Source organism: Rattus norvegicus, chromosome X (genome assembly GCF_021556685.1).
Source record: "Rattus norvegicus strain SHRSP/BbbUtx chromosome X, alternate assembly SHRSP_T2T, whole genome shotgun sequence".
NCBI classification, from domain to species: Eukaryota; Metazoa; Chordata; class Mammalia; order Rodentia; family Muridae; genus Rattus; species Rattus norvegicus.
This window is the reverse complement of record NC_141554.1, coordinates 121,866,666-122,155,023: the sequence shown is the minus strand read 5'-3', so window position 1 is coordinate 122,155,023 and position 288,358 is coordinate 121,866,666. Positions and strand designations below refer to the sequence as shown.

The following is a 288,358-nucleotide window of genomic DNA, read 5'->3' as shown; positions in this document are numbered from 1 at the left end:
CATTTTGGGAAAAGAACTGAGGGACCCAAAGAGGACAGAGAATCCATGAGAACACCAGCAGAGTCAACTAACCTAGACCTTTGGGAGTCGCCATCCAAAGATCACTGAATCACCAACCAAAGACCAAGCATAGACCTGACCTAGGTCCCCTGCACATATGTAGCAGCTCCCCCGACAATTGGAACATGGCCTATTTCTGAGCCTGTTGCTTGCCTGGTCGTGGATCACTTTGTCTGGCCTAAATGGGAAAGAATGTCCCTAGTCCAGCAGCAACTTGATATGTGGGGAAGAGAGGATATAAGGTGGAGGGTGAAATTCATAGGTGGGCTTCCCCTTAGAGAAGGAAAAAGTGAAATGGGGGGGTAGGATTTACATGAGGGAGACTAGGAGGAGAGGAGGGGCTTATATGGGGTTGTAAAGTGAGTAAATAAATAAATTAAAAGAAGTTAGTTTTCATGCAAGATGATAGATATGGATCTAATTTCATTCTTCATATGGAAGATATGTCTGTTATAAAGGATTTCTTATCATGTACATGTATGGGTGTTTTACTTGTATATATGTCTGTATACCATGTCAGTACAGTGCCTACAGAGACCAGAAGGAGATGTCAGATTCCTTTGAATTGGAATTATGTATGGTTGTGTGCTGCCATGTGGGTGCTCTGGTCTCAGGATTGCCCTCATTTCTGGGTGTTCAGCTCTCTCCTCAGTGGAATTTAGGTGCAGGGAGCTGTGGGATCTGTTCAGTTCAGATCCAGGCATGGCCAGAAAATGGTAGTTGCCTGTCCCAGAGGACTTCTGCCTTTGTCTGTCCTGGGGCCACCAGGCAGATCACTTGAAGCAGAAAAGTTGGTCTTACCTCTGCCTTTAGGTGTGTAGGCACTCCTGAAAACAGGCTTTCAACTTGAGGCACAGGAAGAAACCCAAAGGGTAGGAAGAAACCCAAAGGGTCCTACCCTTAACCGCTCCTAAATCCCTGTGCCTTTGGGGCACAGATGGCACTAGGCTATTTACTCTTGGGTCAGGAATGTGTACAGAAAGTATTTGTCTCCTCTGGATTCTCAAGAGTGTCTGCACATCTGAGGGGCCAGCTCTCTCCCTGACAGAATTTAGGTCTTTATTTACATTTCAAATGTTATTCCCTTTCCCCGGTTCTTGGCCATAAGACTCCTGTCCAATTCCCCTACCCTTCTTCTATAAGAGTGTTCCCCCTCTACAAACATCCTCTTCCTGCCACCCCATGACATTCCCCTTCACTGTAGGGCCCAGCCTTAGCAGGACCAAACCCTGTCTTTCTACAATAGCTAATAGTCAACAAAAATGGAAAATATGGATGAAATGGACAATTTTCTAGGTAAACATTAGGTACAAAAGTTAAATCAGGATCAGATAAACCATCTAAACAATCCCATAACTCCTAACGAAATAGAAGAAGTCATTAAAAGACTCTCATCCAATAAAACCCAGGACCAGATGGGTCTATTGCAGAATTCTATCAGACCTTCATAGAAGACCTAATACCAATGCTGTCCAAATTATTCCACAAAATAGAAACAGGAGCAACACTACTCAATTACTAATATGAAGTCACAATTACACTTATACCTAAACTACACATATAACCAACAAAGAAAGAGAACTACAGATCAATATCCCTTCTGAATATTGATGGAAAATACTCAATAAAATTCTCACAAACTGAAACCAAGAACACATAAAATGTTCATCAATCATGATCAAGTAGGTTTCATCCCAGGGATACAGGGATGGTTTAAAATATGGAAATCCATTAATGTAATCTACTATGTTAACAAATTCAAAGAAAAAACCACATGATCATGTCCTTAGATGCTAAGAAAACATTTGACAAAATTCAACACCCCTTCATGATAAAAGTCCTGCAAAGATCAATAATTCAAGACCCATACCTAAACATAGTAAAAGCAATATATAGCAAACCAGTAGCTAACAGTAAACTAAGTGGAGAGAAACATGAAGCAATCCCACTAAAATCAGGGACTAGACAAGGTTGCCCACTCTCTCTCTCTACTTATTCAATATAGTACTCAAAGTCCTAGCCAAAGCAATCACACAACAAAAGGAGGTCAAAGGGATACAAATTGGAAAGGAAGAAGTCAAAATATCACTATTTGCACATGATATGATAGTATAGTTAAGTGAACACAAAAGTTCCACCAGAGAACTACTATGCCCAATAAACACCTTCAGCAAAGTGGCTGGGTACAAAATTAACTCAATCAAATCAGTAGCCTTCCTCCACTCAAAGGATAAACAGGATGAGAAAGAAATTAGGGAAATGACAGTCTTCACAATAGACCTAAATAATATAAAATACCTTGGTGTGACTCTAACCAAGCAAGTGGAAGATCTGTATGACAAGAACTTCAAGTCTCTGAAGAAAGAAATTGAAGATCTCAGAAGATGGAAAGACCTCCCATGCTCATGGATTGGCAGAATTAATATAGTAAAAATGGCCATTTTGACAAAAGCAATCTAAAGATTCAATGCAATCCCCATCAAAATTCCTACTCAATTATTCATAGAGTTAGAAAGAGCAATTTGAAAATTCATTTGGAAGAACAAAAAACTCACAATAGCAAAAACTATCCTCAACAATAAAAGAACTTTTGGGGGAATCACCATCTCTGACCCCAAGCTGTATTACAGAGCAATAGTAATAAAATCTCTATGTTATTGGTACAGAGACAGGTAGGTAGATCAGTGGAATAGAATTGAAGACTCAGAAATGAACCGACACACCTATGGTCACTTGATCTTTGACAAAGGTTTTAAAACCATCCAATGGAAAAAAGATAGCATTTTCAACAAATTGTGCTGGTTCAACTGGAGGTCAGCATGTAGAAGAATGCAAAGTGACCCATTCTTATTGCCCTCTACAAAGCTTAAGTCCAAGTGGATCAAGGACCTCCACATCAAACCAGTTACACTCAAACTAATAGAAGAAAAAGTGGGGAAGAATCTCAATCAAATGGGCACTGGGGAAATTTTCCTGAAAAAAAAAAAACACCAATTGCTTATGCTCAAAAATCAAGAATGGGACCTCATAAAACTGAAAGCTTCTGTAAGGCAAAATACATTGTCATTAGGACAAAATGGTAACAAAGAGATTGTAAAAAGATCTTTACCCATCCTACATCTGACAGAAGGCTAATATCCAAAAATATACAAAGAACTCAAGAAGTTGGACTCCAGATAGCACAATAACCCTGGTAAAAATGGGGTACAGGGCTAAACAAAGAATTCTCAGCTGAGAAATATCAAATGGCTAAGAAGAACCTAAAGAAATGGTCAACACCCTTTGTCATCAGGGAAATGCAAATCAAAACAACCCTGAGATTTCACCTCACACCAGTCAGAATGTCTAAGATCAAAAATTCATGTGACAACAGATGCTGGTGAGGACATGGATAAAGAGGAATATTCCTCCATTGTTGGTGGGATTGCAAACTGTTACAACCACTCTGGAAATCAGTCTGGAGTTTCCTCAGAAAATTGGACATTGCACTACCTGAGGCCCAGTTATACCTCTCCTGGGCATATACCCAAAAGATGTTCCAACATAAAACAAAGACACATGATACACTGTTCATAGCAGCCTTATTCATAAGAGGCAAAAGCTGGAAAGAACCCAGATACCCTTCACGAGAGGAATGGATACACAAAATGTGGTACATCTATGCAATGGAGTACTACTCAGCTATCAAAAACAATGACTTCATGAAATTCTGAGGCAAATGGATTGCTAGTTCAATCCATTTTCTAGTTAAAATATCATCCTAAGTGAGGTAACCCAATCACACAAAAACACACATTGTATGTGCTCACTGGTAAGTGGATATTAGCCCAAAAGCTCAAATTACCCAAAATGCAATCCACGGACCACATGAATCTCAAGAAGGATGACCAAAGTGTGGATATTTCACTTCTTAAAAGGGGTAACAGAAATATTCATAGAAGGGGATATGGAGGCAAAGTTTGCAGCGAAGACTGAAGGACTGGCCATTCAGAGCCTGCGCCACATTTGGCACATATATATATATATATATATATATATATATATATATATATATATATATATATATATATATATATATATATCCACCAAAACTAGATAAGATTGGTCCCCAGCTCCGAAAAAAAGAACCAAAAAAAAAAAAAAAAACTAGATAAGATTGATGAAGCTAAGAAGTGGATGGTGACAAGAACCGGATATAGATCTCTCTTGAAAGACACAGCCAGAATATGTCAAAGATAAAGGCGAATGCTAGCAGCAAACCATTGAACTGAGAACGGGACCCCCGTTGGAGGAATTAGATGAAGGACTGAAAGAACTATAGGGGCTTGCAACCCCATAAGAACAACAATACCAACTAACCAGAGCTCCGAGGGACTGAACCAGTACCCAAAGACTAAACATGGACTAACCCATGGTTCCAGCTGCGTATGTAGCAGAGGATGGCCTTGTTGGACACCAAAGGAAGAAGAAGCCCTTGGTCCTAACAAGGTTGGACCTCCAGTATAAGGGAATGTCGGGAGTAGGGGGCTGGAAGGGGCAGTGGATAGGGAGGGGAGCACCCTCATAGAAGTAGAGGAGGAGGGTATAGGAAGCTTATGGACAGGAAACCAGGAAAGGGAATGACATTTGAAATGTAAATTTAAAAATTCCAATAAAAATTAAATTAAATTAAACTAGAAAAGAAATGTAAATAAAAATACCCTATAAAAAATCAGATAAAAAAAGAAAAGACAGGGTTTTCTATTTAGCCTTTGTTGTCCTGAAATGAGTTTTACAGGTAGGCCAGGCTGGCCTTGAACTCAGAGATCTGTGTGTCTCTGCCTCCCGAGTGCTGGGAATAAAGGATGTATACCACCAGACTGGACTGCTCTGGTTACTGGTAATGAGGGTGTAAATTCAAACCAGCTCTTAGCTTTAAATAGAGATGACTAACTGTGGATAATGCAATCAAATACATTAGAGACTATGGGAAATTACTTTCTGGGCATCAAATTTTACAACAAATATTCATGGGCCTTTCCAATACATAACAGCCAGGTTAGAAAATGAGCTTTGTGTGGGGTATGGCCCTTTTTGTTTTCCTAGTCTTTTGTGCTTGGCACCAAGTAGTTCTAAATAAATATTTGCCATGTTGAAAAGTGAATGATTTACATATTTGTATTTTACTACAGACAAAGCTCCTTAATGTCAAATCCCTTATATCTTGTCATCTTTTCATATCATAGACTTTTCAGAAGACATTACAAATGGATAGGTAGTCAACGTATTTATTCACTCAAGTCATTTAATCAATGTTTTTAATATTCACGAACTCTCTCCTATGCAGGTAATAGACTAGGTCATTGGAATACAATGGCAAATAACACAGATAAGTCCTTATGGTTTTGATCACCCATTCTAGCAGAGGAATCAGACACAGAAAACTAATTAAAAGGCCATTAAAATGTTTAAATGGAAACAAATAATAAGCAGGCCAAAAAACAACAACCAAATGTCTGAAAAGAAGCAAAGGCCAAGAATAGTAAAGAAATTTACTTTATTTACCAATCCAATTAGAGTAATTAGGAGGGCAAGCTGTAACTTGTAATATAAAGATAGTTAGGGGCAGAATGATGTGCTGAGAAACTGGAATGTGTGATGAACCTGAAACAGGAAAATGCTCAGTGTACTTACAGCCAAAAGAAGACTAATGCAAGTGGAGCTCGGTGAATATGGAAAACTAGGATGTGTGTGTATTAGTATTGCTTTTAGGAAAGGTGTTGGCCTATAAGTTGCTTTGAACTACTACCTAATTCTCAGGATCTGAGAGGCAATAGTAAGGCACACTTAGTGAGCTTGAAATATTGTTACACATGACACAAGCAAAATAGGCCAATGTAGTCAGGTTTTAAGGATATCTTGTGTAGTAACAATGCAAACACATGGCATACTTGGACCGTGACATATATAGTCTTTTTATACAAAGTTGCAGCACCTAGGAGAAATTTTGCTTTCACAGTGTCATAAATACTAATCATTCAAAATACTGATTCATTTGAAAAGTTGAGGAATAAGAAATGTTCTGAGAATCAGAAGGAAAGCCAAAATACTATTTCAGCTACATTGCTCAACCTACTTGAATCTCAGTTTTCTTATCTAAAAGATACAGAGGCTTACAGAATGTACATCAAATAATCAGTGTGAACAGAAAATCTGATAATGCATGTAGAGTCATTTATATTGTCTGATGCCAAATTAGCTATTTTTCTTTTTAGCTCATTGAGATGTCATTTGAAAAACTATGGAAGTACTTTATAAAATCGTTATGCCCATGATGGTGGATAAGATATATTTGAAAAATTAGTTTAATTTTAAGGTGATAAGGGAGTACAGCTCATTGATTTTAGTCTTGTCATGAATTTATATTTTAAAAGGGGATGGAACATGAGAGGATGTTTTCTTCTGGAGTCTTCTTTTTCCTAGTCCCTTGTGACTCTTGCAGTAAGACTTTGATTTATGAATTTGCCTTCAGAGACAGGGAAGAAGAATGTATCTTCTTGGATGTACCTCTTGAAGTATAAGATGATGTATCTCTGGGAGTACAAGAAATCAAAAAAATACCAGAGAACCAAAGAACAAAAGTAGTTACAAAGGATTATTAAGAATTTGATAGAAAATATGAAATGGGCTTTCTAGACTGTGTATGAATGTTCATATTAATGATGCTTGTTTTATATGAAGGTTAATGAATATGCATGAATATGGTAAGTGTGCCCAGATAGGACAGTCAAAGCTAGATAGCACATGTCTTCCTCGATCTAACTCTGCTTTATTTTTTGAGGTAAGGTCTCTCACTTAGCCTAGAGCTCACTGATCAGATAGATAGGATGGCTAGTGAGCTTCAGGAATCCTCTCATATCTGCCTATCAGTACTAGGATTCTAGACATACTCCGCGATATTCGAATTTTTTACGTGTATATTGTGGTTCAAAACTCAGACCCTCATACTTACAGAGAAATCACTGAGCCATTTCTATCACCCCTAACTGTGTGTGTGTGTGTGTGTTCACATGTGCATATATGCATGCATATGTCTGTGAATCTTAGTGAAATGAATGAATTTGTGAACATTTGAGTGAGAAAGAGGAGGAGGGAGAGAGAGAAGGAGAAATGATCTTAAGCATCTTTCTTCCCCCCCCCCCTTTCAATCCAGGAGTCTGTTCTTCATTTGCCTTCTAAACCAGGTTGTGGCAGGCAGTGGAGCATTCTTGAATCAGCCTCTTTGTTGGTTGACATATATGCCTTTTGCCAAGGATAAGTCATTTTTGTTGAACTATAAATTGGGTCATTCATTGGTATGGAAATCAGGTTTTTTACAACCAAGGACAGCTTATGTATAAATACTCTTCTCCTTCAACTCTGAAACAAAGAAATGATTGAAGCTCAAATACAGTCAGTGTCATCAGTAGCCTATAGAAAAATGGCTGATGGTCTATCCTTCTAGGACTTTGTTGGTGGTGCACATTAACTTAACGGAAAACACTTTACCAGGTGCCTGGAAAAAACAGGAAATGAATATACACATCATCTATGTGTGTGTTGCTGGCAAGAATAGAGGCCCTTTTAATTAAATGAGCACTTCTATTCATCCCTATCTTGTCTGCTGGCAAAACAGCGATACATGATTGGGACAGGTGCTGAAGCAATGATGTATAACATATCCTGGACACTGAATACTCATAAATGACTCCCAATAGGATTTATGTTTTACTTACAGGTTAAAAACTTCCTTATTTTATGTAAGTGTGTACCTGAGTATATGAATGTATACCACATGTGTGCAGGAACCCATGGAGGTCACTAAAGAAAATAAGATCCCCTACAACTGGAGTTATAGGTGATTTTGAGCCGCCATGTGTCTGCTGGAAAGTGAACTTAGGTCCTCTACAAATGTCACATTGTCCTTAACCACTGACCCATCTCTCCAACCTAATTACAGATTTTTTTCCATAGGTATGTCTACACTTTAATTTTGATATAACAACAGTAATTTTAAAAATCATCATATTGTTCTAAAATAATATCTTCTGGATATGAAGGGGCTATGACAGAGGGTATGGTTGTTGTCATAAGATATACATTATCAAGTCAGTCAATATCTGCATGAAGAGGCAATGAGCTCACAAGATCCCAACCTTAGCTGAGGAACTACTGACAGTTGATATCTGGCCAGTGGGAGAGGGAGAGTATGTTTCTATGGGGGTATGTGTCATCACGAATTGCCCATGGTCTGGTAGATGGTATCTAATACCCAGGGACATGAGACCAGCATTAATTTATTCAGAGTAAGAAGAATGAGGAAGAGGGGGAGGAGGAGAAGAAGACATGAAGATCAGAGGATAATCTGAGGATGTCTTCGAGAAGCCTGGGGTGGGGATAGTCTAAATACATTGTGTTCATAAAGGCACTAATAAGGGTCCTTATGTTTCCTGCTTCGTGTGGATGTTGTGAACCGAGTTTTTCTAGATGAGCATGATGCATTCTTGACCACTGAGCCATCTCTGGCTGTCCACCTCCCATTTGCCCCACAGATTCTCTTACACCCTACACTATCGTTTCTTTTAACACAGTTTCCCTGTTTAGTTTGCAAACAAATAAATATGATGTAAAAATGACACACATAAATTGTATTGACTGCCTATGGGAATAATATTTTGATATATTGGTTTACATAAGTTGTATTATTTAACTGACTTTCAAGAAAGCAAAGCCGCAAAGGAAAACGTCGTTAAGATTCAAATGTTCTGTTCCCTGGGACTCAAGTCTTGGTCTTGGGTACCTTCTAGCTGTTTCTGCCATTCATAGAAGTAGAAACATCATCTTGCAGTGGTGATTTTTAACTCACTGTTCCTCTCCTAAATGTAAAAACACTTTCCCAGCATTCTTCATGAAACATGTAAGGCTAAGTACATCATGGATCACATGCGCCCTTCAACTTTTGACTCCAGCTTGTTCTCTCTAGATGAAGCTGGTAGATCAGGCTTTTCATTAATCTTCCAGAAGGCACTTCATTTGTGTTCTTATATGTTAGCATGGGATACTAGCATTTGTAATAATAATCACATGGTTGTATGGTATTGTGACTTTATTTTTAAAGACATCCTTACTTTTAAAGCTCAGTTTAGATCATTATACAGATAGCTTGACTGACATTGTTTCTTGACTATATAGTACCCCAGGATCAAGTCATATTGAAATCCGTTAGCAATCTGACTCAGCAGTGTTTAAGTACTTAGTTTCCAGGCTTATCACCGTTATGATATCAATGGCTTTTCCTCTTGCTGTAATTAAAATACCCTCACAAAAGCAACTTCATAAAGGGTTTGTTGTGGTTCATGTATCACGATGATACATTCTGTCAAGACTGGAGAATGCATTCTGATAGAAGTCAAGGCTGGCTGGTTGTATGACATCCACAGTCAGGAAGCCACAAGAAGTAGGGCCAGTTTGCTTTCCTCTTTCTACTGCATCTTCAGTCCACAGGAACGGTGCTGCTCACACTTAGGATGGCTTCCCTAACATACTAACCTGAGATAATCCCCCACAAGCTAATCAGGCTACATGGTCCTCATAGGAGTGGGGAAAACCTTGTCTCCTAGCTGATTCTATATAAGGTCAAATTAGCCGACAGTAATCAAATGTAATGACTAATTGCATAGCTTCCACAGGAATGGTTTAAAAAGTAAATGTGTGCTCTCTAAAGGCAAGCATTGTCTGTGCAGACATGTTTGAGTATGTTCTATCTCATGTGGGTGGGGCACAGATATCCTCCAATCAGCACTTTTTATGTTTAAACATCACTGAGTGAGAATGGAAAACAGGCAGCTTTAAAATAGAACAAACTGTGTATCAGTCTATCATTTCTTCAAAAGAAGAGTCAATCCTATTTAAACCGTAAATCAATGCCTCTTACAGCCTCCACAACCAGTAAAACGGGAGCAGGAATCACTGAAGCAAATCCTCTCATGATGTAGTCCACGATGGAATTACTGTTTTGCTTCATATCCTCAATGTTATATCTCAGCCACTGGATCTCACCACCCATTTCCTCAGCTTTCTTCTTAAATCATTCCTCAAGGAAAACCTTTTGATCCTAAAACACTGAACATGACAGAGAAGTAAATATTGCAAGTACCAACATTGTACAACTTAAGAGTTTCAAAACTTTACCAAGCTGTCCTTAGCGTGGTCCTAAAAACTTTCCCCTACCACGAAGATGCAGCAGAGTTAGACCAACACATTGTAAGGAAGCAGGGTTGAAACATTACTAATCTTCACCCACTATGTTTGTTATGGCTGCGATGCTAGCAGGGGTGTGAAGACATGCTTACACAAAAATGCCACTGAAGCAAATCCTCTTACGATATGGTGAATGATAAATGCACCTATGGCCAGTGAAGGCTCATCAACACTACAGTCTTGAGGGGTAGAGTCCTGACTGTTAATGACAAGCAGATTACCACCAGCTTCTTCAGGAACAGCTGATTCTCATCCTTGAAGGAATGCTCGATGAAGACAGAGATGGCTTCCTTCTCACAAGCTGTGTGCTCATCCAGCAGCTCCTGGAGTGTGTCTGTGGGGAGCCTCAGGCTCTAGGCCATTTGCTCACTGTAGTGGTCCACTGCCTTCTGCACAGCTACTGAGTTCTCACGCAGGCCTGAGTTGTCACCGCATCATCCAGACAAGGTACCGCTCCACTGTTGATGGCATTCATGTAGGTTGTCACCAGGGTGCCCAGTCCTCCAAGGGGTCTTCGGAGTCTGGGGTAGTCGCGAAGATCTCGGACAAGCCCCCAAATGAAAGATCCTAACTCGAGTCTCAGGATGGTGCGCCCCAGGAAACACCGATCTCAGACGAGCCCCCAGATGAAAGATCCCCGAAGAGAGACCCTTTCTAAAGTCTCGGGAAGTCGCAGACTCCAGACACAAGGAGACCATTTTAGATGTAATAAGCAAAGGCGAGGTTTATTACGGAGATCTATTACGGGGATCTCAGGGTCGACACGTATCCTGCGCAGGAGACAGAGGTGTCGACTAATTACAGATTTTTATGTTTAGTTTTAGTCATTAAAGTTCCCAGCTACACTTTCACATAGGGTATTATTAGATTGTTTATATCTAGGGTAATTCTTCCTTTTTCTTTTGCCATTTATATCAAGCAAATAGGTCTATCTATTGGCAGCCACCTCTTTGATATACATATACAATTATCTCTTGAGGAAACAACTCTGATCCCTGTTTGAAATAAAACTACAACCATAGTTTGTGTAATTAGGCAAATCATTGACATCAGAGAAGGTGATCCATGTGGCACATCTAGAATCTAGTCAAAGGCATTTTCATGTTTTGCCACAAGAAATAATCCAGGGACACAGACACCTAAATGTGCTTTTTGGCATTCTGCAACCATATTTAGTGATCCACCAATATGCAATTATACATAAAGTCAAATTTTTTGTTAACATTTTGAATGGTCACACTTTCTAAACTAAGTAAAGAAAATTAAGCACCTAAAGGAACAGAACAAATATCCCAAATACATTTTTACCTAGGTTTGTGTCTCTTCAGAGTTTGGGGAAAATGGGTTCAAATGTAAAATTCTCAGTCATATTTGGTTAAGGAATATGTTCTCTAATCTAGATTAGTGTCCAATGTCTAGCTATGCTAAGTTGGTAGTGTAGGTTGATTGGAAACTGAAGCAAACTACCCAGATACAGTATGAAAAGTTACTACCAGAGGAACTAATGCTACAGTGACAAGCTTACTGAGAGGGAACTCTTATGGAAAGGAGGAACTCACTAACAGTAAAGTTCCAATGACATCAGCTTGCCTCTTTGATGGTGCTTCACTAGAAAGGTGTAGGCAGTAGTATTTCTCCATCTTCTTTTCAACTAGACATTCAAAAAGTAACTTCTTCATGATGCAGCTAAGGCTCAATGGTTGCTGGCTGGATCACTGATACTTGCATTTTCCATGTTGCCAATTTACCACCTCAGACTGCAATTCTATCAGAAGAGATATTCTAAAGGACACTAGACTATATTAGCAGTGCCATTGTTAACTTAGTTTGTTTTGTCATTAAATGATTAACATTCAAAGGATAGTAGAAAATGGATATCAGAGGAGGGGATTCTCTTTTAAATAATCCTAGCTTGATATAGATTCCAGAATGAATGGGAGGGATTCAGTGGAAACTTTTGTCTGAATACTCCATTTCTTTTTATTTATTTTGAGACAGGGTCTCTCAACATATTTGTGGCTTTCTAAGAACTCACTTTGAAGATGAGGCTGTGCTAGAACTTCCAGAGACCCATCTTCTGAGTTGCTAGGATTAAAGACATATACTAAACACAACTGAATCCTCCAGTGTTAATCTATTTCATAGTGCTTTTCACTTGGAAAGAGCTGAGGAAATGAGAAAGGCCATTGTGCTGTTTCTTTTTCAATAATTATATATAGATACTTGACCAAAGTCATAACCTTACTATATTTTATTGTATTCAACTAAACTATCTGTATCTGGGCATAGTAAAACCCACTATAAATGAGTAACTCCAAGCATTATAATGAAGACATAAGATGATAGAATAATAAGCTTACAAGCATTCCTTTTCCATATATGCTTTGATTTGTATTATTAAAGTATATATGTATTACCTAGAACATGAATATCTTTGTCAGATTCTGAATTCAAACTTACTTTTGATGAACTAACTCTTTAGAATTCAAAGCTTCTGAAATAGTTGGAGAAAGAAAGACATGCCAAGTAGTATCTATCTCAAATCCAGCTCTACAGAAGATACTAGAACATGAAGAGGTTAACCACACCCAAGAAAACACTATGAAGAAACATACAAACAGAAAATCAAAAAAGGGAGTAAAGGAATGTACCCCTCCACAACACAGTAATAATAATCAGCAAACATTGCTCATTGATTACTCTCAACATCTATGGTCTAAATTCCCCAGTAAAAAGACACAGACTTAAAAAGTCCATCATTCTTCAGAAATACACCTTAAACCTAAGGATCACCTCTGGGTAAAAGGACAGAAAAAATAGTTCAAGAAAAGGGACACAAGTTACAAGCAGGCATGGTCATTTAAATTAATGACAAAATAAGACTTCAAACCAAACTAATAAGAAGAGCCTGAAAGGATACTATATACTCATCAAAGGGAAAAATCAATCAGGATGACATAGCAATTCTTGACATCTATGTACCAAGCACAGGGTATCCCGAAGTTTGTAAGAGAAACACACTGTTACAGTTTAAATCACACATTCACACTCTTATTAATGATTACAAATCATTTCTTTTAAATTTTCTTTATTATTATTATTTAGTTTACATCTTAAAAGAAACTTCTCTATTTCCTCTCTTCCCCAGCCCTCCTTCTTACCTCTTCTCCCTATATCCCCACTTTCTCCTCAGACAAAGGGAGACCTCCCATGAATATCAACCTGCTTTAGTATATCAAGTTGTAGTATGACTGGGCACATCTTCTCATATTGAGGCTAGACAAAATGGTCCAGTTAGGGGAAAGGGATCTAAAGGCAGGCAACAGAATCAGAAACTGCTCCTAATCCTGATGATGTGGTTCCCACATGAAAAGCCAGCTTTAAAACTGTTACATATGTCCAGGGGGCCTCAGTCTGTCTCATGCATGCTCTTGGGCTGGTGGTTTAGTCTTTGTGAGCCCCTCTGGGCCCAGAGTTATTTGATTCTGTTTTCTTGTAGTGTTCTTAACATCTCTGGCTCTTTCCATCCTTCCTCCTCCTCTTCCACAAGATTTCCTGAGCTCCGCCTAATGTTTGTCTGTGGGTCTCTGACTCTTTTTTCATCAACTACTGGATGAAATCCTGCATAATTTTAACTATTTCCAGACTGTATTCAGTCTTGTATTTTTAAATTTAGAATAGCCCATGTGTTTATGAAAAATATATGACCTCGATCATATTGTTGATATTTAGTAATAATGCAAACTTTTAATCAGATAATCATTTTAATAATTTCCCCGTATGGTATTTAATAACCAGATTTTGCCAATATACAGGGCATTAAGACAAAAACTAAACAGAGAAACACTGGAGTCAATAAATGTTATAAACCAAATGGACCTAACAGATATAGAACAATTTACCCCAACACAGAAGAACATACTTACTTACCTTCAACCTTTCTCCAAAACTGACCACATACTTGGACACAAATTGAGTCTCAACAGAGACAAGAAAATTGAAATAACTTCCTACATCCTATCAGACCATCATATATTCAAGCTGGATGTGAACAAGAGAAATGGCAGAAAGCTTACAAACCTATGGAAATGGAACAAATCTCTACTGAATGCAAAGTTGGTCCAGATTGTAATGCAGAAAGAACTTGAAGAGTTTCTAGAATTCAACAAAAATGAAGGCACAGCATACCAAATTTCTGGAACACAATAAAAAACAGTGATAAGTGGTTTATAACACTAAATCCTATTTTCAATTTAGACACATAGAGACAAACACAGACACAAGAAAGAGAGAGACAGAGGCACAAAGTGACAGAGAAAGACATAGACAGAGAAAGAGAAATAACATTCTGTAGTTTTTTTTTTTACCATATGACTTCTTTTATCTCTAGAACTAACCACAAATCCCCCTTTTAGCCCCACCTACACCATTCTCTTCCATTTCTGCCACCAGCTTGACAGAACTCTGTTTTCAAAGAGTACACGTGATTAAAATTTTTCCTTTGTCATGTAGCATGGACATGGAAATAAAGAGTAATAATGGAAACCAAGATCTTGTTGTCCTTAATATCTGCTATTCCTCATAGTCCCTAACTTCCTGTTATTACCAGCCTGGGTCCCACATTTTTCTCTCTTCAACCAAGTTTTGCCATTGTTATTTCACTTCTTAATAATACAGTTATTCAATTGACCCATCCTAGTGATTTAATTTTTCTTCCTAACCACAGACCGCAGAGTAAAGTTGGAACTTAATATAATATATGCATGGTGACTTTTCATAAATTACTTTCTGTTTTGAATATTGTAATAGTTCTATAAGAGCAAAACTAATGGGCTCTAGCCCCTCCATCCCTCCCACTTATATTAAAGGGACTTTTCTGAAATGTAACTCTGATCCTATTGATGTGTGTGTTTGAAAGTACAAAATGGTTTCCCATAGTTTGCAGGACAGGTTTTACATAATTTATGTTAATGGAACAAGTGATTTTTTTCACTATTTCTCAAGCCTCACTCTTATAGAAAGCCTTCCTCAAAGTACACCAAATCAGTAAATGTCTTGTTCAGTGGTTATGCCAGGCTTTTCTGTGCTATCATATCTTATGCACACAGAACTCATTTGTTTTACAGTAGTCCATCACACCTCCTCCCCTTTTGTCTTCTTCTTATACTCCAAGGATTATTTCAGATATCACCTTGCGAAGCTGTCTTTGTTCCATTCATCTATCAGGCAAACATATTCACTCTTTAACAGAAAATTTCTTCTCACTCCAGTTTTCCCAGACTGTATTAAGTCTTGTTTTCTTTACCTAGAATAGCCCATATGCTTATGAAAAATAGCATATTTTGGTATTTAGTAATAGTTACACATTTTAATCAGATAAATTATTTCTACATATGGCAAATAAAGTTGCGTACAGTAACACAGAGATTGACTACTTTCCCTTTAAAGAGTTATAAATTTTTTTTATTAGGCTTGGCTTTGTTGCTTCTGCACTGTATGTAATCTAGTTGTTTCAGGAGTTAACTTTTTTCTAATTTTTTCATCATGCCAAGTTTGTATGTGCATTTGCACCATAATGGAAGATGATATAGCGAAGAGCTGAGTTTAATTGCCTCTGCGTGCTAGCGATGCAAGGCTGCTCCTTCAAGTGTAGAATATCACACTGAAAGAAAAGAAAGGCTGCATATGGGAAGTTGTAGAGAGTTTAACCACCACTAATTAAGAATGTTAAGCCCAGTTATTTGAGATCCTGTATTTTTCTTAGTGCAAATTGATTTAAATGATCAGATCCCCCTACCCTATCAATAGACCTATAACTTATTTATTTTCCTTATACTAGATGTCCTTATACAAGATGTTTATGTAGTTTGAATGTGATCCTCTTTTATTAAATGGATGGCTGCTACTCCCATTACACTTTAAGGAGCTTTGTTGAAACATTTTTTGTTACAGAATACAGTTTTATTACGTGCAAATTAAATTAGACCTTGTGTGTTGGGTTCGATAGGTAACTCAATTATTCCCACTTTAGGGATGAATGATGGGCATTTTTTTTGTCTGTTAAATACTGAAGACACTGTTAATTTAGAAAGCTTTCCTTCCTGAGGATTAATTCTTTCTTTGTATATATGTACATGAAGCTTCCACAGTTAAATGATCAGGAGTCTCTGGTGAACACAGAGGAACTTATGGCTTCTAAGAGTTCAGGATCTTTTTTTTTTTTTTTCAAATTTTTTTTTTTTTATTAACTTGAGTATTTCTTATATACATTTCGAGTGTTATTCCCTTTCCTGGTTTCCGGGCAAACATCCCCCTCCCCCCTCCCCTTCCTTATGGGTGTTCCCCTCCCAACCCTCCCCCAATTGCCGCCCTCCCCCCATAGACTAGTTCACTGGGGGTTCAGTCTTAGCAGGACCCAGGGCTTCCCCTTCCACTGGTGCTCTTACTAGGATATTCATTGCTACCTATGGGGTCAGAGTCCAGGGTCAGTCCATGTATAGTCTTTAGGTAGTGGCTTAGTCCCTGGAAGCGCTGGTTGCTTGGCATTGTTGTACTTTTGGGGTCTCGAGCCCCTTTAAGCTCTTCCAGTTCTTTCTCTGATTCCTTCAATAGGGGACCTATTCTCAGTTCAGTGGTTTGCTGCTGGCATTCGCCTCTGTATTTGCTGTATTCTGGCTGTGTCTCTCAGGAGCGATCTACATCCGGCTCCTGTCGGTCTGCACTTCTTTGCTTCATCCATCTTGTCTAATTGGGTGGCTGTATATGTATGGGCCACATGTGGGGCAGGCTCTGAATGGGTGTTCCTTCAGTCTCTGTTTTAATCTTTGCCTCTCCCTTCCCTGCCAAGGGTATTCTTTTTCCTCATTTAAAGAAGGAGTGAAGCATTCACATTTTGATCATCCGTCTTGAGTTTCGTTTGTTCTAGGGATCTAGGGTAATTCAAGCATTTGGGCTAATAGCCACTTATCAATGAGTGCATACCATGTATGTCTTTCTGTGATTGGGTTAGCTCACTCAGGATGATATTTTCCAGTTCCAACCATTTGCCTACGAATTTCATAAACTCGTTGTTTTTGATAGCTGAGTAATATTCCATTGTGTAGATGTACCACATTTTCTGTATCCATTCCTCTGTTGAAGGGCATCTGGGTTCTTTCCATTTTCTGGCTATTATAAATAAGGCTGCGATGAACATAGTGGAGCACGTGTCTCTTTTATATGTTGAGGCATCTTTTGGGTATATGCCCAAGAGAGGTATAGCTGGATCCTCAGGCAGTTCAATGTCCAATTTGCTGAGGAACCTCCAGACTGATTTCCAGAATGGTTGTACCAGTCTGCAATCCCACCAACAATGGAGGAGTGTTCCTCTTTCTCCACATCCTCGCCAGCATCTGCTGTCACCTGAGTTTTTGATCTTAGCCAATCGCACTGGTGTGAGGTGAAATCTCAGGGTTGTTTTGATTTGCATTTCCCTTATGACTAAAGATGTTGAACATTTCTTTAGGTGTTTCTCAGCCATTCGGCATTCCTCAGCTGTGAATTCTTTGTTTAGCTCTGAACCCCATTTTTTAATAGGGTTATTTGTTTCCCTGCGGTCTAACTTCTTGAGTTCTTTGTATATTTTGGATATAAGGCCTCTATCTGTTGTAGGATTGGTAAAGATCTTTTCCCAATCTGTTGGTTGCCGTTTTGTCCTAACCGCAGTGTCCTTTGCCTTACAGAAGCTTTGCAGTTTTATGAGATCCCATTTGTCGATTCTTGATCTTAGAGCATAAGCCATTGGTGTTTGGTTCAGGAAATTTTTTCCAGTGCCCATGTGTTCCAGATGCTTCCCTAGTTTTTCTTCTATTAGTTTGAGTGTGTCTGGTTTGATGTGGAGGTCCTTGATCCACTTGGACTTAAGCTTTGTACAGGGTGATAAGCATGGATCGATCTACATTCTTCTACATGTTGCCCTCCAGTTGAACCAGCACCATTTGCTGAAAATGCTATCTTTTTTCCATTGGATGGTTTTGGCTCCTTTGTCAAAAATCAAGTGACCATAGGTGTGTGGGTTCATTTCTGGGTCTTCAATTCTATTCCATTGGTCTATCTGTCTGTCTCTGTACCAATACCATGCAGTTTTTATCACTATTGCTCTGTAATACTGCTTGAGTTCAGGGATAGTGATTCCCCCTGAAGTCCTTTTATTGTTGAGGATAGCTTTAGCTATCCTGGGTTTTTTGTTATTCCAGATGAATTTGCAAATTGTTCTGTCTAACTCTTTGAAGAATTGGATTGGTATTTTGATGGGGATTGCATTGAATCTGTAGATTGCTTTTGGTAAAATGGCCATTTTTACTCTATTAATCCTGCCAATCCATGAGCATGGGAGATCTTTCCATCTTCTGAGGTCTTCTTCAATTTCTTTCCTCAGTGTCTTGAAGTTCTTATTGTACAGATCTTTTACTTGCTTGGTTAAAGTCACACCGAGGTACTTTATATTATTTGGGTCTATTATGAAGGGTGTCGTTTCCCTAATTTCTTTCTCGGCTTGTTTCTCTTTTGTATAGAGGAAGGCAACTGATTTATTTGAGTTAATATTATACCCAGCCACTTTGCTGAAGTTGTTTATCAGCTTTAGTAGTTCTCTGGTGGAACTTTTGGGATCACTTAAATATACTATAATATCATCTGCAAATAGTGATATTTTGACCTCTTCTTTTCCGATCTGTATCCCTTTGATCTCCTTTTGTTGTCCGATTGCTCTGGCTAGAACTTCAAGAACTATATTGAATAAGTAGGGAGAGAGTGGGCAGCCTTGTCTAGTCCCTGATTTTAGTGGGATTGCTTCAAGTTTCTCTCCATTTAGTTTAATGTTAGCAACTGGTTTGCTGTATATGGCTTTTACTATGTTTAGGTATGGGCCTTGAATTCCTATTCTTTCCAGGACTTTTATCATGAAGGGGTGTTGAATTTTCTCAAATGCTTTCTCAGCATCTAATGAAATGATCATGTGGTTCTGTTCTTTCAGTTTGTTTATATAATGGATCACGTTGATGGTTTTCCGTATATTAAACCATCCCTGCATGCCTGGGATGAAGCCTACTTGATCATGGTGGATGATTGTTTTGATGTGCTCTTGAATTCGGTTTGCCAGAATTTTATTGAGTATTTTTGCGTCGATATTCATAAGGGAAATTGGTCTGAAGTTCTCTTTCTTTGTTGTGTCTTTGTGTGGTTTAGGTATAAGAGTAATTGTGGCTTCGTAGAAGGAATTCAGTAGGGCTCCATCTGTTTCAATTTCGTGGAATAGTTTGGATAATATTGGTATGAGGTCTTCTATGAAGGTTTGGTAGAATTCTGCACTAAACCCGTCTGGACCTGGACTCTTTTTGGTTGGGAGACCTTTAATGACTGCTTCTATTTCCTTAGGAGTTATGGGGTTGTTTAACTGGTTTATCTGTTCCTGATTTAACTTCGATACCTGGTATCTGTCTAGGAAATTGTCCATTTCCTGAAGATTTTCAAGTTTTGTTGAATATAGTTTTTTATAGTAAGATCTGATGATTTTTTGAATTTCCTCTGAATCTGTAGTTATGTCTCCCTTTTCATTTCTGATTTTGTTAATTTGGACGCACTCTCTGTGTCCTCTCGTTAGTCTGGCTAAGGGTTTATCTATCTTGTTGATTTTCTCAAAGAACCAACTTTTGGTTCTGTTGATTCTTTCTATGGTCCTTTTTGTTTCTATTTCAGCTCTGAGTTTGATTATTTCCTGCCTTCTACTCCTCCTGGGTGTATTTGCTTCTTTTTGTTCTAGAGCTTTTAGGTGTGCTGTCAAGCTGCTGACATATGCTCTTTCCTGTTTCTTTTTGCAGGCAGTCAGCGCTATGAGTTTTCCTCTTAGCACAGCTTTCATTGTGTCCCATAAGTTTGAGTATGTTGTATCTTCATTTTCATTAAATTCTAAAAAGTTTTTAATTTCTTTCTTTATTTCTTCCTTGACCAGGTTATCATTGAGTAGAGCATTGTTCAATTTCCACGTATATGTGGGCATTCTTCCCTTATTGTTATTGAAGACCAGTTTTAGGCCGTGGTGGTCCGATAGCACGCATGGGATTATTTCTATCTTTCTGTACCTGTTGAGGCCCGTTTTTTGACCAATTATATGGTCAATTTTGGAGAAAGTACCATGAGGAGCTGAGAAGAAGGTATATCCTTTTGCTTTAGGATAGAATGTTCTATAAATATCCGTTAATTCCATTTGGCTCATGACTTCTCTTAGTCTGTCGACATCACTGTTTAATTTCTGTTTCCATGATCTGTCCATTGATGAGAGTGGGGTGTTGAAATCTCCCACTATTATTGTGTGAGGTGCAATGTGTGTTTTGAGCTTTAGTAAGGTTCCTTTTACATATGTAGGTGCCCTTGTATTTGGGGCATAGATATTTAGGATTGAGAGTTCATCTTGGTGGATTTTTCCTTTGATGAATATGAAGTGTCCTTCCTTATCTTTTTTGATGACTTTTAGTTGGAAATTGATTTTATTTGATATTAGAATGGCTACTCCAGCTTGCTTCTTCTGACCATTTGCTTGGAAAGTTGTTTTCCAGCCTTTCACCCTGAGGTAGTGTCTGTCTTTGTCTCTGAGGTGTGTTTCCTGTAGGCAGCAGAATGCAGGGTCCTCGTTGCGTATCCAGTTTGTTAATCTATGTCTTTTTATTGGGGAGTTGAGGCCATTGATATTGAGAGATATTAAGGAATAGTGATTATTGTTTCCCTTTATATTCATATTTGGATGTGAGGTTATGTTTGTGTGCTTTCATTCTCTTTGTTTTGTTGCCAAGACGATTAGTTTCTTGCTTCTTCTAGGGTATAGCTTGCCTCCTTATGTTGGGCTTTACCATTTATTATCCTTTGTAGTGCTGGATTTGTAGAAAGATATTGTGTAAATTTGGTTTTGTCATGGAATATCTTGGTTTCTCCATCAATGTTAATTGAGAGTTTTGCTGGATACAGTAACCTGGGCTGGCATTTGTGTTCTCTTAGGGTCTGTATAACATGAGTCCAGGATCTTCTGGCCTTCATAGTTTCTGGCGAGAAGTCTGGTGTGATTCTGATAGGTCTCCCTTTATATGTTACTTGACCTTTTTCCCTTACTGCTTTTAATATTCTTTCTTGATTTTGTGCGTTTTGTGTTTTGACAATTATGTGACGGGAGGTGTTTCTTTTCTGGTCCAATCTATTTGGAGTTCTGTAGGCTTCTTGTATGTCTATGGGTATCTCTTTTTTTAGGTTAGGGAAGTTTTCTTCGATGATTTTGTTGAAGATATTTACTGGTCCTTTGAGCTGGGAGTCTTCACTCTCTTCTATACCTATTATCCTTAGGTTTGATCTTCTCATTGAGTCCTGGATTTCCTGTATGTTTTGGACCAGTAGCTTTTTCCGCTTTACATTATCTTTGACAGTTGAGTCAATGATTTCTATGGAATCTTCTGCTCCTGAGATTCTCTCTTCCATCTCTTGTATTCTGTTGGTGAAGCTTGTATCTACAGCTCCTTGTCTCTTCTTTTGGTTTTCTATATCTAGGGTTGTTTCCATGTGTTCTTTCTTGATTGCTTCTATTTCCATTTTTAATTCCTTCAACTGTTTGATTGTGTTTTCCTGGAATTCTTTCAGGGATTTTTGCGATTCCTCTCTGTAGGCTTCTACTTGTTTATTAATGTTTTCCTGTGTTTCCCTAAGTGTGTTCATGTCTTTCTTGAAGTCCTCCAGCATCATGATCAAATATGATTTTGAAACTAGATCTTGCTTTTCTGGTGTGTTTGGATATTCCATGTTTGTTTTGGTGGGGGAATTGGGCTCCGATGATGGCATGTAGTCTTGGTTTCTGTTGCTTGGGTTCCTGCGCTTGCCTCTCGCCATCAGATTATCTCTAGTGTTACTTTGTTCTGCTATTTCTGACAGTGGCTAGACTGTCCTATAAGCCTGTGTGTCAGGAGTGCTGTAGACCTGTTTTCCTCTCTTTCAGTCTGTTATGGGGACAGAGTGTTCTGCTTTCGGGCGTGTAGTTTTTCCTCTCTACAGGTCTTCAGCTGTTCCTGTGGGCCTGTGTCTTGAGTTCACCAGGCAGCTTTCTTGCAGCAGAAAATTTGGTCTTACCTGTGGTCCTGAGGCTCATGTTCGCTCGTGGGGTGCTGCCCAGGGGCTCTCTGCAGTGGCAGCAACCAGGAAGACCTGTGCCGCCCCTTCCGGGAGCTTCAGTGCACCAGGGTTCCAGATGGTCTTTGCCTTTTTCCTCTTGTGTCCGAGATGTGTGTGCAGGGAGCAGTCTCTTCTGGTTTCCCAGGCTTGTCTGCCTCTCTGAAAGTTTAGCTCTCCCTCCCACAGGATTTGGGTGCAGAGAACTGTTTATCCGGTCTGTTTCTTTCAGGTTCCGGTGGTGTCTCAGGCAGGTGTCCTGCCGCTCCTGGGCCCTCCCCCACGGGAGCCCAGAGGCCTTATACAGTTTCCTCTTGGGCCAGGGATGTGGGCAGGGGTGAGCAGTGTTGGTGGTCTCTTCCGCTCTGCAGCCTCAGGAGTGCCCACCTGACCAGGCGGTTGGGTCTCTCTCTCACCGGGTCTGGGAGCAGAGAGCTGCTGCGTGCCGGGATCCGCGGGTGTGGGACTTCCGGTAAACACAGAACGTGCCCGGTCCTAGAGAAATTCTGCTTCCGTGTGTCCCAAGCTCACCAGGCAGCTTTCTTGCAGCAGAAAATTTGGTCTTACCTGTGGTCCCGAGGCTCAGGTTCGCTCGTGGGGTGCTGCCCAGGGGCTCTCTGCAGCGGCAGCAACCAGGAAGACCTGTGCCGCCCCTTCCGGGAGTTTCAGTGCACCAGCGTTCCAGATGGTCTTTGGCTTTTTCCTCTGGCGTCCGAGATGTGTGTGCAGGGAGCAGTCTCTTCTGGTTTCCCAGGCGTGTCTGCCTCTCTGAAGGTTTAGCTCTCCCTCCCACGGGATTTGGGTGCAGAGAACTGTTTATCCGGTCTGTTTCTTTCAGGTTCCGGTGGTGTCTCAGGCAGGTGTCCTGCCGCTCCTGGGCCCTCCCCCACGGGAGCCCAGAGGCCTTATACAGTTTCCTCTTGGGCCAGGGATGTGGGCAGGGGTGAGCAGTGTTGGTGGTCTCTTCCGCTCTGCAGCCTCAGGAGTGCCCACCTGACCAGGCGGTTGGGTCTCTCTCTCACCGGGTCTGGGAGCAGAGAGCTGCTGCGTGCCGGGATCCGCGGGTGTTGGACTTCCCGAGTTCAGGATCTTTATGTATTGAATTCCTAGTGTGCTAAGGTTTCTGGAGTGATTTGTCCGTAGGTAGGAAGAGTCCTGTTGATATTATACAGAAGGAATTATACCCAAACTTAAGAACAACACAGGTTTTAAAGTCAAGGACTACCCACTACTAATGAGGACTAAGAACAGGGATCAGAAAACATAGAAATGTACTTGGAAAGAGACTAAGCTGTACATGATTCTTAAAAGTGTTCTGAAAGTAAAAGAAAGGCATGAAAGCAGAAATTAGTATCTTTTACCATTGTGTGAAAATTTGAGTAACTGACTTGCAACACAACTTTATTAGATCCCCTCTCCCACTTGATACATGAGATAACGGAGGCCCAGATCCTGGCAGCAGCTTGCTTCAGACTTGCAGGACTTTTTTTTTAGCAGTATCAGGAATTTCCTGACATCTCCTGAGTCAGTGTGGGCTTTATCTTACGTTGCTGCTTTTCTCTGTTGCATTTTTCTCTTTCTTTGTTAAGCAATAACCAAACTACCAGAATGAAATAAGAATTTTCTTTAAAATTATTGATATTACTCTATTCTCTGTGGGTGTACCCCATCTGTAGCAGCTGAGGGGATTAGCTAGTAACATGTTGGTTCTTAAGGAAGTCTTGCTACTTTTCAAAAGGAACGGTTTGGGCAATGCTTTTTCCATGCTCAGTAGAGTGTACAAGCCTGGTATGTGAGAGAAACCTCTTTTGTACTGTATGAGAGCTCCTTTGTTGCCTTACACTGCCGACCTTTTCAATGGAAGGAAAGGGGAATGAGGCTATTATGCTTTTTTGCATTTACAATTCAGAATTATGTCCTTCATAGAGCTGAAAGAATTTTCACGATGGGATATTGGAAAGTGTTAAGCCTACTCAGGCAATTATTTATCAGTCTATTTAAAGCCTTTCCACGATGCAAAAAGTGATGAAATAAAAAATGAAATAGTGTACAATGAGTTTGATGAAATCTTGCAAGTGCTTTGGGTTGCCAGGGCAACGTCTTCTTTTGTCTCTATTTAATGTGACTTCATTCTCTGTGGCTTGACTTCTTGGCAGTAATATTTATTTTAAAGAGAAACAGAATTCCAAGCTTAGGGCCAAACAACAAGCCCTCTCACTCCAATTTATTTTTCTGGAATAAAATTCAGATTGGGAAGAACTGCTTGCTTACTTGAAGGGATATCTTTAGGCAAAGCAGTAAAGTTGTCAGATTTCAGGTTTTGAAGTTAGTCTTTATTGTCTTTGACCTTTAGCCCTCATCTTTCGGTGTCTTGAGATTGCTGTTTATAAGATTTTTAGAATATCCTCCCAAGCTCTCCTTGAAGAAGGAACCTCAATACCACCCCCCATCCCATTGTCCTTATCTTGTACTCATTCTTTCAGATATTATTCACCGTTTTACAAAGGGATAGCTGACTGAAACAGTTGGCTTTCCTACGTGTTGATTTGTTCACCTCTTTGTCCCTTAGCAGAATCCTTAGATATAAATTTATTTTGCAAACCTTTATTTTTGGTTTCTCAACTTTGGCACTATTGGCACTTTAGGACAGATAGCTAACTCATTGTTATAGGCAATGTCTTATATACTAGCTCCAGTGCGAGTCGCCCATATATGATCACACACTGATAAAGGTGAGGATTCAGTTATCTCTCATTTGAAAGCCATTGTTTAACCTAGAGCAGTGATTCTCAACCTATGGGTAGCAACCATCAGAAAGCACAGAGACTTACAGTAAAATTCGTAACAGTAGCCAAATTATTTATGAGGGAGCAATGAAAATAGCTTTATGGTTCGGAGTCACCAGAACATGACGAAGTGGGTTAAAAAGTCACAATGTTAGAGAAGGATGAGTATCAGTGTCCTCTTGACCACTTTAGGAAATGTAAAATGGGCAGTGGAAAAATTTATATTTATAGACACAATAATATATTTACATGTTTTAATGGTAGATACTATAGATCTTTCAGTGATTGATGTAGTTGCTTTTCTACCCTTTGGTACTGTGGAGAGTTTATATTTCAGTTACTTAGTTGCTCATTTTGAATATGCTACTGAATCATCATTTTAACTATAAAACTAAATGAACTATGACAAATATATGCTTCCATGTGACCATCCTCAAGGTCGTGCTTACTAGCACCACTCTTACTTCATGTAATTTCCTTGGTTTTTTTTCTAGGAGATAACCTTCCTTGTGTTACCATAGATGATTTGTTTTCTAGAATTTCTTACAACTAGCATCCTATAGAATATAATGATTTATGCCTAGATTCTCTCATCCATCACAGTGTCTAAGATTCATAATGTTTTTTCATATAACAGAATGTTTGTCATTGAGTGCTAATTTATTGTATAATACTATCCATGTGTTGATATATATGAGTTTCCTGTGTCTTTTTACTCTTGTGGATGAATATTGTAAAAATATTCATGTAGAAGTCTTTGTTGACATAGTTATTTCTTTTATGTTTCTCTGTATTTATCTACCCATATATACAGGAATTAGAATTCCTATGTCATTCACAGTGTCTTTAAATATTTTAGGCTATAAAATGATCTTCCAGTCCTAAAATGAAAATCTGTAAATGTTAAAAACAAAAATATATATCTAACCTTGATTAAGAGCATAAGCTTTGTGTTCAAACTTCATCAAACATTCAACTTTCAGGTGTTGACAATTAACAGAGAGTCCCATATCTGGACATTGTGAAGAGAATATGAAACTTTGGAATGCTCAGTTTAGGAAACAATGCCTTTATCACACCTCTCCCCTCAAGGACAAGGATCAATGTAGAGGAGAAGGATTGTAAGAAATGGAGTTGGTAGATGATTTTAGAGAGACAGTCTATTCCTAATACAACATGGCTGATAGCACACAAATGAATTCATAAAGACTGTGACAGCATAAACAAAACTTGTACAAGCTCAAGCCAGATAAAATCCTAGCATGGTAGAGTGGAAGTGAACACCAAGTCCTACTGCTAGGCATGAAGCTAATTGAAACTGATAGCAGTTGAAAGAGAAAAAGAGAAAGAGAGAGGGGTGAGGAAGAGGAAGATGAGAAGGAGGAGGAGGAGAGAGAGACAATAAATCAACATGTTTTCTTCAATGGAGTGACATGGTGAATACCAACTATACTCTAGGAAAGGTCCTATACTCAAGAGGAGTTGACCAACTAAAATCAGACTCTGTGCTTTCATTTTTGTGTTTGTTCTGTTTTGTTTTGTTTGTTTTTAAAGACAGAAACACCATGAAGTTTGGTGACTACAGAGGGGAAAATCTGGGAGGAAAATGAGGGATGAAAAATATGACAAAATATTCTTTATGTAATTAGGGAAGAATAAAAACAAGTATCAGCTTTGAGGTACTAGGAAGGCTGAGGAAGGAGGATTGTGAATACAAAACCACAAAGAGGATAGGGAGATGGCTCAGTGGTAAAGAGCATTGATTGCTCTTTCAGAGATTCCAGAACCTTCAATACCCTATGATGAACACTATCTGTAAATATAATTCTAGGGGATCCAATATCTATTTCAGGTTTTCTGTCAACATCAAGCATGCAAGCTGCCTTAGTTAGGGTTTTATGGCTGTAAAGAGACACCATGACCACAGCAATTCTTATAAAGGAAAATATTTAATTGGAGCTGGCTTTCTGTTTCAGAGGTTTAGTCTGTTATCATCACGGTGGAAAACAGCAGTTTGCAGGTAGGCATGATGCTAGAGAAGGAGCTGAGAGTTGTACAACCAGATCTATAGACAACAGAAGGAGACTGTGAGCCACACTATGCATAGCTTGATCATATGAGACCTCAAAGCCTGCTTCCACAGCAACAATGCCAAACCACTTAGTATTAGTTCCTATAGGCCAAGCATTCAAACACACGAGTCTATAGGGGCCATCCCTATGTAAACCACCACACAAGTCGTTCACAGACATACATTCAGGCAAAACAACAACAGCAATAAGAACAACGCAAACACAACAAAAAACAAGGACAATAACAACAGCAAACCCTCAGAAACAGATCCTGGATTTAGAGACCAATAGTCTTGAATACAAATCTTAACACTGTCTTTTAATAGCCATGTGTTCCTGGACAAACTCTTAAATGTCTTTCTTTAAATTCCCTTACCTACAAAATGGAGAAAATGTTCAGTGCAGAAAACTGTTTTGCATTATTGTGCAAGCTGACATACCTTTCACAGGTCATGTTCTGTGGAAAACGCTAATCATTAGTTCTTATCATTGTTGATATTACTGAAATGTAAACATGACAATGATGTTGTTTTACAGGAAGTTTATCTAATCAGAGACTGTGGTTCAGAAATACACACCACTAAGTAGAATTGGAGGATGGTAGTCACGACGGAGGAGGCTGGCAGAGCTGTAAGTGGGTATAATGAACAGGGTTATTAAATGTTCTGAGCTGTGGAGACAGGAGATAAGGGTAATTTAAAAAGAATCCAAGATGAGCTGATTCAGATAAGTTGTTCAGGATAGTTAGTCTTCTAGAAGACAGTAAAAACAAGAAATGTCAAGGATGCTTGCAATTGCTTGACCAAAAAAGAAACCAAACTGTTCAGAACAAAGGAGGGGCAGGACAGTTCTCCAGATAGAGTTTATAACTGGAATTCTTCATAGGAGATCTTTTGAAAGGAAAAAAAACCACATGCCCTACAAAAATACATGTATATATCTGGCCATAACATTCTGCTGATATCAGGAGACAAAATTTCTTAAAACTCCAGAAAACGGGCTTTTAAAGACTGAACAAGGAATCTTAGATTCTATATAACTTGAAGTTGAAGATAAAATAGAAAGAATAAATGTTTCTTGATTGAGATTTAATTTTTTATTTTATGTGCATGAGTGTTTTGCCTGATTGTATGTAAGTGTATCATGTGCATACCTCATACCTATGAACGCCAGAAGAGTGTGTTCAGTTCTTTGCAACAGGAGCTACAAATAGTTTTAAGCTGAAATGTGGACAAGAACTGAAGCCTGGTTCTCTGCAACAGCAGGCAGTGTTCCAGCCTCATATATTTCTTTAGTATTAAAAGCTGACAGAAACCATTCCATATTAATATAAGAAAGAGAAATAGGGGTGAATTAGAAAGGCAAGAGAGAAATGAGTTTTCCCTGACATTCTCTCAAAGTAAAGCAGATGATGTCTATATAGAAAATATAGATCAGTGCTATGAGTATATTAGATCAAGTTCATTATGCAATGGGTAGCTTCACTTCTGTAACTTACCAGATATAGAAGTTGTTAAGGTAGGTTAGAGTAGCAAAGACCAGTAGCGCTTATGAAACACACCTTCATCATTTTACTCAAGATGCGGTTAGCAAGAAGTTTTTAAAATGACTATTACTACTTAGTAAGCAAAGAGATTAGAATCTTTTTTTTGTAGCTCCGAGGCAGTTCTTGCTTTTTTCCCCTAATCTAACACTCGGTCTTACATTGTCTTTTGGATTTAGAAAGCAGTCAAGAAAACTAATTTATGTTTCTCAGTACTCAAGATCTTTGGCACTCGGAGGCTTTGAAGGACTTTTATTTTAGAGTAAGCAACTAAATTTTAGAGAGAACTAGTGAAGTGACTAGAGTAACTAGGGAAGTGACTGAAGGGTTGTAGTTTCATTTGCTCTTTTAATGAATTTTATTATGATGCGAGGATTCTTCTTTAATGTAGCATGTAAAAATGTATATTTTTGTCAGAAGCATATGTTCTCACTTTACAACATATCTAAAAAGAATATAAAAAACTATGCTGATATTGATGAGGCTGTATTTATTGGTAATTAGAAATATCCTAGAAATGTATTACTATAGTTCTGCTTTTATTTTAGGGATAGTGTCTTGCTATTTGTGCCTTAGCTGACTTGGAATGTCCCATGAAGACCAGGCTGGATTTTAACTCATAACTCATGAGTCCCTTCCTCCTGAGTGCTGGGATTAAAGATATACCTCCGTATCAGGTTGTAGTGATGTTTTTATAAGACTGAGAAAAAGATGGAGAATGATTCACAATTCACTTACATCATGGTTTTGGTGTTACATTAGAGAAACACTGCAAGAGAAGATAACTTTTGCCTCTCAAAAAACTATGGCATATTAAAGTATAACTTAAAACTGTGAAATCTTTAAAAGCGATTCAACATCTTTGCTATCCTAGAAGATACCATCCTAGATACTTGAGGGTGTGTTCAGTGTCTGTCACTGGCTTCTATGCCTTCAAATCTGCACTCTAATTGATGCATGTGTGCCCCATTAGACAATGTTTTAGGTGTTGTATGAGTGATATAGGTATAAATGCTGCTAAAATGTATACAGAAGATGAAATTGTTTGTATTTGGAATTACCAGGAAAGCACTGGGGTAAGCATTGGGTTATGAGCTTTTAAATATAGGGCTTTTACAAATGAACCATGTTCAAAAGTTTTTCAGCTATAAAATAATTAATTATATGTGTAACATTGTAATGCTTGCATATTACATTTGTATTGTATATTAGTAATTTTATAGATGTCTATTCATATTATACATAGTGCTTTGTAACTTTATATATGTGTACATATAATATGGACATTTTCATGTAAATACATATAATCCATTTTAATACTTCTCTAATTCTACTGTATAGCTAACTATACTGGTATTTCTTTTGCATATTTAGATTTTAAAGACCATTACTAGTGCAAAATATTGCTAAATATATGTTTATAGTTATTTTTATATATTATCATGGTGTCTTTCCTATGGAAGAGAATCATTTGAAAAGAATCATTTGAAACTCCAAAATTACATGAAATTTCCATTTTGTCTTAGATTATCAAATTTCCTTTAAGTGGTTTCTAAATTTATAGTCACACCAACAGTTTATGAAAATTACTCCTCATCTCCATCCTTCCTCAATTACAGTTTTTTTTTTTTTGCTCTTTGACATTCTGATACATGAACTATATTATTGTCTTAATTTCTATTTGTTCATGGATTAGGGAGTATTATATATGTCTGTGAACCATTTTATTTTTTTTTCATGTTTTACTTTCTGCTAAGCATTTTTTGCATTGAGTTGCTGATTTGTATGACTTCTTTGTACATTAAAGAACTTCTATTTTCTGCTATAAATAAACAGACTATGTTTTCCCATTTGCTTTTTGTCTCTTAACTTATGGATACTTTTATCATTTAGGAGCATCAAATTGGTTGATAGACAATCACCGAGTCTTAGGCTTTCATAATGATTCCTTCCTTCTGTGAGGAACATTGAATGAAGAGTTCATATCAAGGACACAAGCTAGACACTGTATGTAGGCTGGCACTGAATGCCTCACTAAGGGGGCGTTGACTTCATGCTGGCAGTCAGTGTGCCCTATGGGAGAAGGGGAGAGTAGAATGATTTTTAAAGAAAAATGGCCTTATCAATGTCCAGAGTATCTTAGAAGGAAAGGAGCAACAGGATCCAGACGGTCAGTAAGGAGGCCATTGCTTTAATAATCATGCATTCTGATACAAGCCCAGTGTAGGGCATTGCTGTAAAATCTTTGAGAAGGTCTAGTGACTTGCCTGGGTGCTGGTAATATTGAAGATTAACTTGGACTCAAATATAATTCTAAGAAGTGAAATTAGTAGGGACCTTGATTTGAAGCATTTTATTTCCATGACTAAATTGGAGATATACAGCTACACAATGATGGAGTTGGACCCCAGCCTCAAATTCTAGTGTGAGGGCAGGCCCACTTTTTAGACACACACACATACACACACACACACACACACACACACACACACACACATAGATATAGATATAGATATAGATATAGATATAGATATAGATATAGATATAGATATAGATATAGATATAGATATATGGCACTATGCCATATGCAGCAATAGAAGTACGTGTAAGATGCACATGTTATAAAATGGGAAGGAGAAACTGAGGATGTATCATGGAGGACAGCATATGAGGCACAAATATTAGAAGGATGACCAGATATTTACCAAGTGAAAAGAAGTTGATAGTAATAGTGTTAATTGTACACACACACACACACACACACACACACACACACTATATATATATATATATATATATATGCATATATATATATATATACACATATGAACATGAAGTTGAGTAGGGAATGTATTTGGAGGATGTGGGGAAAGTTGGAAAGTGAATCATCATATTTCATTGCATAAAGCATAGAAATCTGGAACACAGTGGTATACACCAGTGCAGACAGAGGCTTCGTCTTTTTAACAGAAAATTTAAATTCCTAGGATGGGCTACATGCAGATGGCTTGACTGGTAAGGCCGCCTACTGTCAATCTGAACAACCTGAGTTAGTGTACTGAGCTACAAATAGTGGACAGAGAGAATCAAATCCTGCAAGTTTTTCTCTGATATCTACACTCATGCCATAGCACACCCATGCCCCCGGACATCAATAAATGAATACCTATAACAGACATTAAACTAAAAGGAGCTTTAAAGTGGATATGGATTACATGACAAATAATAGTCAGTTTGCAGGAAATGTTGGACACTCTTAGGGAATCTTGAAGTCATTGACAGATTTTAAACAGAAATGACCTAAATAGTCTACAATAAGTCTAATAACCCTTCTTAGAGATCCTTTAGGACCAGTGACTGAAGAGTGAAAAAGGCATACATTTTGGGTGGGGGGAGGGGAGTCACTTTGTTAACGATTTAGGAACATCCAAACTACATATAGTTTATAGACCAATGGAATTTTGGCTAATTGTTTTTCTAGAGGCAGGCAGTTTTTAATAGGTCTGATAATACATTTCCCACTGGAATTCCCAAGAGAATCGCCATTTAAAACTGGTGGGACCTAAGGAGGAAGGATTCCCTTAATAATTTAGAGCTTAATACTGGTCCTCAACTTGCTTTCTGCCTCCACACTGAAATTTACATCCATCAAAAACATCATTCATTACTCTGCAATGATTTTTAAACTTGGAGGGGAGACCTGAATGAGGGAAATTATAATGTCCTCTTGGGAATAGGAACAGCTTGAAAAGGCCTACTGGGAATTGTCATATGTGTCAATCCTCCTCCATATAAAGATTTCATAATTATTGAGATTCTTTTTTAATATTTTTGAGAACACACACACACACACACACACACACACACCCCACAAGACATTAAATGAATTCACATTCACACAATGAGTGTCTATAGGCCTTAAATAAAACACCCCCTAGTTATAGATTAATATGAATCAGCATCATTGCACTCTAGATTTCTTCTCTATTATGCTGTGATTTTTAGCACATTTCTAATGCATGTAAATCAAGAGAACATTAACCCATGGGGACGGTTAAAGAATAAAGCATGGAAAAAATACCCAATCTAGATAAAAGGGTATATTAGATGATTAATTACTTTCATGCACATGTTAATTCTGCACTGGCTCCTATCACAAAGCGTCCAGAGAATGAAGCAAATAAGACAAGAAGTGCAGTATCTGGCAATGAAAAGGAAAGGTCAATTGCTTTAGCAGACAACTGGGTTATCCGCTGAGATGAAGTAGACTGTCAAGGAAACAGTTATTTGATGCACCTGTAATCACTTCCATTGGGGCTCAAGTTAGCTCAGTAAAATCATTGTCTTTTTTTCCTTGTAACTACCACTCACCCCCATGTGACATCAGGTTACTCTACCTGCCTAGTCTGTACAGTCTGGGTCTATATCATAGCTTACTGCTCCCCATCATAACTTATTTGAAGTAGAACTATGATCCCATTGTGGTAAGTACAGAAATTTAGGTTAAATTCTCCCCGTGGATATGCTAATAACAAACCCTTGAGGGAGAATTTTATTTATTTATTTATTTTTTGGTTCTTTTTTTTCGGAGCTGGGGACCGAACCCAGGGCCTTGCGCTTCCTAGGCAAGCGCTCTACCACTGAGCTAAATCCCCAACCCCGAGAATTTTATTTTTAAAGGTGTCTTAAGCCAGTAAGTTCAAAGATCTGTATGTTTTGGCACAACGGAGGTGGTCTTTGTCCTCATGCTCTATTCAGTCTGGTAGACAAAATGGACAATGGACACACAATTATAATTGTACTAGCTTTTGTGAGATGGACAATACAGGTGACAGATCTTTATTTGTAGGGTATATAGGCAAGATAAAAAAAGGGAAATATTTTAAGTAGGATCTTCACAGTTTCTTTTCTGATACCTCTTAAACGATACCCTAGAGTTATCTGGAGATTCTTCCTCAGTTTGCTCATGAAGATAGCAGCTTTGGATGCACTGGCCAGCACACTGCACACAACATAGCTCTCTGATCTCTGCCTGTACTTTCTAGCTGAACACTTCCCTTTTCTAGACTTTGAGACACACCTGGGGAAGAATAATATGCAACATATGGCTCATACTCTATAACATAAAGTAAAATTTTAATACAGATTTTTTTATAGATTTTTATAAAGACTACTAATAGAAAAAAAGACATTGAAGTCTAAGTAAATAAAAGGAAAAATATGGCTCAAACTAACTGTGTTTTATTTGATATGAGTCCTCCCTATGGTCCCTCTGCAGGAAATACTTTTTTCTGCTCTCTAGTGCTACTTCTTGGTTTGCTTGAAGTATTTAAACCCACAAATACCACAGAGGCTCTTTTTTCTCATAGACCCTACTGTCTCCATCCCCAAGGGTTCCATTGTACACCATCATCTTGGCTCATTTATGTAACTGGCTTGGCAAGCTCTCACACTCTCCAGAAACGAAAGTGGCAGACGTCCAAGAAGCTTGGAGATTGGAGGTCATTTTGATGTCTGTTTCCCAGTAATCTTATGAAAAGGTGTCAGGTGTCAACACTTGAAAGCTTAATTCTTTTTCTCACCATATAAATTCTGACCTCAGATGCTCTTCTCCACATAAACTGTCACATGATACTTCCTGCTACTACCTCAATTTATTCTTTTTATCATAAATAAATTCCTTACTGGAATATTCAGATTTAGCCTGTACTTGCATTTAGTGCTGCCTTGAACATCAGAGACTACAATTTCCAATTCATGCTGTCTTCTAGCATGCTGTTATAAAGTGTATTATTTTGTTGTAGAGTTATTTACAAGCTTACTTACTGGTGTCAAATGAGTTATTGATTACACATGGCTGTGGACTCACTCCTAAGTAACAGAACTGATGCAGCCCCGTGTGTTCGTTGCTTATGTATTTGGCACCATTACTAGACTGGACTGGCAAAATCAGACACTGAAAGTGGTGATCTCAATTGTTTCTACTAATTGATTCCTCCAAAGCAAACCTTATTTCTGTTGTCTTTTAACATCATAACCTGGTAAGACAAGAATTATAATAGGAATTATCAGATTGGCAACCTAAAGTAGGAATTTGATTCTAGATTGGCAATCAGAACATTTCCTATGTTAGTGATTGCCAGAAGGTTAACTTGAGCCAAGATATGGATGCCAAAAATGATGGCAAGAAGTAGTCTAGGATTATGCATGGTCAGATGTAAACCAAATGCCGGAAATCCAATCATACAAGCATTACACAGAGAATAAATGAGATCTTGGAGACCAAGGCAGGCAGGAATCCAAAAACATAAGTAGATTAAGATCAGGTGCTGTAGAAGCATTGAGGAAAGTCCTATCATAAGTCAATGCTCATTTCCTTTTGGGTTCATTGATAGCTCCTTTGAATAGAGGTATCTTTGGATCAGTACATGCATAGATTAAAAAAAATACATTCTCCCCTGGCGAGAGCAAGTTTATGAGAGTTTGGAGGCAGGGAAATAATTCACAGGCCACCAAATGTTGTATTGGAGTGAGGATCTAAACATTAATGGTGACAATAGATATTAACAGCAGAGGATACTTTTCAGGGAGGGTGCAGAACTTAAAAACACTAGCTGCTCTTCCAGACATCCTAGGTTCAATTACAGGACACTCATGTGACTTAACAGTCACATGTAACTCTAGTTCCAGAGGATTCGGTGCCCTCTTGTGGCCTCTACGAGCACCAGGGATACATGGTACACAGAAGTACATGCAGAAGGAACACCCATCCACATTAAACTAAACTAATTAAAACAAGTATTTGTCAGTGGTAGTTGTTCAGCCAAGCATTGCCACCAGTATATCAAGGAATCCCTTTCTTAGGCATTGCAGCTCAGTTTACGACCAAGAAAAATAAATAAAGCTTGTTAAGTAAGTAGAGAGAAGGGTAGTACATGCTTCATATTTAAACTTCGACATTAAAAGAAAGAGGAAGATAGTAAGAGCACCAGTGGAAGGGGAAGCCCTGGGTCCTGCTAAGACTGAACCCCCAGTGAACTAGACTGGTGGGGGGAGGGCGGCAATGGGGGGAGGGTTGGGAGGGGAACACCCATAAGGAAGGGGAGGGGGGAGGGGGATGTTTGCCCGGATACCGGGAAAGGGAATAACACTCGAAATGTATATAAGAAATACTCAAGTTAATAAAAAAAAAAAGAATATACAAGTCAGCAAAGTTATGGTTAAAAAAATTCCTTTCACTTGGGTTTTCATGGAGAAAGGAGAAAAAATGTATGTCTATTTGAAGTGCAATCTTTATTAGGCAGCGCTCTGGGCCTCTGCTCAGTTTTTCTCTCGAAGTCTAGAGCACGGGACGGGGATGGGGAATGAGGGCTGCTGCTTTGAGGCCATCTCTAAGCTTTCAAAAGAGAAAATACTGAGAGTTCTCTTGGAGATGCACTATCACTACCAATAAATTTACAATAAATTAAAAAAAAAAGAAAGAGGAAGAAGAGACTCCTTTAAATGTGTTCACAGTAACAATGGACATACCCCTGTGGTTTTCTAAATTAACCTTAGTCAGAGAAGGTAATTCACAAGTTTTAAAGTTTGTGTTAATTGTAAACAGTAAGTAAATTCATATATATATATATGAATATATATGTTTATATACATGTTAATTTACTTAATTCTTAAGCAATTTCCCTTTGTAAATGAAATTGAGAGGGGATTTGTTTAGATTTGAGAATGAGAGTTAGTTAAATTTATTGTGTAAACTTCAACTGAGATGATCAAACTCTAAATCATTGATTAAGATGTCTTTACACAAGCAAACATTATTGTTGTAGGCAGTTTTGATTTTGTCCGTTGGGTTAATATTCCTGACTCCCAGCCAGGATGTAGGTTGAGGGACATTTTCCTCATGTATCTTCTTAGTTACAGTGGTTGTTCTATCCTGCTTCATCTTGACATAGTTGATCTCATTTCATCTTTTCAACCCTCCTCTGTGTAGATCCATGGGAATAAATCTCAGACAATGTCTGCAACTTCCCTGAAAAGGAAGCAGCATGTATATTGCAAACACAAGTTTCTGAATACTTATGTGGCATATCTTGGATTAGAATGAGATAAGGATCTCTCACCTCCATATTACTATCTACCTACAAAAGAAATCCAACTATTTATGAAGAGAAAGCAGCACAGCAAACATGGTAAAATGTCCAGCACAGCCAATGCTTCTGACTTTCTTGAAACCCACTGATAGACAGCATTTCAGAGGAATGCTGACCAACTTGCTGTCATTTTTCTGGGGCTCACTTTTGTCCCAGTTGTACATTGGTCCATCGACAGTTTTCTCTCATACATGTTTTCATGAAGAAGGAAACAAAAACGGGAATGCTTCACTTGCATAGATTATCTACAACACAGAGGTCCATTTTTAATGTGACTATTTCATCCATTGATGGGTCATTCTTTTAGCTCCCTACCTAGCTAATTGCAGGCATGATTAAGAGCAATGCTCTAGTGATGTTGCATTCTAGAGGTTCAGTTACTTCTTTATTCCAGGGGAGAGACCTCGCTGTCCTTGCTCTACAGTTCTTTGTCCAGTTGCTGATTTTTAAGTAGCCGGAGGAGTCTGCCATACTCCCTCAGCTTACAGGAGTACCCCATGAAACAGGCTTTCTAAAGCAATAACTACTATGTGAGCTCAAGAATTGGTTGTTTTTTCTTCACATGGTGCTTCAGTCTCTGAAGATTTACAGTGTTGACATCTTTGCCTTTTATGATAATAAACTTGATAATACATATATGCTTCACAACAGCTTTTGGTTAAGAGTATCTCTAGAAGATCCCCAGTAACACAATTCTGTTAGGTCCGTTAGTTTTCTGATGTTCTATCAGGTTTCAGTAAGCCTAACTTTTCTGCTTCAATCCTTCTGTGTAGCACATCATTTACCTCCCAATTCCTTATTTCTAACTCTAAAATGAGGATAATCATTCTTGTGCTATCCTTGATCACATGAGTAAAAAGAAGATGAATGTTTTCTGCTGTGTGGTTCGGTGGGCTCTTGGTACAGGGTGTGGCACTCTGTTAATTCAAAACCGTAATAAAGAGAAAGGGTGGCTAGTAATTTAGAGTTTGATCATCTTAGTTGAAGTTTACACAAGGTAATTTTTAGTGTTTGTACAGATTTCAGAGGCTGTAATAGATCTTTCCAAAGCCATTAAAAAGGTGTTCAGGCATATGTTGATATTAATTTAAGTAAAATATGAGATCCTTTTGCAAATAGGATCATTAGAATAATTTATTGTTGGAGCATATTCCTTTACTAACTAATTCTGAAAGAAACACCATCTCTCGGGCTAAAACATAACATGTATACTTTGAGAAGGTGGCATAGAGAGAAGAGTTTTGACTCTCAAAAAGTGTGGGATGTAACTGGTGGCTATCCATTTTATCTATCTATCTATCTATCTATCTATCTATCTATCTATCTAAAGAAAAATACTACTGACTAGCCCACTTTTTAAAATGATACAGATATTGGAGAGTGAAATGAAGCCTAAAGGGACTACATATTCTTGGGCAGTCTTCTGCAAGGGTTAGAGGATTCTTCCTGCCCCATGTGAGAATATTTCTGAAACATTCCATCATTCCTCTGCTACCTCATGAGATGGAATGTGCATACTGGGGAGTGGACTGAGAATTGGGTGTGTTTAGAAACAGCAGAGAGATGACTTGGTGTGGTTCCTCTGTTAGTGAGTCTGCTGAGCAATGGCATATTGTGCTGCTGTTACTCTCAAACAACCCAAACTGAGTCTGCAGGCAATTACTGCAACTAAACTCTTTCACATTTCCCCTCTTGACTTCTCCATGAACTTTATGTGCCTTCATCCATTCATTTTTACTTTGTGGATTTAGATGTCTTGTTTTCTCATTTAGAGGTTTTTATTGAAATCAATGTCCCTTCAGAATGATGAAAAGAAAAGATGAATTTTAACTGTTCAAGTAAATACCCAATCACTGATACATCAGACAACACCCCATCATCCACTCAGAAAACTCTGAAAGGAAAGATTATGTCTGTTGTACATGCTGTTTGACTTGATTAAAAAATTTAGTGTTTTTTTTATTCAAATACAGTACCATCATCAAATGCTAGCATGAATATTTACATAGTCATCAAGGTGAAAAAAAAGAAGCTTCTCAAAATTTTCTGTTGGATTTTGTGTCGATCTTTTGATAGCTGAATCTGGGATACTGTTCTCTCTCCATCTTGTTCACACAACTCTATACAAACATGATTTTTTAGTGGGGGGAGCATAAGTTACATATAATAAATGTATTTCTTCTGGCATTTATCACCCTTGAAGCTTTGCTGAATATGGAGTTCAATTCTTAATATGAAGCTCAATATTAGCTTTAAGAACTTATATGATTCTTAAAGGTACTTATTGTAGCATAATAAAAAGATGAAGCAAATGAAATCAAAATGTGTACATACCAGATTCTACATAATCACCATGTCTATAGCTGTAAATGGCAAAACTGAGATACAAACTCAGGCTTGTCTAATTAGATATCCATGTTTCTGAACCCTAGCTGGCTAGATTATTAGAAGTATTATCCTTATCCTATTATGATTATAATTACAGTGTGACAAACACTTCAGTTACACATGTTATCACATTTACTATGTCAGAGTTGAGGAAATGGAGACTTAGGAAAATCTCTGAGATTTTAAGTAAGTCACAATTTCCCCAGACATCAGTCACCTATTTTGTTTTCAAGACCTTTAAGATAGTTTTAGCTATCCAGAGAAGGACAATCAGAAGTATATGGGATGAGCGTATTGTGTTCCTCCCACAAGACTAGGTCTGGAAGCTTCCACCCCCAACCCTTTCCCTAGTTCCTTTTTTTCAATATCCTTTCGTTTCTGCTCTTCTCCACCCAAGCTTTTCCAAGACTGTTCTTCCATAATCACCCTGTCTATTTTTCAAGCTTTTCCTCTTTCCTATGAGCATTAAACTATGCTCATCTACCACCTCTCTTAAAAGCAATTGTTATATTTATCCCTCAAACTTCTGTGCTCTTTCTATTAGTAATGTCTTTTCAATTACAATGAAAAAATTGAGTGTGCTATGTTTCCTTCTCATCTGAATGTTCTTATCTCCCAGTCACCATTCATCCCATTGTGATCTGGCTTCTTCCCCTGTCTCTGTCTAAGCTTCTTATTGGCTGTAACAAACTAAAACCAATTTTTGTGGCTTTAGGCAACATTCCTTTATCATAACACAGTTTCATAGTTTAAATGTCAAATGTAATCTCACTGGGTTAAATTTAAGATGAGGGAAGGATTGTTTTCCTTTCTGGAAGCTATAGGGGAAGTTTCCTTGTGTTTTGTAGCTTTATGACTTCCTATATTTCTTGATTCATAGGGACTCCTTTTGTTTCCTCAGCCAATGACATTATTTCTATATCTGCTTTATAGTCTCTTGTTATATCTTTCAGAAAATACCTATCACAAATTATTCATATTTACCTCATTCTTTTAAGTGTTGGGTCACAGTATAACCCTATTATGGGTTTATATATACAGTCCAGCATGGAAAGACATTTAGGTTGTCTCTGTGTTTTGTTTTTATGAATATTGCTACAGGAATTATTTGTGAACTAATACCATGCTGAGAGAATGAATAAGTGTGTATCTATAGTAGATATCAATAGAGAGTATTTTAATGACACTGATAATGGGTCTCCATACTGAATATTACCCATTTTCTTATTTGTCTTTTTCACTACTTCACCATCTTCTCAGAGGAAAGAATTGTGAATTTATAGTTTTAGACCTTCACAGAGTCTAGTATCTAATGAAGAAGATGTGGGTTTTGTATGTATCATTAGGACTTAGGCAGAACTGGGCACATAATATATGCTTAATAAAAATGTATTAAATGAATGTACCTGATTGCTATCACTGAACCAAGAATTTCTTCCAAACTATCCAAAAGACTGCCGTGTATCTTTCTTTGATAACCTTAATTTGGGTATCTTAGCAGTCCTTTTAAGCAAGACTTTCTGAGCCTTGAGCTAATGAAATAAGAGACACAGCCATGCTTTTCAAAGTTCCACTATCTCAAAAAGTACCAGTTTCCCCTATTTACATAGGGCAATGCAATTCCATTGCAAATACTTGGCCTTACTGTGAACCTCTTTGACAGTTTTACTATGGTCTCCTGTCTGTATATAAGACAATATCAGATCATTATGATTGGTAGCATTAAAATTAATCAGTTTGCAATTATCTATAAAATCAAGGTTATGTATACCATGTATCTCCCTTATTAGACATACAACAAGAAACAAATACAATGTGCTCATATTATAATATTGGAGATTATGTAAACACAGCTATGAAATGGGAGAATTCTCAACTAATTAAACTACTGTCCTTAGGTCAAAAGGTTTAACCTCATTTTGTCTTTATCTCCTATACAAATCACCCAGTAACGCTATGTATTATATACACTGCACATCATAATAGTAGTAAAATATGTATATTCAGTGCTAGTTTTGTATAAATAACTGTTCTAATTTCCAGGATACTATTTCTTTTGATTGGCACAGTAGTTGAATGAGAAATGTCCTCCATATTCTCGGGCATTCTCTGCTTTTTGTTTGCTGTTGAGATGTGAGCTCCCAACTTTATGCTCCACCATGACAATAACATGATATACGACTTCTCTCCACTGCCATAGACTCCTAACCTTCTAGAATTGTAAGCCAAAATAAATGATTCCTTCTATAAGTTGACTTGGTCATGGTTTTTGATCAAAGCATAAGAAAATCATCTAAGACAATCAAGGAAATTTAACGAGTGACTAGATGTGCAGTCACTCTACTGTATGCTATTGGTAGAAAGCAAACGAGGCAACCACTGACCTATACTATTAAAATATTTCAGTAGAGCTATTTCTCAGCAGAAAGTTCTGCAATGAACAACAATGGTGAAATTCTTCTTCCTGTTCCACAAGAAAGCTATATCCTTTCACTCACTCTCCACCCAAGTACAGGTTTTTTGTTATGCTTTATAAAGGAGCCTAGCTGATAAAAAGATACTGCTGAACATTTTTTAAACGTTTTCAATTATTCTTTAAAAATTACATGCTGATAATTGATGTGTTTTGATTATATCCACCCCACTCTCTATCTGCATATATTTCTCATGTGGGGTCTGCAAAGATTAACACAATTGTTTTCTATGTTGTGTCTATCATATAGAGTGGTTCAAATTATATCCATTTTATACATCTCACATCTTTCTTCCACAAAATCATATTGGTTGTTTATCTGCTTTCTTTGGTCCTTTATTCCTTTTTCTGCTTTACCCAGGAACTCTATGCCCTTCTATTGCCTTGCAAAATTAGCTCCTCGCTGTCTAATATCTCACACTACAATGATTTCTATGACTTGGCCTTCTTTTGGTTGTGTTTTGCCCTCAACTTGTTATCCTTTATGTCTTGCCAAACCAATTTTTCAAGGTTCAGTTCCAGACTTGGCTGCTTAATGTCACTTCAACCATTCAGTCTTGCATCTATCTATGAACCCAATTTATGAGCAAATGCGGACAATCTGTTTCAGGATTCTTCTTTCTCCAAGATGACTGAAATCCCAAGGAAGACTGATTCCATTTGAGCAAATTAATTAAGAGTGTGACTAATTGGATCCCGGCCTACTACTCCCTGATTCCAAACCTCGTGGGAAAGAGAGCTGATCGCACAGACATGTGGGCAATCCTAAAACTGCAGGGCAGGAGAGACCGCCACTTATGCCCACCTTTGCCCACATCCCTAGCACAAGAGGAAACTGTATAGGCCCTCTGGACACAGGAAGATAGGGACAGTCAAGCTGCAGGAGCCCTGCGGTCCAGATTGTGCCTGGATCTGAACGGACCTGGTCAAACAGCTCCCTACACACAAATTCCGTGGGAGGGAGAGCTAGACCTTCAAAGGGGCAGACATGCCTGGGAAACCAGAGGAGACAACTCTCTGCCCACATTTCTGACTCTAGAGGAAAGCACCTAGCTCCATCAGGGCCCCCTGTGCACAGGGACCCAGGAGAAGTAGGGGTAGGCCCTTCTCATTCCAGCCCACAGGGACAGCTGAAAGCCACTAGACATGAATGATTACAGGCCTGAAAGCAGAACACTCTGTTCCCATAACTGGCTGAAAACAGGTCTACAGCACTCCTGATACACAGGCCTAGAGGACGGTCAATTCACAGTTAGAAATAGCAAAACAAGGTAACACCAGAGACAACCTGATGATAAGAAGCAAGTGCAGGGACCCAAGCAACAGAAACCAAGACTACATGGCATCATCAGAGCCCAATTCTCCCACCAAAGCAAACACAGAATATCCAAACACACCAGAAAAGCAAGATCTAGTTTCAAAATCACATTTGATCATGATGATGGAAGACTTTAAGAAAGACATAAAGAACTCCCTGAGAGAAATGCAGGAAAACACAAATAAACGAGGAGAAGCCCTTAGAGAGGAAACAAAAATACCTGAAAGAATTACAGGAAAACACAATCAAACAGATGAAAGAACTGAAAATGGACATAGAAATAATAAAGAAAGCACAAAGGGAGACAACCCTGGATATAGAAAACCAAAGATACAAGCATCACCAATAGAATACAAGAGATAGAAGAGAGAATCTTGGGAGCAGAAGACTCCATAGACGTCATCGACACAACTGTCAAAGAGAATAGAAAATGGAAAAAGCTAATGACCCAAAACATATAGGAATTCCAGGAAACAATGAGAAGATCAAACCTAAGGATAATAGGTATAGAAGAGAGTGATGACTCCCAACTCAAAGGACCAGTATAAATCTTCAACAAAATCATAGAAAAAAACTTCCCTAACTTAAAGAAAGAGATGCTCATAAACATACAAGAAGCCTACAGAACTACAAATAGATTGGACCAGAAAAGAAACTCCTCCTGTCACATAATAGTCAAAACACCAAATGCATAAAACAAATAAAGAATATTAAAAGCAGTAAGGGAAAAAGGTCAAGTAACATATAAAGGCAGACCTATCAGAATTACACCAGAATTCTCACCAGAGACTATGAAAGCTAGAAGATCCTGGACAGATGTCACACAGACACTAAGAGAACACAAATGCCAGCCCAGGTTACTGTATCCAGCAAAACTCTTGATTAACATAGACGGAGAATCCAAGATATTCCATGACAAAACCAAATTTACAGGATATCTTTCTACAAATCCAGCGCTACAAAGGATAATAAATGGTAAAGCCCAACATAAGGAGGCAAGCTACACCCTAGAAAAAGGAAGAAACTAATCATCTTGGCAACAAAACAAAGAGAAGAAAAGCACACAAACATAATCTCACATCCAAATATGAATATAACAGGAAGCAATAATCACTATTCCTTAATATCTCTCAACATCAATGGTCTCAACTCTCCAATAAAAAGACATAGATTAACAAACTGGATAGGCAATAAGGACCCTGCATTCTACTGCCTACAGGAAACACACCTCAGAGAAAAAGACAGACACTACCACAGAGTGAAAGGCTGGAAAACAACTTTCCTAGCAAATGGTCTGAAAAGCAAGCTGGAGTAGCCATTCTAATATCAAATAAAGTTGATTTTCAACTGAAAGTCTTCAAAAAAGATAAGGAAGGACACTTCATATTCATCAAAGGAAAAATCCACCAAGATGAACTCTCAATCCTAAATATCTATGCAACAAATGCAAAGGCACCTACATTCACAAAAGAAACCTTACTAAAGCTCAAAGCACACATTGCACCTTCCAGGATAATCTAAAGATTCAATGCAATCCCAGTCAAAATTCCAACCCAATTCTTCATAGAGTTAGACAGAACAATTTGCAAATTCATCTGGAATAACAAAAAACCCTGGATAGCTAAAACTATCCTTAACAATAAAAAGGACTTCTGGGGGAATCACTATCCCTGAACTCAAGCAGTATTACAGAGCAATAGTGATAAAAACTGCATGGTATTGGTACAGAGACAGATAGATAGACCAGTGGAATAGAATTGAAGACCCAGAAATGAACCCACACACCTATGGTCACTTGATTTTTGACAAAGGAGCCAAAACCATGGAAAAAAGATAGCATTTTCAGCAAATGGTGCTGGTTCAACTGGAGGTCAGCATGTAAAAGAATGCAGATCGATCCATTCTTTTCACCCTGTACAAAGCTTAAGTCCAAGTGGATCAAGGACCTCCACATCAAACCAGATACACTCAAACTAATAGAAGAAAAAGTGGGGAAGCATCTCGAACATATGGGCACTGGAGAAAATTTCCTGAACAAAACACCAATGGCTTATGCTCTAAGATCAAGAATCGACAAATGGGATATCATAAAACTACAAAGCTTCTGTAAGGCAAAGGACACTGTTTTTTGAACAAAAGGGCAATCAACAGCTTGGGAAAAGATCTTTACTAATCCTACAACTGATAGAGGGCTTATATCCAAAATATACAAAGAACTCATGAAATTAGACTGCAGGGAGACAAATGACCCTATTAAAAACTGGGGTTCAGAGCTAAACAAAGAATTCACAGCTGAGGAATATTGAATGGCTGAGAAACACTGTCGGTGCCCCATACCTGCACCGACACAGTACATAATTGGACAGTTTTGAGAAATGGATTCTGTGTGCAGCCCTGTGCATCCTGGAACCACTCTGTAGACTAGGCTAGCCTCAAACTCAGAAATTTACCTGCCTCTGCCTCAGGAGTACAAGGATTAGGGGCGTTTGCTACCCCTGACTAGTGTAAGTCAAGTAGTTATATAATTCTATTTTTTTTAGTCAAAGAACATTTATGGGACATATTAACATTTCTTGTATTATGTGAGGTTTTCGTCATCTATAAATGAATTATTTCTCTGTCTAAGAATCTGGTGTAACTCGGTAACATAGAAATCTGCCAGTAAATACAATATTGTATATATTTTCTATTGCTCAGGTATGCCATGGGGAACCTGTGACAGTAAAATTATGTGTGTATAGGCTGTACTCGTTCATTGCAAGAAGTCAGGCTTGAGACTTTGAAAGAGACATATGATAAAAGTCATAGTTGGTGTGTTAGAGACAATGTATACTGATGACTTATGAGAATTCACACCAAACTAAATGGATATAATAATATATATCTTGCAAAATTATGTGAGAAATCCTCAGTGTTTTAGAGATGATTAGACACCTCATAGAAGTTTTCGTGCTTTTCATATAGGAAATCATTGAATTTCCAGAAAGGTATTTTTCATTTCTAGGCAGAACAAGGTCTTTTGTAATAGGTATCAGTTTAATGTAATTGTTGTTTAAAGTGGACAAAATACATTCACAAAACTAAAATGGTAGGTTGACTATAATGTATCTAATATCAAAAGTTTCTTTTGCCTTGCTCAATTCTCTTACATACATGTGAATGTTAAATAATACAATCACCTCCTTGTCTTAAGATAAATGCAAATATTGACTCTAGAAAGTAAAAGAGATTAAATTGGCTTAGAAAGTTTACACATGCTTCTTCCAAGCTGAAAGAGTAAAAGCCTATTAAATTCTTATTTCTTGGCTGTACGCACTTCAACACACAGTGTGTGTGTCAATGTGTGGGCGACATGTTCAATTCATAATGCATATTTAGATATCTTGCTAAGAAAGCAACATTTTGGAGCTCAGTAAGAGGGGCAAGAGACTTTAGCTCACACTTCCAAACCTTTGGGGACTAACACTTTACCTACTCTGGAGGCAGTTCATCTGTTGGTGTCAGAAATTGGCTACTGAGTTCCCAGAAGCAGTAGGACAATCATGAGAATCCAAGGAGATTCTTGAATTTTGGCTGGACTTTTGGGAGAGCAGGTGGTTAGGCGTAATTAAGGTCTGATTCCTAGTGGCCTCACACCAACATTAATTAGGTGTCTTCAACCACTAATGAATCTCACACCCATGTTGGGCAGTTTGAATCGTCAAGAAAGCTTTGGCCACAAAGATGTGTCTTGCATCATATCAGTGACAACCTGCTGGACTCTCTCATTTTCTGTCCCCAGAACATGCCAGTTCTCACAACTGAGGGCATTTTTAATCACCTACTATCTAAATCTACAGCTCCTATTTAGGATACTGAATATGAGATGCCACTAGGCAGTAGTTAAGCATTCCCATCATGATTTAACCTTGTGTATCAGTAAAAAAGAAAAAAAAGATTTTCTTTTGTTTCTGTGACTTGTTTTCTTACGCTTGGGATTTGTGTTAGATGTTGTTTTGAGCCTTAATCTCTCCTCTAGCTTTCGTAGTCCATTGTATTACTTTCTGTTAGTAGTATTAGACATAAAGTTCTTAAATATCTGATACTCATTTGTTCATCTGTATATTCACTATCTGTTATGTGCTAGGTATTGTAATAAGTACTGGGAATATATTGCTGAACAAGGGGAAGTATGCTCTGCTTTTTCCGGAGTTTGTTTCAGAGAGGAAGAAGTGAGCAACAGTACAAATACAAATTAGCAAATAGATTAAAATAGAATAATTTATAATTTATGTATGCTTACTTAAATGTCAATGGTATTTTATTTTCTGTTTCAAATTTTTATACATGTATAAAATATATCTTGATCACATTCACCCCTACTGCCCCGGTCAAGCTCCCACAGGACTCACATATCTCTTTTCCAACTTCATGTCCCCCTTCATTATTAATTATTTACTCATTGAGTCCAATTAGTAATGCACATATATACATGGATGTGTACTTACCCACTAGTGCATAGATAATATATCAGTGTCCACATTCCCATAGAATAGTGACTTTCTGCTAGTAGCCATCAAATGCTAAGAGCCCCTCAGTTAGAGGTGGACAGTTGAGAGCTCATTCTTGCCACGTGCTGGAATTTTTAACTGCCTTGAATTTGTAGGCTTTATATAGATAAATAAAATAACATTCATATATGTCATGAAAACAGAAGTAAAATTATCTAGGGGAACATATAGGAAAAAAGTTTGAGAATGGAAGGTAGAAGGTATGAGAAGGGATATGCATGTCTTAGTCAGGGTTTCCATTCCTGCACAAAGCATCATGACCAAGAAGCAAGTTGGGGAGGAAAGAGTTTATTCAACTTACACTTCCATGTTGCTGTTCATCACCAAAGCAAGTCAGGACAGGAACTCAAGCAGGTCAGGAAGCAGGAGCTGATGCAGAGGCCATAGAGGGATGTCACTTACTGGCTTGCTTTCCCTGACTTGCTCAACATATTCTTACAGAACTCAAGACTATCAGCACTGGGATGGTACAACCATTAAGGGGTCCTCCCCCCATAATCACTAGTTGATATGGAGTCATTTGTTTCAAGGGAGGCTGCTTTCTCTGTGATAACTCCAGCTTATGTCAAGTTGACACACAAAACCACCCAGTACAATGCTCAAGATACAATATTCACATGTAATACAAAGACTTTTCAAACGTCTAAAGAGAAAGTATCAGATAATAGTACATGACATGTAATAAATTAAAAGACAATAATCAGAGGGAAACTGGAAGGCTATCTTTCTTTGGATAGTCAGTGACACCTTTTATGTGGGAGGTAAGTTTTAAGCTGGCACATGAAAACAATAGCTACCAGCCACTGGAAAACACAGAGGAAGATCAAAGTGTTGGTGTAAAGACTGTGGTTTTAGGACATTTTTGTGTGTTTGAAACTAGAAGAAAAGGTGGCTTAGAAGATATATAATAGGTGAATGAGAGGAGAGGAGAGACAAATGGTCAAAGAAATACAATCAACTTTATTGTGTTCTGGATGTAGGACTGATGAAAGACAGTGATTCATAAATGAATGGACTTAGGGTTGATCATCATGTAGGTATGGTGATAATTATTTTTGTATTAGGGGAGAGTAGTGAAAAATTTTGGAATATACATGTGTACATAGGTGAAAAAGATTTTTTGGACATGTTTAATTTGAGGTATGCATCATGTATGCAAACAAAAGTGAAAGGGGGTAATTGAACTAAATATAATTTGATCATCTTTATTATATTACTGAAGTCAATTGGTTTGATGTAAAATTATCTGAGAGAGTATATTTTAGAAAATGTTACCTTAGTCTAACCCTTTAGAAAATGAAACATTGAGAAATCTAGCAGAAGGGGATCATTATGAATACTAGGAAAACTGAGTAGACAGTGTTTTCAAGAACACATTATGGCCAAATACATCAAATGTTATTGAGATATAAAGCAAGATTATAGTATAAGGAGTTATAGGATGCTCCTCCATCCAGTGATGCTGGTAACTTTGAGCATAATGATAAGTCGTAATGGTGCAGACAGAAGCTCTAATCAAATAGGTTAAACAGAAAACTAGATGGTAAATGGAGACAGACGGATATACAACTCTTGGAAGATATGGTACAGGGAAAGAGATCAAGACAACAAGCATTGCTACACATGTTTATTTTATTCCACAGTTTGACTTGCTGGGGGCACAGTATGGTCTAAACATCATTATATATAAAGTTCTGTAAATATGTAATTCATGCATTTAAAAAGTATTCCATTCTTAGTAGTGTGATGAAATAAATAACTGGATATGAATCATCCCTTTGCCCAGTTTATCTATACTGTATGTTACCTGTCTGCTAATCATTTAGTAGTTTTCTTAGTTATCACTTCAACCTCATAGTGTTCTCAATAATATTTTAACTCATAAGTGTCCCTGAACACAAACATTGTGATATAAAAAGTTTGGGTGTTAAAGCCAAGCAATAAAGGGGTTCTTTTAATGAAAGGGTGAAAGTTCTCAAATAAAAAAAGAGGAAAAAAGTATATGATGAAAGTGTTAAGATCTATGGCAAGACTGAATCATATGTAGGTGAAGTTATTAAGGAAAAAAGATAAATTTGTAGTGGTATTACCGTTACTTTACAAGCCAACTGTTTTAAAATGATGCACTTAGTTAAGATAAAAAGACATTCTAAATTAGGGTTGTGTGGTAAGCTGTAGTTTCAGTACTCTTCTGAGATCTTGGAAATGTATCCTACTGAAATATAAACAGATTACCATATACAGAACAGGGTTTAAATGAAATGAATTCTTTTTGTTTGGTTTTGAGGGAGTTTTTGTTGTTGTTGTTTTGTTTGTTCCTTTGTTTGTTTATTTGAGATAGGGTATTGCTGTATATAACCCAAGCTGTCCTGAAACTTGTTCTGTAGACCAGGCTGACTTCAAGCTCAGAGACCTACCAGTCTTTGACTCCCAGGAGGTGGAATTAAAGGTGTGTACCACCAGTATTTAATGCTTCTACAGGAAATAATGGAATCAAAACCAAAAAACTAAGGTTGAGGGACACACACAATTATAAGATTAACATTCTTGAATAGGGGAAAATGAGTTGAGATTGGGGGCACCATCAGGGATTCACATATATGTAAGTCTCCCTGAAGTACAGTCAAGGTCAAATGAAAGAACTCATGTATGGCACACTGTAGTTCAGTTACCTATAGTAATTCTCACTCTCATGACTGTTCATTCCTTTATCTCTACAGACTTTCTCATATGACCTATCATAGTTTGCTCTGGTTTTCTGAGTACCAAATTACTGCCTAGTCTGTAATCAATTACAACTAGCTCTCTAGAATTCTGAACACAGCCATTCTAGAGCTTGAAGAAAATCATTCAGGACCTTGTAATAAATGTAAAGTCTTCGTATTTTACTTTAAATGTGGTGGCAAACTGCTGTAAGGGTTTTAGCAAGAGGTGACATGATTTCATCATTGTCTATTTACATTTGAAGATGGTAACTCTTTCTAGTCTGTGTGTAGTGGATGGAAAGAGGCAGAAATAGAAGATGAAAACACACAAAGAATATTTCTATAAAATTGTCAGTGTTTTATGCCAATCAGTGTGGTACTGATATATACAGACAGAAGTAAACATATTTGAGCATTTTTACAACTTACCTCTCAAATGACCAGATAAGTTATTAATATTTGCCTGCATGGTACAGCACACCTTTAATCCCAGCACTCAGGAAGCAGAGGCAAACAGATCTCTCAGAGTTTGGGGGCAGCCTTTCTTACATAAGAACTCCCAGGCTATCCAGGAATACATAGTGAGACCCTGTCTAAAAGCAACAACAACAGCAACATCATCAACAACAACAACAGCAACAACAATACTCATTACATGAAATAAAATTTAGATGAATAACTGTACAATAAAATTTTTAGCTGCTAATACATAATCAGAGTTTCTTATGTGCTAAAGAAATTACCTATGTAGGTTTACTTGGTACATAGTTTTAAATGTACAGTTTTGGTACTCAGTTTTAAATATATGATATGTCTTTAAAATTTAACATGGAGGGTAAATAGTTAAATAAGTTGACTCAGCACTGTGATATATTTTAAAATATCATAAATGGAACCTTAAACTATTACATGGACTATTCTAGATGAAAGAATATATTCCAGATCATTACAGTAACTCTGGAATATTTACACTAGAAGTATCATCATGCTTTATTGTCTTCTGAGGAATATATATATATATATATATATATATATATGTGTGTGTGTGTGTGTATATATATATATATATATATATATATATATATATATATATATAATTTATTTTGATCATGCCTATGTGCTTAGGCAACTGCACCCAAAATTCTGCTTATTTATAATTTTATCTTTTGGTATTTAAAATGAGATTCCAGGTTTTCCCTTGGCATTAAAGCATCACTCCCTCATCAGGACTGGGCAAAAGATTGGTTTACATAAGAACATACTAGATACTATGTTTATAAAGTTTGCAATCTTAAAGATATACTGCTTCAATAATTGATGGACATGGGAAACCATTTGGAGAAGAATCAAGGCAATACAGATAACAGAGCAAGTGAGATTGACATTTATCTAGTGCTATTTTGTGGACTGTTGACTTGGATGGTTTGTATGTGGAATTATTAGGAAACAAGGATGGGAAAACAAGGTAGGGTAACACCATGGAATTTGATGTTAGCTTTAATTAGTAATTTGGAAACTAACCTGATCGCAGCAGGGAGCCACAAGAGGACTTAAAATAGAGACATTTAAACTTGGTTTTCTTTATTTTCTTGAGTATAGAATTCACTTTACTTATACAAGTACCAGGGAGACAAAGTCTAACAGTGGGTCTTTTATATCTCTTCCATAATACTAGCTGCCTTATTATTATTATTATTATTCATATAGCAATCTCACTCATACTATTGGATTCAGGGGGCATTTATTGAATGACTATTGTGTGTAAATCTCTGAGCTAAGTGCCCCTTTGTTATTTACTTAGTCTAAATCGTTAGGTAGTAATAATTTATTAATAACTTTTCTTGAACCTGAACTCAAAAGATTTTCCCTTCAATTTTTTCACACAATGTATTTTGACCAAGTTCTTTTACCCTCTTCCTGTTCCTGCCAGATCCTTCCCACTAGTCTACTTACTTGACTTCATGTGCTTTCTCTTTGTCTTTTGAAGAAAAACCCCACAAATTCTCCCCCAAGATAGAAGATCAAAGAAAACAAGCAGAACCAATAAAGTTAAAAATCACACACGCGCACACACACACACACACACACGCACACGCACACGCACACGCACACGCACACGCACACGCACACGCACACACGAAGAAGGTGTTGACCAACTACTCCTCTACTCTTGGGTATGAGGCTTGCCCTGGACTGTAGTTGATATGTACAGTAACACTCCATTGGATTAAGAAAAAACAACAACAACCTTGATTTACTTTTCCTGCCAGTATCAATTGTAAATTGCTTTCTGATTAGAGGTATGACTTTGTGGACACTCCCTCTTCATAGATACAAGTACCCTGACAACAGAACATGCTTGACTTATAATTGTGACTTTGGTAGTACATCATATTATTATTTCGTATCTTGGTAATTTTGTATGCCAGTGAAATTAATGAGAATGCGTTAAATTTCTTAAGTGTGTTTAGAAAGAAAAGGAATCAATGTTGCTCTAAACCAAAACCCCTTTTTATTAAAAAAAAAAAACCTATTAATTTTTTTTAGGAAGGTACCATGTATTATTTTCTAGAAGGTGCCATGGTTCTATGCTCATTTTCTTGTAGATTCTAATGGAGTGTCTGGTAAATAGTGGATAGACAGTCCAATTCAGGCAAATAAATAAGTGTGCCAAGAATTAACTATGATTTCTGTATAACTCAAGCCAAGCAGAATCAAGAAGTCAGGAATGTCCAAAAAGTAGGCTGTAAAAAGGAGAGTGGGTATGGAGAGCACCTGTAAGTCCATGGGCAGGCTTTTTGATTATCTACTCTTGTAGGTCATCTGCATCACTGTTCCCTCCACTGGCGTGTATAATTAAAAGCAAGGAATAGATCTTCTTGTTAATTGGCTTTTCTGATTAACCACTAGTTGCCTGAAAAGTTTTTGCTTAAGAATCACCTTCCCCAAGATATATGAAATACTCTTTTTTTTTCTTAGCCAATCTAATGACAAAAATAAATCCGATGATGATTTAAGAACCACAAAGTCTACTCAAACATAATGGAGACTAAAGATAACATTATTATAAAATTGCCAATTATTTAGTAAGTACTCATTAGTTCCAAGTCTGTGGATAAATATAAGACCTGAAGAGTATTATGGGAGCAATTGATGAAGAAAACAGAGTAAATGTTGGAATTTGAAGTAAGATGTTATGGGGAATGGAAGGAACAAAGATGTGTTCCAAACTCTAAGTGTGAAGGAGTAAGACAGAGAGGATTGCACTCCACGATTGGGGAACATTAGCTATAGCTATGGAATGAAGACTGATGATGTCTTAGTATGCTTCTCTGTGGCTGTGATTAAACAATGACCAAACTGACTTGGAGAATGAAAATGTTTATTGGATTTTACACTTTCAAGTCATCACCAAGGGAAATTAAGAGACAGAACTCAAATAGTAGCCAATGAAGAAACAATCTCTCCAGCCCTACTACATTATTTCTTAAAGCTTATGCTAGTGTATTCTTCATTTCTATGACAAGGTAATTGTAATCACTTCCAAGGTGTCTGCCCAAACAAGAACTGAAGAACAGAGTCATCATATTACAGCTGTTGAAATTAAGGTGAAGGATGAATGCAAAAGGTAGGCAGTAAAATTCTTATCTAATTTTTAATGTTCAGTTTTCAGAAATCCAAGAAAACACCAGAATAGAAGCTGTGCACCTTCTCTGATTATTAAACAATAGCCTTAGTGTCACAAAAACATTTTTGAATACATACGTATTCTGTGGAATCTTCTTGTGTGTTTAATCCATCTGAGTAACTTTATCAGCATTATTATTACTACATCTGTCTGAAGCACAATTCCCTAATAGGAGTTTCTTTTTGTGGTGTCCTGTTTTAGAATCTTTCTGTCAAAAATTTACCATTTACTCTTAAGGCAAAGAATTCTTTAGCAGCTAGACATTTTCAGGAGACCAGGAAGATAATATGATTCTCTTATTGTGTAGTCTAGCATTTTAAGTCAGAGTCATAGAGAAGCAGGGAAGAAAAGTATAAAATAAAGGCAAGGACGGATTCCAAAGGGGTTCAGTCAGACTTCCTATTAGTTTGAGTCCAAGAACACGATCATTCACATAAGAGCAGTTATCCACTGATGGAGAAATCAATTACTTAGCCTACGGCCATCACATGAATGGAATGTCTTTCCAAGCATAAGGGACAATGAGGAATGGAACCCCTGGATTCAGCAAATTAAACAAGATTCCTTGTGAAGGCAGAAGACAAGGCTGGGTACATAAAGGCGTTGCTGGAAATGAGGGATAACTGTGGTGATTAAACACTCGTTTTAGCTCATTACCACAGGAGAGTGACAATCTCAGCAGCAGAATGTAACGCAGGGACTGTAGACTGATGTAGACAACAAGAAAGCACGCCTTCTATGTGCCGGCACCAAAGGAGCTTCTGTCATCACAATCTGCCTGTGACATGTAAGTGAGGTCACTCCACATGAATAATGCATGATGTCTAAGGAGGAAAACAAGCTCTCCCATCCAGCTGGGGCCTGATTTTGCATTATATTAAAATATATTAGGAGAGGATAACTCCCCCATGTTTTCACGGGATTGCTATGGCAGTGGATTTTAGTCTTTGCTTTGTTTAACTTCCCTGACTTAGCTCAGATATGCCAATTTTATCTTTCCAGGCCATTAGTGAGTCATAAGATATGGGGTCGGAGCCTTGTACTTGGAATTCAGCAGATTGAGTGCCAGGCATTGTTCTGACACTTGGTACTGATGTGATCAGGCATATCATTTAATCTCTCTGTGACTGGGTTTGACAATATCTAATTTTCTAGTGCCTTACAGACTCATAAAGGGTCAAATAAAATGTGAACAGCTACGAAAGCTATTTAAAAATATAGAGACATATAAATGGTGATGGTTATTAGTGGGAAGGCCTTCCCATCTGGACAAGGTCTGCCTCAGCCCCAGGACAAAGGGGACTTTCCAAATTAGTGGGTGGTATTGTAGGTACATGGCCTTTATGCTGAGGCGGGCACAGAACAATGCTGTCAGCAGTTATAAATCTCCATCATTTCCAGCAACACACGCTACCCACTTCTTTTTGCTTTGTGGTTGTTGCTTTGTGTTTTTATAGTGCCAGTGTCATAGGTTTCCAAAAAAAAAATCACTGAGGAGGCTGGAGAGATGGCTTAGTGTTTAACAGCACTGGCTGCTATTGCATAGAATCTGAGTTCAGTTCCCAGCACTCACATGGCAGCTCACAAACACTTGTCACTCCAGTCCCTGTTAATCCAACTTTCCTTTCTGGCCTCTGTGGGCACCAAATAAGCATGTGGTTCACAGATATACATACAGGTGTACACACACACACACACACACACACACACACTAAGGATGAATAAATAAAAGGTTAGTGTGTAATTACAGCTTTTTCTTTTAAAAGTTTTTCTTTAGTTTAAATATAATTATATCATTTTTCTTCTTCCTTCCCTCCAACTTCCCCCCATGCCTCATCCTCAAATCTAAGGCATCTCTTTGGTAATTGTTATTGTTTTATATCTATATAAATACATTAGTGTATAAATACAACCTGCCAATTCTCCTTGGTATTGCTTATGTGTATATGATTTCAGAGCTGACCACTTTGTAATAGAAAACCAATTAGGGAGCTCTTCCCTGGGGAAGACTAATTCTCCAGCTCTCAACTGGGATTTAACAAAGAGCCCTTGAGTCTTTATAAGGAGGTAGAACCCCATGGGATGTCTATCCTTCTGCGTTAGCATGCTTATTGGTGTTGTCCTTGTCTTTAGACAGCCATGTTGTTGAGGTATCAGGGTGAAACTTCTTTGTCATTTCTAGGAGATACAACCTCACAGTAGGCTTCCTGGTCTTCTGTCCTTTAAAAATTTTCTCCCCAGCACTTCCCTTAATATTGCGCAAGCGTCAGGCAACTGAAGCTTTTCTTAATGAGTACCACTCACTTTATCAGATTAGAGTGGTATCAAATTTTTTCCAAAGGAGGAAAGAATTTCTGTTTATGGACAAGAAAGAACTGCCAGATTTACTCTCCCACTAGAAATGAACACAAAATAGGTAAAATAAATGAAAAACTGCTTTTTAATACATAAACTTTACGTCATGTTATATGAGGAACAGCCAAGGTAAGGCCTGGACGACCCAGTGGAGAATATAGAGTAAAGAGGCTATAAAGGCTTAGAGCTAAAGTTCATAGTTAAGTACCATGGAACAAAAAGAGCCATATATAAAAGTATAGTGATTGTTTTGTTTTTAAAGATTTATTTATTTATTTATTTATTTATTTATTTATTTATTAATTTATTATAGATAAGTACACTTAGCTGTCTTCGGACACATCAGAAGAGGGTATCAGATCTCATTATAGATGGTTGTGAGTCACCATGTGGTTGCTGGGATTTGAACTCAGGACCTCTGGAAGAGCAGTCAGTGCTCTTAACCACTGAGCTATCTCTACAGTCCTAGAGTTAACTTTAACTACCTATACAATATTCTATGATCTTTTTGTATTGGATTTTTTATTTACATTTCAAATGATATTCCCTTTCCCAGTTCCCCATCCATAAGCCCATTCCCCTCCTGCTTCCTCTATAAGGGTGTTCCCCAGCCCAAACCAACCCCCTTCCCACCTCCCTGCCCTGACATTCCCCTACACTGGGGGGTCCAGCCTTGGCAGGACCAAGGGCTTCTCCTCCCATTGGTGCCCAACAAGGCCATCCTCTGCTACATATACAGCTGGAGCCATGGGTCTGTCTATGTATAGTCTTTGAGTAGTGATTTAGTCCCTGGGAGCTCTGGTTGGTTGGTATTGTTGTTCTTATGGGGCTGTAAGCCCCTTCAGCTCCTTCCATTCTTTCTCTAACTCCTTCAATGGAGACCCAGTTCTCAGTTCAATGGTAGGCTGCTAGCATTTGCCCCTGTATTTGTCATGCTCTGACTGAGCCTCTCAGGAGACACCGATATCAGGCTCCTGTCAACATGCACTTCCTTAGCTTCAGCAATATTGTCTAGTTTTGGTGGAGACATATATGGGATGGGTCCCCAGGTGGGGCAAGATCTGAATGGCCGTTCCTTCAGTATATGCTCCAAACTTTGTCTCCATATCTGCTCCTATGAATATTTTTGTTCCCCCTATTAAGGACAGAAGCATATGCACTTTGGTTGTCCTTCATCTTGAGCTTCATGTGGTGTATGGATTTTATCTTGAGTAATTCAAGCTTTTGGGCTAATATCCACTTATCAGTCAGTGCATACCATGTGTGGGTTTTTTTGTTTTGTTTTGTTTTTGTGATTGGGTTACCTCACTCGGGATGATATTTTCTAGTTCCATCCATTTGCCTATGAGTTTCATGAAGTCATTTTTAATAGCTGAGAAGTACTCCACTGTGTACTCACATTTTCTGTAACCATTCCTCTGTTGAAAGACATCTGGATTCTTTCCAGTTTCTGGCTATTATAAATAAGGCTGCTATGAACATAGTGGAGCACGTGTCTTTGTTATATGTTGCAGCCACTTTTGGGTATATGCCCAGGAGTGGTATAGTTGGGTCTCAGGTAGTACTATGTCCAAGTTTCTGAGGAACCTCAAGACTGATTTCCAGAGTAGTTGTACCAGTCTGCAATCCCACCAACAATGGAGGAGTGTTCCTCTTTCTCGACTTCCTTGCCAGCATCTGTTGTCACCTGAGTTTTTGATCTTAGTCATTCTGACTGGAATGAGGTGGAATCTCAGGGTTGTTTTGATTTGCATTTCCCTGATGATTAAGGATGTTGAACATTTCTTTAGGTACTTTTCAGCCATTCGAGATTCCTCAGCTGAGAATTCTTTGTTTAGTTTTTACCCCATTTTTAATAGGGTTATTTGGCTCTCTGGATTCTAACTTCTTGAGTTCTTTTTATATATTGGATATTAGCCCTTTATCAGATGTAGGACTGGTACAGATATTTTCCCAACCTGCTGTTTGTTGAATTGTCCTAATGAGAGTGTCCTTTGCCTTACAGAAGCTTTGCAGCTTGACGAGGTCCCATTTGTTGATTCTTGATCTTAGAACATAAGCCATTGGTGTTTTGTTCAGGAAATTTTCCCATTGCCCGGATCTCTTATGCATATTCAGAAGAATACTGATGTATACTTGCGTATAAGAAAGAGTCCCTAAGCTGAGTTAAAACTCTGAAGGGGCTAGAGTTCATAGTTCTTGACAAGCATGGTCAGAAATGGTGCCTGCTAGTCATAGAGTAGAAAATCTTGAGATTCAAGGAGTACTGGCTTGAAAAAATATAATATGTTAACTAAACAGTGTGCATTAATTATTATTCCTAAGCTCACCACTGCACGGAGCCATATTGGATTTGGGCCTAGCCGCTTTTTGACTGCATGGTTCAAAGTGACTCTGGGCTGTTTGGCCACAGAGACTCACCCCGAAGATGACTGCCATAAATCTTAAGATTGTTGGATAAAGCCTCTCCCATGAATTTACGGCACAGGAGTATAACATTCAAGGGATGCCTCAGCTCCCTTCAGCAGATACCTTCCCTCAGCAGATACCAGTTATCTCCTCAGTCAACACCCAGTGTCTCCACCACCTGACCTCATCGCCTGACTTCTTTGCCTCCAGCTATCACTGCCTATACCCTCATCTCCCCCTCCTTCATATTTCACAAAGGTCACTCCCCCTACCTGAAAGCCTTAAAAGCTGCAATGTTCATCCCAATAAACGAGACCTTGACAACAGAACCTTTGCTTGGTCTCCTTCTTCTCTTCACCCCCATTTTGGCCCACAGGTAGAAAGCCTCTTCGGGACCCTGAATAACTGGGTCCCCGCTGGCGGGGACAAGTGGCGCCCGAACACAGGGACCCCGAAGCAAGGCCGACTACAGGACGATGGAGATAAGAGAGCTGCAGCGGGAATCAAGGACTCTTCAGGCCGCATCGCTCGTGCGTCGCTGGAGAGGGAGGTAAGGACCGGTCGAATAATTGTCGTCTAATTGCCATGGGGAAGGTATGGATTTAGGAGGCTTGTTTCATAGGAGAGATCAAGCGCTCACTCAGGGAGAGAGGATTAAGAGTTAAGAAAAAGGATTTAATCAAGTTTTTTTTGTTTTATTGATGAAAGGTATCCCTGGTTAATTTTAAGCAGTGTGGGGCTAGCTTAAGTAAAACTTGTAATAAAAAAGGGACAAGGTAATGGTAAAGTGTTTTTGCATATGCGTTCTTTTAGAGTTATATTTTAGTCTTTGGATCCTGACTAGAGATAGTTTACACCCTAGACATGAGAGAGAATGGGTTTGGGAAAAACAGTCCTCCCGGACTCTCCACGGATGCTTTGGAGAAAGAGAAAAACTTTTCAGGGCTCTCCTGGGAACAGAAGAAAGGCAGGAGACGTCCTGCCTCTCTGCTGGCTCCTATTGGAGAAATGCTTATTTCTAGTTCTGGGTTCCATAAGTAGGATATGTGGGTCCCTATCGTGGGACACCATCTAGTTTTTTCCCTCTATGTCTATTGTGTGTCCTTGGTGCACCAAGCTATCCATGTCTGTCAGTTTGTGTCTGTGGTCTTTGTTTCTCGTTGTTTAAATGTTTTATGTTTCATGTTCAAAAGAAAAAATGATAAAAACTTTATCTGCCAGTCGTTCACACCTTGACTTGGTTTTAACTCGTTTCAAGAAGGGAACAATGCATAAAAAACAGTTTCAATTGGCTTTTGGAGCCTACATCTGTAGCTAGAAGCCTAAGTCTGCTGGACAAGCTCCCCAGGGGCTAGCTAAATGTTTATACTAGCTGATCCTAAAGACACCAGGAGCTTCACAGCTTAAAAGGTGTAACATTGGTAACAGAAAGTTGGCTTAAAACTGTAATTTGGATATGAGCCAACCTAGGGAAACAGGTCCAAATTGAGGTAATATTTTTATGGAATTCTTATTCTAGAAACCAGGCTTCTAAAAGATTTTAGGGCAACGTCTCTTTGTTGAGGTATTGGAGACCGCACCATCGTGCGTTCATACGTAGGAATTGGCAGTCATAGCCAAAGGTGTGGTTTGCCCTAAAGTTACTGTATTTTGATGCTAATTCCACTGCCCCCCACAGCTGCCTAGTCACATACTCAGAACTCAGGTGACTTTCCAAAGTTGTGGCTGTGCTCTGGTGTTACAAAGAGATCTTAAAGATTGTGATTAAAGATTGTCAGTGTTACATTGACTAACTCAAACTTATTTATAATTAAAAAAAAATCAAACAGGTAGAGATTGTTACAGGATTTAAAAAGGATTGATGAGGTTTTAGAACTTGTGAGAGCATTACAGCTTGTTTGCTTATCCAACTGCCATTTCAAGATAGATTTAGAGGATTATTTTTATACAATTTGTTTACGTCCTGGCGATTGTGAGTTTTCATTTCGTGAGCTTGCTTATAATTTTAGAGAGCCCATAAAGTGATATCATTAAAATTTTTACTAAAGAATGGCTAATAGCCTTATATTATGTAATTTTGTCGCTTCTTCAATGTAAGAAGTTAGAACTTTAAATCTTTAAGTGTATATAGAAATTTTTACTACAAACTTTTGCTCTCTAAATGAGCTTTAATATTTGGGGAGTAGCTGTTAGACTACTCCAGAAAAGAGTATTTAAAACTAATTTTAAGCTACTAAGGATATGTTAGTTGGCTAAGTACCTCACCTTACCAGAGGACTTAGGTCTTTGTTTGTTATCCTCATTGGAGATAAAGCTTCAGTTGTGTTAATACAGAATTGTAGGCTAGAGTCATGGAAGTATTTTAAAAAGCCAAACAACAGTTAATTGGTTATTACAAAATACTGATATTTGGCCTATTACATATACAAATTTTTCAGGCAAAATTGATAATTTTACTCTTTACATGTTTTTGTATTTCCTGTATATTTGTGCATACAACCCATAGGAAATGCGCTTACTGTATTTATAGGTGGTTCATCTAATGAAAAGGCTACATGTATGATTGGATCACTTGTTTATTCTCTTGAGTTTCTGCTGCTTCAGCACAGATTATTAAATTCCTGGCTTTAGCCACTGTTTTTATAATGTTAAAAAAATCAAGCTTTCAATTTACATACTGATAGCCAATGTGTGGCTTGTGGTTTACGATTGATTTCAATTACTTAATGCTTTATTAGAGACAAGTTTTCTACATGAAATCAGTGAGTGATTTCAGTGTAAATTGTCTGACAACTCACTGTCCTTTCAGTGCTCTGGCTCAGACAACTAAACAAAACCATAGACCCAGCTCTTTGAAAATGGTAATGGAGTTGATAACACACCCTCTTGAAAAGAGGAAGACTCCATTTGCTTACTTTCAACTCCCAGCCTCACCCTACCGGCTCAGGGATTTCTAGTGCGACTAAATCTGGACAATATTTATAGGATTTGGCATCTCTAATTAATGCTTATGTTTAGGTAAATAAAGCTGGTGAGGGGCTGGAGAGATGGCTCAGTGGTTAAGAGCACTAAGTACTGTTCCTTTATAGGCCATTTAAGAACTCAAACTGGATTGCCTAGACCCCTTAACAAGGGAGGACAATGATACCAGACAGATTATAGGCCTTACATAGGAACAATTAGTCAAAAAATCTCATTCTTTATATATCCAAAACAGTAATGCTGGAGACAATAATTTGGTATAAAAGTCAATTTATAAATACAAGTGCTCAGTGTCCTCAATTTAATTCTTAAGGACTTATCTTAATAAATAATATTTTAACAATATTTTAATAAATAAAAAAGGGGGTTATCCCTGTATGCTAAAATATGCTCCTTTTACTTCAATTTTAAAATTTGGATGCCAAGGAACACTCTGAGTTTATGGCACCCTACAGCTAGGCATACTTCTGCCTAGGTGAAATAGAAAGATCCACATATTGGCATGATCCTGTTCAGATATTTTATATGGGGAAGAGGGAATCTTTGTGTTTTTTCTACAGGATGCTACAGGAGTGTGCCAGCTGCCCGAGTGGCTGGTGAGACTTGCTGATCCTGTGAGCATGAAGATTCAGCTCTCCTGGTTCGGGTCCCTGGAGTCATTCCTGTGTCCTTGGAGGAATATGGAGGATTCCCACTCATCTTTTGTCATCACAGAAATTCTGGCGTTGCTGCAGTCATTGTGTCCCGTCCCACCACAGCCTGCGCTCCGACCCTCTGTGCACTGTTGCTTGGTGGAAGCTGCTGTGGACTGGGGAACTCTGCCCTGGTTTTGCAGATCTCAGACATGGTTCCATTGCCTGCTGGTTGTTCCAGAGAAGAATGACCGATCCTGAACTGTCCTGGGAAAGACCTTGGCATTTTCGCTGCTATTGTAGCAGCCATTACTGCTGCAGCCATTGTGTCTGCAGTGTCTGGAGCTACCCTCCCCCAATCTATTGTTAGGCAAGCACAGTGGGTGAACTTTCTGGAGTAGTTGCTAACAATTGGGAATTCTAAATTTTATTACAGGAGAGGCTTGACTAGGTCCTTGGTGGTATGGCCATAGCAGCTGAGGAGAACCAGATGAGGTGCCCACTACTTATTGGGAGAGACTCAATTTCCACAATCTCTTATATTAATGCCATCTGGCTCCTGCTCCTTCGCCCCTGGGCTCAAGTAAGAGGAATGAGAAGATGATCCAATGTAGCTTTCCTCAGTGACGGGCAACTTCCTCTGACCCTTGACCAATCTAGACATGGAGCCTTGAGGGCGACAAGGTGGTCCTATGACAGAGAGGCTGGGGTTTGAGAGGTCGATCCTAAGACAGAGGTGGCTACACCCCGTTTAAACGTGCGGGCCGGTCAAATGCTCCTCTGCCCAGTTTCTCCCCCAATAACACACATGTATAGCCCAGAACGGTGTGTTACAGCATAAGTTCATTCCTAGCCATTGGGGTGCAGTCCTAACTGCAAGAGTGGCTTGCCATGGCCGAGCTGGGCACTCTGTGAGGCATGTCTGATCTCTCTCAGACCACTACTTCCACCTAATGTTTTTTTTTTTTTTAAAGAAAAATGGGGGAGATGCACGGAGCCATATTGGATTTGGGCCTAGCCGCTTTTTGACTGCATGGTTCAAAGTGACTCTGGGCTGTTTGGCCACAGAGACTCACCCCGAAGATGACTGCCATAAATCTTAAGATTGTTGGATAAAGCCTCTCCCATGAATTTACGGCACAGGAGTATAACATTCAAGGGATGCCTCAGCTCCCTTCAGCAGATACCTTCCCTCAGCAGATACCAGTTATCTCCTCAGTCAACACCCAGTGTCTCCACCACCTGACCTCATCGCCTGACTTCTTTGCCTCCAGCTATCACTGCCTATACCCTCATCTCCCCCTCCTTCATATTTCACAAAGGTCACTCCCCCTACCTGAAAGCCTTAAAAGCTGCAATGTTCATCCCAATAAACGAGACCTTGACAACAGAACTTTTGCTTGGTCTCCTTCTTCTCTTCACCCCCATTTTGGCCCACAGGTAGAAAGCCTCTTCGGGACCCTGAATAACTGGGTCCCCGCTGGCGGGGACACACCACTACTCAAATATTGCATAACTACTATCAACTGAACTCCAAAAAGACTAAATTACTAACAAAAATACCAAGCTTTTGACAAGGAAAATATCATACCTAATAACCATTTAGAAATTCACAGAAATCTTTAAAGAATTGGAAGTCAACCCAAATTGATGAAATCAATGAGTCAATCAACACAAATAAGATTGATTAAAAGACTAGAACCTTGAGACTAGAACATTAAAATAAGTATATGTTATATACTTAAAAATTTATAAACTGTCTCTAGAGCAGTGGCTCAGTGATTAAGAGAACCTGTTGTTCTTACAAAGAGCCCAGGTCCAGTTTCCAACATCCACATGGTTGCTTCAATCTATTTGTAACTTCAGTTCCATAGCCTTCATATATAGCACACACACACACACACACACACACATGTGCTGCTCAGAGATACATGTATACCAAACAATCATGCAAATAAAAAACAAAAACAAAATACACAGAGACATACAAATTGAAAAGGTAGAGTAAATTCAACTTCCAGAGATAGAAACCACGTCTGAGATTTCAAGTGCACCAGAGTTTATTGACAGCAGTAAAACCCTACAACATTGAAATGCTTAAAAACTCGTCTCTTGCAGGCTCTTACTATAAAACATGTTAAAGGGAAATGCCAGAAGAACATGTTAATGATAGCAGAAGGAATCTGTACCTACATAACAGATATCCGGGGACAGAAATGGCAAATACACAGCAGGCAGTTACTGCTCAAGAAAGATCTATTTGGGCCCAGGCAGAATATACCAGCTGCTATGAGGATCCTGACAAATATACAGCAGAGTCCTGCCTAGTGTGGCCTCAGTGAGGGAAGAAGCGCCTAACCCTAGAGTGACATGAGGACCCAGAGAGTGGGGAGGCCTGGCGGGTGGGGTGAGGTGGGGTTTGGAGTAGAGACATCCTCTTGGAGACGGGGGAGGAGGAATTGGATGAGAAGCTGTGACCTGGAGGCAGGTGACTACTGGACTATAAAAATAAAATAAAATAAAATAAAATAAAAGTAATAAAAAATCTGGTTGGGCAAGGAGCCACAGTATGTTTCCCAACCTTGTTCAATATACCCTCTCTTGCATGCTGTAGCTTTTATTTCCTATAGAGCTGTTTGCTTGTGTGGCAGCAGCTTCTTGTGTAGTCTGGCAGTGTGCACTGTCTTTTTTGTTTTCACTTGCTCCTGCTATATTGAGGTGGGGGCGGGGAGGGGCTGAATGGGTTTTTGTTTTTGTTTTTGTTTTTGTTTTCACCTCCTTTTTGTTTTCTCTCTCTCCTCAGCACAGTGCCTCTATTGGTCATGCAATCACTTTAGTCCATGCTGTTCTAGAAACCACAGTGATTCCTCTTTTGTCTTTGGGTATGGAGAAGTTTCTCTGGTGTTTTGTTCTTTTCTGATCATTTCTCTTTCTCTGTGTACTGAATGCTATGTTTACTTCATCAAACAGGTCAAGTTAGTTCGTCTATTCTTGTCAGCACATTAGTGATAAAAAGTGCTCGCTCTCTGGTATAAATCACAAGTATCTAGAGTCTTTCTTCCAATGCATACAAACAAATGTTCTAGGAACACACCATGTGACTGTAGGTGACAGTTTTGAAAATCTCTATATTATTTAACTTTGTTTGCTTTATCATTTCTAATTAATTGAATGCTGCAAACTTTACCCATCATTATAGGCAATGTCTTCTCATCGGACATGTAAGGCCTTTGCTTCTAACCCAAATATCTTCATTTTCTTTCCTTCTTTTTGTTCAGCTGCATTTGAAAATATGAAGGGAACAATACTAAAGAAGATTTATTCAGAGGTAGAAACAACCAGGCCCCTAAAACCCAGCTGAAGGGGTAGCCGGTAACATTTGCCCAGGTTGTCAGGTCAATTAGTTTTTCCACCTGGCAAACAACCTTGTCATTTGCACAAGTTGCCTCTGATTTGCAGGACATAATGGATAAGAGATGGTCACTTGGATTTGAATTTTTAAATACAAATGTAAGGATCTGAGCGGTAGCATGATATTTGAAATGCTTTGTAAGCACCCGAAGAAAATGCACAGCAGCACACATGCGTTGATAATGGCCCTCCACCTGTTTGTGTTCGTAAGAGGAATAGGAAAGTCGTCAAGTGTCTTTACTGTTTATTAAAATACAAATGGAAAATCTGGGTCTAATGACTTTTCACTCACAACACAGTTCAGCTTGTGGGAAAAATTTACTTATGTAACAGTATTTCATTGTAAATAAATGAATCACTGACAATTTTTAAATGACCACCAAACCAAAAGAACTTGGTATAAGCAAAGAGAGAGACAGAGAGACAGAGAGACAGAGAGAGAGAGAGAGAGAGAGAGAGAGAGAGAGATCTAAAGACAATCCAGTTTAATTTGAGTGTTTGTAGCATAGTTATACATCATGTATACTGTTTTGACTGTAGATATAAGGATCAAGAGCCATGAATTTTCCATTAACCTATGCCTTTTTAGGTGTGTAATTAATGATCTATAGTTGTCTATACCACTATGCACTCAAAAAGTTGAAAATATTTTGGGTTATTTATGCCCAGAGTAAGTCATAGGAATTCTGGGAAAAAACAGAAAGATTTTGATTAGTTTAATATTAATGCTTCAATTTTCCATTTCAGTATGTGTACATAGATAGCTCAGGAGAGCTGTACAAAATACCATTTTGAAGCCATTAGTAGACTTGGAATACATATTTGTGAATTTTATATAAAATGTCATCTGGTTTTGTAATCAGTTGTCAACAATTCTAACATCAGGGACTGAAAAGAAGACTCAGTGGACAAAAGCACTGTTGCTCTTGCACAGGATCTGGGTTCAATTCCCATCATGAAAATGATGTTTTTCAATCATCTGTAACTCCAGTTCCAGGGTATTCCAGATTTCTCTTCTGACTTTTGCAAGTACAAGGCATTCATAAGCTTCACAGACATCCACACAGGCAAGAAAAACAGACGCACATGCACACACAAACACACACACACACACACACACACACACACACACACACCAAATAAAATAAAATAAGTTAAGGAATTCTAACTCTACAGTGAATAGATTGATGGCTTCATTCTGATTTTTCAATATAGTTAAGATGTTTGAAAGATCTGTTTTCATAGAAATGGATTGTAGGCTATTTCATGGTACTAGGAGTCATTCCAAAAAGTACAAGTAATATGTCCCTGAAAAAAGAGGAAATCCTAAACTCCTGTTTAATAAAACATATCTTATCCTCTCTGAATTTAATATTCGCAATCTATGTATGTACTTCGAGGCTATTGACAGTGTGGAAAGTTAAATGGCACAATGTAAGAGAAACTCTGGTGGTGTGAGCATTCAGGAAATGCTACTGCTCTTAGGCATCACTTAGTGGTAGGAAGAATGGACACAGCAAGGTTTAGAAATAATCTCCTGGAAAATTTCCTGGACAAAACATAGGCTTATGCTCTAAGATCAAGAATTGACAAATGGGATCTCATAAAACTGCAAAGCTTCTGTAAGGCAAAGGACACTGTTGTTAGGACAAAACGGCAACCAACAGATTGGGAAAAGATCTTTACCAATCCTACAACTGATAGAGGGCTTCTATCCAAAATATACAAAGAACTCAAGAAGTTAGACTGCAAGGAGACAAATAACCCTATTAAAAATGGGGTTCAGAGCTAAACAAAGAATTCACAGTTGAGGAATGCCAAATGGCTGAGAAACACCTAAAGAAATGTTCAACATCTTTAGTCATAAGGGAAATGCAAATGAAATCAACCCTGAGATTCCACCTCACACCAATGAGAGTGGTTAAGATCAAAAACTCAGGTGACAGCAGATGCTGGCGAGGATGTGGAGAAAGAGGAACACTCCTCCATTGTTGGTGGGATTGCAGACTGGTACAACCATTCTGGAAATCAGTCTGGAGGTTCCTCAGAAAATTGGACATTGAACTACCTGAGGACCCAGCTATACCTCTCTTGGGCATATACCCTAAAGATGCCCCAATGTCTAACAAAGACACACGCTTCACTATGTTCATAGCAGCCCTATTTATAATAGCCAGAAGCTGGAAAGAACCCAGATGCCCTTCAACAGAGGAATGGATACAGAAAATGTGGTACATCTACACAATGGAGTGCTACTCAGCTATCAAATCAATGACTTTATGAAATTCATAGGCAAATGAAATTTCATAGGAAAATATCATCCTGAGTGAGGTAACCCAGTCACAGAAAAACACACATGGTATGCACTCATTGATAAGTGGCTATTAGCCCAAATGCTCGAATTACCCTAGATGCGTAGAACACATGAAACTCAAGAAGGATGACCAAAATGCAAATGCTTCACTCCTTCTTTAAAAGGGGCACAGGAATACCATTTGGAGGGAATAGGTAGGCAAAGTTTATAACAGAGACTGAAGGAACACCCATTCAGTGCCTGCCCCACATGTGGCCCATACATATACAGCCACCAAAGTAGATAAGATGGATGAAGCAAAGAAATGCAGGCCAACAGGAACCGGATGTAGATCTCTCCTGAGAGACACAGCCAGAATACAGCCAATACATAGGCGAATGCCATCATTAAACCACTGAACTGAGAACTGGACCCCTATTGAAGGAATCAGAGAAATGACTGGAAGAGCTTGAAGGGGCTTGAGACCCCAGATGAACAACAATGCCAACCAACCAGAGCTTATAGGGACTAAGCCACAATCCAAAGACTATACATGGACTCCTGGCTTCGAACCTCATAGATAGCAATGAATATCCTAGTAAGAGCACCAGTGGAAGGGGAAGCCCTTGGTCCTGCCAAGACTGAACCCCCAGTGAAAGGGATTCTTGGGGGGAGGGTGGGGAGGGGAACACCCAAAGAAAAGGGGAGGGGTTAGGGGGATGTTTGCTCAGAAATGGGGAAAGGGAATAACCATCAAAATGTAAATAAGAAATACCCAGGGGTTGGGGATTTAGCTCAGTGGTAGAGTGCTTGCCTAGCGAACACAAGGCCCTGGGTTTGGTCCCCAGCTCCGAAAAAAAAGAAAAAAAAAAAAAAGAAATACCCAAGTTAATAAAGATGAAAAAAAAGAAAGAAACAATCTCCTGCTTGGTCCTATACAGTTTCCTTCCTTTCTGTGCTGAAATGGCACAAATGTAATGACGAAAAGATCAGAGCTCAAATTAAATAAATAAATAAATAAATAAATAAATAAATAAATAAATAAAACAAACCACAGCTTTCTTATAGAAAACCTGTCATTTACTCTTTCCTCTGTAACAGATCCTGCAATTTGAAAGTTCACTTGGTTTTCTCTATAAGGTATGCAGGTACATTTTAAAGTCTATCCAGGCATTCTTAATTTTTCTTTTCTGGCAGATTTAATTTGGTAGAGTTTACTTGCCTCCTTCCCAGGCACTTTTTAATTCATTTATGCTGAAAGAACTGAATTTTTAAAATATAGAGTTCTGAGATTATGGAAAGCAAAATTGTCTATGTGTGCTGAAATTGATTGGGAAAACCATGCCTCAGTGTACCCTTCATAGACTTTATACCCTTTAACATAAACTATTTATTCATTTGTGTTTTTGTTTATTTATATTTATGAATCTCTTTATTTTATGTGTTTGCTTGTTTTGCTTACAGGTATGTGTGGGTATCACACGCATGTCTGACATTCTAATGGAGGCCATAAGGTGTTAGATTCCCTGGAACTGGAGTTACAGAAGGTTGTAAGCCACCATATCAGCTATGGGTTTCAAACTAGGATCCTCAAAAGAAGCAAGACGTACTCCTACTGCTTCCAGTCCCTATTTGTACTTCATTACAGTTCTTACCATAGCATGTCTCGGGTGTTAATCATTTGATTATGTGTCTCAATAATACAATTGATTGTAGAACTTGCAGGTAATTGTAGAACATTCCATGCATCATGACAAATGACTATCTTCATCTATATAGCTATGACTGCTCAGAAGCCATCATTACAAGAGTGCCTATTGACATTCTTTCATAGGAGGAAGGGTTGGGGATGACCATTGTAATGTTGCCTGAGATTTCAACCATTCCCTCTGTCAACTGTATGTATGTAGTTCTTCCCTAATTTCATGTAGCATGGCAGTCTCAGGAGGTCTAGATCATATAGAGTAGAAACAGTTCACTGAGGGAAGAATTCTATTTATGCAGCTATGGCAAAGCTACCATCCCTGCTGAAGCGAGATTAATTTTTGGTCATGTACCTGCTTCTGTGTCATACATACTCCTGTAAATAAACTCTCACTCATACTCTAAATAAATCCAGTGCACTCACTCAGTGGTTCCTCAAGTTTGACCCTAGTGGAATCATACTTTGGCTTGTAATTACAATTGTATGATAATAATCTTAATTTTGTAACCTTAGAATGCTTACAATATGTTTATGTATTTTAGGTGTTTAAAACATTATTTGGAAGCTGGGGAGTATTAATCCCACCAGGCAAGAAATAAGGTCACTACAACAATTTTGCATCAAATTGGAAGTAAGCTTTACTAAATACTGGCCAGGACTATGCACATTGGCCATGTTCCTTGCCAGGCCGGGACTGCTAGAATATACAATTATGTCGGGGACCGGACGTCCGAACTAAGCAAAGCTAGAGCCCTGCCCTGAGCAGATTCCTGAGAAGGGCTTGACCTTTTCAAAGAACTTGTCCCGGAAGACTGTTGCCTCTTTGTCTAAGGAGAATATCTTGCAGTTTAATGATTCACCTTATGTCCTTGTGCACTTCCCTGTACTCTCCCCCGCCCTAAGCTTAAGTTCCTGCTTCAATTCCTGCTTCAGAGCTTTAAATGCTGTACATTCCTCTCAATAAACAGACCTTGACAAGGACACTGCTTGGTCTCGCTCCTCTTTCTTGCCCATTCCTCCTCAGGTTTGGATCCCCCTCGGTTCCTGTAAATTACGAAGCTCCTGTGGGCAGGGGCACAATTACATTAGTTAGGTTTTATAAAGGCAACCACCCAAGGCAACGTACTTGCTGCCTTTGTCCAGTAAGGGGCAAGCAGTCATCTCGATCGACTTCCTGCCTATTTGTGATCAAACACATCCTTTGCAATTGATGCAACAAAGCTTGTTTATGGAAGTAAAAAGACATTGCTTATTATCTTATATGAACAGAAGCTTCCAGCATTCTAGAAAGTTATCTGTCCTTGGGCATGTTTGAGGTATTTTTATTCTATAACCTCCTTAAGCACAGTAATTTAAACTTAAAATATAACTTTAGCCATCACAGACCATTCAGTTGCTAAAAGTGCTTTCTGTGCAAGCATGAGGATCTGAGGCCAATTCCCATCACCCATAGGCTGACCAGATGAAAGAAGTAGCATAGATTGACAACCTTCTCTTCTGAACTTCCTAAGTGGCAGTTAGCATTACCTCTTCAGAGAGAGAATGATGAGAATGGATGAGGTAGACTTAGGAAACAGATGCCCTGAAAGCAACAGTTCCAGCTATATTGTAGATTCACTAGCCAGGGATAGCAGAAGAAACTCTAGTTTCTTATTCACTCCTAAATAAACATCCTTATCCTTGCCTGGAGGCTTTAATATATGTGTATATGTGTGTGTGTGTGTGTATATATACATACATGTATATATATACATACATATATATGTATATATATGTGTGTGTATGTGTGTGTGTGTGTGTGTGTGTGTGTGTGTGAATTGAAACTCCAGTTCAAACATTAATCCCTCTAGAACTTGATCTTTATATTTTCATGGTGGAAATGATGTATACATATTTTCCAATTTCAGCCCGCCATTCCTTAAGTAAATTTAAAGTTACTTCTTCAGAGTAGAAGGCAAAGGCATTGAATATCCATTCAGGGAACATTATTAGCTTCTAGCCAAAAGATTAGAATATACCTCTGAGTAGGGTCACATTATTGTCTCTTCCTTTAAGAGTAATGAAGGCAGGTTGGTCTCTGAGTTGAAGGTCAATCTGGTCAATTTCCAAGACAGGCAGGGATACAGAGAGAAAACCAGTCTCAAACAACCCCCCCCAAAAATAGTTAATTAAGATGGTCAATTATCTAGCCAAAGCACTATTCCTCAAGAAGGCTGATTCACTTTTAACCAAGCTAAAGAGATAAGAGAACAATTACCTACCTACTCAATGAGATAATATACTTTTCTTTCCCAGGATCCACTTCACTCCCAACATTGTTGCTTAAAGAGTTACAGCCATACTTTTCTGAATTAAAGTTTTCTACGGCTATATGTTATGGTACATGCCTTTATATCCAGTACTTGGGAAGCAGGGGCATGCTGATATGTGTGAATTTGAGGCAAGTCTGTTCTATATAGTGAATTGCAGGACAGAGAGGGATTTGTAGAACAGAATATGCCTTCTCTCTATCACTCTTTTAAATATGCTTTCCTTAACAGTTGAGCATCCTTATTCTTTCTCTGAAGATTCACCCACCCCATCCTCTCAAAAGGCATGGCTTATCCATAGCGCTAAGCATGGGGACCCAAAGAGAGGAGTTAGGGAAAGGACTGAAGGAACTGAAGGGGTTTGCAACCATATAGGAAGAAAATCAGCCAACCAGAACCACCTGCCCTGCCCAGAGTTCCCAGAGACTAAACCACCAAACAAAGCATACACATGGAGGTACCTATGGCTCCAGCTGCATATGTAGCATAGGATGGCATTGTCTGGCATCAATGGCAGGAGAGACCCTTGTTCCTGTGAAGGCTTGATGCCCCACTGTAGGGGAATGCCAGGGCAGTGAGGTCAGAGTGGGTGAGTGGGGGGAACACCTTTATAGAAGCAGGCGGAGTGGGATAGGATAGGGTGTTTGTTGAGGGGAAAGGTAAATAAGTAAAATATCCAATAAAAAAGGCATGGCTTTCTTTCTTCTTCCTATTTCTTTCCTCTGGGCAGATACTAAGATTTACCACTTGCAAAACTGTCCTTGTCCTTAAAATAAAAGGCAAGCCAGGTGTGTGCTTGTAAACCCAAGGTGAGTTTTAAGCAAATGAGAATCCCTTTTTTATAAACAACAACAACAACAACAACAACAACAAAAACAACAATAACAAGTGGATAGGTGACTGAGATATAGCTCAGGAGTTAAGAGCACTGGCTACTCTTCTAGAGGTTGCTGATATAATTTCCACACCCATTTGGAGGCTCATAACTATCTTTAAATCCAACCAGACATACATTCATGTGGTTAATAACAAGGAGGACATCACCTGAGCAATGACACCTACGGTTGACCTCTGACTTCAACATGCATGCTCTCACACATATCCATGCCTACTTGCAAATTCCTGTGACCCTGCATGATCATGTACCTACATGTATGTACTCATATGCACACAAAATGGTTTTTGACTCACTGGTTTACAGAGACTGCAATATGGGGCCCTGTGATGGTTTCTCTGTTTCTTCACTGGACTTTAAGAATGATGCTATGGATATGGTGGCCCATGACTTTAATCCTATCACTTGGGAGGCAGAATCTCCGTGTGCAGGCAAGCCTGATTTTACAGAGCAAGTTCCAGGATACTCACAACACCCATATCTCAAACAAAAAAATAAAAAAATAAATGAGAGAAAGAATAATTATGTTGAGTATATGTGAAAATCCAAAAAACAATATAAGTAGCTAGCTCTAATATTATTGTTACTGCTTGTTCAGTTGTTGAGACAGGGTCTTTCTGTGTAGCCCCAGATGCCCTAGAACTCACCGTATAAACCAGACTGGCCTCAAATTTACTAAGCTTCACTTGACTGGGAGTAAAGGTGTGTCTGCCTCTGTGCCTTCCTTTTGATATTATTATTTTAAATGGCAGTTGAGGGTACATTAGATAATTTTCCTAGAATTCATTTTGATATCATATATGAAAATTCTTAAATATTTTTCTGTCTATTCATATTTTGCTTTAAGCATCTTCTTTAGAAAAAAAAACAAATGATCATTAACAATGATCCAGCTGTGAGCATGCTCACAATATGCTGTACTCTAGTAGAAAACAGAAGCCCTAAACAATATGAAAATGAGATGGTAGGGCAGTATTTCCAGCTACATGATAGCTACTCTATGAAATGCATTCTATGGATTTTAGGAAGCAATAATGTAGAACTACATTCATTAAGATAGAAGGATATTCCCTATAGACTGAAATGAAAAAATAGTTTACAAAATAGGACAAGTCCATTTTTATTATAAGCCCATATATTATTTATCTACAGCTCTCTGTCTGTACACTGAAATATTAATAGTATTTATAGAAGATGGTGTCATCTTTCTTTTCCTTGCTAAGTAGTAGGCTTTCCATTTTCTGAAATGAATGTGCAGTCCTTGTGTTAAATGTGTTTCTAAATGAATACAGGGAAGGTAAAGAAATGCTGGAAGAAATGAATAATTACAAAATACTTAACAATTTCATGCTAATTCCACCCCAGAGGGCTCAGCCCTGAGCCACTGAAGTGCAAATGAGGATCTGAATTTTAAAGAGGGCCACAGAGGTCCTCCCAGTATTCCCATTTTAAAGAGATTGACATGGAAATGGGACCTTACTTTACATTTTGAATAAATAAAACTTTACAAGAACACAAGGAAATATGTGGCGAACTGTTCAGACACATACTATGAGGTAATTTAAAAACATTATTTGTCTGGTTCAAAAACTGCACAGTGATTTAAAAAAGAAAAAAAACTGTTCTCAGGTAACCAGATTATCTTTGCTTTTGTAACAAATGCTTCTCTCTTTCTTTTTTCCCCGAAGATATGAAAATCTGGCTTTAATATCAGAATATTTATGTAGAAACAATCAGCATGGCAATTTGACGGTAGTCTGCTCAAAACACATATATCCTTTGTCTGCTGAGGATTTAATAGTCTACTGATGTCTTTGTGGAGATTTGCAGGGTAGAGCTAAGCCTATAATAACGGTGCCACATATTCCTTCATTAAAACATACAACTACACTATTTCATTTTCCAGAAATACCACAGAATAACAATGTTTTAGCACTTTGGCACCTGCTTTAAAGGCAGATTTGCATTACTTCTTAGGAAGTGAAAATTTCAAAGAAACGTAATTGCTGTTTCCAGGGAGGCCCAGATAGTTGGTGATAAGGGAGTAAATGGAAGATACCTGTAGTGATAAGAAGTACAAACACGGAAGACTGGAACAACTTGGATCTTGCTCCGATATGTGCCTCTGTGTAGATGCCAGTATGAACCAGGACTGCCTGGTTTTAGGTATCATGTGGCTCAAAGGAATTGGTTTTAGAGAATGCCTTCCCTAAATAGCAGCCCCATAATGGGTATTTAAAACCAAAATCAAATTTGAACAATATACTAACTTATCATACTCTAGGTTCTTTCTTTCATTTGTTTCCTACTATCTTTCTGTTTGTCTTTCCACTGAAACTGTCCCCCACACATAGCCCTGCTGTTGGCCTCAGTAGTAATGATCACGTGGGATACACCATGCATTGCTAAGACTGAGAGTATCAGTTTTTTAGATAAATGGTGGAATCATAAGGTTTTGGCCTGCAAGTAGTAGTTAAGGCCTCAAATCATCACACAACAAAGACAATGCGTTTGTCCATGATCTTTTCAAAATATTGAGATTATCGTACTTTATTAAAAGTGAAAGAATCCAGGGATATGGGGTGAGGCACAGTATGGTGTGAGAGAAGGTGGTGCTTCTGTGGGCTCATGCTGAGGCATTCCTTCCCCCGAGATACCAGCCACACAAGGAGTATAGTACCAATATAGTATAGTATAGTATAGTATAGTATAGTATAGTATAGTATAGTGTTTATTTAGGGAATGGGGAGGGGAGTTGAGGGATCTCTCTCTCTCTCTCTCTCTCTCTATATATATATATATATATATATATATATATATATATATAACAGGAGTAGAAGGTGGGAAGGGAATGAATGGGGAGAGAAGGGATATAGGGGAACAGAACAAGAGAACAAGAAGAGAGAGTGAGGAGGGGGCAATCAGCCCCTTTTATATTGAGTCAGTCATACCTGGCCATTGCCAGGTAACTGTGGGGCAGAGCCTAGAAGAATTGCTAACAGAAGATTTCCTGCTTTATTATTTTCTTGGTACTTACTACCTCAAGTCAGATGCTGTGCTTCAGAACTTATTAACTATATTTTTATTCACATTGAGGCACAAGCACCACAAAGAAAAGACCTCTGTCCTGTCCTCTGTTGTTTTCTGAGTGCTTGGAACATTTCTGGAACATAAAGATCCATTGCATTAGTCTGATGCTTGTTCTTTTTTTTTTAAATGGATAACAGTAGGACAATATTTATGTTTGTGATCTTGTAACCCTTTTAAAGGTGGAGCTTGAAGATTAAATCATGACTCAATTTTAAATTGTCAACGTGTCTATTTTAATGGTAGTTTAGGTAATCAGAACAATTGCAAATTGTATGTTTTCTCTTCTAATTGATTTTCTTGCACAGTTTCTAAATTCTTCTCCATTTCTTAATATTTTTGGATAGGTTAAACAAAATATACCTATTGATCTGAAGGAGTGCACTATATAATAAAAGAAATGTATAAGGATGTATCTTTGACACAGTACTGTATGTATGAAAGGAGGGATATGCTAAGACAGTGGAGGCAATGCAGAGAAGGGTGGCGTTCAATCTTTGTAAGGATTGGACCCTTTGTAAGACTTATTCTCTTGTCCTTTTGGAGTTCAAAAATCGAGTGACAGAGACAGACATGCAGCTATAATGTAGTGCTTCCAATGTTATACTAGAGATAGAAAGTAACTGCTAGGGCTATATCAAGTAAATAACAGTTCTGCCTACAAAGAAAAGGTGCATCTTTATGAAAAACAGCTGTTGCTTTGGGTCTTGGATTAACAAGGCATAATCAGAGTGGAAGGTAAGAAAGGCATGGGGCTGGAGAAAAGAGGAGCTACGGAATGTAGGGAGAAGTTAATGCATAAAGGTTATGATTCTGAAGTACACATTTTTTATTCTATGGATTTGGGGATACTGAAGGTTTAGCTATCTGTATATCCATCTGAATTCAGTTTTGTGAGGTGTCATTCAGAGTGTTCAAGCCATATTTGTTTACCTCTAGGGAATCTAGCCAATTTTGATAATTTGCGATGATAAATGTGTGTGTTTACACTTCTCTCTTTGGGAAATCATAAAAAGTACACAGGGATACTTAGAGGCATAAAAAGGTAAAAGAAACTGTTCTTTTAGTTTCCAGATCCATATTAAGTAAAGTGTGAACCTACCTGACACAGATAACTGACATTGTAGAAATTCCCCAATAAGGAATTTATGGTTTGGATTAGAATAAAAAAAAGGAATTGCCTAGAATTTTGAAACCCTTTTCAGGTATAATCCAATATTCTGTATTATACTACTCTGTAATTCTGAATTTTCTTTCTGTTTGGTTTTTTTTAATGTTTATTTCTTTCTTGAGACAGGGTCTCCCTACAGAGCCCAGGCTGTCCTGGAACTGGCTATGTACACGACACTTGGATTAAACACATGAGCCACTATACCTGGCCTCTATAGACTTTCAAATGTACACACTTCTACTGTTTTCTGTAGAAAATGCCTGCTAAAGCTATGGCAGTACCCAGGATATATATCCATCACTCATGTTAGTTTACTTTCAATACACTTTGTGCTTGAAGGGATGAAAATGAAATGACAGACACATTATGAATAATCTACACTGTAGCCAAAGCATAAATCTTTGACTTTAAAGTGTAGAATGAGAATTAAACACCTAAAACTGAAATCAATATATGTCAAAAATTAAAATAGCATGAAAAGTCAAATTTAATAATTCTAACTGAAGCCAAATTACAGAGTATGTAAGGACACTGGAAAGCAACAGCACAGGCAAGTAAGAGAGAATAAAAGATGGAGGAGGAAGGGTTCAAATGAAAGAGAAGAAAGGTAAGCTGGAAGGAAATGATAGTTGTTTTAAAAAAGAAAGAAAGGAAAGAAAAAAAGAAAGAAAGAAGGAAGGAAGGAACGAATGAACGAAAGAAAGAGAGAAGAAAGGAAGGAAGGAAGGAAGGAAGGGAGGGAGGGAGGGAGGGAGGAAGGAAGGGAGGAAGGAAGGAAGGAAGGGAGGGAGGGAGGGAGGAAGGAAGGGAGGGAGGGAGGAAGGGAGGGAGGGAGGGAGGAAGGAAGGGAGGGAGGGAGGAAGGAAGGAAGGAAGGAAGGGAGGGAGGGAGGAAGGAAGGGAGGGAGGGATGGAGGAAGGAAGGAGATGTATACATTGTCCTAGGCCAGATGATAGAAGCTAGGTCAACAGGGCCACTTAAAGCAACAACGCTGTGGCTGTTATAGACAGATTTATTTTCATTTCTTGTTTTAATATTTTTCAAATTTTGTTTATTTTATATGTCTGAGTATTTTGCTAGCAGTCCACATGTGTGCAGTGCCCTTTCAGGCCAGAAGAGGACATAGATTCCCTGGAACAGGAGTTACAGCCAAAGCAGCTACTGTGTGGGAATTAAGATACAAATCCACTTGTACTGGAGTTTTGTACACACAAATAAGAATAGGTCACTTTGCATTCTTCTACCTGCTGACCTCTAGTTGAACCATCACAATTTTTGAAAATGCTCTCTTTTTTCCATTGATAGCTCCTTTGTCAAAGATCAAGTTACCATAGGTGTGAGGGTTCATTTCTGGGTCTTCAATACTATTCCATTGATTTATCTGCCTGTCTCTGTACCAATCCCATACAGTTTTTACCACTACTGCTCTGTAATACAGCTTGAGGTCAGGGATGGTGATTCCACCAGAAGTTCTTTTATTGTTGAAGATAGTTTTCACTATGCTGGGTTTTTTGTTATTCCAAATAAATTTGCAAATTGCTCTTTCTAATTCTACCACGAATTGAGTTGGGGATTGGCCATTTTTACTCTATTAATCCTGCCAATCCATGACCATGGGAGTAAAGACCTCTGCATAAAACCAGATACACTGAAACTAATAGAAGAGAAAATGGAGAAGATCCTGGAACATGTAGGCACAGGGGAAATTTTCCTGAACAGAACACCAATCACATATACTCCAAGATCAAGAATCAACAAATGGGACCTCATAATCTTGCAAGGCTTCTGTAAGGCAAATGCCATTGACAATAGGACAAAGCATCAACTAACAATTTGGGAAAAGGTTTTTAAAAATCCTACATCTGATAAAGGGCTTATATGTAGTATATACAAAGAACTCAGGAAGTTAGACTCTAGAGAATCAAATAATCCTATTGAAAAATGGGTTACAGACCTAAACAAAAAATTCTCAACTGAGAAATACTAAATGGCTGAGAAGGCTAAAGAAAGGTTAAACATCCTTAGTCATCAGGGAAATGCAAATCAAAACCACGCTGAGATTCCACCTCACATCAGTCAGAATGGCTATGATCAAAAACTCAGATGACAGTAGATGCTGGCAAGGATGTGGAGAAAGAGGAACAGTCCTCCATTGTTGGCAGGGATTACAAACTGGTACAACCACTCTGGAAATCAGTCTGTCAGTTCCTCAGAAAATTGAACATAGTACTACCTGAGGTACTATACCACTCCTAGGCATATACCCAAACGATTCTCAAACATATAACAAGGACACATGCTCCACTATGCTCATAGTAGCTTTACTTATAATAGCCAGAAGCTGGAAAGAACCCAGATGTCCTTCAACAGAGGAATGGATACAGAAAATGTGGTACATCGACACAATAGAGTACTAATCAGCTATTAAAACAATGACTACCTGAAATTCATAGGCAAATGGATGGAACTAGAAATATCATCCTAAGTGACGTAACCCAGTCACAAAAGAACACACATGGTATGCACTCACTGATAAATGGATATTAGCCCAAAAGCTTAGAATACCTAAGAAAAAATTCACACATCTTATGAAGCCCAAGAAGAAGGAAGACCAAAATTTGGATGCTTCAGTTCTTTATAGAAGAGAGAACAAAATATTCATGGGAGGAAATATAGGGACAAAGAGTGGAGCAGGGGCTGACAAAATGGTCATCCAGAGACTGCTCCACGTGGGGAATCCATCCCATATGCAGCCACCAAACCCAGTCACTACTGCTGATGTCAAGAAGTGTTTCCTGACAGGAACCAGATGAGTGTCTCCTGAGAGGTTCTTCCAGAGCCCTACTGATACAGACAAGGATGGTTGCAGCTAACCATTGGACTGAACAAGAAGACCCCAGTGGAGGAGTTAGAGAGGAGTTAGGAGCTTTAGCTCCTGCTTTCTGATCTACTTGGGTTCCAGTCCTGACTTCCTTTGGTTATGAACAGCACTGTGGAAGTGTAAGCAGAATAAGCTCTTTTCTTCCCAACTTGCTTCTTGGTCATGATGTTTGTGCAGGAATAGAATACCTCACTAAACAGTTGGTAACAAAATCTCTGATAACTGATGATTTAACATAGTACACATGCTAAAATAAATCCCAAGATAAGGAGAAACTATTCTAGAAAGTTCCGTGTGTGAACACATAAAATTATTTCTTAGGTTTCTAGCTCCTCATGGTTGTACCTTATCCCTCAACCTGCTGATATTGTGAAAAGGACTAGAGACAACTGCATTGTTTTTAACGTATTTTTAACCAGACTTCATGAAGACACACCATCATCAGTAAATGATTAAGGAATAAAAATAGTTGTGACATGTCAAAAAGTTTAAGGAAGTGAGGGGGCTGATTATAGATAGAAGAAACTGTATATACAAGATCAGAAATGTATAAGGGAACATGATGTGTTCACACAGAACACTACTAAAATACTATCACTCAGTAGAAGAATGGTTGAAAGGGTATCTAAAAATGGCCAGGTAGGTACACAGGGATCAGCTATATTAGGCACTATCATAGGTACATCGTTGGGAGTCTGAAATACGCCATGGGTGGATCTATACTTTGGAGAAAAGACTTATATTTTACTTTCAATAGTTCATTTGTTGATTACCAATAATGAAGGCTCTTTGTTTTAGTCATATCCTCTATAGCTGTTGCCTTTTACAAAGATGGTACTTATCGAATTATTCGTTGAAATGGAATCACCTGACAGGCTGGTTAGGTAAGCTATTTGGTCTTAAGTGGGACAATAATTATGGAGAATGGAAAATGTTAGAATTGGAAAATGTCCATTAGGTCTCTGGTGCTGGACTCCCAGAAACACTGTATTTTAGTAAAGTTTTGGTGAGGTTGGGAGGGAGAGGATTTCCTCAAGTATGCACTGTTTCAGAAAAGATCCTTATTGGAGTGCTGATTCCAGACCCTGGGGTATGACCTAGATTTCTCTGATACAAAAGACAATGTACTCAGTATTCCCCTTTTCATCAAAATAAGACACTCTTGATCTTACCACCATCAGCTTCTCAGTTTGTAATAATTGTATCCAGAAGTATGGCTTTTACATAAAGGGCATTCCTTTGGTTGGAAGTTTACATGGGAATGAAAATGGCCTATCACAATACTACTTTGTGGATCCAGAGGTAAGTCAAAAATGACTTTTTCTCAGAAAACATGCCTACCATGCTGATATAACTCATTATTACTGTCCACTGAAGAAGTATTCCTGCCTAGAAAACTGAGATTTGATTTTAGAATCAAGACATTGATTCGCCCAACACATCATCACATTTTTCCCTAAAATCCCTAAAATACTCCCCCATCCTGGTTTGCTATGATATTAGTCATCATAGAGTAGCTTATATATAGTCATAGTCTATCCAGACACAAACTGAATTGACATTGAAAACTTCTCATCAGTACATTAACAAACCAACTCAATATAGAGAGATTTTTATACGGCACTCTGTACTATTCATTATTTTGTTTCAGTTTCAGAAAGAAACCTCTTCTTTTTTGATAGCCAATTTGGGGAAACTGTCCACATATTGATGTTAGTATACCATTATGTCTTTACACATTTAAAAATTATATATGATATATATGTATAATATATCAAATATATATGCACATATGAGTTAAGTATGAAGCAAACATGAAGAATTCCAGTTTAAAAAAATTGAAGAATGGTTTTTCAGGCATTGGAACTTTTTTTGGCAAATGACATCATACTCAGAATATATGAAGTTGCGAATGCAGGGCTTGAAAGGAGCACTGACCTATTTTTGTTTTTTCATTTTATACATGGGGGAACTGATGCTATTGTAGGAAGAGTGATATGCCCAGAATAGGACAGCTGATCCAGTGACAGATCTAATATTAAAAGTTAGATTATTTGACTCCTAGTCTAGTACCATTTTACTCTGCCATTCACTGTTCGTGAGATGGAAAGGAAGTATAATCTCATACAATGATTAAATAATTCCTGCAAGACACCCATTGACAATTCTGACTAGAAAATCCCTATTGAATGTTTCAATTACTTCTTTGGTAGAAACAAAATGAAACAGACTGAAGACTATGGAGGAGATCACTTTTGGGTGTTAGAAATTTCTATCAATGCACCCTACAGCAGTTTGCTTCCTGAGTATTTAGCCATTTGTGTTCAAACAGCCAACTCTTATGCTATTTTTAGGCAATATACCCATGCTTTCTAAAATGTAGCTCAGCTGTCCTAGAAATCACTTTGTAATCCAGACTAGCATTGAACATAGAGATCCACCTGCCTCTGCCTCCTGAGTGCTGGGATTAAAGGTGGGTATCGCCATCGCCTGGCTAGAATTCTTACCTGTGAGATTAAGAAGGCATGTGGAAGGCATAGTAATAGTTTCTGTAGGGATGTTTAGGATTGATTTTAAGTTATGGATAAACACAGCAACAGAGAAGACATTCAAGGTAAAGAAGTTACCAGCTCACTGCTCAGTTTTGAATATTTACCTCTGCAATGTATTCTTTGCAGTAATCATATGAAATTGTGAAAATCATTGTAATTGTTATCCTCATTTTATTTCAATATTGCTTTGCTGGCCTGAAAATTTCTATGTAGACCCCCTTGGCTTCAATATCACACAGGTCCACCTGCCTCTGCCTCTAGAATGTTGGGTTTAAAGGCATGTACCAATGTTCCTGGCTTTTAGCTTCATTTTAATGTACAATCAGTGTGTGTTTGCGTGTGTATGTGCGGTTTTTGTGTATTTGTGGGTGTTTCTGTCTCTCTCTCTCTCTCTCTCTCTCTCTCTCTCTCTGTGTGTGTGTGTGTGTGTGTGTGTGTGTTTGTGTGCGCGCGCGCGTGTGTGTGCCTAATGTTTTGATGGGGCAAGTGTGAAGCTTTATAATAGTTGAGATGAAAGAACTTTATAGAGTGGGTCTTTTCCTTCTACCTGTATGTGGGTTTGGGAGCTTGAAATCTGGTAGCCAAGCTTTTATGTGCTGAGTCATCTTGTTGGCTCTTATTTTAGAGATAAAAAAATGAAAACTCAAAATATATTATTTATGCAAGACTACATAGCTTAAAAGTACCAGAATCTAAAAGCTATATAGTCTACATTTTATCCATTTTATAGGAATATAGAATAGCCAAAGATTATCCTCCCCCCTATTCATATATTGAGGCTGTAACCCCTAAGATAGTATTTTGTGGCAAAGCTTTTAGGAGATCATTTAGATAAGCTCATAATGATGAGAGCCCCATGATGGGATTGGAAACCTTATAGACAGAGATTTCAGGAAACTTACTTTCTCTTTCCACCGTGTGATGACATAGTGAGATAGAAGCTATTACAAGATAGGAGGCCAGTCCTTATCATGTTGGTACTATAATCTTGGGCGTTCAGTCTCTAGAATGTAAAGCATTTTCAGTCGAAGTTACCCAGCCTTTGGAAGCATATTAAAGCAACCTGAACGGGCTAAGGAGAAGATGAACCTGCTCAGGTTTACAAGAGTGCTTTGTCGGAGGGTTTGATGAGGATGTTAAGAACTTTGGATTTTGTTCCGTGGCTCCTCAACGCCTACTAAAGGATTTTGAGTCAAAGAAATACAATTTGATCTGATGCAACTGTTTTGTCCACTCTTTATAAGAAACCAACAGAGAACAATTGTAATATAGCCACATATATAAAAAACCCAGTACCAAAGTGAGTGGTAAATAATGAATTAAGTGGGTAGTGGAAGCAATTTATCTACAAGATTATGAAGGGAAAGGCTTTGCCAGGGAAAATCAACTTTGTGACTAATTGTGTTCGCAAAAGGAAATGACATGTAGAAGACACAAAAGTAGTAGGGAGTAGCATTTCATTTATAGGACATGGTTCTACCTGCTTGGAAGAGACGGGTGTCAAGAGAGATAGTGGAATATGCTACACAATGAATTGTCTTTAGGTTGACATGAGGATGCAGTTTCAGAAGGACATGACTATGTCACTTTTCATAAAGTTGAGAAATGACAGGTGGTCATAGCACTTGGGCTCTGTGTGTTTCTTTAGATGCTAACTAATATTCTCTGTGTGTACTCAGGATTCCTTTGGTGGGTGATCTCTGGCTTTAAAGAGCTTACGATTGAAAAGAATGGGGAAGTGACAATCTCTAGGATATGGTAGAGACTTAGGATGGGGGGAGGCCCCAGAGTATCTATAGGCATCACGGCTAGCTAAAACTCCTAGCATTGGGGGATATGGATCCTGAACTGGCTACTTCCTGTAGCCATGCAGGACTCCCAGTGGAGGGATAAAGACAGCAACCCACTTCAAAAACCTCTGACCTAAAGTGTGTCCTGCCTACAAAATATGCAGGGACAAAGATAGAGCAGAGTTGGAGGCAATGGCCAACCAATAACTACCCCAAAATGAGACCCATCCCATTTGGCAAAAACCTGACACTATTAATGATACTCTGTTAATCTTGTAGACAAGAGCCTAACATAACTGTCCTCTGAGAGGCTCCACCCAATGGAAAGAGAGGCAGAGATCCCACATCTCAACATTAGATGGAGCTAGGGGAGTCTTATAGAAGAGTTGGAGGAAAGATTGATGGACCCAATGAGCACAGGGACTCCAGAGGAAGAACAACAGAGTCAATGAACCTGGACCCTTGGGGGCTCCCAGAGATTGAACCGCTAACCAAAGAGCAAGCACGAGCTGGACCTTACCACCCCACCCACCAGGTACATATGTAGCAGATGTGCAGTGTGATCTTCATGTGAGTTCCCCAACAACTGGATCAGGGGCTCTCCCTGAATCCGTTGCCTGCCTGTAGATGTTTGCCTAACTGAGCTGCCTTGTCTGGCCCCAGTGGGAGAGTATTGCCAAGTCCTACAGTGACTTGATATACCAGGGGATATTGGAGTGGGGGATATCTTTGTGAGTGGGTACTAGAAGGAGAGGGGGCTGATATTGGGCGGTAAAGTGAATTAATTAATTAATTTAAAGAGAAAAATCTATTTTAAATTATGATAAATATACAGGAACGTCATACATAGAAGCATGAGTGGTATATTTAAAGCCATATACAAGCTGAGGGCCAAGAGCGGAGGTACTAAGTGGTTTGACCAACAGATACAAAGTCTAATACTCTGAAAGCACACATAGATATCAATCTCCTCTAAATTGGGAGGAAAAAATTTAAGGACAGGTGGGTGTTAGGGAACATCAGCTGGAGAGTTCTAAGACTGAATTTTTAAAATCAGGAATGAGATGTTTTTATGACAAATATAAGCATTCATTAATTTATTATTTGAATGTATAGGTGTAAAACTTTCTCATTTTGAGGGGCAAATAGGTAGGTGATAGGTGATATGTTACATGTAGGCTGTGTGTCTTTGGTAAATTTTAGAGCTGGGAGTTCTTAACCAGTTTATCTACTTTTTGTTGAACTTTAAATGAAATAAGTACCTCTGTTTTCACAGCTGCCTTGGTTTTCTTTAGTAAGCAAACTACCTGAGAGCTTCTAAGATTTAAAACTTTATTACTGAAAGCAAGGCTATCTCAAGAACACCTAGTAGCCATCAATAAAATGTCCTTAGAAATCAATTGCCATTAATATGTAGAAATCACAGACAAAGGTCTAGGCATTTAGGTTATTTGACTCTTGTTTGAGGTTTGACTGCTGGAACATTTTTATAAAGAACAAGTACCTTTTAGAGGTCAAAAACCATGGGCATCTTCAATGGAAAGAAAACAAAGGAGGAATGATAAAATCACATGTAGCTATTTTGATTTTACAGCCTACCACTATTCATTTATTTGCTCACACTATAAGTGGTTCATTTAGTCTATAGTAATTTAGTAAGCTGTATAGAGACTTCAGATCAAAAGCATTCTGTATTTCATTGGTCTTAGTTACTCTTCTATTGTTGTGAAAGACACCATGACCAAGGTAGCTTATAAAAGAAAACATCTGACTAGGGGGTGAGGGTTTCTTGCTGTTCAAGAGGTTAGTACATGACAATCATGACAAGGAGGGAGGCTGCAGACAGTCAGGAAGGCATGGTGCTGAAGCAATAGCTGAGAGTTAAATCTGATGCACAAACCTGAGGGAGAGAGGGAGACTGAACCCAGCATGGGTTCGAAACCTACCCTTAGTGATACACCTCCTCTAACAAGGCCACACCTCTTAATTCTTCCCAAAACAGTTCTACCAAGTAGGGATAAAGCATTCAAACATATGAGACTATGAGAGCGTTTCTCATGTAAAGCACCACACCGTCCTTAGACTCACAGTCAGTATTCTTTTTATAGGACTGTAAGTCATAAGACTCCAATAATTTGAAAAGAGGGATATCTTGGTGACTTGGAATTGCTGACACCGTTTTGAAGGGCATGTGCTGAGCCTAAAGGAAGGAGTAGAAGTTGATAAATGTGAGAAATAAAATGAAGACCACAGTTTAAGTAAATATGCAAAGGGAAGCCGAGCATGGCATTTTAGGGGACAATGAAGAGACTCCAGTGGCCCTAGTAAAGGATTTGTGTGAAATGATGAGAGATGACTTTTCAGAAAGCTGATTACAGAGCCTTATATGTCACGCTAAGGAGATTGGACTCTATCCCTGAGGCAGTGGGGAGCCATAATAATGAGGTTTAGCACCTTATCCTTCAGACAGATATTAAACTAAAGATTAATTGCATCTTTATATATGTATCATATCACAGAGCACCAAGGGCCAGTATTTAATGTCTCAGTATAAGTTGAAGATCTTGAATCAAAAAGTACAGAGGATTGAACTAGATGGAAAAAGGAATGGAAAAAAAGCATCATTAATATTCATACCCTGTCATAGTCACAGTTGCACTTCATTTCTTTGTTCTATTCTTAATCTACTTTAAATATTTTAAGCATTAACTACACTATGTAAAAGATTCTAATGAAAAGTTAGGACCATTGTGCACTTGGTGTCAAATTTTCCAGCAAGTTATGCTTCTCCTTTAAATGGATCAGTTAAGAGTGAATAGTGCCTTTAAATTGTCATGAAGATAACTATTACCAAACTGAGGGCAAATTAGGTGAACAACTATTACTGAATATCAAATCCATACTACAGCATCCATTTCCTGTTCAAGATTAGTGGGGCATTTTTCACCTCAAGCAGAAGTGGTTGGTGTTCTGATGGGAAGCCTACGCAATAATATGGCCAGTCAACAGCAGAGGAAGGCTATACCCAGGTGGTTTTTGGCTATTTCTATTCGCGGTGAGGAAAGTTTCCATTCGTAACTCTCTTGTGGAAGGTTTTTGTGAACTGTTCAACATTGGTACAGATGTCTCATTGCCAAGAAACTGCTGAGGACTCACAATTCCCCTTCTCACTCCGTCCTATTCTCTTTAACATGCAGTTGTCTATGAGATAAGTGATGACATACGGTTCAAAGGGAAAGGTGAAAGCTTGCCCACAACAACTCATTTTGTGGGCAGCTCGCTGGGGATTTACACCACTCTAAGAAATAGCCCGCTCTCTCTATGTCTGATTAGCAAAGCACGAACTATTGCACTGTACTCTAGGAGTTTACACATTCCCTACAATCATGGTTACAAGAAGTTTTGACCTCGTACAAAACATGTGCAATGCTTCTTGGAAAACTGAGGCGAGAGGATGCCAAGCTCGATGCCTGCTTGGGCTGCAGAACAAATTCAAGGTCACCCTGGTAATTCAGTGAGTCTTTGTCTCAAAATAAAAAGTGAAAAGAATGACTGCCAATGATATGGCTCAGTGGTATAATGCTTGTCTACTGTGTGGGAGACCCCATGTTCAATAACCAGTGCCAAAACTAAAACTATAAGGAGCCGGAGAGATTGATCGGTAATCAAAAGCACTCATTTCTCTTGCAGAGGACCTGAATTCAGCTTCTAGTACCCACATAGTGGCCCACACTCATCTGTAACTCCAGTACCAGGGAATCTGGTGCCGTCTTCTGTCCTCTGCAAGCACTTCCATGTACGTAAGTACATGGAGGCAAAAAGTTCATTCATGTGAAATAAATAGATCAAAAAACAGCAATAAAAATTTCCACTACCTGCACAGCTTTGGAATTGATTTGATCTAGGCAACAGGAATAAAAAAAAAAAAAAACCTGACACATGTACAATAAAGTTGCCATCAGATGAACTGTGCACTCCCAGAAAGTCACCATGTTTATTATATACAGTGGAACAAGGAGGCAATTTATAGTCTATAGCTGATCGAGGAAGCAGATTACCTAATCTCAGTAGCAGGTCTTAATATCGAGTAGTGGTAGGCTGTAGTCATCTAGAGAAGGAAGTTGTGGGTGATCCTACATGTTCTATCAACATCTATTCTAGGAGCAGAGAAAGGTCTTCCCATGGGTCTGAGGCACAGGGATTCATGCTCATGTCATAGTTGTGCCCATGTCAAAGTTGTGCCCATGTCAATGATACACATTCACTCAGGACTTCATCCACTGGTCACATCTCTTTAAATAAATAGCGAAGCCTTAGATAAGAATTTTAGAAATCCCTAATTCCATAATTGCTGTCATCAGAACTAACAACTTGCTGACAATGTTCATATGGCATACGTGACACTAAGCTTTGCACTTGGCTAATTTGAGTATATTGCTTTCTGAGTTCTGGGATAAATTACCAAAGAATGGAGATCATATTTCATATATCTTTATAGTCCCAGGCAATGCACATGCATGCTCACAGGCAGGCAGGCAAGCAGACAGACAAAAAGACAGACAGGCAGACAGACAACCAGAGAGAGAGAGAACCTACATGGAACTCAACACATAAGAATCCCCCAGAAAAATATTAATTGAACAAATTCATGCTTTCTCTGCCTATGCACTTATAGACATTGAAGAGATATATACACACTTTAAGCCCTATATAGATTAGGGCTACAAAAGACACCTTGAAATTCAGTCAAATTTTTTCAAGGTTAAAATCATGAAGGGATAATTATTTTGAACAATCCTGTACTTGTAATAATTTCCACTTTGTCCCCACGTTGTTTTTAACTTGTTAAGCATACATTTATTGAGACTGTCTTCCAGGATGATGTTGCAGTTGAATAGATAAGATACAATCTCTGCCTCTAAGATGCTTCAGAAATGTGAGGTTGGGGAAATGAGAAGTAGCAAGAAACAGAGAGAATGATGTGCTAGAAGACTGATACCAGTTAGACACTGGGAACCTATAATACAGAAGCAGATCCTTGAAATTCCACTCTCCTACCTTCCTGTTGCATGTTTTTTTACTGCTTATGATAATTCATAGGCACACAGACACCAGGATTTGCCAATTAGACTTGCCTTCTAGGCAGGAAAATCTTGTTTTGTGGCCTCCCTGTGCATTTATATATCTCCCAATCACTTACTGTAATGTCCAGAATATGGCTCAAAGACTAGTTATTGACATATACGTGGCATAGAATAAAAAGAATCATGTCTGACACTTGTATATTTTTTGTTTTATTGATTTTAAGACAGGTTTTCTCTGTGTAGCCCTTGCTGTCGTGAACTCACTATGTGGAACAGGCTGGCCTTGAACTTACAAAGATCTGTCTGCCTATGCCTTAAAGCTGCTGGGACTAAGCATGCACCAACTCAACTGGTCTTATTTCTACTTCTTATCTTGGAAGCTTTCCTTGATATACACATACATGACCAGGACTATAGAACATCACATGAAATATTCATATTTATAGTTCACTTTTACATAGACACTGATGTGTACCATGCCAAGTGCTCATGTATCCATGTGTACACACATGAATTTATATGTGGAGAAACCCTGAATTAAGCCACTGGCTCCTGGTGTTTTCTATTTTCCATGGAGTTAAGAGATATAGTTATGTGAAATGGGTTCAGTTGTCCACATTGTAGATTCCCCACCCTATCCCTACTGTTCTTAAAGATTTGTAAATGTCAGTTTTTTCTAAGAATAGAGTTTCTGCAGTTTGAACATTCATTGCAAGGAGAGTCAGATGTAAACTTGATCTCTTTACCTCTTTAAGATTGTGTGGGTTCTTTTAAATGAAGCATGTAGTCAGGAGAAAATGATTAATACAGACAAACAGGAAAAAACAATTAACAAGTTGACACTGTTTTCTGAACATGCTTACTTATCTCTGTTTTGTTTATTAATGCCCCAATGGACAACTGAGCTTCAGGTATTCAATTGGTTCAGGGTCTGATTTTTGCTTTATGCATTTGGTTAAATGGCAAAAATTGCCTATCAAACTGATTGACAGATTGATATCCTTTGCCTTTGGGAGCATTGTACATGATTGTCTGGGGGCAATTTTTCTGCTATTCATTTCTCTAGTAAGGATACCTTTAACTAATGATGAGAGTCTCAAACCTTTTTTATATGCCCAGGATTTATTGCATGTGAGACTGGTGAACTTGACATGTTTTATGAGGATCAATAATACAATTCAGATGCTTGCTGTATTTCAAGCTAAATGGAAAAATATCAATTCGAGCCATAAACAGCACTCAGGAAATCCAAATGTCAAAGATTTTGAAAGGAGACATGAATCGAAGAGATTCCTGCACTCCCATAGCAAGCAGTGTGTTCGCTATTTTTAATTAGAACCAGCTAAATATAACTCTTATCTTTATAGACTAGAAATATGGTTGACATTTCGCTAAACCTTTTAAAAATACAAGGCTTATTAATAAATGATGTTAATTCCTGGAATAAAAGAAATATCTCAAACTTCGGGCTGACCTAGTTTAGAAGTCCAAGTCAAAGGGAAAGCAAATGGAAAGCCACCAGGGTTGAAAAACATAAAGTTTATTGCTATCTTGTTAATAGCCTGAGAGGAGAATGAGAGAATGGAGGCGTCACCATGACAGGAGATTTTTGAGAAGTAATTATAGAACTGGAATAGCAATAAAGAGGCTCAGTAAAGAAAATCAATCATAGTTACATGGAGATCACCAAATATGTCAAACTGCTTTAGTCCTTGGGAGCTGGATTGCCACTGTTGGGTACCTACTACCAGCAGCTCACCTCATATGAAGGGGCAACACAGAAATTCACTGTGTAAGCATATCTTTGATTGGCCTGTCTGCTGTGCCCACCTGCTGTGAATTCTAAATGCTGGCCAGGATCTTCCAGCTTGCCCTGATCATAGAGGAGATGACGATTACAGTTGACCTGAGCAGTCAAGCCACAGGGTGTATCCAGTTTTGACAGTGAGTGAAATGCAAAGGGTGCTATCTAGGGTATCATTTGAGGTAGCAAGCAGACTTAGGGAAAAGGAAGAATATTGATTTTTGTCAAGCAATCTCTCTACAATTTTATGAAATACTGATTTTCATTTTTAAATGTATAATTTAACAATACATTGTAATAAAGTGTGTGTGTGTGTGTGTGTGTGTTCAAATGCCTTTAAATTTTTTTCCTCCCAACAGTGCCTAAGAAGTATGCTTTTGAATATTTACTTTTTGAGATAGGGTTTGACTGTGCAGCTCTGTCTTGCCTGAAATTTGCTATGCTGACTAGCCTGGCCTTAGAGTCACACAAAGTTGTTAGCATGTGCCTCCCACGTGCTGGGACTAAAGGCTTATTCCACATACCCATCAAAAGAGAGTTTATCCTATCTCTTCTTAAAATTCTCTGCTTGCTTTTATGTGTGTGGGTGTTTTGCTTGCATTTATTGCTATGTATAATTTGTGTGCCTTGTGTCTACCTAGCCCAGGAGCAGGAGTTACATCTCATCTTCTTAAAGACCATTATAGACCATCACTGTCATGTAGTGTTAGGACTTGAAACCTGGGTCTTCTGAAAGAGTGGCCAGTCCTCTTAACTGCTAACCTATCTCTCCAATGCAGTAGGCTCTTTTTCTTCAGACTTATTTCTCTCCCTCACCACCCTCCTTCCTCTCCCCTCCCACCCCAGTCTCTGTGTGTGTATGTGGGGGGGGGTCCTGTTGGCATGCCATGTGTATGTCTGTAGGACATGGAGTGTGAGCAACTCAACAAGGGTTCTTTGGAAGAGTGTAAGTGCTCTTAACTATTGAGCTGTCTCTACAACCCCTTTATGAGATCGTTAATAAAAAATAATTGTTAGTAAGCGTGTTTTTATAACCTTTATCTCTTTTTCTATTCATTATCCATCTGCTAGAGAATAATAAATCATTGGGAGGTAGGAAAGACATTAATTTAGCTTATATACTTTAATTCCAGAAGTGATACTGAAAATTGCAGGAAAATCGGATAATGAAATAAGCTAAGATGAAAATATTGATCACCCTTAATGGTACCCTAAAGCCATTGCAATATATACTCTATTATTAGATTATACATATGTATGCATAGGTCAACAAAACATAATATGCAGTGAACGAATGAGAGCCACACGATGCCTCTTATTCAGTTATTCAAATTTACTATATTATAAGGACTTCTAAGAACATGAAGAAAAACATATTTAGCTGATGAAAGACCAATTATTTCTTATTACTGACCTTAGTGTATTTCACAGAAACTTGCACATAATATAAGATGAAGGAGACAAAACTTTTCTTCTTAGCAGTAAGCATCTAAAAGATAAGAAAGAGAGATCAAAATGGAGTGAAATTCAAGTTCTTTTTTTTTTCAGAGATGGGGACCGAACCCAGGGCCTTGTGCTTACTAGGCAAGCGCTCTACCACTGAGCTAAATCCCCAACCCCAGAAATTCTAGTTCTTACTGACAAATTCTTTGTCTTCCAAAACATGGAGTCACTGACACCTGTCTCCTCCTTGGATTATCCAAAATTTTAGGAGACAATGAACTAAAGTAGTGGTTCTCAACTTTCCTAATGCTGCAGCCCTTTAATACCCTCATGTTAGGCTGACCTACAGCTGTAAAATGATTGTGTTGCTACTTCATAACTTTAATTTTGCTACCGTTGCAAATTATAATATAAATATCTGATATGCAGGATATCTTATATGCAAACACTGTGAAAGGATCATGCAGTCCCTCCAAAGAGGCTGTGACCCACAGATTGAGAACTACTAATATAAAATATGTCTTGTGCTTGTTTGCTTGCATTTTCTTTTTTTTTAAGATAGTATCTCATTATACCACCCTCGCTGGTCTAAAACTTGTTATATAGATAAGGAGCTCCTCCAAGCTCTGCCTCCCAGTGCTGCAATTAGAGCCATACACCATAACACCTAACAACGTATGGTTCTTAGCAGATGGTTTGTATGGTACTGTAGCAAATGTTGTAATGTAATACTTTAAAAGCTACTAATTATCTTATGTTATTGAGGACAGAGGTGTGAAACAATTCTAACTGGGTATCAATCTGTAACACTGAAGATGAGATCAGTATTTTTTCTTTCCTGATGTCAAGGATAAAATCTTAGGTACCAATTTATCACATGTAGAATCAACAAAATTTAAGCTGCTCGGCATGCAAGTGAGGGATTTTCTCAATCAGATTATTTGAGGTGTGAAGACCCATCTTAAATTGAGCCATAACAGGGCTGGAGAGATGGCTCAGTGGTTAAGAGCACCGACTGCTCTTCCAGAAGTCCTGAGTTCAAATCCCAGCAACCACATGGTGGCTCACAACTATCTGTAATGAAATCAGATATGCTCTTCTGGTTTGTCTCATGTGTACTTATGTATAATAAATAAATACTTCCTTTTAAAAAATTGGGCCATAAGTTCTTGTGGTAGCTTCCATAAAGGGACATAGAAGAAGAAATCTTTTGCATGTTGCCTGCTTGTGGTCACTCTTGCTGGAAAGTTCATCTACCCTGTTCTTGAAGCATTTCTTCAGTTGTATTGGAGGTAACTTCTTTGGGAGTCCAATGTAAACTGAAGATTAGCAGCTTTCTAAGATTCCTCTAGGGCTCTAGCCTTAGGTTGGGTGCTGAAACATCCAGTTTCCTGGACTGAAGACTACCTGGACCCACAGGTGCTGAACCATTCCAATAAATGCCATATACATGATCAGTTCTGTTCCTTTAAGGAACCTGGTTAACATACCTAGCTTCTTCAGATGCCTGGATCTTGAGGTCTATGTCTCTTCCCTCTGATTTTAAAACCTACAGAGGGCATCTTCAAGTATGTTTGTCATTCTCTTCTCTCCTTCTTTGTGCTGTAAGACCTCTCATGAATACATTTTACCCACCTACAGAATCCATAAAATTCGTCCCATCTCAGAGTTTATTTTTAAAACTTAACACATGAATGTTCTTTTGCTAACTGAGGCTGCCATCACAGTTTCCAGGCATGAAGATGCCTTTTTGTGGAGCGATTATTCTGCCTGTCGCAGCAGAATGGGTGCTTGTCAAGTAAAAAGAAGGAGGCAAACTGTATTCTCATCAGCTGGAGCAGAATGTGCTGGCCAGAGACATTAGGAAGAACTAGCTCATCCTTTTTCCTCTGCAGCCAGTCCTCAGAAATTACTATCACTGTCAGTTCTCCAGCAAAAGGAAAGACTATCTACCAGGATGTCAGGAACATACAATCTGTTTCACATTCCTACCTACAAAGAGAGGAAGCTGCTTCAGCAGAAATGCAGGTCGTTAGAAAGCTCAATTTGGCTGAATGAAAAAGACCTTGTATTTAGTCAGATGGTTCCCATTGCACCTGAAGGAATATTTTTTGATAGACTTGCTTATCAACTTTTAGTCTTCATTTCCTTCTTTGTAAAAATGTAGACATAGGGACTAGAGAGATGTCTCAGTGTTTAAGAGCACATGTTAGTCTTGTATTACACCCATGTTGGATTCCCATGACCCACATGGTGGTACACAATGTTCTGCAACTCCATGTGTAGGAGATCTGCATTCTCTTTTCCTCTGCAGACACAAGCCATGCATATGGCAAATACATATATGCAGGCAGAACACCTATCCAAATAAAATAAAATTTAAAAATATTTTTTAAAATGGAAATAGATCTCAATCATATGAGGCTATCACCAGTTATTTGTGATATGGGACTTGTGGAGACTTTTAGTATAATTCCTAGTTCACTGCTTCTATTTTATTTAAGTAGTCAAGTAGAAATCCACATATTTTTAGATTAGAGAATTAGAGAGTTTGTGCTATACCACGAGTGAAAGAGACCTGACATCGGAAATAAGAATATGGCAAAGGATGCTAGAAAATTCCTTGGTAACAAAGTGATTAGAAAAGACTGATTTGGGAATATTTCAGAAAGAAAATACATTTATGCCCTTTAAATATTCATGTTTGTACCCAGACACTATTTCTGCTCTCAACCTTTGTCAGAGAAGCTTCTTTTTTCTATGGGGAGAGGTCAGTGCAGAGACTTATATCTGGTCACTGTGTCAAGAACAAGTATTGTAGATTGCTTGAACCCTAAGTAGGCCAATATTCTCTTCAAGAATCAGAGAAAATCATGGAGGAGTGAGTGAAAGGAATGTAACAGCCAGTGTCTAGGTGTGCCACAAAAAATATCTTTCAGATGTGACATGACTATTGTACTCATGCACTCACAGAAACAGTGTTTTCCTGTATAGTCCTGAACAACTCTGGGTTCTTCAACATTTTATTGTTGGTGGAGGAAGGGTTCACAAGGCTCCAATGTCCCTGAAGGACAATTTGCTGTTAATAAGTAGTATGCTGAGGGTGGGTGTAGCCACTGGAAAGTTGCCTATGCTTCAGAAAATAGCCATACACCCATGCTCGTCCAAGCAACTTTATTTAAACTCAATGGATCACACACACAGGAGACAAGGAAATAGGAGGTAGACTTCTTGGGAAGTGGTTCAAATGAAGAAGGTGGGTGGGTAAGAGAAGGTTGTGGAAATGAAAACTTGTACTATTTCTTATAAGTATGTAAGAAAAATCAAAGAAAAAAATTAAATAAACATTTAAAAGTACATTCAGCAAGTGGGTGAGTGTAACTATAGTAGAAGGAGAAGCTATCATTTAGGAAACCTGTACTTATAATAGGAAGACAGGAGTAGGCTAGTATGAATCCCACAGATTTCAGAGTCTACAGGGTGCTCAGTGTTTACAACCTTTGGCCATTTTTAGTTGTCTGATAAATCAACATAGCTAGATACTATTCAAATACATGATTAAGATATTGTTTCCACACTAGCATAAATAACGGTTACCAGTATTAACTAAGCACATCCCACATGCTAGGAATTTCTGGCAGCAACAGCCCAAGGATAGCACTTCAATGATACCCTTTTTATATGTTATAAGGCTTACGATTGACATTACTTAACCGAAGTTCACAAAGGTAGCATGTATTCTAGTTATTAAGTAAATTACACCCCTAATGAATGCATTGTGCTATTAATGTTCTGTCTTATACAAAATCTTCTGTTATTGTGGAAAGAAATTGTAGTCTCATTTTGTTTTTTGCTTTAAGATGGCTATGTCCAGGTCTTCTCAGTCTAGGCGTTTCTGATGTCATATAGTCTTGCTTTTAGTTTCTCTTCTCATTTCTGCCCTAGGTCTAACCCTAAGACAATCTCTCATCACCACTGAAAATCTTTCAAGAATGTCTCTCTGATTTCTTCAGGCAGAAAAGGGTTTGTAGAAATGAAAGATGTCATGAAATGAAAATATTCGCAAGATCTTTTATCTTTCTGCCTGAAACTCCTTTGATAGTTTTTCTCATATATAAAGGGATGATAGAGGGTCATAGTTGCTTATGTTGAAAATTATAGAAAAATATGCAAAAGTCTTTTGTAGTATTATCAAATATTCCTTTCCCCCTTTTTGTTCTACTCGACTCCACTCTAGTGATTCCATTAGCAAGACTTAAAAATCTGCAGAAATTTGTCTTAGGAGTCCAACTAACCATGTTAAACTCAAGATCTGTCGGTAGCTGTGAGCCCTCAGGGTCCCCCACCTGCATAGCACAGCACTATCTGAAAATGAGTTGCACCCTCAGTTTGTAGTTGTGATATTTCCTATAGTGCCTGGCCCACACAGTTTCCTGTAGATATTAAATTTCTTCCTAGCCAATGATAGACTTTTCTAATCTTTCTGACTCTGTTTCCTAAGTACTGCAATTACAGACATTAACCTCAAGCTATTTTATTGAGTGCCAGAAATCAAACCCAAGGCTTCATTCAAGCATAGTAAACATTCTACCAACTCAGCTATATCCGCATCTTACCACCTCCCACCCTCATATCCTTGTGCTGCGATTGATCCATGGCCTCATACAGGTTAAACAATTGTTTTATCACTACAGTCTATTCACTTCACTCCACAGATGAATTTTTGATCCTATATTTTTACAGTCATAAGTTGACAATAATTATAATGCCTCCTTTATAATAATATGCAAGGGGATTAAATTAAGCACTCAATAATATATGCTATGGTAACATGCATTTCATATATGTTGCTCTTATGAGTCTTTTGTCAGTTACAAATCTGTGTTGACTGCTTCTCAATGCTTGATAGTGTTGTTCAGACTAGAAAGATATGAAAGGTAAAATCAATTTAGTACTGAACTTAACAACATGGAGCTTTCATTCCAGTAGAAAATACAGATGTAGTAACAATTGCTATGGTGAGCTAAGTGACTGCCAAAGACCTTGGTTGAATATGACATTGGAATATATTGATGAAGGGACACAGAAAGGACTGGCTTGACAGGTTTCAGGATTGATCATTTATGCTGGGTGCTGCTTTTAAAGATGAGAATGGCAGGCATTCAAAAGTCTGGAGCGTACTGACTACAGTGTGGCCAACTGCAGCATCATTTGGCAGCAAACCCCATTAACAATTATCCACAGGGAGCAGTGAGGCGAAGAGCAATAATGCACTTTCTTTGTGAAAGTCTGAGGATGATTAAGCTCCCTAAAATCTTTGCCTGGCCTGGAAAAAAACATTCCAAATATTCACATTTAAAACCCCATGAAATAGTTATTGCTCTTTATTAGCCATTAGAATGAGTATGAGATTGCATTTTACAGATTTCCTGAAATGTGTAGGTCTTTATGGGACCTCACTTAGTCCATGCAAAAGACACGCTGATGATGCTTTCAAAAATGCAATAGGCAGGTAATAAAAATTCTTATGTTGTAATGCTTCTGGAGGAGTGGTAGATTTGAAGGTAACTGGCCTTTAAGTTTTTAAGCCGTGTACACAAATCCAGCCTCGTTACTAAATGTAGTCTCCTTTTGATTTACGTAATCTGCTCACTTCTGCTTTTGGTGGGAGGGTATAAAATAGATTCCCCTTTATGTCAAAGAGAGGTCTGTAAGGCCAGAAGTTGTTAAAGACCAGTAAAATCAAAAGTGAATCCAGGCTTGCATTTGATAGCCTCTCTGGGATTTTTGCTGAAGGAGAGTGCTGACAATTAAAGTTGAGTGACAATGGCGATAAATGAATGTCTATATCACAGTCTCAGTAGACACAACTCAGTTGAATCACTCTTGTCATGCTTAACTATCACTCTGATAATGGATGCTGTGGACTACGGCATCACTGAACTGCCATTCAATGCACCTCTCAGATATATATGTTTTTCTTTCCATTGGAAACTTTAGCATTTTGTTGTAATAAAAAACAATAGTGAAACAGAGTTTACTATTTTAAAAAAAATAATCTTGAAGAATTGATAGATGAACACAGCAGACTATTGAGATTCTACTGAGAGATAAGATTAAGGCAGACATAGCAGCAGCTAGACAATCTTGTTAGACAACAAGGTTTCAATTACTAGACAGCATTAAGATTTTGGATGCAAGGGGTTGAACAATTGCTTCAGCAGTTAAGAGAACTTAGTGCTATTGCAGCATACCAAGACTGAGTTTCTAGCACCTACATTAGGTGCTTCACAATTGCCGGTAGCTCCGGTTCTAGGAGACCCAACACCATCTGGCTTCTGAGGACACCCACATATACTTGATTCACAATAGCTTGCAAAGACACGCATACAGAAAAATAAATATATACATAAGTAAATCTTTAAAAAATTAATTTGAATCTAAGTCTCAGGACAGGAACTAGCAGAAATTAATTCTTTTGCCTTGCAATACAGGGTTTCTCTGTGTAGCCCTGGCTGTACTGGACCTGCTATGCAGACTCATATAAATCTAGTTACCTCTGCCTTCTGATGCTGGAATAAAGGTGTGTATCACCGTGCCTAGCAGAAATTCAATTTTAAATGCCAACATATGCCAGAACTATATCTGACACACTCTCCTGGCCTCTGTAGGCACCAGGCATACACATGGTAAATATATATACCTGCAGGCAAAATACTCTTACACAAAACAGAAAAGAAAAATATTTAAGATATACAAATAAAATTGGACATGCCTAATTTTCCTTGTGGTGATGTTGTATCCACTCCTCTATTTATATTTCTAAAAACCTGAAGTCAAAGGTAAAACTTAAGGAATTCAGTTTAGGTGTTTTTCATGGAAGTAACTAATTCACAGATTAGGCCATGTATATTGTATATTTTATCACACTGAGAAACATTAATGTGGGGTTGACGTCCATCTCAGTGAATGGGTCACTAGGTTAATGGATGACTTGGCTGTGATGATGACTGTCAGTTTGTTCTATTGAAAAGTTAGGCCTTTCTCCACTTGTAGATAGGAAAGTAATTCATAAGGATGTTACTTTGACACTAAGTAAATATCAACTCCGCATCTCCCTATGTGCTAAAAGTGTTCACTCACTTTGATAATTCTTGACCAAATCAATGATCTTAATGGAGTTCCAATTGCCTACTCAACATATTTTGAATGGTAGTATTGGTTTTGATAAATGCTTTGCTTTATTTAGAGGCTAATGGACTTGTTGCATTTGATTAGTTTTTCTGTTTAACTAAATCATTCAACCGTGGCTTCTTATTACTCTTAAATTTCACTAACCCAATATCTGTTGATATAAGTGTAGCCATTGGTGACTGTATATAGGATGGCAGTCACTATTTACTAGCCTTCAAAAGGAAACATCTTTGAGATGAGAGCCCTTATAAGAAGTAAAAAGCTAGCTGAATGGAGGACTTGCCAATGCTATAGGATTACTGAAATAAAGAATCTTGGAGAGGAATAAGGGAAACATTTGTATAAATATTTAAGCCAAGGTGAGATTTTATCCTGAGTCTCAGAATGTACCTAGATCATGGGCCACAATCAAAAATGCCTGTATAGACCTCATGTAAAGGCAATATGCAAGATAGATGTTAAAACCCCAAATTAGTAGGAGGGCCCAAGAAAGAAGCAGATTTCTCAAGTTTAAATTGATCTCTAACACTAATAACAATATTAAAATGGATTTATTGTTGAAGATATTTGCAATTATAAGAAAAAGAAAATAAATAAAACATTGAAATTTAAAATGGAAAAGAATCAAGGAATAAATGAAATCTCTATGTTGTTTATGACATTATTCACCAACCCCATTTGTCTTGTTGGGCATGATTTTGAAAAGTTTATCCTGAAAAAAAATTCAGAATGTGTATATCTTAAGCACCAAAACTAAGAAAGGGTCTCATTGTGTATCCTGGCTAGCACAGAACTCATTATATAGAACAGGGTGGCCTTGAATTCATAGATATCCTCCTATTTCTTCATCTCCTGAGATTTAAGGGCCTATGATATGCTTGGCATATACATGTACATCTTTTCCTTCAAGAGAAGGAACAATGTTGGTGATGGCAATGATGAGATGACAGTGGAGGTGGCAATCTGTTCCCAGTAAAGATGAAACAAAGTGTGGCTGGAGAAATTGCTCGGTAGCTCAGAGCAGTTTTTGCTCTTACAGATGACCCAGGTTCAATTCCCAGCACCAACAAAGTGGTTTACAGCTACTTGTCATTTCAATTCAAGGGCCTTTGATGCCTCCAGGGGTACCAGACACACACGGTATGCACAAAAATAAATAAATCCATTTAAAATATCAAGGAAAGTTATTTTGTGTTTATCTGATCATAGATAAGTATGTTGAATTTTTCATGCAGAATGAAACACTGCAGAGTTTATCTGTGACCCTATTTTGCCATTTAATGTCCCTTTTCACAAAGCACTCATGGAATTTGTAGCCACTGCTCTTCCACATGATTACATTCTATCTCTCACATTTAATAAGCCCCTCCTTGCTTTTATACAGTAATGTTTGAAAAAGCAGGGAATGAATAATTGGAGACATATGGAGTCACAAGGAAGACACACACATATTTGAAACTTAGCTTTGAAGAGTGGTGCTGAAATGATAATACACTAACTCTATCATAACACCAGGAGAATTTATATTGTCTTCTGGATCCAGCTCCATTTTCTGGAAAAATAAGTTCTTGAATGTGTCACATTTATTGCCTAGCTGCTAGAGTCACACATCTAGACAAAATGATGAGACCTTTTCTTCTTTATAATTTTCCCAAGAATTCTCTGATATCTCTTTCTAACCAAATACCAATTTAAGGACAGAAGGGCATAACTGGTAGAGTCTAAATATAGATAAGGCAAATTATGTATTTTACAACTTTGTCTGGAAATGACTCTTTAAGTGAGTAGCTCATTAACCCATGGGAGTGAATTTTTAATGGTGGTACTTCAGTAGAAAGATTTTTCATTAATAATTCCATTTACTAAACGTCTTTTATGTGCCAAGCACTTAATAGATGGTTTTAGTAGAAGTTTCAGATTATTATCTCTACATTTCACTACAACCTAACAAAGAAAGTGGTATTAACTTCATTTATAGATAAAGAAATAGGTTCATCAAGTTTAAGTAACTTGTCTGTTGCCACCCATATAAAACTGGAAAGTCTGTTATAACCAAGGTCTGATCCAAAGTCTATAAATTTTGCCTTGTGCCATATTGCCTCTGCCATTTTTAGATAATAGTTTTGAGGAAAATAGGGAATAGACATGCATATGGTATAGCAATATTTGATAGACCAACATTAATTAACCTCTGTTAAAAAATGTGTGGACTTTGTCTTAAAAATAGAATGATCATGATGTAACAATAAGGCTTTCATACCCCAGGATATTGTCTTTTCCTAGGTTGAAATCACAGATGGTGGACTGGATACTTCCCTGTGTCTACTTTCAGAACCATAATTATGGCAGAATTCTTCTTTCTTCTTCTTCTTCTTCTTCTTCTTCTTCTTCTTCTTCTTCTTCTTCTTCTTCTTCTTCTTCTTCTTCTTCTTCTTCTTCTTCTTCTTCTTCCTCCTCCTCCTCCTCCTCCTCCTCCTCCTCCTCCTCCTCCTCCTCCTCCTCCTCCTCCTCGTCCTTCTCCTTCTGATGTTTATTTCACTATTGTTCACTGTGAGTAGTCCGTTGGCTAGAAATCATACTTATTTACTGAGTTGCTGGCAGTATCAAGGACATATAAAAAACAATGCTGTTGTGTCTAGAAAATGATGTTACCTTGGAGTCATCCATTATGGGAATGGTGTGCAGATGAACTTGCAGTTCACAAAATCTGTATAAGCTCAAGCCATACAAAAGTCTAAGGATGGAGAATCTTAAGTGGGCATAAAGTCCCACCCCTGACAAAGAAGCTATTTGACAAATGTTGAAATAGGGAAAATCAGTTAATTCCCATAGAGTGACATCTGATATATCAACAACCACACTCCTGAGCAGGCCTCATGTTCAGGAAGAAAATAAATACGTAAATAAATATATAGAATGAACTCCATTTTTCCTGGTGTAGTTTTGTTTTCTTTGTTGAGAAAGAGAGAGATAGACAGACAGAAAGAGAGATAGAGAGGCAGAGAGACAGAGACAAAGAGAGATGGAGAGAACATGAAGTTAGGTAGGTAGGAATGGAGAGGATAGGGGAGGATCTGGGGAAATGAAAATACTAAGAACAAAATATATAGTACAAATTAAAAAAAATAGAACATACCTTGGAAAAGATGAATTTGGCTGAGCATGGTTGCACATCCTTTAGTCTGAGTATTTGAGAGTCAGAGGTATGTAGATATCTGTTATCTTTGAGGTCAGTCATTGTCCCACAGTCAGGTATTACAGAGAGAGAGAGAGAGAGAGAGAGAGAGAGAGAGAGAGAGAGAGAGAGAGAGAGAGAGAGAGAGAGAGAAGACTTTGGAACATTCAGCCCTAAATGGGATGTATACAACAAATCCCTCCATTCAGACCTCGTGGGAAAAGAGGTAGAAAGTGTAGGAACAAGAAGGGATGTGGGACACTGAGGAAACAAGCCCTCTATATCAACAAGATAAATACACATATGAACTCACAGAGACTGAAGCAGCATGCACAGGACCTACATGGGACTGTACCAGTTGGATTCCTAGAGCTAAAAGGAGAAGTGGACACATGCTCTTATACCTAAGCCAGAAGCTATATACAACTGATAATCACTTGCAAATGAATATTTAGTTTTCTCCAAGGGAGTCTCACTGTAGGAACAAACTATTCTTAATAGTAGGCTGCATGTCCAGCAGCATCTTTTGAGATTTCTTGTCTCATAATGTCATGGCAGAGCCTTTTGTAATTTTTATTTTGTTTCATTTTTAATTTTATATGATATATAACATGATATATGATGTAATATACAATGTATAATATAAAATATTTAATATGTAATAAAATTATGTATCCTAATATATATATATATATATATATATTGCTACAGGTCATTTGAGTATGTTTATAAATTCCTAAGTGTGTGAACGAGTGGGTATTGGAATGTATATTTATTTTTTATGCATTTTCAAGTATTCTTCTATTAGTTTGTTTGTCCTATTCTGGTGCTGTATCTTTGTTTTATCTTTTTTTATTTATTTAATACTTAATAATAATTCTTTGGTTTCCGGGCAAACATCCCCCTCCCCCTCCCCTTCCTTATGGGTGTTCCCCTCCCAACCCTCCCCCCATTGCCGCCCTCCCCCCAACGGTCAAGTTCACTGGGGGTTCAGTCTTAGCAGGACCCAGGGCTTCCCCTTCCACTGGTGCTTTTACTAGGATATTAATTGCTACCTATGAGGTCAGAGTCCAGGGTCAGTCCATGTATAGTCTTTGGGTAGTGGCTTAGTCCCTGGAAGCTCTGGTTGCTTGGCATTGTTGTTCATATGGGGTCTCAAGCCCCTTCAAGCTCTTCCAGTTCTTTCTCTGATTCCTTCAACGGGGGTCCTATTCTCAGTTCAGTGGTTTGCTGCTCACATTCGCCTCTGTATTTGCTGTATTCTGGCTGTGTCTCTCAGGAGCGATCTACATCCGGCTCCTGTCAGTCTGCACTTCTTTGCTTCATCCATCTTGTCTAATTGGGTGGCTGTATATGTATGGGCCACATGTGGGGCAGGCTCTGAATGGGTGTTCCTTCAGTCTCTATTTTAATCTTTGCCTCTCTCTTCCCTGCCAAGGGTATTCTTGTTCCCCTTTTAGAGAAGGAGTGAAGCATTCACATTTTGATCATCCGTCTTGAGTTTCATTTGTTCTAGGTATCTAGGGCAATTCAAGCATTTGGGCTAATAGCCACTTATCAGTGAGTGCATACCATGTATGTCTTTCTGTGATTGGGTTAGCTCACTCAGGATGATATTTTCCAGTTCCAACCTTTGCCTACGAATTTCATAGAGCCGTTGTTCTTGATAGCTGAGTAATATTCCATTGTGTAGATGTACCACATTTTCTGTATCCATTCCTCTGTTGAAGGGCATCTGGGTTCTTTCCAGGTTCTGGCTATTATAAATAAGGCTGCGATGAACATAGTGGAGCACATGACTTTTTTATATGTTGAGGCATCTTATGGGTATATGCCCAAGAGAGGTATAGCTGGATCCTCAGGCAGTTCAATGTCCAATTTTCTGAGGATCCTCCAGACTGATTTCCAGAATGGTTGTACCAGTTTGCAATCCCACCAACAATGGAGGAGTGTTCCTCTTTCTCTGCATCCTCGCCAGCATCTGCAGTCACCTGAGTTTTTGATCTTAGCCATTCTCACTGGTGTGAGGTGAAATCTCAGGGTTGTTTTGATTGGCATTTCCATTATGACTAAAGATGTTGAACATTTCTTTAGGAGTTTCTCAGCCATTCTGCATTCCTCAGCTGTGAATTCTTTCTTTAGCTCTGAACCCCATTTTTTAATAGGGATATTTGTCTCCCTGTGGTCTAACTTCTTGAGTTCTTTGTATATTTTGGATATAAGGCCTCTATCTGTTGTAGGATTGGTAAAGATCTTTTCCCAATCTGTTGGTTGCCGTTTTGTCCTAACCACAGTGTCCTTTGCCTTACAGAAGCTTTGCAGTTTTGAGATCCCATTTGTCGATTCTTGATCTTAGAGCATAAGCCATTGGTGTTTTGTTCAGGAAATTTTTTCCAGTGCCCATGTGTTCCAGATGCTTCCCTAGTTTTTCTTCTATTAGTTTGAGTGTGTCTGGTTTGATGTGGAGGTCCTTGATCCACTTGGACTTAAGCTTTGTACAGGGTGATAAGCATGGATCAATCTGCATTCTTCTACATGTTGACCTCCAGTTGAACCAGCACCATTTGCTGAAAATGCTATCTTTCTTCCATTGGATGGTTTTGGCTCCTTTGTCAAAAATCAAGTGACCATAGGTATGTGGATTAATTTCTGGGTCTTCAATACTATTCCATTGTTCTATCTGTCTGTCTCTGTACCAATACCATGCAGTTTTTATCACTATTGCTCTGTAATACTGCTTGAGTTCAGGGATAGTGATTCCCCCTGAAGTCCTTTTATTGTTGAGGATAGCTTTAGCTATCCTGGGTTTTTTGTTATTCCAGATGAATTTGCAAATTGTTCTGTCTAACTCTTTGAAGAATTGGATTGGTATTTTGATGGGGATTGCATTGAATCTGTAGATTGCTTTTGGTAAAAAGGCCATTTTTACTATATTAATCCTGCCAATCCATGAGCATGGGAGATCTTTCCATCTTCTGAGGTCTTCTTCAATTTCTTTCTTCAGTGTCTTGAAGTTCTTATTGTATAAATCTTTTACTTGCTTGGTTAAAGTCACACCGAGGTACTTTATATTATTTGGGTCTATTATGAAGGGTGTCGTATCCCTAATTTCTTTCTCGGCTTGTTTCTCTTTTGTGTAGAGGAAGGCTACTGATTTATTTGAGTTAATTTTATACCCAGCCACTTTGCTGAAGTTGTTTATCAGCTTTAGTAGTTCTCTGGTGGAACTTTTGGGATCACTTAAATATACTATCATATCATCTGCTAATAGTGATATTTTGACTTCTTCTTTTCTGATCTGTATCCCCTTGACCTCCTTTTGTTGTCTGATTGCTCTGGCTAGAACTTTAAGAACTATATTGAATAAGTAGGGAGAGAGTGGGCAGCCTTGTCTAGTCCCTGATTTTAGTGGGATTGCTTCAAGTTTCTCTCCATTTAGTTTAATGTTAGCAACTGGTTTGCTGTACATGGCTTTTACTATGTTTAGGTATGGGCCTTGAATTCCTATTCTTTCCAGAACTTTTATCATGAAGGGGTGTTGAATTTTCTCAAATGCTTTCTCAGCATCTAATGAAATGATCATGTGGTTTTGTTCTTTCAGTTTGTTTATATAATGGATCACGTTGATGGTTTTCCATATATTAAACGATCCCTGCATGCCTGGGATGAAGCCTACTTGATCATGGTGGATGATTGTTTTGATGTGCTCTTGGACTCGGTTTGCTAGAATTTTATTGAGTATTATTGCGTCAATATTCATAAGGGAAATTGGTCTGAAGTTCTCTTTCTTTGTTGTGTCTTTGTGTGGTTTAGGTATAAGAGTAATTGTGGCTTCATAGAAGGAATTTGGGAGTGATCCATCTGTTTCAATTTTGTGGAATAGTTTGGATAATATTGGTATGAGGTCTTCTATGAAGGTTTGATAGAATTCTGTACTAAACCCGTCTGGACCTGGGCTCTTTTTGGTTGGGAGACCTTTAATGACTGCTTCTATTTCCTTAGGAGTTATGGGGTTGTTTAACTGGTTTATCTGTTCCTGATTTAACTTCGGTACCTGGTATTTGTCTAGGAAATTGTCCATTTCCTGTAGATTTTCAAGTTTTGTTGAATATAGGCTTTTATAGTAAGATCTGATGATTTTTTGAATTTCCTCTGAATCTGTAGTTATGTCTCCCTTTACATTTCTGATTTTCTTAATTTGGACACACTCTCTGTGTCCTTTCGTTAGTCTGGCTAAGGGTTTATCTATCTTGTTGATTTTCTCAAAGAACCAACTTTTGGTTCTGTTGATTCTTTCTATGGTCCTTTTTGTTTCTACTTGGTTGATTTCAGCTCTGAGTTTGATTATTTCCTGCCTTCTACTCCTCCTAGGTGTATTTGCTTCTTTTTGTTCTAGAGCTTTTAGGTGTGCTGTCAAGCTGATGAAATATGCTCTTTCCTGTTTCTTTCTGCAGGCACACAGCACTATGAGTTTTCCTCTTAGCACAGCTTTCATTGTGTCCTATAAGTTTGGGTATGTTGTACCTTCATTTTCATTAAATTCTAAAAAGTTTTTAATTTATTTCTTTATTTCTTCCCTGACTAGGTTATCATTGAGTAGAGCATTGTTCAATTTCCACGTACTTGTGGGTGTTCTTCCCTTATTGTTATTGAAGACCAGTTTTAGGCCGTGGTGGTCTGATAGCACGCATGGGATTATTTCTATCTTTCTGTACCTGTTGAGGTCCGTTTTTTGACCAACAATATGGTCAATTTTGGAGAAAGTACCATGAGGAGCTGAGAAGAAGGTATATCCTTTTGCTTTAGGATAGAATGTTCTATAAATATCTGTTAAGTCCATTTGGCTCATGACTTCTCTTAGTCTGTCTATGTCTCTGTTTAATTTCTGTTTCCAAGATCTGTCCATTGATGAGAGTGGGGTGTTGAAATCTCCCAGTATTATTGTGTGAGGTGCAATGTGTGTTTTGAGCTTTAGTAAGGTTTCTTTTACGTATGTAGGTGCCCTTGTATTTGGGGCATAGATATTTAGGATTGAGAATTCATCTTGGTGGATTTTTCCTTTGATAAATATGAAATGTCCTTCCTTATCTTTTTTGATGACTTTTAATTGAAAATTGATTTTATTTGATATTAGAATGGCTACTCCAGCTTGCTTCTTCTGACCATTTGCTTGGAAAATTGTTTTCCAACCTTTCACTCTGAGGAAATGTCTGTCTTTGTCTCTGAGGTGTGTTTCCCGTAGGCAGCAGAATGCAGGGTCCTCGTTGCATATCCAGTTTGTTAATCTATGTCTTTTTATTGGGGAGTTGAGGCCATTGATGTTGAGAGATATTAAGGAATAGTGATTATTGCTTCCTGTTCTATTCATATTTGGATGTGAGGTTATATTTGTGTGCTTTACTTCTCTTTGTTTTGTTGCCAAGACGATTAGTTTCTTGCTTCTTCTAGGGTATAGCTTGCCTCCTTATGTTGGGCTTTACCCTTTATTATCCTTTGTAGTGCTGGATTTGTAGAAAGATATTGTGTAAATTTGGTTTTGTCATGGAATATCTTGGTTTCTCCATCTATGTTAATTGAGAGTTTTGCTGGATACAGTAACCTGGGCTGGCATTTGTGTTCTCTTAGGGTCTGTATGACATCTGTCCAGGATCTTCTGGCCTTCATAGTTTCTGGCGAAAAGTCTGGTGTGATTCTGATAGGTCTCTCTTTATATGTTACTTGACCTTTTCCCCTTACTGCTTTTAATATTCTTTCCTTATTTTGTGCATTTGGTGTTTTGACTATTATGTGACGGGAGGTGTTTCTTTTCTGGTCCAATCTATTTGGAGTTCTGTAGGCTTCTTGTATGCCTATGGGTATCTCTTTTTTTAGGTTAGGGAAGTTTTCTTCGATGATTTTGTTGAAGGTATTTAATGGTCCTTTGAGCTGGGAGTCTTCACTCTCTTCTATACCTATTATCCTTAGGTTTGATCTTCTCATTGAGTCCTGGATTTCCTGTATGTTTTGGACCAGTAGCTTTTTCCGCTTTACATTATCTTTGACAGTTGAGTCAATGATTTCTATGGAATCTTCTGCTCCTGAGATTCTCTCTTCCATCTCTTGTATTCTGTTGGTGAAGCTTGTATCTACAGCTCCTTGTCTCTTCTTTTGGTTTTCTATATCCAGGGTTGTTTCCATGTGTTCTTTCTTGATTGCTTCTATTTCCATTTTTAATTCCTTCAACTGTTTGATTGTGTTTTCCTGGAATTCTTTCAGGCATTTTTGTGTCTCCTCTCTAAGGTTTTCTACTTGTTTATTTATGTTTTCCTGGAATTCTTTCAGGCATTTTTGCGATTCCTCTCTGTAGGCTTCTACTTGTTCTCTAAGGGAATTCTTCACGTCTTTCTTGAAGTCCTCCAGCATCATGATCAAATATGATTTTGAAACTAGATCTTGCTTTTCTGGTGTGTTTGGATATTCCATGTTTATTTTGGTGGGAGAATTGGGCTCCGATGATGCCATGTAGTCTTGGTTTCTGTTGCTTGGGTTCCTGCGCTTGCCTCTCGCCATCAGATTATCTCTAGTGTTACTTTGTTCTGCTATTTCTGACAGTGGCTAGACTGTCCTATAAGCCTGTGTGTCAGGAGTGCTGTAGACCTGTTTTCCTGTTTTCTTTCAGCCAGTTATGGGTACAGAGTGTTCTGCTTTTGGGCGTGTAGTTTTTCCTCTCTACAGGTCTTCAGCTGTTCCTGTGGGCCTGTGTCTTGAGTTCAACAGGCATGTCACTTGCAGTATACAAGGTGGTTTTACCTGTGGTCCCGAGGCTCAAGTTTGCTCACGGGGTGCTGTCCACGAGCTCTCTGCGGCGGCAGCAACCAGGAAGATATGTGCTGCTCTTTCTAGGAGCCTCCGTGCACCAGGGTTCCAGATGGCGTTTGGTGTTTTCCTCTGGCATCCGAGATGTGTGTGCAGAGTGCAGTCTCTTCTGGTTTCCCAGGCGTGTCCGCCTCTCTGTAAGTTTAGCTTTCCCTCCCACCAGATTTGGGTGCAGAGAACTGTTTATCCTGTCTCCTTCAGGTTCCGGCAGTGTCTCAGGCACAGGGGTCCTGCCGCTCCTGGGCCCTCCCCTACGGGAACCCAGAGGCCTTATACAGTTTCCCCTTGTGCCAGGTATGTGGGCAGGGGTGGGCAGTGTTGGTGGTCTCCTCCGCTCTGCAGCCTCAGGAGTGCCCACCTGACCAGGCGGTGAGGTCTCTCTCCCAAGGGGTTTGGGAGCAGAGAGCTGCTGGGGGCCGGGATCCGTGGGTGTGGGACTTCCGGTAAACACAGGAAGTGCCCGGTCCTAGAGGAATTTTGCCTCTGTGTGTCCTGAGTTCACCAGGCAGGTTTCTTGCAGCGGAAAAGTTGGTCCTACCTGTGGTTCCGAGGCTCAAGTTTGCTCGTGGGGTACTGCCTAAGTCCTCTTCGCGGCGGCAGCAACCGGGAAGATCTGCGCTGCTCTTTCCGGGAACTTCCGTGCACCAGGGTTCCAGATGGCGTTTGGTGTTTTCCTCTGGCGTCTGGATGTGCGCAGAGTGCAGTCTCTTCTGGTTTCCCAGGCGTGTCTGCCTCTCTGAAGCTTTAGCTCTCCCTACCACGGGATTTGGGTGCAGAGAACTGTTTATCCGGTCTGTTTCCTTCAGGTTCCGGCAGTGTCTCAGGCGCAGGGGTCCTGCCGCTCCTGGGCCCTCCCCAACTTTGTTTTATCTTATTATAGTATATTATTATCCCTCAGAAGTCTCTTTATTTTCTAGTGAGAAACAGGGTGAGTGGATTGAGAACAGGGTTGAGCAAGTGTTTTTAGATATATGCTGAAGAGTGTTTTTGAGGTAAATAGATTCCCATCTTCCCAAGGAATCACCAAACTGATTTCCAGAGTGGTTGTACAATTTTGAACTCCCAGCATCAATGAAGGAGTGTTCTCCTTACTCCACATCTTTCCCAGCATGAGCTGTCATTAGTTTAATTGGTCTTAGCCATTATAACAGGTATAAAATGAAATCTCAAAGTAGTTTTGATTTGTATTTCCCTGATGTTGAATGTTATTTCCCCGATGTTGAATGTTTTTTCAAGTATTTCTTAGCTATTTGCATTTCCACTTTGGAGAATTCTTTGTTTAGACTTGTAACCCATTTCTTTCTTTTTCTTCTTTCTTTCTTTTTTTTTTTTCGGAGCTGAGGACCGAACCCAGGGCCTTGAGCTTGCTAGGCAAGCGCTCTACCACTGAGCTAAATCCTCAACCCCCAACCCATTTCAATTAAACTTTTTCTATATCTAGTTTTTTGAGTTCTTTATGTATTTTGTATATTAACTCTTTATCCCTTCATGTAGTTGGCATAATCTTTTCCCATTCTACAGCCTCCACTCTGTCCATATAATGGTGACCTAGGTCTTATAGCTTTTTTTAGTTTCCTGAGATTCTATTTACTTATTGTTGACCTTAGGGACTGTGCTAACTGTGATTCTCTGAATTTCCTAGGTATCTACCCATCATTAGGTCTCCCTTTTTGTTTCTGATTTTGTTAATTTGGATATTCTCTCTCCATCTTTTATTTGTTTGGATAAGCGTTTGTCTATTTTGTTGATTCTCTCAAAGAAGCAAATCTTGCTTTCTTCGATTCTTTGTATTGTTTTCTTTGTTCCTATTTTATTTATTTCAGCCCTCAATTTGATTATTTCTTGCCATCTACTCCTCTTGAGTGTGGTGACTTCTTTTGTTTTGGAGCTTTCAGCTGAACTGTTAATTTGATAGTATGACATTTCTCCAATTTTCTTATGTAGGCACTGAGTGCTATGAAATTTCCTCTTAGTGCGGTTTAATTGTGTCCCATAAATTTGAGTATATTGTGTATTCATTTTAATTTAATTCTAGAAAGTCTTTGACTTCTTTTTAAATTTTTACCTTAACCCATTTTTATCACCCAGTAGAGAGTTGTTTAATTTCCATGGGTTTGTAAGCTTTCCGTTGTTTCTGTTGTTGATGTTCAGCTTTAAGCTATGGTAGTCAAATATGATGCAGGTGTTATTTCAATTTCCCTGCATCTGTTGAGAGTTGCTTTGTATCTCAGTATGTGGTAAATTTAGGAGAAATGTCATTGAGGTGCTGAGAAAGTAGGAGGTGTGTTTACATAAAATTGTCTGTAAATATCTACTAGGTCCATTCACTTTATAATGTCAACTCTAGCATTTCTCCATTTAATTTTTTACCGTATGACATATCTATTTGTAATAGTGAAGTAGTGAAGTTTTTCACTATGTATGAGGGTCAATGAGTGATTTAGGCTGTAATGGTTTATTTATTTATTTATTTATTTATTTATTTATTTATTTATTTATTTTTATAAACGTGTGTTTCCTTTAGTTTGGGCACAGATGTTACGAATCACAATGTCCACCAAATAGATTTTCCCCCTTTGAGTTTGTAGTGTCCTTCCCTATCTCTTTTGATTAGATGTGAGGTCTATTTTGTCAGATGTTAAAACCTCACTTCTTAAGTATATTCGCTTGGAATATATTTTTCCATCCTTTTACCCGGAGGTAAATTCTATCCTTGATGTGAAGATGTATTTCATGGATGCAGCCGAAAGATGGATTTGTCTTGCATCCATTTTTTTGTCCATGTCTTTTTTATTGGGGAATTGAGACCATTGGTCTTTAGAAATACCAATGTGTGGTATTTGTGTATTCCTATTATCTGATTGTGAGTGTGTGTGTGTGTGTGTGTATGTGTCTGTGTGTCTGTGTGTGTGTGTGTGTAAGATGAGTGAGCACTTATCCATGTGTGCACATGTGTCTCTTTTGAATTGGTGCTCTGGGATTAATTATTTCTTGTGTTTTCATGGGGTGGCTAAGCTCTTGTGGTTGAAGCTTTCCTTAAAGTACCTTCAATATGGCTGTATTTGTAGGTAGATGTTACTTTCATTTGTTTTATAATGTTATATATTGTTTTCTTCATCGATAGTGAATTATAGTCCTGTGGGATATAATAGCCTGGGCTGCTATCTGTTGTCTCTTATAGTTTCTATAACAGCCATCTGGGCCTTTCTGGAATTCATAGTATCCATTGAGAGGTCACATGTTATTCTAAATGATCTGACATTTTTTTTTATTTTTTATTTTTTTATTAACTTGAGTATTTCTTATATACATTTCAAGTGTTATTCCCTTTCCCGGTTTCCGGGCAAACATCCCCCTCCCCCCTCCCCTTCCTTATGGGTGTCCCCCTCCCAACCCTCCCCCCATTGCTGCCCTCCCCCCATAGTCTAGTTCACTGGGGGTTCAGTCTTAGCAGGACCCAGGGCTTCCCCTTCCACTGGTGCTCTTACTAGGATATTCATTGCTACCTATGGGGTCAGAGTCCAGGGTCAGTCCATGTATAGTATTTAGGTAGTGGCTTAGTCCCTGGAAGCTCTGGTTGCTTGACATTGTTGTACTTTTGGGGTCTCGAGCCCCTTCAAGCTCTTCCAGTTCTTTCTCTGATTCCTTCAACGGGGGACCTATTCTCAGTTCAGTGGTTTGCTGCTGGCATTCGCCTATGTATTTGCTGTATTCTGGCTGTGTCTCTCAGGAGCGATCTACATCCGGCTCCTGTCGGTCTGCACTTCTTTGCTTCATCCATCTTGTCCAATTGGGTGGCTGTATATGTATGGGCCACCTGTGGGGCAGGCTCTGAATGGGTGTTCCTTCAGTCTCTGTTTTAATCTTTGCCTCTCCCTTCCCTGCCAAGGGTATTCTTTTTCCTCATTTAAAGAAGAAGTGAAGCATTCACATTTTGATCATCCATCTTGAGTTTCATTTGTTCTAGGGATCTAGGGTAATTCAAGCATTTGGGCTAATAGCCACTTATCAATGAGTGCATACCATGTATGTCTTTCTGTGATTGGGTTAGCTCACTCAGGATGATACTTTCCAGTTCCAACCATTTGCCTACGAATTTCATAAACTCGTTTTTGATAGCTGAGTAATATTCCATTGTGTAGATGTACCACATTTTCTGTATCCATTCCTCTGTTGAAGGGCATCTGGGTTCTTTCCATTTTCTGGCTATTATAAATAAGGCTGCGATGAACATAGTGGAGCACGTGTCTCTCTTATATATTGAGGCATCTTTTGGGTATATGCCCAAGAGAGGTATAGCTGGATCCTCAGGCAGTTCAATGTCCAATTTTCTGAGGAACCTCCAGACTGATTTCCAGAATGGTTTTACCAGTCTGCAATCCCACCAACAATGGAGGAGTGTTCCTCTTTCTCCACATCCTCGCCAGCAACTGCTGTCACCTGAGTTTTTGATCTTAGCCATTCTCACTGGTGTGAGGTGAAATCTCAGGGTTGTTTTGATTTGCATTTCCCTTATGACTAAAGATGTTGAACATTTCTTTAGGTGTTTCTCAGCCATTCGGCATTCCTCAGCTGTGAATTCTTTGTTTAGCTCTGAACCCCATTTTTTAATAGGGTTATTTGTTTCCCTGTGGTCTAACTTCTTGTGTTCTTTGTATATTTTAGATATAAGGCCTCTATCTGTTGTAGGATTGGTAAAGATCTTTTCCCAATCTGTTGGTTGCCGTTTTGTCCTAACCACAGTGTCCTTTGCCTTACAGAAGCTTTGCAGTTTTATGAGATCCCATTTGTCGAATCTTGATCTTAGAGCATAAGCCATTGGTATTTTGTTCAGGAAATTTTTTCCAGTGCCCATGTGTTCCAGATGCTTCCCTAGTTTTTCTTCTATTAGTTTGAGTGTGTCTGGTTTGATGTGGAGGTCCTTGATCCACTTGGACTTAAGCTTTGTACAGGGTGATAAGCATGGATCAATCTGCATTCTTCTACATGTTGCCCTCCAGTTGAACCAGCACGATTTGCTGAAAATGCTATCTTTTTTCCATTGGATGGTTTTGGCTCCTTTGTCAAAAATCAAGTGACCATAGGTGTGTGGGTTCATTTCTGGGTCTTCAATTCTATTCCATTGGTCTATCTGTCTGTCTCTGTACCAATACCATGCAGTTTTTATCACTATTGCTCTGTAATACTGCTTGAGTTCAGGGATAGTGATTCCCCCTGAAGTCCTTTTATTGTTGAGGATAGCTTTAGCTATCCTGGGTTTTTTGTTATTCCAAATGAATTTGCAAATTGTTCTGTCTAACTCTTTGAAGAATTGGATTGGTATTTTGATGGGGATTGCAGTGAATCTGTAGATTGCTTATTGTAAAATGGCCATTTTTACTAAATTAATCCTGCCAATCCATGAGCATGGGAGATCTTTCCATCTTCTGAGGTCTTTTTCAATTTCTTTCCTCAGTGTCTTGAAGTTCTTATTGTACAGATCTTTTACTTGCTTGGTTATGGTCACACCGAGGTACTTTATATTATTTGGGTCTATTATGAAGGGTGTCGTTTCCCTAATTTCTTTCTCGGCTTGTTTCTCTTTTGTATAGAGGAAGGCTACTGATTTATTTGAGTTAATTTTATACCCAGCCACTTTGCTGAAGTTGTTTATCAGCTTTAGTAGTTCTCTGGTGGAACTTTTGGGATCACTTAAATATACTATCATGTCATCTGCAAATAGTGATATTTTGACCTCTTCTTTTCCGATCTGTATCCCCTTGATCTCCTTTTGTTTTCTGATTGCTCTGGCTAGAACTTCAAGAACTATATTGAATAAGTAGGGAGAGAGTGGGCAGCCTTGTCTAGTCCCTGATTTTAGTGGGATTGCTTCAAGTTTCTCTCCATTTAGTTTAATGTTAGCAACTGGTTTTCTGTATATGGCTTTTACTATGTTTAGGTATGGGCCTTGAATTCCTATTCTTTCCAGGACTTTTATCATGAAGGGGTGTTGAATTTTCTCAAATGCTTTCTCAGCATCTAATGAAATGATCATGTGGTTCTGTTCTTTCAGTTTGTTTATATAATGGATCACGTTGATGGTTTTCCGTATATTAAACCATCCCTGCATGCCTGGGATGAAGCCTACTTGATCATGGTGGATGATTGTTTTGATGTGCTCTTGAATTCGGTTTGCCAGAATTTTATTGAGTATTTTTGCGTCGATATTCATAAGGGAAATTGGTCTGAAGTTCTCTTTCTTTGTTGTGTCTTTGTGTGGTTTAGGTATAAGAGTAATTGTGGCTTCGTAGAAGGAATTCGGTAGTGCTCCATCTGTTTCAATTTTGTGGAATAGTTTGGATAATATTGGTATGAGGTCTTCTATGAAGGTTTGATAGAATTCTGCACTAAACCCGTCTGGACCTGGGCTCTTTTTGGTTGGGAGACCTTTAATGACTGCTTCTATTTCCTTAGGAGTTATGGGGTTGTTTAACTGGTTTATCTGTTCCTGATTTAACTTCGATACCTGGTATCTGTCTAGGAAATTGTCCATTTCCTGAAGATTTTCAAGTTTTGTTGAATATAGGTTTTTATAGTAAGATCTGATGATTTTTTGAATTTCCTCTGAATCTGTAGTTATGTCTCCCTTTTCATTTCTGATTTTGTTAATTTGGACGCACTCTCTGTGTCCTCTCGTTAGTCTGGCTAAGGGTTTATCTATCTTGTTGATTTTCTCAAAGAACCAACTTTTGGTTCTGTTGATTCTTTCTATGGTCCTTTTTGTTTCTACTTGGTTGATTTCAGCTCTGAGTTTGATTATTTCCTGCCTTCTACTCCTCCTAGGTGTATTTGCTTCTTTTTGTTCTAGAGCTTTTAGGTGTGCTGTCAAGCTGCTGACATATGCTCTTTCCTGTTTCTTTCTGCAGGCACTCAGCGCTATGAGTTTTCCTCTTAGCACAGCTTTCATTGTGTCCCATAAGTTTGGGTATGCTGTATCTTCATTTTCATTAAATTCTAAAAAGTTTTTAATTTCTTTCTTTATTTCTTCCTTGACCAGGTTATCATTGAGTACAGCATTGTTCAATTTCCACGTATATGTGGGCATTCTTCCCTTATTGTTATTGAAGACCAGTTTTAGGCTGTGGTGGTCTGATAGCACGCATGGGATTATTTCTATCTTTCTGTACCTGTTGAGGCCCGTTTTTTGACCAATTATATGGTCAATTTTGGAGAAAGTACCATGAGGAGCTGAGAAGAAGGTATATCATTTTGCTTTAGGATAGAATGTTCTATAAATATCCGTTAAGTCCATTTGGCTCATGACTTCTCTTAGTCTGTCGACATCACTGTTTAATTTCTGTTTCCATGATCTGTCCATTGGTGAGAGTGGTGTGTTGAAATCTCCCACTATTATTGTGTGAGGTGCATTGTGTGCTTTGAGCTTTAGTAAGGTTTCTTTTACATATGTAGGTGCCCTTGTATTTGGGGCATAGATATTTAGGATTGAGAGTTCATCTTGGTTGATTTTTCCTTTGATGAATATGAAGTGTCCTTCCTTATCTTTTTTGATGACTTTTAGTTGGAAATTGATTTTATTTGATATTAGAATGGCTACTCCAGCTTGCTTCTTCTGACCATTTGCTTGGAAAGTTGTTTTCCAGCCTTTCACTCTGAGGTAGTGTCTGTCTTTGTCTCTGAGGTGTGTTTCCTGTAGGCAGCAGAATGCAGGGTCGTCGTTGTGTATCCAGTTTGTTAATCTATGTCTTTTTATTGGGGAGTTGAGGCCATTGATATTGAGAGATATTAAGGAATAGTGATTATTGCTTCCCGTTATATTCATATTTGGATGTGAGGTTACGTTTGTGTGCTTTCATTCTCTTTGTTTTGTTACCAAGACGATTAGTTCCTTGTTTCTTCTAGGGTATAGCCTGCCTCCTTATGTTGGGCTTTACCATTTATTATCCTTTGTAGTGCTGGATTTGTGGAAAGATATTGTGTAAATTTGGTTTTGTCATGGAATATCTTGGTTTCTCCATCAATGTTAATTGAGAGTTTTGCTGGATACAGTAACCTGGGCTGGCATTTGTGTTCTCTTAGCGTCTGTATAACATCAGTCCAGGATCTTCTGGCCTTCATAGTTTCTGGCGAGAAGTCTGGTGTGATTCTGATAGGTCTCCCTTTATATGTTACTTGACCTTTTTCCCTTACTGCTTTTAATATTCTTTCTTGATTTTGTGCGTTTGGTGTTTTGACAATTATGTGACGGGAGGTGTTTCTTTTCTGGTCCAATCTATTTGGAGGTCTTTAGGCTTCTTGTATGTCTATGGGTATCTCTTTTTTTAGGTTAGGGAAGTTTTCTTCGATGATTTTGTTGAAGATATTTACTGGTCCTTTGAGCTGGGAGTCTTCACTCTCTTCTATACCTATTATCCTTAGGTTTGATCTTCTCATTGAGTCCTGGATTTCCTGTATGTTTTGGACCAGTAGCTTTTTCCGCTTTACATTATCTTTGACAGTTGAGTCAATGATTTCTATGGAATCTTCTGCTCCTGAGATTCTCTCTTCCATCTCTTGTATTCTGTTGGTGAAGCTTGTATCTACAGCTCCTTGTCTCTTCTTTTGGTTTTCTATATCCAGGGTTGTTTCCATGTGTTCTTTCTTGATTGCTTCTATTTCCATTTTTAATTCCTTCAACTGTTTGATTGTGTTTTCCTGGAATTCTTTCAGGGATTTTTGTGTCTCCTCTCTATGGGCTTCTACTTGTTTATTTAAGTTTTCCTGGAATTCTTTCAGGTATTTTTGTGTCTCCTGTCTATGGGCTTCTACTTGTTTATTTATGTTTTCCTGGAATTCTTTCAGGGATTTTTGCGATTCTTTCAGGCATTTTTGCGATTCCTCTCTGTAGGCTTCTACTTGTTCTCTAAGGGAGTTCGTCACGTCTTTCTTGAAGTCCTCCAGCATCATGATCAAAAATGATTTTGTAACTAGATCTTGCTTTTCTGGTGTGTTTGGATATTCCATGTTTGTTTTGATGGGAGAATTGGGCTCCAATGGTGCCATGTATGATCTGACATTTTATGTTACTTGGTCTTTTTCCCTTGCAAATTTTAATATTCTTTCTTTGTTTTCTACATTTAGTGCCTTGATTATTATGAGCAGAGGATACTTTCTATTTTATTCTTGTAGATTTGGTACTCTGTATGCTTCTTGTATTTTTATAGGTATAGCCTTTTTAGGGCCATTTTCTTCTATGATTTTGTTGAAAATATTTTCTATATCATTGATTGGAGTTTGACTCTGTATCTTCTATCTTGTCTGCAATGCCTGAGATTCTTTCTTCCGTCCCTTGCCACCACCACTCTTACTTGTTTTTGGTTCCTGCCTGTTGGAATTCCTAAATTTTTCATTTCCACATTTTCCTCATTTTGGACTTTATTGATCCTATCTCCACTTCAAGATCTTGAATTGTTTCATTCATTTCCTTCCACTGTGTGTATTTTCATAGATTTCTTGAAGGGGTTTAATAACTCCTAATTTTAAAACCTCCATCATACCCATAAAGGTTATTTTAGCATCTTTGTCGTATGCTTCAGCTATGTTGGAATTCAAGGACTGCTGTGGCAGGGTTGCTGGACTGTAGTGAAAACATTCTCTCCTCACTGTTATTGTGCTTTTACACGGCATCTAGGCATCTAGGCTTGAGAAAATTTTAGTTCTATGTGCTTATGTCTGTTCTTGTCTTTATTTGGTGTGTGCTTTGTTTTTCGGTTTCTCTTTTCCTCTCTGACTGTGTGTTGCTGGGTAGGCAATGCTTCTTGGACTCTGCTAGGTGTGGCCACTGCACATTCTAGTTAAAATGTGTTTCTAGATATTGAGAGTTGACTCATGTGTGGGAACAGATTAGGAGAGGGGACTGAGGGAGTCCACAAAGTGGGAGGAAAGCAAAGTATTCCATCAGGATCTATGTATTCCTGGAGGAATGGGGTCAGATAATGAGAAGAGGTCTCAACTCTTGGTCTTCTAAAGAGCTGGCAATGAGACTGGCGGTTGGATTTGGAAGAGAGGAGGTAATGGTGGAGATCTACATTTAGCCTATGTGCTTCTCTTTCTGAATTTAGAGGTCCTCTTGAATATAGGGGAATTTCATTTTATTACCTACTGAAATAATAGTTTAAATTATTTTTATATCTGTTATTACGATCAAATCATTTTAAAGTTTGTTTCTTCATATGGTCAGTTAGTGAACTGGCCTTTATGTTCTTAGGATCAGCCTTAATTTGTTGTGAAAGCTTCTTTTACATTTCGTTGGATTCTATTTGTAAGTGTTTGTTATTCTATGGTTTTGAAGATTGTTTTTGAAAGACTTTCTTTTTTGAAATATTTTAATGTGTATTTTCTGACAAGAAAGTGTTATCTCCCCTCATATCATAATTTGAACACTGATGCTTCTTCTGTCCAAAAATATGTGAATAATGTTGATATTACTTATTTTATAAGTATGTCATAGAATTCGCCAGTAAATCACATGGAATTTAAATTGTATGTGTTTAAAAGTTTTCAATTGTAAATTTAAAAATGCTCATGATAGTATCGATATATTTTATTTATTTTTGTGTCTGTTTTAATAAGTGACATTTGAAGCATGGGTCCACTTCATGTAACTATCAAATTTAGTGGCAAGAAGTGTTTTGTTGTTGTTGTTGCTGTTTCTATTTTAATTATTTTTTTTACGTATTCACTTTACATCCTGTTCACTGTCTCCCTCCCAGTCAATCCCTCCCACAATCACTCCCCCAACCCCTCCCCTTCTCCCCTTCTCTTCTGAGTAGGTAGGGGGCCTGTGGGTATTTGCCAAGAAGTGTTTCTTAATTGTCTTCTGTAATTATGCTTATACTGTATGTCAGCATCCATTCTGTCTTTTTTTTTTACATTTTTGGAGAAGTTTTAGGTACATACCAGAAATAAAAATGAGGCACAGGAATTTTCAATAATACCCCTTGTCTCCAAACAGGCACGTTTTCTTCCATTATCAGCATTTCATGCCAGAGCTTTCATTTATCAAAATCTATTAACACACATTTAGACACAATGACTACTCAAATGTGTTTTATATTCTATAAAACTGTATGATGACATTATCCATCAGGATATTAACAGAGTGTTTTTTGCTAACATTGAAATGAAACTCCTGCATTCAAATTAGTCCTAGTGTTTTACCTTCTCCAGAATGCAAATCATAAGACTCACCCAATAAGACTTCTTTTTTTTATTGTATATTTTATGTATTTACATTTCAAATTTATCTCCTTTTCAGGTTTCCTCTCTCCTATCCTCCATCCCCCTGCTTCTATGAGGGTGTTCCCCCTCTCACTCACCCACTCCCACCTCACCACCCTGGCATTCCCCTACACTGGGAAATCGAGCCTTCACAGGACCAAGGGCCTCTACTGTTGATCCCGGACAATGCCATCTTCTGTTACATGTGTGGCTGGAGCCATGGGACCCTCCATGTGTACTCTTTGGTTGATAATTTAGTCCCTGGCAGCTCTGGGAACAAAATACCCACAGGAGATAAAGGGTGGGAGGGACTTGGGAGAAGGAGAGGAGGATGAAAGGGCAGGATCAGGTATGGGAGGAAACAGAGATGATATATAGAGGATCAGGAATTTGAACAGAGGTGTATAGCAATGAGGTATGGGGAGCTTTGGGTAGCCACCATCAAGTCCCAGATGCTAGGAGAGCAAAAGGCTCCCAGGACCCAACAGGAATGAGATTAGCTGAAATGCCCAACAAAGGGGAGGGAGAACCTGTGGAGACCATACCGAGAGGTTAGGCACGTCTCTTGGTTGGGGCATGTGACCATCCATTCTTCTCCAAATTTTTAACCCAGAATAGCCACTGTCTAAATGGGGCAGAGATTGAAGGAAAGGCCATCCAGAGAAAGTCCCACCTAGGGATCCATCACATATATAGACATTAAACCCAGACATTATTGTGGATGCCAAGAAGTCTTGCTGACAGGAGCCAGATATATTTGTCTCCTGAGAGGCTCTGCCAAAGCCTGACCAATACATATGCAGATGCTCATAGCCAACCCTTGGACTGAACCTTGTGATCCCAATGGAGGAGGTAGAGAAAGGACTGAAGGAGCTGAAGGGGTTTGCAACCCCATAGGAAGAACAACAATATCAACCAACACCGCCCCCATAAGAGTTTTCAAACTGATGTTTTTTCACTTAGTAAAAGGAGCTTAAATTTTTCTCCATATTCCTTCATGAATTTATAGTTCTTTTTATCACTGATTAACATTCTTTTCTCTGCATATGACACAATTTATCCAATCTGCTATTTAACAATGTCATTATTGCTTTCACATTTGGGAAGTTATGAATTAAGTTGCTATAAACATCTGCACACAAGTTGTTATTTATACACATATACCTTCAACTCATTTTTATGTTAGAAAAGCATGTATAATGATTCCATGATACCTTTAAGATTGCTTACTCTTGCATGAAGACTTCTAATCTCTCTTCTAGTGTTTTACTTTTCTATTTTCATTAATAATGAATAAAAGTTCCTGACAGGCCACATCCTTATCAGCCTGGATGTTTTTAGTGTTTTGTGTTACAATGTAATCAGTGTTTAATGGTAGTTTACATAGATCTTCTAATTTGCCTTTTAATAACTCTCCTTGTCATTCTAGAGGTTAGAGAAATGACTCAGTAATTAAAAACCCTGTTATTCTTTCAGAGAGCCTGGGTTCCATTTCTAGCACCCATAAAATGGCTCACAACCTTGTGTAATTTCAGTCGAAAGGGATTTGACACATTCTTCTTGCCTCTGTTGCCTCTGTTGATACCATGTATGCAAGCAGTGCATATATATATATATATATATATACATATATATATATATATATATATATATATCCATGCATTTAAAAATCCCCACATGGGGTCCAGCCCATATACATATAGCCACCAAAACTAGACAATATTGATGAAGCCAAGAAGTGCATGCTTACAGGAACCTGATATAGCTGTCTCCTGAGAGGCTTAGCCAGAGCATGACAAATACAGAGGCTAATGCTAGCAGAAAACCATTGAACTGGAAACAGGACCCCCCACACACACACAGTTGGAAGAATTGAGAAAGAAGGCGCTAAAGGGACTTGCAACCCCATAAGAACAACAATACCAACCAACCAGAGCTCCCAGTGACTAAACCACTACCCAAAGATTACACATGGACAGACCCATGGCTCCAACTGCATATGTAGCAGAGGATGGCCTTGTTGGGCACCAATGGTAGGAGAAGCCCTTGGTCCTGCCAAGGCTGAATCCTCCAGTGTAAGGGAATGTCAGGGTGGGAAAGCTGGAAGGGCGCATAGTTGGGGAGGGGGAAAACCCTTATAGCAGAAGGGGATGAGATAGTCAGTTTATAGATGGGAAACTGGGAAAGGGAATAACATTTGAAATGTAAATAAAAATATTCAATAAAAATAAGCGAATAAACTTTAAATCTATTTATTTATTCTGAAATCAGTACTGCTTCTATTCCTTTCTTTATATTGCTGTTAAAAAGAGATTTATTTTTCCATCCATGTATTTTGCTACATGCTAATTACCGAAAATTCTGTATTTACCTACTTATTACTCACATTTACCCCCTTCATGTTCACCTGTAATTATTTTCTCTTTTCTTGCATTATCTTTCCGATTCCACAGGAGAGGAAGCATGCAGTTGTATCTTTGTGAGTCTGATCTTCATTTGTATCTATTTACCTGGAAATGACAGTCTTTTTCTCATCTTTAACATCCAATTTTCCTTAGTCCATCCACCATTTGGCATCGAGGCAGATTCCATGCCCTAGCTCTTGAGAACAGAGCATCAGTGAACATGGCTATACAGGGTTTACTGGGATATGGTAATACAGATTTGTTCATCTATGCATTGTTTTCTACAATGAATGTATGCCAAAGACAAATATACACACCCACACACAGGATGAGCATAGCTTGATTGTATGGAAGTTTTATTTCAGTTTTCAGGAATCTAAGTAACAATGTCCATAATGGTTGTCCCTACTTATATTCGTATGAAAAATATCTAAGAGCTCCTCTTCTTTTGTGTTCTTGCTGAAACTTTCCACTATTCTATTTATGTTTTAGGACATGTTTCTTATATTAAAAATGAGTTCATTTCATTGTGGCACTCAGGCATGTTTATCGTATGTTTTCTCTTAGGCACTTCCTACTGCCCTCACCTCTTCTACTCATCTTCCTGTGTGTCCCCTTTCTTTTCATAAATAACTTCCTTGCCCATTTCTTCAAATTTTGCTTTGCTTGAAAATATATTCTGGAGCTGGAAAAATTGTTTCACAGTTCAAAGCACTGGCTGTTTTTCCAGACAAACCAGGTTAAATGTCTAGTACCTACATGGGAGATAGACATTTTCCAGGGTAACCAACACCTTCTTCTGGTCTCCATTAACACATGTACTCATTATTCATGTGGTAGACAGACATTCATGCAGGCAAAATGGCCATACACATAAAATTTATTCTTAAAAGTCTTTATTCCATATATAAGGAAATAATTGCAATGTTTGCCATCCTGTGCCTGCATTATTTTGTCTCACATGACCAACTTGAATTATTTTATTTATTTTTAAATTTTGTTGCTTTGCTTCAATGTTGGAAATTGGACATAGGGCATTACATATACCAAACAAGTGTACTACTAAGCTATATTCTCACTCCTCTTGTTGATGGCTGAATACTCTATTTTATACATACCAGACCTTAACTATCCATCTATTGTTGGGCACAATAATGATAATACAAGGTGTATACTGAGACTAAGTTCTCAACAAACATGAGGATGCACAACTATCTCTGTTATATGCTGACTTCCCTTCTCTATTTCTTTTGGTGTATGCCCAGAAGTAGTATAGATGGCCCATATGGAATGTCCAGTTTTAATATTTTGAGGAATGTTTACAATGATCTCTGTTCATACCAGTATTATTCAAATGTTTCTTTTTCCTGACAGGCTCAGTAACGTTTGTTTTCTTCTTTAACAAAAGTCTATTTGTATTTTATGTATTTAAGTGTTTTGCCCATATGTGTGTATGTGCACCACACACATACAGTGCCCCTGGTGGACAGAATTTTCTTTGCTTTTGTGTTTTTGATTTTTTTTTAATGTATGGATCTTAAAGCACATCTTTAGCCTTGTCCAGTCTACAAATAGTCTCCTTACTTAAAGATATTCTTCCTTACAGGAGTGTGTGTGTGTGTGTGTGTGTGTGTGTGTGTGTGTGTGTGTCTATGTCTACTATCTGTCCTATAATGAAATCTGTCCCTATAATGAAAATGTTTCCTAGTCTCTCATAGCCAAGCCCTTTGTCATGAGAAGAATCAATATTCTTCCCAAAGTAAAGTTTAGATGTATTTTTGTCTTTTATTTATCTATTTGACTAGTGAAAGAGAAGCTTTTAAATTTGTAATATCCCTAGAAAGTAGTTTGGGAAAGGTACTTTTTCCTTGATTTACACCACCAACAAAATTTTCTTTAGAATCATTAAATGTAAGAATCTATGGTGTTGCTTTTTAAATCAACTATGAGGCGGTAGGAAGTTGATTTTTAAAGTCTTTTGCCTTTGATTGGAAGAACTGGGATTTGAATCTAACAATGAGAACTAAATTCTTATTCAGCTAGATTTTGTTGTGTGTATGTTTATTTTGAGGCAAGATTTTACTAACCAGTCTGGTTTTAATATCCCAGGCTGACTTCAGACTTGTACCAATCCTCCTACCTCAGCCTCCTCAGAGGTGGGAGTAAAAATACTAGCCACCATATCCAGCCTTATTTAGTTTTGAATGAAACTTAGAATTGTGCATAAATAATGTATGCTAATGAAAATGTATGCTAATGAAAAAACAAGTGAGTTATACTGGACTGTCCAATCTAGGGACACATAGAAGGTCTAGTTCAACAGAAAATTGAAACTGGGAACAATTAGGCTGGGATATAAATAGGATTGAAATGGATGAACATTTAGAATAAATATATGAAGGAAATAGGCTATGATTCAATTGACTGTGGGTACCTACAAGATATAGTCAACACAAGTTGTGGTGGGATATTTTATATTTTCCAAACCAATAAAGCAGGGGACTCTTGATGATTAAGGTTAGCAAGTAGGGTAAGACTACTAGAAGGTAGCCTCTAATAGGAACTGATCGTTTATTCCAAAGAAAAGTCAAGGCAACCAGAGTAGTTTTCTTAGGGTTTTACTGCTGTGAACAGACAACATGACCAAAGCAACCCCTATAAGGACAACATTTAATTGGGTCTGGTTTACAAGTTCAGAGGTTCAGTCCATTATCACCAAAGTGGGAACGTGGCAGCATCCAGACAGACATGGTGCTGGAGGAGCTGAGAGTTCTACATCTTCATCTGAAGGCTGCTAGCAAAACACTGGTTTCCAGGCAGTTAGGATGAGGGTCTTAAAGCCCGCACCCACAGTGGCACACCTATTCCGAAAAGGCCATACCTACTCCAACAAGGCCATGCCTTCTAATGGTGCCACTCTGTGGACCGAGCATATACAAACTGTAACAATAGTGTTTCTAAATTGTCCTCAAACAACTCAACACAAGCATGAATCTTTTTTGAAAATGTCAGAAGCTCGTCCTCATTTACCATCCCCTGTGTTTTATATAAAGGCATTACTATACTTTTTACTGGACTTTAACTGCTTTTTCTGTGACTTAGTTGGGAGTCCTCACAAACAAGAGTTACAGCTTCAGTTTTAACAAATTCATGCCCATAGCCTTTGAATGCAGCAGGGAAGAACAATAATTAAATCCTTCGACTATGATTTTCTTATACATCAAATGAATATGCTATTTCTGTCTTTAATTAATTATGGTTTGACTGAAGTCTTATGGAGAACATTAATAAATAAAAATGAAAAAAATTTATTGCAAAAATATCTGAATGCTATGTCTTTATATTTAATGCCAGGCCCTAAACCCATTTAAAGGAGCAGCAAGCCCTGATGTAAGAAAATAAAAGTACAAACAGAATAACAAATAACACTGTTTTAATTTCCCATTGCTGCTGTAGCAATTTACTATATATGTAGTAGCTGAAAACAATGTAAGTATCTCTCCTTCCAGTTCTGACTATTACCAAATGACAGATGTCTCAGTTGGTAAAGTCCAGGAGGTAATGATAGTGCTACTCACTCCTTTGGAGAACAGAGTGGAGAATGTGGGACTTGCATTTCGCACCCTCCAGTAGTACGCACATTCCTTGACATAGCCTATTGCAGCAATTATGTTACACCAAGCATTACTTGTATTGTCACGTGCCCCTTTCTCCCTTCCCTACCTCCCTCCTTTCTGTTATAAGCATCCTGTGGTTTCCTAGATATTCTCCTCCCCCAAAAAGGAGAGTAGGACAGTAGGACCCTCCATTAGTAATAAAGTGGAGTTCTGTGAGGCAGAGGTGTGTGTGTGTGTGTGTGTGTGTGTGTGTGTGTGTGTGTGTGTGTGTGATAATGCATGGTCACAGGCTTAACATTCATGGCTGTGTGGTTTGAATCACTTTTTCAGTAAAATAGGAGAAGGAGCTGGATAAAAGTTTCATTGGTTAAGAACACTGGCTGATTTTCTAGAGGCTTGTGTCCCAGCACTCAACAACAGTCTATAACTCCAATTGCAGGAGAACAGATATCCTCTCCTGAACTCCACAGACAACAGGTACATATGAGATGCACAGACATTCATGTTGAATATTTGAGTATTCTAGTGTAGATGTATGATCATTGTTTGGTGGGAAACTCACTCTGAGTGTCACTTTCCATATTGGGGCTGAGACGTAGGGTTATTTATAGAGTTTATGCCTTTAAGGCAAAATTCTAGCTCTGTTTGTGTATATACTTAACCCCATGCTTTAGAAAAAAAAACAATATAATTTCATCATTTACTATTCATCAAATTTGGGTCACTTATTTCAGAAAGAGTGCTAAATAAAGCCACATGGATTTTATCTTCCCTGTATCCTAGCTCCATACAAGCCATATGACAATCACACCTTCCATGACAGAACAAAGCAAATCAAAGCAACAAGAAAACCTCCTTTGTTTAATAAGCAGTTTCTGAACCTGCTCACAGAAAATTAGGGATTTTTAAACTCCTTTATATTATGTGAAATAGCCTCAAAATGAGTTCAGACTCATAGAGTTAATATTTATTGAATATTTGCATTGACACTATGCTTGATTCTTATAGCCTTTAGTCTCTGATGATCTAATCTGTGTATTCACAGATTACCAAATACCAGGTAGAAGTGACTATTCTAACATTTATTAGTGTTGTGATATTTGCCAAATCACAATCTTTGTGCTTTCGTCCTTCATGGCTAAAATGCAGGCATAGCCTGTGGGGTAGCTTGTGATTTGCAAAATACCATGCAAATGGATGCTGTTGGTAATCTTTTGAACCCTCTTAACATTAATACCATGTTTAGTGGATGCAAATAGTTCTGCCATGCTGTGGCTGATATGGTATATTTGATCACCTTATGACTGACTGCAATTCTATTCATTTTACACTCACCAGTTTTCTTTGTGTGAACAGCTTCAGCTGTAGTGGAAATACACACACAGACAAACTCCATGCTTAGAGAGGGTCTGTGCACAAAGGAGAAAACACAAGTGCATGTAAAAATGATAGAATAGAGTAATCCTTTAGTGATGTTAGGTGGATTGCTTAAAATTCCACATGGATACAACCTGTCCAAACTAAGCAGAACTGACTAAATTTGAAACATGAGGAAGGCTGGAGAAAGGCATAACAAAACTGGAAGGAGAAAAGGCTTGTTTAATTCTTTTTCATAGATGCTTCATAAATAAATAAAAGGCAAGAGAGAGGAAAATATCCCTATGAAGTATGAGAGTATTTGTCCCTTCAGGTCCTTTCTTTACTAAAAAAATTCTTTTAGCTTTTATTTATTTTCATTTTATGTGTATCAGTGTTTTGCCCTCATGTATGTATGTGCACCCCGTGTGTGTATGGTGTCCTGAGTGGCTAGAAGACAACAGTAGATCCCACAGAATTTCACTTATGAATGGCTATGAACCATCTTTTGGGGGTAGGGATCTGAGCCTGAGTCCTTTCCAAGAGCAGCCAATGTTGGGCCATCTCCCCAATCCCTCTTCAGATCTTTTCTGTAGAAGGTAACTGAAAGAGATTTGATATGAGTAATAATAGCTGCCCTGCTTTGACTCCTTTCAGGAATGGTGTAAGGATGTAAATACAGAAATGTAAAATGAGCACATGCACCTAAAACAGTAGCTGAGGAAGAGAAGGGTGGCATGGAACCTGAGATTCTAAAAAGAAGCTGAGACAAGCGGTAGGCAGGGGAAAACGGGCCAGCATTTTAAGACTTCAGAGTTATATTAAGAATAAATAGCTTACTAGCTTTCCTTTCTTTTTCAGTTTGGGTTTAAAGTGGCTATTTTATAATGTCTTAGTAGAAATAACTTATCCAATATATGTGCTGTAATCCAATATATGTGCTATAATTATTAACAAAATCTTTTTTCTCTAAAGGCTTAAGGAATAGTAAACAGAGTGCCTGCCACTGCTTCCAAAGCAGGTGTCCAGAACAGTTTTACTTTGTTTTGATTGCATCAGCCCAGGAAGGCTCCACACTTGCAGAATTCCCTTGTCCTGTAAGAGAAACAGACTACTCTCTAACTTGTCTGGAACTCGAAGTCATTTGAATCATTAAACTATTCTGATGATTTATTTCCATGAGCTATTTCACTAGGATGAAATATTAGCAGTTGAAAAAATTCAATCTGTTCCTGTTTCATTACCAGAAATGTTCTTTCACACTAATGGGGTGAGAGCATGCTTCAAGAACTATGTCTGAATCTTAACCCTAAAAAGGTTTTCCTTGTGATAATTAGAATATTTGAGATATAGAACATTGTAGACCTGCAATGGATACTGTTGCCATAATCGACCCCATTTTGAAGGCCTGTAGCAGTGGATGAATAGGCTAGCTCCTCCATTGCATTAAAGCATTTAGGCTACAGGGTCAATTAGTAAATGACTGCTGTGATGCACTTACTCACCTCAGAGGAGCCTTAGGGAATTACTGCACCTCCAAGAGCCCCAGAGAGTAATTTATATACTGAAAGGATTTGACAGAATAAGTACAGTCTGATGTGTTTTAATGGGCTTTGATGAGCACCAAAGACTAGCTATTACAAGAACCATGTGTGCTTTGTAGAGGTGGGATTGAGGGCTACACAGTTTAGAATTTATATCCCTTCTTTTCAAATAGAACAAAAATCATGTTACTTTGACCTTTTCAAGAACTAATTTGTTTCGCAGGCTAATGCTATTTTCCTCTGCTAAATGGCCCCCATAACAACCAAGGAAGAGGCAAAATGGGTAATCAGTCAAGACACAAAGTGTTGAAAATGGCAAATGCTCAGGCTGATTAAATTAAGAGACCCTCCCCACTCTAAAATCTGCTAAACAGAGTTTTATCAACATGCAGTATTGCCTAAGTCAGATCGTAACTCTATTGTAATATTATTTTCCTTATATACAGCCTTAATGAAAAAGAAAGAGAGAGAATGCCAATGGTAATCTGGCTGTGCTTTACATTAGAAAATAGCATTTAGGTCTATCTGTACTCAAATTTCATCCAGAGTTTATTTCACTTAATAGGCTTAGAAGCATCATGTATTTATAAAGTGATATTTTACCCTTCATTAAACTTTGTATCCTAAGAAAAACTGTCTTTGTGACATTTAACAAGGGAGATGTTATGATGATATTTAAAGTCTAGAGACAGACAAAATTCACAGTAAAAATAATCTGGGTGCCTTGTATAATGAAGAGAATTAAATCAGCAATAAAGGAAGAGAAGTGTCTACAAAAATATTTAGGGTTCTCAAAGTGGCGCAATATTTTTTTGTCCCTAAATTAATGAGGACTCCAGTCCTAGTCATATGAAGGTTAATTAACTCCCTCTAGAACAGTGCTTCTCAAACTGATCCAAGGATGCCTTCATTAGCATTACCTGAATGCTTATTTAACAAGCAGTGAAAGTAGAGAGGAATACTGAGGGTGGGGACATTTAGGCAGAGATTAGTGAGTGGGACAGGGGGGAGATGAGGGGAGGAGAGGTTTGTTGAAAACAACAGGTATATGAAAAGTCTCATGAAAACTTATTTTCTAAGTCAAAATAAGTTAAAAAAAAACCACGTGTCAAAAGCATATTTTGTCGATTATGTTGATGGATTTCTGTATATCAGAACATCCCTGCATCCCTGGAATGAAGCCTACTTGATCTTAGTGAATGATCATTTCGATGTATTCTAGAATTCAGTTTGTGAGAATTTTATTCAGTAGTTTTACATGAATAGTCATAAGATAAATCGATCTGAAGTTCTCTTTCTTTCTTGGGCCTTAAAAACAAAAAGCAGAGTTCCCTGCACCCAAATCCCATGGGGAAGAGAGCAGACCACCCAGGAGTGCAGACAACCTGAGGCCCCAGGACAGACTGCCACCTCTGCACACATCGGCCCACATCCCTTGTCCAAGGGGAAACTTCACAGTGCCTCTGGACAGAGGAATATAGAAACAGACAGCCCCAGGTACACATGGTTCTGGTCTGTGCCCAGGACTGAACTGATCCCGCCAAACAATTCCCTGCACCAAAATCCTGTGGGGGAGAGAGATGGACCCTTAGAAGTGTGGATACTCCTGAGAAGTCAGAGAATACCCTCTGCCCAAAGTCCAGACCCAAGAGGGAATTGCATAGTGCCAACTGTGCCCGCTGGGTGCAAAGACCTACAGGAGCAATCAGGGGCAAGACCCTTTGATTCCTGCCCACGCCTAGAGCTGGAAGACAGTCTCCAGGAGCAATGCCACAGCTGAAAGGAGAGCACCTGTTCTCAGGAAAGGCTGTGAAAGAAAAAAGGAAAACAGTTCTACAGGAATACTGATACAGAGGCCTACAGCAGGGCCAAGTCACTCCCAGAAACAGCAAGATAAGCAAACACCAGAGACAACCCAATGGCTAGAGGCAAGCGCAGGAACCTAATCAACAGAAACCAAGAGTACTTGGTATCATCAGACCCCAGTTCTCCCACCAAAGAAAAAACTGGATATCCAAACACACCAGAAAAGCAAGATTTAGATTTAAAATCACATTTTTTGATAATGATGGAGGACTTTAAGAAAGACATAAAGAACTCCCTTAGAGAAATGCAGGAAAGCACAAGTAAACAAGTAGAATCCCTTAGAGAGGAAACACAAAATTCACTGAAAGAATTAGAGGAAAACAACCAAGCAGGTGAAGGAATTGAAAATGGAAATAGAAACAATAAAGAAAGCACAAAGGGAGACATCCCTGGATATAGAAAGCCAAAGGAAGAGACAAGGAGCTGTAGACAAAAGCATCACCAACAGAATACAAGAGATAGAAGAGAGAATCCCAGGGGCAGAAGATACCATAGAAAACATCGACACAACTGTCAAAGATACTGTAAAATGCAAAAAGCTCCTAGCCCAAAACATACAGGAAATCCAGGACACAATGAGAAGATCAAGCCTAAGGTATAGAAGAAAGTGAATACTTCCAACTTAAGGGGCCAGTAAATATATTCAAGAAAATTATAGAAGAAAACTTCCCTAACCTAAAGAAAGAGATGCCCGTAAACATACAAGAAGCTTACAGAACTCCAAATAGATTGGACCAGGAGATTAATTCCTCCCATCACATAATAGTCAAAACAGCAAATGCACAAACGAAAGAATATTAAAAGCAGTAAGGGAACAAGATCAAGTGACAAATAAAGGCAGACCTGTAAGAATTACACCAGACTTCTCACCAGAGACTATGAAAGCCAGAAGATCCTGGACAGATGTCATACAGACCCTAAGAGAACATAAATGCTAGCCCATGTTACTGTATCCAGCAAAACTTTCAATGAACATAGATAGAGAAACCAAGATATTCCATGAGACAACCAAATTTACACCATATCTTTCTACAAATCCAGCCCTACAAAGGATATTAGATGGAAAACTCTAACACAAGGAGAGAAACTACACTGTACAGAAAGCAAGAATATAATTTCCTTCCAATAAAACCAAAAGAGAGACAAACAAACATAATTCCACCTCTAACAATGAAAAAAACAGGAAGTGACAATCACTATTCCTTAATATCTCTCAACGTCAACAGACTCAATTCCTCAATAAAAAGACATAGACTTACAGACTGGATAGGTAAAGAGAACCTAGCATTTTGCTGCATGCAGGAAACACACCTCAGAGACAAAGAGAGACACTACCTCAGAGTAAATGGCTGGAAAACAATTTTCCAAGCAAATGACTGGAAGAAACAAGCTGGAGTTGCCATTCTAATATCAAATAAAATTGACTTTCAACCAAGGGTCATTAAAAAAGATAAGGAAGAACACTTCATATTCATCAAAGGAAAAATCCACCAAGATGAACTCTCAATCCTAAATATCTATGCTCCAAATGCAAGGTCACCTACATTCATAAAAGAAACCTTACTAAAGCTCAAAGCACACATTGCACCTCACGCGATAATAGTAGGAGATTTCAACACCCCACTCTCATCACTGGAGAGATCATGGAAAGAGAAATTAAACAGAGACGTAGAAAAACTAACAGAAGTTATGAACCAATTGGATTTAACAGATATTTATAGAACATTCTATCCTAAAACAAAAGGATATACCTTCTTCTCAGTACCTCATGGAACCTTCTCCAAAATTGACCATATAATTGGTCACAAAACAGGCTTCAACATATACAGGAAGATAGAAATAATCTCATGCATCCTATCAGATCACTATGCACTAAGACTGGCCTTCAATAACAACAATAATAACAGAAAGCCCAAATATACATGGAAGTTGAACAATACTCTACTCAGTGACAACTTGGTCAATTAAGAAATAAAGAAAGAAATTAAAGACTTCATAGAATTTAATGAAAATGAAGGTACAACATTCCCAAAAGTATGGGACACAATGAGAGCGGTACTAAGAGGAAAACTCATAGCTCTGAGTGCCTGCAAAAAGAAACAGGAGAGAGCATATATCAGCAGCTTGACAGCACACCTTAAAGCTCTAGAACAAAAAGAAATAAATAAAGTCAAGAGGAATAGAAGGCAGGAAATAATCAAACTCAGAGTTGAAATCAATCAAGTAGAAACAAAAAGTACTATACAAAGAATCAACAAAAGCAGGAGTTTGTTCTTTGAGAAAATCATCAAGATAGATAAACCCTTAGCCAGACTAACCAGAGGTCACAGAGAGTGTATCCAAATTAAGAAAATCAGAAATGAAAAGGGAGACATAACAACAGAATCTGAAGAAATTAAAAAAAAAAACCATCAGATCCTACTACAAAAGCCTATGTTCAACAAAACTGGAAAATCTGGATGAAATGGACAATTTCCTAGACAGATAGCAGGTACCAAAGTTAAATCAGGAACAAATAAATCATCTAAACAACCCCACAACTCCTAAAGAAATAGAAGCAGTTATTAAAAGTCTCCCAACCAAAAAGTACCCAGGTCCAGATGGGTTCAGTGCAGAATTCTATTAGACCTTCATAGAAGACCTCATACCAATACTGTCCAAACTATTCCACAAAATCGAAACAGATGGGGCCCTACCAAATTCCTTCTATGAGGCCACAATTACTCTTATACGTAAACCACACAAAGACCCAACAAAGAAAGAGAACTTCAGACCAATTTCCCTTATGTATATTGACGCAAAAATACTCAATAAAATTCTTGCAAACTGAATCCAAGAACACATCAAAATGATCATCCATCATGATCAAGTAGGCTTCACCCCAGGGAGGCAGGGATGGTTTAATATACAGAAATCCATCAATGTAATCCACTATATAAACAAACTCAAAGATAAGAACCACAGGATCATTTCATTAGATGCTGAGAAAGCATTTGGCATAATTCAGCACCCCTTCATGATAAAAGTCCTGCAAAGACCAGGAATTCAAGTCCCATATCTAAACATGATAAAAGCAATATACAGCAAACCAGTAGCTAACATCAAACTAAATGGAGAGAAACTTGAAGCAACCCTACTAAAATCAGGAAATAGAGAAGGCTGCCCACTCTCTCCCTACTTATTCAATATAGTACTCGAAGTCCTAGCCAGAATAATCAGACAGTGAAAGGAGGTCAACGTGATACAAATTGGAAGGGAAGAAATCAAATTATCACTATTTGCAGATGATATGATAGCAACCCCAAAAGTTCCACCAGAGAACTATTTAACCTGATAAACAACTTCAGCAAAGTGTTGGGGTATAAAATTAACTCAAAGAAATCAGCAGCCTTCCACTACTCAAAGGATAAACATTCTGAGGAAGTAATTACCGAAATGACACCTTTCACAACACCAATGCCTTATGCTCTAAGATCAAGAATCAACAAATGGGACCTCATAAAAATGCAAAGCTTTTGTAAAGCAAAAGACACTGTCATTAGGACAAAATGGCAACCAACAGATTGGGAAAAGATCTTTACCAATCCTACATCTGATATAGGACTAATATCCAAAATATACAAAGAATCAAGAAGTTAGACCTCAAAGAGCCAAATCACCCTATTGAAAAATGGGGTACAGAGCTAAACAAAACATTCTCAGCTGAGGATTATCGAATGTCCAAAAAGCACCTAAAGAAATGTTCAACATCTCAGTCATCAGGAAATGCAAATCAAAACAACCCCGAGATTACACCTCACACCAGTGAGAATAGCTAAGATCAAAAACTCCCGCAAGGCAACAGCAGATGCTGTCAAGGATGTGGAGAAAGAGGAACACTCCTCCATTGTTGGTGGGATTGCAAACTGGTACAACCACTCTGGAAATCAGTCTGGAGGTTCCTCAGAAAATTGGACATTCCATTACTTGAGGACCCAGCTATATCTCAATTAGGCATATACCCAAAAGATGTTCCAACATACAACAAAGACACATGCTCCACTATGTTCATAGCAGCCTTATTTATAATAGCCAGAAGCTGGAAAGAACCAAGATGCCCTTCAGCAGAGGAATGGATTCAAAAAAGGTGATACATCTACACAATGGAGTACTACTCAGCTATCAAAAACAATGACTTCATGAAATTCATACGCAAATGGAATGAACTGGAAAATATCATCCTGGGTGAGGTAACCCAATCACAGAAAAACACACATGGTATGCACTCATTGATAAGTGGATATTAGCCCAAATGCTCAAATTACCCAAGATGCAATCTACAGACCACAGGAAGCTGAAGAAGAAGGATGACTAAAATGCAGATGCTCCCACTCCTTCTTAAAAGGGGGAAAATATTCATAGGACGGATTATGGAAGCAAAGTTTAGAGCAGTGACTGAAGGAATGGCCATCCAGTGCCTGCCCCACATGTGGCCCATATATACAGCCACCAAAACTGGATAAGATTGATGAAGCTAAAAAATGTATGCTGAAAGGGACTGGATATAGATCTCTCCTGAGAGACACATCCAGAGCATGTCCAATACAAAGGTCAATGCTAGCAGCAAACCACGGGACTGAGAATATGACCCCCTTGGGGGAATTAGAGGAAGTATTGAAAGAGTTGAAGGAACTTGCAACCCCATAAAAACAACAATGGCAACAAACCAGAGCTTCCAGGGACTGAACCACTACCAAAAGGCTATACATTAACTGACCCAGGGCTCCAACTGCATATGTAGCATAGAATAGCCTTGTTGGGGCACCAGTGGAAGGGGAAGCCCTTGGTCAAGCCAAGGTTGGACCCCCAGTGCAGGAGAATAGGGGGGAGGGCAATAAGGGGGAAATATAGGGGGAATACCTGTATGGGGGAGGGGAAAGGGAGGGAATGGGGGCTTATGGACAGGAAACCTGGAAGGGGAATAACCTTTAAAATGTACATAAAGCAATATATAATAAAAATTAAAAAAACAAAAAAATATTTTGCTTGGCTGAATAATGCTACTCCTGTAAATCATGAGTTATAAAACAAAAATCTCAGTGCCAGACATGAGATTCATCCTTATACATTATTAGGGAGGGAGATTGCAGAACTGCCTCCAAGCATTATAGACTCTTGCTGTCTGAGGTGGTTTGAATAAAATTTGTACGCAATTGACTTGGGTATTTGAATAATTGGTACCCAGCTAGCGACAATACTTGGTGGTATTTAGGATGTATGGCCACTTAGAGTAAGTACATCTCATGGAGTAGGCTCAGAGAGTTTGTAGCTTTGCCCCCACTTCCAGTTCTGTGCAGTAGTTGGGCTTCAATTACTATTATAAACACTATGAACAAAACAACATGGAGAGGAAAGTGTTTATTTGGCTTATAGATTGTAGTATAAGGAGAATCCAAAGTAGGAACTGAAGCAGAATCCATAGAAGAACTCTGTTTACTACTTTGCTTACTGATGGTCTATGCAACCTGTTTTACTTTACAATTTGCAAACCACCTGCCCAGAATTGGCACCACACACAGTAAATTGGACCCTTCTACTTCAGTACTAATCAAGAAAATGCCCAGCAGATTTGCTTACAAGGCCAAAATCATAGAGTTATTTCTTCTATTGAAGTTTTCTCTTCCCAAATAACCATAGTTTGTGTCAACCTAACAAAAACTAACTAGGACAGCTCACTTCAGTATTGTGGTGAAAGACGTGACCTCTCAGCTTCCTGTTCCTAATACTTCCTGCCATGCTTCTCAACCACAATGGACTCATATTCCCCATGGAACTATACATCCAAATAAACCTTATCTTCAATAAGTTGCCTGGATTTTTGGTATTTTATCACAGCAACAGAAAAGTACCGAACCCAACCTCGCTGTTTTTTGCCCATCGGAGCTAGCTGATAAGATCCTAATGCTGAAGACATCATGTAATTTGGTTGTGAGCTACAGAGAACTCAAACTGGAACCAAGATGAAAGTTTCTCCTTGCTCCGTAGCTTTCATAATGTCAAATGGTGCTATACAGGCTTTGGGGAAAGAAAAGGCATCAGCAGATACACCTAGCTATGAACTCTACAAACTCCAATAGCAATCTACAAAGAAAGATGTGTCCAATGATTCAGTAGTGACAACTATCAACCACTCTTTGCAATGTGCATTCAAAAATACTAATGAAGAGCTTTGGAAGCATTTAAGCAAGAACATAAAGAAAGGTAGAATATAGGGAAAGACAAATGTATTTCAAGAATTGTGCCTTAAAAACAAGTAGGTAAAAATTTAAATAACAATTATCATGTATTAGGGGGCAGTCCAATCCTAGAAATGCTACAAATTAGAAACAGGGTTCTACCAGAGTTTCCAGGAACTAAGCCACTACCCAAAGACTATACATGGACTGACCCTGGACTCTGACCTCATAGGTAGCAATGAATATCCTAGTAAGAGCACCAGTGGAAGGGGAAGGCCTGGGTCCTGCTAAGACTGAACCCCCAGTGAACTAGTCTATGGGGGGAGGGCGGCAATCGGGGGAGGATGGGGAGGGGAACACCCACAAGGAAGGGGAGGGGGAGGGATTAGGGGGATGTTGGCCTGAAAACCGGGAAAGGGAATAACATTTGAAATGTAAATAAGAAATAGTCAATTTAATAAAGGTGGAAAAAAAAGAAACAGGGTTCTACAGGACATGATAGTGCATACCTTTAACTCTATTATTTAGGAGGCAGAGGCAGGTGGATTTCTGAGTTCTAAGGCCAGCCTCATTAACACAGTGAATCCCAGAACAATCAAAGATACACAAGAGTAGCCCTGTCTTGAAAAAAAACAAAGTAAACTAAACAAAACAAAATAAGAAAAGAAAAAAGAAACATGGTGTTTATGGACTTTGTAAACATTCATTTTAATATATGACACTATATCCAATGTTTCATTATTGGTGTTTCTATATTTTCTCATTTATGATTAATATTTAGAATTTTCTTTTTTAAATACCCCCAGGAAAAATGAATTCTTGAAATGATACTTCAAAGTAGATTATCTGGAAATGTTTTATCAGATTCTTTTTTATTTATCCTGCTAATTGCTTGCTTTAGTGCATTGATATGTGCATACTATTTAGAATAATAGACTCTAGAGCTGGATTACACTATCAAACCTGAAACCCTTAGCAACATATAACCTCTCTGTTAGAGAAGGTAGTGATACTAACAGTTTTATTCATTCAGATTAAATGAAGTCATATGTGTAAAGCTCTTAGAAGTTATTTCAAACACATACTAGATGTCATACCAACATTAGTGAAACATCTAACTTCACTTGCTCTTTGCACTAGAAAAGTCTCCATTTACTGTCTAAAGTAATCCCTTGGAACTGCATTGCAGTCTATTCTGGGGTCAACCCAATGCCAAGATTACTTTAGGAATTCTTCCAGATCTTCCAATGTATGATTAGAAAAGTGATGGATTTTTCCATCAGTCAAGAAGATTTATGTTTTCTTCCTAAGGAAAAGAAATTGGAAGGAACAAATTATAATTATTAATGCTCCTTCTTACTGAGTTATTAGGCAAACCCCTACGTCCCATATCTGATTTCACAAAGATACCAGGCTTTACCAAATTCACTACATTGATCATGTATGGTTCTATGTGTGCTCACGTTAAGAATTTACATTATTCTGATTATAATGGCTATAAATGGTGCTTACCGATAAATGATTCCTAAATCCTACATCTAAGGTTACGCATGTGTTACCTGTGATGGAATAATATGCTCATCTTTTTAAGGCAGGGTCAAAATTCTTTCTCCTCTTATTTTCTTAGATGAATCTCTTTTTTCTGAAACCAGCAAAGCAAATCATAAAATAAAATTCTTTGAAGGAAGTTTAACCAAGGAATGGAGGTATCCGTACTGTGAAAATGGTAAAGCATGGATAAAACCAGAAGACACACAAATAAGTATAAAGAGAAGGTACAATCACGGATCTGGGTGTCAAAAAGTCTACAATCCTCAAAGAATGTACATACTCCCTTTAAAAATCTTAACATCTTTTGCACAGAAATAAAAAAGAAATTCCGGAATTAAAATAGAATCACAGAAGATCCTGGTTAGTTAAAGCATACAAAGTATTTTTATTACCTTTAATATGTTTATATGACTGCAGAAAACTGACCTTGGGTCCTCTGGAAGATCAGCCAGTATTTTTTAACTGCTATGTCATCTCTTCAGCCCTAGACAAAACAATTTTTGACAAAAAAGAACAAAGCATAGGCATCATATATCCTAATGATAAAATATAATAATATTATTTATTTAGAATTGTAGTATATTTATATTTATACTTATAATATAAAATGTATTAATTGTAGCAGTCAAAAGCAGTATAGTACTCTGAAAAATCTACACATAGGTAAATGAAGGAGAAAGAATAGCCCAGATATTTTTTATTATATATACATATATATATAAACTAAACACTGAGACCAGATAGTTTCTTCAATAAATAGTGCTGTAAAAATGGAATATCTGCACGTAAAAGAAAATTCCATTGGACTTTTGTTCTATATCACACAGAAAATAAACTAAAGTCTGGATTAAGAGTCTAAAGGTAAGACCTCAATCTATAAACATTCTTATAAGGTGACACAGGGAAAAATCTTGGCATTGTTTATGGCGATGAGTTTAGGATATGATCCCAAAGCATCAGCCACCAAAGCAAAAAAAAAAAAAAAAAATAAGTGGGAAACATTAAACTAAAAGGCTTCCACCTAAAGACACAATTCAAAAGGCCAAGCTATACATTGCATGAAAATCTTTATAGAATATATATCTTTTAAATCGTTGATAAACAAAATGAATAAACAATTTATATAGCTCAATACCAAAAACAGGCCAAAATACCCTCTCTACATATATATGTGCATATATGTATGTACATGCATTCACACACATATATCTAGACATTGAAAATGACATTAAAATAGATATATGTATAGGCACTCCATACAATTAATGATCAGTGAAACGTAAGTAAGAACTTCAAGAAAATGTCAGTGACTTGTGTCATGACAGCTACTATAAAAAAAGCAGAAAAAAGCAGTAGATAAGAAGTGTCACCAAGGATGTGAAGCAAAAAGACATCCGTGTACATGACAGTTTGGGGGTATAACTGGGATATAACAGTTATGGAAATGACTATGGAAGGTCCTCAAAAAATTAATCAAAAGTATGATAGATGAATCAGTAGTTAATCCTGTACTGTTCTAGCATGAAAACTGAGTTTGACTCCTAGCCTCTATGCCAGATGGATCAGAGACTTGAATCCGTTCAGGGTACCTTCACTAGTATGTGCAAAAGCCCATATATATATATATATATATATATATATATATATATATATTGCATGATCCAGCAGTCCCTGCTCTGAGTAGAGCCAAAAGAATTGAAATCAGAACTTCAAACAGATTATCTATGCGCTATTTTATATTGAAACACTACCCACAACAGCCAAGATATGAAAATCCCCCTGTTTAACTATTTCTCCATAGCAGGTCACAGAGTAGCTTTAGGCAAGATAGCTGTCTGATGAACCTGGTGTCCTAAAGAGTATGAAAGCTGCTTATTTAGTGTCTAGACACTTCCCAATCCAAAATCTCTTGGAGCATTTACCTGAGAACTGAGTCTTTAGCTCATATGTGTTAAAAAAAAGAAAAACAGGAAAAGTAAAAAATACTAGAAAGTTCCGCTAGGAAAACATATCTGAAGGCCTGACTGAACATCGGTATATATGCAAATGCAAGATGATGAAAGAAATAAAGATGCAATAGAAGGCCGGTCCTGGTAGTGTACTCCATTAATCCCAGCACGCAGGATGTGGAGGCAGTAATTATGGACAGACTCTGTTTCATAAATTTGTGCCCCTGAGAATGAGGTACATACATATTTCACACAGAAATCATCTGATATTTTGGTAAAATATGTTAAGTGTGGGGCTAGAGAGGTAGTTCAGTGGTTAAGAGTCTTCTAGAACCAGTTTTGATTTCCATCACACACATAGCAGCTTACCACAATCCATAACTCCTGTTTCAATGGTGCCAACACCCTCTTTCCACCTCCATGGGTACCAGGCACTCACATGGTGCACAGATTTGCATGCAGTCACTTTTCCTACTAATGGAAATGGAAAAGGCTAGTCTATGGTGTGAATAATCACTTTGAAAGACCCTCTCTGTGGAAGGTACTTCAAAAACATCCAAGTGGAGTTGGGGGGAGGGGGCAGTCGTATGTCTTTTATTCCAGCACCAGGCGATAAAAGCAAGTGAATCTGTGAGTTCTAGGCCACCTTAGCCTACATAGAGTATTCTAGGACAGCCAGGGCTGACACATAACAAAGAGAGCCACTATAAAAACAAGACATTATCTTACTGTAGAAAGAAAACAGAGAACACCCTGTGGAATTATTTGAGTCAGGTTGAAAAAGAGTGCACAAAGAAATGAATGCACTTCCATGATGCCCAAGCAGATTTAAGTGAGTGATAAATAGATGTTTTAAAGAAAATGTACAAAGACAGAGATGAATGATGATATAAAATGAATCATTAATAAAGCCTGGGTAGAAGTAAGAGAAGCCACATGAAGAAGACATCAAATTTTGAGACTTTCAAGTCGTTTTGGGAACTGGGATGTAGGTATACTGATTTTCCAATAAGGGAACGTTGTTGGTAAGCTGCACACAGAAAATATGACATATAACTGCACATATAACTGTTTTAACAGCCACCCTCTAAGTAAAAGCTAGGAATTCTTCATTTCCTCCTGGAGAATTTATTTAAATAAAATATGCTTATAAAATTTCCTTTAAGGATGGTCTCATTATTACCCTGATCTTCTTATTTAAGACAGGGCTTTAGGTCATTCTTATTAAAATATGAAAAATCATCTTTTTCTAACAAAAAGGCTATATTATGTGTTTTTGTTCAGCTAGGAGGTAAAAAAAAAGTATTCATTTGCTTGTATGTTCCAAAAGATCTCAGTAATATAAAATAATAATAGGAAATATTGCATAAGAAGATATAGCGATGCAGTCATGTAGGATAAATAAAGTTTTATGTTTTAAATAAGGACTTTAGTTAATGGTACCAGAAAATATCCAAGAGAATAAGATTTAGGGCATCAGATTGCTAAAGCTGGCATTAGGAGTGGTTGTGAGCTGCCTTGTGTGTGCTGGGAACCAAATCTGGATCCTCTGAAAGTGCAGTGAGAACTGTCTCTCTAGGCCCCCATTTTGAATCCTTATTCTATAAGTGTATTTTCTTTTTTTACCTTTAATTTTGTTTTTCCTTTCTAGCCAGAGTGTCTCTGTGTAACCCTTCCTATCATGGAACGTACTCTGTAGACCAGGTTGGTCTTAGACTCAGAGATCTAATTGCCTCTGCCTCCTAAGTGCTGGAATTGAAGGCATGTGCTACCATGCCCAGCTAGATTTAAATGTCTTGATGACATTAATATGTAATATACATTGTAACTGGCATCTACAAAAAGTCATGAACATTAATACCACTATCATCTATCCCCACATCCTGTCCCAATGTAAACCTCTCAGACTCAATGAAACATGGAGCTATCATCTACTATGATTTTAATACTATCTTCTGGAACACTTCCTGACCATGTCTGAGACTACTTTACAGTTACTTTAATTAAGCACAAGGAATTTCTTCTAAACATGCTAATCTAAACCAAGCATGTCTCAAGTGGAAGATATTAGTAAAGGTTATCTGTCTTATGGATGGCAGATATCTGTGTGTCTTCATTAGATCATTTAGTTTTTATGATAAGATAAACCACAATATAAGCCAGTAATAGTTTGTCATTATCACGTATTGTACATACACATCAGGCTGTAATTCGTGTGACAGACAGCACAGTAGACCAATTTATAGCAGCTTCAAGACAAACCAGTTAATATCATAAGACATTGCATTACGACATTAAGATGAATATGATATCAAAATAGGAATGATATCACTAGGTGAAAATATACTTGTCATCTTTCTTTTTTTTTTTTTTTTTGGTTCTTTTTTTCGGAGCTGGGGACCGAACCCAGGGCCTTGCACTTGCTAGGCAAGCGCTCTACCACTGAGCTAAATCCCCAGCCCCTCTTGTCATCTTTCTATTCATGTAAATTTAGTAACCTACCTCCCTACTGGACTCTTTCTCCAGGCAGAACTTCCATGTTGTGATCTTGGGATCATAAGACTAACAGTGTTATTGTTATGTCTGTAGGCTAGTTATCCTTGAATTTCACCAAATCCAGTTCATGCCTTGTGTCATTCATCCTGGAGTGTCCCTGACTGCAATTCATGTGTTCAGGTTCATGTGATCATCAAAATCTAAATATGCTGATGTATAAACCTTTATCTCTGCAAACCACCACAAAAGAACCATAACCTTTACCTAATAGCTTCTATCTGTGACCTGAAGAGGTTGGCTTCTATAACCTTTACCTAATAGCTTCTATCTGTGGCCCGAAGAGGTTGGCTTTAGATTAGCATGTTTAAGGAGATGAACCAATTGTCATACCAGACTTAAAATTCCTGCTATTTGCCAAATGAGCTGTGTCTAAAAATGGTCCAATTTGTGTTTCTACAGTGGTTTACTGTACTTTCCAATGATCCCTCCTTGTTTGGCAAGAAGAAATTAGTAGCAGTCATGTTCCTTCTTTTAATCTTTTAAGATACACATTCTTTAACAAGTAAAACTTCTGGGGTTGGGTATTTATCTCAGTAGTAGAGCAGTTGCCTAGTAACTATAAGGCCCTTGGTTCAGTCCTCAGCTTTAAAGATAAAATAAAACAAAATGATGTTTTAAAGGAAATAAATAAGATGGCACAAAGAGATGGATAAAGTGTCTCCTTCACAAGCACAGGAACCTCAGCTTGCATCCCAGGAACCCACAAAAATTGGGCATCATGATGCATGTCTGTAACTCAGCATTGGGGGTTGGGCAGCTGATGGAATAAACAGAGGCCCAGGTTCAGTAAGAAACCTGTATCAATAAATAAAGCTTTCAACTTTTAATCCCAACAGTTGGAATACAGAGGCAGAAATACATCTCAGTTCAAGACCAGTTTGGTTTATATAGAAAGACTTTATCTCAATAAAGGCACCAAGTGAATATATGAATGAATGCATGAATGAATGAATGAATGTGGAGAATGATAAAGACACCCAATGTTGACCTCAGTCCTCCCCACAGGAATGCATGGGAAAGGGTATTCATACACATACACACATACGTACATACACACCTACACACACACACACACACACACACACATACATACATACACACCTACACACACACACACACATACATACACATATATATATGGTGACACATGCACATACAATAATAGTAATCATAATAATACAACATTTAAAAGAATTACTACCTTGCAAAATACTGAAACTCAGAGTAAAACTAAAAATATGGGTTTCAGCCTCAGAATAATAATGTATATGACTTTTGGACTATAAATATGCAGAGATCTATTCCAGGACTAGTCCTAATCCAGTCTAGGTTCCATAAACCTAGAGTAATGTTTCATTAGTTTTCAACTCCCAGCTGGGTTTCTATGAGAATCCTCTAAGTTGCCTATTCAACATAAATATGTGCCCCTCACCCCAAATACACTCTTCAGCTGGCACTGGACACAATGCTAGTGAGACTGCTTGTGGCTGAGCAATAATAGGGTTCCCAGGGTGAATGATCTGGTGCTGAGGTCTGTGTAGCATTGCTTAAACTAAAGATATGCCAGAATTGATGTGAGAGGTAGGGTTCACTCTCCTTTTTCCTGGATGTGCCTTTTTGGCACTCTGTCTTAGAGAATGGAGTCTGGCATATTGCCTCCCTCTGCTCTTTTTGTTTATTCTTCAAATGCCAAGAGAGCTATGAGGGAGACAGAACTCAAAGTTCCCTCCAAGAATAGGTCCTTGGGTCGAAAGATGGAAAATAGAAAGCTCTGGTCTTCAAAGGCATCTGTTTTCCTGCTCCTTTGCTGAGCTCTGATAAAAATCTCCTAAATTCCCACATTCAGGGGGTAATTTTTGAATGACTCTCATCAGTGCTTTGCCAAAACTTTTCAGAGGAAACAGAAGCCCACCCATGAACCTGGTTACTCACATCCATCTGTTTATTAGTAAGTGAACGAACATATTGTTATATTAGTTCACACCCACTGTCTGTCCCATTCATCTTGATCTATTTTGTTATATTTGTTTTAGATTTAAAATTTAGCTAAAAACAGTATAGTGTAGCCACTCAGCAATGAGACTCAAGAGGCAGAATTAAATTTGACATCCTGCTTTCATCTATCAATGCTTCATGATCTTACAGTCATCTTATGTTAAGTTGCTTATTTCTCCAGATGTTAAAATGAAGACTTTTGTTTACACAATTAGTGTGTTGAAGCTAATCTGTGATTTTTAAGTTTTTAGAAATGGGGTTTGGAGAGATGGCTCAACATTTAAGAACACTTGTTCTTGCAAAGAACCAAGGCATGTTCCTGGAAGATACAGGCAGTTCATAATTTTCTGAAACTCTGATTCCAGGGGATCTGACACCCTCTTCTAGACTCATTGTATGCATGTGGTTAATACAAATACATAAGTATATTCAGACAAAATAGTCATACACATTAAATAAATTAAATGAACTAAAAAAAAAACCTAGTAGTATTTTCTTTACAAAATTAGATGAGGCTATTTTAGGTATAGAAATATTTAGAATTGTAATGATGGAAGCCATTTAACTGGACTAGGATGGGATCTCCATATATTTTTTTTATTTGCTTTTCCATGATTCCTAAAGATACTGACTTTTTTTTTTCATGGATTTATCGAGCATTTTCATTTCCTCACTTGAAAATTGCTGTGCCAACCATGTGTTCATTCATTGAGCTAATTATTAGTTTTGGCACATTTAATATATTATATTATTTCATAATGCATAAATTTTGCTGACAAGCATTTTCTGCCTTTCCTTGGACTATCTCTTCAGTCTGGTGTTTCCTTTGCTGTGCAGAAACATTTAGGTTGCGGTTTAAATGAGAATGTCCCTTATAGGTTCATGTATTTGAACATTCCATCCTGAGCCAGTGACACTGTCTGTGGAAGTTTAATAGTTGTAGGCTTGCTGAAAGTTGTATGATACTGGAGATTGCCTTTGAAAGCCAAAAGCCTTGCCCTGCTTACAGTTTGCTCTTTGCTTCCTGTTTGAGGATAAAGATGTTATGTCTCTGCTTCCTGTACCTGCTGCCATGCCTGTCACCTGCTGTCATGATGTCCCCATCACTATGGACTCTTACATTCTGGAAGAGTGAGTTAAACTAAACTAATTTGTTCTATGAATTTCTTAGGCCATGGTATTTTGTCACAGGAATAGAAGATTAATACAGATTCTAAATTCTAGAGATTATTTGTTCAGCTACTGGGTGCCTTTTTACAAAGATCTTACCTATCCCTGTACCTTGAAATGTTTCCTTTAGCAGTTTCCATTCTATAAATTTTATCTTAAAATCTTTGATCCATTTTTCTTTCATTTTTAAAAGGTATATTTTATTGGATATTTTATAAATTTACATTTCAAATGTTAACCCCTTCCCCTCCCATACCTCTCCCTGTGCTTCTATGAAGATGTTCCCACTCCCACCCACCCACTCACAACTCACCACCCTGGCATTCCCATACACTGGGGAAATGACCCTTCACAGGACCAAAGGTCTCTCCTCCTATTGATGCCAGACAATGCCATCCTCTGCTACATACGCAGCTGGAGCCAAGGGTCCCACCATAGGTACGCTTTGGTTGGTACTTTAGTTGCCAGGAGTGTTGGAGGGTCTGATTGGTTGCTATTGTTCTTTCTATGGGGATGCAAACCCACTCAGCTCCTTCAATCTTTTTGCTAACACCTCCATTGGGAATCCTACACTGAGTCTCATGGTTAACTGCAAGCAACCTCATATGTATCAGTACGGATCTGGCCATATCAGCCTCTTGACAGCAAGTACTTCTTGGCAACAGCAATAGTGACTGGGTTTGGTGTCTGCATATGGGATGGATCCCAAGGGGGAAGAGTCTCTGGATGGCCTTTTCTTCCATCTCTGCTCCATTCCTTGTTGTTGGGAGCGGGTGTGGCGGCAATCCCAAGATGGCGCCTGGGACTGCTACCAAGTCTTATGACTAGCACCTGAGTTCTTCATACTACCAAAAGTAAGTCACGCCCATTGTGAGAGCTGGGCACGCCCACCATGACACAAGATCAGACCATTTGGCGTGGACCTATGAACTGAGACTACTTAGACTGGACTGATGGGGTGTGGTTACAGGTTTCTTTTTTAGGGAGTGTGCTTGGGGGTAGGAGATTGCTGCTTGAATGTAGAAAGAAAGGTTCCTGAATAAACTGCTTTGAGAAGAACGGGGTGTCGCTCCTTTCTGTGGGACAGAGACAGAGAGGAGACCTTGTCCCCGTATTTCCTCCCATGAGAATCTTGTTCTCCCTTCTATAAGGGACTGAAGCATGGACGTTTTGGTCTTCTTTCTTCTTGTGGTTCCTATTGTCCATGAATTGTATCTTGAGTAATCTGAGGGTTTGGGCCAATATCCAATTATCAGCGAGTGCATACCATGTGTGTTCTTTTGCAACTGGGTTACCTCACTCGGGATATTGTCTAGTTCCATTCAAGTGCTTAAAAATTTCATGAAGTCATTGTTTTTCTGTTTTTTTTTTTATTAACTTGACTATTTCTTATTTAAATTTCGAATGTTATTCCCTTTCCCTGTTTCTGCACCAACATCCCTCTAGGCTTCTATATGGATGGTCCCCTACCCATCCTCCCCCCATTACCACCCTCCCCACAAGAATCACGTTCACTGGGGATTCAGTCTTAGCAGGACCAAGGGCTTCCCCTTCCACTGGTGCTCTCACTAGGCTATTCATTGCTACCTATGAGGTTAGAGTCCAGGGTCAGTCCATGTATAGTCTTTGGATAGTGGCTTAGTCCCTGGAAGCTCTGGTTGGTTGGCATTGTTGTTCATAAGGGGTCTCGAGCCCCTTCAAGCTCTTCCAATCCTTTCTCTTATTCCTTCAACGGGGGTCCCGTTCTCAGTTCAGTGGTTTGCTGCTGGCATTCGCCTATGTATTTTCTGTGTTCTGGCTGTGTCTCTCAGGAGAGATCTACATCCGGTTCCTGTCTGCCTGCACTTCTTTGCTTCATCCATCTTGTCTAATTGGGTGGCTGTATATGTATGGGCCACATGAGGGGCAGGCTCTGAATGGGTGTTCCTTCTGTGTCTGTTTTAATCTTTGCCTCCCTATTCCCTACCAAGGATATTCTTCTTCCCCTTTTAAAGAAGGAATGAAGCATTCCCATTTTGATCATCTGTCTTGAGTTTCATGTGTTCTGTGCATCTAGGGTAATTCAAGCTTTTGGGCTAATAGACACTTATCAATGAGTGCATACCATGTGTGTTTTTCTGTGATTGGGTTACCTTACTCAAGATGATATTTTCCAGTTCCCTCCATTTGCCTATGAATTTCATGAAGGCATTGTTTTTTATAGCTGAGTAATATTCCATTGGGTAGATGTACCACATTTTCTGTATTCATTCCTCTGTTGAAAGGCATCTGGGTTCTTCCCAGCTTCTGGCTATTATAAATAAGGCTGCTAGGAACATAGTGGAGCACATGACTTTTTTATATGTTGGGGCATCTTTTGGGTATATGCCCAAGAGAGGTATAGCTGGGTCCTCAGGTAGTGCAATGTCCAATTTTCTGAGGAACCTCCAGACTGATTTCCAGAATGCTTGTACCAGTCTGCAATCCCACCAACAATGGAGGGGTGTTCCTCTTTCTCCACATCCTCGCCAGCATTTGCTGTCACCTGAGTTTTTGATCTTACCATTCTCACTGGTGTGAGGTGAAATCTCAGGGTTGTTTTGATTGGCATTTCCATTATGACTAAAGATGTTGAACATTTCTTTAGGTGTTTCTTAGCCATTTGGCATTCCTCAGCTGTGAATTCTTTGTTTAGCTCTGAACCCCATTTTTTAATAGGGTTATTTGTCTCCCTGCAGTCTAACTTCTTGAGTTCTTTGTATATTTTGGATATAAGCCCTCTATCTGTTGTAGGATTGGTAAAGATCTTTTCCCAATCTGTTGGTTACCATTTTGTCCTAACCAGTGTCCTTCGCCTTACAGATGCTTTGCAGTTTTATGAGATCCCATCTGTCGATTCTTCATCTTAGAGCATAATGCATTGGTGTTTTGTTCAGGAAATTTTCTCCAGTGCCCATGTGTTCCAGATGCTATCCCACTTTTTCTTCTATTAGTTTGAGTGTATCTGGTTTGACGTGGAGGTCCTTGATCCACTTGGACTTAAGCTTTATACAGGGTGATAAGCATGGATCAATCTGCATTCTTCTACATGTTGACCTCCAGTTGAACCAGCACCATTTGCTGAAAATGCTATCTTTTTTCCATTTGATGGTTTTGGCTCCTTTGTCAAAAATCAAGTGCCCATAAGTGTGTGGGTTCATTTCTGGGTCTTCAATTCTATTCCACTGGTCTATCTGTCTCTCTCTGTACCAATACCATGCAGTTTTTATCACTATTGCTCTGTAATACTGCTTGAGTTCAGGGATAGTGATTCCCCCTGAAGTCCTTTTATTGTTGAGGATAGCTTTAGCTATCCTGGGTTTTTTGTTATTCCAGATGAATTTGCAAATTGTTCTGTCTAACTCTTTGAAGAATTGGATTGGTATTTTGATGGGGATTGCATTGAATCTGTAGATTGCTTTTGGTAAAATGGCCATTTTTACTATATTAATCCTGCCAATCCATGAGCATGGGAGATCTTTCCATCTTCTGAGGTCTTCTTCAATTTCTTTCTTCAGTGTCTTGAAGTTCTTATTGTATAAATCTTTTACTTGCTTGGTTAAAGTCACACCGAGGTACTTTATATTATTTGGGTCTATTATGAAGGGTGTCGTTTCCCTAATTTCTTTCTCGGCTTGTTTCTCTTTTGTGTAGAGGAAGGCTACTGATTTATTTGAGTTAATTTTATACTTAGCCACTTTGCTGAAGTTGTTTATCAACTTTAGTAGTTCTCTGGTGGAACTTTTGGGATCACTTAAATATACTATCATATCATCTGCAAATAGTGATATTTTAGAAGTCATTGTTTTTTAATAGCTGATTAATATGCCATTGTATAAATGTATGCTTTTCTCTGTTGAAAGACATCTGGGTTCTTTCCGGATTCTGGGTATTATAAATAAGGTTGCTATGAACGCAGTGGATGATGTGTCCTTTTTATATGTTCAAGCATCTTTTGGGTATATGCCCAGGAGTGGTGTAACTGGGTCCTCAGGTAGAACTATGTTCAATTTTCTGAGAAACATCCAGACTGATTTCCAGAAAGGTTGTACCATTCTGCAATCCCACCAACAATGGAGGAGTGTTCCCTTTCTCCACATCCTCACCAGCATCTGCTGTTGCCTGAGTTCTTGATCTTAGCCATTCTCACTGGTGTGAGGTGGAATCTCAGGGCTGTTTTGATTTGCATTTCCTTGATGACTAAGGATGTTGAACATTTCTTCAGGTGCTTCTAAGCCATTCAATATTCCTCAATTCAGAATTCGTTCTTTAGCTCTACTGTCCATTGTTTTTAGAAGGATTATTTGGTTCTCTGGTGTCTATATTCTTGAGTTCATTGTATATAATAGATATTATTAGCACTCTATCAGATGTAGGATTGGTAAGGATATTTTCCCAATCTATTGGTTGTGGTTTTTGCCCTATTGACATTGTTCATTGCCTTACATAAGTTTTGAAATCTTGTGAGGTCCCATTTGTTGATTCATGACCTTAGAGCATAAACTACTGTTGTTCTGTTCAGGAAATTTTCCCCTGTGCCCATGTGTTCAAGGCTCTTCCCCACTTTCTCTTATATTAGTTTCACTGTATCTGGCTTTATGCAGAGGTTTTTGATCCTCTTGGTCTTGCACTTTGTACAAGGAGATGAGAATGTGTTGATATGCATTCATTTACGTGCTGATCTCCAGTTGAATCAGCACCATTTGTTGAAAATGCTATGTTTTTTGCACTGGATGGTTTTAGCTCCTTTGTCAAAGATCAACTGACTGTATGTTTGTGGGTTCATTTCTGGGTCTTCAATTCTATTCCATTGATCTAACTGCCTGTCTCTGTACAAATATAGCACAGTTTTTATCAAGATTGTTCTGTAGTACAGTTTGAGGTTAAGAATGGTGATTCCCCCTGAAGTTCTTTTATTGTTGAGAATAGTTTTTGCTATCCTGGTTTTTCTGTTATTCCAAATCAATTTGTAAATTGCTCTTTCTAACTGTGAAGAATTGAGTTGGAATTTTGATGGGGATTGCATTAAATCTGCAGATTGCTTTCAGCAAGATGACCACTTTTATTATATTAATCCTGCCAATCCATGAGCATGGGAAGTCATTCTATCGTTTGAGATTTTCTTGATTTCTTTCTTCAGAGACTTGAAGTCCTTGTCATACAGATCTTTCTCTTGTGTGGTTAGAGTTCCCCATTTTTGATGACTTTTAGTTGAAAGTCAATTTTATTGAATATTACAATCTCCATCTTCTTTCTTGAGACCATTTCCGTGGAAATTTTTTCCAGCCTTTTACTCTGAGGTAGTGTCTGTCTTTGGAACTGAGGTGCCTTTCCTGTATGTAGCAAAATACTGGGTCTGTTTAAGTATGTTAGCCTATGTCTTTTCATGGGTGAATTGAGTCCATTGATATTGAGAGATATTAAAGACCAATGTTTGTTGCTTCTTCTTAGTTTTGTTGTTAGAGTTGAAATTATGTTTGTGGAGCTATCTTCTTTTGTGTTTGTTGAAAGATTACTTTCTTTCTTTTCCTAGGGTGTAGTTTCCCTCCTTCTGTTGGAGATTTCCATCTATTATCCTTTGTAGGGATGGATTTGTGGAAAGATATTGTATAAAATTTGGTTTTTTTTCATGGAATATCTTGGTTTCTCCATCTATGTTAATTGAGAGTTTTGCTGGATATAGTAGCCTGGGTGGGCATTTGTGTTCTCTTAGGGTCTGTATGACATCTGTCCAGGATCTTCTAGCTTTCGTCATCTCTGTTGAGAAATCTGGTATAATTCTGATAGGTCTGCCTTTATATGTTACTTGACCATTTTCCCTTACTGTTTTTAATATTCTTTCTTTGATTTGTGCATTTGGTGTTTTGACAGGAGGAATTTCTGCTTTGGTCCAAACTACTTAGAGTTCTGTAGGCTTCTTTTATATTCATGGACATCTCTTTTTTTCAGTTATGGAAGTTTTCTTTTATAATTTTGTTGACAATATTTACTGGGCCTTTAAGTTGGGAATCTTCACTCTCTTCTATACCTATTATACTTACATTCGTCCTTCTCATTTTGTTGTGGATTTCCTGGATGTTTTGGGTTAGGAGCTTTTTGCATTTTACATTTTATTTGTCTGTTGTGTCAGTGTTTTCTACGGTATCTCCTGCCCCTGAGATTCTCTCCTCTATCTCTTGTATTCTGTTTGTGATTCTTGCATCTAGGACTCCTGATCTCTTTCCTAGGTTTTCTATCTCCATGGTTGTTCCTCTTTGTGATTACTTTATTGTTTCTATTTAAATTTTTAGATCCTGCATGGCTTTGTTCAATTTCTTCATCTTTTTTGGTTTGTTTTCATATAACTCTGTAAGGAACTTTGTCTTTAAGTGCTTCTACTTGTTTACCTGTGTTCTCCTCTTTTACTTTTTAGGGAATTACTTATGTACTTCTTAAAATCCTTTATCATCATCTTGAGATGTGATTTTAAATCCAAATCTGGCTTTCCTGGTGTGTTGGGATATCCAGTATTTGCTTTGGTGGGAGACTGGGCTCTGGTGATGCCAAGTAGTCTTTGTTTTTATTGCTTAGGTTCCTATGCTTTCTTCTTGTCATCTGGTTATCTCTGGTGTTAGCAAGTCTTGCTGTCTCTGACAGTGGCATGATCCTCCTCTTCAGGTGTCAGCACCCCTGAAGACAGGCTTTCTCCCAGCAGGATCTGGGTACAGAGAGCTGTGGGACCCGGTCAGATCTGGATACAGGTAGAAACAGGAAGCGTTCTCTTCCTGACTGCTTCTAGGTTCCTGTATCCAGAGGACTCCAGGTGGGTTCGTCTTGGGCCAGGAATGTGAGCAGAAGTGGTTTTCTCCCCTGAGCTCTCAGGATATTCCACACTTCTGAGAGTCCATCTCTCTTCCCCCCAGGAATTGGGTACTGAGAGATGTGGGACAGGGTCAGCTCCAGGTGTAGGCATAAACCAGAAGGAACTATTTTCTTCTTAAAACATTTGACTATTGAGTTTGCTTAACAAGAGTTGGTGTAGTAGGTATTTCATTTTTATGCTTTTTCTATGCATTTTTCTAGATCACATTTATCTTAATAGTTAAGGTCATGTCTTCATTAATATTTGGGTTCTCAGTACTTGTGTATTGTTTAACAGATGGTAAGTGTGCATTCTGTTGCATTTTTAAATAATCTAGAGAGAGACATTTTATTAGGGATTTCTCAAGGAACTTAGCAGCAAGAGGAAAGTTTGTTAACTTGACAAGGAAACATGATTCAAGATGGAAAGAAATCTGTTATGTTATATTCTTCAAAAATGCTAAGCTATATAATGTAATTTATTGTAATCAGGAAAGGAGTACCCTGTGAACAAAGAATAGGTGAATATATAGAAAAAAAGTAATAATTAATAGAGTCTATTTGTAAACCAGGTAAAGTCCACAATATCTGACATTATTGCGCAGTAGGCAACATTAAAATAATTTAACTTGCTTTATTCTTAGGTATATAGAACACTCCTTAATTATAATATTATGCATTCATGGCTATCACTGCAAATAAAAGTAATTCAGTGCTTCTCAGTGGCCTTATATGTGGGAGAGTATGCAGAATTTCAATCACTCAGTAAAACCTCACCCATTCAAAATCCTTGTTCATTGCCTGGATGAGTTCTCTTCCAATTTGGTTTTGTTTGCTTGTCTTCTAATAAAGAATGAAAACAGTACACTTCCTGATTTCTAATTTTAGTTTGGCATCCCAATGTTTTCTGATGGATGAGGATTTGGAGATCTGCCTGTTCCCATATAGCCTAGTTTTCTTTATGGGTTTCATTACCAAATGGTGGCACATAGCATCATTCTGTTGCTACAGTAGCATTTGGTGAAGTGAAATTTGTTTCTTGAACTGAATTCAAGAGTGCGATACCTCCTGTTTTTCAATTAGAAGGAAAGAATTGCTACCATAGAGCCTTTCTCTTAAAAAAAAACAAAACAAAACAAAAACAAAACAAAAAAACAAAACAAAAAAAGCATTTCCGAAGAAATGTATGCATGCATTCATGTGTGTTAAGCTGTAAATATAATTTTTGTTTAATATGCATTTATCCTTACATGTAGAATCACTGGTTGCTTATATATTAGTTATGTTTTGCAATCTGTTGTTTTTGCTCTGAGCAAAAAGTTACAAAGCCGATGAGACTATTTTGACAACTTTGTGTATATATCCAAGAACTGCAATTTAGTATAAATTTTCTTCCTTAAATGACCTAATTTTAAGATAGAAAATAGAATATTTAAAATTTATAAGAAACTGCTCTAGTTAGTCCAATATAAGGAATGTAAAATTAAGATTTTATGCATTCAAAAATAAAATCTCAGTATAGAAATATCATGATTGTAAACTCCATATCTCATTTACAAATTCGTCAAATGGTATTTACTAAAATTAAGTTCTGATAAATATTATAAGGAACGCTACCTCTATGTTAAAATGTAGTTCAATTTAATTAATTAATTAACATCCCAAATGCTGCCCCCTTCTAGTACATCCCTCACAAAGTCCCTCCTCCTACCTCTCTTCTCTTCTGAGGGGATGCACTCTCCGTGTGATACCCCAACCCTGGTACATCAAGTCTCTTCAAGATTAGGTGTATCCTCTCCCACTCAAGCCAAACAAGAGAGCCCTGTTTGGGAACAAATACCATAGTCAGGCTACAGCTTTAGGGAGATTCTCTTCTCCAGTTATTGGGGAAGCCACATGGATACTGAGCTGAACATATGCTACATATGACAGCCTTCTCTAGACAGTGAGATTCTAGGACAGCAAAGGTTACATAGAGACACCCTGTCTCAAAAAAAGAAAGGAAAGAAAAAAAGAAAGAAAGAAAGAAAGAAAGAAAGAGAAAAACCCTACCAAACAAAACAAAATAAAAAACAAAAAAACCCCACAAAAACAAAAATCTCTTCAGTTTAATTTTTAACATATTATATTTAATTTGAATTTTAAATAAGGAATATTACTATTATTTGTGTGTATACCCATTTGAATGTGACTGCATGTGAATGTTTTAAGGAATGTTTCAGTTGGCATTTAAACTTTTTATTTTAGCTTTCAAAAAGGCATATTTTTCAAAATTCCTCAATTTTTGATGCTGTCAATATACATGTGCCTAAATAATTAATTTTCAGTGTTTAACATGTTTTTTATTTTGTTGACAATAATCTGTTCACAGCTTTTATGTAATTCATTGATATTCTTGTTGCCTAATTTCTGTTGTCTAAGTATCTTCAAATATTTTATTTTTAAAATTCTGATCCTGGGACTAGAGTCACATCTCAGCAGTTAACTACTCTTTCAAAAGACCTGATTTACTTCCCATTAGCATGTCAGATAACCCACAACTACCTATAACTCTAGCTACAAGGGATCTGATGCACTCTTCTGGCCTCTGTAGGCAGACAGATACTTACTTGTACATGTGAAATTCATTCGCAGAGACACATAGACACGCATAAAATAATTTTAAAAGATATTTCAAAAATTCTGTCTTTCCGAAGCCATGTGTCTCTACTCTCTCAAACTTCCATCCCACAAACATGGATCAGGTAACGCAGTTTGTCGAGCTAAGTCAGCAGTTTTTAAAGGACTCAATTCAGCTGGTTAAAAGATGGACCAACCCCGATGGAAAAGAATTCCAGAAGATTGCCATGGACAGTGAAATAGGATTTGCTATCATGGGATTCATTGGATGTTTTATGAAACTGATCCACATCCTTATTAATAACATTATTGTTGGTGGCTGAATTTTTCTCATCATGGGACTAGTGAATCAATGAGGGGGTGACAAGCTCATGAAGTAAAATGGTGCATGGAAAAATATTCTGATCATATAAAGAAATATACACGGGCCAGGCATGGTGGTGAGTTTTTTTTTACTTCCAGATGTTGAGGATCAGAGACAAGCAAACTTCTCTGGGTTCCCAGCCAGCTTGGTCTACATAGTGACTCCTGTGCCAGCTAAGGTAATGTGGTGAGACTGTGTCAATAACAATAATAATAATAATAATAATAATAATAATAATAGTTTAAATTTAAAAATAAAAAGAAAGGTACATGGAATTTTATAGCTAACCAAGGGGGAGTGTGTGTGTGTGTTTGTGTTTGTGTGTGTGTGTGTTTATTTGTTGAAAAGCTAATTTATAACTTGTAAAGGTGTTTTGTAAACTTTAGTACATTAAAAATTCAGAACTTATTTAGCATAAAATGCTGAACTGTTATTTATTAAAAATGCCTTTATTATGGGAACAATAAAGTGGAGTTTTGTGTTCTTTCAAAGGAATAAGAAAGCAATCTGCATTCCCCTGACATGTTGTGTTTTAGGATTGAGGCTGGTTTGATAGGATTGATTATATTGACCATTTTTTGGGTCAATTCCTGAGCAGTTGAGTAGTTGATTTGATTTGGTTTTCTGAATGGCCAAAAAGACCAGATGGCTTGATTGGAACGATGACTGAAAGTAGCAATTCAACCATGGAAACAGTTGGATCAATGGCAATGTGTTAACGCCATCCAACTTCTCAAACAGTTAAATGTAGAACCTTCAAACTGTTTCTTTTTTTCCGACTCAACTGGCATTCTGAGACATGATAGCTAGTTCAGAATTAGTATTATAGTAGACAACTTTAATTAGGGATATGTTCAAACTTTCTATAATGCAAAACAACATTTTAAAGGGTAGCCTATTAAAGAAGACAGAAAAGAAAATAACAAATGTTAGTGCTATTGGGAAACTTTGGAGGCATGCCAAGCTGCAGTGATGATGGAACATCATATGAGAATCTATATGAATTTATAGCACAAACATTGTGACTCATAAGCTGTCACGCATGAGCAGTTTTAAAAAGGAGTCCTGGGAGAGTGAGACCGAGTTTACTTGCTCTCTTATGTATTGAAGCGAGATTCTTACCAACTTAAAATTTTAGTTTATGAAACCAATATTAATAGCCATGAGAAGAAGAAAAATCAGTGTTATAAACCAAATTTTATATATATATATATAATTATATATATATATGTATATATAATGTATATGCCTACTTCTACAACATTCAGCTGATGTTATGATTTTGGTGTGGTTCTGCACAAACAAGATGAAAGCAAATAGTGGTGGAACCAGTTATTGTATCTTTTGAGTAAGATACTAGGAATAATAAGACCCAGAGAATCCTTATACTTCAAGGAAACTGTTTTCTGAAGCCCTGATGTCTCTGGATTCCCTTTCTTTTCTCATGGAGGAATACATAATAGTTCCAGGTCTTTCATTCTGCATTTTTCTCACTTGTCCATATCATATATGTTCCCACCTTAAGTTTGTCATATGAAAGATGTTTTCCTAGGTTTCAGGAAAGATTGAATCTGAGAAACTATCAGTATTAATGTCCATGAGCTGGGTTCTTCATTATACATGATAAATATGGACAGAATTCAACTGTGTTTCTAGAATTTTTCTCCAAAAATATTATAAAAAGTAGACTATTATGTAAAGTGTTGCTCAAAGTTCTATAAAGGAACAGAAGTAATAGAATGAAAACATGCACACACACAGACACACACAAACACACACACACACACACACACAAACACACACACTATCATACATTCACACACTAGAGGAGGATTTATTAGATTGGTTTACAGGTTGTGGTATGAGTGGTCCAACAATGGCTGCCATCCTGTCTGGATTAGCTTGTTGTTTCCCATTGACTTTAATCATAAGATATGGCAACACAGAGATATCCCTAAATGATGTCCTGCGCTCCAGACATAAACTTCCTCACCTCTATTGTGGAGAAACAATCTATCTTTCCCCGGGGTAATCTGATGAATCAACCCTCCTAACACTGTATTTCCTTTCTAAGCTTTTTGGTTTAGGGGCATCAGAAGGGGGGTGTCTGAGCTTCCAGTTCAATGGAATTTTTCTTATATCTCCAGAAAAAAGTACTCTCCTATCTTGAACCAAAACTTCTAGGCCAGGAAAACTCAAGGTCATAAAAGGAAAGAAATTTTTCCCTACTTGATCACTAGGGGAGATGGTGAGTAGAAACACTTCCTTTTCCATCCTTTGTTTCCTAGATCCATGAATCCTGAATAAGGGAGAAACCATATTACATATTGGGTGTTCAAAGTATATATAACTTTCTGCAGAACCATTCCCCAGCTCTCTGAACTGCTGCTAGCTAATTGGTATGATAACTGTATCTTCAAAATGCTATTTCATCATTCTATCAGGCCAGCTCCTGGGTTTTTAGATAATTCCAGATACAGTCAAATTGATAACCAAAATTAGCTATCATAGGCAAATGCTAATGAGTTATGAGGCAGAAACAAATGGAATATGAGTTTAAAGAGGATTTTGTAAGAGGTCATGCTGAACATGCATTTATTTGTTCAGCCAGTAATAAATATGTAAGTGCTCCCCATCAATTGTTAATCAGTGGTTAATGCAATGCTAAACAATATTCTAGGAATAGTATATGCAATGATTAGAACTATAGACATGGTCACTGAGAGCTATTGATTGAATAATCTTCAAAATATATTTGTAAAAAAGCATTTATATGAGAAAATGCAGAATAGATCATAATGCTATGAATGAATAATGGAGAATGGCTACACTGCACCTTTGGATTGACAGCTATAAAATATCTCTAGGCAAGTAATACTTAAGTCGAGACCTGAAGAAGGAGTTTGTGTTTCCCAAATAATAAATTGTAAGGGGAGAGATGGCCCATGAAGAGTGTAGCAGGAAATTCAAGCTGTGCATAGTGGTGCATACCTTTTATTCCAGCACTCAGGAGCAGCGGCAGGTTAATCTCTGTGAATCCACAGGCTAGTTGAAGCTATTCTGATTTATCTAGCAAGTTTCAGTACAGCAAGGACTACATAGTGAGATCCTGTCTCAATGAATAACAACAAATGAACAAGTAAATAAGAAAGAGAAACTGAAAAAGAGACTCAAAGTTGGAAGGCAGAAAAGAAAAATGGGAGTAACTGAGGGCAAGCCAAAAGAGGTACAATGTGACCAAGTCAGTCAGGGTAAATTATTTTTCTAGGGATCTGAATTATGAATTGGAAGACATAAGCAATAGAAATATATTGTATCATGGTTCTGGAGACAAGGAATTAAAAATAAAGATGTCACACATTTTTAAGGGCTATATGCTACTTTGCTTTTTATTGCTATGATAAACACTGTGATTGGGGGAGAAAAACAACTCCCAAAGGAGTTAAGGAGGAATGGCTTAAAAGTCCTGATCACAGTGGACCACAGGGCAAAATCTCAAAATTGGAACATGGAGGCAAGAACTAAAGAGAGACTGTGGAAGCATGATGCTTCCTGGATTGTTCTCCATGGTTTTCTCTATCTGCTTTCTTATACCACTCAAGGCCACCTGCTTGGGGTACCAATGTCCAGTGAGCTGCACTCCCCCATCAATCATTAACCAAAAATGTCCCATAAATTTGCCTATAGGATAATCTTATAGAAGCATTTTCTCAGCTGAGGTTCCTCTTCCCAGATAAATCTAGCTGTGTCAGTTTGATAACTGACCAGAAAATGCTATGAAAATAAACTGTTTGGAGCCTCTCTTGTTGGTTTATGAGAATGCAGTCATCTACTCTCTGGCTGTTGACATTTTCTGCTCACTATACATGTGCTACTGTCTTCATATTTCTTTCTTTTAAATAAGAACATAAATCATATTATACCAGAGACCATACCTATTGTCTTATTCAATTATTTCTGCAAAGTCCTCATCTCCAAATAAGGTCACATTCGCAGTCACCAAAGATTTAGAATTGTATATTTTTAATTTTGAGAAGAATACCAACTAGTCCATAGCACATATTCCTAGCAGGTATGTAAGGTATTTTTGTCTTTCCTAAGTGCCTGGAGAATTATAATTTTAGAAGATATTGTTCTGTGTAAAGTCTATTGCAGATATTTATATTACTTTCCTACTATAACAAAGTTTAAATATAATTTGATGGCATACATTACAAATTCATTATCTTATACTTCTAGAAGTCTGGAATTCAAAATTGGTTTTACTGGGATAAAATCAAGTGGGAAATCCATTTATTTGTCTTTTCTGTTTCTAGACAATATTTTCATCCCATTACTGATGGTTCCTTCCTCCAATTTGAGAGTCACGAGTATAGCATTATAGGCTCCTGTCAGCCCCCTAATCTCAGCAACAATCATAACATCCTACATCTTCTCCCTAAAAAGGACCCTCTGGATTCTTTGGAAAAAAAATAGATAGGCCAAAAATAATATCCTTTTCTCAAGACCTTTAATTTGATTTCTCTTACAAAAGTCTTTGCAAAGTAGCAAACAGTACCAGTAGAGATACATGCTTTTCAGAATTAGATGTAGTCATCCTGTGTGCGGCAGAGTGTGTGGTGGGTGTTTGGATGCACAGAAAGGGACAGGGTTATTACATAGCCTACCACAGAAATTAAGAAGGGTGGCAAAAGTTTAGTTAGAAAGCTCTGGCAGCAATTGTAACAGGAGATGGATGACTTGTACTGAGCATCAGTAAAGATGAAAAAAAATTGTCTGATTGGACAATTATTGATAAGAAAAATAATAGGCCATGCTAATTAATGCCTAGTAAGGGGGAGTAGAATTGATAGAATCACTTGTCTTTCAGTTCAAATCTAACATGCCTTTTGGCTATTCTGAATCTTATCTTTATATATGGACACCAAAACATTAATATTTTAAAATGTATACCATTCTATTTCTAAAAATAGCTATGCCTGCATTCAAAAAGTTTTATTTCCATGTTTATTTTGGTACAGGTAGGAATATTGTTTTCAACTTTTTTGGATCATTGTATAAAACTAGTTGCTTAGATTTTGAATCCTTATGAATAAATCATTTATGATGGCCTACTGAATTTGCTATTTATCTCATTAAATTTGAAAATGAAAGCAAAAAAGGAAGTTAAGGGCTTGGAAAATAAAGTCAATTAGAAAATGGAAATTGGTTGATTATTCAATGTGAATCATGTGTGTGTGATATTTAAAATAAAAAGAACTTTCTTGAGAATAGGACTGAAGCTAGAACCCATTTTGAATAGCATTACAGAAAGGCAGGCTATGTTGTAGTTGGAAATAGAAAGAAAAGTTGAGAAAACTAGCAGAGATGGACTTCTGAAGAACTTACCTTGATGGACTGTTATAGCGTGGAGCTCATGGGCATATTTCACAATGAGTAACAAGGGAAGGTAAATATATATGGACATCCCAGTACTGTGCATCCCTCACATTATAGATTCATTCTCAGGCAAACATTGGCAAATAAAAACCAACCATATTTTAGGTTTCACAACTCTCTAGGAACACATCCCAAAGATCACATTAAATTAAAATCCCCTTCAGATAAATTAAGCATAAGCAAGATGATGGAATATAAGCTTCTACCTTTCACAGACACATGCATTTGAAGTACAGAGAGTGATTTGGTCAAGTCTTTGAGAACCAAGCACTCAAGCCCCTATCAATAGACTAATGAAAGGTCAGGAATCCATGTGCAAAAACTACTTAGGAAGAAAAGAAAGGTAAGGAAAGATGTGTTGAAGAAGGTCAGAAGGAGCGTTTTATATTAGTTTTGTCACTCAGCCATTAAGCCCATTGGCTGCACAAAGGAGAGACACAACTTCTACAGAGAAGAGGTAATAGTGTGGCAGAGTCCTTTCCTAGTGCACCATTCTGGAACTCATAAACTTCTTTAAAGCTCCCATTTCAGACTGCTTTCTTTAGCATGAAGATGTAAGCTTACCTCAACACTGGATTAGACTAATAGCCACAGGCCATAGGCTGGCAATTAAAAACCCAAAGTCCTAGACCTGTTTTGGTTTGTTATTTACAACATGACACACATTAGCTACATATGGGAAAAAGAGAATGTCAGTTGAGGATTGCTTCCATAAAATTGGCCTGTGGGCATGTCTGTGAGGCACTTTCTTGATTCATGATTGAGGTGACTCATCACCTCAGTCATGGGTTGTTTAAGAAAGCATGCTGAGCAAATTCATGGGAAGTAAGCCAAAAAGCAGAATTCCTCCATGATTCCTGTCCCTGCTCTAGATTGACTTCCTGCCCTTACTTCCTTCAATAATTGGAACATGTAAGCTGAGTAAACCTTTTCCTCCCCCAAATTAGTTTTAGTTAGTGAAGTAGTACAGCAATAGAAAGTGAACTAGGACACCTTAATTGCAGTACTAAGACTTTCCAAAGTATTGGGGCAGACACTTAAGTCTGCATTTCAATCATATTCCTCTGCACCAAGGATCAAAGTCCAGCTAAGTAGTCTCTAACACTAGAATGATCGTTTGTGGAGTCTCAAAGTCAGTATCTTCTTGTGAATCTAAGCTATGGGACTACTCCAGCAAGTTTAGGTCTGTGCTAACATACCATACTCAAACAGCAGTTACTGAAGACAACTGAAGACCGTATCAATAAATGACTCCATCAGGTGAAAAAATGAATAAATTTGAACCCAGGCTATTTAAAAGTACATGAACTGAAAAACAAGGTCATTATATTAACAAACAATGTTATTATAATTCATGTTGTATAAGAATATACTATTAATTCAAACAATATAATTTGTATAATATGTATATGTTATTATGAAAGTAATCTATCATGATTATGTGATACCATCAATGGAACCAACATATGCATAATAACAAACTCAATAGAAAAAATAGAGCAAAATAAACAAACTTTATTTATTAGCCAGGTGCAGTGACATATTCCTTTAATCTCAGCATTTTTTTTCCTTTATTAACTTGAGTATTTCTTATTTACATTTCGATTGTTATTCCCCTTCCCGGTTTCTGGGCCAACATCCCCCTAATCCCTCCCCCTCCCCTTCTATATGGGTGTTCCCCTCCCCATCCTCCCCCCATTACCGCCCTCCCCCCAACAATCACGTTCACTGGGGGTTCAGTCTTAGCAGGACCAAGGGCTTCCACTTCTGCTTCCACTGGTGCTCTTACTAGGCTATTCACTGCTACCTATGAGGTTGGAGTCCAGGGTCAGTCCATGTATAGTCTTTGGGTAGTGGCTTAGTCCCTGGAAGCTCTGGTTGGTTGGCATTGTTGTTCATATGGGGTCTGGAGCCCCTTCAAGCTCTTCCAGTCCTTTCTCTGATTCCTTCAACGGGGGTCCTATTCTCAGTTCAGTGGTTTGCTGCTGGCATTCGCCTATGTATTTGCTGTATTCTGGGTGTGTCACTCAGGAGAGATCTACATCTACTCTCAGCTTTTGAGGTGTATGTGTTAGAGAGGGAGGGAGACAGAGTGTTAAGGGGCAGAGGTCGGTAGATCTTTGTGAGTTTATGACCAGTCTGATCTACACAGTGAATTCCAGACCCACCAGGTCTACATATTTAGAGAGAGACAGAGAGACAGAGAGACAGAGACAGACAGAGAGACAGAGACAAAGAAGAAAAGTAACAACAACCCCCCTAAAAAAACAAGAAAATTATTTATTACATTTATGACAAAATCTTCCCAAATCTGGGAGAGACAGATGATAGTTCAGAATGATAAACCACAAAAAGCTTAAAATAGATTAAATATAGCATTATCTTAATGGAGATATATTATATGAAAATTCTCAAAAATGAGTGCCAAAGGAAATTTCAGAAGCAGCAAAAAAAGAAGGAATTTATCACATAATAGGTAATCTCAATAACATTTGGGTTTCTCAGCAGATTCCTTGTAGGTATGGAGAGTGGGATAGAACACCCAAAGGGTCGAAAGTAAGACATAGAGAAAGAAAAAAAAAAGTCTACCTAGTAGGATACTTTACCTGCTAAAGCTGTCCTTAATGGACCCAGAGAGTCTCAGCAGTTAAGTGTACTGATTACTCTTCCAAAGGACTAAGGTGAAATTTCCAGCACCCACTCTGTAGCTCTAGTTCCAGGGAGATCTAATTGTCTGTTCTAGCTTCCACGGCAGCCAGCCATGCATATGGTACACACACACACACACACACACACACACACACACACACACACACACACACAGACAAAATATTCATACACATAAAAAAGAAAGAAAGCTGTCCTTTGGAAAGTAAGAGATATTAACTTTCTTAGATAAGCTGGACAATGGAAGTACATACATTTATTCCCAACACATTTATTCCTTGGCAGGCTGAGGCAGGCTGAGGCAGGCTGAGGCAGGCTGAGGCAGGCTGAGGCAGGCTGAGGCAGGCTGAGGCAGGCTGAGGCAGGCTGAGGCAGGCTGAGGCAGGCTGAGGCAGGCTGAGGCAGGTGGATCTTTATGAGTTTCCGGCCAGCCTAGTCTACACAGTGAGTTCCAGAACAGCCAGGACTAATAAGAAAGGAAAAGAACTATCTTAGACAAGTAAAAGGTGAACAAATTTATTTTCTAGTAGACCTCTCTTGTGAAGAATTCTAAAGGAAGTTTGTAAGTTAAAATGAAAAGATGGTAAGGTACAACAAAAATATGAGAGAATGTGAAATATGTTGTAATGGTAACATTACATAACTTGTTAATCAAACATAATGTAAAAGTAAGTAAATTGTAATATCAATAGAATAAAATATAGAGAGCTGGAAAAATAAATATAGAAATGTATAATTTTATACATAAATATAAATGTAGAATTTTTATGAGTTGAGTCATATGGATTTGAAACAGAATCCTAAAAGAGGTTTTATGAAAGCTTTATGAAGAAATGGCATTGAAGAAATACAAATAAAATTATAATCCAAGGGGCATCACGCGAGGGACGCCACCACCTCCTCCCATGCAGCAGCCCTGTCCTCCTGCTCAGCGGCGCAGGTTGAATTCAACAAAGCGATGGGTATGGAGAAGCCTTGTCCGCTGCTGGTCAGGCAGGAGTTTGTGGAACAGTACTACACCCTGCTGAACCAGGCCCAGGACATGCTGCACAGATTTTATGCAAAGAACTCTTCCTATGCCCACGAGGGCTTGTATTCCAATGGGAAGCCAGCAGATGCAGTCTACCAGCAGAAGGAAATCCACAGGAAAGTGATGTCACAAAACTTCACCAACTGCCACACCAAGATCTGAATGATGGGGGTGGTGGTCCAAGTGATGGGGCTACTGTCCAACAACAACCAGGCTCTGCGGAGGTTCATGCAGACCTTTGTTCTTGCTCCTGAGGGCTCCGTTGCCAACAAATTCTATGTTTAAGACATCTTCAGATACCAAGATGAGGTCTTTGGTGGCTTTGTCATAGAGCCTCAAGAGGAATCTGAGGAAGAAATAGAGGAACCTGAAGAAAGACATCAGTCACCAGAGGTGGTTCCTGATGATTCTGGAACTTTCTATGATCAGACTGTCAGCAATGACTTGGAGGAACATTTAGAGGAGCCTGTTGTGGAACCGGAACCAGAGCCAGAACCGGAGCCAGAGCCGGAACCTGTGTCTGACATTCAAGAGGACAAGCCTGAGCTGCATTGGAAGAAGCTGCTCTTGAGGATGTGCAGAAGAGCGCTTCCCCGGCCCGGCAGACGTGGCCCCAGCACAGGAGGACTTAAGGACATTTTCTTGGGTATCTGTGACTAGTAATAACCTTCCTCCCAGTGGAGCTGTTCCAGTGACAGGGACACCACCTCATGTGGTCAAAGTCCCCACATCCCCATCACAGCATCACAGCCCCATCCAGAATCTAAGCCTGACTCTCAGATCCCACCACAAAGGCCTCAGAGAGATCAGAGAGTTCGAGAGAAATGGATCAATATCCCTCCTCAGAGAAGACCCTGGCCAATTCGTGAGGCTGGTGAACCAGGAGATGTGGAACCTCGAAGGATGGTGAGGCACCCTGACAGTCACCAGCTCTTCACTGGAACCTGCCACATGAGGTTGACAAGTCGGAACTGAAGGATTTTTTTCCCCAAATTATGGGAATGTGGTGGAGTTCCGCACCAACAGTGGTGGGAAGTTACCCAATTTCTGTTTTGTTGTGTTTGATGATTCTGAACCAGTTCAGAAGGTCCTTAATAATAGGCCCATCATGTTCCGAGGTGCGGTCCGCCTGAATGTGGAAGAGAAGAAGACTGGAGCTGCCAGGGAAGGCGACTGCAGGGATAACTGCCTTCAGGGACCTGGAGGCCCCCATGGTGGGTCGAGTGGTGGGATGAGAGGACCTCCCTGTGGAGGCATGGTGCAGAAACCAGGCTTTGGAGTGGGCAGGGGGATCACAACTCCAAGGCAGTGAATTGCTTGGCTCAGATCTCCACACAGCACACACCCCCGGCTCCTGCAGAATGGTGAATTCCTTCAACTAGCCTTTGGTGTCTTGGAGTAGTCTATCATGAACTGCTTGAATTTGTACAATTTTAATTTCGCTTGTGTTCATGATGTGTGCTCCCCAACCCCCTTTCCTCCCTTGACCTTTTAGTCCTTCATTCCCAGTTTTCCCGAATGATACTTTAGGAGGAATAGATTTGTAAAGAGGAAGAGGAAAGACTGACCTTCCTGCTCACATTGCATACACAGACTGGAGTTTCATGGCCATTCCCCAGAAGAGCGTCTCCGTTTCACTGACAACCCATGTTTCATTTGTTGGGAGACACAGGATTTGATAAACATTTTGGAAGTGGGAAAAATCAAGTCACAACTCCTTTCTGGTGTGGAAAAATTGCCTTTTGGCAACTGCCATTGGGTCCCTGCAGGTGTGGCTAACTGAATAAAAGGTGTTCTTTTGACATGTGATTACCAAAAAAAATCTAATCCAAGGATACTTATAAGAGGAAGAAAACCAAAACATAACTTCAATTCCTATACTCAATACAATTGAGAATGCTTCTGGTCACGGTAACATGTGAAACTTTCTCTACCAGGTACCTAGTGATTGTGTGCTATGTATCTCCATTCTGTGTACACAACCCTTCGCGTTAAAGGCTCAGATTTACTGGCTACCTTCAATTTCAGATGCCCCTCAAAAGGTGTAGGTCGTGAGCTATGGTCATACTAGCTAACTATAAATTTGTTTCCTCATAATGCCCTAACAAGATTTAAAAAACAATGGTAATACCAAGCTTCATTGTAGTTATATTTTCACACATTTATAGAGAATCATATGACAATGTATACAGATGAATGACTAAATGTAAAAGGCCCTTTGGGCAAGGTATATAAAACAGGTTTTATAGATCCCTTACATTCTCTGTGTTTAGCAATGTGGAGTCTTTCTTAAACCACTTTTAAAGGTATTGATGGTAGCTTTCAAAGGTCAAGTATAGGACTAAAAGTTCCAGGACATTGTTTATTCCTCTAACCATACTCTCTTGGCGCTCCCACTTATTAGTTCTCATTACTGAATAAACAGGAATCTTCACATGAAGCTTGTAAAGGCTATAGAATCTATAGTACCACTACACAGATTATCAAACACATCTAGGATGTAAGACAATAAAGAAAAGAAGAGCCCAGTAACTATAAAATATTTAAAAAGTGCAATAGTGAGTTTTTATGGTTTTCATTAATAAATTCTTAAAATAAGTACTTTATATATTAGCTGTCTTAGTTACAGTTCTATTGCTGTGATTAAACACCGTAACCAAGGCAATGCATAATAGAAGCATTTAGTGGTAAGTAGACAAGCAGGCAGGAAGACAGGCATGGCAGGTGAACAGTAGCTGAGAACTTACATCCTGATCTACAAGTAGGAGTCAGAGAGAGAAAGTGAGAGAAAGAGAGAGACCTGGCCTAGATAGGGGTATTTGAAACCTCAAGGCCCAGTGACACACTTTCTCTAACAAGGCTACACCTTCTAATCCTTCCTAAAAAACTTAGAACCAAACATTCAAAAATGCAAACCTTTGGGAAACAGTAACATTCAAATTATCTCATTATTACATTAAGTTCTCCAACCAAAAGACATGGAATGGTTTTTAAAAACAGAAACAGAATTTGTGCCATGGTGGTACGTGCCTTCACACCCATGAGGCAAAGGGATGTGGATATCTTTGAGTTTGAGGCCAAGCTGGTCTACATAGCAAGTTCCAGGCCAGCCAGGGCTACAAACAAAAACCAAAGTAAACTCAACCCAAAGCAAACAAACAAAAAACTAGATCCAATGACATGCTACCTATAAGAGACTCATTTGCATTTTAAGAAATCATAGATGGTAGATAGATCAAGATATTTCATGAAAGTTACAATTAAAGCCACGATGGACTGGACAAAAAGGTAGCCTATGCAAACATACACTAAGCAGAAAGAGTGACTGTGGTGATTTGAATACAAATGGTCCCATTAGAGCCACAGGGAGTGGAAATATTAGGAGGTGTGGCCTTTTGGAGTAAGTGTGGCTTAGTTGGAGTAGGCAGGCTTTGAGGTCTCAGAAACTCAAGCCTTATCTCTTCTTGCTGCCTGCCAATCTGATGTAGAACTCTCAGCTTCGTTACTATGTCTGCCTGCATGCTGCTATGCTTCCTGCCATGATGATAATGTACTAAACCTCTAAACTGTAAGCAAGCCCCAATTAAAGGTTTTTCTTTATCAAAGTTGCCATGGTCATGGTAATCAAATCCTAACTAAGACAGTAGCTATGCTTTATCTGACAAAATATACTCTAACACAAAAATATATAGGACACTGATAAGGTGTCAGCATATGATAAGAAAATGGGCAAAGTTTCAAGAGGATATGGCTGCTGCAAATATGTATGCATCATTAATTACAACAACTAGATATATATGAAAATGTTCATTGAAATGAAGGAAAAATAGCATTAGAACAGACTGTATACTACTTTCCATCAATGGATGCATCATTGAAATAAAAGACAGGAAAAGAATAGAGCTGAAGAATATTACAGAAAAAATACCTTGAACAGATATGTATGAGACATTCCATGGAATTGTAGTGGTACATTCTTTTCTAGTTATATATGGAACAGGCATCATGGTGTATCATATTTTGGATCAGATGAAAATATTATCATATTCTAATAAGACTTAATTAACATCATATATGGAATACAGGATAATTGTCGAAAAAACTGAAAATTTACAAGATTGTGAACATGAAACAAAACATTCCTAAACAGCAAATGAATTAAAGAAGCAATAAAAAATATAAAAGAAGCTTGAGATAAAGGGTAAATGGAGGCTGAGCATGGTGGTTGCATGCACGTGATGGGCAGAAGCAGGTGGACCTCTGTGAGATCAAGGCCAGCCTGTTCTACATAGTGAGTTCCAAGCCAGGCAGAACTACACAGTGACATAATGCCTCCTTGTCTCAAAGTGGTGGCTTGGGAAGCAGGAAAGAGAAAAAGAATGGGAAAGAGAGAGGGGAATTGAGAGGGAGAGAGAGACAGAGATAGAGAGGAAGGGAGGGAGGTAGACAGAGACAGAGAGAGACATTCACAGAGAGAGACAGAGAGAGCAAATAAATACATTTGTATATTGCCTAAGAATTCTATCGAGAAGATTATCAGATGCAGCCTTGCAACCTGAGATCTTATCTGTGAACCAGAATAACCCTGTGTGAAAGTTTGAATAGGAATGGCTCTCATAGACTCATGTGTTTGACTGGTTGGCCTATATGGAGTGGCATTATTAGGAGGTGTGGCCTTGTTGGAGTAGGTGTGCTTTTATAAGAGAAGTATGTTACTGTGGGTACAGGCTTTGAGGTTTTATATACTCATGTTATGTCTAGTATGATACATAGTCTTCTTCTGCTGGCAGATTAAGATAGAGAACTCTCTGATAGGATTCATGAGATTATGTCAATCTTCCTGTATCTGCTGAGGCCTGTTTTGTGACCGATTATATGGTCAATTTAGAAGAATGTACCATGAGGTGCTGAGAAGGTCTATTCTTTTGTTTTAGGATGAAATGTTCTATAAATTTCTGTTAAACCAATTTGGTTCATAACTTCTGTTAGTTTCTCTATGTCTCTGTTTAATTTCTGCTTCCATGATCTGTCCATTGATGAGAGTGGGGTGTTGAAATCTCCTATTATTATTGTGTGAGGTGCAATGTGTGCTTTGAGCTTTAGTAAGATTTCTTTTATGAATGTAGGTGCCCTTACATTTGGAGCATAGATATTTAGGACTGAGAGTTCATCTTGGTGGATTTTTCTTTGATTAATATGAAGTATCCTTCTTTATCTTTTTTGATAACTTTTGGTTGAAAGTTGATTTCATTCGATATTAGAATGGCTACTCCAGCTTGTTTCTTGGGACCATTTGCTTGGAAAATTGTTTTCCAGCCTTTTACTCTGAGGAAATATCTGTCTTTGTCACTGAGGTGTAGTTCCTGTATGCACCAAAATGCTGGGTCCTCTTTCTATACCCAGTCTATTAGTCTATGTCTTCTTATTGGGGAATTGAGTCTGTTGATGTTAAGAGATATTAAGGAATAGTGATTGTTTTTTCCTGTTATTTTTTGTTGTTAGAGGTGGAATTATGTTTGTGTGTCTCTCTTCTTTTGGTGTTGTAGCAAGTAGATTACTTTCTTGTTTTTTCTAGGGTGTAGTTTCCCTCCTTGTATTGGAGATTTCCATCTATTATCCTTTGTAGGTCTGGATTTGTAGAAAGATATTGTGTAAATTTGGTTGTCTTATGGAATATCTTGGTTTCTCCAACTATGTTAATTGAGAGTTTTGCTGGATATAGTAGCCTGGGCTATCATTTGTGTTCTCTTAGGGTCTCGATGCTATCTGCCAAGCATCATTGAGGTGAATTCTTCTGGGAAGTGTTTCTGAGAGCACAAAGAGGCTGTGTTCCAGAGATAGCCAAGGTTGTATCTTGTGCTGTGGCTGAACATGGTAATGTGTAAGAGTCACCCAGGTAGTACTGGTTTTGAACACATGAAGGGGTCATGAAGAGCAGCCGAGGCTGGGCACTGTGATAGGCCATGGAAGTCCATTGGCGAAGGCACAGCCTTAGTTGCAGTTGATGGCCCAGGACTAAAGGGGTCATGCAAAGGAGTTGAGACTTGGCACCAGGAAGACAGAATCTGTGAGAGGCTATTGGTGAAGCCTAGTTGCAGTGGAAGACAGCAGAATTTTGGAGATGCCAGTACCATGAGATGACCACCAAGAACAGCAGTAGCAATGGAGTACAGGCATCTGGATCCTAGAAGACAAGCTGTGTGCTACAAAGGGCAGAGCTGGAGAAGTAACCCAAGCCCTTGGAGGAGCCAAGAAGATCATGAGTGGATACCAGACATTGGACAGTTAGTTAGATTTTGCTTTTGATTTTGACTGTGCCCTGATATTTTTCCCTCTTGAAGTAAGAAAGTATTTTAGTGGAGTCCACAGTTAAGAGACTTTGAATTTTAAAAAATCTTTGAATTTTAAAAGATATTGCATATTTTAAATGGATTGAAATTTTAATATGTAAAGTCTGTGTGACTCTTATAGTTATTTAGATCTTGGGGATGAATAAGAAAGTTAGGGTTGAAGCTTAATAGTGTGATGTGTTTGTGTGTCAAGTTGACAATGGGTCAATTGTACTGAATAGTTTTGTGTGTTAACTTGACACAAGCTGGAGTTGTCACAGAAAAAGGAGCCTCAGTTGTGGAAATGCCTTCATGACACCCAGCTGTAAGGCATTTTCTCAATTAGTGATCAAGGGGAAAGGACCCAGCTCATTGTGGGTGATTCTATCCCTGGGCTGGTAGTCTTGAGTTCTATAAGATAGCAAGTTGAGCAAGTCAGGGGAAGCAAGCCAGTAAGCAACATCCCCCCATGGCCTCTGCATCAGCTCCTGCTTCCTAACTTGCTTGAGTTCCAGTCCTGACTTCCTTTGGTGATGAACAGCAATGCGGAAGTAAGCGTAACAAACCCTTTTCTCTTCAACTTGCTTCTTGGTCATGATGTTTGTGCAGGAAGAGAAAACCTGACTAAGACAACCCTTATAGAAGAAGGGGAGGGAGATAGGATAGGGGACTTATGGCCAGGAATCCAGAAAGGGAATACCATTTGAAATGTAAATAAAAAATTATCCAATTAAAAATAAATAAATAAAAATAAATAAATAAAATTCAGACAGCATTTAAAGAAGAAAAAAAGATACAGAACTCTCAGCTCCTTCTCCAGTACTATGTCTGCCTGAATGCTGACATGCTCCCTGTCATGATGATAATGGGTAAACCCCTGAAACTGTAAGCTAGCCACAATTAAATGTTTTCCTCTATAAGAGTTGGCATGGTCACGATGTCTCTTCACAGTATTAAAACTCAAACTAAGACACCCTGTTTATTCAATAACTTACCAATTCAGTGATCGTATGTTATTAGCAACAGAAAACATTTGAAAAGGCCAAGTTTAACTTCCTGACATTTAAATTCAGTCAAATGTTTGAAAACATTTAACAGGACTTCATGATAATCTTAACAACTTAAGTGCAGAAAGCACCTGTTTGAATATAATAAAGGTCATATGTGTATATGAAAAAGTCAGAGTTCTCTTCATATTCAATAGAATAAAGCTGCAAGCTTCCCCATATAATCTCTGGAAGAAAACATGACACATTCTTATCACTACTGTTTGGTATAGGGCTGGAAGTCCTAGCCAGAATGGAAAGGCAAGACAGAACAAAATACATCCATTAAAAAAAAAAAAAAAAAGGAGTAAACTTGCATTGGTTTGCATATAGCACAGCACTTAAATAGAAGAAACTCCAAATTTTCCATGAAAAACATTGTTAGTACTTAAAATCAAAATTTCAGGATATAAATATCAGCAAAAGGATAGGTCTGGTAGCACACCTTTAGTCTCAGAGGCAGAGACAGGAAGTTCTCTGTGATTTTGAAGTTAGCCTGATCTACATAGTGAGTTTCAGGAGAGCTAGGGCTACATGGTGAGTCCGAGTCTCAAGACAAAAACAAAACAAACCAACAAAAACACCATGAAAAGTAAGTGGTATTTCTAAATAACAGCGAGAGATCTGAAAGAATAAAGAAAGAGCCATTTACAGTAGCAAAACTAACTGAACCACTTAGAGCTTAGCTCTGTAAACTCTAATACATTAAAACAAACCAAAGAAGTGGAAAGACCTGCTTACAAATAGAAGAAATTAATATTGTTTAAAATGTTATTTCTACTTAAAGAAATCCACAGACTCAAAGGAAACTTTATCAGAACCCCACTGATATATTTCACGGAAATAGAAAAAAAAATCATTAATACTGTATGGAATTACAAATGAGTTCAAATTGCCAAAATTATACCCGAGTAAAAAGAACAAGGCTGGATGCATCATGTTATATAACTTCTAAATATATCTCCAAGATGTAGTAGTCAAACTGAGGCCTGGGATGTTTATTACTTATAATTAAATACGAATAACAATTCACCCTCCTATCAGGGTACAGATTAAGCAATGATCTCTTTATATTCTAGCAAAGCTTGTAGTCACTAATATACTAAGATTGTATCAGGAAGTAGCAGAGGGCAGCCTACACATTTTCTTTGATTTTATCTTCTGTGATTGCAAGACTCCTCTCCCATGTCACTGCTGACTCCAGTCTCTTGGCTTTCAGCTCTCAACCTTCTGAAATATGGCCCATCCATAGTTAGTTTAAGTAACACAATATATTCTTCCTTCCTTCTCCTAAACTTCCTGTGACTTAGGCAAATGAGATGGAAGGGAAGTGGAATATGTAATATCTGAAATGAATAGTGAGAAAAGTAATTATAATTAGTATAACGGCAGCTAACGGTGACAGAGCATTTACTATGTCCCAGGCTTTGTGCTCAGTATTTGACCTGAATAATTACTTAGTCATCATAACAGTGTGATTAGACAGGTACTGTTATTATTATCACCAAACTAAATCAAATACATTAAGAATCATAGAGGTTAAAAAGCTTGCCAGAGGTTACAGTTCTAGCAGATGGAGAAGTGAGTGTTTCGGCCCAGGTCTGTTTGACTGTAGCCTAAGTCTCAAGCAGGAAACTACTTTATATGATATACAATTACTTTGTTCAAATGAGACTATAAATGTGGCATTGCTTTAAAAACCTAGAAGAGCTATCAAAATGGAAGGGTTTATTATAACCCAAATGATTAGATGAGCCTATCACTATTTATCCAGATGCTTGGCAGCATGTAGACAAAGCCTAAGGCCATAATGGACCTTTGCCAAGTGGCAGAGGATTAACTGTAATATAAACTAATTGGCGATGTGTCTTTATTTCCAAAGCAGCAGGCAAAGCTTCTCAGTGCAGCTTCCTGTGGGCATGCCCTTCACTTTTAAATAACTGCACCTGTCCTGCACCCCAGGGAGATTACATAACTTGAGGACATTTGTGATTATTCTCTAGAATTCCGTTTGACAAACATTCATTGAACTTGTATTATGTGGTATGCATATGTATGGGCCATTTGTGCATTCCGATTGTTCGGAAAATCTTTGGGCTTTCAAAAATTGGCAAATACAGTGTTGTAAAATACACTCTATGGGCCTAAAGAAAACATGTCCTTAGGCGCTCATCCAGTTTTCTCTCTCCCACAATAGTTCAACAGTTTTGAAATATTCATCATACCTTCATAATACCCTGTATCCATCTCTCCATGTTCTGAGCGACCAAATAATCCCTGTGTGCTGGTTAGTTTTTGCCAACTTGATACAGACTAGAGTTATCTGTGAAAAAGGAATGTTGATTAAAAATTGTCCCAATCAGACTGGTCTGCAGTCATATCTGTGTGCCAGTTTCTTGGTTGTGGTTGATGTGGGTAGTAGGCCCATGTCTGGGTGCTGAACCCCAGGGCAAGGAGGAGGAGGAGCAAGCCACTAAGCAGTGTTCCTCCATGGACTTGGCTTCAGTTTTGGCCTCCATGGACTTGGCTTCAGTTTTGACCTCCAAGTTCATACCTTGAGTTCCTTCCTTGACTTTCCTTCATGATAGAGTCAAAGCTTTAAGGTGAAGTGCATCCCTTTCTCCCCAAATTGCTTTTTTGTTGTGACATTTTATCACAGCAATAGGACAGAGAGCAAACTAGGACAACTAGAATTAGTGGTTTACATAAAAGAGCTCCAGCCTAAATCTGTCATTATTTTCAAAAATAAAATTATCAATGAAAGAACCCAGCTTAATGGTGCATGCCTTTAATCCATTCATTACAGAGGCACAGGCAGGTGGATTGCTGTGAGTTTTGAAACCAACCTATACAATATAGTGAGTTCTGGGACTCATTATAAGCTGAACTGAAAGGTTCTAGGAATTTAATTAGTATTACAAGTTTAAATCCTATCACCCCTAAACTAAATCTCTAGAGAGGATTGTCCCTGGCTATCAGTAATAAACTAAACCAGCGGGTGGTAGCACATGCCTTTGATCCCAGCACTAAGGAGGCAGAACACAATAGACCTCTGTGAGTTCAAGGCCAGCCTATTCTACAGAGCTAGTTTGAGGACAGCCAGGGCTGCACAGAGAAACCATGTTTCAAAAAATAATAACCCCAAAACCCTCCTCCTCCTCCTCTTCCTCCTCCTCCTCCTTCTCCTCCTCCTCCTCCTCTTCCTCTTCCTCCTCCTCCTCCTCCTCCTCCTCCTCCTCCTCCTCCTCCTCCTCCTCCTCCTCTTCTTCCTCCTCCTTCTCCTCCTCATTATCATCAACAACTTCTGTCTTAGGGTCTTATTGCTCTGAACAGGCACCATGACCAATGTAAGCTTTATAAAGGACAACATTTAATTGGGGCTGGCTTACAGGTTCAGAGGTTCAGTCCATTATCATCAAGGTGGGAGCATGGCAGTATTGCAGCCTCTAGGCAGGCATAATGCAAGAGGAGCTGAATTCTACATCTTTACCTGAAGGAAGCCAGAAACAGACTGAGCATCCCCAGGCAGCTAGGAGGAGCGTCTCCAAGCCCATCCCCACAGTGACAAACTTCCTCCAACAAGGCTACAAGTTCTAATAATGCCACTCCCTGGGCCAAGCATATGCAAGCCATCACAACTAAATCATTTTCCATTGAAGTGTCCCTAACATTTCAAACTCTTGCATATATGAAAGGTTGATAGGGCATGTAGTGCTTAGTGCAGAGTTTTCAGTTTTAATCATAGAAACTCATGGTTACATCTTTATATCTTGGATGAATAGTGTTGGGGGGCTGGGGGTGGGTGGGTGTGGTGTGCATTGTGCTCATTAAATTTCATGTGGATGTTGGGAATGTATCATACATCATTAAATGAACATTTCTATTTTCCCAAAAGTGAAGTTTTTCAAGAGAGTAATTTCCAGGTTTACAACCAAGAGAGTTCTAGAAAACCAGGGCAAATTTCTCCCTCCCTCCCTCCTTCCCTCCCTTCTTCCCTTCCTCTTCTCTCTCTTTATGAAAAAGAAAAACCTATTTTGTGTGTATTAATATTTTTCCTTGCATGGTATATCTGTGTATCATGTGCATGCAATACCTGTAAAAGCCAGAAGAGGCTATCAAATCTCCTGGGACTAGAGTGTGAGTCCATTGTGAACCCCTATGTGGGTGCTAAGAATTGAAACTTAGTTGGACAGGGGTGTGGCACAGGCCTTTAATGGCAGCAGAGGCAGGTGGATCTCTGAGTTCAAAGGTAGTGTAGTTTACAAAGTGAGTTCCAGGATACCCAGGGCTACACAGAAAGATACACTAAGAACCAGAAAAACTACAAGAAAAATAAATAAATAAATAAATAAATAAATAAATAAATAAATAAATAAATAAATAAACTCAAACAAGAACCATTCCCCCCAAAACAACAACAACAACAACAACAAAAAACAAAAAAACAAAAAACCTATTCTCTCATCCTTTGGAAGAATAACAAATGCTCTTAACTTCTGGGACAGCTTCCGATCTAATTTTGTTTGTTTTTAGAAGTAAACTCAACTTGCCTTTTAAATACCAGTCTAATTTTTAATGTTTCCCTTCAGATCCAAAGCAGAGTAAAGACGATATTATAAAGAAATGTTTAAAACAAAATTTCAAAGAGTTGAAATCCAAAGGGGAAAAGTAGGCTAAGAAAGCAATGTTTAGCTACCAAAGGGGGAAAAAAGTTCTGAATAACTGCACCATTTTTATATATTTTATACAGTTTATACAATGTCCTAGAAGCCAGGTTGTATTTAACAAACTATTTACTCACAAAGAGACACTAAAATCTCCTGGCTGACCAAGCCATATTGAAGCATCTGGTCTGAAGGTCACAGGGTGGTGGAGGAAGACAATACATTTTAACATAATAAAGTTGGATGATTAGTAACACCGGGCCAGTAGACCTGTACAGAGTAGCACAGAGGGAGTAGTTCAGATAATTGTAGTGAGTAGCCTCAGCATGTTTGCAGCTGTTTTTATTTTTTGGGATATTGGTTTGTGTGTGTGATTATATGATAGTGTGTGTGTGGGGGGGGGTCAGTTTTATTGACCTTTGAACTTTCAGATTCTTCTCAAATGTTTATACTGTTACCATCTGATTCCTGTCCACTTCCCTGGAGAGACATGAAAAGACATCAACTCACTTTAAATAGTGAACTGATGGCAGATCAAAGTAAGGAAACCATCAAGGTGAATCAAGACATTTTATTGAGTTATTTACAGGAATAAGGATGAGAGGTTAATTACAGGAGCAGAATCAACTCAAAGATAGCTACATCACCAAAAGCCTACCCCAGCACGACTAACTCATTGCCGCTGGAGTCCTAGAGCTCACTGCACACCCTGCAGGCAGCCAAACAGGTCAGAGCACCCTTTTCAGGTAGTCCAGTTGGTCAAGATTTTTATCAGGCAGATCATTTGGTCTCCGCCTGTTTGAGACAGAGGAGCTTGTTTGTGGTTCTCAGCAGTTCTAATTGCTTGGGTAGGTGGAGTCCAGTCTATCTGCTCAGTTTCCGGAACACCTGAAGACTTTGCCTTATATATTTCCCGAGCATAATGAGCCAGATGAATTGTGTCAGTCTCCTTTCATACATCTGTAGAACCAAAGGAAAATTCCACAAGCTAAAAGTAGCCTGTAAGTTACACCCCTCCCATAAAGAGAACTACCCTACCGGGAAATTCCACTGGTCATGCCTCACCCATCCCCATTGTGGTTTTGTGACCTAGTTACATCCTGTCCTCAGAGTCCCATGACTAACAGGTGGTAGTCTCTTGGCCCGCAGGACCGCCAGGGGTTTTCCACCGCCCAGAGCGGTCACCAGAAATAGCGTGACCATGTCGTGAAACAATAAAGTCCGAGGGCAAAAGGTCTCAACCAATCTTTGTGTGCCTCGATGTCCCCCTCCCCATTCCTGTGGCTTTTGTGTTCTTTTGGGCTTAAAAGTAGCATGTACCTGTAGGGCGGGGCTCTTCTCCTTCTGTTCCCGTTTGAAGGCTGAGGAACCCCTGCGCACCGGATTTCAGAATTAATAAACCTCTTGCTGATTGCATTGAATCTTGGCGCTTTGGTGGTCTTTGGGGACGAGCAGATCTTTGGTGGTGGTCCGTCGGTGTTTTAATTCCTTAAAAACATCATGATGGAGGGGGGTGATTTGGCAGGGAATCATTACAAAACACAGGGACCATCAAACTTCATAGTAGTACCACAAGAATTTAAGAAAATTTAGTATTATAAAACATCAAGGCCTAGAGAGATGGCTCAGTGGCTAAGAGCATTGACTGCTCTTCCAGAGATCCTGAGTTCAATTCCCAGCAACCACATTGTGGCCCACAACCATCTGTAATGAGATCTGATGCCCTCTTCTGGTGTGTCTGAAGACAGCTACACTGTACTCAAAATAAATAAATAAATCGTTGTTTTTTTTTTTTTTTTAAAGAAGCGTTGAGGAGAGTGCCTGGCACATGAATTTCTCAGCAAATTATAGCTATTATTTCTTTTAGAGATGGGCTTCTATGTAATTTAGACTTGGGCCACACAAAGTAGTAGCCACAGTGGCTTTGAAATTGAGACCCTCCTGCCTCAGTCTTAGTGGATTGCAGGCATGGAGTACCACATACAGTGAAACAAGTAAGTGTTATAAAAACACTACTTGCAATGTATTATGGGCAGTAGATGAAGTAGATGAATGTATGAGTCTTATGGACACAAACACGGACATGTCAAACCCTCAATGTCTCCAAACCTATGGAATTGACAAAGCCTTCTACAGTGAGGCTCAGTCTTAGTATGTATGTCAACTCTATACATGGAATGTACACAGCTTCTACTTCTGGAGACTGTTCCTCCCATACACTGCAGCTGGAGACACTTCCCTGACAGAGACCTGCATCTAAAGTGAGCTAACCCATCTCAGCTGCTAGTTCATATCCACCAGAGCTCACAGCCCTCCTGATCCCAGGTTTTCTGTACATTTATCTGTTGTTACTCTGTGTCATCCAGTTATGGCAATCCCAAGGCCATGCAGGTTGTTGCAAGGTATTTCTTTAAATCTCAGCTTTAACACACACACACACACACACACACACACACACACACACACACACATTATTTCTTTTTTCTTTTTTTCTTTTTCTTTTTTCTTTTTTTTTTTTCAGAGCTGGGGACTGAACCCAGGGCCTTGCGCTTGCTAGGCAAGTGCTCTACCAGAGCTAAATCCCCAACCCCACATTATTTCTTTTTAAACAAAGAAGTTATTAGGTTCTGGGAACTGGAGTTACAGAACTAAACCCAGGTCTTCGGTCAGAAGAGATTCTCTACACTGCTGAGCTATCTTTTCAGTCCTTAATGTTTCTTAATAGAAAAGGATTTTGCATTCGTTACAAATTTTAAATTATAGATGTAATTTTTAAAATTAATGATATGCTTCATAGAAAGCACAGTGCTAAATTATTAAAGGCTGATACAACTATTTCAATTTTCCTTTTCACTATTTTTGACAAGACTTCACCAATAACAGTTTTTGTTCAAAATTTAAATTGTGACTACATAAAGTTGAACAAAATTTATAGTTGTTTAGTATAGCATCCTCCCTCATATTGAGATTTATTAGCATAAATCTATGTGAGTCATTCAGGAGGCAGCATTAAATCATATTTATAGAATAAACTCAACTAATTGAATTTAAATTAGATGCTATAAAATAGAAACCATTGCCTATGACTACTTCCATGTTTAATTATTTAAAATTCACTCATTTAAAGAAAATATATTATAGGGCCTTAGAACATAATAGAAAGTAATAAAAGAGTAAGGCAGTAAAGAGTATGGACTGTTGAAATCAAGGAGATTTGTTTGAGTATTGGTTCCTATAATATGGAATCATTTGACAAATTACTGGTTCCTATAATATGGAATCATTTGACAAATTACTCACTGTAACATAGCTAAGCCTCAGTGCTTTCATTTATATAATAGAAAAAAAATAACTGCATTATAGTATTGTCAAGGAATGATAAACCAATTGAAATGACTCAGAAATAGCATTATAACACATAGCTACATTACTAATCTCTCAAATATAAACAAAACTATTGCATCAGTGATCCTTTCTGTTACCCTTCCTACTGTTGCTTTCCTGCTGTGTTAGAAGGTTTCTCTTCTATTTCTTTTCTTTTTTTATTTAATTTATTTAATACTTAATAATTATTCTTTGGTTTCCGGGCAAACATCCCCCTCCCACTTCCCCTTCCTTATGGGTGTTTCCCTCCCAACCCTCCCCCCATTTCCGCCGTCCCCCCAACAGTCTAGTTCACTGGGGGTTCAGTCTTAGCAGGACCCAGGCCTTCCCCTTCCACTGGTGCTCTTACTAGGATATTCATTGCTACCTATGAGGTCAGAGTCCAGGGTCAGTCCATGTATAGTCTTTAGGTAGTGGCTTAGTCCCTGGAAGCTCTGGTTGCTTAGCATTGTTGTACATATGGGGTCTCGAGCCCCTTCAAGCTTTCCAGTTCTTTCTCTGATTCCTGAAACGGGGGTCCTATTCTCAGTTCAGTGGTTTGCTGCTGGCATTCGCCTCTTTATTTGCTGTATTCTGGCTGTGTCTCTCAGGAGCCATCTACATCCAGCTCCTGTCGGCCTGCACTTCTTTGCTTCATCCATCTTGTCTAATTGGATGACTGTATATGGATGGGCCATATGTGGGGCAGGCTCTGAATGGGAGTTCCTTCAGTCTCTGTTTTAATCTTTGCCTCTCTCTTCCCTGCGAAGGGTATTCTTGTTCCCATTTTAGAGAAGGAGTGAAGCATTCACATTTTGATCATCCATCTTGAGTTTCATTTGTTCTAGGCATCTAGGGTAATTCAAGCATTTGGGCTAATAGCCACTTATCAGTGAGTGCATACCATGTATGTCTTTCTGTGATTGGGTTAGCTCACTCAGGATGATACTTTCCAGTTCCAACCATTTGCCTATGAATTTCATAGAGCCATTGTTTTTGATAGCTGAGTAATATTCCATTGTGTAGATGTACCACATTTTCTGTATCCATTCCTCTGTTGAAGGGCATCTGGGTTCTTTCCAGGTTCTGGCTATTATAAATAAGGCTGCGATGAACATAGTGGAGCACGTGTCTTTTTTATATGTTGGGGCATCTTTTTGGTATATGCCCAAGAGAGGTATAGCTGGATCCTCAGGCAGTTCAATGTCCAATTTTCTGAGGAACCTCCAGACTGATTTCCAGAATGGTTGTACCAGTCTGCAATCCCACCAACAATGGAGGAGTGTTCCTCTTTCTCCGCATCCTCTCCAGCATCTGCTGTCACCTGAGTTTTTGATCTTAGCCATTCTCACTGGTGTGAGGTGAAATCTCAGGGTTGTTTTGATTTGCATTTCCCTTATGACTAAAGATGTTGAACATTTCTTTAGGTGTTTCTCAGCCATTCGGCATTCCTCTGCTGTGAATTCTTTGTTTAGCTCTGAACCCCATTTTTTAATAGGGTTATTTGTTTCCCTGCGGTCTAACTTCTTGATTTCTTTGTATATTTTGGATATAAGATGCCCCAACATATAAAAAAGACACGTGCTCCACTATGTTCATCGCAGCCTTATTTATAATCGCCAGAAGCTGGAAAGAACCCAGATGCCCTTCAACAGAGGAATGGATACAGAAAATGTGGTACATCTACACAATGGAATATTACTCAGCTATCAAAAACAACGACTTTATGAAATTCGTAGGCAAATGGTTGGAACTGGAAAACATCATCCTGAGTGAGCTAACCCAATCACAGAAAGACATACATGGTATGCACTCACTGATAAGTGGCTATTAGCCCAAATGCTTGAATTACCCTAGATGCCTAGAACAAATGAAACTCAAGATGGATGATCAAAATGTGAATGCTTCACTCCTTCTTTAAAAGGGGAACAAGAATACCCTTGGCAGGGAAGAGAGGGGCAAAGATTAAAACAGAGACTGAAGGAACACCCATTCAGAGCCTGCCCCACATATGGCCCATACATATACAGCCACCCAATTAGACAAGATGGATGAAGCAAAGAAGTGCAGACCGACAGGAGCCGGATGTAGATCGCTCCTGAGAGACACAGCCAGAATACAGCAAATACATAGGCGAATGCCAGCAGCAAACCACTGAACTGAGAATAGGACCCCCGTTTCAGGAATCAGAGAAAGAACTGGAAGAGCTTGAAGGGGCTCGAGACCCCATATGTACAACAATGCCAAGCAAGGAGAGCTTCCAGGGACTAAGCCACTACCTAAAGACTATACATGGACTGACCCTGGACTCTGACCTCATAGGTAGCAATGAATATCCTAGTAAGAGCACCAGTGGAAGGGGAAGGCCTGGGTCCTGCTAAGACTGAACCCCCAGTGAACTAGACTGGTGGGGGGAGGGCGGCAATGGGGGGAGGGTTGGGAGGGGAACACCCATAAGGAAGGGGAAGGGGGAGGGGGATGTTTGCCCGGATACCGGGAAAGGGAATAACACTCGAAATGTATATAAGAAATACTCAAGTTAATAAAAAAAATGTAAAAAAAGAACACTAAATTCCTGAACTTGGGAAAGAAGAGACTCACACCTTCTCTTGGTCTATCTATCAATGAAAATGACTTAAAACTTTTAATTAGCTTTATCAGTGTGATTATTAATAACTCTCTCCATGCATCATGACTGTGACTGTTGAAATAATAGACACCAAAATGTATTTCCCTGGGAAGCTTCTTTGGGGAAAGCAAATAGCTAAGGCCCTGAGGGTATCCAGAGGAGAAAGTTTTACAGTTCATTTGATGACTTTGTAAGAGAAAAATAGAGCTAAAACTGGGATGGACAGGAGGATCCACCTAGGTAGACTGTTTAGTTATATCTCTTGCTGTCTATTTAAACCCTACCCTCAAGTTAGAACTTTGAAAATGGACTTGAGGGAGTCCTGGATTTTCTTTGTCCCTTTTCCCTATGTAGATACCTTGAACAGATTTCTCTTTTCTCTTTTTCACTGTCAGTTTGGGCCACTTTAATTGACTTATTGATGATGGGTAGCTGAACCTAGTTTGCTGATGCAAAGGCTATGAGTCCAATTCCAGTAACAATGTAGAGACTATGAAGAGAGACGAAATGCATCCACTTGGGTGTCAGCAGCATAAGTTAATTCTGGATGGAGAAAAATAAAAATGAGATAGGTGTTTCTTACAACTACTGAAATCACTGTAGCTGCTATCAGTTCTTGGTGAAATTGAATTTGGACTTCATTCTGAATTCTGGAGAACCTCTGACCCTTGGTAAGTCTCTCCCAGTGCAAAGGTGAGTACACCTCTGCTTTGCTTTCCTAGTTCCTTTTGGGTTCTTTTGATCAACTTGGGATTCTTTTGAACCATTTGGGTTGCTGCCATTTGATGAGTGGCTTTGTCTTTGGAGCTCTTCTGCAGAAATCTTAGTTGACAATGATGATGATGATGATGGTGATGATGGTGGTGGTGGTGGTGGTGAAAGATCCCCAAAGAGAGACACTTTCTAAAGTCGCGGGAAATCACAGACCGCAGACACAGAGAGACCATTTTGGATGTAATAAGCAAAGGCGAGGTTTATTACGGAGATCTATTACGGGGATCTCTGGGTCGACACGTATCCTGCGCAGGAGACAGAGGTGTCGACCCCGAAGCTCAAAAGTCAGGGGTTTATATAGGGAAGGCTAGGGAGTTTGGTGCGGTTACACACAATTGGCTAATTTCTGGCGCGGCTATAAGTGATTGGCTCATTTAAACATGGCAGTGAGATTACAGCACAGCAGGAGAGTACGTATTGACTGGAGCATACAGGATTTTAGAAGCTAGGGGCGTATCAGGGTTTGAAGGACATCTGGTTAAGGTGTGACTCTGAGTAAGCTGGGGGAGGTGCCTTTCTGCCAGATGGTTTGGGTCAGTCCTGATAACTCGGGCTGGTTCCTGCATTCCTTTTCTTTATCTTTATGGTCTGTTAGTCCTAGCGGCAAGGCGGGGCTGCCATGACTGGCTTTTCACAGTGTTTACTCCTGAGTCTGTGAATTTTGAAACTTACTCTTTTAACTTCATATTTTTAAACCTTAAATCTGTATAATTTTCCTTTCATTGGTGGTGGTGGTGGTGGTGGTGGTGGTGGTGGTGGTGGTGGTGGTGGTGGTGGTGGTGGTGGTGACAATGATAATGATGACGATAATGCTTTTTTGAGACAAGATTTCAACTGTGTAGTCCTGGCAGTCCTGGAACTCTGTAAACAAGACTGTCTCAAACTCAGAAAGACCCTTCTGTCTCTGCCTCCTGCTGGGATTTAAAGGCTATTATTATATGGCTATATTTATAACAAACTGTCTGCAGCAAGCACCAGAGAAGAAAGAGAAAGCTCCTAGAGGCACTGGGCACCTAACTGGATCTCAAAGAAACTGCAGACTTGTGTTTCCTGCAGTGAGAAAGTTCAGGAAGAGGGAGCATGGTTAATTCTTCTTTGCCTTGAACTTAATCTTTTCCCTAGGTGTGTTCTAATCCTCCCTAAAGTGCTTATTAGCTCTAAGAGGTGACAAGGTTTGATTTCTTCAGGCCATAATGTTTGACTAGACTTTAATGGGTAGGCTCGCAATCTAATCTTTTGTAAAAACATGCCTTGTCATTTTGGAGGTTCTTTGAACAAATCCGGGCATCTGCTGTGTGGCAAGAAAGGTTTGGGGGCTCCCTTGAGCCAAAATCATTCTGTTGAACCATGTGAGATAAACAAGGGTTTTGGGGTGGTCTCTGATTGATGAAATGAAGTCTTTACTCTATTGGTACCCTCCAGGAAGAATTTCAGACTAGTCTTCAGGATACTTCCTAAGATTGCAAGCAACAGGGCAAAAGCCTATTCAGAGTGAGAAAGCTCCAACCATTTTCTTTCTTGCATTTTAAACTTAAAATACATGCTAAGAATTATGATTGACATGGTGCTTTTTTTTTTTGAACTGTATTTCTCTTTGCGAATGATTATGTTTTGTTGTTTGTTTTGCTTTTTGACACATGGTCTCTTGACATAGCCCCGACTGCCCTGACCTTATAGAGCAGGATGACCTTGAACTCACAAATCCACCTACCTCTGACTCAGAGATGGGAGTAAAAGCATGCATTACGAAGCCTGGCTTCATTTTATTTTAGAGCAATTGTTTTGGCAGTATTTTAAAACTAGGTAAAAATGCAAAGATTTAGATGCAATTTGAACTTGAAACAAAACAGGAACTGGTTTCACCCTTCATAGTGTTTTTTTTAAATACTAATTAAAATGTAAATTTTACGCTTACTTAAGGTGTTATGTCTGGTGCTTTCAAATGTTAATATTGGAACCTGGGGCTGGGGAAAAGATTGATCATAGAATTTAGGAGAAATAACAAAGAGAGTAAAAAAAAAAAAAGCATTTAATCAAGTGTTCAGAAGAAAATTTTGATCTGCTTTTGCCAGGCAGTCTTAAAATGTAAAATCAAAAGCTTAATGTTAGGACTGAACAGTATATCAAATATGATACTATTGCCTTGGTCCAGTTAAAATGTACATATGTTTTGTCAATGTATAGAGATGGACTATTGCTTTGTAGTAGCTTCTAAGAGATCTTTTGTCATAAAAGATGTTGCTGGGTACCATGATTCCCTTTTATAAGTTCTTAATTTTGGGGATGTGGAAATTTGGAAACAGGATTCAGAAGAAATCTTGAGGACTGTTCTTCTTCTTGTTGTTTTTCTTGTTCTTGTTTGAGAGAAAGGCAAGGCAGATGACTCAGGAAAGGAGGTGCACAAAGCTGCATGAAAGGTCTGGAGTTTTCCACAGTGAATAAAATGGGTAGGCAGGGTGCAGTGCCACACATCTCTAATCCCAGCACACAAGGCAGAGGCAGTTGGATCTTTGTGAACTCTAGGCCAGCCTGTCTACAAGGACAGTCATGGCTACTTAGAGAAAACCTGTCTCATATTTAAAAAAGAAAAAGGTCTAAGCAGGTACGATTGTGATTTTGATCCATAACTGAAGAAGAAATAAAAAAGGGAGCAGAAAAAGTAAGGTTTTAAGAATGTTTTGGAGTGTTGGAGGTCAGAAAAGCAGACAAGATTAACTGTAAAAGATCTATAGGGTGTGAAGTACGGTGTGTAGTATTATAATTTTTGGAGTAGATGAGAGGGGCTTGTGTCTACCCACAATCAGAGACAAAATTCTGCTTCTATTTTGAGAAGGAACTTTCTCTTACTGTGCCTTGGGCAACTCTGATACCCCCACCCTTCTTCTATTCCTATGGTACTTTGGACCTTGTGAAAGGGCTATTGTAGGTCTTCCTCTTTTTTGTTTGTTGTTTGTGGAAGTGTGAGGTAGGTGACAAAAAGAAAGTAGTCCATCCTCATTGACTTCCAAATCCTACTAATAGCTGTCTCCTTCCCAGCCTAACAGTTTGGTCTATTTACCTTGTAAAATAATTAAGATGAAAACCAGTATTCACAGAACAACATTTGTGTTCACTGAATTATTAAACTCAGTATTCATGTTCATGAATAGAATGTTCTTATGATATATGCCATGTGCTATATGAACATGATGAAAATTCCATGAGAAACTTTTGTTCATTGTTTTTAAAGATGTTTTAATGAAATACAAGGGTTATGGATGTGCATGTGTATTTATAGTTGCCATATAGCATCTGATGGAATTTCATCATAAAAATTCATTTGAGGGCTTCCTTTTGATAAAATGGAAACCCATTCTGTTGTACAAGGAGGTAGTTATATCCTTATCTTTTTTTTTTTTCTCTTTTTCAAATGTTTTCCTTGGTGAACTGCCCCTTGTTTGCTGGAAAACATGGTCTTTAATCTTGGGCTATTTCCAGGGCTGCTTCCCCTCAGCTGCCCAATATTAGATAAACTATAAGTCAACTCTCAGGGCAGAGGAATCATATTTTAAAATGGCAATAACAGTCTGGATAACGGTGTTTAGCTTCACTATTCTGAGTCCTTTCTGTTTAAGTTGAACTCATTAGTTTTCCTTTTCAAATGGAGAAATAGGCAGACTTAGAGATAAGCGACAGCTCCTATTAGCTTTTTACCCCAGTTGCTGCTCCTTACCCATTTGGGAAGGAGGTAGTGGTTGTATGTACTAGTACTAGGCATCTTAGTAATGGAGGATTGTTACAGAAGGAGAAAAAAAAACTTTGGTGTTTCTTTGTTTGTTTGTTTGTTTTCTTAAACAAGGCCTCACCCAGTAACTCTGGCTGGCTTTGTTTGAATCTGCTATGTACACTAGGCTGGCCTCCAATTCAGAGATCCACCCGTCTCTGCTTTGTGATATTGGAGTTAAAGACATGTGCCACCACGTGCTAAATCTTTTGGTCTTTCAAGGTGTTTTGTTTTGCTTTTGAGAGAACGTTTTTTTGTGTAGCCCTGGATTTCCTGGAACTGGCTCTGTAGACCAGGCTAGGCTGGCCTCTCACCTGGATCAGCCTGCCTCTACTGCCCAAGATTGCTGGGATTAAAGGTATGTGCCACCACCGCCCAGCTTATTAATCATTTCTTAACAGTAGAAAATCATGCCGCTGCCACTGCTGCTGTGAAAGGTAAATAAACAGTTTCTTGGCTTTTAAAGTGTAGAGTGGGTGGATGTGGGTGCTTGTTTTAAAAATTGATGTGTGTGCTCTTTATAGCGTTTGCCTGTTGCAGACCAAGGAAATAAAAAGCAGTTTGCATTTTTTTATTCTCTGACATGTTGGAACTTGAATGTTGGATTGTTCTGTTTATTTGGAAACTTTGACTTGTCTTTAGATCAAGGCTGAGCAGAATTATGTAACTCACTTAAAAAAGCAAGTTTATGTTTTGTTAAAAATTATGCTTATACCTCAGACGTTTGGCTTCTTGGGCATTTTTTTTTTTTTTTTACAAAGTCAAAGTCCGAGTTTCTGTTGAAGTCGTTTAAATGAACATCTCATAAAAGCAACTTAAAGTTATGTTAGTATATTTAATGTCTAATGCATCATGACTTGAGATATGCAAAGCCATGTATCTTAACTTTAGATATTATGCAAAAGTTTACTGAATTAAAGTTTGATGCATGCAATGTGACCAGTAAGTTTTGGTTAGTACAATGTTTCCGTAGCAGCTGGGTGGGGCTAATACAGACTGTAATAGCAACTATAACCAGTGGTCAGTCTTAACAGTGAGCTCAGTGGGCCAGAGCACTGTCCGGTTTCCCTTTGGCCCTGGATCAGGGTGAAGACCTTGATTAACCTCCAAAGCGTGGTGAAATATAATGCAGCCCCACGGAAGCATCTGGCGGATAAAGAGGCATAACTCATGGAGACTGTAGGTTAGGGAGGGTTAAGAAGGAAGTGTTTTCCATTTAGACAGCTGTATCTACTGCTGATCAACTAAATGAACAACCGATATAAATGATGGAACTCTTCATGTTATATTGAACTTGAACCTCACTACTTTTTTTTTTTTTGAGTTCTGTTGGCTACTTACTCTAGAAACCAACTTGGCACCTGCTTAAAATGTGTAATTGTGAGTCTTCAGAGATTCTGATCAAAAAGTGCATTCATGTGTGGTATAATGCTTTCTCGTATTTTCTTACTGAATTAAAAAGACACCGGAGAGAAATAAACCGTATGTATCTCCTTGCTATTTGAAATCCTGGTATACAGATATTGGCAGTCACTGTATTTTATTATTGTATAAAAGACTTGTACATGTGCACAATCTGTTTGTAATAATTAATACTTGCCCTGAATTTGTAAGAGATTTAATATTTTGATTATTTTTTTTATTTTATTAAACATCTTATTAAGCCAAACATTCAAATTTTCCTCTTAGAAATAGAAGCTGAATTCATACATCTTCTTCAGGGTTCTTCTGTGTACTGAGGGTGGATGTTCCTGGCTCTTTTCTATGCGTAGATGTCTATTGTCAGCCTTGGAAGAATTGAGAAGTATTGGGTGTTTGTGTAAAACTGTACACAATTACTTAATTTTCAAATTAGTTTACTCATTTTGGCTACAGTTTTGTAAAGGTATATAATTAAATGTTGTCTTTATCAACACAAAAACCCCAGTTCTCACCACAAAAGGAAGAAGACATAGTTTATTCTAGAGTTATACTTGAGTCACCTTGGCCGGGGCTCTGTTTCCACATGGAAGCAGTTTCATGAATGTTCACAGTAACAAAACAAAAACGTCATAAATCAAAGCCATATTAAATACACTACTAGAAACATCAGAGAAGCAGTTAAAGTAAGATAGGGGAATTTGTCCTGTGGGCCTCAGATGCTAACTAATGATGTTCTTAGCTTTGGGTTGCCAGAAGTTAGTTAGTGGCCTGCTAAATTAATGTATTCCAAAGATTTTTATCTGATAATCACAGGTGGACAAGGTAATGGGTACTTAGGGAGCTTCAGCTAGCCCATGGTAAAGCAATTAGGCTTTGTCCAACTTCTCCACTTCATTGTAGTTCCAATTAGTCTTTGCAGACACACTGTCACATCTGTTACTCAATAGTTGTGTTTTTTTTAAACTCTTAAAACTGTTAACATCCAAAAGAACTGCAGCTTCTGACAAAGGAACCTGAACAATTTTTTTTGAGATGGCTAAGACATTTATTACCCATGGGATAAGTAGAATGAACTTGAGATATACCTAATGAAAACCATATTCATTCCTTCTATAACTTGTAGTTGCTTAAAATTGGCCCTAAGTGAGTTGTTCGCATTAACTCTTTGACTTATGTAACTTACCCTCCCAATATTGAACCAACCAGGACAATTCTCATCCCAGGTCACGAGGGGAAAAGAGAATAAGCCATCCTATGGCTAATAAATCAAATATTTATAAGGTATTGACAATGAAAGGAGATTGTCAGAATTGAAATGTGGCCATGCTGGTCATGGTAATGCATGCTTTTAATTCCACTACTCTGGGAATCTGAAGCAGGCCATAAGTTTCAAGTTCATCTAGGCTTCACAGGAGACCCATCTCAAACATGCAAACTAGGTTTGCTTATTCTAGTCCTTCCAAAAGTAAGTAGAAACAAGAGATTAAACAGAAATGGTTCTTGTACACGGGAACCAGAAATGAATGACTTCTCACCCTTGCTCCTACTTGTATTCTCTTTATGACACTTGCTTCAGACACAGGCATACTTCACTGCAAATAGACACATTAAAACAGTGGGAAAATGTAGCCAGCATGTACAGAAGAAACAAATATATCCTAAGAAATATATTTGCACCCCTTTTAATTATCAAATTGTTGAAAGTGAGACAGGGAAAATTTGGGTTTCCTTTGGGGTTAGAAGTTTTAATAAGGAAGGAAAATGGGAAAAGGCCCATGCTATACTTTTTTTATTATTTATTTTTGAAGTTATAATTAATTGAATAATTTCCATCTTTCTTTTTCTCCTTCCATGCCCTTTCATAGACTCCTCTTTGCTCTCACTCAAAGTCATAGCCTCTTGAGTTAATTGTTGTTTTAACACACACACACACACACACACACACACACACACACACACAGGCTCACACATACACACATATATTCTTAAATGCATAAAAACAGTATAGTATGTTCAATTTGTATAATGTATTTATATGCAAATTGTTTAAACTGAAATGGAGCTAAAAGCATGATGAATAAGCAGTCACATGGTGAAAAGAGAAAGAAAACAAAAGCAAAAACCTAAATATAAACAAACAAAAGCCAAATTCTTGACAGGAGATTCAAATTGTTAAGGAAAGCCTGCTTAGAAAAGAGAAGAAAAAGGAAAGTTATATTTATTCAGAAGTGTAGGCAGGCCTAAGGCCCTCCATGACTGTGGTCCCTCTAATTTTCAGCTCTAGGGGTGTGAATTATGGAAAGGTAAAGTATACAGTATCTTATTAAAGAATTATTTTGCCCATCCGTTTCCCAAAGCTTAAGGTGAGTTCATTTTCCTAGGGGCTCAGCCAAAGTGACAGAAAACAGACCAATTAGAATGCTAGGTTTCCACTCATGAACAGAGAGTCTATTTTCATGACTGGGAGCTTTTCCTACTGTAACATAAGAATGGATGCCAAAAATTTAGTATTTCCCCTGGAAGCTCCTTCTGGGACAGGAGATGACTCGAGCCTCAAAGGGTTTCAGAGGAAGAAATTGCATTCTGGAGAAAGATTTATAACTCTGATGACCTTGCAGGAGAGACTTGGATCTCAGGGGTTTCCAGAGAAGAAATTGTGTTCTAGAGAAAGTTATAAAACTCTGATGATCTTGAAAGAGAGACTCAGATCTGAAACTGTGGTAGCCAGGGACAGCAACTCACCAGACTGTTTATATACACTTGTCCCTTACTGAAACCATACTGTAATGTCAGTACTTTCTAGCTGGATTTGGAGGGGTCATTGGATTTTTTTATCTTCCTTCCTTACATGGCTCCATGGAACAGAGCTCTTTGTATTGTTTTTCATTTTTAATGTTGATCTTGATTAGACATATTGAGGATGGGTAGTCAAACATGGGAAGTACTCTGTCATTTAAATCACTTAATTTCTGAGATTGCAGAGGGGCTTTGAACAAGCATTGTGAAAACATTAAATACATGTTTTATAAGTTGGGGGAAGATGATACCATTTGAATTCCTTATTATTAACAAAACTTTTGCTGTGTTTGACAGAAAAAAACTAATACTTAATGTCTCTTATATATGATTCTCCATCTCCATCAAAATCTCCATTTTCTTGCCTCAGTTTATTTCAGAGGGATATGAGGAGGAAGATATTCTTTAGAATGCATTTACTTGGATATACCTGGGATTTGAGGTTTGCAGTCTGTCAAATTCTAAAAGTGCCTCTAGTGATGTGAACATCCCTGAAATGTGAAATCAGAAATGATAACAGTGAACAACTTGATTCTCATTCTCTATACAAGCTCACTGGTTTAGATACTCAATTTATCTAATAAAGGTGTTTACTACATTCCTTATTCTTTGTGTGAGCTTCAAGAATAAAAGACAGAAACTCACAATTCTTGGGGCATTCATAGTCTCTTTTTCTCTTTCTTTTCTTCCTTTCTTCCTTCCTTTCTTTCTTCCTTCCTTCCTTCCTTCCTTTCTTTCTTTCTTTCTTCCTTTCTCTCTTTCCATCTGTCTTTCTGCCTTTTTTTGAGACAGGGTCTCTATATATAGTCCTGGCTGGCCTGGATCTCACTATGTAGACCAGGCTGGCCTTACACTCTTAGAAATCCATCTACCTTTGCATCCTGGGTACTTGAGATTAAAGGAACAGAATCCAGAGTCTTAAAGGTAAGAAACATGTAAATAAGAATGATTAATATAACACCCTGTGGTATTTGAAATGATAGAATCCACTATGATGTAGAAAAAGGCAACAACTTACTCAGTTTTAGGTGTTAAAAAAAAGGTAAGACAGTTTTGTTATTGTTGTTGTTGTTGTTTTTAATAAAAGGAGATGACACTAAGTTGACCTTCAGGAATGAGTTTTATTAGGAGAGAAGACCTCAAGACCATGATCAGTGGGAGACATTAAAAAGAGGCAAGGAAGCCAGAATTTGGTGACACGTTTTTAATTCTGGCAGAGGCAGACAGATCTCTGAGTTTGAGGCCAGCCTTGTCTACAAAGTGAGTTCCAAGACAGCCAGTTTCTACACAGAGAAACCCTGTTGTGGAGAGAAAGGAGGGGGAGCAACCAGTGGAGGGCAAGAAAGATGGCTTAGTGCAAGGGTTCTCAACATGAGTGTCTCAATCTCTTGGGGAGTCAAAAACCCCTCTCACAGGGGTTGCCTAAGACCACCAGAAAGCACAGATATTTACGTTATGATTTTTTTTTACAATAGCAAAATTAGTTATGGAGTAGCAACAAAAATAATTTCATGGTTGGGATTCACTACAAGGTGAGGAACTGTATTAAAGGATTGCAGCGTTAGGCAGGTTGAGAACAACTGGTTTAGTGGTTCAGTCTTGCAGAGGGCCTGTGTTCAGTTCTCAGCACAAACACAGTGGCTCATAACTAACCTATGCTTTTCTAAACTCCTTGGACACCAGGAACACATCTGGTGCACACAGATACATGAATTAAAAATACACATGCTTGAAATTAAGTACTTTAAAGCAATTTTAAAAGAGTGTTACAACATGAATAAAGCCTTAAAAGGAATGAGATTTTCCCTTTAGACCCTGGAGAAAAACTTAAAAGGGATAGATTAACTAGGAGTGGGAGGCAGAGGCAGACAAATGCATGCTGCATGTAGACTGCTTAACTTGTTCCAGGCCAGCCAGTGTTATATAGTGAGACCTTGTCTCCCCCCAAAAAATCGTGGGAAGAGAGCTTAAAGTAAAAGGAAGAGAGATAGCACAGAAGATAGTCTTCAGAGAAATCCTCCAGACAAAACAAAATATCTGACTTTGGTATTCTTTCAATGGATAATAAAAAGATACCGTATGATTTCATCTGGGATACCTTATGTGACAAAAAACATGAAGGATCTAGGGGACCATGGAGATTTCTGAATTGTTATGTTTAATCAGTTGCCATGGCTACTAGGCCAAGGTTATCTCTACTGTAAAATTGCCATTGTCTACTACAATAACAAGCAGAATTAAGCATGAGGTAACTACGGAAGAAAGACAATTGTGTTTGAAAACTATAAGTAGTTCAGCTATATAAAAAAGAAATTAACCACGCATTTGGAAGATAGAGCCAAATTATGGCTTTTTGATGTCATCAAATTTAGTCTTTGTTTTTAAGATAATAGAGCATTACTGAGATGTATGTAAGGTCGAGGAGGAGAAGTTGAGATATGGGAGAAGATGTGCATGGTAGAGTATGATAGAGTGTGGTAATGAAGACTGAAAGGAAGTTAAAAAATACTGACAAAGCCGAGCATGATGACATGATGTCTTTATTCTTATGGTTTAATCCGTTTATATCATATGTATATTCTTTCAGGTGTGAGGGAGCACATTTCTAGTCCCAGCACTTAGGAGGCAGAGGCCGGCTGATCTCTTTGAGGCCAGCCTGGTCTATTCCACAACTTCCAGGACAACCAGGGATGCATAGAGAGACCCTATCTCAAAAAAATACAAAACTACTGATGGAAGGGTGCTTCTTGAAAGAAACAATTTTCAGGACTGTGTGCTGCTGCCAACATCTATTAAAACAGGCAATATGTACTTTACAAGATATGAGATAATCTCTTTACTTATCTTATTTTCCCCTTTCTTAACTTTTCAAACCTAACTCTTTCAAAATGTACTCTCTCTAAGGCAAGGTATAATTGACCATGTGGAAATGAACCAAGATTGCTCTCTGTGACAGGTCTTTGCTGTATGTTGATGCCTCCTAAGGGGTGTGTGGACTTTATAAAGCTTTTTGTATTCATTATCCCACAACAGCCTGGCAAGACATCACCTTCTTATAAAGCTCAGAAGATTGCCACTTTGTAGCTGGTTCTTTTCCTCAGCCTTAAGCATATCTCAGTGCTTCTCCATGCTCTTCAGAACAAAGGCTTAATTTAATGACATGGAAAAGCCATGGGTGGAAATGGAGTTCTGTAAAGAAATACTTGGGCACTGTTCTCTTTTTATTATGCTGTTGAAACAATGGGTTCAAGAAACTGAGATTTCTACAGAAATGTTATGCTGGGAGAAGAAAGGGCTGAAACTCTGGTGGTAGCCAGAAGGAAGCTTGTCTCCTTGAGTCCTTGTAAAATCGACTGGAGATGACACAGGGGAGGTAGGCATGGATCACACCATGACTGGCCAGACTGCTGAGACTACTGCATACATCTTGCCTTCTATTTAAACCTTACTCTAATTGTTAGGGTTGGGGCTTTCATAGGACCTCTTTGTTCTTCCCATTGTGACAACACTGAAGACATTTCTTTTCCCGATTCATTATTACATGTTCTTTTAACTGGCTTATGTATTGAGTAGGGTGTGTATCTGAGTTTGCCTTGTAAAGGTAGCTAGGGCTCAGGTTCTGACCACAATGTCTCCAGAAACAACTTATTCTATGCTACTTCATGTAAAGTCAATGTGACAAAGCATCAATTAAAATTAAGTGTGATGGTTTGTATGTGCTTGGCCCAGGGAGTGGCACTATTAGGAGGTGTGGCCTTGTTGGAGTACTGGGGGTCTTGTTAGAGTAGGTGTGTCACTGTGGGCATGGCCTTTAAGACCCTCATCCTAGCTGCCTGGAAGCTAGTATCCTCCTAGCAGGGCTTTCAAATGAAGATGTAGAACTCTCAGCTCCTCCTGCACCATGCCTACCTGGATGCTGCCATGCTTCTGCCTTGATGATAATGAAATGATCCTCTAAACCTGTAAGCCAGCCCCAATTAAATGTTGTTCTTATAAGAGTTCCTTTGATCATGGTGTATTTTCACAGCAATGAAACCCTAAGACAATAAGTCATCTCATTTTATTAGTTTCATTTATTTCTTTACTTTTGCAAGATTCACATATTAACTCAAAACTTTATACAGGTGAATGAAGAAACAAATTGATATTCTAAGGCTTTTGAACACAATTATATAGGGAACCATTGCAGGATGATTACTGAATCACCATAAACTTACATTAGCACCCTATGTTAGAGACAAACATTGTAAGTCTGTGTCTTTCTACAATGGCAGAATTCATTTATTAGCAATGCATTCACAGGGCTTGGTGGTTTCAATGGCAGCAATTTGTCAGGCATACACACTGTTTCTTGGTAGCATTAGCCACATAGAACAAAGGTTCTTTTATTTATTTTTTTTTTTTTGCTTTTTTTTTTTCTTTTCGGTTCTTTTTTTTTCGGAGCTGGGGACCGAACCCAGGGCCTTGCGCTTCCTAGGCAAGCGCTCTACCACTGAGCTAAATCCCCAACCCCCTTTTATCTTATTTTTAATTACTGATACTAACACTCATATCATATATCATGCAGTATACATATATGTAGGTTCGTAGTTTACATATATATATATATATATATATATATATATATATATGTGCATATTTGTACTTTATACAGACCAGGCACATAGGGTTAAAGAGTAGAGTTTCAAGAAGTTTTAGGAGTAATCTGATGGGAATGTAAGTAGAGTCTGGATTGATGAGATAAGGAAATTGAACCTACGGAGTCAGGCCATTGTCAATCAAAGTTAAGTCCTGCTGCAGAGACCAAAGAATAAGATAGAGTCTCAGTAAAGGACTAGGTAGGAGGGTATTCAGCAAGTCTAGCACCAGATAAGAAAGCAGGTGTGTAGACAGACAGTAGTTTTCTAGGCAAGCAGAAGCCAAATTGTACTCCCTATGTCCATGTGAGTTCTCTGCCTGTGGATCTCTTGACAAACACCAGGTAGTCAGATGACAGGTCTATAAGTTGCTATCACTGTAATGCTGGATGTCCTCTTCATGAAGTTCTTGGACCCAGTTTTCCTGGCTTTTTTGTTTTTTGTTTGTTTGTTGAGACCTTGTTTTGTAGACCAGGCTGGCCTAAAAACTGAAAGAGATCCACTGACCTCTTCCTCTGGAGTGCTAGGATTGAAGGTATGTGCCACTATGCACAGCTCTGATAATTTTTTAAGACAGGATTTCACTATGTCAACTAGTGACTGGGAAAGTCCCTACTCTTTATTTAAACCAGGCTAGCCTCAAACTCATAGAGGCATCTGTCTTTTGAGTGCAGAGAATAAAATTATGCATCACCATGCCTGGCTCCCTGGTATGGTTTTAATATCCCCACATGCTCCTAATGTATCAATTCACCTTTATAAACTTATAGAGTGACACCGTTTCTGATCATTTATCAGTCTGTCTTGCATGCATGGTCCCAGACTGACGGTGCTTTTCATGTGCCCACTCAGGTACACAGGTATGCTCCAGTCTTAAAATGAAGTCAAAAGCTGCTTGTAAAATGAAACCACCCAGAGCCAGGTATCATCTGGAAATGCATTGTTTTACATAGTAAGGAGAAACTTAGATCAGAGCACAGCTTCACCTCTATACTAACCCATGTAATCTCCTTTAAATACCATGAGAACTGGAGTGGGCTTTCACTCCTGGCTTCATTTTGGGACCTTGTATAAGCAAAGTAACTTTATTTGTTATTTTTGGTTGACTTCGTAGATCATCTTTATGGCTTGGTTCATCTTTTAGTTTTTTATTCTTAATTATCTTTGCTTTTGCTCATTTTTCTTTTTACATACCTTTGAGCCATATCGGATGGAGTCAAGGGTGAAAATATGGCATTAAGCAAGTACTTTTCCGCAAAGGCTTAGCATTTGAAAAATGGAAGGTCAAAGCTCAAGTCTACTTTTAGCCTATTGATTTTTTTTCTAATTTGTGCTTTTTTCCCTCATTGGGCTAATAAAGGCTTTGCTGTATGTATTAGGCTCATGGCTCTAATAAAATGAATACATGACAATAAGCTTATTAAAGGGCCCAAGATCTGGGTTACATGCTGAAAATATTTTGTCATTGATTTAGTAGTCTGCTCCTGAAAGTGCCTCAAATAAAAATTCATTGAAGACAAAATTAGGGTATAGTAAATTATTTAACCCTTCCTAAATATATTATGGCTTCCTTGTTCTTAGAATTTTGCAGTTGGAATCCTTGTAATTTAATCTATTTGTGCACTCACATTCTGGGATTGACTGCTTCATATCCCTTTTTACTTTCAGAGCCCAAAGTTGATTTTATTGAATATTGTGGATCTATTGATCACCTCCAGTTGATATAGCCATTATTCCTCCATTTTCTTCCAACATTTTTCAGTGTCTTCAGCAACCTGCTACATGAGCTTCTAAAGCATTTGTTCTTTTTTGCCATTTGCATATAATGGTTGGGGGAGTACTCTCTTTGTTCCCTGGAATGTTCTCGACAGTGTTTGTATTATGCCTGGCTAGTTCCCAGGCCTCTTCTTCAAGAGGTGTCAGCTGGGGAGGTTACTATTGCATTTCCTCGTGGACAGTGACTGGTAAAATAGTAGACACACACACACACACACACACACACACACACACACGCGCGCGCGCGCCTCAACCTAATTTTGCTGCTGTTAGCAAATACATCTACTTTACCCATTTAATTAATAATGCTTATTCTTAGAGGGCTTGAGAGAGATAATCCGATTTCCTTTTATCTGCATTAGCATCATACCTATTTCCATTTATAAGATGTATTGTGTGTATGTATGTTTAAAATGAGTCTGAGTCCCACAAATAAGTTTAGTATGAACTAATTGATTGTCCTTACTCTTCATATAAATTGTTTCCAGAGCAGTACAACTCATGCTGTAGGGAGCCATACATCATAGATAGCCCATCTTCCTCCTTACATGCTTCTAGATGTATAAAGAAGTGCTTCTGTCACATTTTAAAAAAGATTAATTCATTTTATGGATATTAGTGTTTTGTCTGCTTCTGGGACAAGAGTTATAGACCTGTCATGTAGATACTGAGAACTGAACTTGAATCATCTGGAGGGGACGCCTATACTCTAAACTGCTGAGCCATCTCTCTAGCCTCACAGTTTTGTCATTTTTCAGTAACTGCTTATTGAGCACATTCTTGTTGCTTGTAGTTTGAAAAACACACTGTGGCTTAGCCAGGGAGATGCAACCTCGCTCTTCCTGGTTCCCATTTGTTCCTCTAGGCATAGCTCTGGATCGGCTGCCACTGACCTGGCTTCTCTTTCCTACCCACCTTTGCTCCTGGAGGGGTCTCTTAACCAGCCCACTCCTGAGATCCTTGAATTCACAGATGAAACACTCACACACTGCTCTGTTACCTTTAGAAATTGCCTATAGGCACAATTGCTGGGGGCAGATACCTCCCACCTAAAAATGTGTGCCCTTATTAATTTATCTCTGTCTCTCCCTCCACCCTAACCTTAGTGGCTTGCATCAGCTAGCTTCCAACAAATCCTTGGCCCCCACCCTAGCTGCCCTGAGAACTTACATGACTGCTGCTCTCTACTTATTCCAAAACGTGGCAGAAAAAGCCCTCTCTTTCCCTGTGTCTCTTTCCTTCTTGGGACCCAGAAGTCCCACGTGTACCTTCTGTCCAGCAATTGGCCCATGGCCTTCTTTATTGACAAGTCAAGAACCAACTGGGGAACTAGACCTTAACGACAGAACCTTCCAATACACATTTTTTGTGCTAACAATAGACTGACTACATGCAGGAAAATTTGACAGTGAGCAAGGTATATGTAATACTTAAGCCATCATGACATTGAGAAGAAAGAGTGGCAGAAAATACAAAAGGAAAGTTACCTGAGACCTAATAGGTAAGAGCTCTCAGAAAGGTGACCTCATTAATAACTCTACAAAGCAGTTAATCATCCAAATAAATTATGATGAAGAGTGTCCTACGCAGAGGAAAGCAAATGTTTGTCAAATATAAAAAAGAAGGAAAAAGAAAATGAAGAGTATGGCGAGTGATGAGGGATGTGGTATTAGGGTTTTAAAGTCAGGACATGAAAATAAATTGTACTTTTGCTCTAAGTATTATATAGTTTGCCCTATAAATTCCTGGCATCAAATCCCTAGGGACTAGGAACAGGGATTTGCATGTACTTTACTACTGAGCTGCATCCTCAGGGCCCCTTAGATGGAATTTTAGCAAGGAGCAGTGACTTGAATTGGTTTATATTTATGAAAGGTCATCAGTCTATATGTCTCTGTCCTTTATGAGTTTGAGTTTTTTCCTTCTTCATATTAACTGAATCTAAGGAGGACGTGTCATTTGTTTTTGAAAATGTTCTCTTTCTTGGAAGTCTTCTCTGGCCAGTCTGACTCTACAATTTTGGCCTGTGTCCCTGGCAGAGGTCACTGATTTTTATCAGGTCTTGTATTACGCTACTATACTAATGTCATTGCAGCTGCAGCATGTCATTGTTTATGGTGATGTCAGTTAACTAAATAGGCCAAGGACATATGTGTATAATGTGCTTTGGAGACAGGACTTGCACAATCTGTATTTCAGTCTGCCACGTCCTTCCCAGTGTATGACTCCTTTGTGATATCTATGCACTTTAAAATCATTACCTTTTCTTTGGTAGTAATGTTCTACCTGAAATTATCTTTCTAATGCAATTGTCATAAGGTGCCAATGAAATAATAAAATCAGATATAAAGATAAGTTTCATTTGGTCTAGCATTTCATTAAAAATCTGGAAGCTAGATGTTCAACAGTTAATCACTTCCCTAGCATGAGTAAGACATTGGCTCAGTAGGTCAAGGCACTTGCTGCTTGCCAAGCCTAATGATCTGAGTTTGACTCTCAAGAACAACATGATGGAAGGAGAAAACCAATTCCTGCAAATTGTCTTCTCACCACTACACATGCATAATGGCATACATGCACAAGAACGGAAGGGAGAAACAGAGACAGACAGACAGATACACACACACACAGAGAGAGAGAGAGAGAGAGAGAGAGAGAGAGAGGAAGTGATTGAAGAAAAACCTTGAGACTCCAAGTCTATCTTCCCCTATAACAACTAACATATGGCCTGCATTCTTTTTTTATTGACCTCAAGATGTTCATCTGGCCTCTTAATTATCTTATCCTACTAGGACCTAAACTTCTGTGCCTGTGGCAGTGGCTCCAATGTATATATTAAATGCTCCAAGCAGTCTCAGTATGTTCTTACAATCAATAAGATCTTATTAAGTGAATATTAAATGCATGATATGATCTTGTCAATAAGAATAGCTCTCATTAGGCTCATATATTTCAATGCTTTGTCACCAGGGAGTGGCACTGACCAAAATATAAAAGGTATGGCCTTGTTGAAGAAAATATATCATTGATGGGCTTTGAGGTTTCAAAGATCATGGGAATGGGAAGCCCAACCTCTCTCTCTCTCTCTCTCTCTCTCTCTCTCTCTCTCTCTCTCTCTCTCTCTCTCTCTCTTTCTCTCTCTCTCTCTCTGCCTACCTACATGTCAGGATGTAAAACTCTCAATTACTTTTCCAGTACCATGCCTGCATGCCACCATAGTTCCTGCTATGCTTCCTGACATAATAATAATGAACTAAGCCTCTGAAACTAAGCCAGCCCTAGTCAAATCCTTTCTTTTATAAGAATTGTCATGGTCACAGTGCCTCTTCATAGCAAAAGGATACATGACTAAGCCAGTGTGGTGTTACATGCCTTTAATTTAGTGCCAGTACTCTATAGGCAGAAGCAGAGAGATGGATCTCTGTAAGTCCAATGCTACTCTGGTCTACATAGCAAGTTTTAGGCCAGCCAGATCTGCACGGTGAGACATTATCTCAAGCAAACCAACTGAATGATAATAACATGACTGTATTTGCTAGATCCCTGAAAATAATCATTTTTGTCTATTAGCATTGTAAGCAGGATTAATACAGTACCCTTCTTATATTAGGTACTCAATAACCATTTTGATAAATTGAATATAGTGAAGCAGATCTTAAATATTTATATATTCCAATTGAATGACCACTGAATAGTCTACCATGCAATGTTCACACACATGTGGATTACCTTCCAAGTGATATTTAACTTGCAGTAAAAGGATTATGACATGTAGTCAGGATATTGAGATTCTACTGAAATGAGGCAGTAGTATGAATCTGAGGCCAACTTCGGCTATATGGTGACAATATGTTTCAGAAATAAATGTGATGTAGAGAATGAGAGATGGGATTGAGGCAAGGATGGGATATGAAAAATGAGAAAAAATGATTTTTAGTCACCATTAGCTAAGTGTCAAGTTTTTGTACTTGATTTGTATGATGCCAAATTTGTTTTATAAGCCAATGAATTTTGGCAATTTGTTTATGCTAACCACAGAAAACTAACACAATTTTACTCTAAATGATCATGATTAGCTTACATCAATTGACCTGTCATATAGATGTCACATGTATTTCCTGATAAAACATCATCATAATCCTAAGTATCCTTATACCAAACCCTAAACCCCAGATTCTGACTATAAGGAAAACACCAGACAAACTACGTATCTAACCAGTGCTCTGACAAAAACAATCAACGAAAGGCTGAGAAATTGCCACAGAGCAGAGAATGCTGTAGAGATCTGATTATTAAAAACATTGTGAATCTTAGAGAGAGACAAAAGAAGTCCTTGAATCTGTAAAATTTGAAAGGAGTCTAGAGTTTAACTTTCAGTAGTGCTAGAATGTCAATGTTTTAGTCTGGGTAAATTGCAGGTAGCTTTTATAATCTCTATTAGGGTAAGTTGAAGATAATTTCATATTGTTTATTTAACCATTTTTTGAGATGGTAGAGTATTACACATGCTCTCCTCAAAGTTTCTGGCCTCTAAGTCATGACTTTCATACTTTAGCTTCCCCAGAATTTACCCCACCACCAGTCCCTCTCCTTCTCTCTCACTTTTCTTCCCCTCTGTGTATATTGGTTAATTTTAATTCTAAATATGAAAAAAAAACAGTTTTTTACCTTACAGTTTAATTTTTTTACCTTACATTTTCTATGCCTTTGCTTGCTACTTATAAGTCACTCCACGAACAGAACAGAATCTACTTGTTTGTGATAAACATTCTCAATTTCCCCTTTCAACACTTAGACCACCTAAACCGATGCTGCTAGAAAGAGGAGAGACGATGTTTTTATTCAGTGTTCAAAGTTGTTGCTCAACTGGCCCATGGCTTGTCCTAATTTCTCATCTACGCGCTAATGTGATGCATCCTTAGTTTTATTTAAATCCTTGTGTCTAGGAACTTCGATGTTTTTGGCGGTCAATCAGTCTTTCATAGCCAAGATTGCAAGTTCCCTAGGGCCTGATGCCATCTTCTTTGTGTGCTCTTTTCTTTCTCCCCGGAACTTGGATTGTTTTCAGTGTCCTAGGAGTCCACTGCAAATGCTAATCATTTCAATGTAGATTCAGCTTATGGACTGAAAAAAAGGTACAGACTTAGAAATAGGTCAGGGAAGCAGTATAGGCAGAAATGCAGGTATTCACTAGCTTAGTCTTGATATGGTAATGCAATGTACTCTCATATGTCCAGCTTTATCCTGTGGTTTTCCTTCCTATGCCCGAAGTAATGAGATTATTTGCCATATGGAAATTGATGCTTCTAAAACTTCTTGAATTGGTTAACCTGTAGCTGGATATTTTAATCTTTAAATGGGAAGGCTTCTGAAGCCTGCTCCCAGAAGGGCACCAGAGCAAAAATAGTTAAATTGGTGCCCGTGTGCCTACAGAAGGCTTAAGAAATGAACTGATAAGATATTAAAAAAAATCTGTACTTCCAGTTTTCTAGAAATAAAGTAAAAGGTCAAAAGTGATTAACTTCATGAATATTCTCTCTCTCTCTCTCTCTCTCTCTCTCTCTCTCTCTCTCTCTCTCTCTCTCTCTCTCTCTCCTTCTTTCAACTGCTTTCTCTTCAGCCAATGTAGAGGGCAGTGAAGAGCAATTGGCAGTAACAGCAGAGAAAATATACAAAGCATACTTTTGTCTTGGTTTTTGAATATCTAGTTGATGCTTCAAGGAGATGTCACTAAGATGAATTTGCAGATAAACTTAAAAGACCACCAGATGTTTGGAACTGTTAAGTGAATACAATAAGTTAGGTATTTACACTAGAACTAGTCTCTTTCTCTTCTAATTTCTGTTTATCAGTCTTTCTCTGTCTAACTGTCATCTAACATCTTCCTTTTTATTTGACTAGGGTATTTTTCCATCATGTGGAATATTCCATATTGAAAAATTTGCTTCCTAGTACAATGTTCTTCCTAGTACAATGTTCTCACCTTAGTTGATCCAGAACACTCAAGGTTATTTTCAGAGTTTGACCATGAGAATACAAAAAAGGAGGACATTCATCCTTTCATAATGCTTTCATAATGCAATTGCCACTCAATAATCCATTTGCAAATCTAATCAAATGTTTTATGGAGTCTCTCTATTCCTCTCTATTCCTGAGAGCTGTGTTAGCCAGGAGCTTTACAAAACAACATGCATGAACAAAGAAGAAAAGAAGGGTGTTGTTGTTGTTGTTGCTGCTGCTGCTGCTGCTGCTGCTGCTGTTCTTGTTGTTGTTTTGGCCTCAGGATTTTGATGAGATGGTATTGAGTAAAAAAAGGACAGGTGACACCAACAGGGTCAACTAACCTGGACTCTTGGGAGCTCGCAGAAACTAACCACCAACCAAAAGGTGAGCATAGACTGGTCCTATTACCTCCACCCTTTGCACATATGTAGTAGATGTGCAGCTTGCTCTTCATGTGGGTCCCCCAACAGTTGCAGTGGGGACTATCCCAAAAGCTGTTGCCTGTCTATGGAGTACACTTTTCCGACTGGACTGCCTTGTCTGACCTCAGTCCTGCAGTGACTGATTTGTGGGGTCCATGTGTGTGGGTGTACATGGGAAGGGAGTGATACCCAGGGGGGGATACCTCTTCGCAGGGGAGAAGGGAAGGGGGAAATGTAGGCGCCTGCTGTAAGCGGGGAGCGGGGGCGGGGCTGGGAGGAGAGGAGGCTCTGATATTGGGATGTAACATTAATTAATTAATTAAAAAAATTAAAGGACATGTGGATTGTGGTAAAATAGTGAAGGCAGACTGGAAGGCAGATACTTATTCTACTGCTTTTTTGATTCTGGAAAGCAATACCTGCTCTGTCTGTCCTTGTATGAACCTTGGATGCAGTCATACAAGTATATTGGTGCAAATCAGCCCTTGGGATTTACCTTTACTGAATTTCCTTATGTCTGTTAGGCTTAGATATTATAATGAGTCATAGCCAGTGACTGCCTATGGCTCCTCTTAGCAAATCTTATTGAGAATAGAAAGCCTTAAAGATTTCCAGACATGCACTGGTATCTAGATGGGTTGCAGAAACCTCCCTTCCTATTTTGTAGAGAGGAGAACATGAAATATATCAAAAGTGTATGGTAGCAATATTATTATATACATGTGACAAAAAAACGAAGCTGTCAAGGCCAAGTCTAATGGTATCTTTAATCTCAGAACTCAGGAAACAAAGACAGGTACCCTGTGAATTTGAGGTCAGTAAGTAGTGAGTTTCAGGTCTGCCAGAAATATATAGTGAGACCCTGTCTCCAAACAGAACCAAATAAAGAAAAACAAAAACCTAGAATGAAAAGGTATAATAGGGTGTAAGCATATTAACAATGAGATGGAATTCTAAATAGCAGTACTTTCTAGAATAACAAAGAGATTGCCTAGTTTTGGTGAACTATTGTAATTATCTAACACAAAGCATTTCAAAAGTATAAGAACACAGCATGAACTGAAAAAAAATGTAAAACAACATAAAACCAAATCAAACCTTATTTTCCAAGATATTATTTTAATAACCTAATTTCGTATATTTTACAGCTTACAAAGACTGTCCCCCTTTCATTTACAAATCATGTAATTTATCTTCATTATGAAAATGAACAAAATTATTAGCTAAAACATTGCAAGTGAATTTATTGTTGGCTGTATTGAAAGGTTTGATCCAATATTTAAATGTCACACAAATCATGTTCTACTTTTAGAACGGATTTAAGTGAAACTAATTATATTTTTTTACTCTTGAATACAACTTTTTATGTATTGATTCTTCCTAGGAAAATGAGGCTTAGAATTTTTTCTTGCCCATTTTTCTCATTTGGATAGTAAAGGTAATGCAGCCTTTTGAAGTAGTGATAGATTCAGTTATAACTCTGAACAAGGCACTCTTTGTGGCACTTGGTTTCCTCATGGTACATTGAGAGGGTTGGCACAGGCACTGTGACTCAGTGTTGACAATTCTGTTCTCTTAACATTCTGTAACTGTTTTTAATTAATTCCTTTTAGATTTATTCATTTTGTTTTATGTGCATGAATGTTTACCTACATGTGTGGATGTGTACTACACGTATGTATGATGCCTAGGTCAAAAGAGCATGTCAGATGCACTAGAACTAGGACTGTGATGATGTTTTGAGAGTTGTGGGAACTATGAACTTAACCTGGGTTCTCTGTAAGAGCAACAAGTGCTTTTAATCACTGAGTAAACTCAGCCTCACAGTCTATACAATTTTAACATATTTTAAAATCCTAACTATACCCAGAACTTTTATCACCTGCAAACACATTACACACATATATAACACAATACCCATATATACATTATATATATGTATACATACATATACATATGTTACTCTACCTGTGTGCTTTACATTTTTAAAGTTTTATTTGTATTTTAATTATATGGGTGTTTTGTCTGCTTGTATATGTGTGGCTGGCTATATATGTATACATGTATGTATATATGTATAATCTTCTAACTTCTCAGACATCATTCTGTAGGATGCATGCTCTGTGGGGTACACTGTCAGTCAAATAACAAAGAGTGGAACAGCTATATTGCTTACAATCTACAGCTACACTGCTACATATTCCAAGTTTATACCAGAGTTTTCTCTGACCTCCCCATCTATATCTTTCCCTAGCCAACAAATCCAGATTGAGAACCAAATTCATTTTCCTGACCTAGTCTTATCACCCCCACCTGTGGAGAAGCTGACTTTTAGACTTCTGAGAGGACAGTCATTCTAGTGATCACCCACAGATTCTTTCTGCTCCAAATATAATCCTTCCACCAACCCAGAACTCCTATTTATTTCTCCAGGTTCTAGTCCCTTGACTCCTTGACCTCCCCATACACTGTATTCCCTGACCTCCTCATAAAGGGTTTTCTTGAACAACCACATACTTCCTTCTCCCCAACCTACCCAAACTAGCACAGGTCCTACATCCAGTGATCCAGCCTAGTCTGGCCTCTCCTGCCTAGTCTGGCCTCCCCTGCCCGTGGTGCTACAACAGATCTTTTTAAGAATCTGTCAGGAGACCCTCCTTATCTATTCTCCAACCCTCAGGCCCCTCCCAAACCACATCCAACATTTTTACCCTGCTATTTCTATTCCCACACTCCAGTTTTGGACCAGGAAACTCATCTTCTATAGGATCCCAGTCTTTTCTGTTCACCTGACTTTATTCCACTAAAGTACTTTAGGGTAAAAATGTTCGAGCACACTTCCTGCTTTGAAAACTCACCAAACCCCGCCAGTCCCTAAACCTGAAAACCCACCAATCCTTGTGCTCGAAATCCCACCAACCCTACACCTTTAAACTCAGAACTTGAAATCCTACCAATCCTCAACCTGAAAATCTCCACCCTGAATACCTCCTCCCTCAAGAAACCTTCCCACTCAGAGCTGCAGCTCTTCCATTGCAGAAACCTTTCCCCTTAGAGCTGTTAATACTTACACTATTTTCCACCACTAGGCCCAATCTGCCCATACATCTTCCCTTCTGCTTCAACTTGCTCTGTCAGCATCAGAGTCCACATGCCCAGATCTCTTCACAAAAATAGCAACAATATGAAAGTTCAAACCAATATCTTTCCCCCAAACCTACCAGCTCTGTAGAAATGTTTGCCAATGAGAATTTCTTACATAAATCCCAGGACATAGAATTTAAAAGAACAATCATTAACATCATCAAAGAATTCAAGGAGTATAATGAAGACATAAATATACTTACTTCTGGTTCTTTCACTGGATAGCTAAGAGAACATTTAGCTTTCCCATCTATCCATATAAAATTCTACCCATGACCCTCCAGATAGCTTACTTATTACCAGTTTGGTTTTTTTTTTAATCCGCTTTTGATTTAAGTATTTTATTTCTTGGTGTAGGATATAAAATGTTTCCTATGTAGCACACTGGCTATGATTTCTATGGAATTAAAACCCAACACACCCAGCACATGAACACACAAATGCATGGTACACATGCATGGTCTTTTGTTTGGGTAATTGTTTCCACAGCCTCTCATGCTAGGTAATTACTCTATCAGGGTTTTCTTTTTATTTTTAATCTTTATTTTTATATTATGTATATGGATTCTTTTCTGCTTGTATATCTGTGTGCCATTTTTGTGCACTAATCACAGAGGTCAGAAGACAGTGTCAAATTCCCTGGAACTGGAGGTATAAAGAGTTGTGATCTGCCATGTGGCTGCTGAAAGTCAAACTAAACAAAAGAGGCCTGTGGAAGAGCTCTTACCACTGAATCATCACTCCAGCTCCCCAGTGGAGTTTTATTCAACTATATGGAATGAAATCATGGCATTTGCTGGGGAATGGATAGTGGATATCATCATATTAAAAGAAAATAAGCAAGTTTCAGATAAATATCATGAGTCTTCCACTATTTGTGGGTCATAGATTTTATAGAAACAAAACATGATTGTATGTATGTGTGTGCGTGTGTGTTGTATGTGTGTGCATGTGCATTGTATGTGTGTGTGTGTATGTGTATGTGTGTGTAATGTGAAAGAACAAGGGAATATACCAGAAAAAGAAGAGGAAGTGTACCAAAAGGAATAGTGGTGAATATCCTCAAAATGCATGATATATTTTTGTTGATGAACCTCTAAATACTGGGAATATATCTCAAGACAATACACCAGAATGTGGCCAAATCAGAAACCACAATAATACTGGTTTATGCCACTTGTTTATATCGGCTTACAGGAATTACTAGAATCCAATTGGATGATGCACGGGTAACAAAAACTCAAAGCTTTTTGGATTAACACTGAATTAACAGCTAAACCATAGCTTTCCCGGATTTGTAGCTATTGCAAACAAGAGTGATGCTTATTTTTCTGAATGCTCATTCTATCAGAACCTTTTCCATAATATTTGCTTTCAGACTTTTAGTAGACTCTAGTATTATCCTTCTATAGATGAACAAAATATTTTAAAGTATTTTTGAATAAAAAGTTAAGAATTGGTGGGACCCAGACCTATTGTCCTGGCTTGTGAGATTTTGAAGCTTGGCTTCTTCATCACAAATGTTAAAAGCTATAGAAAGTCATAAGACTGGGGAATTTACAGTGAACTTTTTTCTGTCTTTCAAAGTATAACATTCAGTTTGAAAACTAAGAGGATTTTTAAAGAGGTTACTGAATAAACTGTGAAGCTGGTGCTAATCCAAGATAACTTTATACTTAATGGAACTTTCTCTTTTTTTTGAACTTTAAGAACTAAGTATCTGTCAGCTTCATCTGGAATGGTTACAGTATTGTGGCAGTGGGTATAAAATATCAGAAGGTACATAAGATTGTTATAACTAATGAAGAACTAATAAGAAAAGAGCAAGGTAGCTCAGCCTGTCAAACTCAAGTTGGATTTCTGGGACACAGATGAGATAAAAACAAAACTGATTTCTGCAGTTTATCCCTAGATTTTGATATACCAGCTCTGACAGGTACATGCATATACGTACTAAATATACAAATGAACATTTAACAATTAAAAATATATACTAAAGGATTTTCTCACAAGCAAAAAAAATTAAGTGTTTTATTTACATCTTTTTAATCTTTTTATTTGTCCTAGGGATCAAATTCAGTGCTTTAATGCATGCTAGGCAAGTAATTTAACATATCATCACAAATCTTTGGTGAACATAAATTCTTTTAGAACATAAAATAATAAAAAATACTGATGTAACTACTTTATGCCACTATTGCACAAGTCAGTTTATATCTTGTTGGCAGGTCACTATTGTAATTTGAAGGGTTCTTTTTGGGTGAGAATTATTATGCTTGTTTGTTTGTTTGTTTGCTTTCCTTAGCCTGAATGGTACCACCTAGCATAGGGATAAAGCTTGGACTTGAACACCAGCTTGATTTTTCCTTTTTCAATAATATAGGTGTGTTGTGTTTTCACAATTAAGTGTTATTGGCAGGTTGTGGAGTGTAACCTATAGCATTGACAATAGCCTATAATGTTAGGGGATGTCCATTTAACCTCAAGTCAAATATTCAAATAATGTAATCCATTCTCAGTCCTAGGAATTTTATTTGATAGCATGTGTTGTCTATTTCTTGTGTCCTTGTGGCCTTCTGTAAGGTTTTCCTTCAAATTTCTTCGTTAAGAATTGTATTGGTGGACAGAAATTACTTACAATTATTTCATTTTATTATTTTTATTTATGTTTCATTTACTTAAATTTTTTTATCATGTAATGTTTTTCTTTCTAGTTTGCTAGTAATTGCTAGTTTTGCTGAGTATAATAATCTGGGTTGACGTATGTAGATTTCTATACCTTGTAGAATACCTTTCCAAGCTTTTCCGGTTTTCAAACTCTCCATTGAAAAGTTAGGTGTTGTTATAATGGGTCAGAATTTATATGTGAATTGATCCTTTCCCTTGCAGGTTTTGATATCCTATCTCTGTTCCATACTTAGTGTTTTGGTTATTTTATGTGACATGTAGTTTCTTTTCTAGTCCAATCTATTTAGTGATCTAAATGCCTCCTGTATCTTGATAGACATTTCTTTCTTTATATTTGGGAAAGTTGTTTTAATGATTTGTGTTCTTTAAAAGAAAAAGTTCTGTGCTCTGACCTGGGTCTTCTCTTCTTCCTCTGAACTTATAGTATCCATAATTTTAGTTTTTTTCTGGGGTCTCAGATTTTCTGGATATTTTACACCAGGATATAACGATTTTTTTTTACTAATCATTCCATTCATTTATATATCAAATGATATTCTACTTCCCTGTTATCACCTTCACCAACCCCATCCCATGATATCCTACTTGGAAGTTACCATTCCACCAGCCCCCCATTCCCCTTTGCATGTATGAGAGTGCTTCCCCACTCACCAACACTCTGCTGCCCCACCACTCCAGCATCCCCCTATGCTGGGACATCAAGCCTCTCCAGACCAGGGCCTTCTCTCCATTGTTGTCAGGCAAAGGCATCCTATGCTACCTATGTATCTGGAGCCATGGATCTCTCCAGGTATACTCCTTGGTTGGTGGTCTAGACTCTGGGAGAACTGGGTGGTCAGGCCGGCCTATGTTGTTCTTCCAATGGGGTTGCAATCCCCCTCAGCTCTTCCAGTCCTTCCACCAGATCCCCAAACAGGTTCTCTTAGCTCAGTCTGATGGTTGGCTTCAAGCATCCACATCTGCATTGCTCAATTGCTGGTCAGATTTCCTCAGGAACTGCCACACTAGATTCCTATCAGTAAGAACCTCTTTACCATGGCAACAGCTTTGGGTTTGGTGTCTGACAGACATGATGGATCCTCGGGTGAGACAGTCCCAGGTTGGTCCTTCCTTCAGTCTCTGTTCCATTTTTTTGTCCCTGTTCTTCCTTTGGACAGGAATGTTTCTGGGTTAAAAACCATGAGATGGGTGGATATTCCCATAGGAGGTCTCCACATGATCTCTCTTCCCCTTCTCTGTGATTTTGGCTAAAGTCATCCCAGCTGGGTCCTGGGTTCCTCCCATTTCCCTGGTATCTGGGACCCTCCAGTGATTATCCCCAGTTCCTCATTCCCCCTGCTACATATTTTTGTTCAGTTTCCTGATATTCTGTACCTCTCTCACACCTTGTCCAGATCCTGATGCTGACTTTATTTCCTCCCCTTCCTTTCTCCTTCCCCCGTTCCCCTTTCCCTCCACCTCCCATAATCATCCTGTTCTCCCCCCAATGCAGGACTGAAACATCCACACCCTGATCTTTCTTCCTTCTGCGCTCTGTACTAGTGAGTACATACCATGTGTGTTCTTTTGTGTCTGGGTTACCTCACACAGGATGATATTTTCTAGTTCCATCAATTTGCCTGCAAATTTCGTGTAGTCATTGTTTTTAGTAGCTGAATAGTATTCCTTTGTGTACATGTATCATATTTTCTGTATCTATTATTCTGTTGAAGGGCATCTGGGTTCTGTCCAGCTTCTGGCTGTTATAAATAAGGCTGCTATCAACATAGGGGAGCATGTGTCTTTGTTATATGTTGTAGCATCTTTTGGGTATATGCCCAGGAGTGGTATAGCTGGGTCTTTAAGTAGTACTATGCCTAGTTTTCTCAGAAACTGCCAGACTGATTTCCAGAGTGGTTTTACCAGCTTACAATCCCAGCTTTCAATGGAAGAGTGTTGCTCTTTCTCCACTTCCACGCCAGCATGTGTCATCACCTGGATTTTTTTTTTATCTTAGCCATTCTGACTGGTGTGAGGTGGAATCTCAGGGTCGTTTTGATTTACATTTTACTGATGACTAAGGATGTTGAACATTTCTTTAGGTGTTTCTCAGCCATTCGGCATTCCTTGGTTGAGAATTTTCTATTTAGCTCTGCACTCCACTTTTTAATAGGGTTACTTGGCTCTTGGAAATTTATCTTCTTGAGTTCTTTGTATATTTTGGATATTAGCCCTCTATTGGATGTAGGGTTGGTAAACATCTTTTTCCAATATGTGGGTTGCTGTTTTCGTCCTATTGAGAATGACCTTTGCTTTACAGAAGCTTTCAATTTTATGAGGTCCTATTTGTCAATTGTTAACATTTTCTTCAAGCTTGTCTTCAAGACCTGAATTTTCTCTGACATTCCATTCACAAGTTGGTGAGGCATTCCTCTGCACTTTTTGTTTGACTTCTTGAATTTTTCATTTTGAGTTTTATTTCAGGCTGATTCTTCTTTAGTGATTCTATTTCTTTGCTAAATAATCTATTTTTCTATCTGAAATCTCTTGTTTTCACATTTATTTATTTATTTATTTATTTATTTGAAATAGAAAAGGGTCTCTTTATGATGTAGCCATGACTATCCTCCAATTTGCTTCATAGAACAGAATGACCTTGAACTCACAGAGGTTCACATGGCTCCCTCTCCCACTCCCAATGCTGGGATTAAAGGCATATGCTCCCATATCCAGCTGTATTCATGCTTTTCATTGGAGCGTTTACTAAGCACTTATAACAGCTATTTTTAAGCCAAACTTTATTCACTGTGACTCTCAAACAACACAGACTCTCAGGGACCCCACAGCCCTCACACCTAGGAGGGATCCATCAAGCTAGACTACTAATGGTCCCTTCCCCACTCCATTCTGGTCTCCCCCACACATTTTTTTAAAAATTGTATATATTTATGGGATATTATGTGATTTTTTTTTGGCAGAGCTGAGGATCGAACCCAGGGCCTTGCACTTGCTAGTCAAGCGCTCTACCACTGAACTAAATCCCCAACCCTATTATGTGATTTTTGATGCATGCATACATTTTGGAATCATCCGAATTAAGTGTATTTGCCTCCTTAAACTTTTATCATTTCTGTATGATAAAATCAATTTAAACCTTATAGCTTTGTGAAGCATAAACCACTTTATTGTTATCTATGATCATCTTACTATGCAAAACACATCATAATTTCTCATTTCAACTGTAATTTAATATTCATTGATTAGCTTTTGCCCAGCCCTCCACTCATCCACTGCTGGTAACCATAAATCCACTCTGAACTTCCATGAAATCAACTTCTTTAAATTCCATATATACTCAAAGTCAATACTTATTGTATTCCTGACTTATTTTTCACTTCACATTAACATAGTGATTACCATTTTCCATCCATGTTGCTATCACGGCAATGTTTCATTTTTTTATGATTGAATAGTATTTCTTGAAATTATGCATTTTGATTCATTGTACAATGAATATAAATTAAATAGTACTGTAATGAACATATGCTCTCAGATATTTCTTCAACATGATATATATATATATACATATATGTGTGTGTGTGTGTGTGTGTGTGTGTGTGTGTGTGTGTATGTGTGTGTGTGTGTGTATTCATATTCCAGGTAGTGGGGTTAATTCATTGTTAGTTTTGGAGATCTTTCATACTGTCTTCCATAATGAGTATACTAATTTTAATTCTTATCAACAGTATTCTAAGATTCCCTTTTCACGAAACCTTGACTATTATTTGTTTGCTTTTGTTCTTTTGTTAATTGGAATGATGTAATAACTTTCTGTCCTTTTAATTTACACTTACATGATAATTAGTGATAGGAACCTCTGGTTGGTTGGTTGGTTAGTTGGTTGGTTTCTCTATATAGCTCTGGCTGTTCTGGACTTGCTCTGTAGAATAGGCTGGCCTCAAACTCAGAAATTTGCTTACCTCTGTTTCAAATGCTGGGATTAAAGGAATGCACTACCACTGCTCTACTGATAGGAACCATTTTCATGATGTACCTATTGGCTAATTATATTGAAAAATGGCTCTACAGATTATTTGTCTGGTTTTTAATTTAGTTACTTTTCTAGATTTTTTTTAAAAAAAATCTTCTAGTTAGCACATAAAGAAGTAGAGATTGTGGCATTTTCAAAGTATGCTCCAGCATATTCTCCTCTCCTTCATATCTTTATATTCTTGCTTCCCATCCTTATTGTAATATCTTGATGCAGTCTCTCTTTTCATATCATATGTATTCTATTGTTTATCCCAGTGTTGCTCGGCATAAATTTATTGTGCACTTTCTTGCTCTCCTTTCTATTCATTTTGGTATTTATATAGTGTACACACACACAAACACACACACAAACACACACAAACACACACACACACACACACACACACACACACTACTGGCTAGGATCTGTATATGAGAGAGGAAACTGAGTCTTGCCTACCTCACATATTTATGGAATAAAAGAGTATTTCATAATATTCTGTTTAGACATGTTTTGTACATGTACATTTCATTAGTGATTTGCCTGTTGATGGACATCTAGGCTGTCATACCTTGATGAACTGGACAGAAATAAGCATAGATGGGAAAATACATCTGTATTAATACCCTGGATTGGTATATATGCACCATAGGGTAGGTCTGTTTTTAAATGTTTTGAGAAATTTCCATAATGATTTTGATATTGGTTATACTCCCAGCAGAAGTGAGTAAGAATTTTTTTTCCATATACCCTTATCAACATTCACCGTCTGTCTGATCTTTTTCTTTTTCTTTCTTTGTTCTTTTTCTCTTTATTTCCCCCGAGACAGGGCTTCTCTGTATAGCTCTTGCTGTCCTGGAACTTGCTCTTTAGGCCAGGCTGGCCTCAAACAGAGATCCACTTGCTGTTGCCTCCTGAGTGATAGGATTAAAGGTGTATGCATTACCACCATCTGGTTTTATCAACTATTTTAAGTATAAAATCATATTGTCTGAATTTAGCATCATTTAACTTATCTTTCTATTGTTATTTCTTTTATGCTGATATCTTATCCTATTGATCTATGAAGACAAAGCACTATAGTGAACCAGGGAGCTAAATGTTTTTATATTCTTCATTCAAACATTTGTACACATTAACTTATTTATGAATTATTGTCAGTACCTTCTTTTGTCCATTAATCCCCAAATGTCTTGATATTTGTAGGCTTATTTTTTTTAAAAACCCCTACTTTTTATAAAAGATTTATTTATTTGTTATTTATATAAGTACACTGTAGTTGTCTTCAGACACACCAAAAGAGGGCATCAGATTCCATTACAGATGGTTGTGAGCCACCATGTGGTTGCTGAGAATTGAACTCAGGACCTCTAGAAGAACAGTGAGTGCTCTTAACCATGGAACCATCTCTCCAGACCTCAAAACCTACTTTTAATACAGGTTCTTAAATGCTTTTACCTCCCTTATAGACCACCACCCACTAGAAGCAATAGAAAGAAAAGGATAATAGAACATAGGACATGGACCTGCTTAGGAATAGTTCTTTGGAGGGAATCCAATCTTCACTGTCAGGATATCGTCAGCTCAGTTTATGTGAATCAGCAACAGTGGCTCAATCCACTTGCAAACACCATTCCTGATCAGCAATGGCAGGTAGATCCAGAAGAAACCATCAGTGGAAGAGGCAAGAAGCCATCATTACATCACCAGAAGTTCTTTGGTGGGGTTCTCAATATGAAGTGTGACAAATGATAACCAGCAAAAAATGGTAAGGTAAAACAATACCATACAGTGTTGTCAGTAAAGACCAGAGTCATTAAAGCCCAATGGTGACCAGCAAAGAATGGTAAGGCATACCAATACCACACAGCATAGCCTAAGGTCTGTTAGGTTATTTTCATACACTTTCTGAACATCCTGTGTTCTCTGAAGCATCCACTCTAGAAAAACATCACATGTTCCTTTTCCAGCCTGCTTCCAGAGAAACTCCAAGTGTTTCTTTTCAGCCAACCATCCTCCCACTTTTTTTTTTCAGCAAAACATCTGCTCATATGACAGGTTCCAGAAAAGCATTACATGACACAACTGAGTCTGTAAAGAAACCACAAATGTCCACTTCAGATGTTTCCTGGCAGATGATGTCTTTGTGTTGAAGGACTGGCAACTTATTCTAGCTTTCAAAATTTAGTTTTATTTTTGTCATTCTAAAACTTTTACTGATCCTCTACAGGCCCATCATCATAGATAACTATGTTTGGATTGAATAACACTCTAATACATGTTTTCAGTTGGTATGCTGCCGTTTCTTCACCAGTAGATTATCCTATGTCTGAAGTTAGGATGTAGTTTAGCATGGTCTAAAGGAAACATCTAAAATTGTTAATCCATCTCTGCAAGCTTCTGCCTAAGACTAGGGAAGATCAAGAAAACTTGTCTCCTATTACTCCCACAGGATTCCACCTGAACTAGGTTACTCCGTGGAGGGATTGGGTCCTAGGCTTTTGTGCAAAAATGTATACCATTTCTCTCTCCTTTGTCCAGTTAACAATGACTAGAAGGCTGTAATGTAGTGTCTTATGACTACTGATCCCACAATTCTAGCTGTATGTGGAGCCCCATTACTCAAAGAGACGAGCAGAGTCCTGTGGTAACACAAAAATCAACATTGGTATAGCCAGCTTATTATTCTATTCTACTTTTAGCCCAACACTATTACAGCCAGTAAAAAATGATGATGCAAAAGTTCATCCATTGGGTTCATGTGTCTTGTCTTAGCATTAGGGTGGGTCTAAGACTATGTCTTGGGCACTGATTGGGTGAACAAAGATTGGATTCTTTCCTTACACATGATCTCTCTGCAGTAGGCTTTAAAATAGTGTGAAAACACTATAGCCAGAAACAACTAGGGAAGGACATAGTTTCTTTATACTTACGTGTCTTAACCACAGTAACATCATGATGGGATGTTTGGGCAAAACTGATACAGAGGCCATGAAAGAGTGCTGTCTACTCTCTTTCTCCTCATGGTTTTCTTAGCCTGCTTTCTTACAGTACCCAGGAATAGTACTACACACACATTTCTAGGCCCTCCTATATAAACTATCAAGCATGAAAATGCAGCACAGGCAGCTTGGCTACAGGCAAATCCAGTGGGGCATATTTTCAATTGAAATTTTGTCTTCCAAAATTACTCTAGCTTCTGTCAAGTATTCACAAAACTAGCAAGCACATGACCCCACTGTGAAATATTTGGCTCTATGTTTTAAAGCAATGAATTGTACCCCATTCCTACTTCCATTTCCAAGCAAACAGTGACTTCATAATGTACAAGCTGAGGTTTAAGGGTGAGATGGGGTATGCAGTCACATGGTCACCAATATAACAATGTTGGGCCATACATAGATACTACAGGTTGCCAAGACTAGCACAGTAGAGGTATAAGACAAAGATACTTGTTGCTCTAGCCTTCTTGATGTTTATAGTATACTTATGACTTGAGTCATTTGTAACCAGTCAAATATAATACTAGCTGGAACATCAATCCATCTTCAAACACCTTCAGGTCTCACAATGTGAAATGCAGGCTGTGTTTTGAGGTACTAGCATAGAAAGGATAAACTGTGATTTGCCAATGCCAGATTTCTTTTTCAGGCAAAATCCTTGATATATTCCCTCAGTGTATACATTCTTTAATTCCTTATCTTCAGATCCATATCTTCAATTCCATATCTCCAATTCCATTAAAGGCAAATTTCTCATCTGCTACGCTAATGCAGCACTAGAGATTATATCTGTTTATATTGATTTGAAGGAAGAGACAATATAGTTCTAAAAGGTAATGGATTTCACTGGAGCATGAATACTCCAAATCTAAGTCTAAGGTCTAGAGTAATTCTGTCTTCTTTCTCCCATAGATGATATTTTGTCTTACTTGTGCTGCTTAGAATTAGTGTGGTTTAGCATGGGCCTAAATTCCTAACTACTTTAATCTCTCTCTCTCTCTCTCTCTCTCTCTCTCTCTCTCTCTCTCTCTCTCTCTCTCTCTCTCTTATTTAGGTCAAAGTTGTTCCTGACTAATTTTAATCCTTTCTTTCATATTTATTTTAAGATTAGGCATCGTGATTTCCTACCTGGCATCTTTAGCTCCTATGAAGGTACTTGTGTGGATTTATAGCTATCCAAACTGATGATGACTGAGAAGAGTCAATGAGGAATTAGAATGTCCTGCTTCTCTGTCATTTACCTCTTTTTGTTCCACAAAGAAAAACTGAAAACATGAAATATATCATGTTACTTATTTTTTTTTCAATTGAAAGGGGCTATGGAAACTTTCTACGGTCATATCTAAGTTATTTCCAATATCCTTTCTGTCATATTCCCGACACTTCTAAAATACAGTTTGAATTTTTTTAGTGATGGATCCCATTGTTAACTAGTGTTTTCAGTTTAGGTATTACATTTTATTGTTAGAAATGTCTTTTTTTAAACAATGGAATGGCATTGTTTAGCATTTCAATACATTAATTTAGATGTGACATTCAAAAGAAATGAGCTGTTATTACAATTTTCACCATTTGAGCCATGCATTCCCAATTTTGGAGATGATTAAGATTGGACAGACATCATTTCTAATTGGCTAGGTGGCCTCTGATTGGTGTATGTTCCTTTTAATATTATATTAAAAATAACTACTAGATAAATATATTGATAGTGGTGTAATGTAAGGTGTGCAGGATCATCAAAGGACAATTTTTTATTACATTAATACTTATCAAATTTGGCTACATGTCAGAATCATGAAATATTATTAAAATATATTTTACTGTATCCTATCTTAGATATAATGGGTCAGAATCTTGGCAGGAAAGTGGTTGAGAATTTGTGGCCAGATGAATAAAAGGAAATTGGGAATGAGTTCATGTGGAAGGTTCATCTCAGGCCTCAGGAGTAAAATACTTCCAAAGTATCCCTGTTGGCCCATATCTACATGATACTCTTTATGCTGTTCTCAAAATGTTTTCTCTACAGGGAACCATAAATAATTTAGAAAGAAGTTCATATGCACTAATGGTCATGGCTTTTTCTTTGAGGAAAAAGCTGGCTTTTTAACTTGGAGAACTGTGAATCTATGGAGTCCAAGTCAGCCTAGATCCCATAGAGAGATAAACCAACTTTATTTTAAATTAAGAAGCATTTACTGAGTGATAATTTTAGCTGTTATAATTTTCAGAGCATCATATGATCTGGTTTCCTAACAAAATTCACCCGTGTCTCTCACTTGTTTCTTGGAATTCTATTTTAAAACCTGAAGGATTGGAAGCCCATAATTCTTGTTAAATTGTTTGGCAAATATCATGTACAGGTTGATGGATAGTATGTAAGTCATTGCACATTTTCTTTGAGAAAATGTCTCTTTTGTTATGCACTCTGTGTTACATAAAGTTGTTCAGGGAACTTGTGAGATGTAAGAGATCAATTCTGCATTCTAGAGTCAATTTGGTGAAAAGGCCAATGTTCCTTCCTCAAGTTAAGATTAAAACAAATTAACATCTCAAATAACTGAGTGATCAAGTAAGAATGAGGTTTGGAAAATGCTATGTGGAGGACAGGGGAAGAATTATGAGGCAGCAGCTGATCATCCCACCGTGTTCTCTTCTCAAGGCCAGGCAAATGGGCTCATGAACTGACCGTAGGGGACTAAAAATTTGCTTAATATAAGCAATAATATAGAAACAGCACTGTGTTTCATGAACTCTAGCAGAGGATGACAAATAAAGTGAAATGAGAAAGAATATAAAACACAAAATATAATGGGGATTTGAAGGAGTTAATTTTGCTGAGAAGGCCAAAGGTTTCATAAGAACTAGACCTGATGAGCAAGATAAAAATAAACATCCAAACGGTACAGAGTTAAATGAAGAGCATGTTGGATTATTGTGTAAAAGGTTAGATAGGAAACAGCACAGAGCCCATTTTAAGAGATTTATTCTTTTTCAATGGAGTTGAATGTCATGAATGAAGGAAATAGAAGTAGGACATAGTTACTACAATTACATTTTGTAGTGGGTTTTGGGTTTATAGAGAGTGTGTTTATTCCTGAGATCATTAGAACATAAATAAATATATTTGAGGATGAAAATGACCAAGACTCACTAGCAGGAAGTAGTTTATAGAATGAAATGTGTTGGAAGGAGAGATTGTAAAAGCAGAAAAATTAGAACTATTTCAAAAATGTCTGGAGAAGAGACAGGAACATAAAATATTCTGTTCTGACCTTAGTGGTTTGAATGGAAAATTCTTTACCATGGCTTATAAACTGTCCTCTGCTGGTCTGGTATAACTTTTGCTCACTCATTAATTTCCCTGGTATGACACTCATATCTGTAAATTAAGTAAGGACATAGAACTGATAGCCTGCCACACAAAGTACCATGTATTATAACTAAAGGATTTCAAAGACATCTTCTCTTCCCACATTTTCATACTTGCATGTTCTGAGGCTGACAATCACTAAGGTAGCTCAACGTCTGACAAGAAACTAAAAAATAGAAGTTAAAAGCTTGTTAAAGAAAGTTTTATGCCTTCCTTATCTCCTTGGAGTGTGGAATGAGCCTCATCACAATTGTATTTCTGCTCCATCAAACTGAAAAAAAAAGTATCATAATTTGCTGGAAAATAAAGCTTATTAACAGTTTTTGTTAAAAGACCACAGAGACTTCTAGCCTTAGAAATTGATATGTGTACCACTTATAGGTGCAGAAAATTGTTTATTTATGGGTCTTATAAATTACATTTTTTTCTCAAAAATTTTTTGAGAAAATAGTTTCACCTAGTCAAACCATTCCCATTCTTTATGTTGTTTTTGAAGTCATGAAACTAACATAAAATATTTTTTTTCGGAGCCGGGGACATAAAATTTTTTTTAAACCTGAACTTTTGGTAGCTTGTGGTATAGACTGATTGTATTTTAAATATAGTCAAAAGCTTATTTGTTTCCAAAGCATAATACCTTTCCGTCCTTTGGGTTGATCCTTGTATGCCACAGCCATTTATTTTTCTTTTACAAATAACTATTTTACCGTTTTATGAAACATACCCAAGAACATATTCCTTAATAAGAAAATTTTTCATTTTGCTACCTTTCTATCTTTTTCCAAATATGCAAACTTTGTCTATATATTTTATAATAATAACAAATACAAATTTTGAAAAAAAAATGAAGTTGATTGTTAAGATTTCGTATTTCTAAGGGCAGTGATACAGTGAAACCAACTCATCTCCAGGTTTAACTTTCTAGCTTGCGGCTATTGTAGAGCAGACTATTTGGAAAATATTAAGGGTTTCCCTACTCACCTGAAGGGACAGTTCAGAGAGAAACTCCTAGTCATTGGCCACAAATGAGAGTACCCCTCTTGTGAGAAGGCTAAACAGTATAGGTGCACTAGAAGATGGTTTGTTCTGTTAGCCAATGGAGTCCAAAATAAACACATCAAAAAGTCTTTTATCCAAATACTATTCTACAATTAAAGCAATCTTCTAATCTTTTGAAAAAAAGACTCGAATATAAGATCAAGACAAGAAATATTCATTTACTGTGTTAAAGCAACTTCTTTCTGTAGAGAAAAAGACAGTTCTTAAATCAAAGCAAAAGTACAATGATAAGTATGCCCAATGCTTCATCTGACAGAGATTTAACATATGTCTTAACATTCATCATAGAAGTTTCCATTTGCACAGTAGATGGTGATAATACAGAGACCCACAACTGGTCAAGGTACAAAGATTAAGAGATGTCCTAATCAACTAGAAATGACTCAGGGACTATCGCAGAAGAGAGGACAAAACGAGTCTGAGAACCAGAGGTGGTGGTGGACTATGAAGAAAGAGTGACTTTCAGGTACAACAGGGCAGCTGCCCAAATCACAATTGTTGTAAAATCATGCCCAAGACCTGAACAAAGTCAAGCTAGACCAAATCCCAACAGAAAGGGAAGGGAGAGCACAAGCTCTCACCCCTAGCCAAAGACCTATTAGAAAGTGATAGCTGCTACAAGAGTATAAGTCAGTGCAAGACAGCTATACTTTAGTGGAAGGCCACATATCCAATAATATGTGGGCAATACAAAATGTACAAATGTAACTGATATAAAGCATAAACATAAAAGTAATAAGATGGAAAACAAGCTATACACATTAGGCTCACCCAAGTTCCAAGGTTTTATAAAGAAATGACACCAAAAGGTGTAAGCTTCTATAAGGATGCAAGTCTTACTCGTCCACAGGTGCCATAGGACATAGGGTGCTACTGACATGTTTGGGAAGAATGTATCTTTTAGCTAGAAAATAGACCAAATTCCATGAAAGTGATGATCATCGCATATACACATCAATTAAGCTAAGAACTGGGACAGCATTTCAGGACTAGTTGAACTAATATTTAACATCTATGGCAGAGAGACCAATTCAGTTTTGGATGAAGAAGTGACTATTCAGGAACATTTACACATCCCCCTTTGATTCATGAGGAAAAAGGACAAATGACATTTAATCAAGGCCAAATGGCATTTAGTAAATGCCAAGCTTCATCTTTGAGATGGCTAATGGTATGTTGCCAAGTGGAACTTTGATAATAAAATATCAGAACTCTAAAAGTATCTAAAATTCAGAAATCAATACCATACATAATGTATTTTTCTGAAAATTCTTGTATTATTCTTTAATTATAAATTTCTTTAAATGTCTAACCTCGCTTTTTTTTCTTTCATTGGTTACCTACTTATTTGCCTTTTTATAAAACTGTCTTCTCTATTTATGGATTGTTCATCTTAATAGTTCCTTTTCTTTTTTCTCAGTTTCCTAATTTATTCTTTGTTCTAGCTTATGTTAATATTTAGTAATATGCCCATAACATCTAGAGTAGATTGAAAAAAATCTCATATATCTTGGTCTATGAACTTGAGAAAGAGTTAGTTAATATGAGCTGAGTACACATTTTTCCTCAAGGAAATAAAAACTGAACATTTTGTTTTATGCTTCTAGGAATTCCAAAGATTTATTGACTTTGAAGTTTAAACACTGTAGTTTTAAAATATTAGTAGTGTGAGATTAAATGAGCATATTTTCTTTAAGTATGTAATTTCAAAGCATTATATCATGTGGTTCTTTATTCTTTGATCTATGGTTTTATTTCATTTCATTTTGTCTTTTATAAAAGAATATATCATAATTAAAGTCAAATCTAAGACTGATTTATAACACATATATCCAATTATTAGCTATAAAGGGCATTTCTTATCCACTGATATGAATTAACTTTGTATTGGCAACATGATAGAAATTTTTATAAGTTTATTATATCAAGATACTCACTGTTTGTTTCTAAAGTACTATTGTCCAGCTATAATATCTAGCAGTATAGGGAAGAAAGAGTAAGACAATTCACATGGCAGAAATACAGGGCTTGGTTGAGTATTTTGTAGAAATTGTTCCTTCCATGGGTGTGTATCGCCACTGTATTCAAAGCAATAACATCAAAAGAATGTCACTACAAGCATCTCTAGTCCCTGTAATATCTGTTGCAATATACAGAGTAATGTAGGAGAGAGGAAGAATTTATTACAGAATAAAGTAGACATCCTCAAGTGATGGCAGTCGGCAATAGGTCATCTTTCTGATCTACATGTTTAGATAAGTTTTATTATGTTATTTTCTAAAATCTCTATCCAAATGATTGGGAGAGCCATTTAGATAAACTTTAAAGGGGAGACAACAATATCTATTCATTCTTTACCTCCTCTATCCTCTTGGGAGATAATAACTTTTTGGTCCTGGTACTTTCCAAAATCTTGTCTTACTCCAGCCAGAGATCTATTCTTTTGTCCAAAATGTCATCTAATTGGTACAGCAAGCATAGGTCAGCAGTTAAGATCACTACTTCCTCATGCAGAAGAGTAGGGTTTGGTTCTCAGCACCTGCATGGCAGCTCACAATCATCTGTTAACTCTAGTTATAGGGGAACCAACGCCCTCCTCAGAAACTAGACATGTACATGATATACAGACATCCAAGCAACACAATCATACTCTATAAATTAAAAACATAAATAAAAAGTAATACAATTGAGAAAAAAGAATTAAGGAAAGATGAAAATAATGCTTTACCTGCAGGAAATGACCTATCTTAATGGGAGTCAAGAAAACCCTATTACCTCCAATTTTGTTATTTTTGCCTAATCCACACTTATAATTTTCATATGGTATTTCAAATGTATTATGAGTCTTTTGCAACCATTTTCTTTTCCTTCACCTATCACTGTTTTTCATTTATAAAATGCATGTGCTAGCAGGTACATAGAAAACGGACTATGAGGGAAGGTCCACCATGAATGACTTTCAAGTAGCTAATTTGTAACTGTTAGAGAAACAACAATCCTTTGGTGGCATCCGTGGATGGAGGAGAGAACTGAGTTGGATTTCAGGTAGATTGTAGATCAATGTTCAGTTGTTCACTCCTGAAGAGTCTCTAGACTCCTGGAGCTAGTGAACTAAACTGAGGTGTGTGCTATGGAGTCTCAGGGAACAAAGCAATGCATTAACTTTTCTTTTTTTTTTCTTTTCTTTTTTTCAGAGCTGAGAACTGAACCCAGGGCCTTGCACTTACTAGGCAAGCGCTCTACCACTGAGCTAAATCCCCAACCCACAATGCATTAACTTTTATATTATTCCCCCAATGGGTAGGTACAGTAGAATAATGTTTGATATATCTAAGGAATACGTGACTCCAAAGCACTGAGAACCTTGGGAGAAACTTATGTTGATACTTCTCTACGATATTGCTTCAGTGTGTTAGGGACAACATCTTCAGGGAAGGGATTATGTTTTGTAATCTCAATGGTGACCTCTTAGCTTTAGGAATGGGTACAACTTGATTTCTTTAGGCTGTGGAATCTGGCCTTTAGAGTGGACAACCTTTTAAAGGGACAGCCTGATAATATAACACTAACTAGGTACCTAAGAACAGCATCAATGTTGCTTTGGTTGACTTGGTTAACAATGAAGATGAAGACAGATCTATCAATTATACTAGGTGGTTAGTGAGAAGGGATGCTGTAATTCTTTTGTCAAGTGTTTCAATTATCTGAGTCTGGAAAGATTATCTCTTTCTACTTATTTTTCATTCGTTCTATTCACTGTTAAAATATACATGCACAGACATACCATATCCTTTCATTAGGAGATAAACATAAATGTATGTTTTGGTTTTCATTTACCTATTAGCAAGATAAATAGCTTCTTCCATTTGAAAGACTGAGCTTGACATTTAATAAATGCCATTTAACCTTTTTTCACTGCTGAGACTTATTTCATAAATCAAGGATGTTGGGTTAATAATTTAAAATATTTACTGCTCCTAACAAATATAAACATAAATATTTTTATTCATGCCTCTATAAAACACATCATATATTTCCCTTGGGATATAGATCTGTATCTATATATAAATATAGATGTATAATATCCACATAAACTCATAGAAATAAAAATGAGTAATGATATACAGTTAGATATAGAGCTAAGCTAGAAGTGTTCTTGAGGTTAGGGGAAAGGGAAAAAAGGAGGCAGAGAGGAAAATATGAAAGGAAGAATAAAATTCATTTTAGGTCATTTGCAAATGAAAGAACAATTGATAAGCTTTTCTTGGTCAAAGCTTTAATCTATTTTATAGATTTTCATTTAATGCTATAACTGTGAATTGAAGGCATTTCATTTGCATTTTCATAGCCCTTTCTAGGATAAGAAGTAATATGCATAGTAAATTAGTCCAGGTTACCAGTTATGCGGAAATGATTGTTTACAAGAATACATCTAGGTCAGTTTCTCATTTAGCTCATGACACATTCTGTATACTAACCCCACTAATGCATCTAAATGTTACCTACCATGTTCTTTCATATTTTAAGCTTATGAAAGATATGAGAGTCGTTAAATTCTTGCTTTCTTTTTTATGGTGACTAATATAGTGAGTGGAACACAACAGGTACCCAGTAAGTGTTTCGTTAAAAATAACGATGAAACCCTAGGGAATGGAGAGCTATAAGACAACATTTTAATTTTGAATAAACCAGTAGTTCTTGAGGTATATCACCCGTATTTCGTATACATTTCAATATAACACAAAAAGGTGAAAACATACCCTCATTAATTATAAAGTTTTATGTTGCTAACCACTTAGTTCCTATGGTTACATCTCTGTGAAATTATAAAATAGGCACTTCAAGGGTTTGGGAACAAGAACAAATTGACTGTTAGAGAATTCATGAATGCTAATAACTCATTTACTTATAATGCTTATAATTAATTGGTTTAAAATCATCTACTGCAGTCTTAAAATGAATAGGATATTTAAAGGTCACCATTGCTCTCAGCTCTCATTTAAATCTCTAATCGAACAAAAATACATTGCAGATATCAATTAAAACTTTTAAATTATTCTCTAGCTAAACTTGGCCCGAAATAGTAACCGATCTATCTATTTGCTTCCTGTTAAATGTTGTGATATATAATCTGTGATTAAGTTAAAATAAAACACTAATTTTTAGGACTATGCTTATCATTTATGAAATACAACAAAGTAGAATGAATCATGTGCACACCAAGATAATTTCTTGTTATATGTTTAATAATTAATTTTCACTTTTCTCCTTTAACTGGAAATGCCAACTGATATCATGTGCTAAATCATGTTTAACACTAAAGATGTGAAATTCAATTACAGAGATCATTTATTAATGGCAAATATGGCTTCAAACAATAAATCTCAACAAAAAATACAGTGTATCTATACATAATGAAAACAGAAATAAATGGCTTTTCTTGAAATATTTTATTGCAAGATGACACGATATTTCATCAAGCTATATATGATTTAAATTTAAAAATTTTAGAAAGTAAAATATATGACTTATTAATTTCTAGAAATGTCCATGTAATGTTTTTAGATTCTTGTTAGCTGCAGGAAAATGTAGACAATAAGCCCCTTGTAATTTTTCATTAGAAGTGTGTTAACACTTTCATTAGAAGTGTGTTAACTTTTTCATTAGAAGTGTGTTAACAGGTACATTCCAGGTATCAAAAGCAGTCATTTGTGATTTCATAATTGTAACTATTTAAATAATGTCATTTTTTGGTTTATAACAAATTTTCAACATATATCAATACCAATGCTGCTATATAAATTGGGTTCCATGATTGAGTAAGTGGAAAGTTGTGTATATCTCTGCTTAGCTGTGGATACTGTATTAGAAGATCCTCTATAAATATCTCATACTCACACACACACACACGCACGCGCGCACACACACACAGAGTCAAACATACACACATACACACACACTCACAAGAATTTAGAGAGGCAACTTTAAGGTTACTTTAGGGTTTGAAGAGATAGCTCAGGGGTTGGGGATTTAGCTCAGTGGTAGAGCGCTTGCTTAGGAAGCGCAAGGCCCTGGGTTCGGTCCCCAGCTCCAAAAAAAAAAGAACCAAAAAAAAAATAAAATAAAATAAAAGATAGCTCAGCAGATAATAGTGCTTGCTGCCCAAGCCTGATGGTCTTAGTTCTATCCATGAATCTCATTTAAAATAGCTAGGTGTAAAGATCTTTTCCCAATCTGTTGGTTGCCGTTTTGTCCTAACCACAGTGTCCTTTGCCTTACAGAAGCTTTGCAGTTTTATGAAATCCCATTTGTCGATTCTTGATCTTAGAGCGTAAGCCATTGGTGTTTTGTTTAGGAAATTATTTCCAGTGCCCATGTGTTCCAGATGCTTCCCTAGTTTTTCTTCTATTAGTTTGAGTGTGTCTTGTTTGATGTGGAGGTCCTTGATCCACTTGGACTTAAGCTTTGTACAGGGTCGATCTGCATTCTTCTACATGTTGACCTCCATTTGAACCAGCACCATTTGCTGAAAGTGTTATCTTTTTTCCATTGGATGGTTTTGGCTCCTTTGTCAAAAATCAAGTGACCATAGGTGTGTGGGTTCATTTCTGGGTCTTCAATTCTATTCCATTGGTCTATCTGTCTGTCTCTGTACCAATACCATGCAGTTTTTATCACTATTGCTCTGTAATACTGCTTGAGTTCAGGGATAGTGATTCCCCCTGAAGTCCTTTTATTGTTGAGGATAGCTTTAGCTATCCTGGGTTTTTTGTTATTCCAGATGAATTTGCAAATTGTTCTGTCTAACTCTTTGAAGAATTGGATTGGTATTTTGATGGGGATTGCTTTGAATCTGTAGATTGCTTTTGGTAAAAAGGCCATTTTTACTATATTAATCCTGCCAATCCATGAGCATGGGAGATCTTTCCATCTTCTGAGGTCTTCTTCAATTTCCTTCTTCAGTGTCTTGAAGTTCTTATTGTACAGATCTTTTACTTGCTTTGTTAAAGTCACACCGAGGTACATTATATTATTTGGTTCTATTATGAACGGTGTCATTTCCCTAATTTCTTTCTCGGCTTGTTTCTCTTTTGTATAGAGGAAGGCAACTGATTTATAACAGATAGAGGCCTTATATCCAAAATAGACAAAGAAGTCAAGAAGTTAGACCGCAGGGAAACAAATAACCCTATTAAAAAATGGGGTTCACCTCTCTGCACCCAAATCCCGTGGGAGGGAGAGCTAAACCTTCAGAGAGGCAGACAAGCCTGGGAAACCAGAAGAGACTGCTCCCTGCACACACATCTCGGACGCCAGAGGAAAAAGCCAAAGACCATCTGGAACCCTGGTGCACTGAAGCTCCCGGAAGGGGCGGCACAGGTCTTCCTGGTTGCTGCCGCTGCAGAGAGCCCCTGGGCAGCACCCCACGAGCGAACCTGAGCCTCGGGACCACAGGTAAGACCAAATTTTCTGCTGCAAGAAAGCTGCCTGGTGAACTCAAGACACAGGCCCACAGGAACAGCTGAAGACCTGTAGAGAGGAAAAACTACACGCCCGAAAGCAGAACACTCTGTCCCCATAACTGACTGAAAGAGAGGAAAACAGGTCTACAGCACTCCTGACACACAGGCTTATAGGACAGTCTAGCCACTGTCAGAAATAGCAGAACAAAGTAACACTAGAGATAATCTGATGGCGAGAGGCAAGCGCAGGAACCCAAGCAACAGAAACCAAGACTACATGCCATCATCGGAGCCCAATTCTCCCACCAAAACAAACATGGAATATTCAAACACACCAGAAAAGCAAGATCTAGTTTCAAAATCATATTTGATCATGATGCTGGAGGACTTCAAGAAAGACATGAACACACTTAGGGAAACACAGGAAAACATTAATAAACAAGTAGAAGCCAACAGAGAGGAATCGCAAAAATCCCTGAAAGAATTCCAGGAAAACACAATCAAACAGTTGAAGGAATTAAAAATGGAAATAGAAGCAATCAAGAAAGAACACATGGAAACAACCCTGGATATAGAAAACCAAAAGAAGAGACAAGGAGCTGTAGATACAAGCTTCACCAACAGAATACAAGAGATGGAAGAGAGAATCTCAGGAGCAGAAGATTCCATAGAAATCATTGACTCAACTGTCAAAGATAATGTAAAGCGGAAAAAGCTACTGGTCCAAAACATACAGGAAATCCAGGACTCAATGAGAAGATCAAACCTAAGGATAATAGGTATAGAAGAGAGTGAAGACTCCCAGCTCAAAGGACCAGAAAATATGTTCAACAAAATCATAGAAGAAAACTTCCCTAACCTAAAAAAAGAGATACCCATAGACATACAAGAAGCCTACAGAACTCCAAATAGATTGGACCAGAAAAGAAACACCTCCTGTCACACAATTGTCAAAACACCAAACGCACAAAATAAAGAAAGAATATTAAAAGCAGTAAGGGAAAAAGGTCAAGTAACATATAAAGGGAGACCTATCAGAATCACACCAGACTTCTCGCCAGAAACTATGAAGGCCAGAAGATCCTGGACTGATGTCATACAGACCCTAAGAGAACACAAATGCCAGCCCAGGTTACTGTATCCAGCAAAACTCTCAATTAACATTGAAGGAGAAACCAAGATATTCCATGACAAAACCAAATTTACACAATATCTTTCTACAAATCCAGCACTACAAAGGATAATAAATGGTAAAGCCCAACATAAGGAGGCAAGCCATACCCTAGAAGAAGCAAGAAACTAATCGTCTTGGCAACAAAACTAAGAGAAACAAAGCACACAAACATAACCTCACATCCAAATATGAATATAAAGAGAAACAATAATCACTATTCCTTAATATCTCTCAATATCAATGGCCTCAACTCCCCAATAAAAAGACATAGATTAACAACCTGGATACGCAACGAGGACCCTGCATTCTGCTGCCTACAGGAAACACACCTCAGAGACAAAGACAGACACTACCTCAGAGTGAAAGGCTGGAAAACAACTTTCCAAGCAAATGGACAGAAGAAGCAAGCTGGAGTAGCCATTCTAATATCAAATAAAATCAATTTCCAACTAAAAGTCATCAAAAAAGATAAGGAAGGACACTTCATATTCATCAAAGGAAAAATACACCAAGATGAACTCTCAATCCTAAATATCTATGCCCCAAATACAAGGGCACCTACATACGTAAAAGAAACCTTACTAAAGCTCAAAACACACATTGCACCTCACACAATAATAGTGGGAGATTTCAACACCCCACTCTCATCAATGGACAGATCATGGATACAGAAATTAAACAGTGATGTAGACAGACTAAGAGAAGTCATGAGCCAAATGGACTTAACAGATATTTATAGAACATTCTATCCTAAAGCAAAAGGATATACCTTCTTCTCAGCTCCTCATGGTACTTTCTCCAAAATTGACCATATAATTGGTCAAAAAACGGGCCTCAACAGGTACAGAAAGATAGAAATAATCCCATGCGTGCTATCGGACCACCACGGCCTAAAACTGGTCTTCAATAACAATAAGGGAAGACTGCCCACATATACGTGGAAATTGAACAAAGCTCTACTCAATGATAACCTGGTCAAGGAAGAAATAAAGAAAGAAATTAAAAACTTTTTAGAATTTAATGAAAATGAAGATACAACATACCCAAACTTATGGGACACAATGAAAGCTGTGCTAAGAGGAAAACTCATAGCGCTGAGTGCCTGCAGAAAGAAACAGGAAAGAGCATATGTCAGCAGCTTGACAGCACACCTAAAAGCTCTAGAACAAAAAGAAGCAAATACACCCAGGAGGAGTAGAAGGCAGGAAATAATCAAACTCAGAGCTGAAATCAACCAAGTAGAAACAAAAAGGACCATAGAAAGAATCAACAGAACCAAAAGTTGGTTCTTTGAGAAAATCAACAAGATAGATAAACCCTTAGCCAGACTAACGAGAGGACACAGAGAGTGCGTCCAAATTAACAAAATCAGAAATGAAAAGGGAGACATAACTACAGATTCAGAGGAAATTCAAAAAATCATCAGATCTTACTATAAAAACCTATATTCAACAAAATTTGAAAATCTTCAGGAAATGGACAATTTCCTAGACAGATACCAGGTATCGAGGTTAAATCAGGAACAGATAAACCAGTTAAACAACCCCAATACTCCTAAGGAAATAGAAGCAGTCATTAAAGGTCTCCCAACCAAAAAGAGCCCAGGTCCAGACGGGTTTAGTGCAGAATTCTATCAAACCTTCATAGAAGACCTCATACCAATATTATCCAAACTATTCCACAAAATTGAAACAGATGGAGCCCTACCGAATTCCTTCTACGAAGCCACAATTACTCTTATACCTAAACCACACAAAGACACAACAAAGAAAGAGAACTTCAGACCAATTTCCCTTATGAATATCGACGCAAAAATACTCAATAAAATTCTGGCAAACCGAATTCAAGAGCACATCCAAACAATCATCTACCATGATCAAGTAGGCTTCATCCCAGGCATGCAGGGATGGTTTAATATATGGAAAACCATCAACGTGATCCATTATATAAACAAACTGAAAGAACAGAACCACATGATCATTTCATTAGATGCTGAGAAAGCATTTGAGAAAATTCAACACCCCTTCATGATAAAAGTCCTAGAAAGAATAGGAATTCAAGGCCCATACCTAAACATAGTAAAAGCCATATACAGCAAACCAGTTGCTAACATTAAACTAAATGGAGAGAAACTTGAAGCAATCCCAGTAAAATCAGGGACTAGACAAGGCTGCCCACTCTCTCCCTACTTATTCAATATAGTTCTTGAAGTTCTAGCCAGAGCAATCAGACAACAAAAGGAGATCAAAGGGATACAGATCGGAAAAGAAGAGGTCAAAATATCACTATTTGCAGATGACATGATAGTATATTTAAGTGATCCCAAAAGTTCCACCAGAGAACTACTAGAGCTGATAAACAACTTCAGCAAAGTGGCTGGGTATAAAATTAACTCAAATAAATCAGTTGCCTTCCTCTATACAAAAGAGAAACAAGCCGAGAAAGAAATTAGGGAAACGAAACCCTTCATAATAGACCCAAATAATATAAAGTACCTCGGTGTGACTTTAACCAAGCAAGTAAAAGATCTGTACAATAAGAACTTCAAGACACTGAGGAAAGAAATTGAAGAAGACCTCAGAAGATGAAAAGATCTCCCATGCTCATGGATTGGCAGGATTAATATAGTAAAAATGGCCATTTGACCAAAAGCAATCTACAGATTCAATGCAATCCCCATCAAAATACCAATCCAATTCTTCAAAGAGTTAGACAGAACAATTTGCAAATTCATCTGGAATAACAAAAAACCCAGGATAGCTAAAGCTATCCTCAACAATAAAAGGACTTCAGGGGGAATCACTATCCCTGAACTCAAGCAGTATTACAGAGCAATAGTGATAAAAACTGCATGGTATTGATACAGGGACAGACAGATAGACCAATGGAATAGAATTGAAGACCCAGAAATGAACCCACACACCTATGGTCACTTGATTTTTGACAAAGGAGCCAAAACCATCCAATGGAAAAAAGATAGCATTTTCAGCAAATGGTGCTGGTTCAACTGGAGGGCAACATGTAGAAGAATGCAGATCGATCCATGCTTATCACCCTGTCCAAAGCTTAAGTCCAAGTGGATCAAGGACCTCCACATCAAACCAGACACACTCACACTAATAGAAGAAAAACTAGGGAAGCATCTGGAACACATGGGCACTGGAAAAAATTTCCTGAACAAAACACCAATGGCTCATGCTCTAAGATCAAGAATCGACAAATGGGATCTCATAAAACTGCAAAGCTTCTGTAAGGCAAAGGACACTGTGGTTAGGACAAAACGGCAACCAACAGATTGGGAAAAGATCTTTACCAAAACTACAACAGATAGAGGCCTTATATCCAAAATATACAAAGAACTCAAGAAGTTAGACCGCAGGGAAACAAATAACCCTATTAAAAAATGGGGTTCAGAGCTAAACAAAGAATTCACAGCTGAGGAATGCCAAATGGCTGAGAAACACCTAAAGAAATGTTCAACATCTTTAGTCATAAGGGAAATGCAAATCAAAACAACCCTGAGATTTCACCTCACACCAGTGCGAATAGCTAAGATCAAAAACTCAGGTGACAGCAGATGCTGGCGAGGATGTGGAGAAACAGGAACACTCCTCCATTGTTGGTGGGATTGCAGACTGGTAAACCCATTCTGGAAATCAGTCTGGAGGATCCTCAGAAAATTGGACATTGAACTGCCTGAGGATCCAGCTATACCTCTCTTGGGCATATACCCACAAGATGCCCCAACATATAAAAAAGACACGTGCTCCACTATGTTCATCACAGCCTTATTTATAATAGCCAGAAGCTGGAAAGAACCCAGATGCCCTTCAACAGAGGAATGGATACAGAAAATGTGGTACATCTACACAATGGAATATTCCTCAGCTATCAAAAACAACGACTTTATGAAATTCGTAGGCAAATGGTTGGAACTGGAAAATATCATCCTGAGTGAGCTAACCCAATCACAGAAAAACATACATGGTATGCACTCATTGACAAGTGGCTATTAGCCCAAATGCTTGAATTACCCTAGATGCCTAGAACAAATGAAACTCAAGACGGATGATCAAAATGTGAATGCTTCACTCCTTCTTTAAAAGGGGAACAAGAATACCCTTGGCAGGGAAGAGAGAGGCAAAGATTAAAACAGAGACTGAAGGAACACCCATTCAGAGCCTGCCCCACATGTGGCCCATACATATACAGCCACCCAATTAGACAAGATGGATGAAGCAAAGAAGTGCAGACCAACAGGAGCCGGATGTAGATCGCTCCTGAGAGACACAGCCAGAATACAGCAAACACAGAGGCGAATGCCAGCAGAAAACCACTGAACTGAGAATAGGACCGCCGTCGAAGAATCAGAGAAAGAACTGGAAGAGCTTGAAGGGGCTCGAGACCCCATATGTACAACAATGCCAAGCAACCAGATCTTCCAGGGACTAAGCCACTACCTAAAGACTATACATGGACTGACCCTGGACTCTGACCTCATAGGTAGCAATGAATATCCTAGTAAGAGCACCAGTGGAAGGGGAAGCCCTGGGTCCTGCTAAGACTGAACCCCCAGTGAACTAGACTGTTGGGTGGAGGGTGGCAATGGGGGGGGTTGGGAGGGGAACACCCATAAGGAAGGGGAGGGGGGACGGGGATGTTTGCCAGGATACTGGGAAAGGGAATAACACTCGAAATGTATATAAGAAATACTCAAGTTAATAAAAAAAATAGCGCTTCCTGGTTGCTGCCGCTGCAGAGAGCCCCTGGACAGCACCCCACGAGCGAACCTGAGCCTCGGGACCACAGGTAAGACCAAATTTTCTGCTGCAAGTAAGCTGCCTGGTGAGCTTGGGACACACGGAAGCAGAATTTCTCTAGGACCAGGCACGTTCTGTGTTTACCGGAAGTCCCACACCCGAGGATCCCGGCCCGCAGCAGCTCTCTGCTCCCAGACCCTGTGAGAGAGAGACCCAACCACCTGGTCAGGTGGGCACTCCTGAGGCTGCAGAGCGGAAGAGACCACCAACACTGCTCACCCCTGCCCACATCCCTGGCCCAAGAGGAAACTGTATAAGGCCTCTGGGCTCCCGTGGGGGAGGGCCCAGGAGCAGCAGGACACCTGCCAGAGACACCACCGGACCCTGAAGGAAACAGACCGGATAAACAGTTCTCTGCACCCAAATCCCGTGGGAGGGAGAGCTAAACTTTCAGAGAGGCAGACAAGCCTGGGAAACCAGAAGAGACTGCTCCCTGCACACACATCTCGGACGCCAGAGGAAAAAGCCAAAGACCATCTGGAACCCTGGTGCACTGAAGCTACCGGAAGGGGCGGCACAGGTCTTCCTGGTTGCTGCTGCTGCAGAGAGCCCCTGGGCAGCACCCCATGAGCGAACCTGAGCCTCGGGACCACAGGTAAGACCAAATTTTCTGCTGCAAGAAAGCGGCCTGGTGAACTCAAGACACAGGCCCACAGGAACAGCTGAAGACCTGTAGAGAGGAAAAACTACACGCCCGAAAGCAGAACACTCTGTCCCCATAACTGACTGAAAGAGAGGAAAACAGGTCTACAGCACTCCTGACACACAGGCTTATAGGACAGTCTAGCCACTGTCAGAAATAGCAGAACAAAGTAACACTAGAGATAATCTGATGGTGAGAGGCAAGCGCAGGAACCCAAGCAACAGAAACCAAGACTACATGCCATCATCGGAGCCCAATTCTCCCACCGAAACAAACATGGAATACCCAAACACACCAGAAAAGCAAGATCTAGTTTCAAAATCATATTTGATCATGATGCTGGAGGACTTCAAGAAAGACATGAACACACTTAGGGAAGCACAGGAAAACATTAATAAACAAGTAAAAGCCTACAGAGAGGAATCGCAAAAATCCCTGAAAGAATTCCAGGAAAACACAATCAAACAGTTGAAGGAATTAAAAATGGAAATAGAAGCAATCAAGAAAGAACACATGGAAACAACCCTGGATATAGAAAACCAAAAGAAGAGACAAGGAGCTGTAGATACAAGCTTCACCAACAGAATACAAGAGATGGAAGAGAGAATCTCAGGAGCAGAAGATTCCATTGAAATCATTGACTCAACTGTCAAAGATAATGTAAAGCGGAAAAAGCTACTGGTCCAAAACATACAGGAAATCCAGGACTCAATGAGAAGATCAAACCTAAGGATAATAGGTATAGAAGAGAGTGAAGACTACCAGCTCAAAGGACCAGTAAATATCTTCAACAAAATCATAGAAGAAAACTTCCCTAACCTAAAAAAAGAGATACCCATAGACATACAAGAAGCCTACAGAACTCCAAACAGATTGGACCAGAAAAGAAACACCTCCCGTCACATAATTGTCAAAACACCAAACGCACAAAATAAAGAAAGAATATTAAAAGCAGTAAGGGAAAAAGGTCAAGTAACATATAAAGGGAGACCTATCAGAATCACACCAGAATTCTCGCCAGAAACTATGAAGGCCAGAAGATCCTGGACTGATGTTATACAGACCCTAAGAGAACACAAATGCCAGCCCAGGTTACTGTATCCAGCAAAACTCTCAATTAACATAGATGGAGAAACCAAGATATTCCATGACAAAACCAAATTTACACAATATCTTTCTACAAATCCAGCACTACAAAGGATAATAAATGGTAAAGCCCAACATAAGGAGGCAAGCTATACCCTAGAAGAAGCAAGAAACTAATCGTCTTGGCAACAAAACAAAGAGAATGAAAGCACACAAACATAACCTCACATCCAAATATGAATATAACAGGAAGCAATAATCACTATTCCTTAATATCTCTCAATATCAATGGCCTCAACTCCCCAATAAAAAGACATAGATTAACAAACTGGATACGCAACGAGGACCCTGCATTCTGCTGCCTACAGGAAACACACCTCAGAGACAAAGACAGAACTACCTCAGAGTGAAAGGCTGGAAAATAACTTTCCAAGCAAATGGTCAGAAGAAGCAAGCTGGAGTAGCCATTCTAATATCAAATAAAATCAATTTTCAACTAAAAGTCATCAAAAAAGATAAGGAAGGACACTTCATATTCATCAAAGGAAAAATACACCAAGATGAACTCTCAATCCTAAATATCTATGCCCCAAATACAAGGGCACCTACATACGTAAAAGAAACCTTACTAAAGCTCAAAACACACATTGCACCTCACACAATAATAGTGGGAGATTTCAACACCCCACTCTCATCAATGGACAGATCATGGAAACAGAAATTAAACAGTGATGTCGACAGACTAAGAGAAGTCATGAGCCAAATGGACTTAACGGATATTTATAGAACATTCTATCCTAAAGCAAAAGGATATACCTTCTTCTCAGCTCCTCATGGTACTTTCTCCAAAATTGACCATATAATTGGTCAAAAAACGGGCCTCAACAGTTACAGAAAGATAGAAATAATCCCATGCGTGCTATCGGACCACCACGGCCTAAAACTGGTCTTCAATAACAATAAGGGAAGACTGCCCACATATACGTGGAAATTGAACAATGCTCTACTCAATGATAACCTGGTCAAGGAAGAAATAAAGAAAGAAATTAAAAACTTTTTAGAATTTAATGAAAATGAAGATACAACGTACTCAAACTTATGGGACACAATGAAAGCTGTGCTAAGAGGAAAACTCATAGCGCTGAGTGCCTGCAGAAAGAAACAGGAAAGAGCATATGTCAGCAGCTTGACAGCACACCTAAAAGCTCTAGAACAAAAAGAAGCAAATACACCCAGGATGAGTAGAAGGCAGGAAATAATCAAACTCAGAGCTGAAATCAACCAAGTAGAAACAAAAAGGACCATAGAAAGAATCAACAGAACCAAAAGTTGGTTCTTTGAGAAAATCAACAAGATAGATAAACCCTTAGCCAGACTAACGAGAGGACACAGAGATTGTGTCCAAATTAACAAAATCAGAAATGAAAAGGGAGACATAACTACAGATTCAGAGGAAATTCAAAAAATCATCAGATCTTACTATAAAAACCTATATTCAACAAAATTTGAAAATCTTCAGGAAATGGACAATTTCCTAGACAGATACCAGGTATCGAGGTTAAATCAGGAACAGATAAACCAGTTAAACAACCCCAATACTCCTAAGGAAATAGAAGCAGTCATTAAAGGTCTCCCAACCAAAAAGAGCCCAGGTCCAGACGGGTTTAGTGCAGAATTCTATCAAACCTTCATAGAAGACCTCATACCAATATTATCCAAACTATTCCACAAAATTGAAACAGATGGAGCCCTACCGAATTCCTTCTACGAAGCCACAATTACTCTTATACCTAAACCACACAAAGACACAACAAAGAAAGAGAACTTCAGACCAATTTCCCTTATGAATATCGACGCAAAAATACTCAATAAAATTCTGGCAAACCGAATTCAAGAGCACATCAAAACAATCATCCACCATGATCAAGTAGGCTTCATCCCAGGCATGCAGGGATGGTTTAATATATGGAAAACCATCAACGTGATCCATCATATAAACAAACTGAAAGAACAGAACCACATGATCATTTCATTAGATGCTGAGAAAGCATTTGACAAAATTCAACACCCCTTCATGATAAAAGTCCTAGAAAGAATAGGAATTCAAGGCCCATACCTAAACATAGTAAAAGCCATATACAGCAAACCAGTTGCTAACATTAAACTAAATGGAGAGAAACTTGAAGCAATCCCACTAAAATCAGGGACTAGACAAGGCTGCCCACTCTCTCCCTACTTATTCAATATAGTTCTTGAAGTTCTAGCCAGAGCAATCAGACAACAAAAGGAGATCAAAGGGATACAGATCGGAAAAGAAGAGGTCAAAATATCACTATTTGCAGATGACATGATAGTATATTTAAGTGATCCCAAAAGTTCCACCAGAGAACTACTAAAGCTGATAAACAACTTCAGCAAAGTGGCTGGGTATAAAATTAACTCAAATAAATCAGTTGCCTTCCTCTATACAAAAGAGAAACAAGCCGAGAAAGAAATTAGGGAAACGACACCCTTCATAATAGACCCAAATAATATAAAGTACCTCGGTGTGACTTTAACCAAGCAAGTAAAAGATCTGTACAATAAGAACTTCAAGACACTGAGGAAAGAAATTGAAGAAGACCTCAGAAGATGGAAAGATCTCCCATGCTCATGGATTGGCAGGATTAATAGAGTAAAAATGGCCATTTTACCAAAAGCAATCTACAGATTCAATGCAATCCCCATCAAAATACCAATCCAATTCTTCAAAGAGTTAGACACAACAATTTGCAAATTCATCTGGAATAACAAAAAACCCAGGATAGCTAAAGCTATCCTCAACAATAAAAGAACTTCAGGGGGAATCACTATCCCTGAACTCAAGCAGTATTACAGAGCAATAGTGATAAAAACTGCATGGTATTGGTACAGAGACAGACAGATAGACCAATGGAATAGAATTGAAGACCCAGAAATGAACCCACACACCTATGGTCACTTGATTTTTGACAAAGGAGCCAAAACCATCCAATGGAAAAAAGATAGCATTTTCAGCAAATGGTGCTGGTTCAACTGGAGGGCAACATGTAGAAGAATGCAGATCGATCCATGCTTATCACCCTGTCCAAAGCTTAAGTCCAAGTGGATCAAGGACCTCCACATCAAACCAGACACACTCAAACTAATAGAAGAAAAACTAGGGAAGCATCTGGAACACATGGGCACTGGAAAAATTTCCTGAACAAAACACCAATGGCTCATGCTCTAAGATCAAGAATCGACAAATGGGATCTCATAAACTGCAAAGCTTCTGTAAGGCAAAGGACACTGTGGTTAGGACAAAACGGCAACCAACAGATTGGGAAAAGATCTTTACCAATCCTACAACAGATAGAGGCCTTATATCCAAAATATACAAAGAACTCAAGAAGTTAGACCGCAGGGAAACAAATAACCCTATTAAAAAATGGGGTTCAGAGCTAAACAAAGAATTCACAGCTGAGGAATGCCGAATGGCTGAGCAACACCTAAAGAAATGTTCAACATCTTTAGTCATAAGGGAAATGCAAATCAAAACAACCCTGAGATTTCACCTCACACCAGTGCGATTGGCTAAGATCAAAAACTCAGGTGACAGCAGATGCTGGCGAGGATGTGGAGAAAGAGGAACACTCCTCCATTGTTGGTGGGATTGCAGACTGGTAAAACCATTCTGGAAATCAGTCTGGAGGTTCCTCAGAAAATTGGACATTGAACTGCTTGAGGATCCAGCTATACCTCTCTTGGGCATATACCCAAAAGATGCCTCAACATATAAAAGAGACACGTGCTCCACTATGTTCATCGCAGCCTTATTTATAATAGCCAGAAAATGGAAAGAACCCAGATGCCCTTCAACAGAGGAATGGATACAGAAACTGTGGTACATCTACACAATGGAATATTACTCAGCTATCAAAAACAACGAGTTTATGGAATTCGTAGGCAAATGGTTGGAACTGGAAAATATCATCCTGAGTGAGCTAACCCAATCACAGAAAGACATACATGGTATGCACTCATTGATAAGTGGCTATTAGCCCAAATGCTTGAATTACCCTAGATCCCTAGAACAAACGAAACTCAAGACGGATGATCAAAATGTGAATGCTTCACTCCTTCTTTAAATGAGGAAAAAGAATACCCTTGGCAGGGAAGGGAGAGGCAAAGATTAAAACAGAGACTGAAGGAACACCCATTCAGAGCCTGCCCCACATGTGGCCCATACATATACAGCCACCCAATTAGACAAGATGGATGAAGCAAAGAAGTGCAGACCGACAGGAGCCGGATGTAGATCGCTCCTGAGAGACACAGCCAGAATACAGCAAATATAGAGGCGAATGCCAGCAGCAAACCACTGAACTGAGAATAGGTCCCCTATTGAAGGAATCAGAGAAAGAACTGGAAGAGCTTGAAGGGGCTCGAGACCCCAAAAGTACAACAATGCCAAGCAACCAGAGCTTCCAGGGACTAAGCCACTACCTAAAGACTATACATGGACTGACCCTGGACTCTGACCCCATAGGTAGCAATGAATATCCTAGTAAGAGCACCAGTGGAAGGGGAAGCCCTGGGTCCTGCTAAGACTGAACCCCCAGTGAACTAGACTGTTGGGTGGAGGGTGGCAATGGGGGGGTTGGGAGGGGAACACCCATAAGGAAGGGGAGGGGGGACGGGGATGTTTGCCCGGAAACCGGGAAAGGGAATAACACTCGAAATGTATATAAGAAATACTCAAGTTAATAAAAAAAAAAAAAGAAAAAAAATAAAAAAATAAAAAAAATAGCTAGATGTAGTGATTCATACCTGTAAGCCCAGCATTCTTTTTTTAAAATTATTAATCATTTTATTTGTTTACATTCCTCTTTTTAAAATTTTATTCTTCTTGGATATTTTATGCATTTCCATTTCAAATATTATCTCCTTTCCCCCATCTCCCATACCCCCTCCCCGTCCCCATGCTTCTATGAGGATGCTCTCACTTCCATCCACCCACTCCAAACTCAATGCCCTGGCATTCCCCTATACTGGGGAAATAAGCCTTCACAGAACCAAGGGCTTTTTCTCCTATTGATGCTGGACAATGCCATCCTTTGCTACATATGTGGCTGGAGTAATGGATCTCTCCGTGTGTACTCATTTGTTGGTGGTTTAGTCCCTGGGAGCTCTGGTGGGATCCATTTGGTTGATATTGTTGTTCTTCCTATAGTGTTGCAAACCCCTTCAGTTCCTCCAGTCTTTTCTCTAACTCCTCCATTGGGGTCCCCTTGTTCAGTCCAATGTTTAACTGCAAGCATCTTCAACTGTGTCAGTAGGGCTCTGGCAGAGCCTCCCAGGACATACCCATATTTGGCTACTGTCAGCAAGCACTTCTAAGCATCAGCAGTAGTGACTGGTTTTGGTTGCTGCATATGGGATGGATCCCCGGGTGGGGCAGTCTCTGGATGGCCTTTTCTTCAGTCCCTTCTCTATTCTTTGTCCCTGTATTTCCTCCCATGAGTATTTTGTTCTCCCTTTTAGAAGGAATGAAGCATGCATATTTTGGTGTTCTTTCTTCTTGAGCTTCATATGATCTGTGATTTTTTTTCTTAGGTATTCCAAGCTTTTGGTTTAATATCCACTTATCAGTAAGTACATACCATGTGTATTCTTTTGTGACTGGGTTACCTCACTAAATGCTATTTTCTAGTTCCATCCATTTGCCTGACAACTTCATATAGTAATTGTTTTTAATTTCAAATGATATCCCACTTCCAGTTACCTCTCCACAATCACCTCATCCATCCCCCTACTCCCCTCTCCCCTTTGCCACTATGAGGGTGCTCCTCCACTCACCCACTCTGGCCTCACTTCTCTAGCAACCCCTTATACTGGGGAAACAAGACTCCCTCCCCTCCAATTGATGTCAGATAAGAACATCCTCTAATACATATATATATATATATATATATCCTGGCTCCCTTCATGCATATATACTCTTTTGTTAGTGGTTTAGTCTCTGGGAGGTCAGGTTGGTCCATGAGTATGATATTGTTCTTCTTATGGAGTTGCTTTCCTCCTGAAATCCTGCCTCATGAAGATAGTAGAGTCCTTTAAGGAAAGTATAAACAACTCACTGAAAGAAATATAGGAAAACACAGGTGAACAGATAGAAGCCCTTAAAGAGGAAACAAATAAATCCCTTGAAATATAAGAAAACACATTCAAACAGGTAAAGGAATTACATAAAGTAGTCTAAGACCTAAAAGTAGAAGTAGAAACAATAAAGAAAACACAAATGGAGGCAAACCTAGAAATGGAACACCTAGGAAAGAGGTCAGGAATTACAGATGTAAGTATCACCAACAGAATACAAGAAATAGAAGAGAGAATCTCAGTTGTAGAAGATAGTGTAGAAGAGATTGACACAAAGCTCAAAGAAAATTCAAGACATAAAAAGCTCCTAAACCAAAAAGATCCAGGAAATTCAGGACAAAATGAAAAGACCAAATCTAAGAATAATTGGAATAGACGAGAGCGAAGATTCCCAGCTCAAAGGACCTGAAAATGTTTTCAACAAAACCATAGAAGAAAACTTCCTCAACCTATTGAAAGAGACCATCCTAAAGAAAGAGATCACCTTAAAGGTACAAGAAGACTACAGATCCCAAGCAAATGGGACCAGAAAAGAAAATCCTCTCATTACATAATAATCAAAGCACTAAACACACAGAACACATAAAGCTATCTATTAAAACGTATTCATTGAAGGAAAAATTCACCAAGAGAATATCTCAATTCTGAACATCTCTGTCCCAAATGCAAGGGCACCCACATTCATAAAAGAAACTTTACTAAATCTCAAAACGCACACTGAACCCCACACAATAATAGTGGGAGACTACAACACCCCACTTTCACTAATGGACAAGTCATTGAAACAGAAACTAAAAAGAAACACAGTGAAAGTAATAGAGGTTATGAACCAAATGGACATTAACAGATATCTACAGAATGGTTCACCATAAAAGAAAAGAATATACCTTCTTTCAGTACCTCAGGTTACCTTCTCCAAAATTGACCATATAATCGATCACAAAAAAAAAAAAACCAAAAACAAAAACAAAAACAAAAATCTCTAAACCCATAAAGAGCCTTGAACTCATTGGCACAGGGGGAAATATCCTAATCAGAACTCCAATAGTGCATGCTCAAAGATCAAGAATTGATAAATGAGACCTCATGAAATTGCATAGCTTCTGCAAGCCAAAGACATAATCAATAAGATAAATCAGCAACCTACAGATTGGGAAAAAAATGCTTAACTAATCCCACGTCCGGTAGAGGACTAATATTGAGAATATATGAAGAATTCAAGAAACTAGCCACCACAAAAAAAAAAAAAACCAACCCATTCAAAAAATGGGATATAGAACTAAACCATGAATTTACAACAGAGAACTATTGAATGATTGAGAAGTACCTAGAGAAATGTTCAAAGTACTAGTTATGGGATGATGTCATTATGCAGATGAAGGCAGGTACAAGATAGAATGAAGCCTGTCATTGGACAAGAAGGAACGATGGGCGGGAGAAAAGTTTTAGAGAGAGGAGGAGACTGGAGCGAGGGGAGGAGAAGCAGAGGAGAGAACATGGAGGCTGATGTTAAGATTCCTCTCTGCATGTTTACAGGTTTTTGTGAATATTCTTAAGGGATGAATGTGTACAGGGCTTTGTATATTTAGGTGTGCAATTATATTTTATCAATTGTATCAGAGGTTATTGTGCTGTGTGTTCTTTCATGTGGTGATTTAAGTTTAAGAGAGTATGTGGCAGCTGGAGACACTAAGCTGCCACAGAATTGAGATGTATATTTCTGGCATGGTGGCAACCAGCCTTGGGAGCTAGATGGTTAGAGAGATTGATGCCAGGCTCAGAGAGAAGACACCAGCAGTGTGATATGGGATAGAGCAAAGCGGGTGAGAGGCTTTGCTAACTGAGATGAAGATATCCACCAGATATCTTGGGGTACAAAGGTGCCAGACATAGTACAGGAAAAATGACCCCATAATATTTTTTTATAATTTTACAGCAAATATACAAAGATCTCAAGAATTTAGACTCCAGAGAGCCAAATAACTCTATTAAAAATGGGTTGCAGAGCTAAACAAAGATTTCTCAGCTGAGGAATATCGAATGGCTGAGAAGTACCCAAAGAAATGCTCAACATCCTTAGTCATCAGAGAAATGCAAATCAAAATGACCCTGAGGTTTCATCTTACAGCAGTCAGAATGGCTAAGATGAACTCCCCCTCCCCGTGACAACTCTTGTTGGTGAGGATATTGAAGGAGAGGAACACTCTTCCATTGCTGGTAGGATTACAAGTTGGTACAACCACTCTGGAAATCAATTTAAAGATTCCTCAGAAAACTGGAAATAGACCTACCTAAAGACCCAGAAATACCACTCTTGGGAATATACCCAAATGATGCACAACCATGCCACAAGGGCACATGTTCAACTATGTTCATAGCGGCCTTATTTGTGATAGCCAGTAGCTGGAAACAACTCAGATATCCCACAACAGAAGAATGGATACAGAAAAATGTGGTTCATTTACACGATGGAATACTACTCAGCTATCAAGAACAAGGACATCCTGAGTTTTGCAGGCAAATGGATGGAACTAGAAAATATCATCCTGAATGTGGTAACTCAGACCCAAAAGGACATGCAAGGTATGTTCTCACTAATAAGTGGATAATTGCCACCAAAAAAGAGTATAGAATTCCCAGGATACAGTCCACAGAACTCAAAAAGTTCAATAGGCTGAACAGCCCAAGTGAGGATGCTACAGTCCCCCTTGGGAGGGAGAAGCAAGCAACCACAAGGGGAGAGGGAGGGACAGGAGAGGGAAAGAGAGTAGGGGAGAGGGAATATGACCAGGAGAAAGAATGGAAACAGGTGACCTTGGGAGTAAGGAGGTTGGGAGAACCCTTTAGAATGTATCAGAAACCTCAGGACTCAAAGGGGGGTACCCTAGATGAAATGCCTTACAGTCAGGAGAAGGAACTTGTTGAGCCCACTTCCAGCAGACAGGGAGGGCATCAAGTGAGGGATGGGGTTGCTATCCCACAGTCAAAACTCTGACCCATAATTCTTCCTGTCTGAACAAAGTGCAGGGATAGGAATGGAAACAGCAACAAGCCCAAAGTAGGATCCAGCTCAATGGGTGGCCCCCAAGACCTGACACCATCACTGAAGCTGTGGGGTGTTCACAAAAAAGGGGCCTATCATGACTGCCCTCCAAAAGACCCAACAATCAGCTGAAGGACTCAGATGCAGATATGTGCAACCAACCAATGAACAGAAGCTGCTGAACCCTGTGGTTGAATTAGGGAAAAGCTGGAGGAAACTGAGCGGTCTCAAATAAACTGGATTCCTGAGATCCCTCAGATGCTGGACTACCAATCAGGCAGCATACACCAGTTCAGATAAGGCCCTCAATACATATACAGCAGGACTACCAGGTTTGGGTTCAGTCAGAGAAGATGCACCTAACCCTCAAGAGACTTGAGGCTCCAGGAAGTTTAGAGGTATGGTGTGGTGGGGGTGGAGACATACTCATAGAGACAGGAAGGGGGAGGGGGCAGGGGTAGATTATACCTTAAGTTGGAAGGCAAGAATAAACTCCCAAAAGTTTTCCCCACACTACACACACAGAGAATATGGCACAAGTGTACTCATACACACAAATCAATAAACCAAATTAGTACTACCTTATATACTAGGCATAGTAAGAGATTAATAACAAATAATATATATCATATCTAATCATACAGGTTGTGTAAGTGTGATCATTCTGAAACTATCTCATTGTACTATATCTACATGTGTTATGCTATAGATGACGTTGTACTTACACAATGGAATAGAAGTAAAGTGAATGATATAGGCATTATGCAGTATTAAACAGTTGCAATGAGGGTTACTTTAACATAAATTTTACTGTTAATAGTCTGGTAACCAAGACAACCTTTAAGGGACTAATAATGTGCAGGTACTTCACACAGTAGATATCTACTGGATGATTCATAGCTCAGGTGTTATGGAAAAGATGGCATAAAATTTCATTATGCTCCTTAGAACAATGTAATTTAAAATATGAAATTTATGAATTATTTCTTTCTTGAATTTTCCACATAATATTTTTAGATTATCGTTTATCACAGGCACCTGAAACTGGAAATTAAATCTGAAAATAAAGGAGAGTTTTATAGTGTTTTAAAAGCTTTATCTTTCTAGCTTTTTTGTAATTCTGTACAAATGCAGGAAAAATATATCTACATATTCAATTATTACCTTAATATGAAAAGAAACTCCTTACCAAAACATCAAAAACCTATTTAAATTCAATATATATATATATTGACAATTTGTAAATAGTCTATGTAATAATGAGTGTGTATTTTCTAAAATTGAATGCTATGTTTCCCAAAGCATATGTTCCTTATAGAAGGCAATTATGACCTTTCTGTCTTAGTGCACTGGAGTCAGCGTTGTCTCAAATTTGGGTGGGCTGTGACTATTGTAAAATTTATGTGATTTAATTTGTAAGAAGTGATACATAAGATGTAGATTATTTGGGGAAATCTGCTTAGAATTCTGAACTGGAACACAAGCATACAACTATCAACTGCCTTAAGGCCTGTAAAAGGAAGGATGAGAAAGCTTAAACAAAAATACTATTGTGAAGCAACCAGATGGAAAGTCCCCAAGAATATATATAGTGAATGCATAGCTGTGTTAATGCTCCTGGAATTCTGGCTCCAACCACTATCCAAACACAATCACATAGGGGACTCTGAATAAAACGCAATCAGGTGATCCCTTCTTGACATTCACAATCCATAGACTCTATGGTAAATAGGAAAATGAGAGTTGTTGTTCTAAACCATTAGTTTTTGATGTGATTTGCCTTACTGCAAAAAGAGCTGGTATATTGGGTTCCTTTCCATAATCTTTAATAATGCTATTATCATTATTTTCTGTGTCATACCAACCACAGCTTTTTGATATTTTGATTTTAAATTAAATAAAAAATAAGGAGCAGTAGAGATACAGAGTATCTCAGAACTTTAGGAGTTGTAATAGACAAGTTGCACATTTGTTCCAGGAACATAATTATTAAGCCATTTGGAGCATATGGCTTTACTTTAATTTTTGAGTTGTTTAAAATTAGTATCAGACATTTTGGCACATATTAATTTACCATTTACTGCTTAGTAATGTAAAGTGTTGTGGCTTCTCAGGGAAAGTCCTATTTCTATAATTAAAAAGCACCCATAATATTTGGGAACAATCAGATTTTCTTATAATTCATTTTCCAGGGGCTGGAGACACAGGTACATATTTAAAAGAACTTGTTATTCTTCCAGAGGATCCAGGTTCATTTTCCAGAACTCAGGTTTAGCTCTCAGCATGAACATTACTGCTTATAATTCCAGTTCCAGAGGGTTGGAAGGCCTCTTCTGGCTTCTTCATAAATTCACACACGTGAACTATACCATTCATACATATATTCAGGCACACACATGAGAACATAAAATATAATAAATAAATGTTTCTATGGTATATTGGATGAGAATAGATGGCCCTCATAGGCTCATTATATTGAATGCTTGGTTCCTAGGTTACAGTGTGTTTGGGAAAGATTAGGAGATGTGGCCTTGTTGGAGGAGGTGTGTCACTGGTGATAGGCTTCGGTGTCTTAAAAGCCCCACACTATGCCCAGTTTCATTTTCTCTCTGCCTGTGAATCATGAGGTAGACTCTTAGCTATTGATCTTCAATTATGCCTGACTTCCTGCTGCCATACTTACTGTCATGTTGATCATAGACTATCCCTCTAAAACTTTAAGTATGTCCCCAGTTAGAAGCTTTCTCTATACATTGCCTTTGTCATAGTATTTCATCATGGTTATAGAACAGTAACTAATTTGTACTACAGAGTAGCATACTATAAACAGCAGCAGGGCCATGCTGCTGTTTTAAGTGATATAGAAGACTGGAATTTTGGACTAGAAAAGTGGTTGAGGTAAAGGTCCACCCTAATAAGAGCATAGAAAACAGCAGTTCTTCTCAGGTTTCAGGGTAGGAGAATTTTAGCAAGTGGCCTATATACCATTCTTGTGATATTTTGGCAAAAAAATGTGGCTGCTTTCTGTCCTTGTCCAAAAACTACCTGAGGCTAAAGTGTATTATCTTTAGCAGAGTTGATTTCAAGGCAGCCTAGCATTCACTATATCATGTGATAATTACTGATCAATTTGGGAGAGATCTAAAAAGAAAAAAGAGGCAGCAGAGTAGAAAAGAAATATTAAATGTATGTGGAATAAGGGGAATGGTACCATCAGTATAAGATCCCATTCAGCTAATCCCGGAAACCATAAAAGGTGTAAGCTATGGGATTTCCTCTGCCTAAACACCTTCCAAAAGTCAAAATTTATGCAAATGTAAGTCACTTAATGGGCCAAGTTTTAGTCCAAACAGGAAACAGAAGGTGACAGCTTCAGGCTAGTGGCTCCAGCTTTTAATGTCAAAAAAGATTTGGGAAAGTGCTTATGGATTCTTCCTCCATGGTTAAGGAAAGCTGCTGAGCCCAAGCTAGTAGCAGAGATGTCTCTGTGTGGACGCTAAGAGAGGCCATTTTTTTGAAACTGAAGGTAAAGTCTGACTGTATTGAAGACACTAAGTCTTTGGAGATGCCGGAGTCATGATATACTTGCCAAGGAAGAGCTAACTAGACAGGGTAAAGAACCAGCCCAGGACAGAAAAGTATGTTGCAATCAACAAGGCTGATATGAAGACTTGTCTAATACCCACATCATGCATAGAGATACAGAATTTGGAGTTTGCCCTGCTGGGTTTTGGTCTTGCTTTGATCCAGTATTTCCTCACTATGCTCCCTTTTGATGCCAAAATATATTCTGTACCATTGTATGTTGGAAGCATGTAATTTCCTTTTTTATTTTATAGGGACTTATCAGTAAAAATTTGCTTTGAGTCTCATTACAGATTTTCGACTGTAGACTTTTAAACAATCTTGAGACCGAAAGATTCTGGGGACTTTTGAAGATGTACTAATTCATTTTCCATTATGACACTTGTCACCTTAGCATAGAAACACGTCACTTTAAAGCTATAACCTTCTACCCCTTTTACCAACAAAGCCTCTTTTTTATCTCATAAAAATACAGTCCAGGTTTAAAAGTCACCAATGTTCGTTAAATTCCAATGCTTTAAAAAAAAACAGATTTTCAGCTGTGAGCTCCTTATAAAATGAGAAACAAGTCATCAGCTCCCTTCATATAATGACAGAGTAAACATTCTTATTCCAAAAGGGTTATTAAGGCCTAAAAATGATTAATCAACCCAAAGCAAACCCCCCCATCCAGTACGGTGAACACCCAATCCTACAGCCCCATACACAACATCTGTTGCTTCTAAGAAAAATGTCTTAGCTCCAAAATGCTTAAGTTGTCCCAGTCTTCCAGCTCCGGAAAACCCAAATTCCCTAATGAACTAATTTCATTCCATGTGCATAGCTCTTCTTGGTGGATGTGCTGCAGTCTATGCATCTCCAACATTCTATAGTCTCCATAGCAAATTAAGTTTCACTTTCATAGCTACGTGCAATTGCCTTCCAGGGACTTGTAGGGATTCCAATCCTACCACAAAGTGACAGCCTCATCTGCTCTCCATGACCCCTTCAATCTTGGATTTTTATTTTCAAAACCAGTGCCAATAGAAAACACTGCCAAGTTCTGTTGCATGATGGAGATCTCTAGCTGAGTCCCCTTGGACCACAGATGAATTGGCTTCTGTGTGCTGAGCCTAAGGAAAGTTTTCTATTGCCTCTGTTGAGTGCCAAGTTTATCATTAAGAGCACTTATCACTGTGATCTTCAGAACTTTCTTTCTTTCTTTCTTTCTTTCTTTCTTTCTTTCTTTCTTTCTTTATTTTTATTTAACTTACTCACTTTTACATCCTGCTCACTGCCCCTTCCCAGTCAGCCCCTCCAATAACCCTTCCCCTCATTCCCCTTCCCCTTCTTCTCTGAGTGGGTTGGGTACCCTGTGTATTCCCCTATCCTCACGAATCAAGTCTCTGTGAGGCTAGGCACATTCTTTCCCACTGAGGCAAGACAAGGCAGCCCAGCTAGAAGAATATACTCCATGTACAGGAAACAACTTTTGGGATATCCCCGCTCCAGTTCTTTGGGACCCACATGAAGATTGAGCTGCATACCTGCTACATATGTGTGGAAAGGCCTACATCTAATTAGTGTATATTCATCCTTTGGTGGTTCAGGATCAGACTCTGAGACCCCACAAGGGTCCAGGTTAGTTGATTGCTGTTCTTCCTGTGGAGTTCCTATCACCTTAGGGGCCCACAACACTTCCCCTTATTCTTTCATAAGAGTCCCCAAGCTCCATCCACTGTTTGGCTGTGGGTGTCTACATCTGAGTCAGTTTCTTGGTGGAGCCTCTCAAAGGACAGCCATGCTAGTCCTGTCTGCAAGCATAATAATATATCATTAATAGTTTCAGGAATTGGTGTTTGCCCATGGGATGGGTCTCAAATTGGGCCTGTTACTGATTGGCCATTCCCTCACAGAATTTTAATTTTAAGTTAGTGATGTAACTTTCTTTACAAGTCTATTTTAAGTTCAGTTTCACTCAAGTTCTCAGGACATGAGCAAAATCAAGCCTCATACTATCCCAAAATATCAGACCACTATCCCCTAGCCCATTTCCCAATACAGGAATTCTTTATTCCCTACTGATATGTTATGAACCAGGTCACCCGTACCTACTTTACTCTTAGCATTCTTATCTTTCAAGCTACCACAAAAATGGCCCATTAGGCTCTGCCCATACTACATGATGATCTTGCCAGCCGAAAGTTCCCAACTCTTCCACATTTCACTTCATAAAATAGTTCCAAAGGCTGAATGGCACATAATCATATTAATCTTAGCAAAGACCCACTTCTTGCTTCTGTCTTAGCCTCCTTCCTTTTTACTCTGATAAAAATACATGGAAAAAAGCAATGTAAGACAACCTTTCTATCAGGTTTGTCTTATAAGTCTATCATGGAAATCAAGAATCCATGAACTGGTCACACTGTATCCACAGTCAAGGGCAAAGAATGATAAATTAATATCTCTGTGTTAGTGCTCAGCTTTCTGTCACCACTCACATATAAACCAGGTTCCACTGCAAGGTATGGAGCACCCACAGTTTCCAGGTCTTCCCACTTTAATGAACAATTTAGATAATCCTCAAGATATATGTCAATATCCAAACATAAACTTTACAATTCCTCAATGATACTTCCTTTCTAAGCGATTTTAGATTTTGTCAAATTAACAAAATATCAGAAAGCAAATAAAAATAACATTTGATAATTACATTTTGAAAAACATAAGCCTTGCTATTTCAGATAAACTTGTCAAATAGTGAATGAAATTTAAATGATGTCCTGGCAAACATCTTTTAGAGATGAGAATTCTGGAATCCAATACCAAGAATATTAAATATTAATAGATTTTATATAAAATCCAGAAAACACTAAGAATTGTTGTATATGCCTTTAGTCCCAGCACTCCAGACCTAGAGACAGCCTAGTCTACAAAATGAGTTTCAGGATACACAGGGCTACACAGAGAAATCCTGTCTCAACGCCCTCCCTCTAGAAAAAAAAAACTATAAAACTTCATTTGCAATAAATGTCCTAAGATAATTCTGATGCAAGTGATTCTTGGATCAATTATCTCTTTATATAAGTATATTGATGGAAGTGATTTTCAACATAGTACATTGAAATCCTCTGGGTAGTTGATTCAGATCTTCCATTTAATATCTTGTTTATCACGTATTGAACTCACTCCCAGTGCTAGCTTAGATAAAAATCCTGGCATGATAATATCAATTTCCTGATTTCAGTTTTCTTTGGCATTGAATAAATATTTATTGTGAAATGACATTTTCAGAGAAATGAATGGAAAAGGAAATTATTATGGTAAACAAAATAAGCTATGCTCAGAAAAGGAAACAACAGTTTTCTCCCATGTGGATCATAGATTCTTAAAAATTTTATTCAGTGTTTTGAGGGTTTTGCCTGTACATGTATAAGTATACCCTACATGTATGCTTGGTGCTGGAGGAGTTCAGAAGAGGATGTCTTGTCTCCTGGTATCGGAGTCACAGATAGATATGAACTACCATGTGGGTACTGGAAACCAAACCAAGATCTGTTAGAAAAGCAACTAATACTTTTAACTGCTAAGCCAAATTTCCCCATTGGTGTATGTGTGTGGGTGGGTGTGTGTGCACGCGCGCGCACGTGCAGGTCATGAAACTAGGAGAGGGAGTATAAGAGTGGTAGATAAAATCTTAAAGGCAAAGGAAAATAAAAGATGGTGTTAGAGTACATGTGACAGAAAAGCAGAAATAAGACATTTGAAGTTGAGGGAAGAGATGTGGAGTGGGAGAAGGACGATTGAGAAAGACCCCATATGGACCAGTATAAAGCATCCTATTCTTTTGTGTACTAATTTAATATAACAAACTATACACATTTAGTTATTCTTAAATATGTTTATTTTGTGTGCTTGTGTATGTGTTTGTGTGTGTGTATGAGGGGTGGGCAAGTATGTATTATAGTATATATAAATGGAGGTGAGAAGACAAGCTACAGGAGTCTCTCCTAGAGACTTAGACTCAGCTTTTAGGCTTGCATGCCAAGAATTGTCACATACTGAACGATCTCTCTGCATGAGAACATAAATTCAGTTACTTTTCATGCAAAGCACGTGCATATAACCTCTTTATCATTTTTTTCTTAGAATTCTCCACCTAGGAGGTACTTAAAAAATGTCCACCCTCAGTCTTTGTGTACAAAGATACTGATTAAGTAAGTATCTTTGCTATAGAGCTCCATTTTCAGAGATAAAATGTCCCTTTGGTTGTTATGATCCATGTGGGCTTCAGTTTATATTGAGAAGTGTATACTCTACCACCTGCTATATCTCCAAATTCTTCCGTTATTCATTTCTCACTTATTTTTAAAAATCTGTTCCTGAAGACTTGAGAACCCCTCCCCCAATAATAATGTAGTATTGTCTTACTGTTTTAACAACAAGTTATCTATTCTGAACCCCAAGCATGTCTTCTTTTCCTGGGTGAACAAATGAAGTATCAATTCAGGGTGTGTTCATCATCTTGCACCACAGCCATTTAGGAGATCCTTCCCTTTAAAATACAGAATTGAAGGCCTTTGTCAAAAGCAGGACCCTAGAATCTGCTGAAGAGACCCAGAGATCTGCTTTTCCTAATTTACTCTGTGTAACCGTGATCATGGTCCAACATTGAAAATCAATATGATATAAGATAGTTATGGAATAGTGAGATGGAATTAGGTTCAAATCCCAGTTAGTCACCCTGAGGCTTGAAACAAATCTCATATCAATGCCTTCATTATATATAACCTCTTGATTTTGTTTTCCTGTCAGAGGTAATACTATGTTTTCTGCATTCATTCTTTTCTAATTTGAGCAGAGAAAGCCTCCTGGATCAGTTTTGTATTAGTTACTTTTCTATTACTGGAATGAGACATCAATATCAAGGCACCTAACAGAAGAGAGAATTTATTTAAACTTGAATGGTTCCAAAGGGATAAGGGTCTCTCAGGTCAGGCAGGCATGGTGTCAAGTGCCAGTCATGCAATGAGGATCAGGAATCTGAGAGCTCAGAACTTGAAACATAATCACAAAGCAGAGTAATCAAACTCTCCAAACCTGCTCCAGGAATATACTTATTTCCAGATAGATATTAGGTTAAGGGCCACACCTCCTTAGTCTAATTTAAATACCACTAACTGGGGACTAAGCATTCACATGTCTGAGAATATGGGAACATCTCATTCAAACCATCATAGTCTACTCCTTGGCTCCCATAGTCTTGTGGGCATATCACAATGCAACATGCACTTATTCAACCTAAAGAGACTTTTACAGTTCCCACACTAACTGTCCAGGGTCTCTGCTGAAACTCAAGCCAGTCTTTTAACTATAACCCTAAATACATAATAAGCAGATCACATACTTCCAACAGAACCTGACACAGAATATACGTTACCATTTCAAAATGAAGGAATTAGAGCATGATGAAGAAACACTGAACTAATGCAAGACAAAACAGGTGGGCAAATATCATATCCTGTAGTTTTGTGACCAGTGCCAAAGGTCTTAAATGGTTCTACTTTTCTAGCTTTGCTTCCTGCTTCATACTTATCTCTTTTGGGTTGATGTAACTCCCGGTCTACAATCTTCTTGGTAGATATTTTACAGCATTGCCAGCATCAAGTGGTCTCCACCCCACCCTAGATTTTTTTCAGTAACATCCAGTGACATATTTCTGATGACATACTTCCTCCAAAGAGACAGTACGTTCTAAACCTCCTCAACAGTGCCACAAATTAGATATGAAGCAGTCAATGTCCAAGACTGTGAGAAACGTATCATTGAAACCATCATGTGTTCTTATTTCCATTCTCGTCTTACTATACATGCCCATTTATTCATGCTTTTTATGTATTTCTTCTAATCCTATATGAAAATGTTGATTCATTTTTGTGTTTCAATATGACTTAGATTCCTTGACTTAACTAATCTGAGAGGCAAAGACAGGTTATTCCATTTGGCCCTGACCAATGTCATAATAAGTTTAGAACTATCACAACTGCAATGAAAAGAACTCGCTGTATAGAACCTTTGCAAACCCACTTTCATCTATTTCTCCTTTGTATTTCAGAACTGCTGACTCCAAAAGACATGACAGTTATTACTAGAGGGCATAAAATCAGAGAAAAATGGCTGTATTTGACCTGTGTCTTGAAAAATGGCCAGCACTGTCCTAGATGGGTCAGAAAAAAGTACAAATATGAAACCAGCGTGAATGCTCTAAGGATGTGGTTTTTGAAGTATATTCTCCAAATGAGTAGCATCACCACTACCTGAAACTTATTCACAACACAGAGTTTAAGGCTCTGAACCAGTCTTATTTAAGCCACTAACTTTGGGGATGGGTCATAGAAATTTGTGTTTTAATATTTTTTTTTCAAATGATGCTTGTATATACTGACCTTTGAAGACCATTGTTCAATGGGTCAAGATCATGAGATCCAGGGACTGACTATAATTGGATTCAAATGATGGTCTTGCTTTTCAGATCCAGTTATCTATTCTTACTTCCTTTACACAGTTTTCATCCTATTAAGCACATATAACAATGGGTGAGAAGAAAATGGATCATGGAACAGATGGAAATTAGTAATTGAATTCCAGATTGAGTTAGAAATAAAGTCAGTAATAAGCAATATGGGATGTTCCAATGTCGGGAGTGTGTGTGTGTGTGTGTGTGTGTGTGTGTGTGTGTGTGTGTGTGTGTGTCGGGGGTGTAGAGTTCAACAAAAAATTGAATTATCATTCCAAAAATATCCAATAATGCATTACTTCTGTTTTAGAAATAACGGTGTGAGTTTTTAAGAAAATATTGAAGTAACTTTAGTCTGACCCATCTATTGTATGGCAGAGATGGATTCATACTCAGATTTGTTTAATTATGTTGGATACTATTATTTTATTCTGTGATGAGCCATAAGTAGAAAGAGATTTGACTACAATGTGCAAGGCAAGAAATGGTTCTTTTGTATAATAAAAAAAAAAAAAGCCAGACATACAAACAAAGAAAAAAAAAGCAAAAGCATGAAAAACAATGAAATGGATTGGTCTTCTGAGGGCTTAAAGAATGTAGTAGAGGTAGATAAGTGGGAAGACAAAAGTTCTTTGGAAGAGGGGCCAGTGAAGACCTCAAAGAAAAGGTTAATCACACCAGGGATCTCAAGTCATATAATATAAACATTGGTTTAACTTATAAACAGTTTTTCATGGTCGCAAAGATTGTTTGGATTTGGCAGCTATATGAATAGTATACTGCAAGTTTAAGATTATAGAAATTATATATTCTGAATATTATACAGAGAAGAGTCTTTCTTGTTACCCAGAAAGGGTTAAAAGGAGAATGTACAATGTCATATAACTGTTTGCAATTTGGGATTTGAAGCATATGAGATGCCTACATTTTGACAGATCTTGGCATTATTGAGGATTATTGTTGATGTTTAAATATGAAATTTATTTTGGAAGGTCATGTATTCAAGACTTGGTATCCATACAACAGTATATCCAGCTCAGTGTTCTGGAACGACACTGGATGGTAGAGACTCTGAGCTCATCAGTGTAGAGTTCGATTGATGTAATCTTAATTTTGATGGCATTTGGAGATGATGGAAATCTTACCTGGCAGAGCTTCCCTCTAGGAAGAGGATATGTGTCACTGGATGTGTCCTGTAAGGATATACCTTACTCAGAGCCGATCTTCACCCCTGCTTCCACAGGGTGGAATGTAGACAGCCACCAATGGAGTAAAGCCTCTTAAACTGGGACAAATGAATCTTTTCTACTAAGTTGTTTTCCACATATACTTTGTAGCCCAGACTGATCTTGAACTTGTGAACATCTTACATTAATCTCCTGGATATAAGCCCAGAACACCACACCTGGTAAAATTATTTCCTGAGATATTCTCTAATTCACAATTTCTTGTGTGTTATTGTAGCATGTGATTTTTTTTTCCAAATGTGTGTTCTGTGTCACTGAACATTTAAGATTAACTCTGCTTCTTTGGCAATCTGACAAATAGAGATGTAATCATAAATTGTTAAATTGTTAAAAAGAAAGCATTTAATTAACATAAGCCTCTGCACCTGTTCACTTCACTTTCAGCACCCTTACTTGCAAACTAGCATTCCTTGTACAGACTTTCTGCAAAAACATTACCTCCATTCTCATCACTGTTCCTAAAAGTTATGATGTCACTTATTTGCAGTGCTGAGCTGCAGTTCAGTGATAGGCAGTAGACACACAAAGAAAGGGAAACATGTATGTAGTGGTGGATGCAGTACAAGAATCATTCACTAGGTAAGAAACTTCCTTCTGTGTACTAGCCACATAGAGGATATGGTACAATTTCATGCTTCAGTGAACTGACACAATGACTACACGCCATGAACCTTCAAAATTACTTGAGAGTAATTGGAACTGAGTTTCAAACCTGTGAATACTTAGTAAAGGCTGTGTATCCACTAACCCTTGTGTCATTTGGTTTAAATCTATTGGTCTAAGCCCCAACCAACTCAAGACATCATAATTATCAATTGAAGCCACTCTGCTTGTATGATCCAAGTTGTTTATAAAAGCGTACCTGTCCTGTGATCATGGCAGTTTTGCCCAGTTTTGATTGTTTTTTTTTTTTAGATTTGCTGTATCTATGAAAATGCTTTGTTGGAGATTTTACCTCCCAGTCTGTATTTGGAAAGTTCAGAAACACTTCTGGTTGCCAGAACTTGGAGATTTATGTTAGGGGCACCAAGTGGGTTCCTGGTGAAGATATTGTTACATATCCTACATTGTATAAGACAGTTTCCTACAACAAGAAATTACCTAGCCCTAAGTTTCAGTAATGTCAAGATCGAGTAGTTTTGTCCTATGTAAGAAGAATTATTTAACTAGGGAAAGTCTCCCACTGTTTTCCCACTGTTACTGGTTTTCTGATTCAGCTACACTAGGACTTATGATGCTCAGATAGCTGGTTAAATTCTCATGAATGTATATGTGTGTTTCCACAAGGGTATTTCTGGAATACATTGACATTTGAATTGGTTAATTGAGTAATGCACAGTGCCTGTCATATACAGTGTGGATGGGAGTCATCAAATCTGTTTGGGCCCTGAAGCCAGGACTGGTGGGTTAAATGAACTCTGCTTAATAACTCTCGATGGGACATGGACCTTCTGCCCACTCTGCTTCTCATGCTTTCACATCCTGACTGGAATCATTCTACTTGATGATCTCTTAATTCTTTGTTCTGTGCCATTAGTTGTGCTCTGTTTAGGAAGGGGACATCACTGACTCTATAATCTTACAATAAATCTCTTCACATAAAGGTCTTTGTTCATTTTCTGTGCATACTTCATGTTGTTTTACACACACATACACTTTGACTTTTCTGTTTTGCAACATTACCTAGTAATCTTTTTACAATCAGTACATAGGGATCTATCATATACTTTAAATATTAGCTTAGGTTTCCATTATATACGTGGCTTTTACTTCACCACTGTTCCCATAGCTCTATGTATCTCATCTACTACTGACTGATGTTGGCGAGTAGACACTAGGATCATGAGGAAAATAATAATTGTTTAGCTAAGGGTTAGATACAGATCAGCAGCACTTGAATCATTTTTTCCTAAATCATCAGCTCACCTCAACTCAATCCCACACCCAAAGCATTTTCCCTTTGTATTTCCACAAAAGCCTCCAGGCTATAAGTTTTTTTCTGCTTTGCTTCTGAAGAATGTCTTTGATATTCACCTCAATGTTACTTCATTTGGATTAATGTAATTGAGAGGAAGAGAGGGAGGGAGGAACTCAGTGGGATTTGCCCCCAGAACCTGCCTATTCACCTTTTCTATCTATGCTTCATAGGAAACTCTGTCAGCTACTTTTAGATGTAATTTAAATGATAATCAGGCTTTTATAAATATAAACAAAAAGAAACTTAGAAAATTCAAAACAACAAGCAAAACGCAGTTAACGGGAAGCTGAGTACAGGTACCTGGCTGTGCGAGCAGACAGTAAAATAGCATGTGTTTGAAGGACCCCAGGCTGTATTATTCCTTATTCCCATCTTTCCCACTGTTTATTGGTATGTGTTTATTGCATTGAGAAAAAGGCAGCATGTGTTACTGGTTCAGAGTACCTACCTACCCTACATAGAATTCTTTACATCTGCATGTGTGCAGAAGATCGAAAATCATGATTGCCTATCAGTTTTTATTTTCAAGAAAAATATTGTAGAGTATGACATGTGTGATCATTTGAGAGAGAAATCGCTCAATATATCTGTGGTAGCCTGGATATGGCAAAGAGGTTGAAGGAGGGAGGGAGGAATGGGAGACGGGAGGGAGGGAGGAAGAGAGAGGGGGGATGAACTGGGCTAATTATTCTTTATGGAGAAAGAAAAAGGGAAGATGACTGTGGAGTGCAGGACCAGAAAATAAAAGCTGGGTCCAATCTAAGAAGGAGCGGAGTCAAGCCAGTCAAGAGTGGGAATAATGAAGCTTGAGGATGATTCTGAAGGACCGTAATTCTTGCTGAAGTGTAAGAGCTATTAAGAAGCTTGGCCTGATAGAAAGTAGGTAGGTTATGGAGTTCCTGTGAAGGACCCTAAGGGCTTTTTTACCAGCTTTACACCCACTGCCTCAGGTCAAGATTAGGACAAGTACCAGCTTCCTGCCTCGGGTCAACCCACAATACTCTGGAGGAGCAGGGACATTCTTTCAAAACCACAGAATGTACTGACCGATAGTCACCTGATCCTCTTGTTCCAGATAGATTTTGAATGCATATCATATGCTTGCTAGCCAATAGATTAAAAGGTCAATATGCTTAGCTAATAAGTTTAAACTGTAACCTTGCTAATGTAACCTGTACCCCTAAAAAGTATAAAAACTGCTTGGTATAGCCATTTGTGGTCGCCTTCTAGTCACTCATCATGAGGAGCTGATAGAGGGTAAACCCCGACATGCTAGAAAATAAACCTCTTGCGTTTGCATCAAAGTCTATTCTCGAGTCTCACTTAGGGTAGGCGGGGCTCTCCCAGTAGTTAAGACTCAAATCAAGCCTTTCAATTCAAATAGACAATCCATTTCCAGTGTGAGTATCCAGGAAACAAGATTAACAAGAAAGTGTCACTGATAAGAATTTAAATTACACAAATGAATAATAGTCAAATGTCCTAATATGAGGATAGAAGAAATTTATGTTAGGGTCTGATTAAACGACCTTGAATAATTTGTCAATACTCATGTGTATAGAAATATTTTGAGATTCTTATACAAAGAGATGGGACACCAAGTCTTTTGGTAAGGAAGCATCATTTATGAGTGTGCAGATGATTAAGACTCAAAGGCTAATTCCCAAGCACAACAGGTATAATATATTTACGTATCACCTGTTAATTTCTTTTTGTTCTGGGAGGATCCTTACCAATATACTCTGCTTAATCTTGTAGGTACCAGCCCACCAAAAAGCAGAATTAGGTTGGTCCCCTACTCAAGGTTTTTGGCTTATACTTTTATAGTGGTACAGAGGTGTGGAAACCATATGCATTCTCTGGAAGTCAAACTTATTTTGTATTTCAATCTTTGCCTGAGCTATTGATATGCACTATAAGTCTGCCTTTTGATGTTGGAAATTTGTAGTGAGCTATAATTTCCAGTCAGAGCTCTGATTAGGCAGAGAAACAACTAATACTCTACAGTGGACTGTGTTGCTAAGCCTTGATGTTTGAAGAGCTAGTTGCTCTAATGTACTTTTGACTTAATATTTTCAGGTTACAAGGGATTTCAGAATGCAATCGTGACATTGGTGCATGATCATCTGCACTTTATATTCTTCAAAGGTGTGTGATAACTACTTGAAAGGATGAGTAGCCAACATGGTAGGAAAATGGAGTCAACTATATTTGTAGCAGGCAGAGAGGAGTGCTGTAGTCCTTGATTATGAACAGTGCCTATCTTGAGCGAGATAGTAGGTACATGTGGTTAGTGTAACAAAAATTATGCTTTTTATTAGGCTGAGAGTCATCACACAGGGTTCACATTTTAAATTAATAACTGTGGTCCAAATCCTATCTCCCAAACGCTGCTCACCTACATAATGAATCATAGCTTAAGGTCAGGGTCAGTTTCTAACTGCAGTTTCTGATTTGAGGTTCAGGATCCAAGGGAGCTGCTCCAGCAGCAGGGTCAATCAAAGTGATGTCTCTCCAGATGTGTAGAGCAGAGCATTGCTCTTGTTCTCTGTTTATATACTGTTTACTGAATGTCATGGGGTTCTAGGACTGTGTCTGATTATTTCGAGTTGTGCCACAAAGTTCTGGTTATCAGGCACAGCCTTGGGTGTACTGAGGTTCCTAACAAAGACTTTTTTAGACGTCTAAAAGGCGTCTTTTTACTAAGCTCACTATAGCCTATAACAAGATGATGTGAGGTGTAAGAGACTTACCAAACTGGGAGTGCATCAAAAAGGCCCTTCTCGGGGCTGGGGATTTAGCTCAGTGGTAGAGTGCTTACCTAGGAAGCGCAAGGCCCTGGGTTCGGTCCCCAGCTCCGAAAAAAAAAAAAAAAAAAGAACCAAAAAAAAAAAAAGGCCCTTCTCTAACAAGGCCGGTAGAAATGACTATATTCTAATTGTGTCCAGAAATCAGACTATTGAAACAATAGACACCCCCAAATGGTAATTTCCTCAAGAATCTCATACAGAGAAAGAAAAGGCCCCAACTTGTCTACAGCAAAGAGATTTCTAACACCTTGCCAGGCCACGTTATAGAATGTTACTGAAGCCCAGTCATTGATAGTCAAGGGTGGGTAGGGACCACCCCTTAAGTGGGACTGGCTATGTGCAAATCCTTGGTTTTCTGCTACAACTTTAATCATACTCCATCTACCCAGACAGACTAACTTGGGGACAAGGGAGTTATCCCTGGATATCTTTGTCCCTCTTTTCAATATGGCCACAGTTAGTAAAACTCCTTGTTGTGCTTTCCACTATTAATTGGAGCTTTTTGATTGCCATATAGAAGATGGATGCCTGAATGTAGGCACAAGCTATGACTTCCAATGTAAGTTCAGTTTCCTAAAGACAGTAAACATGGAATTATTATGGATTAATATGGAATTACAGGAGCACTTTTTTTCCAGGAATCTTTTCATTGCAATCCCATGTATATTTGCTTATTGTTTTGTAAATTGACTTTATTACACAGTGGGTAATTCAGAATGTGCTTACCATAGTGGTTTCTGGGTTTCAGTTTTTAATAATTTTCAATCAAGTAGAATCTTGTATAATGCAGTATTCTGTGAACTCATGTTAGAATATCTTAAGTTCAAATTACTAGTATTTACTTACTTAGGATATAATAAATATGGGAATGAAGTTATAATGAATACAAATCTTTGAAATAGGATATTTCTGGAAGATGATTGTATTATTATATTCACTTTCAGTATCTAATTTATTTTTCCATAATGTTTTGCTTTCAAAGTGCCCAAATATTCCTAATTTACAATGATAAATTGAAAACAGAAGTAGTGTTTTGGACAGCTAAACTTGGAATCTCAGAGAACATTTGAATGAAATACAGATGGTATGAGTAAAAGGAATAGCTTTCAATCAAGGTCTGCACTGGAAGCTAATTGACCTGACAGATTAACACTCTAGTAGTTTCCAATGCATTACTACATCATTACAACTTAAACCTAAAGAATAATTATTTTGTAATTCAAGTTGAAAGACTTCAGAGGTACGCTAGCTCTTTTTGAATCTTAGAGGTCTTTGAAATGCAGCTGTAAGACCATGGGCTAGTGTAAGGTATGCTCTGGGGAAAGTATTATGAAGATATTTAGCCAAAAATAATTGGATTTGATGAGTTAAAAATACATAAAATTGGACAGGCATGGAAGTAGGGTGGGTCTGGGAGGAACTGAAAGGGGTGGTGGCAATCAAAATACATTGTATAGCTTTCTCAAAGAGCTAATTAAAATTGAGAAAAATATAAATGGAGTCCTAGAAAAATTATGTAAGAGAATGGTATTCTGGTTCAAGCTTGAGTTCACATAAGAAAATTCTGTGACCTGTGAGGTCCAGATGATGAAAATCTGGAAGCACCAGCTATCTGTTTATCATTATCTGAGTCAAAATGAAGGAAAGGAGTCCAATATAGTAAGCCTTTGACCAAAGAACATGAAATAGTTTGCTTTTAAAAGAGACTTGATATGCCAAGGTGGGAGTCTACCAAGGGATGGGCTCTGCCCTTTCAGCGGAGAAGGAGAGAGGGGAATGGCGGGAGGAACTATGTGAGGATACAATCAGGATGGAAAGTGAATAAATTAATTTATTAATGGAAAAATCATTAAAATGGCCCATTTCCACATTTAGATCATAGTACAATACCTAGCATATAGTAAACACTAAATAACTATTGAGTGGAAGAATAGTACTGTGAGTGGTGTTCTAGCTGAAAAGGTTATAGCAACACTGGAGTATTTGGGAATATATTACTGTCTTAAAATGGCTTATGGATATTGTCTCAGTATACTCTGGCTGCTATAACAAGATACCATAAACAGGATAGTTTATTTTTTTAAAGGAATGCTTTTTTCCTTAACTAGGAGCTGGAAAGTTCAAAATTGGGGTTCTTTTAGAGTTGGTGTTCAGTGATGACACATATTCTACTTTATAGATGGATCCTTTTCACTGTGTCTTCATGTGAATGATTTCTCTCTTGGGCCTTTTTGATAAGTGCACTGTTCTAAGGGCACTAATCTTGTTTAAAAGGGCTAGTACAGGTGTCGGTACCCACACTGCCATGGTACCAAGAACTGGGCATAGGGTTGGGAGGTTTAAGAAAAAACACATATTCAGGTCATTCGTGTTACATGAATGCCAAATCTTTTACTGAGATTCACAGAATATATACCCCACGTTCACTGGGTGGAGAAATCCAGGAAGCACAGTGGACAAACAGGTTTATGCCCTCAGGAGCAGAGAAACAGTAACAAAAACCGGGAACCGATTTAACAGTGTTACCACCCAGGTGTACCACCTAGGTGTTCTACCCAGGTATACTGCCCAGGTGTACAACCCAGGGCAAACAGAAAGTTCAGGGTGTTCCTTTGTTAGGAACAAAAGGCTTCCACATGCATCAGCAAGGCTCAGCAGGAGTCAAACATTGATGGGGCCCAGGAGGGTCCGATGTATAGGGACTAGAGAGATGGTTCAGAGACTGAACTCTAACTACTCTCTCAGAGGATCCAGTTTCAGTTTTCAGTCCCTATAATGGTTAACTACTCAACCATTCTCCCCAAAATCCACACCAAAGGCATTAGGATTGCAGCTCATTTTTCAATAGGCATTGACCTGATATCCCTTTTCTCCAACTTCCAAACCAATCTAGTACTCAAAGCCTTTTTTTAGTATATTTTAGTGGCTAGAGATTCCCTCCTTTTCTGTTCATGGACTCAGTCATAGACTGGTGTAACTTTTCAATTCTCTGATGAGCTGAGAATGGCTAGAGAAGCCGGCACCAAGGGCCAGTTAGGGCTAGGGAAGACAGGGCACTAGTGATCTCTGCTTTTTTGTGATTCTTTGAGATCTGAGCATACCTCCTACTGAAAATGAACCACAATTATTTGTTTCTTGAACTGACATTGCTTCAAATGTACTAATGTTACAAGCATGGGTCACTGTTTTCCTGACTTAGAATGCCAATTTTCCCAAAACATAAACATTAACACCATATCAGATATCATGTATATAACAGATGCCAAATAATGTATATTCAGATAATTAAGACCTTTATATTTTTAAGCCAATTCTTATACATGTTTATGTCCAACATCCTAACTTGACTTTAGCCTTCAGCCTGTCACACTTTATAACAAGCATTCTTAAATTGAATGTTATTCAGTATATGGTTCTGGATAATACTGAGTCAATTAACAATTTCCTCCAACTAGTCATTTCTAGATCTAGATCTCCTTGAGAAAAATAAATATGTTCTGTTCTGAGCTCCTTTGCCTGATATCAGCTTTAATTTAAACCATTTATAATATGGGCCTCTTCCCATCTTATGTGTACCTTTACTTTAGATAGTTGTGCATGATATCCACATGTAGTCCTTAATCACATTGAACTGAAACCACTTTAAAAAATTTAGGTAATATCTCTTATTATAATAGCTTTTTTCCTTTTCTTTTGTTCTTTCTTATTTTCCTGGACATGGTATGATGTAGTTACACTGTAATAACAGGTCACTTTTGCTCTAGCATTTTCTGTATGCTAAATACTGAGTTAAGTGAATTATATGTTTTACATCTTGACAATAAAATATACCCAATGAAGAAGATACTAAATTTACCCCATTTTATTGTGGAGAAAAATGAAGTCTATTCAGGAATAATTAACTTGCCCAAGGTCACACAACTTATTAGTGTGAAAACAAATCCAATTCCAAACCTTAGTTTCCTAATTATGAAAGAGGTTGTTGGAGGGAAGTAGAATTTTAACAAGAAGTCATTATTTGAGATTCTGGCTTGAATCCAGCTTAGACATGTCCCTGTGCAATTAAGACCAGAAAAAGTCATTCTTTCTTTGCTATCTCTTGTAAAGGAAAAGATTGATAGAAATATTATGATCTTTCACCAAATTTGAGTATCAAATGTGGTTGTCTTAGTCCATTTGAGAAGTTGTAATACAATGCCTTGCATTAGGTAATCTATAAATAGTATATTGTAATGGTTCATATGAGAATGGGTTCATATGAATATTTGGTTCCCAGTAGTGGAACTGTTTAGGATGGATTAAGAGGTTTTGCCTTATTGGAGTAGATGTGCATGTGGAGTAAAGTAGGCTTTGTGGTTTCTAAAGCATATGCCAGGTAAAGTCTCTTTATTTCTGCTTGCCTTCTGCTGCCAGGATGTAGGATTTTAGCTACTGTTCCAGTGCCATGCTGGCCTGACTGACACTAAACTTCCATCCATCATGATGACTATGAACTAACTCTTGGAAACTGTAGGCAAGCCCTCAAATAAATGCTTCATTTCATAAGCTGCCTTGGTCATGGTGTCTCTTGACAGCACTAGGACAGTACTTATATATGCATATAGTTGTTGCTCATAGTCCTGGGGCTATAAAACCCAACAGAATCTGTGCTTGGCAACATCTTATTCTGTATTTCAACGAATGTATTTCCTAATTGGGTTCTGAACTAATAAAAGGCAGAAGATGATCACTTGGGCTTCTTGCTTATTTATGTATTTAGTAAATTGGTGTGTTACTGTGTGACTCTGTCTATCTTGATACTTTATAGATAATGCTGAACTGGAACTCCAGTGATCTGCCTTTCTCTGCCTTGCAAGTACTGTGCTTAAAGGCATGCAGTACAATAGCTGATTACTTGGGCTTCTTTTATGAGTAAACCAATCCTATTTATGAGGTATCTGCCCTCTTGTCTTAATGAACTTTAAAATCACTCCCTCTTTTCTATAGTACTAAGATTTCAATGCATGAGTTTTAATCATCTCAAAGACTCAGAAAATAACAATGATTCTACCTAATTTTGAATGATGTATATAAGAGACTTGGAAAATTAGATGTGGTTCAGCATTACATATTGTATCAGGCAGGGTTCTCTTAAGGAGCAGAATTGATTGTGTGTGTGTGTGTGTGTGTGTGTGTGTGTGTGTGTGAAAAGGTTTATTAAATTGGCTTATAGTATTATTCTGGGTAATCCAACAATAGCTGTCTCATGATGGAATGACCAAGAATCCAGTAGTTGTTTAGTCCACGAGGCTGTATTCTCAGAAGTTCCCTGGTGTTGTACTTTTGGGGGATTCTTTGGAATCTTGAAGAAGTTGTTTCTAATGTCAGGCATGGTATGCTGCAACAACAGAATAGGTGACCTTACCAGGAAGAGTGAGAACAAGCATAAAAAAAAATGCAAAGTTTCTTCCTTCCATATTCTCTTGGCTAGGCTGGCAAGAGAAGGTGTCACCCAAATTTTGGGTAGGTCCTCCTGATATAAATCATCTGATTAAGAAAATCTTGCAGGAATACCCAGTCTCTTGGATTCTAAATGGTTCTAGATGCAGAGAAGTTGACAATCAAGACATAACTTATGATGTGTTGATTCAAGGTCACCTACATTCCCAGTCCATGACTATTAAAGATATTTAATATGTGAATGTGAGGGTTCTGTAGCACTCTGGAACAAAAATCTCAGTGAACCCTGTTCTTTTCCTTCTATTGTTCCTTATTCAACTTCCTCAAGCAAAGTTAGGGAACCATGGTCTCTTTATTTCTTCTGTCCAAGGAATTCTGTCATGAGTTCGATATGTTGCACAAGTTGGTATCTCTGCTCGCTCACCTCCATGTCTTCTTTGCGTCTATGGAACGTTTCATACTAAGAAATAGCACCTGGGAGTGTTCTTCTCTTTTTAAAGCACATTAATAAGAGTCACCTGTCTTATTGCTTAGGTGTTTGGAATTTCCTATTTCTATGTGAACATGGTCCCTGCTTAGGACCTTTGCCAATTATGTCTCTAGTGTCAACACTGAGAAACTCAGACCATAGGTTATAGTAATATAATATTAGGACAGACTGGAAGATTATTTGAAGACAATATATATGTATCAATAATGTTACATAAGTAATATAATATAAACAATACAGTATATAATAAATAAAAGATTAGGTCCAGACCTATGTGGGCAAGTGATTATTATATGCACAGACAGGAGTTCTGTCCAAGCTCAGGAAGGGGATGGTATTCAAAATATATTTCTTTGTATGTATCTCGCAAATTTGCTGAGATTACTATTTCTATATAAGAGTTTTGATAACTTCATAAATCAGGGCTATATATCACTCTCATCCTCTCTCTCCCTTTCCAGACTTGTTGTCCCCCTTCCAAATTTATGGGGTCTACTATTTGTCTTTCTTTTCTTTTTTAAGTTAGGGTCTCACTATATAGTCTTGATTGGTCTAGTTGTAAAGTGGGTTGGCTTCTAATTCATGGAGATCTGCTTGCCTCTGCCTCCTGTGATAAAAGCTATTCTACAGTATGCTTGACATATGTCACTATTTTAATAAGGTTCAAATTTCTTTTGTACAGAGGGAGAAATACTAATTAATACTAGTTAAACAGTCTATAATACTATGTGCCTGGCAGATAGCAATAAAGTATATTATTCCACACATGCTTTTCATAAACTGTAATTGCATAGAGACTATCATTATTAGCACCATCTCTACTTTTTATTAGATTAATGCAGGCAAATAGTAGTTTGCATAGAATTACATAAGTAGATGTGGGCTTGAATTAAGACAGTTTGACTCCGGGCCTTCTTTCTCTACTCTGAAACTGCATCTTTGAAACATGCTTAGTGAGATGTTTGCTATAATAAAATTACCATAGGCTTAGATGCTTCTAAATGAGAGGGCTTCACTTTTAACAGTTTTAGAAACCTCTAGAGTTAAGATTGTCAAATATGTTGCCTGTTGAGAGCCCACATCTGGTACATAAAGAGCAACCATTCTTTGTCCTTCCATGTAACCTATATCATCAGGTCACCAAGTTTGTTCCTGTCTATAGCACAGGGAGAGGAAAATGGCATGGGTTGGGTTTTGATATCATTCCCTCGCACAATAAGTGACATACATTTCTTTTAGAGGAGTTCAGGTACAGGTACTAGGAACGTAATCCTGTGGACTGGACAGTAGGTTAAATGACATGAGAAACTGCCAAGAAATATTCCGAAAGAGCTGAGGTTAAATGAGCAATGTCACAGACTCCCAAAGAAATGTCTCTTTAACTGTGGCTTCAACATTTCCTAGAAAATTGTTGATCCCTTGAAATACTGGTGTTACATGTCTTGCTTTTTATAGGCTTCATTTACTATCTATAACAATCCAATTCTTCAGGGCTTCCTTTTCCTTTGGACCTGTTAGGAGTTGAAATTAAATTCTTGGGGGAGAGCAACTACTTTGTCTAAGGTCACAAGCACAGAAACCTGGATTTAAATGCAGACCATTTTTAGAGGCTGGGTATTTAAATGTTGCAGGTATTATAGGAAATCTGGAATCCAAAATCTGATGCAAATCAAAGGTCAGAGCAGCGAGCCTGCAATCCTGAAGAAAGCACCTCCTAGACCAATTTACTCAGAAGCAGCAGGATCACCTACACAAAACGCCAAGGTCAGAAAAGCCTCAAGGAATAAAGGGGCAGGAAAAGTCAGAGTGAATTGGAAAACAACTTTGAAAATGAGCACAGGAGACATCTTAAATTTTATATTAATTCTATCAGAACCAGGGCATTGCCTTGCATATGCTATATTAGAACATGTATGAACATTTATGCATCTTTCTGTAATGTCAGAATCTACCTAATAAAAAGGAAAAAAAATAACCTCAGAAGGTACTGCAGTTTTGCGGTAGCAGTTTATCAAGCACTCTGGCAGATAAAAAGCACACAGGGTTTATAAGCTTTGTTAAACTAAAGAAGAGTCCAAAGAGGCCTGAGAGGCAGTGGAACTGAGAGATGAAGATAATTAAGATGCTGTAAGTGTGGCTCAGGTCAGTCTGATCTCAATGTGAATCTTCATGTATGCCTTCAGTTAGCACAAAGACAGTGTACATGGGATGGTTTTGCTGCGTTGAAACCTGCGTTGAGGTTTGAGTTGAGCTTGAGTGTTAAGTTCAGTTGAAGAGGCAAGATGAGAGACTAGGCAGGAATGGGGTTTAGACAGGTAGATGGATAGAAGGTGCAGAGATATCAATGGGGAGATGAGCAGTTGACAATTAGGCTGTATCAACAAAACAGACAAAGTTGAGCTGAAGTTTTTGAGACAGTTAGGGTTTCCTTGACCTACTAATTATTAAACACACACACAGACATACAGACAAACACACACACACACACACACACACACACACACACACACACACACACTCAGACTGGGAAATCCTATGACAGGACACCGAGGAGAGCCATGACTTTTGCAGTGTGATATGTCCAGTTCTACTTGTTTATTGGGTCTTGGTGAAGGAGTTATACATTTTTCTTTGGGTGTTTTATAATTTCTTAAATCTGCTTTACCCAGTAAGATTGTAATTTGCTCATGTGTTCCTACAGTCCCCGTTAACATTTATAAACTACTTCTAGGAATAAGACTTTTATCATTCTGTTCCATGTATGTTGTACTGGATACATGGAGTCCTTCATGTGTCTATCAAGGGGAAGAGTCATCCTTCATCTTTAAGATAGAGACAAAAGCTGCATGTAATGCAAAGTCTCTATAGGTTGGCAAGCAACATGCAATCTTTAAAAAAAAGGAAGTCAGAGTTTTTCACTTAGGCAAGAAGGGCATATGGATTTCTCCTCTTAGCTCAAGGTTGCCCTTAGCTAGTCTAGGAGCTAAAAGGAGAAAATGGTGAAATGGGGATGTCTGAATGAAGCAACACCATTAGAAAAGATCATAAACAGAACCAGTTACTAGCTCTAGACCATTTAGAAGAAGATGAAGTCAACGACAGCTAGGGATGCATAAAACATACCAAATACTGCTTCTACATTTGTCCTTAAGTCCTTTTTCAAACGTTTTTGGTAAGAATTTACCCAGCACCTTCTTTTTTTTTTTTTTTTTTTATTAACTTGAGTATTTCTTATATACATTTCGAGTGTTATTCCCTTTCCCGGTTTCCGGACAAACATCCCCCTCCCCCCTCCCCTTCGTTATGGGTGTTCCCCTCCCCATCCTCCCCCCATTGCAGCCCTCCTCCCAACAATCTAGTTCACTGGGGGTTCAGTCTTAGCAGGACCCAGGGCTTCCCCTTCCACTGGTGCTCTTACTAGGATATTCATTGCTACCTATGAGGTCAGAGTCCAGGGTCAGTCCATGTATAGTCTTTAGGTAGTGGCTTAGTCCCTGGAAGCTCTGGTTGCTTGGCATTGTTGTACTTTTGGGGTCTCGAGCCCCTTCAAGCTCTTCCAGTTCTTTCTCTGATTCCTTCAATAGGGGACCTATTCTCAGTTCAGTGGTTTGCTGCTGGCATTCGCCTCTGTGTTTGCTGTATTCTGGCTGTGTCTCTCAGGAGCGATCTACATCCGGCTCCTGTCAGTCTGCACTTCTTTGCTTCATCCATCTTGTCTAATTGGATGGCTGTATATGTATGGGCCACATGAACCTAGCACCTTCTTAAATGCTACATCCTCGAGTGTCTGCACTGACACAGTACTGAGAGCCAGGCGTAGGCCAGCGAAGTTTAAGAAAAAACAGATACTCGGGTCATTCGTGTTACGTGAATACCATATCTGTTACTTGATTCACAGACTATATCCCCCAAGTTCATCGGGTGGAAAATTCCAAGAGGCACAGTGGAAAAACCAGCTTATACCCTCAGGAACAAAGAAAGAGGAACAAAAGACAGGAACTCCCAGGTGTACCACCCAGGCCTGTCATGTCACTTCAGGGCCAGGGCGTTCCTTTGTTAGGAACTAAAGGCTTCCACATGCATCAGCAAGGCTTCAGCACGGGTCAAACACTGACGGGGGCGCAGAAGAGTCTGACACACCAGTAGCCTGTTAGATTTTTAGTACACTTTTATGCTTCAAAATTATTCTCTTAAAAATTATTTAACTGTATAAATGGTCAAATTAAATGACTTATCAAATTTTAATACATATGAATTTTTCATAAAATTGTATTTTAAAAGTTTACTCCTTTTTTTCTGTTAAAATCTTCTTCTTTATACTTTCTTCATTTTGTCCTAAGAGTTTTTCTTCACACAATTCAGTCTGTCTATTTATCTATGTTTTAGCTCCCTTTGGGGAACGTTTTGGAGAAGGCTCATGAGAAGATCAGTGATATTGGAAGAGTAGGCCCAGACTGAGGCTTTGCATGGATAAGCTGCTGTGATTCCCTTGACTATGGAGTGCTGTGTTTAAGCCATGGCTTCTCTAAGAGGAGATTGTATTTTTGTGTTTGCAGTTCTCTGAATTTGTCTTATGACTCTTCCAAAATAGCCGCAGAGCAGTTCATTCCCACCAGTCCATTCCCACAGTAAGCTCAGTAGTACTTTGACCTTATTTCTTACTTGTGGCCTTGAGGTCTTGACTCCATTCAGTGAAGAATAAAAGTAAGATCAATGCCCAGGCAATTTGATCTCTTCTCTCTTCTTCTGTCTCCCTCCTCCCCTCTCTCCCTCTCTTTCTCACATCTTCAATTATTACATGCATCCTCAAATGAAAACGTGTAAAAATCCGGCAATTTAGGATTGACATTTAATATTCACTAGCAAGTGAATTTAGAAAAGATTTTTGTCTTCATTTGTGTCATTAGTACCTGAATTAGTAAGATAAAATACAGCTTAAGGGTGGTACAAAAAGTTATCTATTCATCATGTAGGAGTGGGGGAGGGTGAAAGAGAGACAGATGGGAATTGTATCAGACAGAAAGAGGAATGTATTATGCAAGTTAGTCTGGAAAAGTCATCCAAGCTATATAGCTTCTTGGCCTCTGTGTGCTACTAAGAGAAGGAAAATTGGGAACAATAACAATTATAGATGGAAACTAGCATTTGTGAATCAAAATCAAGGAGATTTATGAGCTGTAGAATGATTTGCTTTGAAACTTTCCTACCAGAAATTAAAAAAAAAATTATTGAGAAGAACTATATGCAGACACTGACATAGTGTAAATTTTAAAATATAAGAAAGGGGCAGTTAGGCTTTAATTTCAATTTAAAGAAATAGAGGGACAGAAATAGGATTTTAACCTTGGCTTGAAACAATTTTTTCTGGATATTTTTCCTTTCCTTTGCATGCATGTATGAGGAGGGAGAACTCTGCATGGCAAAGATCTGAATCTCCAAAGGTGCTAGTGCAGCCTTCACACAACAGAGGAATAAAGAGGGGCAGGGTATATGTATGGTCTGGAGAGACTGAATTTAGAAAAATAAAGGAGAACTTAAGTAGACTAAAACATGATAGTGAGCTCTTCAGATAGGCTAAAACTGTTACTGTATCTTATAAGAATTCATTTCAGCTCTGCTATTGTGCAAACGAGATTTTAAGGAAGAAAGAAGGGCTATGAGGTAGTTTTGGAATGACTCAAAGACCACCAGAGGAGTGCACTAACAAACATACATGCATGCAAATACCCTGGAAGGCTTATAACAATTTCAAGAGTAATTTAGGCCAACTATAGAATCCTATAAACATCTCAGACACCAATGTGGAGTTGGTTACTTGCTGGGTCCTGGAAGCACATGGTTCCTGCATCCCCCTCCACAGGGCCAGCAGGTGTGGGCCTTCATAATTGTCTATGGCTGTTGTCAACATAAGGCTTGTTTGTATAATACTGTACATATTTTTACAATCCTGCTTCAAAGAATGTCCTCCCTGTTAATATTAATGACTCCATGATAATCAGCATGAGTTTGGGGTGCAAGTCTCAGCAAAATGGTCAGCTCTGGGACCCTTAAGGCTGTGAAAAAGAACCCTAAAACATCATTTCAAACATATATAATTTGTCAACTATGCAAAATATAAGGTTGTAATTTGAATTCTGTGAGAGTTTTCATGTTTCTAAAGGAACAAAATCAGCTGTGCTGTGAGCTAACTTGTCAGAAAGTTATTAAGGAAAGAGATAAAGAGATTTAGGGAGTGGTGATCACAAGAGATTCCACCCGGCTAATTTTTTTTTGTTTGTTTATACTTACAAAGGCAGAAAGATTCCTGAATTCCAGATCAGCCTGGGACAAAGGAAGGTTAGGCCCAGGTGAGGTAAAAATGTTTCTTTCAGGACAGGGTTCCACCCAGCTAGTTTATGGTCTGTGTTTAACTGGCAGGCAGATCTCTGAATTCTTTTGCAATGTTAAAAGAAAATCTGCATGCTTTCTCCTAAGAATCAAAGGGTTGGGGGTGAGGGGGTGTGGGAGATACATTCTGATTCATAGGATAATCTAAAAGGAACCTGGAGTAAATGACTGGATTGATATGTAAAATAAAAGACTGGGTTTGTGACCTGCAGGAGATGAGCTATCCAGAAAACAGTTTTAGAATAGCAAGGTAGAACCACTTAGAGAACTGTCTTGAGCTGGGGAGGGAGGGAGGGAGGGAGGGAGGGAGGGAGGGAGGGAGGGAGGGAGGGAGGGAGGGAGGGAGAGAGACAGAGAGACAGAGAGACAGAGAGACAGAGAGACAGAGAGACAGAAAGGGGAGAGACAGAGATGGAGAGAGACAGAGAGGGAGAGACAGAGAGACTGAGAGACAGCAAAAGACAGAGAGACAGAAATAGAGACACAGAAAGAGACAGACAGAGAGAGGGAGAGACAGAGAGACTGAGAGAGGGAGAGACAGAGATGGAGAGAGACAGAGAGGGAGAGGCAGAGAGACTGAGAGACAGCGAGAGAGAGAGAGAGACAGAGACAGAGACAGAGACAGAGGGGGGTAGAATGAGAGAGCTGTCTGGAGATTTCCAAAAAAAAAAAAAAAAAGAACAGAGAAAAATTAATCTGGAAAGCTCTCTCAAACAGAACCTAGGTTGCTACTTTGGACCCACTATTTGACTTCCCAGATACTCCTTCTCTCAGAACTCCTCTACAAGCCCATCCAGCCTGATCTTTGACAGTTACTAATCAGTTTCCTTTTCTCCCCAGTCTTCAGGGGTGTTATCCAGAATTCACAAATATTATGCTTTGTTGTCAGTAGTTCATCCATGCATATGGTAGCAGTACTCAAAATAGGCAACTCAAACTGTGTATCTATCAACAGATATGAATAAACAAAAAAAATGTGCTGTATGTACACAATGGACTACCATTCAGCCATAAAGAAAAATCATGCCTCTTGTTGGAAAATCAGAGTTAGAGCTAAGTTAAGAGTTAGAGTTAAGTGACAAAAGCTAGATTCTAATACACATGAGAAATGCAGATTTAAAGATATACCCCTTGAGAACAGAAGAGTTAATAAGGAGAGGTGAGAGGAGGGAACAAGAACAGGTAATGCCAATAGGAAGGTCTTGAAAGCAAAGGAGAGACTATATGGATTCTAATTTAATGATCAAGGGGATTAGAGGACAATGGGAGAGGTTGGTACATGTAAGCACATCTGAACAAAGTATACCAATGCAGTTTATATGTAAGTAACAAAACAAAACCCATTTCTTTGTATACTAATTAAAATTAATAAAATAAAACTATGAATTTTGATACCTTGGTGAAGGAATATTCTAGAAAAGTGGTTCTTAACCTTTCTAATGCTGCAACCCTTTAATATAGTTCCTCATGCTGTGATGATGCCCAACCATAAAATTATTTTCATTGCTTCTTCATAACTATAATTTTGCCACTTATGAATTGTAACGCAAATGGTTTTGAAGATACAAAGGGGTTGTGACCCACAGGTTGAGATTCAGTATTCTAGAGCCTTATTTAGGACACTGAAAAGGAAAAGTTATTCTGAATTTCTGAGCAAAAGGAGTTCTTCTTTTCCTTATCCTTGTTCTTTCTTTCATCAGATAATTAGTAAGTCCTTCAGTATAGAGCGAATAGGAAACGAATCATTTTCCCTTTCAATTTCTTTTCTTTCTTTTCAATTCCTTTGAAAAAGAGAGAAAGGGGGAGACAGGCTTCTATATATAGCTCTTTCTGTCACAGAACTTGTTATGTAAACCAAGCTTGCCTAAAAGTCACAGAAATTCTCATTCTTCTGCCACTTAAGTACTAGCATTAAGGGAGCCACCATGCCTGGCTAGCATCTTTTCTGTTGTAGTAGTTTTGAGGAAGATGGTGAGAAGAATGAGGGCATTCCTGTAGCTTCCACAAGTACATAACTTCAGTAGATACTTTGCTTCTTGTAGAAGTTAGGACAGAAAACTAGAAAGTTATCCTTCACCCATGTGACTACATGAATTCCCTACACTGAAGGATTTCTCTGGAATTTAGAGCACTGTTACTTAACCATTGATAGCATCATTGCTTAGAATTTACCCCAGATATGAAGTGCATTGTTTTGCAAATGCTTAAAATGCATCGACATTAAAACCCTAGAAAAATTTAAAGCAACATGAAGTAACTGTTATTCATTACAATACTCTGAAGTCTAACTGAATAAAAGACATTTTTATGACAGAATGCACTGTATTAAAGTCATAATGCCATTTATCTTGTTATCTTGGGCTGATAGGAAGCTTAAGAGATTAATAAATTTAGCTGTTTTTATATTTCACAAGCACTTTTAATTCTTTGACTATGTATTGCATATATATTAATTTTTCTGATGGTTATTTAATTGTAATAACTATGTAAAATGTAAGTGCTATTTTTCCCATCACAGGTGAAGAAACAGGGAAGGCTCTTGAATCATTCACCAGAATATGAAAGTCCCTTTACTTGCTATTGAGGGAGTAGGATTAACATTCTTATGTCACAATCAAAGAAATATAAGGTGGCCTTTAAGTTTTTAAAAATAATTACATATGATTATACTACTGGCATATATGTTTGTGTACCACTTGTGTAACTGGTACCTAGGGATGCCAAAGGAGGGCATATGACCAATTATTACTGATAGTCAGGACATCAGGATATCAGGATAATCGTGAACTGTAGGTACTGGAAATCAAACTTGGTTCCTCTGTAAGAGCGGTCATTGCTCTTAACAAGGAAACCATGGCTCTGGCTCATAAACTTTAATTTAATTAAATATTACCATGCAATCAATAAGACAGCCCATTAATATTCATCCCCTTCACAAACATTAATGAGTACAGTCCTATTAAGTGCAAGTCAGGTAGTGCTGAGCCAACCATAGTGACCAAGATGGCAGAGAACACGCCTGGTTTAGCTGTGTAGACAGTACTTTGCTCTGTGTTTTAACGTAACCAGAATATCTCCTTATAACCTGAAACTGAATCTGCCAAAAAGGCAATAACCACAAATATACATACTTGGGTTCATTTGTAATAATACTTACCAAATAAAGGATATTTAAGTAAATTTTTAGATTAATAAATTACAATATTATATAGATAATATGCAATTACTTGCTGATATGGTAGTCAGTTTTTAATTTTTATGTAAAATATTTTTACTGTTTGAGAATCTTATACAGTTGATTTTCATCTCTCCTTTTCTATCTCCTTCCAGTTCTATGTTCCCTATCCAGTCAAACTTGTGTCCTATTTAAAAAAAAATACCTAATGAAATTTGTGCTACATACATCTTGAGGAATTCCCTGGGGCCACACCCTTAATGAAATTTAACTCTCTCAATACTAGCAGTTACCTATTGCCAATAGGTCCTCAACTAGGTGTATCTACCTTTCCTCTTCCACGCTGGGATTTTGTTGGATTTGAGCTTGTACGTGTTCTGTGTATGGTCTCCCAATCATTATGAGTTTATGTGTATAACTAACTACAACAAGACAGTGTTTCTAGGCTATACTCATATAACCTTAGCAATGCGTCTGGTAGATATTTCTGCGTGGGCCCATACAAGATGGTATAAAGGTCAATAAATAACCTCAATCTGTACCAATGAAGAGACAACCTAAAGGTGCTTTCTTAAATTAAGGCTAGTCTGTTATTAGTAATAACAGACTTTTCTCCAGGGCTTTAGGACATACATAGTTCTCCACATTGCTGTTGAAAGTCCCTAGGAGTCCCAGAAAACACTTAGAATGAGACATGACACTCACCTTAGACTCATCTAAACTTAGATGCATGACAATTGTAAAGTATACATCTTGCTCAAAATCAGGGTCATAATAACTGCTCACAATATAGCTGAGCTGCAAACTCCCAGGTTCATTATGCATCAGATTCTTTAAGGTTTATTTTTAAATTATTTATTTTGTGTATATGACTGTTTTGGCTCTGTGTGTGTGAGTGTGTATGTGTGTGTATGTGCTTATATACCATGTGTTTGACTCATATCCAAGGAGGTAGGAAGAGGATAACAAATCCCATTGGAACTAGAACTGGGAGCTGCCATGTGGATACTGGGAATCTAATCCAGGTATTCTAAAAGAGTAGTAAGTTCTCTCAACCACCTAGTAATCTCTCTAGCCATATGCAACTGGTTTTGAATTAATTTTTGGTCATTGTTTTTTCAGAATCTTTTCCTAAACAATCTTAGAATGACGAATACTCAAAATCCTAGCAAGGGAAAGAATGAGACAGGAGGATTTCTGAAAGCAGGAAAACGTGGACTATAGCGTGAGGTCATGTCTCTAAACACACACACACACACACACACACACACACACACACACACACACACACACACACCACACACACACAGAGAGAGAGAGAGAGAGAGAGAGAGAGAGAGAGAGAGAGAGAGAGAACACTCTTCACTGTCCAAGAAAAACACCGCCCCAAAGAACCCTTTTACTGTTGTCTATCAAGTGCAGCTCTAACCCATAGTTTTACAAGTGCTACCATATGGTCTAGTAAGAAGGTCCTCATAAAAATAGTGCACCATGTTCTTAGATTCCACAGCCTTCAAAAATAATTTTTTTGCCTTTATACATTTTTAGTTTCCAGCCAATACCCTATCATAGTGAGAGAAAATGCAAAATTTTTTTGTACTTTAACATGATCCCTCCAACAATACACCTTATATAGCAAGGAAGAATGAAATAATATAAGCACTTAAACTTCTGCTTCTTCTTCTTTTTGTTACTATCATCTTGATTGTTCTCTGTAACATAAGACTATCCCTCACTTATTGTAGAAATGCACAATCAACACATAAAATAAGTTGCCTCAGAGTTTTCCTTTTATGAGCCCATTTTGACATGGATATTTGCATATGTGAATTTAATTACTATACATTTAAGTTACAAACAGGTAATACAAATGTATGCATACCTAGAGATTCAGAGACATCTTGCTTTAGATAATTCTAAAAATAAACATTTTAAGGTTATTAATATATTCTGTTCTGCAGGCAAATGCAAAAGAACTTCTAATATAACTGGGCTACAAAGGGTCACAGAGGAGAAATTAATCATGTAAGAATGAAAATCTTGATTAGGAAAAAAAGAAAAATAACAGGAACTACAAGTGGTGGCCTAATCATGATTTTTTTCCTCTTCCCTATTCCATGCTTGCAACAAAGGCTAGATATAATAGGAGGAGAAAGCCTAAGAACTAACTATAAATCACTGGCAAAAATCAATATGGGAATCAAAGTTACATTGAGTACTAGTTAATGGTTGAATTTAGTATTGCAAGCATGGTCATTCACTTGTATTAATATCTCAGAAAATGGAGCTTGTGATGGCTTTCTTTTCTGGAATTAGCATGAGACTTAAATTTATGGAAGGCCAAGGGAAACTTGAATGTATAGCAAAGTATATGACTGATGTAGTCACATGAATGTGGTGATGTACTTTTATAAATGAGTATTTTATCCCGAGCCCAGGCTGAACTCAGGTGGAAAGGGCCTTCCCTATCATTTGCTGTAGTGATGAACTCAGTGAATATCCTGCTGTTAACAACATTGGCCTGGCTCTTTGACTCTTGGATGTAGATTGTACGTCTAGAGCAATTAAGAATAGTTTTAACCCAACATGCCTGTGGGGAAAATAGAGGGCACTTGATGGTTTGAAGACTCAGTCTGAGCTTTCCTCCAGGATCCATGAAGAAGAGATATGTGTTTATTACTGTCTTTCAAAACAAACATTGTTAGCTTTGTGGGTTGATAATTCTTCCAAGTATGATGCATAGCAGCAAAGTGAAAGCATTCAGAAAGCTCTATGTGGATAACGTTTACTGAAAATATTGCTATTAATGTAACACTCGACTCAGAATAATGGAACAAAGGCCAGTTCCCAGCTTACAGTACTTAGAAGAAGGAATGGGTTTTTGAAAGTGATTGCATGTGCAAACACAATTTGTACTAAGTTTGCCTCACAATTGAACTTCTGACAAATTTCAACTATGTCTGAAATACCAGAGAAATTTCTCTTTTGTCCCTCAAAGGGGAAGTGCCTAAATTGATTCCAGTTATCTGTCTGGAAAACTGTCTCTATGGATATATAAAACAACTTTATAAAGCAATAAAGATCAGGCCCTGGGCCACATCTCCCATCTATAATTACACTGCACACACAATTCATTAGCAATAAAAATGCATAGTTTCATTTTGGAAATGTTCTGGCTGAATTGCAGGTGTTTATCATTATTTCTAAATAAAAAATCTTTGAATAAATTGTGACAACTGTTAGACAGGTGCTATTTAAATAAGTAAATAAGTAATAAAACACTGGAGGAATTTTGATTACACACTTTTCAGGTAGCTAGAATAATAATTCTGAAAGCTGGTCTTTCTTGGCCTTGATAAGTTGAGTGACAGCCCTGTACAGAGCCAGTGGACCTGCTTAAAGTGTCATTGCTCCACGAGCTATATGGAAGACAGAAAAAGCATAAAGGTTAGATGTGCACTCATAAGTTGCATATTTCCCTCTTGGAAGTAATGAGTACTTTGGAAGAAATTCACAGTTGAGCACTCTATCGGAATAGAGAATAATACATTATGAAATGATATGTAATTCAAAAAGGAGAGGTTCCTTATTTATTCTAGAATGCTTTGATTTCATACCTGGATTCTGGATTTCTGTTAAAGGTATTTTGGTCTGTATGTCATTGTGTACTGTTTTTATGGGGCAATAAGGATTAGGACTGCCTACTTTGTCTTCCTGCTCTTTCATGGTGTTTAATTGTTTTTTTTCCTTCTCTTTTTTGTTTTTAATACAGAGTTGTGCTGTTAGCGTAGGCTTGCATATAATTCAAAATCTTCCTGCTCCAGACTATAAATGCTGGGATTAGAGGAGAGTGCACCTCCTTCCCCCATCACTACATGAGTTCTTTATGTGGGTTGAGCTAAATAAGTATATGCAGAGGAGTTAGTACCATGCCTACCTGGTACAGAGTAAGAACTGTAGAACATTAAAAGTGATTGAGTACATGGAGAGAAAACACCAGGAATCTCCAGTTGTGTGTTCCTTTGGGAGGAAATGTTCTGAGTTTGCTCCTAGATGAAACTAAGTTTCTTATGTGGAAGTAGATGAAGAAACATTAAGGGGAAGACAAGTACTTGTGAGAATTAAATAAATGGCAAGGAGCATGAAGTTTATCAGGGTCTACACTACTAAGTATTACCATTAGGTCCCACTTCCTTAATATCTTGCTTTGTATTAGCTGAGTATATACTACACACTCCTGCATTTAGTTTATTAATATTTAATATATTTTTGTTAAAAATGCTTATTTATCTGCATAAGTGTATGTGTGTGCATACATGTGCATGTGTATGGTCTCCTTTATGAGGTGTTCAATGCCCTAGAACAGTTCTGATCCCTGTCATGTGGAAGCTGGGAAACAAGCACTGGCCTTATGCAAAAGCAACAAGCATTCCTAACCTTAAAGATGAATATTACAGTTAAAAATCAACTTCACGTTCTAATTTTCCAGATCATTCTCATTTTTTCCTATAAATTCTTGCAATACCAACAAATATCTATATTACTTATAAGAAACCATTCCTTTACTTTGGCATGATATGCAGATGCTATTTCTAGTCTGAGGCTATAATTATACAGTTATATTAATAGTTTATCCAAGTTGTTGAATGATTATTGTAGATTTGGCCATTGAAGCATCTTTAATTATCTTGGTTTTATTTAATAGCCGGTATAATACAAAGAGTAATCACTGTTAAAACTTTTTTGAAGAGTAAGAAACTGAAGTTAATGAGGTTCAATTTATTTTGCATGATCATATAGGCAGGAGAATATGACATGTTTTTCGAGAATATTCAGGATAATAAAATATTTACAAACAGTATTGAAATGGGGAAAACTTACAAGTAGCATTGAGTGGCTGTATTAGATGAAGTTTGAAAAGCAAACTCCTAATCGTCTTCAGAGTTCCAAGGGTGGTTGTTACAGAGATCCACATTTTTGTTGATTAGCTTAATGATTGGATTCAGAAGAAATGGGCCAACGTTTGAAGTAACAGTAGAATGAAGGTGACATGACCTGTGCTCAAAGCATTGGAATAAATAATTCAGAGATGATGCACAGTTCTCAGTCAGCCACGGGCCCTGGCAATTTGACCCAATGTTTATTCCATTATAAGGATCAGATGAGCTAACCTTTTAAAACACAAAGCAGTGCCTCAATACAGAAACCTGTTTCTGGTTCCCAATCTATTTCTCTGTCCATTCATTATTTTAGAAAGATAGTTTCATTGTACCACTTCCATTTTGTAAAAAGAGTAACTTAGTAATATGATGTCCATTTGATATGATGTTATCACAATATTCTTGGATTTTGTAAGGTATTCTCAGATACTGAGTATCGACTTTCACCTAGCTATTAATATCATTCTTGAGGGCAGTTATTAAAGCTAAAAGTGCAATGTGTGATGTATGTATTCTTTTGTGATATACCTAGAACTTAGGGAATATATATTAACCTTAGGGGTTAAAAAACAAAAACAAAAACAAAACAAAACAAAAAAAACCAAAACCAAAACCAAACCAAACCAAAACCCCAAAAATTGCCTAAAAGGAATGAAGAGATTTGTTGTGTTTTGCAGGATACATATGAAGTAACCAGATTACCAATGGAAAGATGATGAGCCAAGCACTAATAAAACAAAGGTGAATGCAGAGTTCCATCTTTGGGATAGTGATGCTACATGTCTAACAGGCTCCAAGAAGTCTAATCCTGAAAACTGAAGAACAGTTCCTGCTTAGTTAGGGATTTCTTGTTGTGAAGAGACACCATGACCATAGCAACGCTTATAAAGGAACATGTTTCATTGGGGCTAGTTTACAGATCAGAGTTTTAGTCCATTATTGTCACAGCAGGAAGCACAGTGGCATGCTGGCAGACGTGGTGCTACAGAGGTAGTTGAGAGTTCTATATCTGGATCCACCTGGATCTACTGGCAGCAGGAAAAAAAAAAGACTGACCCAGGCTTGAGCTTCTGAAACCTCAAACCCATACCCAGTGACACACTTCCTCCAACAAGGCCCTGCCACTTCCTATGAGACTGTGGGGGCCATTCAAACCACAATAGTTCCATTACCATAAAGTATAGTTGTTTATTAAACCTTTATGAATTGCTCTCGGGATTATTATTGTTATACCTAGGTGCTTAATCAATCAGTTGAATAATGAGGTCAATAAACTGTCTACATTTTCCTCTAAAACCAGAGACTACTTGCAGGTCCCTCTCTGTGTATATTCATTCTGTAGACAAACATATGGACATTGAGGAAATGATAAGTAATACTAATAGCTATGTATTAATGAAGTTAGCATTATATCTTTGGATCAACTTTTCAAATGAATTTGCACGGAGCCATATTGGATTTGGGCCTAGCCGCTTTTTGACTGCATGGTTCAAAGTGACTCTGGGCTGTTTGGCCACAGAGACTCACCCCTAAGATGACTGCATTAAGTCTTAAGATTGTTGGATAAAGCCTCTCCCATGAATTTACGGCACAGGAGTATAACATTCAAGGGATGCCTCAGCTCGAGCAGATACCAGTTATCTCCTCAGACACCCAGTGTCTCCACCACCTGACCTCATCGCCTGACTTCTTTGCCTCCAGCTATCACTGCCTATACCCTCATCTCCCCCTCCTTCATATTTCACAAAGGTCACTCCCCCTACCTGAAAGCCTTAAAAGCTGCAATGTTCATCCCAATAAACGAGACCTTGACAACAGAACTTTTGCTTGGTCTCCTTCTTCTCTTCACCCCCATTTTGGCCCACAGGTAGAAAGCCTCTTCGGGACCCTGAATAACTGGGTCCCCGCTGGCGGGGACATGAATTCACATGATACAGATCTGAATTTAATCAAAGGGTGTGAATGACAAATAAAATTTCAAGGTTATGGATATATGTGCATTTACTCATTAATAACCAAGCCCCTTTTGTCTATGTCTGCTGATTTTAATCTACATACAATTTTGTGTTCCTTGTCTTTGTAACTATTACAGAAAATCATGCTAGTTTCTCTATGTATTTCCCCTTGGATGACTTAGCAGTACATGTATGAGTGCCTTATTGACTTGTGCTCAGTTTCTGTATTTAGACAATGACACCTTATAAGTCTTTTTAGTTGAACATATTATATTGACTTCATCTAGACTCCATTTAATGATTCATGGTACTTGAATTTGACCTGAAAAGGTTTTGTTTCAGTCATTGATTACTCCCACTAGATACTAGAGTAAAATTATTTATCTTAATACTTTCATTGATTCCTTAAACAATCTTAAGAATCCTATGATCTGCTGACCGTAATAGTCCTATTTCACTTTATAAAGCAATTATAAAGTAAATTATAAGCAATTCATCTATGATGTCACAGCTTAAGAGCCTTTGTTTTATCTCTATCTGTCTACCTATCTATCTATCTATCTTTCTTTCTTTCTTTCTTTCTATCTATCTATCATCTTTGTTTTTCTTAAGACAGAATTTCTCTGTGTAGCCTTGGCTATCCTGGAACTCACTCTCTAGAACTGCTTCTGCCACCTGAGTGATGAGATTAAAGGCCTGTGCCAGCACCACCTGGCAAGAGTTTTTATTTTAAACTGTCACAGTCTTGATGATACATTGTACACAAAGATTGCAGGAAATCAGTATACTCTGGATTTGCTTGGGTATAGATAATTTCTACATAAAGAAAATTTGTTTAATTTATCCTTTAGCTTAATGTGATATTCAAATAGCATTGAAAGTGACAGAAGGCCCAAAAGGAACACACTTGAAGAACTCTGGACACAGGAAATGAGAAGTAGTCTGGGACAGGACCCTTCTCTGCCAGCCCTCATAGCTGAAGGCCAGTTGTCAGAAGCTCTAACACAACTGAAGGAAAGGAATCTGCCTGGAGACCTCTGGACACAAAAACTGAAGAGCAGTCTGGGACAGAACCATTCTGATTTATGCTTGTGCCTGGGACTGACCCTGACACTGCTCTCTGTACCCATATCCTGCAGGAAGACAGCCAGTCTCCAAGAGTGCTGACATATAGGCTAACAGGAGGGTCAAGCCACTTTCAGAGATAGCAAGACCAGCTAACACAAGAGACAACTTGATGGTGAGAGGCAAGAACAGGATACTAAGCAACAGAAACCAAGACAACTTAGAATCATCATAGCCCAGTTCTCTCACCAAAGCAAATAATGGATATCCAAACACACTGGAATAGCAAGATTTGGACGTGAAATCACATCTCATGATGTTAATAAAGGATTTTAAGAAGGACATAAATAACTCTCTTAAAGAAATTTAGGAAACACAGGTAAACACATAGAAACCCTTAAAGAGGAAACCAAAAAAAAAAAAAAAAACCCATAAACAATTACAGGGAAACACAAACAAACAGGTGAAGGAAATGAACGAAACCATTCAGGATCTAAAATTGGAAATATAAACAATAAAGAAATCACAAAGTGAGACAACCGTGGACATAGAAAACCTAGGAAAGAGATCAGGAGTCATAGAAGCAAGCACCACCAACAGAATAAAAGAGATACAAGAGAGAATCTCAAGGGCAGAGGATATCATAGAAAACATTGACATAACCATCAAAGATAAGGTAAAATGCAAAAAGCTCCTAACACAAAAACATCCAGGAAATGAAGGACACAATGAGAAGATTAAACCTAAGGATAATAGGTATAGAAGAGAGTGAAGATTCACAATTTAAAGGGCCAGTAAACATCTTCAACAAAATTGTAGAAGAAAACTT

The 288,358-nt window shown here is 38.2% G+C and overlaps 2 pseudogenes across 1 annotated transcript; both read left to right on the top strand.

The window, feature by feature from the left end:
• Positions 157,242 to 157,568, top strand: Sec61g-ps4 (Sec61 translocon subunit gamma, pseudogene 4; annotated as a pseudogene).
• G3bp1-ps5 (G3BP stress granule assembly factor 1, pseudogene 5) lies at positions 166,604 to 168,477 on the top strand (annotated as a pseudogene). Its single transcript, XR_015647103.1, has one exon. The product of XR_015647103.1 is annotated as a G3BP stress granule assembly factor 1, pseudogene 5 (transcript).
• Positions 168,478 to 288,358: the final 119,881 nt, after the last annotated feature.